We start from the raw sequence: 244,589 nt of genomic DNA, 5'->3' as shown, positions 1-244,589 counted from the left end.
ATAGTATAGTATGTCGTCCAAAATCATGAAAAAATGTCATAGTATAGTATGTCGTCCAAAATCATGAAAAAATGTCATTGTATAGTATGTCGTCCAAAACGGCATAAAAAAGTTGTAGTATAGTATGTCGTACAAAATGATGGAAAAAAGTCATAGTATAGTATGTTGTCCAAAAATCATGAAAAAATGTCATCATATAGTATGTCGATCAAAATTGCATGAAAAAAAGTCATAGTATAGTATGTCGTTCAAAACTGCATAAAAAAGTCATAGTATAGTATGTCGTCCAAAATCATGAAAAAATATCATAGTATAGTATATTGTTCAAAACTGCATAACAAGGCATAGTATAGTATGTCATTCAAAAATCATGAAAAAATGTCATAGTATGGTATGACGTCCAAAACTACATAAAAACGTCATAGTATAGTATGTCGATCAAAATTGCATAAAAAAAAGTCATAGTATAGTATGTCATCCAAAATCATGAAGAAATGTCATAGTATAGTATGTCGTCCAAAATAATGGAAAAAAGTCATAGTATAGTACACTGCTCAAAAAAATAAAGGGAACACTTAAACAATACAATGTAACTCCAAGTCAATCACACTTCTGTGAAATCAAACTGTCCACTTAAGAAGCAACACTGATTGACAATCAATTTCACATGCTGTTGTGCAAATGGAATAGACAACAGGTGGAAATTATAGGCAATTAGCAAGACACCCCCAATAAAGGAGTGGTTCTGCAGGTGGTGACCACAGACCACTTCTCAGTTCCTATGCTTTCTGGCTGATGTTTTGGTCACTTTTGAATGCTGGCGGTGCTTTCACTCTAGTGGTAGCATGAGACGGAGTCTACAACCCACACAAGTGGCTCAGGTAGTGCAGCTCATCCAGGATGGCACATCAATGCGAGCTGTGGCAAGAAGGTTTGCTGTGTCTGTCAGCGTAGTGTCCAGAGCATGGAGGCGCTACCAGGAGACAGGCCAGTACATCAGGAGACGTGGAGGAGGCCGTAGGAGGGCAACAACCCAGCAGCAGGACCGCTACCTCCGCCTTTGTGCAAGGAGGAACAGGAGGAGCACTGCCAGAGCCCTGCAAAATGACCTCCAGCAGGCCACAAATGTGCATGTGTCTGCTCAAATGGTCAGAAACAGACTCCATGAGGGTGGTATGAGGGCCTGACGTCCACAGGTGGGGGTTGTGCTTACAGCCCAACACCGTGCAGGACGTTTGGCATTTGCCAGAGAACACCAAGATTGGCAAATTCGCCACTGGTGCCCTGTGCTCTTCACAGATGATAGCAGGTTCACACTGAGCACATGTGACAGACGTGACAGAGTCTGGAGACGCCGCAGAGAACGTTCTGCTGCCTGCAACATCCTCTGGCATGACCGGTTTGGCAGTGGGTCAGTAATGGTGTGGGGTGGCATTTCTTTGGGGGGCCGCACAGCCCTCCATGTGCTCGCCAGAGGTAGCCTGACTGCCATTAGTTACCGAGATGAGATCCTCAGACCCATTGTGAGACCATATGCTGGTGTGGTTGGCCCTGGGTTCCTCCTAATGCAAGACAATGCTAGACCTCCTGTGGCTGGAGTGTGTCAGCAGTTCCTGCAAGACGAAGGCATTGATGCTATGGACTGGCCCGCCCGTTCCCCAGACCTGAATCCAATTGAGCACATCTGGGACATCATGGCTCCATCCACCAACGCCACGTTGCACCACAGACTGTCCAGGAGTTGGCAGATGCTTTAGTCCAGGTCTGGGAGGAGATCCCTCAGGAGACCATCCGCCACCTCATCAGGAGCATGCCCAGGCGTTGTAGGGAGGTCATACAGGCACGTGGAGGCCACACACACTACTGAGCCTCATTTTGACTTGTTTTAAGGACATTACATCAAAGTTGGATCAGCCTGTAGTGTGTTTTTCCACTTTAATTTTGAGTGTGACTTCAAATCCAGACCTCCATGGGTTAATAAATTTGATTTCCATTGATAATTTTTGTGTGATTTTGTTGTCAGCACATTCAACTATGTAAAGAACAAAGTATTTAATAAGAATTTTTCATTCATTCAGATCTGGGATGTGTTATTTTAGTGTTCCCTTTATTTTTTTGAGCAGTGTATATTGTTCAAAACTGCATAAAAAAGTCATAGTACCGTATGTCATCCAAAATCATGAAGAAATGTCATAGTATAGTATGTTGTTCAAAACTGCATAAAAAGGTAATCGTATAGTATGTCGTCCAAAATAATGGAAAAAAGTCGTAGTATAGTATATTGTTCAAAACTGCATGAAAACGTCATAGTATAGTATGTCGTCCAAAATCATGAAAAAATGTCGTAGTATAGTATATTGTTCAAAACTGCATGAAAACGTCATAGTATAGTATGTCGTCCAAAATCATGGAAAAAAAATCATAGTATAGTATGTCGTCCAAAATCATGGAAAAAAAATCATAGTATAGTATGTCGTCCAAAACTGCATAAAAAAGTCATAGTATAGTATGTCGTCCATAAATCATGAAAAAATGTCATAGTATAGTATATTGTTTTAAACTGCATAAAAAAGTCATAGTATAGTATGTCGATCAAAATCATGGAAAAAAAGTCATAGTATAGTATGTCGTCCAAAATCATGAAAAAATGTCATTGTATAGTATGTCGTTCAAAACTGCATAAAAAGGTCATAGCATAGTATGACGTACAAAACTACATAAAAAAGTCATAGTATAGTATGTCGATCAATATTGCATAAAAAAAAGTCATAGTATAGTATGTCGTCCAAAATCATGAAAAAATGTCATTGTATAGTATGTCGTTCAAAACTGCATAAAAAAGTCATAGTATAGTATGTCGTCCAAAATCATGAAAAAATGTCATTGTATAGTATGTCGTTCAAAACTGCATAAAAAAGTCATAGTATAGTATGTTGTTCAAAACTGTATAAAAAGTCATAGTATAGTATGTCGTCCAAAATCATGAAAAAATGTCATAGTATAGTATGTCGTCCAAAATCATGAAAAAATGTCACAGTATAGTATGACGTCCAAAATCATGAAAAAATGTCATAGTATAGTATGACGTCCAAAACTGCATAAAAAAGTCACAGTATAGTATGTCGTCCAAAATCATGAAAAAAAGTCACAGTATAGTATGTCGTCCAAAATCATGAAAAAATGTCATAGTATAGTATGTCGTCCAAAACTGCATAAAAAAGTCACAGTATATAGTATGTCGTCCAAAATCAGGAAAAAAAAGTCATAGTATAGCATGTCGTTCAAAATCATGGAAAAAAGTCACAGTATAGTATGTCGTCCAAAATCAGGAAAAAAAAGTCATAGTATAGTATGTCGTCCAAAATCATGAAAAAATGTCATAGTATAGTATGTCGTCCAAAATCATGAAAAAAAAGTCATAGTATAGTATGTCGTCCAAAATCATGGAAAAAAAAAAATCATAGTATAGTATGTCGTCCAAAACTGCATAAAAAAGTCATAGTATAGTGTGTTGTCCAAAAATCATGAAAAAATGTCATAGTATGGTATGACGTCCAAAACTACATAAAAAAGTCATAGTATAGTATGTCCTCCAAAATCAGGAAAAATTGTCATAGTATAGTATGTCGTCCAAAACTGCATAAAAAAGTCGTAGTATAGTATGTCGTTCAAAACTGTATAAAAAGTCATAGTATAGTATGTCGTCCAAAATCATGGAAAAAAGTCATAGTATAGTATGTCGTCCAAAACTGCATAAAAAAGTCGTAGTATAGTATGTCGTTCACAACTGCATAAAAAAGTCATAGTATAGTATGTCATCCAAAATCATGAAAAAAAGTCATAGTATAGTATGTCGTTCAAAACTACATGCAAAATTCATAGTGTAGCATGTCGTTCCACATCATTGAAAAAGTCATAGTATAGTATGTCGATTAAAATTGTATAAAAAAAGTCATATTATAGTATGTCGTCCAAAATCATGAAAAAATGTCATAATATGGCATGTTGTTCAAAACTGCATAAAAAAGTTATAGTATAGTATGTCGTTCAAAATGTCATAAAAAAAAGTCATAGCATGGTATGTAATTCAAAATTGCATAAAGAAAGTCATAGTATAGCATGTCGTCCAAAACTGCATAAAAAATTCATAGTGTAGTATGTCGTCCAAAATCATGAAAAAATGTCATAGTATAGTATGTCGTTCAACATCATGAAAAAAGTCATAGTATAGTATTTTTATTTTACGTTTTTATTCAAGTTTGAACGACATACTATATTATGACATTTTTTAATTTATGGACGACATACTATAGACTTTTTTCATGATTTTGGATGACATACTATGAGTTTTTGATGCAATTTTGATTGACATACTATACTATTACATCATTTTTTCATGATTTTGGACAACATACTATTTTATAATTTTTGTTTTAATGTAATTTTGAGCGACATGCTATTGGATGACTTTTTTGCAATTTTGAACGACTATGACTTTTTTTTTCATGATTTTGGACGACATTATACTATTTATTTATTTTTTTTAAATTTTGAACGACGTGCTATACTATGACATTTTTTCCTGAATTTGGACGACATACTATACTATGACTTTTTTATGCAATTTTAAACGACATGCTAACGTATGATGTTTTTTTATAATTCTGAAAGACATACTATACTATGAGTTTTTTCATGATTTTGGACGGCATACTATACTAGGACTTTTTTTTCATGATTTTGGATGACATACTATAGTATACTATGACTTTTTTATGCAATTTTAAACTAAATGCTATAGTATGATGTTTTTTTTATAATTCTGAAAGACATACTATACTATGACTTTTTTATGCAATTTTGAAAGACATAATATACTATGACTGTTGTTATGCAATATTGAACGACGTTCTTTTGTCATTTTGAACGAAATACTATACTATGGCTTTTTTATGCCGTTTTGAATGACATACTATACTACAGCTTTTTTATACAGTTTTGAACGACATACTGTACTATAACTTTTTTTCATGATTTTGGACGACATACTGTACTATGAGTTTTTTATGCAGTTTTGGACGACATACTATACTATGACTTTTTTATGCCGTTTTGAATGACATACTATACTACAACTTTTTTATACAGTTTTGAACGACATACTGTACTATAACTTTTTTTCATGATTTTGGACGACATACTATACTATGGCTTTTTCATGCCGTTTTGAATGACATACTATACTACAACTTTTTTATACAGTTTTGAACGACATACTGTACTATAACTTTTTTTCATGATTTTGGACGACATACTGTACTATGACTTTTTTTTCATGATTTTGGATGACATACTATACTATGACTTTTTTATGCAGTTTTGAACAACATACTATACTATGACATTTTTTCATGATTTTGAAAGACATACCATACTACATCTTTTTTATGCAGTTTTGAACGACATACTATACTATGACTTTTTCATACAGTTTTGAACGACATAATATACTGTGACTTTTTTATGCTGTTTTGAACGACATACCATACTTTGACTATTTTTTTTGTCCTGGTATGCCTGTGCGTGATTGTTTTTCTTGATTGGACGAGAGGGACCCCAAGAGGAAAGTAATTGGGAGTAGGAAACAGACATGGATAAAAGTGGTATGGGGGTTACCATAGGAATTAAACAGCCCTGTTTCCTTCACTGTTTCATTGAATAAATGTCTGAAAAATGAATAAAGACAGTTGGAAAAAAAGGTAATGTATTTTTGTCATTTTAGAAAAAAATAAAGCATGTTGAAAAAAGTACAGTACTATAGTTTGTTAAAAAATGTCATTGTATAGTATGCTAAAAAATCATAATAAATTATGTCAAAAAAGCCATAGTATAGTATGTTAAAAAACAGTATATTATGTTAAAAAAGCAGTAATATTGTACATAGTATAGTGTGTTAAAAAAAAAAGTCATAGTTAAGTATGTGGAAAAAAAGCCATTGCATAGAACGTTAAAAAAAAGTTATAGTATAGAATGCTAATAAATAGTAATAGTATGTTAAAAAAAGTTATTTTATACTCTGTTACAAAAAAGTCATAGAATAGTAAGTTTGAAAAGCTATAGTATAGTATCTCAAAAAAGTAGTATGTAGTAGTATGTTAAAAAAGAAGTCGTAGTATAGTACGTTAAGAAAAAGTCATAGTATAGTATGTTAAAAAAGTCGCAGTATAGTATGTTAAAAAATGTCAGAATAGTATGTTAAAAAAAGTCATAGCATAGTGTGTTAAAAAAGTCAGAATAATATGTTAAAAAAAGTCAACAGTATGTTAAAAAGTCAGAATATTATGTTAAAAAAGTCATAGTATAGTATGTTAAAAAAAAGTCACAATATAGTATGTTAAAAAATGTCACAGTATAGTATGTTAAAAACGTCATAGTACAGGATGTTAAAAAAGTCATAATAGTATGTTAAAAAAATGAAAATATAGTATGTTAAAAAAAGTCAATATAGTATGTTAAAAAAAGTCATAGCATAGTATGTTAAAAAAGTCAGAATAGTATGTTAAAAAAGTCATAGTATAGTATAGTATCTTAAAAAAGTCACAATATAGTATGTTAAAAAACGTCACAGTATAGTATGTCAAAAATGTCATAGTACAGGATGTTAAAGTCATAATATTATGTTAAAAAAGTGATAATATAATATGTTAAAAAAAAGTCATAATAGTATGTTAAAAAAAAGTCATAGCATAGTATGGTATCTTAAAAAAAGTCACAGTATAGTATGTTAAAAAAGTCAACATAGTATGTTAAAAAAGTGATAATATAGTATGTTAAAAAAAAGTCAACACCAAGTATGTTAAAAAAGTCATAGTATAGTATGTTAAAAAAAGGCATAGCATAGTATGGTATCTTAAAAAAAGTCACAGTATAGTATGTTAAAAAAAGTCAACATATTATGTTAAAAAAGTGATAATATAGTATGTTAAAGAAAAGTCAACACCAAGTATGTTAAAAAAGTCATAGTATAGTATGTTAAAAAAGAGTCAGTATAGTATGTTAAAAAAGTTATAGTATAGATTGTCAAAAAAAGTCAAACTAAAGTATGTTAAAAAATAGTGATCGTATTGGATGTTAAAACAGTTATAGTACGTTTAAAAAAGTTATAGTACAGTATAATAAAATAAGTCATATAGTATAGTATGTTAAAAAAAAGTATATTATATTAAAAGTATATTATGTTTGTATGTATATACACACACACACGCATGCACAAACACACAGAAATAGTATTTCTGAAAAAAAAAATGCCATAAGAGTGTATGTCGAAAAAAGGCATAGTATAGCATTTTGAAAAAAAAATCATAATAGCAATAACATAGTATTTTATCTATAAAAAAAAACATTCAAACTTTAAAATGTCATTGTAATGTATGTCGATAAAAAGCCATAGTATAGCATGATGCCTTGAAATATGCCACAGAATAGTATGTCAAAAAAAAAACATTGTATAGTATGCTCAGAATTATTAAAAAAAAAATCACTGTATAGTGTGCCAGAAAACGTGCCATAGTATTGTGTTAAAAAATAGGCACAGTATAGCATGTAAAAAAAAAAGTTGTCATATGGTATGTCATAAAAAAAGCCATAGTAGTATCTCTAAAAAAAAGTCATGCTATAGCAAGTCAAAAAAGTTATAGTGTAGTAAGTTTAAAAAAAGTTATAGTTTAGTATGCCAGAAAAAATTTCACAGACTGTCTGCTGAAAAAACGTCATAGTATGCCATGTATTGTGTTTTGAAAAAAAGAAACAGTATAGCATGTAAAAAAAAAACAAATGTCATATTATGGTATGTCATGAAAAATTGTGAACTGACTGACTAGCCCAGCACCTGCTAATGTGCGCTCACCTGTTTTCTCTGATAACTTAAGATCCAGATGTTCAGGAGGGTTTTACTGGGAGCTGAATCTTTCTGCAGAGGTCTCTTCCTCTCCAAAACAGACAGACCCAATGATTTAAACCTGTAAAAGCATCAATAAAACAGCCTTGCGTTAAAAAACGTGTGTTTTTCCTACACTCGTTGTAGACAACTGTAGGCTAAGGTGGCCAACACAAAAATGCAAGTCTTTGGTTTGTCTGTTCTGGGCTACTGCAGACTCATGGCAGTACAACATGGTGATCTTCGTAGACTAGTGCTGTGTCTTAAATCGGATACTTCCATCAGTATATTGCATGCACTATGTACTTACTTACATTTTGACAGGGTAGTGTTGAATGTGCTTTTATGACACATAATGAATGTCCGTAGCTGATACTGGCTGGCTCTTTCACTAGCTGATCTACTGAGTTAATGATTGTTGCCACACTTTGTGAATATTTACAACTTGTAGAGAATCTGATCTCAAATACACTGTATTTTGCAATACTTCTCAGTGTGAACGCACTTATGCACTCAAAATAACAAGTATAAGTTTAGAGGTATCTGACCTGAAACACAGCAGAGGACCAGCTCCCTGTGTACACGTATATATGTATATAAACGGCTCATACTAAGGTAATGAAAACACAATTATTCTTATTTTCAGGAGATTACACACTAAATAAAACATACTTATTATATTACATTTCTGCTAATAAATCCCCCTAGAACATTTACAGTAATAATCTTTAACATTTTCATTAAATAAATTCCTGTTATGTCACAAACTATCGCCAAATTTTAGCAAATAAATAAATAAATAAATAAATAAATAAATAAATAAACTGTGGCTGCCAAAGGTTGGGGGATTTTTTTCGTGGTCCAACCAATCATCATTTTCATCATTTTTTGACAGCAGATCAGTTTGACATATTTCAGGGATTATAGAACAAGAAGGAGCAGCTGCAGAGAGCTGTCAGATGAAGAGCTGCAGGCGACAGGTTGCAAACCTCCAACTTAGCAAGTTAACCAACTCCTTTCACTGTGCCCTGCTGTCTGTGGACTCATGCCCTGTGCAGCATGAAATCAGATCATGGTTCCTCACAGAATTATGTAAAAAGGCCAGACTTCTTTATTAAAACAAATATTGTTTGTTTTGCTGCCCCTAGAACTACGTGACCTATGGTCTGAAACCGCATTCGCTGTTACCACCAGTAACTAAGGTGTCGCCAAATCAACCAGGACTGAAATCTTTGAGATAGCCTTTGAAACCTGAGCAATTTGGCTTGGTTTCTTACACAATCATGGGTAGACATGATCCCAAAAATTGCAAGATATTAGTAAAAACATTAAAAACAAGGAAACCAGTAAAAAAAAAGAAAAAAAGAAAATTAAAAGCAAACAAACAAACAAACAAGGAATCATAGGGGGGGTGCTGGAGCCTATACCAGTTGACATTGTGCGAGAGTTGGGGTACACCCTGGACAGGTCACCAGACAATCACAGGGCTGACACATAGAGATAGACAACCATTCACACTCACATTCACACCTACGGACAATTTAGAGTCACCAGTTAACCTGCATGTCTTTGGACTGTTGGAGGAAGCTGGAAGCCAGAGAAAACCCACGCTGACACAGGGAGAACATGCAGACTCCGCACAGAAGGGCTCCCTCACCTGGAGGTTGAAAAGAAAGTTAAAGACAAACAAACAAAAAAAAAAAATGACCTGGAAAAACATATTAAAAATTCTAATACGTCTGTAACATAATTTTAAACTAGTCCATACCCGGGGATGTGTTATGTATAGAGGAATAAGACATCAAAAACAGTATATTAGAGGAGATGCAAAATCAGAGCACTGTAAATGCACTGTGTAAGAAATATTAATGTAAGACAAACAATGCACACTGTATTTAGAAACATGCTTTATGGCAAAATACATGGAGCATAGTTTTGGCTGATGGCACGGAGGCACGCGCATGCGCGGGCACCCAGGTATACACATACAGGTTTCGATCCTCAAGTATTGGGAGATAAAGGCTTCCCAGCCAAACTGTGGTCCCAGCGCACATACGCAGCTTGCGCTGCTAATGGTGCTCACAGTATGAATGGGCAGTGGACAAAAACGAGAATATAAACAGTAGAAATGTGGGAAAAATGCAAAAACGGCATCGTGGCTGATTGGAAACATGACCAAGATGAAAGCCTATGTGCAAGTTCAGAGAAGTAGGTCAAAGCAGTGAGGAGGAAAACGGATGATGAGGGACGGAGGGACTTAGAGTTATCTTTATCTTCATCTTCTTCTAACCGCTTCATCCTCTTGAGGGTCGTGGGGGGCCTGGAGCCTATACCAGCTGACATTGGGCGAGAGGCAGGGTACACCCTGGACAGGTCACCAGACTATCACAGTGCTGACACATAGAGACAGACAACCAGTCACACTCACATTCACACCAATGGACAATTTAGAGTCACCAATTAACCTGCATGTCTTTGGACTGTTGGAGGAAGCTGGAGTACCCAGAGAAAACCCACACTGACACAGGGAGAACATGCAACTCGGCACAGAAGGGCTCCCCCACCTGGAGTTCAAAAACAAAGTTAAAGACAAACAAACAAGAAAATGACCTGGAAAACATCTTAAAAATTATAATAATTCTGTAACATAATTTTAAACATATAATAATGATAATTTTAATTGCAGTTTTTCCCTAGCTTTCTTAAAATAATTTTCTAAATCTATTAATTTTTTGCAATTTGTGGAACATTTATTGTAAAGTTGCTCTTTGCATTTTCCCCCCATGATTTTGAAAGAAATTGCACCAATCTGCTCAGAGTTCAAAGGTTTTCAGAGGAAAGCAGCACAGGAAAAGTGATGTTGTTCCAGGTTTCAAAGGGTTAATATTAGAAGCAAAACTTGGTAAAAGTAATTACCTTAAATAATCTTAAGAAAAAGAAATTATATTAAAGCTTTGTGTCACTGTATCTGCAACACATACTGAATGTTGTATATACTGTATGTACTGTATTCTCACAAACCTAACACCTCTAAATGGTGTTGTTTGCAAAAAAGAAATATGTAGGCTATAGGCTGATTGTGAAGCGTCAGTATTGTGACTGAATAGATTGGAGTAAGTGTGGACGCGAGGGAGATGGATGTGACTGTCGCACGCCGACTCAACGCGAGCGCCCTTTTTTTCCCTCTCAGCCCTGAGGGTATAACTGGCCTCCCTTCAAAAGAGGAAGCTTAAAAACAGTCTCCAGAAGAGTAAAAAAACGGCGCTGGGTTGTGGTGGGCGTCAGTCAACCAGTCAGTCACTCACTAGTCAGTCAGTCAGTCAGTCAGGCGAAGGCCCCGCTGTCTCCCACTCCAGAGAACAGGTACCCTGAACTAGTTTCTACAAAGCTGAGTCGGAGATTTAATGCAATATAAAGCCTCTGGGCCCTTTTAGCAATTTGGAGTCAACACACAAATACGCCCACGCTCAACTGGAAAGACTTTCCATCCCTGCCCCTTCATGTGCAAATGTGCTGAATGGAGGTGTGTAAGTATGTGCTAGTGTGTGCGTCTGTGTGTGCTCAGTTTCCCTCCTGAATCCTTCCCGCAACTCCCTTCTTCCCTTTTCTGATCTGCAGCAACACATCAATGGCCAGTCAGTTCAAAAAACCCAGTACAGAAACTCACAGTGCTAGCTTTTCTTTTTTTTCTTTCCAAATAAATGTCCATTTAAACGGCAATCTTCCAATGTGGTTCCCACCTACGCTGTGTGGGGTGAAGCACGCAAGTAATTTAACACATGATGATCATTCAGTAAAGTGAGGACTTGTTGATACCCCGCAGATTGTCGAATCTGTTCCTTTGTGCGAGCAGGTTTTATCCAGGGAAAAAGTTCTTTACGAGACACCATCACATCACACCATATGGCAATGATGCAATATAAACTTTTCTCCAGATGCCAGTAATGCCTTCTGCAATATTAGCTAGAGTGCTGCTCTTGACACTGTCTGTGTGATTGGCAGTATTTCCAGCTGTTGGTCGTCATAGGAGCCTGTGAAGGCTCCGTGTTTTTTTTATGCTGACATCAGCTCCGGCATCTGTTGCATATCTGAAACTCCAAGTGGTATTGTGTTATTTCCTTGAGATGGTGGGGAAGGAAAATGGATAGCATCCTTAGGAAATCTCTTGTCTTTCCAGATTGGCTGATCAATTTGCGTTTGCCTTTACAGCTGCAAGATAATCATGATAATTACAGTGTGAGACTTTGCTGAACTGACACAACGTGTTCCACTCAGAATCTGAAGTCAAATCACATCTGCAAAAAGAGTTAAACCTAATGTAGACTTAGTGTTATAAGCCAGTTTAGTTTCTAAAATTTTGTGCAGGGATGTCTTTTGTCTGATTCGGTTGACACAAATCTGACCATTGTCCTGAAAAACTGAAGGTGAAAGCAAATAGTTAGATTTGCCATCAAACAGAGAATGTGGATGGGAGCTGAATCCAGATAAATAAAAAACAGCAGTCCCTGGGCTACAAAGCCTGAGGCTATTGCATTGCTAGCAGGCAAACAGCCACCCAGCTGCCCCAGCAGGATAGGAATATATCAGGCAGCCTATTGGATACCTGACAGCTGATTTAGCTCCCCCTTAATGAGCAGAGGGCCCTGCTGCACAAACCCCACAATCTGTTACATAACAACATCATAAATAGCATGCACAGTAAGGAGCAGACTGCTAACGCTGGCAGAATCTTGTGAAATCAAGAGATGTTATACACAGTACACAATGCAGCACTAATAATAGTTGAAAGTGTGTAGACATTGTTAAAGGGTTGTGCAGCTATACATTAGAGTGCATAAATCTGTAGGTCTAATTATATATAAAACACTTTTTTAAATGACTCTTCAGGCAACAATATGACAACGTTACAGTAAAAGCAGAAGAAGAAGGTTAAAATAAAGTATGAAGATTTTTTATTTGTGCTTATGAATAAGCAGTTCTTTGATACAGCAGTTACAATGATAGCAATGTCACTGTCTTTATTCAGCAATCTACACTGTAATGTTGCTCAATACTGAAATATAGTGCAGTGAAAGAGGTATTTAAAGGATAAAACTCCCAGTCTTGTATTTTTCCTGACAAGAAAACATCTTAAAATCTTGAAAAGACAACAATGTGTTACTTTGGCTCTCAATACCTTTTGACTTCCCTGTCGTGTTGCTGGTGCTCAGTCCCAAGCCCATTTGTTCTTTCTGATGATGTAAATTTGTAGTAACAGGTCACAAATATGAAGTTACAGTTTTAAAAGAGGCTAAACAATTCCCTAAAACAGCTGGGCACTGTAGTTTTTAGCCAATGTTACTCAAACAGGAGTAAATGGTGCATTTGTTGGGGACTACTTTCAGCTGCGGATTGATACACATTTGGTACTAGAGTGAGTTTTTACAGCAGAATAATGGTGCATGGTGGACTGACTTAAGATAAACTACACTGCTCATGTTCATCATAATGTCACCCAGTACAACAGTGTGGATTATTGATCTTTTTAATAGTTTTTGGATGACAACGGAGCGCTATGCTAAGCTAGCTCAGGCTTTGGCTAAACAGGAAATACTACAGAGGGATGAAACCATTGCTGGTTTGATCTTTTCAAAGGTTTTACTGAAGAAAAACTTTAAATATCACTAGACTTGAACTTTAAAATTTAAGTAAGGCTATACCAAGGTAGCCAGTATAATGAAGTAAGGACACAGTCCATTTATTTGTGCTTTCATTTGACAAAGCAGTTACATTAGTGGAAATGCCATTAGACCCTAGTTTGACTTTATTGATTACATTATTTACATAATGATTTTGTTGGGCCTTAAGTGTTAACCCGTCTAAGGAATATACTGCAGTGTGAAGAATACTTGTGTACACTAAGTAATTCAATTAATGCTCTATTCAAATATTAACACATGGCAATGTAAAGCAAACACCGTGACAATTAATGAAAACTAAAGTGGCCCAGGAGCAGTGTTACTGAAAACCAGATTCTGACCTTAGCAAGACTTGCTTGGAAGTATATATGTTCTGACAACACAGATGTCAGAGGAGACCCTCAGGACCCCAGCTTGTCACCGCGGGCTAGCCAAGGGGGGGGGGCAAGTTAATCTAGGCTAGGCCAGTAAGGGAAGGGGTCACAGTTCACTGTGTATGCCCCGCTGCTTCAGCACCGGCTGACAGGCCACAGGAGTCTGAAAGTCCATGATGTACTGGCATTTGCTGGGCTCCTTCACCGATCGCAAGGCTGTCTCTGTTCCGCATGTCAGTGTGACCTAGAAAAGCACAAAGAGAGAAAAGTTGAGGTGGTGCAGGGAGAAGAGCCGTTGTTAGCCTGAGTCAAGAGCCATGCCAGTTTTATCTCCCGATGGGGGCTGATTGAAGACGCTGTCCTTCCTCTTGTTTTAGTAATTTTCGCAGCAATTTCAAACTTTTGTGAAGAAATTAGATTCACTACAAATGATAGAATTATGCAAAAAAAAATACAGTACTAGTGGAGCTGGTGATTCAACTATAATCAGGTCTCTTGTCAAATAAAATAATGGCACTGCTCATGAAGAGTTTCATCACTGCCTAGCCTACAATCAGAGTCTACAAGACCTGAAGTGATGCTGTGACTGGGGGACACTGTGGCATTATGGGACATCGCTGCTGTCGTCTTCACGTGTGAACAGTGATTACCACTGTCACGACTTTAATAGGTGACTTTGACACCCTCTGCAAGAGAGTGGAAGGGAAAAGCAACTTATTTTACTTCTAGGGGGTTTCCATAGCAACCCCTCACATCATACTGCACCCGGAGCAGACAATCCCTCCGGCGAACAAAAGCACCTGGAGAGGGAGAGAGATTGGAACTTGACAGGTATTATTGTGTTGAAGTTTCAAGCTGGTACAACTGGTGATTTGGTTTTGTCCCGTACTTGGATTAAAAATAGTCTTTTGTTATGTCACTTAGTATCTCGTTGCACAGAGATATTAAGTGGGTGTGTGCCGCTCGGTGAGACAAAGTGTTTTCTTATGCGTGTGTTCATGGTTATTGGGGATTCAGTTTTGACTTGAGGGTGTCAGAGCCAGAGGGGTCAGTGTTGGGTGGCAATACTTTAGACTTGTAGGATTATTTTGTGTGATTCCAGAGCGTAACTTCTCCAGCTTGTGTTTGTACTTGCTTGTGTCTTGACACTTAACTTACAGTATATCAGTTAAAGAGGCACTTCATCTTTATTACACGAGGATCAGTTTAGACATTGTGGTTAGTGCTACTCAGCCTGTAAAAACAGTTTGTGTCTCTGCTGTGTCAAATCTGATGATGATGGTGTCGTCAGGGTTATCGCATCTGGGACTTCCTCATTTATAACAGAAAGCTTAAGTCACAAACTGGACATGTGGAGCCTGCAAGACGGAGGGATAGTCTAATGAAAGATGTTATAAGTTGCGTTATAGGAAATGTAAGCAGTATGGTACAGTTCAGTTCAGTTTGGTACGCATTCTTTCTGTTTCCACTGTGAAAATTTGTGGATGTTACCAAGAGAACCGTTCCATACCGTCCCCATTTTTAGTCCCCCCTCTGTTGGGGTACCTCGCACACAGATGTGGTATTAAAAAGTGGAGCTGTGAACACTGTGTCCGTTGATTGGTCAATAGCAGATGGTCACTCTGCTCAGGACTGAGCTGTGGCTGGTTTTGAGGCTCATGTAGAGTTTTACATATGTTAGTAAACTATAGCTATAAAATGAAAGGATTGGTTCTTGGGTTCTTTTTTGTTCTGAAAATGTCAGTGTTCATCTTTGTTCTGTGGACTATAAATGAGGTGCGGACTGATAAAGGAAGAAATACAGTATAAGTTCTGGACAGAGCGGTGAGTGACAACAACCCCGCCCACATGAAAGAGTCCTTTTTGCAGTGGAAACACTTAGTAGACCTGGGTCTAGGTACCATGTCTGAAGGATTATTTTTGGTTCCAAAGGTACCATACTGAAAGTGTTTGATGGAAACAGGACTTTAGAGCTTGACCTAAGTACATCTTGGCTTCTGCTACATCAATTTTGTCCGTTCTCTTAAGTATAAGCACAATATTATGTTACTTTAAAACATGAATATAAGAGCTAAAGTTAAAGGATTACTTGACCCCTAAACACATTATTTTAGCAGTATTTTAACATATGCAAAGTTTAGTTTAGCTCACAGTGATCGCTTACAGTGCTGCTACTTTTACACTCTGATACCAACACTGTAGCTTTGTGATGACAACTAGGATAAAACACATATTTCATTAGAAAAATAATCCACACACTGTTAATTGGTTCCCGTTATTATAAATGCCACATTTGGGTCAGTTAGACCTCATCAGTCATTAACTAGGTTCTTTTCCAGCCTTTACTGCAGGAGCAGAAACAGTCTGACATTAAAGTTTTTTATGTGACATTCATCATCATCCAGCTTAATAGCAAAAAATAATCTGTAGTAATGTCACATGTAGGCCTAGAGCCCACTGATACCTACACGTAATTTAAGTCTTGGCCGACTGAATTTTCGGATAGTATTTTCATTGTTTTGACATTTTATGTTATAAGTAGGGCTGTCAAATGATTAAAAAAAATGCTGCTCTGTTTTTAATTAATCTAAATTAATCGCATACATCAACAAGTATTTTAAAAATTTCAGTTCAAATATTCAATTAGCAGATGTGTCTTGGTAAAACTGCTGGACTTTGGACACAATTACACCCCTGTCCTCTACCACTGAAACTAATCTGTTAGTCAAGTTAGACTTAATCAGTTTGCGTCTAGTCAAGTGTGGCTTCTAGTGCTAGCATCTGTGGCTGTGTTAGGTCGGACCTCCACGTTCGCTGCTAAATGCTTTGCGTTGAGGTTATAGTTCAGGCTTTAAGTACTCCTGTGGTATTAAAATTCCTTACTACAGAAATAGCAGAGAACGTTAGGAATGTTAGAATGTTAGGGTTAGTCAAACCAGACAATGAAAAGATATCCTGGGTGGCTTCGTAGCACAGGCCTCTGCAGCTCCTGTGTCGAGCGAGGTTAAATTACTGTTTTTGCATACAGCTGGATAAATGAGACTTGGATTATACTGCACAGGTTGTGTGAGAGTTCGTAAGCGGATGTTTTGATACAGTTTTACTGTTGTTACACATGAACTTTAATTTGTCCAGAATTTTCTCTGTTTTTGGATTTGTCGTTCACCAGAGGCCTGCGAGAAAAAGGATTTCTTCACAGATTTAATGTAACATCCAGTGAGTAATTAATATAAAATGGTCAGCGTTCCTTTAACATTTCTAAGCAAAACAAATCATTATGTGATGGGTAAGTCTGAATGAATGCTGGATCAGAATATAATAAAGTTAAAGGATAAATCTGGTCTATTACAACTTGGTTATTATTTATCCTGATCATCATTTATCATGATAACATTTTATTCACTGAAATTAATTGCTGAGTTCTGGCAACACGGCAATATCACCAAAAAGACAAAGAAACAGAGAAGAAACACAATCAGACAGGTTGTGAAAAAGTTTATTGTCTAGTACAATATTTACATGACCAATAGAAATGATGGCCAGACCTACAAATATCTGACCTATATTATAAAACTGGAATTCTCCTTTAAGCAATGGGAGAGGCTGTATAAGATCTGGGGCCACAGTTGTGCTAGCTGTACAGTAGCTAAACTCACTGCATACATGTAACGGTCACAGTCCAGTACTTTGAATTTAATTAATAACTGAAACAGTTGAGTTCACACTTCCCCACAGACTCTTAAGATACACTGCACGCTGCTTGAATTTGGATTACCTCAATATCCATCGCTGAAACAATACATCACTGGTCCCACTACTCAAGTATAAAGAGAGAAGTGAGTTTCACCGCTGAAAGAGAGAGCACTACCCAAAGACGAGGTTCAGCATTTCAAATATAATGAGCGTCGACTTCTGACGAGACTTCATTTATGCCGACTGCACTCGGTTAGGGGGTCGTATCAAAGGAATTCAATTTAGTCGTTTCAAAGGGGGCCCCTGGATGGCATGAGTACATACATTTGCAAACGACATTTATTGGACTCTGATTTGAAGAGGGGGCCAGGCAAAGAAAATAAGATGATTAAATGTGCTACATTTTCAATTGAGCAAATTCTCACACAAAAATGTAAATGGATCTCATAAAAGTGGCTGAAAGGAAGAGGCAATACTAGGAAAATACAGAGAAGAGTAAAAGAGGAGAAAGCTGCAGGAGAATGCAGCTGGAGCAACATTAACCAGAAAACCAATGTAGACTGACAGAGGAGGGGAAAGCAAGTCAGCTTCCATCACTTGGCTTTGAACAAAACATCTTTTTGCCAGGCTGCTGAGTGGGCCATGAGGACTGAACGTCTTTTACTGATTGACTGACTAACTCTCCATTGTTGAAATGCACATGCGCAGAGCGAGGCATGCAGGGAGCAGACTGGGCAGGAAGGCTTCAAACTGTCCCCAGTGAATGTGGAGAGAGGAGCTTCGTTTGGCTGTTTCTCTTAGCTTTCCCTCTGGAAATTAGCAAACCACAGCCTCTCTGTACAGTTAACTTAATTTGTATTTATTTGTAAGGTTGACTGTTAAAGTCATTATCTACAGCAGTGATACCCAACCAGGGGTACCTGTAGCCCAGTGGATTGTAGAGTAGCTCAACTAATTTGCAAAAATCGAAGATATGATTTAATTAAAATGACATTTCCACAAATTAAGTCAGATTGAATACTACATGTTACAATTATGTAAGACAGTCCCTCCTGGATCTCGCCGCAAAGAAACCTTGAATTTCCTGCCCAAAACCCTTGAATTATGTCAAAAATTGAGGTGAAAAATGCGACATTTTTATGTGATTTTTGCGGGAAATTGCAACAAATGACAAAAATTGCGGCTAATGACAAAAGGAGAAAAAAAATGAGATTTTTTTTTTAATTACTACCTCCAAAGAAAATAAGTCTTGTAATCACTTGCTCTAATAATCATACTGAATATTACAAAAATAGCTGCAAATGTTTTTTTTTGTTTGTTTGTTTGTTTTTTTTAATAGTTTTCTTCTTTAGTTTTATTTGATTAGTTTCAAAACACGCACTCCAATAATGTTGCAAAAAAAATCCTGAGTGAATATTGTAGCTCTCAAACCAGACAATGTGACTGTAAAACAACATGTAGGCTACATCCTCTGTAAACATAACATTTTAATACATTCAACACATATTGTATGCATTTAAACAGTGCGAATTCTTATGTCAATACAGAGTGTTTCTCCATACTGCAAGGCCATTAGCGCATTTGATGACGCGTCTCATGACGTTTCAAATGACGTCGCATGCGTGACGACTTCTGGTCGGCTGGAAAATGCGGAAAAACGCGGAAAAATTGCGGGACTTTCGTTGAATTTGTGTTAATTATTGCGATCGCAAGATCACGATTTTCTGGAGGGACTGGTAAGAGTGCCTGAAAGCGTTTAGCAAGCAGAGAAGTTTAAATAGGTACCTAATAGTGTTGAATAGGAAAAAAAAATAGCTGAAAGTACTGACTAAACAGTTCAAATATTCAGCTAAAAGTAATGGACGGCTGTAAAAGTTAAAAGTATTGCATATATTAGGGATGCACGATAATATTGGCACATCATTGATATCAGCTGATATTGGCTTTAAAATGAAATATCAGAACGGCCAACATGCTGATAGTATTGGTATGTCATCGGTATGTCAACCAATATAGGCTTTAAAATGATCAGACTCGATACATACATACGTCCACATTTTTCGTAATTTGAACAATGAACGGATATAACATACATTGACAAGTATTGTATAAAGTGGAAATATTGATATCATTAAAAATGAGTAAATGAGTTGTTACATTTCAGCATATCGGATATCGACAAAAAGTCCAATACCGTCCATCCATAACATATATGGTTAAAATAGGTACCTTAAAGTCCTGACTAAACAGGTCAGGTAATTCGCTTAAAGTAATGGATAAACAGTTCAAATAGTTAGCTGTACAAGTGGCTGAAATTGCAACACTTTTGCTACAAAATCAAACTACTGTAAATTCTTAAATAAGCCTCAATTTAACTCAGCGGCCAAGAGAACCAGGTTTATATTAAATACAGGCCTTTATTGCTATTCCCCCTGTTCCCCATTTTAATGAAAACTCAAAACCTCCTCCATGTTTACTGTTGTCTCGATAAATTGATAATAACGTCCATTTCCACAACACTAATTTCATCAGCACAGCAAGAGTCATGTCTGGTGTTCAACTTTGCCTCTACCCCCAAACACTGTTAGGTTACAGTGCATTAAACACATCCTCCATATAAAAGATCTCACAGCCTTCCCTTTAAATGTAGGCCTTTAGTAAGAAAAACATCAGAAAGTGTTCAGTTTTATCGCCTCACATCCATCAGAAGTACAGCAATCAAGAAACGACTTGAGTTAATTACAGTATGAAAACATTATTTCTGTTCTAAGAGTATCACATTACTCTGTGGCTGAATAACACTTATTAAGCCGGCAAAATTTGTCGTAATAGTCTGTTTTTAGAAAGGGCCTGCTTACTCTCTGCAGTTGAGGTAAATAAAGACCTCTACAACTAATACTACTACAGGACATTGTCCTGTAATACTGACAGACACTTTAAGTACTGAGCAGCACCAGGGACACATTCTACCAAAGGACATTGGTTTTATGGTGTGAGCATTTACCAGACTGTTCTATGCAGGTGTCTGAACTTAAGTGATAGGCTCACACCTGACAATGTCGACCAGTGGTTCCCAACTGGTCCAGATTTCCCCTTAGTCATTTGTTCAAGGTCCACACAGGATCGAGCTAGTTTTGTCTTTGTCAAGTAGGTGTCTGTTAGTCACTGTACGTCAAAATAAAGTGTTGTTTACAAAGCTGACACGTTCATGAGTCACTTCATTCACAATGGACCCATGACCCACTTTTGGACCACAACCCACCAGTTAGGAACCACTGATACAGACCAAAATGTAAATTACAAAGATCGAATGCATGATTGGTATAGTTTTTCTTTTTACTTTTAAAGTCTAAAATCTCCACATTTGCCATAATGAATTAAATCCAAATGAGGTCTGTATAACATTTTTATTCAGGCTGAAACTCTAATGAGTTGTGCAAATGACTTCTCTTTGTTGCCTCATCCTTTACTGTATCGTCTGTCCATCTGTCTATATAACAGTCTGTCAGTGTGTATTAGTGTTGTCACGATACCAAAATCTTTCTTTCGGTACCAATACCAATATGAATTTTGATACTTTTCAATACTCTTTGGTACTTTTCCAAAGGAAAAGTCCTTTTGGATACAAACCTTTAGAACAATAAATAGTAGGTTCGGTCAGTACCTCGGTACAGACGTCACGATTTGGTAACTCAAATGTCCCACCAAGTTTGTGTTGTCTCGTGTTGTCTCCCTTTGTGAGGCAGACTTTCTCTTGTCTTTTTTCACGTGCGCCAGCTGTGAATGTTGATACAGGTGTTGTCATACACACCACTTGTGCAATCTGTGCTCCAATAGCAACAAGAAAGGCGTTTGTGTGCATAATTGAGTAAAATAAATTAACTAAATTAATGAATTGAAGCAATTTCAAAGTACCGGTATTTTCCAAATGCAGTATAGTACCGTTTGGAATACTCTAGTACCGCGGTACTATTTTAGTACTGGTATACCGTGCAACACTAGTGTGTATGTACCATTTGTTCATCCATACGTTTATTCATACGTGTTTCTTTGTGCTCTCATATGCTACTGTGAGTGTATGAGTGTGTGTGTGCCTACTGTATGTTTGCATGTACTGTCACTCATGCAGTACTTACTGTAGTACTGCGTGAACCTCCTTGCCAGCAAGGTTCTCCATTCTCATACTCCATCTGACTGTACTGGTTCTTTGGTGTTCCGGCCCACATCCCCCACCTCCTGAAATCAAAAGAAATAAGACATGATTGAATATTTTCATGAAGTGTATGTTGAAACAAAATTTCCGTCTATTAGTCATGCTAAACAAAATTCAGTAATTTCCTACTCCTTTATAAACAGTTGGGACAAATTGCGCACAGAAACATATAATTTGTTTTAAACACCACTAGGTTGGCTTATTGAAAAACACTTCCTCCCAGCAAACATAAAAAGCTGGCAAGATGGCCAGTCTGGCAGTGCCCTCCTTTGGATCCTGGCACCACAGCTCTCGCGTCCCCTCTCCTCTTCAACAATGGAGGGGAAATATTAATTACCATTTTGTCAGAGTTAATTCTGTGTGCGATACCACACGAGGGAAGGAGAAGAGAAAAAAAAACACGACGCCAGTGAAGCCCATCTCAAATGAGGCTGTGCCTGCCCAGTGCTAGCTAATTACATTCTCACCAAACATTTCAAGGGGAGTTAGGAAAACCAAAGCAAACCAGGGCGCCAGTGGACACAGTCCAACACAGCTTGCAGTACTGACAGATGCCATTTGATTATGCTTTCACCGGCTAACTTTCTCTGATCTTTTGTTGAACTTGAACAGCTTCTTTGAGGTGGCGTCGACCGCAGTCGTGCTGCTGGTTAAGTATTGATTTTTGTAAAACACTGTAATCCTGCTCGGGAGGAAAATCTTTCCTGCATTTGGTGCATGGTCTATTGCAGATTTTACTGACGTGTGTTGCCCTACAGAGGCGAGCAGCTACTTCTCTCTGCAATGCTAAGAGAACACAAAACAAATACTGAAATCAATCTTTCTACTTTCAGAGACGCATACATCAAGAAATAAAACCTGACGGTCTGCAAGCCTGTTTTTTTGCAAATAGCTTGTCGATGTTCTGTTAATCATTCTGGATAAAGAGCTACAAAACGCTATAAATTCAGCATATTGTTCTTTTAATCTGCCTAAGTGCTTTTCTCACAACTGCCAACCCTATCACGAGTGCACAATCCTCAATCAATGTGCCTACACTGAACTTTCCACAGTGGATTTCAGTAACAGGATCAGCTCTGTTTTTTGAGTAATGCTTTTAGTATTATGAAAGATAATCCGCTATATTTAATGGCTTATTATGATATTGTTACTGGTTCTGTTATTGATCTCAATACTTACTCAATACTTTTCATACCTATATATTTTTTCCAAAGCTCAGCAACAAATATAAATTACTTCCTGTTGGGTTTAGAGTATGGCTCCAAGAGGCTTTTTTGTACATCTTGGGGTGTTACATTTGCCTAACAAATTTCTTAAATGTCAGTGAAACCAGCCTCTGGGGCTGCGTTGTCAAAATGTGTAGGGGGCGCTACTGAGCCAATCTTTTGCACCCATTAACCAGACCTATATCGGATGTAAATTTTTTGACAGTTTACGTGTGTGCAAAGATTCATGAGTTTTCGAGTACCCTAAGCCCCTCAAAAATGTGTTTCTTTTCGGAAAAAAATAAATTAATAGATAGGCTAAATGATAATTCCTTCAGTTTTTAAGAGGGTCCTCACACCACAGGTGCTCGGGCCCTAATAAATATAGACCAGTCCCGATAACTAATTTTATTGGATGATATATTGTCACAAAAATAATTGGGATAAATTATATTATTGCCATTTTGAGACCTTTTTGTGCCAATGATATACTTTTAATTCTTAAGAATATTAGACATTGATATTCTTGGAATTGGAAATTTACATATAAATATATTTTTAAAACGTAATTAACACCTGTTAATATGTGCACTGAAATATGTATTTATATAACATTATATTACCTTATAGGAGAAGATCAAAATTTCTAAATTTGAGACTTAACACAAAGTTTGGCCAATAAAAACCAAACTAAGTGATGCCCCTTGCGACTAATGAATAAGATGAGCGAAACTCAGGGAACACTGCAGTTACCTCCATAATGTGGCTACTGTGCTGCTGAGGGACAATTCTGTATTTCCTAGGCAAAGGAAGGACCCGCTCTACTCTCCCTTCTGATTATCTATTATTCGTTGCCATCATTAGTTGGACTGGATAGGATTGGGCAAGAGGAGTGGTATTGGTTAGGGTAAAAATATCTGGGTAAGCCAATCAGAGGCAGAGCTATGCTAGAAGATGGTCTGGGAGTGGAGTTGTTGGAGGGTAAAACTACAAACAATGAACTTTTTAGGATGTTGCCAGGGTTTGGCAAGCTAACCACTTGCACTTTGAAGTGTTTTTTATTTTTCTTTGGACTTGCGCATGTAGGCAGGCATGGAGAGGAAGAAAAAGTAAAATTGTTGCACCACAGTCTTACAACAGTTGGGAAACCTCTGCTGTTTATGTTAACATCACGTTGGCTAACATGTTGGTAACACTGGTTGGTGATTTATGGACATGATCGAAGTCATGTCCATACTGTATATCTTACGATAACTCAATAACATAATTAACGTGACAGGCCTAAATGAAAAGGTTGATACATAATTCATATTTAATAATGCCCACAAGGTACACAACGTACTCTTTTTGGTTATGTGAAATAGTGTCCAACAAACATTGAATTTCTTTCCACATTTCTTTAAATGCAGTTTTATTCTCATTTGACCTTGATGAAGGCAAACATGGGAGTCCTCTTTGATTTCAAAAAGCACTCTCCAGCTTTTACGGACACATGGGTGTCTTCAGGTCCCTGAGTGTGGCTTTTCTGCTGTCCATGATGTGCATGGCTTATTTAAGATGCCTGAACGGGTCAGTCAGAGGTGAATTGCTCACACAAGTGGAAGCCGGCTGGGCCCGAGCGTCTCGCCTTTTCCTTCCAGCCTGTTTGATTGGGTTTTAGCACTCTGTTAGTACCAGGAGGCCCTCAAATGGATTGCTGTCAGGGCCAGCAGACATGGCAAGCGGAGAAAGCGACAGTGCTCCGGCTCTCGCTGCTGGTTGACCAGCGATCCCTTGCGCATCACCTTCATGCCTCCTGGTTTGCCATACACCACCAGCCACTAACACACACGCACACCTCATTCCCTCACCTCACCTTTGTTCGCTTCCTTCCTTAATCTCCATTCTCGCTCTGTCAGCCCCCCTGCGCAGCGTAGGCCCTGTCAATTAGGCTTAAGTTATCACTGAGATGTAGCCGACACACTCAAGTCATTTGGATTCACAGGAGTCACAAGATGAAATCTTATTGACAAATCATTCCCTGTAATAATACCTGCCTGCACTTAATATTGGCGGGCCATTCTCTACAGTCACCACCAGACTAGTGCACAGCTCTTTATTTACACCTCAGAAAAACATCACATTGGGCCTCACTGCTTAATTCCATGGCACCAGGGTGCATAAACATTACTATATGTTAGTCTGACCCTGTGACTGACAATATAGCACAACCCGAATGTGCAAAATGCAACCCCCTGGCTCAATGACAACTTCATTTTCTCATCCAATTTATCACAGTTTGGCTTTAAGCTGCAGCCATGATACACATGATGCTCACTTGCACTTGTAGCAGCAGGGCCAGTCTCTTGAAATTATCTGGGTCTCTGTATGTATTTTCTTCCTTCTGAACATGCTGGCTGATCTGCTGCACCTGCTTTCTGCAGCCAAGCTGGAAATACTGTTTGCCTGATCAACAAAATGGTTCACACCCAACTACTGCTATTCAGATAAGACTAAAATTTTTAAAGGTAGAACAAGAAAAACAGACACTCTTCTGTTTTCAGCATGGATGAACATAATTTAAGTATGTAAATAGATTAACATTGGCATTAGAGGGCAAATTGCATCTTGGCTTTTGTAGAAAATCCATTTCCGACCACATGGAGACAAGACCGGCCGCAAACGCAGACTCCCCTTTAATGATTGATGACGGTTGATACTGAACACATGCTCCTTTTAAGGCTTAAAACCTGGAGAATCTTATTTACAGATATCTGGGTTATAATTCAATCTTTGTCTGGCCTCCTCTAATGCCATAAAATGCACCTTCCATCACAGATAAACCTGTAATAGCGGCATATCTAGGCAGCTAAACCTATTATCCATACATTTACTTTGCATTGTGGGTGAGATAGTGGGCCTCGGAGAACTCAGACACGCCTCTAACTGCACACATTAGGGAGTCAATCTCATTTAATTTTCTCTCTGAATCACTAAGGTGTGATTTCTATTGACACACAGAATAGCAGATGTTGAGTTTGTGATTTAATTACATCCAGTACCCATGAAGAGACCATTAAAATTGTACTTTCACCTCCTTGATACCTTCAGAGCTAAGTTTACTGCAAGACTATATACAGATCTGAAGAACATACTATATCAGAGAACACGTGAAATAGTTTTTGTAACTGTCATGACAAAATTGGTCTCGGACTACTCATATTGTTTTACTGATTTTGTTTTATAATCTAATCCTCATTAGGAATAATTAGCATTAAAAAGCTGATTAGCTTCTCCTTTTCTTCTTCTGATAATGGCTTGAGCTGATATAAGCTCCTCTTATTTCTTTAAAACGATGCGGTCACCAGTGATTCTGTTTTAAACTTCATCGCAGCATTAATCCGTATGCCTCGAGTGATAAATCCCGAAGATCCACGGCTAATCTCGCTCAACACTGAGAGGAGAGTTACCCCCTCTGATATAGCCACAAATCAACCTTTCATAAGCAATTATCATTTAGACAACTCCACTCTGGTGTTTAAACACCCCGCAGATAGTGAGGGGCGGGAGACAAATCTGGGCCAAAGGTGTATTTGTGCATGCCTTGATGTGCGTTTGTGTATTTCTGTGTTGTGTTTTGAGACCCTCGGCCTTCACTGGAGAGACACTGAATGAACAAAACCACAGGGGGGAAAAAACACAATGGTGGTCCCATTTGGTATATCTGTGGTTTCCTCAAGAAAACTGAATATAAATTTGCTCATCTGCCTCCAGTGCTTTGTCTGTATGATTGTAGACATTAGAAAGGCGATATAAACTCTACTGAACGTTATGTCTGTCATGCACAGGAGCTGCCTGCACATATTCATGCATGAATCATGTTTGCATACATGTGTACTGCATGTAAAGGAATTATATTTACATTTTTACAACATGTGCTTTTACAAGCAAAGTGTATATACAGTGAGGCATGTAGGACTGGGTATTTAAAGAAGTATTTCACATTAAACTGGGCTGTAGTGCAAGCTTGTCTGTTTTAACAGGAAACAATATGGCTGCCAGTTGGTTACATACAATCTCATATTACAGTTAAACAGTAAGCTAAAATATATTTCTGAAAACATTTATGGTGAGAAATAGGCAACACAGAAACAGACTTTTGGTTCATCTCAGTTTTTTCAGCCTGTGTTTTACAATACAGAAAACCTACAACTACCAGAATGCACTGTGCAGCACCGAACACTCTGAATATACGCAGTAGTGTTTCTCCTGCTGGCCTGGCCCACCAGTTCCAGCTCGGCTCATAGACTTTACACTGTGATGATGTTACAGATTTTTAACTTGTTTTTCTCAGCTCCAGGAAAGTTTCACAAAGGTAAAACCTCCATGGATCCAAAATTCAAGACAGAAAGAAAGATAATTGACCTTGGTTACAGTTCAAGGTGTCCTATCAGCAGTTGTACGGACATCTCTTTTATAATGATGACCTATGGGGAAAATGCTTTTTAGGCTGCAATACTGCGAGTGGCCACTGGGAAAAATTTGCTGCAAGGCTGAGCTTGGCCGTTTTTCCACAGGATACAATACGGTGCCACTTCCTGTTCACAAATTCTCATATTACAACAGTGCACTAAAATATGTTTCTGAAGGCAGTTTAGATGAGGAATAGGCAAAATAGCAAGAGAATCTTGAGCTCCTTTTACACTACCAGATTTTTGGTGAATATTGGGCCGATTTGCTGGCCAGCTGCGAGCATTTAGACACACAGAGGCAAAAAGGCGAGTTGATCCGAGGCGCCCAATTTTCCGCCTCGTAGGGTAGTCATATTGGTGGAACCCTTTAAGTTTAAAAAGACCGAGGCAGCCTTCCGCCACGGGAGGGGCTGTTGAAGACTTGTGGGAGGAGCTGTTGATGACGCTGCATGTGTGAGGAAACAGCTGATAGCAGGAATTAGCGAGCAGCTAGTAGCAAGAGGGAAATGCAAACCTGACAGATTCCTCGCAAAGGAAAAGGCCATTAACCGTCAGTTGACGGGGGACGGTGAAGAACGGGCCGATTTATGAGAAAATCGCCGTCTGACTAGCCGCGGATTCCCTCCCATGTCACTGGTTATGTCACACGCTGAGCTACACATTGTGTTACTTTACTTTATGACACATTGACCGAAAAGTTTCCATGGTGTCAAGTAACTGCCATGTACTGAAAACAACCACTGACTGCTTGGTTAATCTTTGCTCATTTTAAATCTGAATTTTGGTCAGTCTATGGTGTATCTTATTTTGCATTTTAATATTTTCAGTTCTACTGGCAGGTATTTTAATGCAGATCAATTTGTGTAAACGCATTCTGAATTAACTGGCAGCCAGAAAACACATCACAAACAGCTTTATTTTGAATTTCTACAGTTCAGCGCTAATTAGAAACTTAAATTAAAAGCAAATGGAGAAATACACTGAAAAAAATTATTCCTCAATGTCAGGTATGAAAAACAGGCTGTTAGGTATGGCACTGAAACATTTCAGCTCTAGAGGTATCTCGCATCAGTTTCTGTTATTAGAAAGCGTCAACATCAAGCTGGGTCCTTCAAACACACTCCATTCATTTGCAGAAACTGTCAACGATCAGATGTGCCAACTCAGTGTCACATTAGTTGTAAATACTTCCCTAACAACCAGCTCCTCATCCTGTTCAGATGGTGTTAAGTCTGTGCTTATTACTGTCACCTTCCCACTGTAGCATCCACTCATTAGCTGCCACTGCAATGAATTATACCTCACAGCTATGCTTTTCACTGCTTTAACAAGGGGTCTGGAGCAGCAAGTTAGTCCCCTCACCATGCTGTTAATGCGCTAATCATTTACAGCACGAGATGCTGCGCTGCACAGGCAGGTAGAGAGAGCAATTTGAGAGCTGCTGCTTAATTTGGATTCGGTGAAGCAGCGCTCTCATAGCCAAGCAGTGCCAGGCATCGCTAACCTCTGCCACTCCTGTAAGGTCACCAATCAGAGTGCGGCGTTTTGAGATGAGCCCAGACACTGTCATTACTGTGCCAGTCACTGATGCTCCTCTCGCCCTCCTACCACCAATTGTGCCCAGCACCTCCATAAATAATTCATACGCATAGGAACATGTGAAGGGCACATGCTCAGTCAAGGCTTCGCTTTCACTTCATTTCAAATGACTGATATACAAAGAGGGCATTTTCTGAATTGTGGGGTGCAGTACAGGATTGAAATATATTATAATACCTAATGTGGAGATATAAATAAATCTCCAACAGGTCAATTATTTAAATTGCAGCCGGCAAACTGGATGTTTTTTGGCTGGTTTTCTTATGTATAGCGCGCTGACCCACATAATTACTCTAAATCAGTGAGTAACATCCGTGACACATTTTGTTTTGCATTCGCTGCATAAACAGAACACGGAGGCCATTTTATGTGCGGTTATAAAACAAACTCAGGGTGCATATTTCATCAACACCTCCTGACAGATATGAATCAGGGCTGATGTCAAACCAAAATCAGTATTCTGTTAACAGCTCACTTGTGCCTCATTAACGACTGGGCTAGATGTTGCCATGGCGACCCAGCAGAAAGGCCATCAGGGGTTCACAGTGTCAGCCTCCCCCCACCCTCCACTCCCGACCACTTTAACCCTCTCCTCAGACACACAAGAGTCATTACCCCTTCACCTTGATTGCCGTATAAAGTGTTGGCTGTGAGGTTCAGGGGCTGTATAGGCTACCATAAACACCTTAGCAACACAAATATAGGCATTACACTTCCTGTATCAGTGAGTGTGTTATATAAATGAATCTATGGCTGTCACTGGCTGCAGTGGTGTACTGTGGCATGCTCCTCTTGAGCATTGGGCATTAAGCGGCTGCCATGTTCCCAGGTAAAGAGGGCCCCTCTCTTCACTAATGGCACTCCAGCGAATGACCTTGACAGCTTGAAAATGAGCGCATTAAGTAGAACACTTAAATGTATAATTATGCACTTGTTCCAGTGGAACTGTCACTACTCTGTAGGTTAAATCATTACGGCTTAGATAAGATAAGATAAAAATATTAAATAATAAAATCAACCCTTTTTTTCCCCTCCAAATGCCTATCAAAACAATTAAGGGACGAGACAGGCTTTGATATGAGCACATGAAAGGGAGCATCACTCCACTTATTAAGTGGGCACATTCAAAAACGCAAAGCAGCGAAGAGTATAGCAACAAACACAGCCGTAAGTCATTTTACTAAAAAGGAATATGCATGGAAATGTGACGTGCTTGTTTGCTACATGACAGTTTGATTAAAAATTTAACCCGAATAGCAAGATAATGTATATTTGAGAACACGAGCACTATGTTAAACTTTCATGAACTGCTCATACTATGAAAACTTACATGGGTATGAAAATGTTAAATGTGTATCAGTAAGACTTTTGTCTCTTTCATCATTATAATCACTTTCAAAAAAATTGACAGCAATCAAAAAGTCCATATTTGATTTAATTTAGGTGGTTAATCCAAAAAGAGGGTTACAAAAATGTAAAAGTGGTTGTTCCAAATGTTTTTATTTGGCATACTCAAACAGTTAGTAGCAACTAGAGACTGTGTCATAACATTGGTCACCATTCTGTCTCCTAGTTGTTTGTTAGTTTATTTAGCACGTATTAAAAAAAAAAAAAAAGTCAACATTACAATTACCATAAAAAAATTGACAATCAGTAATACAATTACCATTAAAACAATTTACAGTCGGTGATATAAGAACTTCTTTTTAGGAAAAAAAAAAAAAAAAGAACAATGGGAACATGCAACGAGGTCCAAAAAACCCTCAAGGGGCTTGACAAGAGGACTTCCCTAAATAAACATTAAATTAGACATTGTCATGTGCATAAAGGCATGATATCACACTCACACCCACACACTCACACACACATACAGAGATCAGGTCGTTGTTATTGATATAGCAAGAAATTAGAAATTTGTATATTACTAAATTGATTTTGTAATTATATTGAGGTGACGAAGTCAGTGTTGCCTGGACTATGTTCAGAGACATTTTTTGAGTTAATGAAACATTACATTTACATGCCGAGCTGGATTTGCAGTACTGTGATACCAGAATCTGACGTTCAGGTCCCGACCAGGGACCAGGGTTTCAGTTCATTTTGCTTTTAATAGCCGCAAAATTAACCAACAAGCTATTATCTGGTTATTTTTTATAAACAAAATGCAAAATGACTTGAAATACAAGAGGCCTTTCCTTTTAGTCCTGCGCTCCACTGACACAATGAGCTTTAGCGCAACATTTCAAAGCGATATCCATTTAGAAGTGGTTATTTTTTTTTATTTGTGATGTAAATGTCTTGCCTTTTATTCTATTTTCTTTTGTCTGTCTTGACAGACAGTCAGCTGGCTGCATTAACATGCAGAAACATACTGCCCACTGCCTACTAGGGCTGGGCAATATGACCAAAATCTCATATTCCGATATAGGTCATTTCATATCCCAGTAACAATACCTATCCCGATATTTTAATCCAATGAATAAAAAGTTTTGTTCTGATTGTTCATAGCGGTTATGTTCTAAAGCACAAACACGCCCACACACCTCCACTCAACACTGAGGCTGTACTCCAAATGACGAAAAATTTTACTGTAAAAAGTGAAATTTGCGTCACAACGATATAAACGATAGAGCAAAATATGAAACGACAGACATTTTTCTCTCGTCATGCGATATATATCGTCATATCGCACAGCCCTACTGCCCACCCCAGGGTCTCCACTGGTTAGCTAACGTTAGCCTTGGCCACTCCACACTCATCTGCCGGATCGGGTAGGAGCTAGCTAGCGGATAAAAGTGACACCAGGAGTCTCATTTATTGACATTGCGTACGCACAAGACAAGGCCGGAAAGAGGTGTACGCCACTTTCCACGCAAAGTTTGATGTATAAAACTGACTTGATGGGAGAAACTTTGACTCGCGCTTACGAACATTTTGGAGACGGGAAACTGATGACACCTGATTGTAGAAATTGTTGAATATTTTTTGGCGCACCATTTTTGGCTTTTGTCCATACGTCCATTTTTAGTATGGATCCTACACATTGTTCTAGATTTTGCTCTCTTGATATAGGCTTACCAGCTCAGCAATTGAGATGTCTGAGACTAAGTAAATAGAGGCCACAGTTATGACTTGTAAAATACCCATCATCTCTGTCCTACTTTAACCAGTATTACATCAAATTAAATCAGCTTGACAATATCACATTGTATGCAGTTAATTAGCATGCCTGTGGATCACCATGTAGCATTATCAAGTATGCTGCCACTCTGACTTTTGTTGCTCCAACGTTGCTGTTCTTACTATTCACCGGGCCCTGTTTGCTGACATCACACAGAGTTAGTGGAAGCTGAAAAACATCGTCAAATATCAAGATTGTCAAAATGCCAAGAAATATTCAGATTGTATTTTTAGCCCACAACTGTCCCCCCTAAGTGAGGCCATTTTGTCAAGAGGTGTTGAAGTGTGTCACTCCCTGATTCAGTCTCAGGAGGATGTGCAATTTCTTTGTGCTCATTTGTAACCTGCTTGCGTTCGAGTAGTTTTACAGTAATAATCTTACAGCTCCCTCGCGATTGCTGTGCAATAAAAATGGCCACCTATCGAGATAATTAGCCACAGTGCTCTTCTCCTATTTATACATGAAAACTGCAAGTGAACAGTAATTAATCTTAAAAGGAGAAGGGACGTGATATATTCTCCATCAGAACTTCTCTCTCTTTATACTTTTAAAAAAGATGTTGGGCTTCTCAGCTACTCTCATGAGAAATTGACTGTTATTTATCAAATGAATATATTTCCATATTACCATGGCCACAGAGTAGAGCCTCCTCTCTTAGGCGTGCGCCAATAAATTTGCTCAGCTGGATCATTCAAGCTTAGGCCCCTCAGAGGACTTTGACAGCCTCGGGGCATTCACATCGCTGGACCTCTTTCTCTCAGCACCTGGGGATTGTTTCTCAGTTACATCCTGGAGATCTTTTATTTAGAGCGCTACAAGAACAGGACAGTGGCAAAACAATATAGGGTCACTAGCGCTGGTTTTAAAGTGAGCCTGGCAGTCGGTGTGGGAAAACGTTGGTATGCTATGCCTGCACGTAGCTCAAAAAAGGCAGATCTGTAAACAGCATGCGTATGTCTACAGTGCACTGCTACAAACAGCCAACCTATTTGTATTTTCCACGGTGGCCAGCACATCCCACTCTCTCTGGGGTTGCTCTGCGCTGTCATTTCAACTGCCTGGCTCCTTTGCAGTGGGCACACACAGTCATTCACTGTGGTTTCAATGTTGCTAGGCTACCTCACTTCTCCACTGTTTTCTGTTTGAAAATCTACTGTTCAATAAAGCAGTTCAAGGGAGACCTGTGGGTTTGAATACTGAGCGATATGAACCTGCAGGAGTAACTGACAACACTAATAGCCTTTTTTTTTTTTGTTTCACAATACCCTTTTTCTTTTTCCCATGACTCGGTAACACAGTAGCACCACCTGTGCCTACCTCTGCAGCCCATGCATCTGCTTCAGTCTTAAGAGTCATCTACATAACATTTATAAACTTCCTTAGATATATTTTTTTTCTGTTTCAAAAGTGTACAATCTGAGTCATACATCTTCTTCCCTTTGTCTTCCACTGTTCTTTTATGGTTTGTATATATTCATATACGCCCAGCAGCGTCGAAGACTTATTATTCCTGTCTCTGTCTGTCCTGTTTTCAGCTTTGGCTGTTGGGCGTATTCCAAGCCTGGACTGTCAAACACAGCGTGCTGCTCGACGGGACCCTGCACAATTTCAGCACTGCTTTTTCTCTCTCTCCCTGTGTGCTCTCCATGATCACGAGTGCAGAGCAGTTTGACCCCGGCACAATGGAAGGCCTAGCTCCTTGAACTTTGCGGGGCAACACGCGCCGCCCCCGTGACCCCAAGTGCGTGGCCGACTGATTTCCCTGGAGTCCTGAAACAAAAACTCATTGGATGACCCTTCAACTGAACCGTTCCTCGTCTACAGCTCCATTTGAATCATCCAACCCTCCTGCGTCTAGAGGAAAATATGCTTCATCTTAGCATGGAAATGCTGTTATTCTTACAGTGTTGCATCTTTTATATATTTGTTTTGTCTGGCGGCTTATTCATATGGTCTATAGATTCAATTATTTTTTAATTTATCTGCATTTTCCTGCTTTACTGGCCTTCATGAGAGCATACATTAAAATCTTCCTGTTCAAAAAACACAGAATGAAGGTCTCTAAGTTCAAACTCCTTGTTTTTTGAGCTGCTCCATATCATTGCAGCTGGAGCTTTTTCCATGTGTTTATCCTAAGCTAACTCCGAAAGGGGCCACATAAATATTTCAAATGCACTTCTACTCATGGTGAAAGGTTATTATGGCCAGGCGCTGTTGTGGGGGCATACTATAAAGAGTTGTTTTTCATAGTTGTTGTGGTTGTTAGCAGGAAATGGTTTGAGCGCTAAGCTAATTACTGGATGTTGACAATGTTCTTCATGGGGACTTGTGTTTTTAAAAACCTAAATGGCTCAGAATGATAGCGAGCTGTGGTGCTGCGTGTATTTAAGCCATTAGAGACATTTAAGAGAAATTAAAACTGCGTTATATAGTGGGTGCTCCCTCCTTAAAAAAAAAAAAAAAACAAAAAACACTGCTGCTGGTGTCTTGTGTGATATACTTGACTGTATAGCTTCAGTGTGAAACTGTTTCTTGTTTGTAGTTGACACCGCACTCCGTGTTTCTGCCAGGGAGAATTTGGAACTACACTATACTGCATTCTGTGCTTTGTCATCATTTTCACAACAGTGGTATAATGTTACTGCATTCAATTATGTTCCTGTGGTTTATTATTACGGTGTTATTGTTTTACTTTCATTTCTGAAAACAAGAAAAGGCTGTCACACTTTGCTTTTCTCTGCTCTGCTCTATGTTTAATGCTGCTTTCATATTAAAGCCTTTCGTTTTTCAGCCTAGACTTTTGACCCATGAGCACCTTTGATTACTAAACATAATTGATAAGTTGTAGGTAGCATGGTGAAGCATCAGGAACCTTGTCACATTGTAATAGACCATTTCAAAGAGGTTGTGGGCACCATAATTAACAGCAGTAGATGTCTGCTCTATCATGTCAACACAAACTCTAACATCAAGTTTTTATTTATCCTTCAGTTTGGATTCTTTACACACACAAAACTGTCTGTCCTTGAGTTTTACCTGACTGTATGATTTTTCACTTGGCAAGCGTAAAGCAAAATTATGCCCAGAAATTTAGGTAGCAATGACAATGTAAGAAAGAGCCCTAAGATTGAGTCACATTAAGAGAAAAACAAATGAACAGGGTGTCAGCTCTAAGAGGCGTGATAGTAACTGCTTTAAAAGAATAGTTAAGCATTATGGGAAATATGCTAATTCTTAATTTTCTTGCACACAGACAAGAAGATAAATATAGAGCAGGGGCCAGGAGGTTGATCCCTGAGATTAGATTAGCAAAAACACTGGAAGTCACACTGGAAGTACTCCAGGCCAACAAATAGTGTGACACGTAACTCCTTGTAAAACCACAAATCGTCTTTTTTTTTAAAGGATGAAAAAAACAAAAACAAGATGAAACTAACCAGTGAGTGTCACAGGTGCCTTTTTTTCTTAATGCTAAGCTAAGCTAACCACACGGTACTAGTGCCATACTTAAAGCATACACATGAGAGTGGTTTAAATATTCTCATCTCACTCTCAGCAAGAGAACTAAAAACTGTTTACCAAAATTCCAATCTTCTCCTCTTTTTCAAGGCAACATGCATATGTCAAAGACACCAGAAAGTTGCTGTCTGGATTGCAAATGCATTAGTCATTGTCTGTGCCCAATCTGTCCTGGCTGCCCAATCAGTGTTACGCACATACAAATCTCAATGGAGATGAGAAGGGAACTAATGTTTCACTGGTTAGCAACTTCCGTCATCAACTCTGGAAAAAACAATGTGTATACAGTTGCAATCAAAATTATTCAACCCCCATTGCATATTAGGCTTATTGGCAAAATGTACAATTTTTCAGCTGTTTGCAATAAACAAAGTAGACAAGAACAGTTGAAATAGTTTAATAAAACTAATATTACCATGGTTTTTATCCAAATTCAACACAAAATGCTACTTTTAATCACTACTGCAGTCTCAAAATTATTCAACCCCCTGTCTCAAGCACACCTGATGCAACTAATCACAATTATTCAACCCCCTGTTTCAAGCACACCTGGTGCAACTAATCAAGGGCTTCATTAGTTCAGGTGTGCTTGAGACAGAACACATAAATACCTGGACTGGCTAGGGGTTTGTTGAGAGTGACGTTTGATTGCATGTTAGAAATATAGCTAAGTCAAAAGAATTGTCCAAAAAGTTCAGAGAAGAAATCATTGCCTTGCACAAACAAGGAAAAGGATACAAAAAGATAGAAAAAGCTCTGAATGTTCCTAGAAATACAGTTGGAAGCATAGTTTGCAAGTTCAAAGTCAAAGGAACAGTGGCTACACTAGCTGGATGTGGCAGAAAGAGGAAACTATCAGCAGCTGCCACCAGATTCCTGAGAAGTCAAGTGGTCAAAAACCCTCGAGTGACTGCAAAACACCTGCAGCAAGACTTGGTGGCAGCAGGCACTGAGGTTTCGGTTTGTACAATAAGGCGCATACTAAACACCGAAGGGCTCCATGCCCGGACTCCAAGACGTACACCACTACTGACCCAAAAGCACAAGAAAAGTCGGCTCCATTATGCTCAAAACCATATAAATAAGCCACAGAAGTTTTTGAATTCTGTTCCGTGGAGTGATGAAACAAAACTGGAACTTTTCGGGCCTATGGAACAGCGGTATGTCTGGAGGAAGAAGAATGAAGCATATGCTGAAAAGAACACCCTGCCTACAGTGAAGCATGGCGGTGGCACAGTGATGCTCTGGGGCTGCTTTGCTGCCTCTGGCACTGGAAACCTGCAGCGTGTGGAGGGCACGATGGATTCAGTCAAGTATCAGGAAATCTTAGGTGAAAACGTTGTGCCGTCTGTGAGGAAGCTGAAGCTTGGGCGTCATTGGACCTTCCAACAGGATAATGATCCCAAGCATACCTCAAAGTCCACCAAGGCTTGGTTTCAGAAGAAGAAATGGAAGATTCTAGAGTGGCCGTCACAGTCGCCTGACTTGAACCCCATAGAAAATCTCTGGTGGGATTTGAAGAAGGCGGTTGCAAAACGCACACCCAAGAATATTACTGAACTGGAGGCCATTGCCCATGAGGAATGGGCTGAGATTCCTCAGGAACGCTGTCTGAAGCTGGTGTCTGGCTATGCATCACGTTTGCAGCAGGTCATAATAGCAAAAGGGTGCTCTACTAAGTACTGAAGATGCTTGTCATGAAGGGGTTGAATAATTTTGAGACTGCAGTAGTCATTAAAAGTAGCATTTTGTGTTGAATTTGGATCAAAACCCTTGTAATATTAGTTTCATTGAACTACTTAAACAGTTCTTGTGTAATTTGTTTATTGCAAACAGCTGAGAAATTGTATATTTTGCCAATAAGCCTAATATGCAATGGGGGTTGAATAAATTTGATTGCAACTGTAATTTAGGAAGTAATTGACTAAGACTTTATAAAAATACGTTTTAACATCTTCTGGATACAGTCTGCTGGGGTATATGATATGAGTATTAGCAGATAAACTTTTAAAGAAACAGGAGGTATACTGTTGCCATGAATACAGTGAGGCAGCAATGTTATATTTGTCTAAATAACAAAACAAATTTTGTTCGACAGCGCAAGCACCTTATTACAACCCATACTTACATTTATTGCAAACTGCACCACCCACTAGTTGCTGTAATACTTATTATGGGAGCGTAGGAGGAAGTGTTATTAGTGTTATAAGTCATATAACGGTTATTATTGTATGACTATGGAAGGTCCTATAAAGTGGGCAGTAGGGGTGGTTGATGGGTCAAACAAGCGCAGGACTTTCACCTGCGGCCCAAAGACAATGTTGACTTCTTTTAATAACAACATAGTGCAGTATGCTAGTATGCACAGCATAATTCACTAGTGGTATACGTGATGTGACATATGTCACGTTACGTTTTTGACAAAAGTAGTACTTATTACTTACTTAATGTAGCACAGTGTTAACAATGTTACTGATACTATTCTTTCTCACACCTTGAACTCAAACCATTGTGTTGCCCCGCCCCAAAATATAATATCGTAAACATGCAAGGGACTAGTCGACTAATGAAAGACTATTAGTCGACCAGGAAAATTCTTAGTCGGTGGCAGCCCAACCTAACTGTACCAGAGGCAATGCAAAGCAGCAGAGCAACATTATGTGTTCTTACATTTCAGACTGAAAAAATATCTATCAAATCAATGCATCCTGTTGTTAAAACGATACATTTAATTAATTCAGTACCAGTTAATATAGCCCACGCTTTCAAACCTTGCATAAACAACTGCATTATCACTTGGCAAAACTCAATATCCACACATTAAAGCTGGCAGCAACCACAAGCTACAAGAGATGGAGTCTGTGTAGCAGGTAAAAAAAACCTGCTCCACTCCACACATGTGACATGTTGCATCAGTTCCCCGTTTATTTCAGCTGTAACACTGCAACAGTTAAGACAGTAACATGTCATTTTGGACGTGAGTGACAATGAACCTATTTTGTCCTTTTTGTCCTTCCATTACAGAGTGTTGGGAGAAATCTTATAAACTGGAGGATTTTCAGGCAAATTCTGAAGTGTTTCTATTCCTGCCCTCGCAGGCGCACACAGCGAGTTACACTATGTGCTGCAATTTGAGCCTTGTTTCCTATTTTCCAGAACACTTTGCTTAAAAAATAAAGCACTCATGTTGATGTTCAAGCACATATTCATTACATTATATCAAGTACTGCCATTGCCCAAGTGGCGAACCACAGAGAAGTCAGCAACTTCCAGATCACACAAGTGAGACCCATTGCAAAAATCAATCTTGGTCAATGGCCCTTTTTTCATTTCCCAGAAATGACAATGTTAAAATGTGTTTAAAAAAAGTTTTAATCACTATCATTCTGGATTAAACACATTGTTTTCTGCAGAGCTGATGATGAAAGTAGCTAATGAGCAAGCCATGTCGGTTCCCTCTCATCTCTGTCGAAAGTTGCACATGTACACCACCGATCAGGTAGTGGCGACAGATTGGGCACTGACGGTCATAAACTACAACAAGGTAAGAAAAGCGATCATACTATCATGATCATATGTGGAACACAACAAAATTCCAATGGAAAGGAGCAGCAGTGGTCTCAAGAAGACTATCGGAAAAACACTTAAAGGAATATTTGCGCAACAACACCAGAAAGTGTGGCTTCAGAGGTGACCACCGGGTTGAAATGAAACCTGCGACAGTCAACAAACATTATTAGCTTCAACAAATCATTATTTACTATCACTATTAGCACACACGCTGCAGCTGTGATATTGCAGAGAAACACATCAATACCACAGAGGCTTGTGGGAAATGACTGTGACATGCTGGTGACAAAAGGAGATCAATGTTCTGTTTGCATGTACAGTGTGTGTGTGTGTGTGTGTGTGTGTTGTTTTTCCTCAAATGAAGTGTTAAGTGCTGTTATGTAAGCTCATACATAAGCACAAGATGGTAACAAACAGCAATCCCTATATGCTTCTGCACACCAGTGAATTACATATGTGTGTATTTATTCATCTTTTCAGGTGGACTGCATTTAGCTAAACCCCACTGTTCCGTCATTGTACCCACCACGTCTGCCCTGGGTGGGAGTGGGTAGAGGGGACATTATGAAGATGGACGACGCTGTCACAGTGGGATGGTGTTTGTCGCAATGCAAGCATTTTCTTCTACTCTATTATCATTATCATGGCTGATGTTATTGTTACAATGGCCATTTCAGGAAGCGGTTGAGCTGCTGAGACTGAAAGGCAGAAAAGCTAAATGGAAAAAGGAGACATTGGAATTCAGGAGGTGAATATGAGTTGTATAATATCTACATTTACAGATAATTGGGAGCATACAGTATGAATGCTGTGCCTTATGAAATCTTTATGGCTTTATGTGTGGCCGCAATATAAGAGTAAGCAGTTACAAAAGGAAGTGTTTCGAAGGCTGATTTATTGTTCCTTAAAAACATTTGTAAAGTTAATGGTGTAGTGCCAACTATGCTGCAAAACCAAGCATGAAGGAAGGTTAGCGCTAAGGGAACAATTTTAACGTTTATGAGCCTTGACACACTTCGCAAACCGAGCGCCGGCCGTGAGCCGTAATCAAAATTCAGCAGCAACACCATCCATTTAACACTGCGGAAACGTAACATAACTAATCCAAATTAGCCGAAATGGTACAAGCAGGCGTTAGCAATGTCATCGCCACCGCAGTCACACTTTCCAGCTTTCATTGACAGGCCACACATGTTAATGCTGTTTCTCCTTCCCGCTCCCCTCTGCACTTTCTCACATGGTTGTCCTTTAGGATGCTGGAGCAGGTGTGATAAATGCTGCCGTTTAAATCAAAGCACTCTCCTCTCCCCCTCCTCACCCCCTCTGGGGAGAAGGAGGATGCCTCCATGCAGATTGATATCAGGAGGCCCAGCCATATCCTGCAAGGACTGACTGATGGTCTGTCTGGATAAAAAATGAACTTTATTCCCAGCGTGCAAGCTATGATTCATGTTCCTCCCCTCCCCCTCCTTCCCCAAAACCATTCCACATATACCTTCACCACACGCTGTCTGGAAACAGTATAGTACATCATATAGTGCTGCACCTCTGGCCTACACCCAGAAAATACCAATGAGGTGTTTGCATGTGATCAAACAGAAACTAGCATTATTTTTCCATGAACATGTTGAGGTGTATGAAAAATCAAGAATCCGCAACTGTTGTATTCAGCCCTATATAATCACTCCCATCTCCAGATGGGAAACATATACATTTTATATATTTGAAATCATTCCCTTGAGTTCTGTTTGGCAGCGATTTTCTTCCAAACAGAGTGACCAACTCACATGAGTCGTGTTTGACCACTGGTTCCGCTTGGTCCTTCTGCCCTTCCATACCATCATGAGTGACAGGCAGGCAGAAGCGCTGGGGTCACATTACTCACAGTTAGCATTCTGTTCTTCCTCTTTCCTGCGCTAAAAACATGGTGAAGCATTGCACTTTCCGCTCCAAAAGTGAGTGGGTTGTGTGGGAGGTGGCGGTGCAAAAAGAAAAAAAAAAACAACAACTCAGCCCTGCTTTAGATTCCAATTAATTTGCCATCTGAAAGCAAAACTACATGTGCAGAAAGGGATAATTGCTAATAAATTATCACATCAACTGCCAAAAGAAGACGAGTCGGGACTAATGGCATCACATCTCAAAGGAGACTAAATGTTTTGACACTTTGTCGCAAATTTTCTGTGGTCATTTGTGCCTTTACATTGTCTGCTCGCAAAACAAGTGGTTAGCCTATGTGCCTGCTACCACCAGAACAACACTGCAATTGAGTTCTCCTCTTCGGGGAGGAGTTGCAGCAAATCATAAAAGCTTTTCTCACAGAGAGGTTTCAATGACGATGGAATGGTTTCTATAATTGCACCCTATAAAAGTGTCGGATCACTGACGGTTAAGGCTAATGAGAGAGTGGAAAAGGACAGCGAGGCGACATCCCGTAATTATCACCTCAAATCTTAAATTAAAAGAAGAGAATAAGTAAAAAAAAAATAAAATAAAGGAACTATCAGCATGATGTATAAGTTTTTTTCTTGATCTGTTTGACAGAGATGTTACAGCGATGATAAGGTGAGAAAAGGTGGTGTGGTGTGATAATAGAAGAAAACTCGACAGCTAAAGGACGGCTGTTGTTTTGAACTTAGCAGGTAGAAAATAAACAAGATCACAAACAAGAAAGTTAGTGTTGTACTATGGGTAGTGTTTCTGCCAATCCTTTAGAGCGGCTCCAATTTCAATCAGTACACTGACACTCCTGGGGAACAAAGGATGAACAAAACTGAACATGTCTTGTGACATCTAAAGGTCCATTTCTATGGGGACTGAGTGGCATCTTTCATAGCACATGGGAATTTTAATGCACACCAAAGTCCAGCAGTCGACACAGCCAATCCCAAGGGGACGGTAAAAGGCCAGAGCGTAATCCTTTAGATGAAACTGAAACCCTTCAAGGCTGAGGATATACAACCCCGGCAGTATATGAAACTCGCCCCCTGTTTGTCATTGATCAAAAGGTATTAAAACTATAATAGAGATCTGTTAGCGATTGATTAAAGGTCATATGAAGCCTAACAGAGATTGAATAACAATTTTAAAAAATCAATAGCGCAAATATTGGTCTTAGGGTAACTTCATATGAGCAGTGCAACAATGATTAAAGAGCTTTCATTGGAGTGCAGTGGTGGGATTTGTTTCAGGCTCATTCATGAAATGAAAAATGCTGTCATGTGAATTTATCTAATTGGTATAAATAAGAAATATTGGACTTTTCTGGCTTTATTGCGTAACGAAAGATCAAGGACAAGGGAATGTATGCTGGACTCCTAAAACTGTTTTAGAAGAAGCCTTTTTTCCTTCACATTAGAAGTCTGAATGTGTTTCGCTATAGGCTCTAAATGTCACTGCACACAATGTCCTCACAATGTTGTAAAACTCTTCGGAAAAGGTGTTCCTCAAATTAGGCACTGCATTGGGACAGTAGGCTAGTCATTGTTTGACATTTTAACAATGGAGGCTAAAGAGGACTTGATTGAGGTACTTACCCTAATGAGACCTCTGTTCCTGCTGTGCTCTTTTGAGTGACTTCATTAAACGGACACAGGGTATAAGTGTACCTGCAGAGGGAAAAAGAAAACACAATGTCCGCATTAAGAAAATTTGCACACCAGGTTCATTCCATGGCGGTTTTACTTGGCAGCAGTCCTTTTCATGCATTAGCTCCTGTTATACTGCCTCTTAAAGGCAGGAATTTCGTATAAAAGGGGGACAGTGTTGTCTCAACTTCAGGGCAACAACCAGTTAGTAACAGCGCCAAAACAGTTGTGACGTTTTGACATGTTATGGGTGTGTGACCAACTGTGGGAGATTTAAAAATATATGATAGCAGTTAGCAGCTAACTCAAGAAGAAGACCAGTGGCTGAATATGTTCACAAACTGGGAAAACAATGAGGTCCGGAAGCTCCGAAGGACGAGATTACCTGCGATATAACAGGGATGGTTAATGATTGTTATCGCCATGTTATACCATTGTTATTGTTTAGAAAGTGCTCTTGATGTGTATGTTATATTTTACATTAGAGGCTGACGCTGTTATGTTACCTGTCATGCACGTCAGGCCTCTTTTGCTTTCACGATGCTGGCTGTCTACAAATCACACACTAGAGCAGATAGATGCCACCATTGTTTGGTTCTGTGTAAAAATGCAAAGGTGGCATGAAAAAAGGACTTCGTAGCAGCTCTTTAGCGTGATCTCTCTATAACAAGTGGTTTTGTTTATTGCTCTTTTACCCAGACTTTGATGAAAAACTAGAGCTTGACATAAATACATCAGATTTGCCAAAATGTTTATCACACAGAGTTGTTTTTGCCACCTGAAAAGTACCAAGACATTTCAATACAAAATTGCGAAAGATATTTAAAGTAATTCAGAAACAGTCTCGACATTACGATTGGTGTGCCCTTTAGAGAACATTTTTCATTTGTAAAATGTCACACTCAACACATATCTTGGGTATAATCAAGCAGCAGCCTCTGGGGCCAAAAATGAAGACAACGTGGAAGAGACAAAAATTGCAGTTCCTCGAACAGCCACTGGTTGGCTCCTGAACTGAGTCAACCCCCATAGACACCCATGTTAAAATGCCAAACTTTACAGCAGAAATAAACATGTTTACAGCCTGGTGCTAAAAAGGTCTTGGTCTCTATAGCAAAGTTCAACATTCATAACAACTGTACAGGGGGTGGAATTTTTTTTTTTTTTTATAACTCGCCCTTTTAAATTTTATTGAGGCTTAAACTTATGCATAATGAAGGGCGGGCTGGTTTGGCAGGCTGTCTGCTGATAGAGTCTGTAAGCTCACAGTCAGATCCACCACTCACTCCTCCAAAGGTCCACCCTCTGGTCCAAATATAGTCACTTCTGGCTCCAAAAATCCAAACTGGTAACAGGCAAAACGGAGAACTCAAGGCTTCAAAACGAGAGCCTACAAACTAATTGATGAACGTTGGCTGCATCGATTTTATTTTTGTCTTTGGTGATAATTTTTTAATACCCAAATGTAAGAGATCATGTATGTATATGTATATTGAAATTGTTCTACGCAATGTTTTTGTATGAAGAGTGGATCAAAATGTAATGTGAAATGCATCACTGGTGGTAAATCCACAAAGATTAGCAGTGCCTCTCAACTTTAAAGAGCTTTATAGCATTATATTGTTCAGCTCGTTGTTGTCCGCAAATTCAATGGTCGTTTTTTCTAATTTATTTTAAGGACAAAAGCTTTGACAAACCAACTTCATGCTGATTGTTCAGCAGCAAATGCAGAGAGACAGCCAGTGACTAGCTGGTGAACATAGTGTAGCATTTAGCAGACCAAAAAAAATCAAAACAGATATTTCCCTGGGAGTGGTGGAGATAAAAGCAGAGCTAGAAGGAGAGTGAGTACTGGACTTATGTGTCAACAACAACTCCAGTGAGTGGGTTATAAATAGACTACTGTTTGCAAATGCATTAGCTAAAACAACTCTATAAGGTGATAGTATTTCAGTGTTGTTTTTCTGTTGACCTGATCAGCTGGACAAATCAGTACATATGTCTTTTTCTTTTTCCTATGGCTCTATGACAAACAAAACTTACACTGCGGACAAGCAAACTATGGTCAGACAAGTACCAAAGCTGTGGTTTACTAAGCAGAATTATTGAACAGTGGGACTCTGTCTAGGCTTAGTGGCTACCTACTGGGACAGAAGATTGACATGGAGCTACCCCGCCACCCACAGCTCTCCTACTAAGGCAAAGAGGAATCTAAAGGAGTTGGCAATTAGTCTAGCCCATTACTAATGCACTTGCTGGGGATAGTGCTGGAGAGTAGAGGCACGATCACTAGCTCCAGTAACAAACTGATCAAAGACCCTGATGGTGAAACCGACAGGGGGAAAAGGCAGCCTGGCTTTTTTCCTTGACATTTGAACCGTTACACTGACTGTTATAAAAAGAGCAGAGGGATGCCCAGATAACCACAACGAGAGAGAAAGAGAGAGAGAGAGAGAGAGAGAAAGTGCAGGGTGGATGGGGGAAAGATGGCTGCAGCCTAAGTAGACGTGGGCCGGGAAGTGCGGGAGGGATCAAAAGCTGCATGAGAGAAAAGCAAGATGAAAGAAAAGAAAATGATGAACATCAGAGAAAGGGGGATAGTGGGAGAGAGGTAAGTGATTGGCTGCCGACTTCTTTTGCTCATTGCGCGTGTTTGCGGATTGTATTAAATGCTTCTCATCTCGGAGACATTCATTTACTGTAGGCATTTATCCTTTCATGTCTACTGTATGTTTCAACGGGGACGGCCCTTTCCCAATCCATCATGCATAAGGGCAAGGAAAAAACATAACAGAAGCATCTTTTTTTGACTGCAGAGTAAGCAGTACAGCTCGCAGTAGAATTAAATGTGTCTCACCATGACTAAGCCTATTGAGAATCCATTCCCCCTCAAAGAAATCTGACACTGTGCAGCAAGGTTCCTCCTGGGATGTTTTCCTATTTATTTCTATTCTATTAGTTTATTTTCAAACTACAAACTTTACAGTCATGCTAGCAGCAATGTCGGTTGGTCCACCACCAGACTGAAATATCTCAATAACAAGGATAAATCCTACTAGGGTTGGAGGATATGATGGTATATACTGTGCTATGGTGGAAATGTGTCCACCTGTAGAGATACTGTTTCTACTGTGGGAGTAAATCAGGGTGGGATTCTCACATGATCTCACAAATCCAGCTACCTTGCAAGGTAACATGATTGATGTGACATGGATGATGAGAGTAAAGTTGTAAATACAAAAACCTGTAACACTTGAAATTACTGTTCTCAGGAACCCTAAAGCTTCCAATTTACAGAATTTAAGTTTTACTGTGTCATTTTTTGAATAGAAGATTCAAGTAAAAGAAGAAAATAATCAAATGTATTTAAGTATGGTATGATTATTTTAGACTATTTCTTAACTGAATTTACAGAACAATTACTGTATTGTGATACATACCTTATACCATGATATAAAATTACATATACCATGATAGAAGATTTTAGCCTAATTGAATTTGGTGATCCCCTGATGTTTTCTGTAGCACCACCTGCAATAAGTTTTCAGTTACCCAAGGAAATATCTGAACATCTACTTAATGGATTGGCACAAAATTTTATACATATGTACATGGTCCCCATAGTATGAATCCCAATGACTGTGTTGATCTCCAGAGATCTCCCTGTGCCACCATGAGCTTCAAATGTATGATTTTGAGAGAAATTTCTCAAAAGCTATTAGCTTGCCATTGGAATTTGGTACAGATATCGAATTTATTGTAGGGATGCATCAATTTATCTGCCAAACATTAATATCTGATGCGATATTCACCTTGGTGTCGGCCATCAGCCTACTGGCAAATAAGATATCATACATTCAATCAATGTCAGGGCAGGGCTCAAGACTAAGGGTGTCTTGTCATCCTGGGGATGTTCGAAAATGTGCTTGGGACAAACACAGATCTTTCCTTGGACACCTTTGGGACGAAAGGACCAAATAAACTTATTATCAATGCATCAGGGGACGCCTACCATTGTTTCCCTGATAATGCCACATTGTGAGCAACAATCTGTGTCGAAATAAGCAGGAGAGCTAGTTAACAGAACAGAAGTTGCATTGAGTTACATTATGATGTGTTCAAGCTCTACTCAGTAAAAGTACTGCGTGAAGGTAAATTACAAAGTTGTCTTGATGTGTTTGTATGTAATCCTGTAAAATTAGTTTTTGGCAAGAAACTTGAATAAATACAGCTGTTTGGAGGAGAGATTTGTTGCCTTTTTTTTTTCAGCAATATAAAATAGATATTAGAGAGGGAATTGTGATGTATTACATATATATATATATATATATATATATATATATTAAAAGGTTTTTGAAGCATATTTTTTAAAAGATGTTTTCATGTAAATCAGGTCTACAATAAAGGTTGTTTCATAAATGTGTATGATTGAATTTGTGCTCATTCAAAAAGTGTTGTTATTTCTTTATAATGAAGATTTCTTTGTTTCCCTGGTACAAAAGGGGAACAAAAATACCCCAAACAAAACAAACAACACAAAAGTATTGGTATCGGCTTTTGGCCAAATTGTTTTTTGTTTTTTTTTTTTCTTGTAAAGATATTTTTTGGGCATTTTTAGCCTTTAGTGGATAGGACAGACAGGTGTGAAAGGGGGAGAGAGAGAGGGAGTGACATGCAGCAAAGGGCCACAGGCTGGAGTCGAACCCGGGCTGCTGCGGCAACAGCCTTGTACATGAGGCGCCTGCTCTACCACTAAGCCACCGACGCCCCCCAAATTGTTATTTTAAACCTTGTTATCAGTACTGGCCCAGAATTTCACAGCCATTGCATCCCAAATTGAACTGTAATATCTTAGGTGATCTTCTGACATTTCATCAGACACCTTCCTCCAAAGAGGAAAAACTAAAGACTAACAACATTCCCATCAGGCCCAGCTGAACTTGCTGTGTAAAGATTAAGCACACATGATGAAGATTTTCAACATGCTAAGCATCATACCTGGTAAACAGTTAGCATGTTAGCATTGCCATTGTGAGTATTTCTATTGAAACACTTTGCCAGCCACAACTACAGCCTCACAAAGCTGCTAGCATGTCTGTAGACTCCTGGACTTGTTCCTCTCTTCAGGGTATAAGAGGAGCAAAGGACTGATTAAAGGTGTCTTCGCAGCTGTCCTTGACCTCTCCAGGGGCACTCAACACCTTCAGTTAGCTCCAACATCACATGACAAGTTAGCAGAACACCCACACCTGAAGAATAATTTGAGACCTTACATAACTGCTGTGTGGTAGTTTAAACAGAATGTGAAACTCGTCGCTGCTTTGGTGGAATATTTATTAAAGAATTTCTCAACTAGAAGCTTTAAAAGTGCAGTCAAATGCACAGTAAAATGATGTGATGTGTGTCAAATATATGAATCAGAATTCCCTCTTGACATTAGCTTTACATTCATTAGATTCATTAGGTTTGTAAAGCAGGTACTTCAGCAATAACAAACATCCTCATCTGAGCCCAGAAACATATGGCACCTGATAGACAGAGGTATTGTGAGCAGAGGAAGGAGGGGGAGGAAAAGGGGTAACACAGTGAAAAAGCAATCAAATGAGTCCCATAAGGGAGTACCTCTGTATGTCTGTACATCTCTTCCCCCTCTCTATCACCCTCTCTTTTACCCTCAAGGCAAAGCCATCCATCCCTGCCCACTTTTGCTGACACGCCAGCACTGCACGCACACACACACACAACAAAAAAAAAGCTAAGCTATTTGTGAGTGAGGGCACTGCGATCTGACCTTGGACGCTCGCCTCCATGTGGCAGCTTGTGAGAAAACAAAAGCAGGCAAGACAACACAGAAAATGTGTCGCTGGGTAAAAGGCAAAAAAAAAAAAAAAAAAAAAAGGAAAGTTAGGAGAGATTAGAAATGCCGAGCCCAATATGCGGACAGAGGTGCAGGTTGATTAGCTGTCTGTCTCTGAGACAGACACTTCACATTCTGTCGTCTGCGTTACATAAATGGGACACAGCAGAAAGGTCAAACAGGCACATTTATACAAACTGTCCCTGGCTATCCTTAGCAAATGAGCACAGTGTGACACGAAGGAGGAAATATCCGCTGAGATGGACAGGCGGTGACAAAGGCTTTGAGGAGAAAAGACTGGCTGCGACGGAAATATAAGGCTAAGAAACAGCCAGGAGAACAAAGACAAAGATGGAGGAAAAGGGAAGGCAGAAGGATAAAAAGAAATAAAAGTGCACAAAAGAGAGTGGGAGGGAATCAGAGTCTGCTGGTGGTGACGCTGTGCATATGAATCACCAACTGAACAGGCCGCGAATATGACAGATGATGACGTGCAGCAAGGGGGACACTCGGGCGGAGGATACAAAGGGTAAGGAAGAAAGAGAAACTTGGCGGGTCACCAATCAAACCTTTGACAATAATTAGAAGGCTATGATGAGCAGCAGATCATAAAGTGACAACAGCGATCCTCCCATACGGGTCCTGAACTCCACGCTCCATCTCTTTCTGTCCCCCACGTTCGATCTGTCACAGCCTGACAATGCAGCTCTGACGCTAGCCATAATAAGTTGGTACCACAGTGTCAATCTTTGGCAGGTGTTCTGGGCCTGAAGGTACACAGTTACAGAATAAATATCTTAGATGCAACCACTTAGCCCCTCAGGCAGTATTTCATGCTTCGCTGGATCAGACTGCAGATTCAGTTCACACAGAAATCTGCAGAGTTCTGGAGCCAATAGCTCGAATTCTTTCCAATGCCAGACAGCCTGTCACTCAAGCAGCCCTGCCCTTAAATATGCATAAATTTAAACCTTAATAAGGGTTAACGTTCTGACCATTTACACTTGTGCGGTGGTGTGTCTGTGTCACTCTGCAGTTACACCTCCAAAACAGTAGTTGGTGGTGGGGTTTCTGTGAAGTGCTGTAAAGTTTAGTTGATTCAAAACACACCCAAAACGTGGCTTGATAGTGACAATTTCAAACACGAGTACACATCTCGGCTTCACTATAACAGCATTCACAGACAAAGCACTTGTCTTTTGCTGGACACATTTTCCCCTCAAATACAACATGCTAATCTTTCTAGCACAAAATTCGGCTCCATTACAGCTCACAAGGTTCACCAACAAAACAACTGTCTAATACTAAACCTGTTTTCCAAATACAACATGCTAACATTATTAGCACAAGCCTATGGCATTTTACATTGTGTAAATTAGCCTAGCGACGAGCGGAGATTTCCTCTACTCATATGAAGCCTTAAAATGCTATTTTGTGGAGGCTTTATTGTCTTCACAATTTATTGTTTCTTTTCTGTGAAATTAAAGTAAAAAAAAGCCGATTCCGATGAGGGATATGGCTTCAGCTCACAAAAATAGACAGGATGACTGCATCGCCACGACGTGTAGTTACATTTCTCGGGAGGTGCACGTCAGGGTACAGCACAGGGTATGGCGCAGGCTCTATTTCGCCACAGAGCCTACGCTATAGGTACAGTGTCAATTCAACGCAGAGGTATAAAATCCGCCTCACAAAGCGCAGCTGGCATGGATGTATCAATACTACATAAAATGAGTACTGAAACTGTGTCGGATATTTAGAAACAATATGTTTTGCCTATGAACCCGTAGAGTTGTAACTGAGCCAAATTTTCTACTTTTGTTTAGTTGTTGTTGTTAAGCCGTGTCGAATGTGTGTCATTTGAGTCAGTTTAAATTAAACTTTACTACACTTAACTGACTAATTAACATTTATGCAAGATTTTTTTGTTTGTTTGTTTTTTCTTTTATCGCCAAAAGCAATAAAGAAAGAGGTGGCAGCGTCTTCTGTATCGGACCATGTTAAATGGGCATATGATATCGTCTCATATCGATCGCAGGCCCTTGAATTGATTTGAATCTCAACTGTGTTGTAGCAGACTTTGTGATATCAGCAAATATTCTATCATTGTTGAAATAGTCAATATAATACTGCATCCTGATGAAACTGGCTAATTATACACAGTGATCTCAGCCTTTTATGTTTTTTTGCTGGGTACAATGTTATAGTAGACAGCAATGAAGGGCAGAACTCCAAAAATAAGACTCAACTTGTTATAACTGTGTTAATTTTTCAACAGTCTATTGTTAATTACAGATCTGACACAGTCACCCAACTGATACACACAAGGGTTACATGGGAAAAACACGATAAGCATATTTCTTTCTCAGTCCACTGAGATCCTGTCAAGAGAGGGAGAGAGACAGCAATTAAGCCTTTCTCCCACTAGACTGCTGTGTGACGGCGTGGGTGGAGTTCACTGAGGGTGACACGGCAAACTGCAGCAACGTCAACACGAGCTAATTGGTTTACAGGTAACACTGTGTACATTCGGCTGGCATGCCAGAGGTCAAAGGTGACCCGGCAATATAGAGTGACGTGGTTAATTGTTTACTAGAAAACTTTAAGGAAAGCCAACTCTGTTCATGATGATGGCATAAGGCAACCTTGGGTCACCACACATATATAAGTAGAACGTGTTTCCATAACAGTGTCAACACTGCATTGGATGAGATTAAATAATAATAGAAAATGAACTGCTTTAGCACCTTTTTCATGCAGAGCACAAGGTAATTACAATCAATTATTAATTTAGCTAATAAAAAAGCTAATAACAGTGACATTTAACAGCAGCAAAATGTACAAATAACATCTGCCTTACTTGAATGGAAAATAAATTAAAGTAATGCACTAAACATATTGGGAGGAAATCTTGTCTAGCTCTTTCCTATCTTAATATTTTGAAATCTCCTTTAAACTACTGTAGACTACTAAAACACTAAATTATTAAATGAACCAAGTATTTATATACTTTTATAAATCCAGGTGGAAACACTAGTGCTTTTATTTTGAAGCACCCAGCTTGCCTCGGGCCAGAGGTGCTGAGTTTTTTGTTGTGACCTTTACACTTCTGGTCAACAATTATATATTAACAATTAGCAGAAAGTTAAACTGCTGCCAGGGCACCTTTAGATGTGATGATTTATTCACTGTGAGCTGGACACAAACTATCAGCTCTTCTGTACATATATCAAAAATATCTACACTGGTGCTCCATGGTCACAAAATGTGAGTAAACAGTAGTGGTCTTGAGCCCTGCAGGGAAAAAAAATTTCACCTGCTCACAGTATTGTTAAACTAATTAAATTAAACTGTTACCATGGCACCATTACACATTGGGATTTATTCACTGTAAGCTGGAAACACATTAACAGCTCTCCAGTACATATATCAATAATATCTGCAAGTGGCATTGGTGCTCCATGGTCGGAAAATTCCACTAAAATATAGTGGGTTGGAGCCTTGCAAATAAAACACACGCTTTGTGTTGGCTCACACACTATCACTCAGGAGAGACTGATCTGAACGGGCGGAGGGGTGTGTGCGATGTATCATGTCTGTGAGTCTTTCTTTGTGTGTGTGTGTCTGTGAGAGGGAACGAGCCACAGGAGAGAGCAAGAGAACCGAAAAGCTGAGGCAAGTCTCGTGCTGGTGGCATAAAATAACGACTTGACAGTTTATACTCGATGTTGGCGATAGAGTCATTTTATGCATCCAAGGCTGAACAAGCCACGATACTTAAAGTATATTCACATATTGACATTTGCCCACCCCCACAGTGTACATACAGAAGAGAGTGTGCGTCATAACTAAGTGTACCTGAACTACAGGAAATAGTTTGACTTTATGGGAAATTTGTTTATTCCTTTTGTTTTGTTTTTGGCAAGAGTAAGATAAGAAGATTGATACCAAGTTCATATCCATAATGTCAATATAAAGCTACAGCCAGCAGATGGTTAGCTTAGCTTAGCATAAAGGACGGAGACAAAAAAGGGTAGACAGCTATCCAAACTTGGTTGTCTGGCATCCTCTGGATTATGCAAGACTCCAGGAAGTCATTACAACCAGCCCAGTTCCCAGTATATGTATTTAGGCAGGCTGCAGCTTCAATTTTAAAAGACAGTTATAAAAGTTGAATCAAATTCTCAGCAAGAAAACAAATTGTTAACCTATTCCTCTGAGAGGATTTGGCACCCCTTATGAGAAGTGACAAACATATTTACTCAGTGTGAACATACAGTAAATCAACTAGAAGCTATTCTGAGCATCAAGTTCACGCACTCTATATTGTACCGGAGTAATTTTCAGAATCCCGTTGACATTATTGAATGTTTAGACAGAATCACACATTTTATTTGGTGGAGACACCTGATAGTTGTTGTTTTCCCACAACCTGAATCAATAGTGAATCATCTGACCTGCATGTAAAGGCAGCAGGGTTGTCTGGCACCTGTCTGTCCTTTAATCAGCACACCCAGCTTTAAGCCCCTGTGTCAACAAGTCTACACCTTGCTGAAGTGTCTGTGATGCAGCGTTACAGCTGCGACTGCACCCTTGTTACAGGTTACAGCTGGCCTCAGTACCACTACTATAAATGTAATGCTCTGTCTAATCTAAACTGCAGTATAAAGTCCACGCCAACTGAACAAACAGAAAACAAACAGCTATTCTGGATTGTAAGAGCCTGCATTGCACACTGTGTACCTTAACATACTGGGTAAGAATGAAATGGGCACCTGGAAAAGGGCATTCCCTGACTAAACTTGGATAAGTGCTGAGGAGGTGGGTTTTTCTGTTGTTGTTTTTCTGTTTCAGTCCAACTTAGAAAATGCAGAGCTGGTATTGCTACAACATATTTTACTGTGCTTGTTTGTGTCTGTTTCTTTTCTGATTTTGCTGCCGTTTCACTTGTTTAATGTTAGCTTGCAATGGTTTCATTTCCCTTTACAGTGAATCAATATGACACTGGAAAGAGCATTTATGTGTGTGCTTACAATGTACTGTACTGCGTATTTGAAATAGAGATGACTCAGCAATGTATTTTAAAAACCTGCAATCACTCTTTATTATGTAATTTGCAGCACTCTTGCCTGATATTAGACAGAATCGACTCGTTACACATTTCCATCTGCAGCTTGACATTGCCTCCTCTCTAACCAATTTCAGTGGGGGAGGGGGATTCTATTTTCCCTAAACAATCACTGGAGACCAACATCGAACATTATTTTAAGTTCACACTGATACGTAGCAAAGCCAACACACTGGTTTTTCCAGGGTTTTAAGACTGAAACTACGATACTGGGAATACTGAAAATCCTCGATAGCAGCGTCCATCTTGCATGGATGTGTAAAGAGAACTGGATACACTGTTGGAAGTGGAGCCCCATTCTTTCCTACGAGAGCTTTTCAGTGGTGCATCATGGGGCCCACAGAGTAAGCTGGGACTTGGGACTTATGCTTCGTTTCCACTTGTGTATAGAGACGAGGCGACCGGAAGTCCATTCATTCCATTGGGAATCTCCGTGATATCTGATGTGCCTGCGAAACTCCTCCACTCTGTGATATTATGGTGGAAATAGCCACAAGTACATTAAAAAAAAATTGAACTTTTGTGTGCTAGGTTAGCTAACACGCTGCTAACTAGCTAACAGGCTATTTCCCTCAGTTCAGTTGCCTGTTGATTGTCAAGTGAGTTTGTATGATTGAAAAGAACTTGTTTATCTAGTTTGAATACATTGTGATTCTGAGTTTTTTTATTCTGCTAAAATATGGTAATACATTATATACAGTCAGATTCTCATTATGACTCGTTCAGCCATTACGTCTTTTTACTTAAATATTTCACAAAACACGCCACGTACCTGGCAGATCCTGTCTCTGTCCCGCAAATGTCCAAAGTGCATATCCACGACTAATGGATGGCAAACAACGGACAAAATAAGTCTCTCCCCAATGGCTACGGGTAGTTTCTATCAAGTTTCTATCCATTTGTAAAGAATTGCACTTCCTTGCGTTGGACACTAGAGGCATCATCCTAATATCTATTTCATAATGCTGTTAAAATGTCAACAATTTCTCTTTCAAACATCTGTATCTATTCAAGTTTCTCAGTAAAAACTACATTTTACAAGTTTACCTGGAACACATCACGAGAGCCTTAAAATTTACTTCCGCCCAATATCGTTTTTTACTGATCAGAGCTTAAGCACATTATAATGTTACTCAATGCAACCTCTATCTATGGAAGCGAATCATGACTAATATTTAAATTAAATGTATTTGCAGAAATGCTTTTTCATTTTAAGATTGTGGCTGCATTATTTGACTCATAAATAAAATTAATCATCAATCATCCTATTTGCATTTTAATTTTCTTCTTCAAGACTGCTCATTCTTTTACTTAATTAAAATGAAAAAGAAAAATTCATTTGAGAATTAATTTTCAAAATATGCCCCAGCAAATAGATACCAAAATTCAATTTGAAATGTAAAATTTGAAAATTAAAATGCATTTACAGAAATGCTTTTTCATTTTAAGAATGTCGCTGCATTATTTCACTCATAAATAAAATGAATAATCAATCATCCTATTGCATTTGCATTTTCTTCTTCAAGACTGCACATTTTATGCCATAATCAAAAAGAAAACAAAGAAGACATTGCTATTTCATTTTTGTGGTCTGCCCTGCAAAATAGTGACCATAATTCGAAAATGATTTGGCAATCTGAGCGGCGCAGGAGAGTGACGTCAGGAGCTGCTCTTCTTCAGCTGACCATGGTGCTACCCATCTAATACAGTAGGGGGCAGTGTGCACATTTGATATATGGATGCATCACAGATCATGGCGCTCCCTGAGATTGTGCTTTCTAAACATCGTGATTTCCCAAAACTGAATAAATACCACACATAGCAACACAAACTGCTTTGCTAGCTCAATCATGTTGTAACTAAGATATCTGCTGGAAAAAATAATTTTTTCATGGACTGTTCATTGAGGATACGGAGTTAATACGTCCGCTAACTTGACAGTCATTTAAACTGGTAGCAGGTGCCGTGTCAGTGTTAGTAGGCACTAGGGTTGCTACGGGTTACCTGCACAGCTGTGGGCATAGGTGGTGATCAGTCACATGTAGGTTAGATTGGGGAGTCACACTTGATCAGTGTTATGGAATGAGAATCAGGGGAGGCCACACAGTTTTTCAACCATGTCTGTGTGTGTGTGTGTCGAGTGAATGGATTTTCGTTACAATCGTAGTATTTTTGTCCTTTTGCACAAGCTCGTTTTAAGTCTTTTTTACACTCGGCCTTTTGTAGGTGTTTTTAACGTTTTTGTAAGTCAATAAAGTGTTCAAAGCGTAGCATGGAGGACCTCGTGTTTGCACACCAACATGAGTTAAAAATGGCTTCGGATTCCCTCAACTGGCATTTTTGTAGTTGGATTGCCGATAGACTCAGCTTGAGCTTATACTTTGTAGACATTGTGATTTCCCAAAACTAAATAATAGTCCAGCAACTTTTCCAGAGGAAACCCTGTGACATTGACACGTTAAATAATTTTCATACATACTGCCTTGGTTTGATTCTAACCCATACAATATGGTTGTCGAATATTGAATCTGCTCGTGAAATTAATAAATTATGCACAGCTAAGATTAACTGATATGATATGGAGTACCTATTGACATCAGTGTGTAGTAAGCCTGGAGGCCATAGCTAACAAGCTGCAGTCAACAAAGACCCTTGTAAACTTGTATACGTTTCATAGATATATTTACACTACTATTAATTCAGCTTTCAGCACGATCTTGATCATGATAGAAATTAAATTGCATCATGCCATCTTGCTGTTCTGCATTAAATTGTTAAGTAAAAAAATATCCATTGATCAAAGGAATTGTTGGACTGTATGTTTATCTATATTATCTATATATATTTAATATCAATAAATCATTGCATACATAAGTAATCATCTTAAATATTTAGGCTAATATAATTTAGATCTGCCCTGTAAAAGTGTGTGTATAGCGCATTGAATGAGTGTTTGGTGAGAAGATGTTATTACCGCTTGTCATAAGAAAACACAATGCGCTCACTTGTAAGGTCCTCTTCACACCTAACACTCATTCAGTGCGCTATACACACACTTTTACAGGGCAGATCTAAATTATATTAGGCAGCTTTGTATGTATGAAAATTATTTAACGTGTCAATATCACATGGTTTCCCCCGGAAAGGTTGCTGGACTGTGTGGTATTTATTCAGTTTTGGGAAATCACGATGTCTACAAAGCTATAAGTACAAATATAAGCTGCTACCAGTATCAGACGTATTAACTCCGTATCCTCCATGAACAGTCCATGAAAAAATTATTTTTTCCAGCAGATATCTTAGTTACAACATGATTGAGCTAGCAAAGCAGTTTTGTGTTGCTATGTGTGGTATTTATTCAGTTTTGGGAAATTACGATGTTTAGAAAGCACAATCTCAGGGAGCGCCATGATCTGTGATGCATCCATATATCAAATGTGCACACTGCCCCCTACTGTATTAGATGGGTAGCACCATGGTCAGCTGAAGAAGAGCAGCTCCTGACGTCACTCTCCTGCGCCGCTCAGATTGCCAAATCATTTGTCTTCTTTGTTTTCTTTTTGATTATGGCATAAAATGTGCAGTCTTGAAGAAGAAAATGCAAATGCAATAGGATGATTGATTATTCATTTTATTTATGAGTGAAATAATGCAGCCATATTCTTAAAATGAAAAAGCATTTCTGTAAATGCATTTTAATTTTCAAATTTTACATTTCATATTGAATTTTGGTATCTATTTGCTGGGGCATATTTTGAAAATTAAATCTCAAATGACTTTTTCTTTTTCATTTTAATTAAGTAAAAGAATGAGCAGTTTTGAAGAAGAAAATTAAAATGCAAATAGGATGATTGATGATTAATTTTATTTATGAGTCAAATAATGCAGCCACAATCTTAAAATGAAAAAGCATTTCTGCAAATACATTTTAATTTAAATATTAGTCACGATTCGCTTCCATATCTATCAGCTGTTGGTTGCGGTCACCAGCTGCTTAAAGCTAACGTTAACTAGCTCTCCTTTCTTGTTCACAATGAAGCATTATCAGGTAAACAATAGGTGAGTTTTCGGTTCGTCCCCAACACATTTTAGTGGGACACCAGCTACTATGAGCCATCTCGTCACACAACAGTGAGATCATAGAGCCCATTTGACAAACAGTCATTGTATTCCTCTTGTACCTGCTCAGTAATTTAAGTTTGTGACCCTTTTTTTAGCCTATGCAAAACTGACCCGACACAATAGAAAAACATCGGCCACAGCCATCTTACTAACCATATGGCAACGGGCTAGCTTAGCGTAGCTGCCTCCGCGCATGTCTCACTGGAGTAGAATGTTCTGGTTTGGGGGGCAGACAGCATGATGCCTGTTTCATCCTGTTGCCTTGTTGAGTGCAACGACACAGATAACGCAAGCTGAAGCTGTATGTTTCATTTTCCAAATGTAACGGGTTAATTTAACATATCGTTTGGTACGTAATGCGTATTGAGCCAAAAGCCTTGTACTGAACCGGTTCAATAAGAATATATGCATTGTTACACCCCTAGTAGTCACCATTGTTATTATTGTTCATCATTTGTTCTGGCACATAGCTTGACAACGGTGTTAGTCCTACCTATGGCACTGACGAACTAACCATTAGTCCCCCCTGGGTGCTCATTGGATGGTTTGTTTTTAAGTTGAGAAACCGCTGTCTCGTGTCACAATGCCAGACGAATAAGTCAACTTAGTGGAGTAGGCGGATTCTAAGGTCTGGACCCAGGCACGCACACACGCACGCGCACACACACGCGCGCACACACACGCGCGCGCACACACACATACACACACACACACACACACACACACACACCTTGAAAGTTTTGTTACACAGAAAACGGGAAAAAAGAAACAACTTACTACTCTTTTGCTGCGAGAATATAGTCCTTTGTTCAAATAACATTATTACAAGGGCATTTAGGGTCTAGCATACAGACCCAGAATGTCTTTACATGCAATATAGATCTATTTAAATCCAGCTGGTATGAACATACTGTATACTGTATGATTAATAAGCACCCAGCTTTATTTTTATCCATGTTACAGCCAGAGATGAAATCAGTGCATTTTTATTACACCATTAAACTAGCAATCACTGTACTGTTATAACAGTAGCTGCTGTACTTTTTATTAATAATAAGAGCAGGCCTATTCTTGTTTTAGGAACAATTGCCTCTTGGTACTACAGTGGGTTTTTTTTCCCAGAGTGCATCTAATATAAGAGCATGTACTGTAAAGATGAAGGTGGTAGTTGGGCACTTTGATTTATGTCTTGGTGGTGAAAAAGTTCTGCAGTGTAAGTACAGTAAAAGTATAAAAGTGCAGCTGTGATGAGAGCTTTACTTTTAGCACTCAAATAGTCAGCTAATCAGGCCTCAAGTGCAATTATGAAATCAAAGTCCAGTAGTGTAACTAATGTAAGGGAGACTATTCCAGGACTTTCAAAAAGCATCATGACCATTGTGAGATAGGGTCAATGCAATTCCTTTCCCTTGGTAATCGAGTTGAGAGTGTGCCGGGAGCCCAAAGACTCAATGCCAGTTCATCCTTTGACAGCCGGTTTAAAAGAAAACATACCCAGAGTAGGCCATTTTTCAGTTTACCTTCATTTTCCACATGGAGAACCACAAATGCAAGTCTGAATAAAATGCTGTACAGTGTTTCTACTATGAGTCTGATTGAAGCTCACTTTCCTGACAGCTTATCATATTTCGGCCCTGAAATTCTTTATGCAGGGCTGAGAGTCAATGCATAAGATATATATTTTTTCTCTTATTACGCTTCACTTCTGTGAAACAACATGAAGAGGGAAGGTAAATGCACAGCGGAGACCTCTTTCTTACATAAATTACCCAGAAAGAAGAAAAAAGAAATAATAGTAATGCAGAGCAAAAGAGCCTCTCAAAAGATGCCTCAATTTATATGCGAAAAATGGGAAACAAAACAAGCCAAACTTGAAGCCAATTTAGTTTTTAGAGCCATCACTAAAGGCAATGAGGCAAATAGCTTCTGGCAGATCATTTAAAGCCGCATTCCTCCTGCCATCTCTCAAAATGTTACATTACTATTGCCGCTGTTTTGTTCTCGAAGTATGTAAAGGTTGAGGCATGTGGGAGATATGATAGGCAGTAAAGGATGACAGCTGGTCTTTATGGGTCTTTCATATGTCAGAAGAAATGCACTGAACTGAATCACAGAATCATACTTCTTTAAAAGTATGTTGTAAGTCTTTTACATTACATTTGGACTGCAAAGGATATTTATTCATGGTGGAGTTGAAAAAGCTTTTTCAATTTCTGACTTGAAGTTGCTGTTTCGCGCTGTCTTTCTTCTTTTGTTTAAATGCTGCCGTTTTCCTATTAATCCTACATAAAACAGATTGCATGAGCTCCCAAATAGCAGCTACACAAGTGTTAAGATGCCATAAGCTTTTCAGGCAAACTTCAAAGTGAGCTACATTTAAAAAAGAAAAAGAAATGCCTAAAGGGAGCTTTCCCATAAAGTGTTTATCTGTAATATAGTATATAATGTAAAGGATCCTACGCAGGTGTGAAGCAAGTTGGCTCAAAATAATATTTTACACTTATCCTCCTCAAAAGGTGTAAAAAAAAAAAAAAAGGCTCTTAACACTAAAGGGTGTTAGGAAATCTACTTCAACATAACTTAAGGTGATAATTAGAGTTCCCACAATAAAAGTGAAGAGGAACTGAGCCAACGATCAGAGCTTTGAAACCTGAAGAGTGACTGTGAAACATCTGTTCTCATGATCCTCCAGCTCGCTTTAGAAGTTTCCCTCTTGCACAGTTAGGGCTGCATGTGTTTAAGAGACGTAAAAACAACAGGTGCAAAACTTGGAGAGTTTTCACCACTTATACGATTTATTAAAATTACTTTTAATGCAAAGATGGTAGGTACAGTATAAGGAGATGCCCCAGTGTCATTATTTCAACTGTTGGATTTAAGCTGATACTGAACAATAATATATATTTTTTACGAGTCAAAATCTAGTCCACCAGATTTATCGGTCCGCAGATTTTTATCCGCCGTTATTGGCCTATCACAGATATATTGGTATCAGTGCCTGGGTAATTTTAGAAATGGTCCTATCACATAGTTTTTTACAACAGAGCACTTGCAATACCGTGGCAAGCAGCACTGCATTAGACACAAAAACCTGCTCTTAGCGATGTCAACTGTCATTCAACACAGCAGACAAGAACTTACAGTCACCATAGCAAAACACAGCTGGTGTAAGGGCGGGGAACTATATCAGTATTATGTCTTTACCCACTTAGTCATTACGTCCACATTACTGATGATTCATCTCCCCTAAAAAATCATCACGATATTGATGCTGAGGTATCTACTGAAAAGTACTGTGATTTTTGATTTTCCCATATTGCCCAGCCCTAGCTGGTGTCAAGGAACGTAACAGCCACCTCACTAATGGTTAAAACTATTAACCAGCACAAAAATGACATGAGCCATGTTCTGAGCAGAAACATCAGAAACGTAGAGAAAGAAACATTTGCATTTTAGAACAAAAAAAGAAAACGTAACAAACTACTCAGTCCAGCATTAGACAGGCATGATGGGAAATGAGGGCCATCGCTATTGCTATCTCAGCGGCAGCAGAGTGCACGTCACATCTCAGCAGATGTAAAGCAGTATATCAGTGTCCTCAAGGTTAGCTGCTAACTAGTTTGTTAAATACTTTGCTCAAAAGTTAATCAACAAACAATGACCCCATCATTTTCACTTTTCCATACAACTCTAACAAAAACCTCTCCCTGGCAACCATCATGTCACTCATGCTAATCATACTCATTTGCTATGTTAGCTAGCTAGCTAACCTAATGTGTGAATCTATATTATTCTGTTTGTGTGTGTTTTTGTTAATAGAATTCTTTATAATTATTTAATTCCCAGTGACCTTAACTGTTCTATTGCACTGATGTCATTCTGGACAATAAAGTTTATTGTTTGTTGTACAGTTAAAAATCATGTCTTAATTACATGTCTTTGTCACAAGTGTTTGACAACCACATTTGAGAGAACTGCAAAAAACATCCCCATATATATGCTCATATTATCGTTATCAGAATTCTTTCCCTCCCAATATCAAAATTGACCCGAAAATCCAGTACTAGTCAGGCTCCATTGAACTCTGTATCTATATTTGTGGAATTGTTGGGTACGTAAATAATGGTATTCCGAGGTTGGTGAGTAAGAACTTGACTGACTTGCACAAAGCCCTGGTGTCACCCCCATAGATCACCTTTGGGATGAGTCTTATCGCGCAACACCATCGCCCGACCTCATTAATGGTCTCAGAGCTGAATACAAGCAAATGCCTGCAGCCACATTCCATTATCCCGTGGAAAGACTTTCCCGAACAGAGGAGGCTGTCAGAGCAGCATATTAATCTCCAGGCTTGGATGTTCACATCATCGTCATCATTGGATGGAGATGTCATGAAGATAACAAATGTTATATATACTGAGGTTACATGATGACAACTGGGCCATCTCCAGTCATCTCCATGACAAGTGAGCATGTAAATACCACTTAAGTCCATCCACTGATGAAGACCGTGCAAAGCTAGTTCACTGACCTTACGTTGACAGCAGTATATACAGTTACAGTATATATTTTGAGAAGATTTTTTCTATACTTCCAGTGTAGATTGGTCACATTTTGCCGAAACTCAGTCCTGATAATAAGATCAGTACCAATGCCAATTGATTATTGGATACTGGATCAGGGCATCATATATGTACACATGCAAGAGGACCAGTGTTGGGCTTGTTACTCTAAAAATGCAGTATGTTACCCATTATTTATTACTCTTTTCTAAAGAAATAATATTATGTTACTTATTAGTCCCTGCCAACAGCAATTCGTTACACTACTCATTACACTACTTTCCAAGTACACCCCATAAAATTCTGATGTGTGCCTCTGTGTGAATGTCTGGGTAACCACCGGTATGTGTAGCTAAAGCTAAATAGCATGCAAATTATTATTTTTTTTTTTACCTGGGGGTCTACAGTTGCCTGTGGCCTGTATTTTCACAAGGCTCTCCCTGAAAGATGAAAGACACTCATGGAGCAACATTTCATCCACCACATATCCAGCCACAAGCTTCATTACTTCTCTGTAGCTGCTACTGCCCACAAGCAATCTGAGTTTTGGTTGTTTAGCCGGTGTAGCGCTACAGCTGACCTCCGCAGCCGAGAAGGGCTCACCTTTGGTGGGGTGTATTTCCTGGAGCTTCATGGTGTTTTGCTGCCATTGTGTGTTTCAGACCAGAGGCTTGGGGGCATGTTTTTCGCATTGGAAAGAGTTTTAGTTCTACTACCTGCAGCTACAGTATTCTTGTCATATTTCCTCCTGACAAAATCTTAGTAATAAGGAATATTTCCAGCTGCTAAGGTAAGTGTTTCCATCTTTAAAACTAGCTTACTGCTTTGTGATGTGCGCAGTGCGACATATGAAAATGAATCCACTGATGTGATTGTTGTATTTCAAGTCAGTAGTGAGGTGGTAACACAAGTAACTTTGAAAGGCGTTGTTCGGTTTTGGGGTAACTGTAATATTTTTGCTGAAATTTTATTAGTCATTAGTTACATTACTCGTAACTGGACAAAGTAATATTATTACTGCCCAACACTGAAGAGGACACGTATTTCAAGCTATTTAAAATTGTGAAGATGCAACATAAGACTTACTCTGCTCTGCAGCTGAGACACACTGGAGAGAACAAGGGTTCAAACTGGTTTGATCATTGCACATATGCATCCTCCCTTCTGCTCTAAGGGTGGTAAGATAACACCATTATGACGCCTCTTTTTATGCCTAAATTTGACTTCGCTTTCCAAAACTTCATCTCATCATCTGACATTTGAAAGAAATTAAGTTTCAAATGGAACATTTACATCTTATTACATCCTATTTTCTTTCTCTGTGTGACGGACATCTGAACAACGTAGCAGAAACGTCTTTCTCCGGGTGAGAAGTTAAGATGTGCTTCCTCTGACTCTTAAGTATCATTCTCAATTATAAGTGTTTTGTTGTTGTAAAGAGATGGGAGTGATCCATTTCGATAATTTGCTCCAATTTGCACCGCACCATCGCCACTCCTTAAAATACATATTAAATGGGTCAAACGCACTAAAAGTCTCGGCCCCATTTCCAGGCAGAAAATGCTTGGGGTAACAGGTTAGTAGATCAGAACCATCACAGTCATGCTAATGTTAAACTCTTCAGTAAATACAGACCTGAATGTCTTACAGGGAGCAGGAGACGGTGGCTCTTTTTACAGCCAATATGTATTTAAACAATCACACTATGTTTGCACAGTATGTACTATTTTTAGATTCGATGCATTTAGTTGCGTGTAACCATAAAAACAAAACCACACCACACTGTTTTATAATGTGTTGAACTTTTCAGAAACTGAATCCTTTTACTTAAACTCCTTATGTGGGTTGGAGGTTAAAATTCATGTCAAACACTGCAGAAGTACATAATATTGTGGAGCCCGCAAGAGTAGCGCAGCTTACTGAAGCAAGTAGTAGTGGTACAAACTGCTCATTATAATGCTTCGTCTAACAGAAAAATATTTGTATGTGTAGGATGGTAATTACACTATCGCTGAAGTTACTCGGGCTGTTGAATTAGATCATATTAGATTTGATCAGATAAGATAAACTCTGATAATCTCACTTGAAAGTTCAGGTTGTCACAGCAGGAACTACAAATGAGACGCAGCAGGAGAAGAAATATAATATAAACACTGTTTAACACGGGGATTGTAATTGCTATACACCAACACACTTTGCTGTCTGTCTGTTGGGTTTTATTGATTTTTAACTTTATGTTTAATTCTCTCCTGGGTCTCTCTGTTAAACCTTGGGATGATTTTTTCATTTTAGCTGCAGGTTTAAAGATCACTCAGTATATAGTAGGTAAAACTACAGTTAGTGTTACTGTCAAGCCCTGTATTAAATTCATATGATTTACTGTTAGGGATGTCAGCAGTTACCTTAACTTACTTTAAAGGAAGCCCCCAAATGACCATTTGTAGCGTAAAATTCCAATTAAATGCCCAGTCCCTTTTACTAGCCTCATGTGGCTTCACATTTTGACAAATAAAGGCCTGTCTCAATTAGAGGCCTGGTGTGGTTGTCAAGCAGTTCTTTTTTTTTTTTAATAGAAGTTGTTTGGATGTATAACCAGGTTTTTGGCTACCTCAAATAATGTGTCCATTCCTCAATTGCCCTGCAGGCTATTCATATTTGTTTATTCTGTAAGGGTCCTCAGATCAAAAGAATCAAAAGGGTTGTGATCATTTCTTAACAGGGTAAAGTGGGGTCGTTGGTGCCAAAATCCTCAAGTGCTGTAACTCAATCTCCAAGTCTCATTTTATCCAGTCGTCTGCTCAGTACTTCCCAAACAGACAGCCCTTTATAAAGGGGAACAGATCTAAAAGTTAAACTTATATATGCTCTCTTCAAAGCCAGACCCCGTTGATTAAAACAGTAATTCTACCTTGCAAAACACAGGAGGTGCTGGTCTACCACTGCCTCATTCAGTTACTGTGTTTGTATTATTGTGTGACTTTGATGAATCTGAACTAACCCTTTAAAAAACAGTCACATAATATCAAAAGTAACTAACTGATAGAGGCAGCAGTAGACCAGGGGCCTTACTCACAAAGCTTCCTAGTGCAAAGAATTGTGCCTAGTGACAAAATTATAAGAAAATTCTTGGAATTATGACGTTTTCTAAGTTAGGACTAGGTAACTTGGTAAAAATAAAAGTTATTCACAAAGCATCTTAGCCCTTCAAAAAGCTCCTAAGGCGAAAAACTGTTAGGAGCAGGGAGGAGGACTTTTAAGAGGCTCAAGAGTTCCTTAAGCAGAGGAGAAAATGGTGGAAACACCAAGAGGTCAGAGAAATATTCTCCAAACAATGAATGACAGTGCGGAAAATTAATGCTACAGGTTAGATCGGGCAGGAATGTTTGTGGTTGATCTCATGAGGGATATGCATGCATGTCGTGCCCAATGCAATAAAGCTATAACACTAGAAACAAAATTATCACAACACTAAGATATCTGGAAAACTGGACAAATGCAACAGTGCAGCTGTGACGACTTGGGTCTGTCTCAACCTTCCATCAGCAGAGTAATCACACTAACAACGACAACACTTTCAGGCTCATATTTTGATGCAGTTCATTTCATATCCACTGGGTGTCCACACCTTGAATGCTCACAGAAAGGTGTGTCTGTGACAACCAATCACATCTGCAACAGGGTCAACCACACCTCCTCACTAAGGTAAAAGTCTCTGTCCCTTCCTTGCGCAGAGCTGCTCTGAGAACTTTCCTAAATCACTCCTAAGCTAGGACTCCTTACTAATGTTTTTTAGGCTAAGTTAGGAGCTCTTTGAGAGTATTCTTAGAATGTTTGTGAGTATGGCCCCAGAAGCTCCCATGTTCAGTCAGGTAAAAATTGTGTTTTTTATCAATAGAGAACACAGTTGATAAGTTTTATTTTCTATTCAGTTGTCAATCAGAAAGTACAGTCTGTTTGAGAAGTACTGAGCATACAATTGGATAAATGAGACTTAGATTATGATGTTTTCATATACAGTGCCCTCCAAAAATATTGGAACAGTGAGGCCAATTCCTTTATTTTTGTTGTAGACTGAAAATATTTGGGTTTGACATTAAAAGATGAACATGGGACAAGAGATCAACATTTCAGCTTTCATTTCCAGGTATTTACATCTGGATCTGATACACAACTTAGAAGATAGCATTATTTGTTTGAATCCACCCATTTTTCATGAGAGCAAAAGTATTGGAATATGTGACTGACAGGTGTGTTTTGTTGCCCAGGTGTCTCCCAATTACATTGATTATTCAAACAATAAATAGCACTGAATGTCTGAGCTCAGTTTCAGATTGGGTACGATAGGTTTTGCCTGTGCAGACTGCATTTAGAGGTGGAACCAACATGAAAACCAGAGAGCTGTCTATGGGTGAAAAAGAAGCAATTGTGAATCTGAGAGAAGATGGACAATCAATCAGAACCATTGTACAAACATTGGCCATAGCCAGTACAACCATTTGGAATGTCCTGAAGAAGAAACAAACCACTGGTGTACTAAGCAACAGACGTCGAACAGGTAGACCAAGGAAAACATCAGCAGTTGATGACAGAAACATTGTGAGAGCTGTAAAGAAAGACCCTAAAACAACTGTTAGTGACATCAGCAACAACCTCCAGAGGGCAGGAGTGAAGGTGTCACAATCTACTGTTCGCACAAAACTTCATGAACAAAAGTACAGAGGCTACACCAGATGATGCAAACCACTCATTAGCAAGAAGAATAGGAAGGCCAGGCTGGAATTTGCCAAAAGGTACAGAGATGAACCTCAAAAATTCTGGGAAAAAGTTTTATGGACTGATGAGACAAAGATTAACTTTTTCCAAAGTGATGGAAAGGCGAAAGTTTGGAGAAAGAAAGGATCTGCTCATGATCCCAAACATACAAGCTCATCTGTGAAACACGGTGGAGGTAATGTCATGGCTTGGGCTTGCATGGCTTCTTCTGGGACGGGCTCTTTCATCTTCATTGATGATGTAACACATGATGGCAGCAGCAAAATGAACTCAGAAGTCTACAGAAACATTTTGTCTGCTAATTCAAAGAAAGATGCAACCAAACTGATTGGGAGATCCTTCATCATGCAGCAAGATAACGACCCAAAACACACTGCCAAAACAACAAAGGAGTTCATCAGGGGCAAGAATTGGAAGGTTTTAGACTGGCCAAGTCAGTCTCCAGACTTAAACCCAATAGAGCATGCATTTTACCTGCTGAAGAGGAGACTGAAGGGAGTAACCCCCCAAAACAAACAACAACTGAAAGAGGCTGCAGTGAAAGCCTGGAAAAGCATCACAAAAGAAGAATGCAAAAGTTTGGTGATGTCAATGGGTCACAGGCTTGATGCAGTTATTGAAAGCAAAGGATTTGCGACTAAATATTAAGTCTCATTCACTTTAATCTATTGTAAGTTTATATGTTCCAATACTTTTGCTCACCTAAAAATTTTGTGTTCCATTACAAATAATGCTATCTTCTAAGTTGTGTATCAGATCCAGATGTAAATACCTGGAAATAAAAGCTGAAATGTTGATCTCTTGTCTCATATTCATCTTTTGATGTCAAACCCAAATGTTTTCAGTCTACAACAAAAGTAAACGAATTGGACTCACTGTTCCAATACTTTTGGAGGGCACTGTAGTTTTGCTGTTGTTGTTAAATGGACCCCTATGACTTCAATTCATCAAGAATTTTCTCCAATTTTGTATTCTTCATTCACCGCAGAGACATGCAAGAAAAGCAATGTTTTCTTCACAAATTCAATGTAACATATGGTGAGGAGTTAATATACAAATGATCATTTGGGGTCGAAGTAATCCTTTAAAATATCTTAGTCATACTTGTCAGTAAATAGTGACTTTATGGTAACATTGTCAAACTTCAGATTGTAATATTTTCCTCAGACGGCATCGCATATTTTTCACGATATATCTAATGCAAGTCTACTTTCTCTCGTACTGAACAAATAAATTATTCCTTTAAACGCTATCAGCGTTTCACTGATAAGCTACAGTTCTCCAAATCAGAAGAAATGATGGGGTATGTTTTGCCAGTTAAGACATACAGTCAGGTCCATAATTATTTGGACAATGATACAGTTGTCGTCATTTTGGCTCTGTACACCACCACAATGGGTTTTAAATGAAACAATGAATACCTGCTTAAAGTGCAGACTCTCAGCTTTCATTTAAGGCTTTTTTCAAAAATGTAGTATGAACCGTGTAGGAATTACAACCATTTCTTCACACAGTCCCCCGACTTTAAGGGCTCATAAGTATTTGGACAAACTAACATAATCATCAATTAAACAGTCAGTTTTAATACTTGGTTGCAAATCCTTTACAGTCAATGACTGCCTGAAGTGTTGGACACATAGGCATCATCAGTTGCTGGGTTTCTTCCCTGGTGATGCTCTGCCAGCCCTTTACTGCAGCCGTCTGCACTTCCTGCTTGTGTTTTGGGTGTTTTGCCCTCAGTTTTGGCTTCAGCAAGAGAAACGCATGCTCAATTGGATTCAGGTCAGATGATATGACTTGGCCATTGCAGAGCATTCCACTTTTTTGCCTTAAAAATGACTTTGGTTGCTTTTGCAGTATGCTTCAGGTCAATGTCCAACTGCACTGTGAAGCATCGTCCAATGAGTTTTGAAGCATTTAGTTGAATCTGAGCAGATAATGGTGCCCCAAACACTTTGTGCCTGCGTGAAACTCAAGAAAAAGTACTGCACTATTACAAGACAGGTCCTCTCTGCTGCATACAAACAAAAAGCCTTAATATGAAAACCTGTCCACTGGGCCAAGCTGACCCAGGCCAAACATTAACACAGGCAGGCTCCATGTTGGTTCGTGGTTTCCTTCATGAAGAGGAAATTAGGCATAATTGTAGCTCATGTTTTGGTGGTTAAGTTTGGTGTTTTGGTGGGTTATGTACTATCTGACAAAAGTGTAAAGCCTGTGCAACAGCAAGCAACTGAAATTCTAATGAACTGCAAGGACAATAGTGTCCTAAAAACAGTGAAGATGATTAACTTGGCTCTTAATCATCTCTATCTGAAATAGAAACAGGAAGTCCTGGTGTGCAGTGACAAGCTGGAATAAACAAAAAAAAAATCTCTGAAAGGTTGACCCAGACTGTTTCAACACAACCAACCCACAGATACTCTGCTCACTGCCTACTTCTCTGGCCATAAAGCTGGCAACATAACAAAGACTGATGAGATGTGATGATTTTATGACCCCACCAGACACACACACACTCACTGCCAGCCCACAGGTCTACTGAACCAACGGAAAACTCCTGCTACTTCAGATGGCCACCCCTGCTGTGGACTGGGCAGCATCTCCACGTGTTTTCGGTTGCTTACAGGAAGGCACCGGCATCTTGACAGCCAAAGGCTTTGTTGAATCACAATCGGGTGAGGGAGGCGGTGATTCACCAGGAAGAAAAACTGACTGTGTTCTTCATCGTGGTGTCTAGGAAAAAATCAGGAGGACCAATTCTTCTACAAATTTATCAGAGGGCATGCAAATACATATGTATAACTTCTTCCTTTGTGCCATAGATCTCCATTGTTGTCATTGTTTATTTTGAATCCTGCTGCCGTAAATACTCACTAGCGTATCAAGTCAGTGGCTAAAAGCAGTCCCCAAGTAATGCACTACTTAAATCCGTTTGAGTGAATTATGGTGCCAAGCTAACTGGCAAAACAAAGAAATGCTTATTGGATATGTTTTCTTTAAATAATGTTTATATCTCCAGTTGGAATTAGTGAGATTGGGGCTGACAGCCACAAACAGGGTAGAGAAATTAGATAGTACTGAGTAGAGGTGAGACCAGGTCATTGTTTTGCAAGTCACAAGCAAACCTCAAGGCTTTGCACTTAAATCCTAAGACTTAAACTTTAAGTTTTGAGTCCTAAACAAGTCATAAGGTGCTCTTCACCCAATGTAATGCCATTTTAAGAACAGTGTATTAATATATAAAATTTACAAAACTCAAAACGTGCGACTGAACTTAATCATTAAAAAAATGTAGCGCTGACATTGCACCTTATTAACATTTAGCACTATTAACCAGTGCCCCAACATAGCTATTAAGCTAACCTTTGCTGAGCATTAGCATGCTAACTTTGCTAATATTAGCCTTGACTTAAATGCTTTAATGTGCTTTAATGTGCTTTAAATGTCGAACAACATTGGAAGTTGTTGCGTCTCCGTTTGTAATTTTCAAGCCACGCTTTTTGGCTACCATACTGCAAATAGCTTTTTTTTTTTTTTTTTTTTTTTTTTACGTATGTACGCAAACAATATTATTTTTGTTGTGATATTTTCAATCAGGCACTCAGTAACGCAACATTGGTTCAATATGGTTCTCTCCTGCAACTTCACTGGATGCTGATGGATCGGTTCAAACAAAGTGGATCGACTTGCTGGGAATGGATAGCGTTAATGTTAACTGATCAGGAAATGAAGGGAAATGAGTTTATTCGTGGTTCGTGGCATGTTCTCCCTGTGTCAGCATGGGTTTTCTCTGGGTACTCCAGCTTCCTCCCACAGTCCAAAGACATGCAGGTTAATTGGTAATTGGTGTCCGTAGGTGTGAATGTGAGTGTGAATGGCTGTCTGTCTCCATGTGTCAGCCCTGTGATAGTCTGCTGACCTGTCCAGGGTGTACCCTGCCTCTCACCCAATGTCAGCTGGGATAGGCTCCAGCCCCCCGTGACCCTTCACAGGATAAGCGGTTACAGAAAAGTAATGAATGAATGAACACTTGTTAAGTAACATATTTTTAATCGTTGGCCTTGGGGGAAGCTATCAAGTATTTTCAAGTCAAAAGGCTAAAGTCCAAGTGAGTTCACATGTCATTGGTGTTAAAGTCCAAGTCAGGTTGCAAGTCTTTTTTAATTTTGTCAAGTCAAATCTAAAGTCATCAAATTTGCAACTCCAGTTGACACCTCTGGTATTGAGAGCCGAACTAACGCATTGGCATCAGATGAAAGAAAGAAAAACATAGTATATCACATGTTCCTTGACGCTACGGAGTGGAAATCTTAAAGCCTGTAAACGCACCCTGCCTGTCCCCTCTGTTACTGACAAATGACCAAACGTGACCTTTTGAAGTTAATTAATTGCATGAGCAGCTCATTAAGAGAAATGCTAAATTTCATGCTTTAATTTAACAACAGTGTCCATGCCACATCTATCATAATTTGAAAGCTACTGGGTGTGACAAAGTGCTCATGCTCTAAGGCATGGACCTGCATAAACAGCTAATGCAGCACAACCACTTATTTCAACAACATTCCAATTATGGTTAACCAGGCCTCCTGCCTCTCTGTCCCCTCCATAAACCGAGGCAAACAAGGTTTTCATTTCATTTGTGCACATGAGTGCATTTGTCTGTTGCTGGCTGTAGCCTGGTTTGCTTTCTGGCATTACGTCAGTTTCTAATAGCAAAGGGCCTTCATGTTAAGGCTGGGCATAGTGAATGACTGTGTTAAATTACATTAACACTGAAAGCTAATTTCTTCTTTTCGCTATTTGTTGTCATTTCTAGGAAAACTGACATGGCAGATGCTCTTAAGAATATTACCAGGAAGAAGTATACTGAATTTTTTCCCTTTCTGACAAATACTTGCCATCCGCAGGCAGACAGCAAACACTGTCTAAAGATCCAAATGTTCCTGTAAATCAACTAGATAGTATTCATGGCACAGCTGTTATGAAATCTACCACATATATGGCTCTTCATTTCCAAGTAACACACACGACAGTCAGCAGACACATCTATGACTCCACACCACCCGCTTTACTGTGGTTTATATCCAATTTGAAACAGCTCCCTTTAGGCTATCCGCTCTCTTTCTTCCCTAGAAGAACCCAGTGCACTGTTAAGGCCATGTGATGTTCTACAGACAGTTGGAAGTGTCACTTGTGCTGCGTTATCCTTCTCTCTTCTCTGTCAAAGCTGAACCACAGTGGCGGGCATGACTCACTGAAGTGCTGTACTTTCTAATGACACGAGAGCGGAGGCTGAGTCAATCTGACCTGACAGTCTTGCATAAATCACGACCCTTCGATTTAAGTTGCTTTGAGGAGTGTCAACAAATCCACGGGAGGAATATTAGACTCTGCTGTAGGTAGGGGCTCCGCCTCTGAGAACTCATTATGGGGTGTCTTCCTTCATGCTGTGCCAGGCTGTGTTGACTGAATTGCCAAGCTTATTTCTGATTCACTGGCAGAAGTCTGCGTTTTAAATTCCCGACTCGTGATAAGAGCCCACCAGCACCCTAAAGACCATTTCAGGGGGAATACATGGATTTTTAATGGGTGAATTCTTGTAGGTGAGCTTCAACATCTAGAATGTGATGTAATGTAAAAAAAGGTAACTCTGTGACAAAGAGAGGTGAATGGAGGTATAGGAATAAATGCCATTAAATGATAACGCACCAAGAACAAGCTCCCTCTCTACGCTTTTATTCTTGTTGTTTCTGTTCTTTGGAGAAGCTGATGAGAAGGCAATGTGGAGTGTGCTACTACACGGCATTTAGCTTCTAATCTTGCCGTTAATCATTCCACTTGAAAGTGTTCAACAACAAAAGGCAGGTTTTTTTTTTATCTCCTCCCTTTGAAATCAAAGTAATTGTATGTTTTTCCCTGGACAAACAGGAGACAGCTTCAAGCCCCAGTTTACAGGAGTGATTCACACCATCAGGAGGCAAGGCGGCAGCAAGACTGAAAGAATAACTCAACAAAGAGGTGCAGAGAAAAGGCCGCTCTTGCATAAAGACAAAGGGAGAAGTCTCAGCTGACACCTCAGACAGAAATGAAACACACTTATAAGTTTGGCCTGCAGTATATAAGAGTAAACAAGAGCAAATCCAGTTTCTGTGACTCACCTAAAAAGCCATCGGCTCTTCTTATTTCCTTGCTCCATTAGGGCTGTATACTACACTTGGTTGCTCTACACTTGACTGTCATCAAATGATCCTCAACTGCTAGTGTTTGCAACCTTCTGCTTGCCACACCAGCATCAGTTAAATTTCATTCATTTAAACATGCACAGCTATTATTTATATTAAAGATAGACAGCGTTTCAGCTCAGCAAACTTTCATGGCTCCAGGCACTTTTCTCCAATATTGGCTGCCGCTCAAGAAATAAAAAAAGAAAAGAAAGAGGGAGCAATTTAATCGAACGTGAGAGATCTAAACATCAGGGAGGGCGAGTGTAAGATGGTTTCAACCGATGATCAAGAGCCTGGAGAGAGAAGTGTGTGATTCTGTTCCATTATTGGAGAGGAACTGTAGCTCTGCTAGTTCGCTACTCGAGGGCATGGGAGGGAGTGTTACAGAAAGCCGTTGGTTTATGTGTCTGTCAATGTCATGTCTTTTCAGGATCACGGTTCAAGGCGAACAGCAAGGATAAAGGGGGGCAGGGAGGGGAGCTGGTACATTGCTGAGAGGGTGCTGGTAGGTCAAAGGACCTTCAACTGAGTTGACGCTGGTGGATATTGTGCTCTTCAGTCATTTGAAGGGTGAAAAATAACATGGTGTGTTTGATACCACTAGGCCAGGGAGAGTGAGGTTAAGAGACTACAGTGCGGCTTTTTGTGCAAAAGGCTAAGGGTGTCAGAAATGGGCTAACTTGATACAGCTTGTAAGAATTGGACTAAACTCATATGCACAATTTGTATATACTGCATATTATGTTACAATTAAAACCTGTAATACTGCTGAAGCTCGCTGGAACGGCTAAATGTTTTGATTTGGTGACGTTAATATGTCTGCAATACGACATAAATATTCTCCCACTACAGATTCGCCAATCAACTCTTCATAAATCCCGCCTCCCACCTTAGGTACTGTTGCTAGGTCAGACAAGCTCGACATGAACAAACATGGTGACGCTGGTTCCTTTAAGCCAGGTGCTGCAGTGTTTATTAGATAGTTTCTAGGCATCAAGCAATGTAGCTTCAAGAAGGAGATAGCAAGGACTACAGTTTGTGTTGGAAGGATATATCAGCAGTGTTAACCGTTATGGACGAGGCAAAAGGACGTGAATTGAGATTCTGGTCTCAATGATAAAGTTAGAGGTAGAGATTGAGGATGACAAGACATCAGTCAACATAGTCAACATTTTCCTGCATTGCTGGGTATGTGTCCACTTTTGCCCTTCTGGGGATCAGTAAAGTGCTGTATTATGTGTTGATGTTTAGTTTTGTGGAGCTGTTGTTGTCGTTGTCGATGTTATTATAGTTGTCTGATTATTTATCTGACGATTGCTGAACAGCACACAATGAAGGACTAGGAAATATTCATCAGTCTTTATTACTGACAACAGACCATAGTGCTGACCGTGTCCGGGGCATTGCGTGGCCTTACAGAGGTAATATAAAAAAGGGATCATTAGCCTTGATCTATTCTGGCTAACAATAATTCATGTCATCCTAAAATTATCTCGGCAACCAACCTATCTGTCTTTTTCCAAAACTCTTTAACATTACCACAGAAATCAGAAGGACGCAGACCTGACTGAAGTTGGTGATCTGATATTAGAATAACTCTCCTGATGTAGCTGTACGTTAGCTAGCTAGCCAGTTAGGTAGTGTTTTGCTAACATCAGCTAACCTAAGATGTGACTACATAGAGTGCAAAGTCCCCAGCCACATCTAAAACCATTTTCAAAGTTTGGTTTTCTTTTCAACATAGATGAGACTAGCACACAGCATAAGTATAACAGGAAAGGGAAAGGTGGCCGAAGTTCTGCCGGGTTACAAGCTTGCTCAACCGTTATTGGAGCACAGAACAAAAAGAAGTGGGACTTAGGATGGATTTACAGACCAGATCACTGATGTGGTGCTAACAACAACAATCGCTTCTGGGTTGACAACTGCTAATTGATTTCAATTGGGATATTTGTACAAATCAGCAAACTTTTTGTGTCTGTAGTCATTTTCAGACATAACTCTAGCGTGTAAAGGTATATAGTTAAACACTGTGGTCTAACCTATCTAGTGTTCATGCTGTACTTTGTTGTTGTGCTATCAACTTTGATAAATAAATCTATCGGCACTGAAGCTAAGCAATTTACTGCTGTGGATGGAGCCACAGCAAAACGTATTTTCGCCACCTAGAAAAATCAATATCACTGTATATCTGCTCCACTTTACCTTTACCTTACACAATAACCAATCAAGGCAGTGGTAGACCAGTTTTGCTGAGTAAAATTCCAGTTTTGGTCAATGCAGTGTGGTGGCTTTGATGTAATGGCTTCCATTCCCCATTGGAAAAGGCTGTCTGATGGCAAAGTAAAGTGGGGAAAATATTCTAAATGTAGAGTACTCTTAAACTGATATAGATTTTTTTTGGTATGCCTTTTTTGAGGTGGCTAAAACCTAAGCAAGTGAGGCAGCGTTTGCTCAGCGCCATTTGATTTAATGTAAGTGACACCGATGTTTTCCATTTGGAAGTTATTGGAAGTTAACATTGTGAGTCTGTCTATTTAGCTAACGTTAGCTCCATGAAGTCCAGCTGTCCTTTTTGTGTTAGCAGTATTAGCATCTGTTTTTGGCTGCATACGGTACATGACATCATGCTGAAAGACTCCAGCTGCATGTCCCAGGAAAAAGATCAGAATCCTCACCAGTCGATGATCCATGGAAACGACATGAAAATAAATGAGCATCATTGCTCTTTTACTGCAGGGTAGAGCTAGTTAGTCCTAGTATTATAAGTCTAATCCATTTGTTCAGAAAGAGAAAAGGAAAAAAAGACTTCAACCTCTTGGAGACCTACCATGCCTGGTATGACTGATCAATCACTGTATGGGGGAGGGGTTTAATTGTATAGCTTACATACATCTGCTCATGTGCCACTCATCCATTACTGTTGAGACTGCTCTGTTATAATCTTGCATAGCTATCCTCCACTTGTGTTTCTTCAACATGTGAATTTATTCATTTAAGTCTTTTGCCTTTCTATAAGTAAAGGAGAATCAATATCCCACTGTAGGAGCCAGCTCTCCAGCCCTACATCAAGACATTAAAGCCTCTCGCAACCAATGTGCAATATCGTTATCTAATACTGTCTGCAGTAAACGGCTGAGATTGATTTTTCTGGCTTATGTACAAGAACTGCAACTTTCCTTTTCAGATTTCGCCTCCTAAATGGCAAACTAAGCAAACAAATCACACTGGTGTATAAGGGCATGGGAAAACCACTGATTCCAAGGATGTCTGAAAAATGTATTTGCAGTGCAGATCTCAGTGCAGATCTCAGATAATTTTCTTTCAAAACTGCAACCACCCACAGGCTTCTAAAGCTCCAGCTGGCAAGCAATCCTGAGGAGAACAGATTCTACCCCAGCAGGGGCCATAGGGATGCAGCAGGAGAGAGTAAAAGAAGCTCATTCTGTTGATTAAATTTAGTTGATTTAGCTGCTTGGCTTTCTCCAGGGTGACTTGGAGCTCACAAATTATCAACTTTAAATGGTGGATCTTTACTGAGATAGTTCACATTTGATCCAGATAGAATTTGTTTTAGAACAGTTGCTCTAAATAAGAACCAGCATCTGGTTAAATGTACTGAGTTTGTGATGGTTCTTTGAAACTGCTTTACTTTTCTATCCAGTGGTTTTTATGGCTACCTGCAGTGCTCAGGTATTGCTTCCTGTGATTGCTTCCTGTGATTTCTATTATTGAGAGTAGACATAACTATTAAAAGCTTAAACAATTCATGAGAAGTTTGTCAAAAACACAAAAATATGTTTAGAAAGAAAGCTTTTTTTGTACTCAACCACACATTGGAGGACTAGTTTCCTTACTATCTTACTATATAATGACGAAAACTCTGTGTCTGTTCCACGTTTTTCTCCTCACTGACTTGGTCAATCCATGTGAAATTTGGCACAGTGGTAGAGGGTCATGGGAGGATGCGAATGAAGCAATATTACATCAATTGGCCAAAGAGGGGGCGCTATAGCAATCGATTGAAATTGCAAACTTTGAATGGGCATATCTCATGCCCCGTATGTCATAGAGACATGAAACTTTGCACAGAGATGCCTCTTCTCGTGAGGAACAAATGTGCCTCAAGGACCCATAACTTCCGGTTATACAGATTTTCCGCCATTTTGAATTTTTTGAAAAACACTTAAAATCGATCTCTTCCTAGGAAGTTTGACCGATCTGCATGAAACTCGGTGAACATAATCTAGGGACCAATATCTAAAGTTCCCTCTTGGCAAAAGTTGGAAAACCTACTAAAACTGAGCTTCTATAAGTCAATGAATATTGTGGAGGGCGTGGCTCATCACATAAAGGTGTATAACATCTCAAGGGTTTCACCGATCACCGCGCAACTTTGTAGGCATATGACCACACATAATCTGAGGGGACCCCTCCATTATTGACCCCATCAAACAAAATGGGGGCGCTAGAGAGCTAATTTCTTATCTAGGCCTAACCGCCATATCGATTTTTACTAAACTTGGTAGATATGTAGAACAGGACACCTCAAGGTGACTGGAGAAATTTAACTCTAATTGGCAACTGGATGGCACTATAACAACAGAAAAATAAATGAAGGCCGGATTCCAACCCTCACCGCCGCAACAAGGGCTAGCCGCACCTTTCCCATGTGAACTACCAGTACACCCCCACATATAAACACTTTAACTATCTGCCTTTCAATGTGTTACCTCAACTACTAATGTACAGTTTTAGCCCACTAACTATCCCACTATTGGCAATGGTGCTACTGTACTTTCAATAAAGCAATCGTACTATCAAATTCATAAAAACTCTGTCTGAATACATTGCTCTGCTTAATGGGTTCAGTTGACTATTTAATCTGCAATTTCCTATGATCTGTATCCCAAACACACACCATGTAAAACTGTACGTGGGCAACTGTGCACTCAATGGGTATGGACTAGTCAGAGAAAAATAACCATTTAAATAAAAAAAGCAATAAATTCTGTCAGTACTTACTCGTATACGTTCAGCTTGTAACACTGGCTGTTCAAAAACAGGAATTCCCAATCTGGTCCATAGTCTATGGCCAACTTCTTCTGGAGATCACTGAGGAAATCAATACAAATATATTAGCCCACAAGCTCACCGTCAAAGAATACTTCACCTGCAAAATGGCCATTTGTGTTTCGATTACTCGCCCCATGTTTCCTTGAGTTCATTCACGTCCACAGTGGACAAAGAATCCAAAAAGGACAAACATTCTTTGTGAAATGGAGTACATGGGGTCCTCATTTAACAACAGCAAAACTATATCAAAGCATCCATTTACAAACTCATTTCTCCCTTTATATGGTCAGTACCCAGCATTTTTACTAAAATTTTTCTATTTAAAACACTCATACAAAAGGTCTCTGGGCAAAAACAGAAGTTTCTTTACTAACAAGGTAACAAGCAAGGAGTAACTGATATACAAATGATCATTTTGTGGGTCAAGTACGCTTTTAAGATGGATTTTTTTTAAGAGTTATGGACTTGAGCTATTACTGACATCAGACACAATGCAACATTTAAGCCAATTAAAAGTTTATTCTGAAAGTAAGACACTCAAAAATAGAGTACACTGGTGGTATAGTTTTGAGCAAATAAATAAATAGATATGACTACACTTAAGTTATGTAATGGTTTTAGTACAAAATCTGCACCACAACATAGCACAAATGCTCCTTTCCATATGAGAGAAACAAGTGTTGTTGAACGTTCTGGATGTACGCCATTTGTTTTAAGTCCCTGACAAGCTGCTTTAATAACTTCTAGATGACTCCTTACTGTGCTGACATTGTAGCTTTATTTTCTTTGCTGCTTTTAGTGACTGACTTCTTGGATGGCGTGCTGATGAGGTGGCCCTTTAAAGCCCATTTCTATGCAGTGTCTCCAATTATCTGTGCTGGCGAGGGCTGCTTTTCTTCACTAATCGCAAATAAGGGAACTGAGCCCTATCTCTAACGGTGCACAGGGCCTTATTTCCATATTCATAACCCAGAATTGCTAATGGGGTTAACAAATGTTTAGAGAGGGTGATTGTTTCGCTTGAGGTTGATAAGGTAGGGCAGCGGGGGGGGGGGGGGGGGGGATTCGGGGTCAGAAAGCAATGCAGGTTACATAACTGTGCGTGCATGTGATTCTCGGGGGGCAGGGGTCATAACATTCATGCGAGAGTCAATTTTTGTGGAAATTACCCTTTATGGCACACTAAAGGAGTAAAAGGTGTGGAGACTTTAATTTCATGCTAGTTCCAAAAGGTATGAAGACACAAATGCATGAGCGCTGCATGCTGATAAAGGACATGGCCTGAAGACAACATGGAGGATACTCCAACATGCATTAATGATAATGAGTAATTTGACCAGGAGCAACTGGAGGAAGGTGGACAATGAAGAAATAGAGCAACTGAAATCATGCCAGCTCTTCCCCCCTCTTTCCCCCTCATGCAGCCGTTTGTTTAAGGGGAAAGAAATCTTGACCTTTTGGTAACTGCCATCTCTGTGGTTGGCTCTCGTCTCTGCCTACTGTAATGAACAGTTTGCAGACCTAAGGGCCACAGCAGCTACTTATCAGCTATTGCTAGCTGGCTCAGAGCAATGTGACAACATCTGAGAGGGAGCAAAAGCACGTTACATGAATTCTCACCTAAACCTGCTCAAGTTTTTTTTCTTCCTTCTTCTCACACATGTTTAAGTGTACTAAGTTAGAAAGGCTGAAAGGATTGCTATTTAAATCATTTAAGTGTCTCAATATTTAAAGAAAAAAAAAACTGCATACAGCGTTTTGAGGCGGACAGATTCTCTGGATGGAAACATAAGTGCGCAGCTAATTTGTTGTGACAGGTCATTTTTTCCAATAATACAAAATAATTACAGCGTTTGCCACACTAATTTGTGCCATGCCTGTCTTTAAAACAAAGCCACAAAGAAGTTTGGATAATTCATACCCAGGAAGACACTCCTCTTCTCAAAGTAAGTTGGAATAGGCCTACCATCAGATCACAGTAGGCAACCAATAGCATTTGTTTTTCTTCATTAAAATTAGCCTCAGGTATCACACAGTGCAAATTCATTACTGTGCAGCTTTCCTCACTGCTTTAGCACAGACGGATGGAGTCTATTTTAAGGCCTGGTTACATACCATGCCACCCTGCTTATAATAGCAATGTGAGAGGCAAAGGCATCGTCCACATGAAGTACACATTGTTAAGGATTTAGCCACAGATATGTGACAATTACAGCTAACCTTCACTTTAATTTCTTTGTGGATTCCTCCCTTACCTTATTTCCATGTTGACTGTCTCATAGGCTTCTTCTACCTTCTTCAGATTGGTAGCCTCCCACTCTGCAGCTAGACAAAACAAAAGGTCAGACAAATTAACAATGCGGAGTTGTTGCATCTCAACAGCTGCGTGTTGCCAAACAGTGGGCACTTAATATAGGCCGTTATATCTAGGAACGGGAGAGGAGCAAGGAGCTGCATATAAACAGAAAAATTCTATTTCCAGGTGTGGTAACTGCTGAAAGGCCCGCAGGCTTATTAGTCTCTTTATACTGACAACTGTGTTAACTGAAACTGAGGGAGAAAAGAAGTCAGAGGGAGTGTGAGAGCAGCAGAGGTGGCCACAGTGATGATATGTTTGTCTCTCTTTGTCAGACTTGTATGTTCCTAGTATGACAATATGTCAGACTCGTGTCAGCTAGAGATCTTCCGACACCCTCTAAGTGATTGTGGCAGGTAAAATGAAACATAATGAAACTGTTAGTAAAGGTCTATCTGTATAACCCTGTTGTTTGTATATTTTTCAGGGCACTTGAAAGCCAGTATTCATTCTACTTTTAGCTCTGCTTTAGTTTCCAGCAACGCCTGAGGGAAATATCTGGCTCTTTTGCAGCTAAATGTACCCTTTTTCCACATTGATGTGCTGGCTTGGTTTGGTTTGGTTTGACTGGGCACATCAGCCCAGTGCAACAGGAATTAGTGTCTCTAGTACAACAGTGACGATGTGTCTTTAATTGATGAGGGCTTGATGATGTTTAAAAGCAGCGGACTAATTCACGACTTCAGGTCCCAGTATTTATCTTTACGTGTTTTTCCATCACACAACACAGCAGGTGTAAGAAGTTTACCTGTTGGAGGTGAGCTGTTTGCAGAGGTGCAGTAAGAGCCTGTCGTCTGCAGCTCTTCATCCAACATTGACATGTTTTTATTGACGAAAAGCAGCTAACAAAGTTCAGCTAATTCGGTAATAAATACATTTCATTTCCTTTAGATGTTTCACAATAAAAGTCCCTAGTATTTTGTTATGTAAAAGCTTTTATGGTGAAGCAGCACAATCAGGAAATACTGGGTTTTCATCAGCAGTAACTTAACATGACTTCTACACAGCTGATAGTGAACATGAAACAGTAAAATAAAGCAGAAACCTAAAGTAAAACAGGACACAGGAGAGAAACTAAACTCCAGTTAAAAGCTACAACAGTATTGACAGTTTTTTTTTCTCTCTATGGTTTCTACAAGAACATGTTTACTTGCTTTAATGTTAAAAAAAAAACAACGTCCATTTCCTAATGCTGTCTTGCAGTGGAGCACCAGTTTCCACCCACTGTCTGAGACGCTCCATTTTAGTTCACGTCTCTTTGAGAGCTCCTGCTAAAAAGCCCAGTCTGCTCTGATTGGTCAGCGTCTTCAGGTCTTTTATTTCTTAGCATCTTTCCACGTTCGTTTCAGCTGGTGAATGACAGTAACTGGGAACAGCAGCACTTCTACCGTGAAAAAACACCAATGAAAGCTTTTAAAACACAACAGAACATGTTCCAACAGGAATATGATCCAAAATCACAGAGAGATTAACATCATCAGCGACCAATACTATGTTTCCCTGACCTTAGCATAAAGCTAAATGTAGCAATGTACTTAGAGCCAGGGAATGAGTGTCTATAGCCATACTTTTTCCCGTTAAAGATCAACAAAAAAAGCTTTTAAACACAACCAGACATGTTCCAAAAAGAATATGATTAGAAATAAGGGAGAAATTAACAACATAAGCAACCACAATTATTCTTGCTTGACCTTAGCATGTAGCTAAAAGTAACTGTGTACTTAAAGCCAGGGAATTAATGTGTATAGCTGCACTTTCTCCCATTAAAAATCCCCAATAAAAGCTTCCAAACATAACATTTACAGTATGTTATGTTCCAGCAGGAATATGATCTGAAATCTGGGAGAAATAAACATCAGCAACCAAGGTAATGTTTTCTTGATGTTAGCTTACCGCTACATGAAGCATGTAGGCTAAGTAATGTAAACGCTTAGAGTAATGTGCCTGGAGCCGATGACCATATAAAGAAATTCCTTATTAGCTGACCTCGTGAAGAAAAAACATTGGAAACACAATATTCAGAACAGTCTGAAGCCTTTGATTTTGGGGATTACTTTTATGTGTTAACTCATTATTTCAAATTTTGTTAATGTAATATGCACATCTGACACTGTAACATTGTATTTATCCACCTGAGACCCTGTGTCCTCATATGAGGGCTTCACATTCTGGCTTTACTTGACCATATACATAGACATTCTACTTAGACCTGTTGTCTTTGTTCGTGGACACTTTTTCGTGCCATATAGTGGTAATAAGAGCATACTATGCTAATCCTTGTAAAAACAAGATGGCAGCCATCTCTGCCAAGTCAGTCTGCAGCTGATCCCGTTACAAAAGTGGACTAAATCTGATCAAATTATATGGTTGAAAATTGTTTATTTATGATTAATAATGTTTGTAGTTTGATATGGCAACAAATTTGACCGATTTTAGCAACAGTTACAAGCTTAGACACTGTTGCTAAGGAAGTACTCGTTGGAAGACACTGGGAATTTATTGTCATCTCATTTGAGGACAGTGAGACTTTATTGTCATCTTGGTTAAGAATGCTGGGACTAAACAATCGTTGTCAATGTTACGTTTTTTATACTTATCGGGTCCAACTGATCCCAAATAGCTAGGATAAATTAAAAATGCATACCAAACAAAGGTACGGGTCTCAGGAGGATATGACAGAAAATAAGGAGAAGCTTAATGGGTCCACTTTAATATAAAAATAGTAAAGTACAGCTTTATTTTTTTTTTATCAGCGAAGAGGTTACACTGGCAAATGGCCAGTTACTGACTCTTCAATTTGAAGGTTTGCCCCTTTATTGGTTCATATCATTGTAAATTTAACTTACACTTGCACCTACATGTGATGCGTATGCTTCTTTACTTGACATCTGATCAAGTCACTGGTTATCTGTTATTGATCACTCTTGACAGAATCATTCAAAGGTGAACCATGTGTCTTTCACTGCAGCATTACATGAGAACAAAGAGGCTGAAAACTCGAGGAGAGAGACGATGGCACAAAATAAAGTGACGACTCCAGTTTAATTGTCTAGCGCTGATGGACCTGGGGATTTACTGGGGTTTCTGGGAGTGGACAGGTTCATCTCTGTCGTCGAGGAAACTCTCGCCGGGGCCCGGCGCCGTGGCAACAGAAAAGTCTGCGTATGCGGTAAGGACTGTGTGGGAAGCTGTCACAGCCCTGGTCTGAATACCAATTAGCATGTTTCTTGCATGTGGTCTCAGCTGGTTGCCCATAAAGATACCCCCCGCACAATTCCCTTAGCACCTATTTCTTACGGTGTACAGATGTGGTGTGTCCAAGAGGCAAGCTGTGATTTCCCATGCTGTAATGGCTATTTTTACAGCACCGCGAAGGGGAGATCTGTCCCTAACCCACCTCCAATCCCCTTAAACTCCATCAGAAAATCACATTCGCACAAGAATGTTCTCTCTTGCATACTCAGATTCCCTCTCTTGCCCTATTTCTCTCTCTCTCTTACTTGCAGACACACACACACGCACCAATCATCAGGCTCAGCAATGACAAAGGGAGACGCAGAATCCCAAGTGGGTGACATTTGACCCCTTGCAGCAGCCCGGTTGTATATGGAGAGAGTGGTGACGGTAAAGGGGGGAGCTGAGGAGGGAGAAGAAAGACTGAGGGAGCAGCCAGGCGTGTAGAAGTACCCAGAGCAGTGAACACAGGGCGAGTAAAGCCTCTGCAATAGTCTCTGCACCAGTCAGCCATTCATAACCTGAGGCTGATGTACAGTATACCAAAAAACCTCATGCTTATGGTTGAATGACCGCAATGATTAGATTAACGGTCATACTAGATGTCATGCCATTACAATCACAGCAAACATAAATTAAAGGGACAGTTCACCTCAAAATCAAAAGTCCATATTTTCCTTCTTACCTGTGGTGATGTTTATCAGTCCAGATTGTTTTGGTGTGAGTTGCCGAGTGTTGGAAATATCCGCCGTAGAGATGTCTGCCTTCTCTAGAATATAATGGAACTAGATGGCACTCAGCTTGTGGTGCTCAAAGTGCCAAAAATACATATTTTCTTTCTAACAAACTCCACCAATCAACCATAACATTGCTCAGATGGAAACGTCCATCTACTAATAGACAAGGGGTGTGTGACAGCTGCAATGTTAGCTAGCTCAAATTTCCTTCAGGGCATTGAAATGGTTGGTGGTTGTAGTTCGGTAGAAAGAAAACAGCTACTACCGGCAAATGCTCACAACAAGGTCTGTGGACTATCTTGAGTAACCAGGTCATGATTTCTGGAAAGAGACATTGCTGTTGAGTTTCTTAAATGTATTTTTTTGGCACCATCCAGTTCCACTATAATCGAGAGAAGGCAGACATCTCTACGGCTGATATCTTCAACACTCTGCTACTCACACCAAAACAGTCTAGACTGATAAACAGTACTACAGGTAAAAAGTATCAGGGCTGACCCAAATGCTTCGAAGCCTCAATCATTGCCATGGTATTCAATGTCCAAATCAGCATTCTCTGCGCAGTCATTGTCCCTCACCTAAAGTATTAAATTGGCAGTTCGATGCAGACAAGGAACATGGATTAATTTTCTGTAACTGCTTATTTGGTAAGGGTCGTGGGGGGGCTGGAGCCTACCCCAGCTGACACCAGGCTTGAGGTGGAGTACAACCTGGACAGGTCACCAGACTATCACAGGGCTGACACATAGAGATTCATTCACGCTGACATTCACACCACAGCCAATTCACCTAACCTGCATGTCTTTGGACTGTGGGAGGAAGCCGGAGTACCCAGAGAGAACCACTGCTGACACTGAGAGAACATGCAAACTCCGCACAGAAGGGCTCCCCCACCGACGGCTTCAAAACCCCCAACAGGAACCTTCTAACTGTGAGGCGACAATGCTAACCACTGCACCACCGTGCTGCCCAGGACAAGGAACAGGTGAGATGAATTGCTGAATGCTGAGTTATTCATGACTTAAAGAAACATTGCAGCGGCGCTAAGTCCTACTAAAGTTGGCACAGGTGCAGGAGGTTGATTAGCATAGATGAATAGGATTGATTACTATCACAACCATCTCCCTGTCCCTGTCGCATCCCGTTGATGCTTGACATATTTGTGGGTAATTATCAGTGAAGCTTCAAAGCACCTAAAATGCTATTTGGGACAGCCGTAGAACGTTTTTTTTTTTTTTTTTTTTTTTACTTTGGGGTGAACTGTCCCTTCAACTGCACAAGCCTGTTTTTTAATGTACTCATGCTACATCTTTTAAACCAAATCGACATGGCTCGTCAACATTTAGATTCTAACATTTAATCATTGTTGTGCATACTGTAAGAAGAAAAGTCTACTTTCTCTACATGTAGGAGATATTCATATACAAAATGTAGGACAAAAGATTTCAAGTTGGAGCTAAATTGACCAGTGGATGACATTTTCCACTTCCACAGTTTACTGTACTTCACTTTTAGCACTAGACGCTATCAAGAGGGTTTTTAAATCACAGAGGCTGTGTACAAAAATAGAAGAAGAGGAGGAATACACTGTATAGTATATGCCATCTCCTGTCAGAAATCTCCTGTGTGTACATACCTTGAGCCGGAGACCAGAGATGCTCTGTTTACATGCGAATGGATCAATAAGCAAGGCAATTTCTCTGCAGCTCTAAGAAAAGAAGCTTGGGAGTCGGTGCAATGTGCGCAGCACTGATGCTTAACAGAACAAGGGCAATGCAGTGAGGCCACCCTTGAACCTCACACTCACACAAGCAACAGACACCTTTAGCTGGATTACATCGGCTATCGGGCACATGTAGGAGTTTGCTTTGTTGTCTGTGAAACCTGTTCTGTAAAATAAAGACTGGCTCAAGCTTCCACGTTGGATCCGATTCACTTTCCCTCATAACCTCTTTTATTCACCCCCATCTATCAACCCCTTTTTTTCTTTTCATTTTGACTTCAACATTTTCCTCTCCTTCAATATTTTCAGCATGAGCTCCTCTGAGTCTCGCTGTCACCCTCACCTCCCTCTCTCCAGCTCCATTTTCTCCGTTTTCCCTCAGTTTCTCTCCTCTACCGGCGAACTTGTTCTGACTGCAGAGTGGGGAAGCGGGGAGGGCTAAAATATAGGTTGAGGATTCTTCTAATGAAATGTTTATGGCATGTGGTAACAAAGAACAAGAGGTCTTTCGGATGCTGTCAACAGGGCTGGCGATAGCATTAATAGCCACCTGCTAGCATCAAACACGACCGCCCAGAGGTGCTAATTACCCTTTTTTTTCTTAAAGTAGCTATGTTATCAAAAATTAATCCAACAAAGGTAACATGAGAGGTGTTACATGGTAGAAAAAAAGAATGAATACTCGCATTTAAGTCTAAAATAAAATGAGCTCAAAAACAAGGACTGTTAATTAATTCCATTTGAATACATAGTTATGCTTCCATTTCCGTATGTTTATCAATCCAAATCTCACAAATGATTCTGAAACTGTAGCACAGGCTGCTGGGAGTTGAGAAGAGGTCAATCTCGCCCCCCGCATAATCGTTGTGTTGGAGTGTCTGATTATATTAGGGTTGAGTGAATAACAGTAGCTGGCAGAAATAGCATCATGTTTTGAACTATCAGTGCAATTCATAGCCTTGCGACTGACTCAGTTTGTATTCAGTCTCCCACACTCTCCTGCAACTCTCTTTTTTATCCACAGCGGCTGAAGGACAAGTGCAGCAGCACGACGCTGACGACTAGGCACTGAAATTAAGAATGGGTCCATTCACCGCACAACTGCCATTGTATCAAATTATATAAAAACAAAAGTGAGAAAGGTGGGCATCAGTAACCACACATGACGTGTTTTGATTATAAGACTACAATCAGATGGTTGAATGGTAATGATTAGAAAAGAACGTTGTATGATCTGGTACACATATATACATACTGTATTTTACTAGATCTGAATGAGAGGATCAATCAATAAAGCTTTACATGCAACAGTAAACATTTCAAGGGCTCAAATTAGTGCTGAAATAATTAGTCCGATTGATAACTGACTGAATATTAACCAGTGGACGTTTAAAGGGACAGTTCACCTTCAAATCAAAAATACTTATTTTCGGGGTGCTGGTGGCTTAGTGGCAGAGCAGGCACCCCATGTACAAGGCTGTTGCCGCAGCGGCCCGGGTTCGACTCTAGCCTGTGGCCCTTTGCTGCATGTCACTCCCTCTCTCTCTTCCCCCTTCATGCTTGTCTGTCCTATACATTAAAGGCTAAAAAGCCCCAAAAAATATCTTTAAAAAAAAAACAACAAAAAAAAACAAAACGTATTTTCTGTCTAGATTGTTTTCGTGTGATTTGAGTGTTGAGATGTCTGCCTTTGCTCAAATATAATGGAACTACTTGTGGTGCTCCAAGTGCCAAAAAAAAAACATACTTCTGAGAAACTCAACAGCAATGTCCCTTTTTTTGTGGAATTCACCCACGGTATCACCTTGCAGAAGGAAGCGTGCACCTACTGTTAGCTTACCAAGCAACACAAATCTAGCTAATGTGACAGCTCAGCCAAGGAGGACGCAATTAATGTTTACATCTCGCACTGTCACAAGCACAAGCCTCTTCCTTCTGCGCAGTGATATGGTTGGCAAGTGTAGTTCGGAAAAAAGAAAATAGTTCCTACATGAACCTGCTCACAACAAGGTCTGTGGATTATCTTGAGTAACTCGGTCATGATTTCTGGAAAGACACATTGCTGTTGTGTTTTTCAAACTTATGTTTTTGGCACTTTGAGCACCACAAGCTGAGTGCCATCTAGCTCCATTATATTCAAGCGAAGCCAGACATCTCTATGGTCAATATCTCCAACGCCTGGCATTTCACACAAACACAATCTCGACTGATAAATAACACTACAGCTAAGAGGAAAAATATGTATTTTTGATTTTGGAGTGAACTATCCCTTTAAGTGTTTTGTCATGAAGAAATGTCAAATATTTCAGCCTCACAAATGTTTGGCTACTTTTCTCTTTTTTTATACAAATGTAACTTGAATATTTTTGTACTTAGGGGTATTTCTTTTGCTATTTTCCAACACTGTATGGACTAAATAATTGTATTAATAAAAACAAATGACAGATTAATGAATAATAGAAGTAACCGTAAAGTAACAGATGTAGTTAGAAATTAAACATCTGAATACTTACAAATTAGAGGAGATTTTAAGGAATAGTAATAGAAATAAACTTATTTGTGCTTCCTTGCTAAAGTTTAAATAGTCAGTAAATACCACTCTCGTATCTGTCTGAAGCTGCAAACAGCAGCCAGTTAGCTTAGCTTAGCTTAAACACTGCACATGCGGAAACAGCTAGCCTCGCTCTGGCTGAAAGACACAAATCCCCCTACCAGCACCTCTGAAGCTCACTAATCAACATGTTATACCTCAAGAATGACAAGTTGTTGTTTTACTAGGTGTCATGTGTTGGACAAGTTCTTGGCTGCGAGCAGTGACTTCCTGGGGTCTTATCGTCATCATGAAGTTGCCAGGTAACCAGCAGAGTCCTCGCTCCCAGCCAAGGTACAGTCTGGCACATAACTCCCAGTAACATCCCCCCTACCTTCAAACAGAGCCTGCCTCGCTGTTTGCCCCAGCTTCCAGTCTTGATGCCAGGGTAAGCTAACTAGCTGCTAGAGCCATATCAATCTCCATACAACTCTCATATTTCTCAAAATGTCACACTATTCCTTTAAATAAAGTATTGTTCTGACTTTATGTTAATGTTGGATTGCTGATGTTTTAAACTCGATTAAACGCATGACTTACTGAGAGGAAGTGGGGTTAATATGTGATTACAACAGTGTGCTATTCATGTCATAGCGGTAAAATGCATGTAAATGCAGCAGCCAGAGTCAATTGCTCATATTATCATGGTGATGCGTAATCACTATTTAACATTTAAACGGAGAAGGGGGCCCAATGAACAGAATAAACAGTCTGTGTGGAGTGAGTTCACTCTGCAACAACTGGGTGCTGTTTATGAATATGTATGATGTAACAAACGCCTAGGAGCTGACCTACTTCTGTGTCTCCTCTGCTCATGACTTGGTCCCCTTCCGGGGTAACTCTGTCATCTTGCAACATACTGTAATAGCAGGAAGGATGCGACTCTCATGTACAAATCAACATGCTCCCTTTTGACGGTTTTGTAAGTGATGATAACCGTCTGCTGAGGGAGCGTGCTCAATAGGTGATTGCGCAGCTGTAGGAACAGTCAGGATGTGGTAATGACAGGTTGCTCAGTCGTCGCACGTGAGTTTTGACAAGTTTATCGCTTTTGCTCGCCTAAATGTGGATGTTAGGATCAAAAACATCGATTTGTACCTGTTCTGAGGGAGTCATGTTTAAAAATAAACAACAAATGGTTGAATGCGTGCTAATGTAGTCATGTGACGTGCATACAAGGAGATGCAGGAAATGGAGTAAATGTGTGATGGACAAGTACGTGCAGACAAAAGAGAGCTCTCGACATAACTGGGGCTGCACGCTGGAGAGTACTCGTCTGCACCATCTCATAAAATATCTTTATCTGGGATCATCTTGGTACGGTGCCAAACACTGTTAGCTTCAGGAGCTGGGAAAGGAAAAATCTATTTCAGACAACATAAGAGACAGAGAGCTGGCAGCCGCTCAAATCAGACTCCCAACATTTGATAAGTGAAAATGGGCTAATTTGGTGTATCCCTCAAATGGTTGCAATCCAATACATTCCTCCTGTGGCTATCAAAACACACGAACAAGGGTGAGAGAGGGTGAGAGGCAAATCGTTTCAACCTCTCGACAGCTTAATGGAAGATGAGAGAAAATACTAGTGGCTCATTCTATAGCAAAGGGAAGCTTGCTACACTTTCCCACCCTGCTCCTCTCTTGACTCTTCCTTTGCTCCTTCTGTCGAACCAGCACTCAAGGTGAGCACAATTATGTCTTCAAGGACGCGTCGCCCTCAGCTGGGGTCAGAGGTCTCGCCGAGCACCACGTTAATGGCAAACCCCTCCTGCTTAACATTTCACATCTAATTTGAAAAGTGCTGAACAGAGCCTTTAATTAACATCAGCCCTCGCCAAGGTTTCTAACCCGCCGGAGCGCCAATCCCCGCGCTCTCTTGCACGCCGAAGCTCCGCTGCCTCACATGCCAATTCATTTGTTGAGTGCTGAGATGCGTTGTCTTAGAAAAGCTCCCTGGTCACCCTGATGTGAACTGAGGGACATGTTGAAGCAGTTGTACGTGGGAGACGGAGGTGTAGGAGTGCGGTTTATGGAGAGAGCTGTCACGCCAGCATTTGTAAGTCAAAAATCTTGTTTAATAAGCAGCCAGTTTAACTTAAACACATTTACAGAGAGCATTATAGCAGAATAATATTATGATCTGCTACAAATCTACACACCTCATCTTATACTACCTTAAATTCCAGTCTCCAGATCTCTCTCTCTCTCTCTCTCTCTCTCTCTCTCTCATGGCTATTCCTTCCCTCTAAGTTGTCTATTCTTAGACATGCCCTCACATCTTTAGATGCAACCTCACTAAATTAGATCAAAGTGAACCCTACTTCACACAACCCATATGTACAAAGCTAATTTATTTATGCTACTGAAAGTAGCAACATCTAAACAAGTAGCATGACAAAAATAACACAGTGGACTCCACAACTGTAGCTATGCTTGCCCCTTGGATGACGCAATAGCCTCTCCCCGACTGTTCAGTCATGCACTAGCATTGATCCACAGTCATTCTTGGGCTTTACCACGTCATATGAAAAGTTTTCTCTGAGTGTATGTTAGTGTTGTCACGATACCAAAATCTTGTTTCAGTACCAATACCAATATGAATTTCGATACTTTTCGATACTCTTCGGTACTTTTCCTAAGGAAAAGTCCTTTTGGATACAAACCTTTAGAACAATAAATAGTAGGGGTGTAACGGTACCAAAAAAATCATGGTTCGGTAAGTACCTCAGTACGGACATCACAGTTTGGTAACTCAAATGTTCCACCAAGTTTGTGTTGTCTCGTGTTGTCTCCCTTTGTGAGGCAGACTTTCTCTTGTCTTTTTTCACGTGCGCCAGCTGCGAATGTTGATACAGGTGTTGTCTTACACACCACTTGTGCAATCTGTGCTCCAATAGGAACAAGAAAGGCGTTTGAGTGCATAATTGAGTAAAATAAATTAACTAAATTAATGAATTGAATCAATTTCAAAGTACCGGTATTTTCCAAATGCAGTATAGTACCGTTTGGAATACTCTAGTACCGCGGTACTATTTTAGTACCGGTATACCGTTCAATACTAGTGTATGTCTTATGTATATACACTTACCAGCCACTTTATTAGGTACACCTGTTTAAGTACTCGTTAACGCACATAGTTAATCAGCCAATCAAGTGGCAGCAACTCAATGCATTTAGGCATGTAGACATGGTCAAGACAACCTGCTGAAGTTCAAACTGAGCATCAGAATGGGGAAGAAAGGTGATTTAAGTGACTTTGAACGTGGCATGGTTGTTGGTGCCAGACGGGCTGGTCTGAGTATTTCAGAAACTGCTGATCCACTGGGATTTTCACATCCAGCTGTCTCTAGGGTTTACAGAGGATGGTCTGGAAAGGAGAAAATATCCACTGAGTTTTGATGCCAGAGGTCAGAGGAGAATGGCCAGACTGGTTCAAGATGATAGAAAGGCAACAGGAACTCAAACAATCACTCATTACAACCAAGGTATGCAGAAGACCATCTCGTAATGGTGTGGGGGATATTTTCTTGGCACACTTTGGGCCCCTTAGTACCAACTGAGCATGGTTTAAACACAACAGCCTACCTGAGTATTGTTGCCGACCGTGTCCATCCCTTTATGACCACAGTGTACCCATCTTCTGATGGCTACTTCCAGCAGGATAACACACCATGTCACAAAGCTCAAATCATCTCAAACTGGTTTCTTGAACATGATGATTAGTTCACTGTACTCCAATGGCCTCCACAGTCACCAGATCTCAATCCAATAGAGCACCTTTGGGATGTGGTGGAACAGGAGATTTGTATCATGGATGTGCAGCAACTGTCAATATGGACCAAAATCTCTGAGGAATGTTTCCAGCACCTTGTTGAATCAATGCCATGAAGAATTAAAACAGTTCTAAAGGCAAAAGGGGTCCAACCTAGAACTAGCAAGGTGTACCTAATACACTGCCCGGTGAGTGTATAGCAAATAGGGATAGAAATCTAGAATTGGCTCCATTTGAAAAGCAGTTTCAAATTTTTTGATCCATCAGAATTGTATGCCTCAGGGCTTATTAATTCCTTTTGCTCATGCTGGCATGTCTTTCTAACAGTACATTGCAAATCCATGATGTCAAACTCATGCCTCCATGCTGCAGAACACTTGCAACAAGAGGAAGTCATGGCAGTGAGGAAGACACTGTCCTCATTTCACAAAGACAGATGCCAAACAGAGCTGCTTGTCATGTCTTTAAAATGAGCATTTCAAGTAAGGGTGGGGACACCAGTAAAATGCTGAAACATCTGTCTCCACAATATGGGCATACGTTCCAGGAATGCCATGTCTTTGACACTCTGAGCATGAATGCCACTGCTTCCCATACAGAAAACTAATCAGGAATCAGTGTGGAATCAGACTGATAAGCAGAATCAATAATGTCACTGAAATGAACAAGATCTCTTTAACAATAAAAGAGGAAATGCCAAATGTCTAATAACTGTCTTTAATTTCAGTTCTCATCTATTAAAATGATCACAATACAAAATGTGGTCAACAGAAATTGCAGGGTGCCACTAAGCCACAAGTGACACTCCCCCTACTGCAGCGCACAGTGAGTCACCAAAGTAGTGAACTGGGAAAATCCTCACTGCACCTCAGGAAAAAACCACAGCGCCTGCACATAGATAGAGCCCATCAACTTAGAGCAATGACAAATCTGCTTCCCGGTACACATTTAACTGGCAGGATATGAGCCGGATATAAAAAAAGGTCGCTCCTGAGGATTCAGAAAATGGCTCCACGGTGGCAGTTAGCAGCTTATAATCTGTGGCAGACACTGGCTCTGCTCGCAGTTAGCGGTTACTGGGCAGCTCAGACTGCACCGGGGCTCAAACCAGCAGCGTTAGCACTGTGGATGGCATGCACTCTGCTAGAAACAGATGAGCTAGCAGAAAGGACAGAGCCGACAAAAGCTAACACAGTCAGCTGTAGCTCAGGGAGGACCAAGTGAAATAGGACCAGTGATGATAGCACCATGGACAGCACCAGTTTGCCCCGTCTAAGTCAGCACCGCGGAGAGCGCTTGCTGAGCAGGCACCGAGGACAATAGTCTACACAGAAAAGGCTGGGCTTAGAGCTCACTGAGCTGCAACTACCCTCACACAACAACACCAGTGGAGAGATTCAGACTCAAGACAGTTCTATAAATGCTGTTTTGTTTCCTTTTGCCACTCTCCATATACACCACATCTGACCAGAGGGCCTGGAAATTTGCGCCTGGATCATAATAGGTGGTTAATAGAAGTGACACTGGTTGTTTAGGATGAGATTTCCGGGGACGCTGTGAGTTCAACAGAGGAACTCCACCCTGTTTGTTTCTGTACAGGAAGTGATCTCTGTGGACACCACTGCACTCTAAGCGGTGCTATGCTAATGTCTATCCAAATGGGGGCTTTTCAGGACATGCCAGACAAATTAGAGAATTAGAAGGCGAGAGAGGGAGACAAACGTGCACGTGCACAGACATGCTGACACGTACAACTGCGCTGTGAGATAACAACAAAGCCCATGAGTGTGAGAGAGGTAGTATGTGGAACAACAGAGAGTAAGAGGGGAGGGTGATGTGAAGGAGGGGGAAGGGAGAGGGTGTGTGTTTGCTACTGTTAGTGTCAGCTGCTGTTGGACTAAACTGAACCTCACTGAGTGGCTAATCTAAGCAGCGCCGCTATCAGTGCAGCGAGGGCGCTGCTGAGCAGCACTGACATCGACCAGCTCCAATGCCCCTGAAGGAAGGGGGTTGGTGGAGGCAAGCCTGGTGACCTATGGTCTTCCCACAGGCAACAGCTCTTTGTGAGTATGCTATATATATGTGAACGTGTGTGCGTGTGTAGTCCTGACATACATCTCCACACTGCATCAGTCTAATCGGGGGGAAAGAGGGAGAAGGGAGAACGACAAGTGTGAGTCAAGTCGTCACGCTACGGCTGGCGATACACTCGGGGATAGTTCTCACCGGCCCTGGAGCGTAGCTCTTTATAGCAGCAAGCTCGGTCCTGAGACACACTCAAATACACACACACACACACACCCAATGAGAGAATGATGGTTGTGCACCTGCATTTTAACCAACAAGTTTACATACAGTTGAAGCAGAATTGGGTGCTCTGCGTGATGCACATGCTGCTGTGTATTGCATTGCTTATCAAGTTACCATCAGTTTCTACCATATATGTAGAAAAATAATGGACGTAGCAGCTACTACATCAGTGATGTAGATCTTTGAGACATACATTATTGATTTATGGACCTTTCTTTGAAAACATCAAATAGTAGGTTTGTAAAATCATGCAGATTTATAAAGTTACTGCACTTTTATTCTATACAATTTCTACTGTAGTTGAGCCAGTGCAGTCCTTCAACTTAACAAGTGCTTCAACTTAACTATTCTGTCTTTATTCCTCAAAGGAGCCTTTCCTTTTTTTCACACCACATTTCAAGACAGACCCATCTGCCTCATTTACTTTTACAACCATCCCCAGTCCCTACTGGGATGAGCGTGTTACCTCCCTCTCTCCTGGCAGTGTCACAATTATGATCAAAAGCTGCCTGTATGTGCGCGCATATGTGTGTGTGTGTGTGTGTGTGTGTGTGTGTGTGTGTGTGTCAGGGACAAGTGTGGACAAAACAAATGGTGAAGCCAACACCAAACCCTCTTGTGTCAGTTAATTATTTTCAGCGCTCCAGATGCTGTCGCTGACTGAATACACAGCTTAAGACTTTGCTGAGGGCACTTCTTTGCGAAGGCGCGCCGGCCCTTTAAATAATACTAGAACTAACGGCGAGGGACGGGGCTCTGGCTACCAACACTGATACAGCAGCCGCAGCCTGATGGCAATTATTTAGACGTCCACTTGCTAATTATAATAGAGGATGACAGGTGCCCAAAACAATTTGAGCGCAAACTGCCTGTGAGCTTCTGCGTGTGGTTGTCTCTGCTTATGGTTAGAGATAAAGATAGCCGAGCCAATGTCTTGTCAAACAAACGTCTCTTTCCCTTCGCAGCTGGGCTCGGCTGCACTTGATTGTTTCTGATGAGCATGTTGTTACTGAGATGCTGCGTGTTGGTGGTTTCACCAAATACCTGGAGCTGTTTGTAATAGACCTTGGAGGTATGATGGGGAAAGATTTTACATTTCTAATGAGGATTTTATTGTTTTGAACAAAATTCTGTGTAATCGCCCATCTAGGGTTCTTACTGTGTCTGGAGGGGATATTCAATCATTGTTTTCAGGTTGTATTCAAAGGAATTTTGCTTTTATGTTTTAAATTATGCATGTATTGATTTTTATCCTTGCTGCTTTTGGTTTAGAAAAGGACTAGCATTGAAAAATATGTATTACTGAGGATGCATAACTGAACAGCAGTTTACCAAAAGTGGTTATATTCTACTGACTATCCATTAGTCAGTCAGCAGAATATTTTCTTGATTTGCTGAATAATCGTTTTGTCTTGAAATTGTCAGAATTTTTTATTTTTTTTAAATACTTAAATACTGTTCACCAGAAGTGGAATCAAGTCATTGCTGAAGTCACAAGTTAGTCTCAAGTCTTTGCATTCAAGTCCCAAGTCAAGTCAGGCAAGTTATGAGCCAACATCAAGTCCTACACATTGAATTTTGAGTCCTAAACAAGTCAAAATAGGTTCTTCACCAAAAGTAGTGCCATTTTAAGAGTAATAATACATTAAATTTAGAAAAATTAGAAATGCTTTTCAAAATTTGTATTTATTTGTTAAAGGAAATGCACTTACCCATAAAAAAATAGTGTTGACATTAGACTTTCATCGCACTATCAACAGTACACCAACAGAGTGAATTTCATTTTTTTCCATCTCGTCTTGTATTTAACTCATCTGATTCTGGAAAAATGTAGGGATGTACAATATTGGTTTATTTGCCGATATCCGATATGCCAATATGTAACAACTAATTTGACCAATAACCGATACCAAAACTGATATATCCACTTTTTTCCCCACCTAAGTTTAGTGCTCATCAAGTCTCTTCTAAAGTGGAATTAACATCATCTTATGCATGCATGCTCTTATCATGATGGCCCACCAGCAGATGGAGACATGATATAGAATAGGGATGCACCGATCCGATATCTGAATCGAATATCGGCCCCAATATCATCAAAATAGATGTCTCGGGTATCGGAAAATGCAACCTATACCTACGGCAATCCTTTACCTTTAAATCTATTGCAACATGAGCTACATCATATGTCATGGAGCGAAGGAGAGAATCTGCTGTGTGGAGGTATTTCACACTATTTCAACTGCTGTTACACAACTGTTTATTTTTGTTAAAAATAAATAGTTCATCATTGCATTAATCTGTTTCATCTTGTTTCATTTTATCTTAGGAAAGAACTGTGTAGTCATCAATGCCTGATGCCTCTAGTCTTTTCTGTTCTACATGTAAAGGTATCAGAGCATGTGAGCGGAGTGGAGCGGGTGAAAATTTCCGCTCCTCGCTTGCAGACCTGTCACTTTGCGCTGCTCGTCCGCTCCGCTTGCTTCTGCGCATTCTTCGCTCCACTCCATCATAAATTTTATCCCGCTCCACTCGCTCGCCACTCCGCTCAAAACAACTGCGTCGTACTACCCTAACCTGTATTAACCTATATACCCATTGTTCATGATACCCTGTGGTTAAGGTCTGGTTAGGTTTAGGCACAAAAACCACTTGGTTAGGGTCAGGAAAAAATCATGGTGTGGGTTAAAATGAAAAAGAAAGTGGCAAACACATAAGCCGTGAGCCTGCTTCACCTCAAGCCTTTCCCAGCTGACCCAGAGCCAGTTGTGGCGCACCATCAAGGCAGAAATACGCCCGCCGGGAGCCGTTCAGCACCGCGGAGAGCTCCCCACACAACCCCGACCCCAGAGTTAATAGCAGGAGGTTATGGTGTTTCATTCTCTCCTCTCTATGACACTTGTATCTTGACCAGTAGCCTACTTTTGTTGCGTTGCTGACCCTCTATGGTACACAAATAGGCTACAGTAATAATCATATATCGGAACAACGGGAAATCTGACTAATGAGAGGTCGGAACAATGAGAGGTCGGAACAATGCTACGGCACCAATAAAACATGAGCTTGGTAGATTCTCCGGGGAAGCCCTCGCGAAATTGGAGCAAGAGATATGGCTCCGCTCCACCTTTTAAAAAAATAGCCGCTCCTCGCTCAACACAAAATCCTCCCGCTCCCCGCTCCGCTCCGCTCACATGCTCTGAAAGGTATATAGCTTTTTAGGTTAAGGATGGTATTGGATCGGTATCTGGTATCGGCTGATACTCAAAGCCACAGCATCGGGATCGGTATCGAAACTGAAAAAGCTGGATCGGTGCATCTCTAGTATAGAATGCTTTTCAATGTATGTAATATTCATTCATTGTACAAATTAAGAAAAGGAATGTTGTCCAATTCCTATATTTCATTTTAAAGCCAATATTGGCAGATACTGATGGTGTGCCGATATAACTGTGCACCCCTTGAAAAATGTATAATTTTCTTTTCCCAAATGGGCTTGTGGGAAGGTATCAAGTCAAAAGGCTCAAGTCTAAGTGAAGTCACAAGTCTTTGGTGTTAAAATCCAAGTCTGTCAAGTTGCAAGCCTTTTATGATTTTATCAATTTGAGACTGAAGTCATCGAATTTATGACTTGAGTCTCACTCAAATCCAAGTCATGTGACTCTAGTCTACACCTCTGTTGTTCACAATTTCCAAGAGCTCAACGTAACACTATCGAATTTCTTGGTTTGTCCAATTAACAGTCCAAAACCAAAAGAACTTTAACACACTATCACACAAGACAAATAAAAAAAGCAAATCATCACATTTAAGAAGCCGAAATCAGCGGATTTCCATGATTTTTAAATCATCATCAAAACAATTGCAGATTACTATTGTGTCAATAACCTATGTGTTTCAGCTCTACCATTCACCCATGTTCCATGTTGTTCTAAGATACCAGACAATGAAAATACATCAAACCTAGGGCTGGGTGATGTGGAGAAAATCAAATACCACAATATTTTTGAACAAATACCTCGATATCGATATTGCGACGATACAGTAGGATTGACTTTTTGTGCCACTATATATCACTTCCCTGTACTGCAGCCTTAAACCCAGGAATAGGTAACAATTATGATATGACGATATCCAAAATTTAGGACATACGTTGTCTCATATCATGATATTGATATAATATTGATATATTGCCCGGCCATAATCAAAACCCTCTGCTAACAAATCGTCAGGTGCTGAAAAAAGAGTTATCCATGGTGTGCAAATGTTTTATCGATATCAACAAAGGAAGCCAAAAAAAAAAAAAAAATCTTAAAAAATCCAAAATACACGACTCACTAATATCTGTATAAAAGTGAGTCTCTAATGCTGTGGAAAAAAAGCTTTGAGTCTTTCTGCAGACTTATTTCCTGCCTCTTTTCTTTTAGTATAAGTCCTGATCAAATCCATCTGCTCTCTACTCATATCCCAAAAGCCTTATTACTGCCACACACTCAGCACCATTTAACATACATAAAAGACACACACACACACACACACACACACACACACACACACACACACACACACACTCATACAGCTATCCACTCAAAGAGCTGAGGGGAGACACTGAGCCTTCCCATGGGACTGAGGAAAGCGAGGGAGGAGCCAGTAGGTGGTAGAGGGTATATCCAATCACTGAAATCAAGGCAGTTGACTGGTGAATAATGAATATAAATTGAATGCTCTTCACTGGCGTCGCCGCGCATGGCGGCGGTGAGTGGGAGAGCGAGCTGATGCACAGCTGTTGATGTGTTGGGGTGATTGTGGGGTGTGTTTATACACACTTAAGATAGGACTGTATTACTGTCTGTCTGTCATTTTGTCGGCTTCTCTCCTTTATTGCTGAGTCTGAGTGTGTGTGTGTGTGCGTGTATGTGTGTGTGCTTCTCTGTGTCTGTGAATGAGGCCTATTGACATCCTCCACTGTGACCCTCTGACTCCTGACAACTCCAATCAGTAGGATGAGTGGGAGGCGAGGGGGGAGGAGGGTGTGAGTCCACAGCAAGCGGTTATGATGAGCGCGTGTGTTTGTGAGAGGACTTGTGTGTGTGTGTGAGGGAGTGAGAGGCAGAGAGCTCTGCACACAAATTGTTGCAATCCACGAACAAAAGTTCACGAGAGGAGGCAAAAAAAGCTCTCTTTCATGTGCTGAGCTGATCTGCACGCAGTGTAATGTAAATGAAGACATGCTGTTGCACCAAGTAGCAGGTCAGCTTCTGTTTGTATTATCACAAGTCATTTTAAAATTACAACACACGAGCAGTATTTCATTAGATGAGCAGATGTGTGAAAGTAAAGGAATATTTTACCATAAAAGAAAAAGTAATGAACAAAAAGACAACTTAAAATCACCTGAAAGAGAAAAAATAAGGAGGTTGTATTTTCAATGAAGATCTCTATTTGGAGGCAGCATCACTGGCTCTGACTGCAACATCATACAGCATGTCATCTCCTATTACGCTAGCAATTATCTATTAGCACCATTGCCTGCACTGGGGTTTGTGAGAGTCGCATGCCAAACAGTGTGACCTGCCATTTTCTATCAACAAGGTCCAGATTTAGATTCCACATTAGTCCCTACATGATGCCAGGCGCCTGTGTGAATGAGAGAGAGGAAACCCGTTGCACTTTGCTTAACACAAACACAATCCCAGATGGTTTTCTTCTCCGCTCACGAGGAGAGCGAAACCCGACGCCATTCGCGCACACGTATGTGTGATTTTTAACACACACCCCAAAGGGAAAGAAAAAAAAAAAAACAAAAAACGGTACACTGTCATCCTCCTTCAGCCAGTTGAGCCAGAAATCAGGCTCTCACTCCTGTTACTCTGACTGAAGGCCTTTACACACCGGTGTGACAAATAAACAACACAAAAATGCAAAAAAAAACTCAAATAGTTTGCGTCACAACTGGCAGCGATGTGAAACTGTGACAGGCAACTCTTGTTCAACAGAAGATTTGATGTGAATAGGTTTGCTGGTGGCAAGGTGAGTTTGCGACAACAACAAGCAGCATCTGGTCCACTGTCTGAGCTACACTGTTGTATAGTCTGAGCTACTGTGAGCTATTTTATTAAGTTTCCTCAAAGCGAAATGCTCTGATACGGCTTTTCCCCCAAATTAGCTCTGGTTCTTGAACCGGTTCTGTTCAGGATTTTTGGAACCTTGGTGCTATCTAGCTAACCAGCCTGTGTTTCACCAGGTATAAGCAGAACTATTGTAATCTAGGACAGAGGATGTTTCACAATCAAAAGTAAAAAGTAGTAGCAAAATCGCAGATTACATCAACGTCTCTATGTCTCTTCTGTAGTGGAATTTACATATTGTGCATGCATACTCTTATCGTGATGGCCCACCAGCAGATGGAGACATCAGATACAATACTTTTCAATGTATGTAACATTCATTCATTGTGCATAATTTTAAAAAAGCATGTTGGCCGATTCTAATCGATCATTTTAAAGCCAACATTGTGCGATACCAATTACGTGCCAATATTATCGTGCATCCCTAATCCCAAAAATAAGCGTGCACCAGCTATTAATGAGACCACTGAATGGACACTCGTCAAGTTCTCACTTGACTTCTACACTGGTGCCTTCTCTACCCTCTCTTTCCAACCTGTAGAATACTACACACATGGATAATGTTACAGTTTGCACTTTGGGTCAAGGAAACCTGCTATATTTTGATTCAAGCTGTAAACAAACATGATGGGCCCTGAACCAATTTATTTTTGGTCAAAATGCTCTGAAAATTTTAAAATTAGGGGCAGGAGCTGTCTGGGGCTTTTACTGTGAAAGGTAATAACAGAAGTAGTGGATCTGGTAAGAGCTGCCTTTGTCAAGGCTTAACGAAGTAATAAAGCCACTGTAGCAACTCTGTGAATTTCCTTAGGCGCAGCAATCCTTTGACCTAAATGCTAACATCAACATGCTAACAAGCACATAATGACAATTCTAACATGCTGAAATGAAATAGCCGAAGGACAAATGGGACAAATTAGCTGACGATGCCACTAGATGAAAAGTTAAGGGGTCATTAGATTAATGGCCATCCATCGTGAGAGAAACATGAACGTCTGTACAATCCACTGAAATTTTATAAAGACAGAAATGTCAAAATCATGGTGGCTCTGGTGGAAGAGTTGTCAGGATTCATCCTTTGGGGAACCTCAAATGTCTGTACAAAATAATTTGGCAATCCATCTGTTAGATGCTGTGGTATTTCACTGGACAAGTGAAAACTCTGACCTGTATTTGGTGCTAAATGAAAAGTCAGGGGATCACAAATGGACACCATGGATACCAGTACTAAATTTTACTGTGGCTCATCAAGTAGTGGTCCAAACCAATGGACTGACTGACTGACATTGCCATTCTTAAAGCAACAGCACTAGCGTGGCCAATAATAAGTAAACACTTGTTGACAGTATAAAGACCTTTAGCCTGACATGGCAGTGAAAACCTGCAACTGCAGTTACACCTTCATTCCTGCTGATTAACATAAAAATAAAAGTCTGTTTGGTATGTTAATCAGAGCCACAGGCATGCATGAACTCCACTGAATCAAGCTGATGACGTGCTAAATGGTATTCACACAAATGGACATGTTTTCAATTTACACAATTTAAAGGGCAATGAAAAAGTTCATGCTGCTGCGTGTTGTAATATTTCTTTCCCAGCACAAAGAAAAGAAAACATGTGAGCACACAAACTGAGGAAAGATTGAGAGGGCAAAACAAGACTGAATGTGATTTATGCCTAATCTGGGCACTCAGTTTCATAAGGCTGTAACTGCACTTTAATTTCAGAGAGTAGTTTGTTACCCACAGAGAGCCCTGTAAAAACCTCTGCGTCATGCCATGATATAGTGGAGGTACGTGGGACTCGGGGTGCACCACCGGTCTGCAGGAACACCCGTGTCGCATTTCTATGCTGGTGAAACTGAAGTGTGTTCCATTTCAGAGGTCCTTCATGAGAGGTGTAATATATATTTCAGTCACATGACATATCAGCCAATAATAGGCTTTCCATTGTTTACAACCAAACATGAATTTTTCCTTTTTTTTCACCAGGAGTCTCAGGCTTTCAGGCACTTTTTCATAGGCACGTAAAAAAGCGTCACATTATAAATTCCCTGGTCTATTATTACCTTTGCTGTAATGACACATCCCACACAGCCAGTGCCAGAGAGCTCCGCTTGGGAACAGGCCCAAGGCACTATGTTACACCTTGCTAACTGCACTGTAGTGATTGAAATCTGAAAACCGAGTGCTAGGCCTCGTTTTTCTCCTGCTCTGTACGTCACACTCGCCTCTTTCTGGTTTTGCTCATTCGCTCACTTGCATGCTCTCTATCTTCTGCTTTTATGCCTGGGTGCTCTAGGGCCACTCTGGGGTCGTCGTTGGCTTCAAGAGCCCACTAACCATCATGAATTACAGACTTAAGAATGTGACTCTCAAGTACACAATTATCTTGAAGAATGGCACTTTAAAAAAGTTGTAGTTTCATTGGCCTTGAACATTTGGCACCAGCATACCACCACAGATATAAGTATGCAGTATATCCTGGTGGTTATAAAAGAAAATAAAGGTAGCAATTTCTGTTGTAGTACTTGAGATCATTCTTGGTTTTAAGGCCATTTTTTGAGGGTCTCCATCTGGTATAGGACTTGACCACATTTTTACTTGGTCTTGTTGAGATCTCAGACAGAAAGGATTGAGGAATTTATTTCACAATTGGTCAAGACCACAACTGCTGGGATATCACTAAATTGCCTGTATAAATATTCTAATACCATGTATCCTTCCCTATACCAATTCCAATACTTGAAGTTGTGTATCGGCCAATACCTTGTACCGATCCAAAGCAACAGTCTTAAAACGGAAAAAAAAATAGTTGTAACAGTTGTGTACTACATACCAATTTCCATGTCAAAAGCTAAAAAAAACCCCTAGAGTACTGATCTCATATACAATATGGACGGGGTTGTTATAGTTTGAAATTATGGGAAATCCGATTGGTGCATAAACTTGCATAGCTGCCGGCATTTTAGGCAGTATTTAAGGCATTTCGGATACTGCTATCTGTACTGGAACAACTGTGGAAAAAAAAAAAAATTCACCTCTGCAATGCCTTTTGATTATTTTATCAAGACATTTCTTAAGGTACTCTAACACACACACACACACACACACACACACACACACACACACACACACACACACAGGTATAGACAGTACCGCAACAAAAGAGGCAAATGAAGAGGAATTGAGAGGTGGATCTCTCAGATCAATTTGAAGAGTGCCTATGCTTTGCAAGTTCCACATTTCATCATAAGTTTGTCATGCAGTGTGGGACTGGCACCAGTCTGGTCTTGGTCATGACCGTACAGGTAACCTGTAGGCTCCAGAGCCATATACACCTCTTTAGCCCCTTTCAGTGACTCCTCTTGGCTTTGTTAAAAAATTCCATGGAAATGAATTACAGTTATTTTTTTTTCCATTTTAATTTATCATTGCTGTAGGCCTTAAGTGATTCTTACATTCGGAGCCCAGTCTCACTCCAAAGTCGTCGAAATCCAGTACTTGGACAGTGACTCGCAGCGCCAGGCGTCCTTTAACGTAGGCATGATATGCAGCCGGTTGCCGTTTTAGTTTAACGGCGCCCGGCAGCATCAGGGGGAAACGCGGCGGGACAAGGACTAAAGTTAAGGTGGCAAATGTTTGAGTGGGGCAGGCAGTAGGGGTGGTGGATTGGTTCAACAAACATAGACTTCCACCCGAGAGAGCGGTGTTTGCGTCCCGTAAGTTACTAAAGCCAAATCCTGTTCTTTTTCTTAAACCTAACCATGTGTGTTTGTTGTTATAGAGGAAAAAAACGTTAATTTGTGGTGTTGTACCGATGTTGTGCGGTTATTTTGAAAGAGACTGTATGTGAACGTTAAATTTCCTGTGAAAACAGAAGTGTATCTTGAAAGAAGACGCATGGAACAGAAATAACTTGACACGGTGTCCAAGAAAAGCAACAACCAACACACCCAGGGTACCTTGCACGTCGTATGTGGACATGGAAAATCCATGACCAAGCACGACAATATATGACGTGGTTGGAGTGAGAATGTGTTGACATTTGCCAGTTACGAACGTGTGTAGCCAATACGCCACATAAAAAAGAACATTAACGTTTTGTTAGCTAAAATGTACGTCACACATCTACAGCCTGGCTCCTTTTCCTCTAAATTTTGCCGAACCTCAATAGTGGCTAGCCTTTAGTCTCCATAGCTAGGCTAGGCTAGCTATGGATTTCAACTCCAAAAAAGGAAAAGTCTCGTAGGTAAATCGGGATTTGATAGTGTGTGGACAGATGTGTTTGCTTTTACTGCCAACGCTACAAAGTTTAAGTACAAAATAATCATTAATAGCCCAATGTAGAATGGGCAACTTGTGATAAAACATATAGATGAATGCTCATTTAGACCTATTAATAATGTTGATAGGTTAATTTAATAAGCCGTGTTTCTTTCATTATGAGGCTAAAATATGTTTTCCAGACTTTTTTTGGGAAGGAGGTCCAAATTGGCTCTTGCCATAGTAAAGGTTGCTGACCCCTGCACCAGACTAACTAAAATAGTGGAATAAATACATGTTATTAAAAATGACCCATTGGTTCTGTAGCACCATTTGTAAAATGCAACAACACTGTGTCACATTACTTGTTATTCCCCTATCTGTGCTGCACCATCTAGTGCATCCTGCTCTAATTTCTCATTCATATGTATGTAAGATCATGTTTTGAAATATGATATCAGTGTGCAACAGTATCCCCATGGTGCAAGCGTAAGCAGCCACTGTAAAATGTGAAGTAATCAAGTCTCAGCTCTGTGCATAAGAGAATATTTAGCCCCTCAATACACACTAGTCTGAAAGACAACAGCATATGATAGATATGATTGACTTGCCTAATCCAATTACATTAAGAAACCGTTGTTCATTTAAGATGTACATTAAGCTCCAATTTGAAGAATATTTTCTGATTAGCACAGAGCAACAAACAGACTAATTGTTGTGTCTGGTGATTTGTGCTGCATAACATGATTCATGCACTGTCAATCAAGCTCCACTCCTGGATGGAGGGATGCACTGTTGCTGTCAATCGCTACAGCCCCAACATGCAAATGGCATGGAGGCACGTCTCCATGTATAGTGTGCATACAGTGTGCATATCAGCACATTGAGCTCGCTTACATTTTTTTTACCCATACTTGTATTTAACAGCCCTGACATTTACCAAAATTGATTTCCTTCACAGCCTTGCATTTGTTTGAACATACAACGGTGATGACTCTGTAATCCCATTTTAATTAGAAAGATGTAGCAAGCACGCTAAGCTCACGCGCTCTATTCCCCGCAGCGATGCCACACTGGCAAGGAATCAATCACCAAGGCACCGGTTGCCAGGGCAACGAACGGGGGGCTTCTGCACTACTGTCTAAGTGGTAAATGATTGCCGGTGTAACTCATTGGCGGATGTGAGGAGTTTTTATCTATCTCTCCGTCTCTCTCACTCTCTCTTCTTCAACCCCCCCTCCTCCCGTTGCATATCCAGAGAGTTAATTAAAAGCAGCCAACATGAAATAAATCTAAATCGGAGTAGAAATGAAACATACAGTACAAATTGAATTCCCACGTCAAGGGGTTTGAGGTTGGGCGGATAGGTGGGGGGGTACCAGAAAGGCAATAGTAGTGATAAATGAATATGCAGTGTGAGAGAGGTGTGAAATGAAGAAAAACATACACATGCCTGCAGAGGCTGGTGAATGGAGGAAGGCAGGGAGGGGCCTAAGAAGGCAAGTGAATCCCAGGGAAGGCATCAGTTTGCACATTTTAGATTTCAACTCGGACCTTTCTTTCTCAAACTCTTGAGCCAGGCACTGCTTAAACCTCGATCGGCTGTTTATTATTCAGGTATCACATCATGTCTCACCTACGCAGCCCTTGGATTTTGTTTCAACTGTGAAGCTCTGGTGAGACTACAGTCATGGCTGGAGCGCAATCAAACACCAGTTTGCTAATGTGACAATGAATTCAAAATACAAACAGCACAGTTTAATGAAATGGTACTGTACTGGTTATGATGAGAGCATTGCCTGAAAATCTGAAAATTCCAAGCTGAGAAACTCATGAAAGGGCAGGACATTAAACAAACAAAGTTAGGGCTAGAGATACTGAATCTCTACAATCAGGTGGTAATCTAATTTAACTGAATTAAATCCTTTTCAGAGAAGAAATCCAATAAGTAACATCACTGGCTTCATTTATCTGTTAAAAGCGATCCCTTTTAGGTGACTTTTCAATTCAATTCATTTTATTGTCATTGTAAATAAATACAATGAAATTCAATGCACAGAATAAAACAGACCTCATTATAAGAGTATTGAATAGTAAAGTAACAGAGTATTCATTAAAGAGAACCACTTTACAGAGTGCTGAGCTGCTCCATGTACACAAGCTACCATGTTGCAACAAAACCCGCATGTAAGTGTTGATAGACTTCTTTCCCATAGCCAGTAGACAAGTATGCCTTTCTTTCTTTCTTTCTTTTTTTTTTTTACTGTTGTGTCACCTTCAATGTCAAAAACGCACTGGAAAACAGGGTTAATAATCTGTACAAAGCAGCATGGAGGCCCTTGAAAATGTTATGATGGTAACTTCCATTATTTACCTTTTCTGTCTCTTTTTCAATCTCGGTGCTGACATATTTGAAACGAAGTTCCAGCACTACTGGGACAGAGACGAATGGAATTTGTGGCGGCGCATCATTACATCACGTTGTAAAAGGAGCAAAGCTTAGCATGTCCACCTGGTTGTCAAGTTTCAATCACTGCCCATCGATACCATTCGGAGCTAAAGCTGACAAACACCCCTGATTACTCAAGAGTCATTTGCAGAAGTGGGAGCAAGTCATTCTTTTGCAAGTCTAAAGTCCTAATTTAAGTCAAGCGAGTCCTAAACTGAGTTTTTACTCATATCATAATGCACCCTTGACCAAATACAATCCCATCTTAATGACAACCTAATAATATAGGATAATGAAATGAAGTATGGCTTCACCACAGCAAAGAGAAAGGTTGACATGAGCTAAATAGACGTAAAATGTACTGAAGCAAAAAGCAACAGATCCTGAGCAAGCCCTGAAGGGCTCCTTTATAGCCTCGTATCAGATGGCCCGCACAAAAACCACACACTGTCTGTGAAGATCCAATTCTGCCCGCTGCTACAGACATTGTTCTTGAAATACTGGGGGAGGGAGACTGCTGGGAAAGTTGATACAATACAACTGTGTACAACACAGCGGCCCGGCACAGGATTTGTCAGTTCAACATTTCAACTTTTGTAGGAGCTCGCACACGGCACAGATTTTGCATTCTGAGTGAATAAAAGCAAAAGACAGCCATTGCTGCACAACTGCTAGTTTATATTCAGTTTCACAATGAGGAGAAATTTATGAAGGAAACTACCAAGTGCATCAACAAACCTGTCTCTTAGAAACAAACTGCAATGCAACCGCTGCAACAAGCAACATCTGGGGACCTTGGACATAAAAAAAAAAGTGTATACATCTATCTCTGAAGCTAGCTGATGTAGCCATAGCCCTCTTTTCACTCTGGCCAGCTCATCTTTCATGGACAAATGCTGGTGCTCTCAGCATAGAAAAATATTCAATGTAAGCTCTTACAATGCATCACACAAGTGAAACTGCAAACAGGCCCAACCTTCCTAAGAGACACTATACAAGTTTATGTATTCCCTATGGAGAGCAGCAGCATGAGCAAACAAAGCATGCATCACATCTGACGGTACATCTGAGCCCAGCTGAAAACATTTAAAGATTTAAAAGGAACACTTTGACATTTTGGAAGATTTGCTTTTCTGCTTGACTCTGAAACCCCCTCTCCCGTTATCATACGGTGTACTTTGCTTGTCTATGATATTGAGGGCTTTAAAATGGGAGCCTTTTTTTATACATACTTCCATTAAAGAAATGGTTTCAAGGTCCAATTATACTGATAAAACCTTTTTACAACCACTAATAACTCTTCCGTTTTCATTTCTTTAAGGCTCATTCAGAATGATGATAATAATAATTCTGCAACACCATCATACTGTGAAACCACAATACTAGAGAGTCCCCGCTAATCCCCCCCCCAAAAAAACAGTTACCAGTTGATCTTGTAACTATCACTTGCCACCGGTCTAATGCTAGCTAGCCTTGCACCCATTCTCATAAAGTTTACTAAATAAGATGCCAATCTCTTTATTGCCTCCCATATGGTCAAAGGCACAATTAAAGCCCTAGACGTATACCCTGCATCACTTCCTACCATGGGGAACTTGTTCACATGCTGAGGCTGTGGTCATAAGTTGTTATATTGTTTTGCTCCAGATTTTGTTCTGGCCTCTTCTTTAAGTTTGTATTCAACATAGTACCTTATTATGTATGATGAAATGTACTGAAACTAATGTATATGTGACAAACAGAAAGGCAATTTATTATTTTGGCCGGTAGAAAATATGCTTGGCAGGTGGATCGTTTCATCTACCAGCCACCTTGGCTGGTAGGTCAAAGAGGCAATTTTGGACACTGGGCACTATGGTGCCAAACTTGGCAGCCTGAATGTGATTAACTAGTGAGATTTGGAGGTGTTGTTAGGCATATTTTTGAACTTGGGACAGAGCCAGGCTAGCCAATTCCAAACTCTAATTCTAACATACTTGAGACTGAAACAGCAAATGAGAGTGTTTCCCAATGTCAAACCTCTCAAGGCTCAAATCTTTTTCGATATTGGCCAATAATTAAAAGAGGTACTGGTCTGTGACGATAAAAACACTTTAAAACAACTACAATAAAAATGCATTTTCTTTGTGTTAAGGATGTCACAACAATTTTTACCCAGCCGTCCAATCACAGTGTGGAGGTGGGGTGGGACAAATAACTTATCACAAAGACTAACTGACACATCTTACATGTACAAGTGCTGAATAACCACAACAACAACATGATTTCATCGCCAACAAAATCTCATGAATCCACATGGACTAGTGCTTCCTGTTCAAGGTGGATCATCAGAGATAGATGATCAAATTTAAACTGAATGATTTCAATGAAGGCCTGCACGTTTAAGTATTTGAGATTTATTGTTTTGTTTTTGCTTTTTATGTTGGTATAGAATTGGTTATATATTTAGATAGCTGACAAAGGGGGTCAAGAAGAGGGTTGTAGCTTCACATGATGGTCAACACTGACATTAACAGTTACAATTTATAGACACTTAAAGGGGCAAAAAGCAAAATCCTTTCACCGTTAGGTTCGCTGTTGTGCACTGCCTGTAGACCAAAACAAAGTGTGTCATGAGCCACACCTCCCTCTACCTCTGCTCTCCAACACCACCACCCCCAACCCCCCCCCCCCCCTCGCCTCGTCTGTGCCACTGAGCACCGTAGCATCTCCACGGACTATTACATCCAGACAGTCCCGATGTTTCTTCCGCAGGCTCCGCTTCACTCAGCTGCCTGATATACCCACTGCTTCTTCCCACATTAACCTGAATAACAAACCAGGGCTCGGTGCTCCAGTTGGATCCAAACGGAGAGCCGCTAGCTGAGAGGCTAGCAGAGGCTAACTGGCTGTGCTGGCAGCTGAGTGAAGTGGAGCATGAGGAGGAAGCACCGGTTAGCCCCGCTTTCACTGCAGGCAGATGCACTCGCCACAGGGGTGAGGAAATAAAACCTAAAAAGCCAGCTTAGTTTGGCTTAGTTTAGCAGTTAGCGATGTCTTTCACTCACTCGCAGTCTCTGCTGTGTTTAGCTATTTCCCTGCTTTCCTGTTAGCGTTAGCACTAGTCGGCTGCCAACTGAGCCGGGAGCCCGTGAGCCTGGCGGAGAAGAGTTGGAACGTTAGCATGGCAGCCGACTAGTGCTAACGTCCCTACGCTTCTCCGCCAGGCTCAGTGAGCCGGAGCCAAGAAGTGTGAGGACGTTAGCGTTAGCATTAGTCGGCTGCCATGCTAACGTTCCGGGAGCCTGCTTCTCGGCTCCGGCTCACGGAGCGTGGGGACGTTAGCGTTAGCACTAGTCGGCTGCCATGCTAACGTTCCAACTCTTCTCCGTGAGCCCACGGAGAAGAAAGGAATGTTAGCGTTAGCTCCCAGAGTTAGCACTAGAGCTACTATGGCTACTGGAGTAACTTGCAGCTATGGAGCGCTTCTACCAGCTCTTCTAGTCACTGAGCCTCGCCTCCATCTCCGCAAATATATTACATTTATTACAGGGACCATCATCATTGAAGTAGGCAGGGGAATAGCTAAACACAGCTGCCAGGCTGCCCGCCGGGCTACATTTTACAATGCTAATTGCAAATGTTAGCAGGGCTGATAGGCTACTCACCTAACACAACCATAACGCCTGACCCATTGCTGGGACCGAGCCGCTAATAACTCAAGCTCCGGACATTAACCCATGCTACGATTGTAACATTAAATTTAATTGAGCTGACATAGCGACATGTGCTTAACGTTACTGTAACACTAATTAAAACAGACATTTGACTTTATGTTGTACCTGTCCAGGAGAAGAAGAGCTAGCTCTGAGTCAGATTGTAGCCCCTTTAGCTCTTGCAGTGCTCTCCACCTTGGAAATGCAAGGCCAATGTTAATCCGAGTTCTGTCCCTTTCTTTATCTGACAACTTCTTTGCCGACAACCGTTGTTTCTTTAGAGGTAATGTCAGATCCTGGTCGTCTTCAGGTGGACGTTCCGCTCTCTGCCATTTCATTTCGAAAATACGCGCTGCCATTGCTCAATGGCTGTAGCCTTCTATAGGGAAGGAGGGCCAAGGGCTCCGAGGGGGGGGGGGGGGGGGGGTTCACATGAACGTACATGAACACGCAGCCGGACCGGCTTGTAAACAATGGGCTGGAGATCAACACAGAGAGAGGGTGTGTGAGGTCATGCTATACTCCAGATGAAATTACACCTCTAGGTCTTCACATAGCAATTTTTTAATTCCTTCAATCTAGAAATTATGAATTTCGCTTATTGCTCCTTTAACTTTAGTATTGGGTTCCCCCTGTATGACGTCTCATGTTATCCGATGATATGAAAAATTTCTGCTGATAAACGCTCTAAAAGAATATCCCTTTTCCTTTGTAATTCTGTCTGTGAAAATGGCAGCATTTTGCAGCATCTGAGATGTCTTGGGCCAAACTATGACTCTCCAACAAGCACTTTGTAAAATAGAACACACACCACATTGGCCTGAGAATGACATGGTGTGCACTCCAGCAAACTCAGGTTGTCCATCTGGCAGCAGGCACTGCCTGTCTATCCACTGGGATCATTCCTTCCTACTCTTCTGCCTCCCACCACTGTCTCTCCAATTAAAAGTTACACATCAGCCTCAAGTCTGAGCCAGACTTCCAGATGGTTGGAATGATAGAGCCAGTTTTTCTTCTGTTGCATTGTCAGTGGAGAAATCAGTTACCTGTGTGTCTATTTTCCAAAAGTGCTGTGCAGTTGGGTGGTTGGCGGATGCTTTGGGAATTGAGCCGAGTTCTTGTGCTTAGTTAAATCCCCAAACTCTGCTCTGTACTTTTAGACACAGCAGTCTGAAACTGAGCTCGGAGCTGCAGATTTCAAATGTTAATACAGAGCTACATTTTGTTCCTTCTTAGGCTAGATGAGATTGTTCATTTTTTACTCTGCTCTCAAACTATGGAGAGACATTAGAGGAGCTTAGGTTTGCTTTGGTTTTAGGAAACATCGTTACACTTCATCACTTGGTAAAGATTCAATTGTCTAGAATTAAAAGAATCCTGCGTTGTAGGGAGAACCTGTGAATTATTCTTTAAAGAGACACTTAGACTTCTATTGAAATCTTTCAGAAAATGTCAATTATAGCTGTGCATACATAGTAATTTAATTTGCACTCCCACCATGCTGTAAAGTAATCCATTCAACTATGCAGCAAAGGAAGCAAGTAAAGAACTGAGCTTACATATCAAATATTTGTCTGATAAGCTGACGTGAGAAATTATTTTGAAGACACTGAGGCCTTCAAAACACAGACATCCAGCCAACCATCTATTAATGCAAGTTTATTTTCTACTTAGCTCTGAGGTGCTGACATACATGCAGCCGTCAGTGACCGAAGATCACAGGAACGGCATGTCAGCCTTTATTTTACCATCACAGCGTCTAGCGTATGTTATCCCACGTGCTTAAGTGCAGTTGACAGGTAAATCCCATGGCTGAGTATTTCTGCTGCTCTCACGCTTCCTTGTGAAAGTCTTTCTGTGTATGGACGACCGTCACATCTCTTGGGACCGAGAGACTGCAGCTCTTGCAAAATACAGAAACCAACTTAAACAACTGAGAACATAATCTGAGCAAACACAGGACGAGCAGAGAAAGCACAAAGAGGAGTGCATTGTCTTGGGATGGTCAGCATCTCCTTGATGCATCCATAGCCAAGCCTGTAGAAAAGCATCAGCTCCGAACATACCCTGCAGTTAACACCAATCCAATGTGGGAGACAACTTATGTTTTTTATGTATCTTTACAAGGCTGGCAACCACCTGTCTCCATGATGTGCTATGCTTGAATTCTTTAATTCTTCAGTAAGCATGAGTTTTTGTTCCAATAAAATCTGACAGGCACATCTAATGATAAGCGTATCTGCCAATAGCCCAGTTCTTCAAAGCAACATGGGACTTTAACAGAATTTCAGTTTCTTGAACTGCCTTTCAGTCGACTGCTGCCAGGATAGATTGTAACAGAACTTGAAAGCCTTGGATGGTCAAGCTGAATATCACTGTGGCAGGAAAATCGCACAGTTTGACACAGATTGCGACTGAGACTTTATTAGCCCAATCTCACACAGTGTGGCATTCGATGAACTTGGAAGACTGTTGGTCTTGCGCAGTCTATAGAGACCTTAATGCTGTCAAGTTTTCAGTCTGAAATGCTTATGCTAACTAAGCTCATCACATCTAAGAGAAAAAACAGACATATATCACGCTGCGCAGTCAAGTCTTGAAAAGCCCAGAGGAAATGAGGTCAAATAGTAATTGAATAATGTCGATCCTTTGAGCATTGTTACAACGCAAATCAATACAAGCCACCACACTGGCATTCACCAGGGTCACCCCTCAGTGATCTCTGGCAGGAAATGTGTCTATTGCCATCTCCTGCGTCAAGCTCATTACCTGCCAAATGTGGGCTGAAGGTGAACTGCGTGGGTGAGCCTCAAGAATGCCCCTAATAAGTGCTAAAGTAGCGTGGTGGGCACTGGGGGAGAATACACGGTGATAATTGAGAGCATAATGGTCACTTACAGGATGTAGACCCTTCTGTGTTAAATATAGCCTGGAACATCCTGGAGTCCACGGTGAGCAGCATATCAGATAACAGGCTTTCACAATATACTGCATGAGGGTAATGTCTGAAAGGGGTAATTCCACTGAGGGTGTGAAAATGGAAAAAATTCTTACAGGATTACCATCTTACATTTTCTGGTTTAGATGTTATTTCCACCAGAAATAGTAGCTCGTGTTTACGCTTGCAACCTGCGAGGCAGGCTTACCAACCAGGAAAAATAAGCAACTGTCACAACGCCCAGACCCCCAGGGGCCCTGAAAGCCTCAGGTTTACCGTATGTCATTTGGCTTGTGGTAATTTGATTCATTGCATTGGATATTTGTTTGGGAATATGCACCGCTAAAGCAAAATATCAGCTGAAATTTTAAGGGCCTTAAGGCAGGTGCTGCATCATTAACTAATCTTGAGAGTTGCCTGGTGTCCAAATCTGCTACTGTAGCTACTGCAGTTTTAGGACTTTAACATCTTAATGATATAGTACGTTCATAGCACACATCCCTACAACTTTCATTACAGTATTAGAAAGTGACATGATTGACAGGTACCATACAATGTGGTATTCCATTGTATGAGAACTGGTTAATTTCTCTGGCTCTGGGCAAAATATAATGAACTTGCCATGTGTCTGCTATATGCACTGTGTTTGAATGTCAGGCAGGGTGCCAGGGTTTCCATTATGCAGTAATTACCGGTTTTTGACCAGGGAAATCTGTTGAAGTCCGACATTTTCAAATCTCTCTGGTCATAATGTCCACTGAAAATAACTCCCTCTGAGAATATTTAGGCCTAACACTGTGTCCTAGCAGCAAGTGGAGCATCTGTCTTTGTCCACAGTGAATCCATTAAAAATGCACTTCTATTACGTCATGTAAACCAACCACGTATATCACAGAGTTTCCCCACACATTCTTTTTTTTGTGCATGTCGCCACGATTAAGACATCTACCGCCATGTTAAGATTTTTCGATTTTTTTGGAGCTGGACCGTTAATTAGGAGCACTGCTGGAATTTATCAACCGTTCGGCAGGCGCAGCACCTTCAGCTCGCTGGGTCTTAACATTTGCTTTCACTCACAAACAGCTGCTCTTATCATCCATCGATCTGATCTGATCAGCTCTGACCGGATCAATTATCCGCCACGAGACTCAAAACTCCACAAACTGCTGAGTTCCAAACCTCTGAATTCAGACAGGGGACAGACACTGATACAAGGACAAACAGGCGTCTTCATCAACTACCACCACACTTACATTGTAATCCCTATGTTTGTACTTCTTTAACATTACACACAAATATATTGTGGTATTTACTGTAAATGACATTAAATATAGCCAACAATAAGTATGCTGTTATTAGTGATGGTCATTAGCCAGAAACTTTTAGCACCCTGGCAAACTCCCTAGTCCCTACCTTATTTAGGTTTTTCTAATGAAATGAGGATGTATTGTACAGATAGTGCTTCTATTGCGGCTTCCAAATAAGTTCAAAAATAGCTGCACCCAGACGCCATAACGGGAGGTATGATAAACTTGCTGTCTTTGGTTTAATTGTACTCATTGTTCGATGATTCAGGGTGCTTCAGTTGGTTTAAGAGTTGATTGCTTGCAGGATGTATGGAGAGTTACAGGTTGACGCTGTATAAACCGATTGTCTGGACTGCTGCGTTAAAAATGGCAACGAAAATACCCAAACAAACATACCCCAGATAAACAGGCTTTTACAAAAACAAAGTCCAAATCAATAGGGTATTAAATGACTTCACCAAATAATAAAATTAAGGTTAACCAAATGCACCGTGAGTTCATCATATCTTCCGTTATGGCGTCTGTGACTGCTATTTTTTAACTTATTTGGAAGCCGCAATAAAGTTAAAGACTGTAACCCCGTGGCTTCGTCCATGCTCCACACTCACTTCGGCAAACCTGCATTTGATCAAAGGTTCTCAAGACGCCAGGTCAGGTGGTGCATTCAAGTGGCTAAACACAAAAACTAGGACTTGCTAGAAATGGCTCCAACAGCTTCGTTTCAACTTCACAAATCAGCCGTACCTTTCTGAGTTTGTAAGTAAGCTAAAGAAAGTCTTTGTGTTTATGTGTTGCCCCAACAACCAATATTTAACCAGGTATGTCCCGTTGAGATCAACAATCTCTTTTACAATGGATATTTGGCCAAGACAGCAGCACACAAAAAGTTACAGTCTGACAACCGCATAATAAAAAAACATAAAAGATATACAGTAACATGTAGAAATATTGGAACACCTACTCACAATGGCAAGACCCAACCGACTCATTCGTCTTTGTACTTATGGGAGCTTTAAAATCAGGCAGAGAGACCAGTTCACATAGTTTCAAATCTTTTTGAAGGTTATTCCAAGTGAGAGGAGCAGAACACATGAAAGCTTTCTTTCCCAGCTCAGTCCGTGCACTTGGAACAGACAACAAAACTAGATCTTGAGATCTCAGACTATATATATACTATAATAATTTATTTTTAAAATAACATTATTGTGGATGCGAGTCTATTCAGTAAACACAGATCATGTTTGACCAGAATTTATACCATTTGGCCGAGGCATTGGGGGTCCAATAGGGGCCAACGGGTCATTTTATTCCCTTGGGCCCACTTTAAGGTTAGTCAGGCCATGGGAATTTTTGCTTGTATTGCAATTGCTGAGGACTAGGGCTGCTTCTATAGCACAAACAGTCCAAACCTACCACCACAATTCAACTCCAGCTGACAAAAAAATGGTCATAAATTGCATTCAGTTATTATTAGTGCTCACTTTTTCTTACTAGGGAGCTGTTTTAAAACATTTCAGCATAGCTTCATAATGTGTGCCTGAAACAAGACTTAACCAAAGCTGGACCTGACTGTCTAAAAATACTCCAACACTGCTTTGACACTGAAAAAATGATATCCTGAGTACCTCTGTAATAAGACTTTTAGGAAATGGAAGTAAGTCTGTAATTTTCAACCAAGACTGCATCTAAATTTGGCATTTTGATGGTGCTGAATGTTCCATTGTTTTCTTACAACGCAGCCTTCTGAGCTGTAGAAAACTGATTTCTGATCTGAATTCTTATATTGCCTACACTGAACAAAACAAATGACTCTTGGTTTACTAAACAGGAATACATCCTATAGCTAAGCACACTCCTGGAATACAAATGATAATAAAATTGGGGATATCTTTACGGAGGAGACAGGTGATGTGAAAAGGTTTCAGAATACTTAAAAACATGCCACTGAATTCCTCCTCATACAGCTGCTGACGAAACAATAACCTCGTTCTCAAACTGTAGTCAGAGTATTGTAAATAACAGTGGTGTCATTAAAATTTGTACTAACATTTACGCCCTTACAAGGTTTCTAAACATGTTTGAATAGATAGAGCACACTGAGCAGAAATGCTGACAGCTGGTATGAGGAAAAAAAAACTTATGAATACCAAATGATGTTAAAATGTCATATAAACCTTGGATACAAAGGCCCTGGGAACGCATCTCGATTGAATAATCAATGTAACAATGTAACAGGCTTATTAATGAGCGCTGTGTTGAACACCAGGAGCTCAGACCATTTTGGAAGGGGAGAAATTTTGAGTTAAGCCAGTGCACATAGGTAAGCTTGCTGCAGGTTTAGAAAAAAAACATCATGGTTTGGCTCTACATTCACATAAAAACTGAACACCTGCCACTTGGATAAAAGTCTCGTGTTGTTGGACCCATCCACCACACCTCCCATCCATCTTATAGGCCCTTTTATGGCCCTTAAATTCCATTGTTGTCTGGTGGCATGTCAATCTGATGCTGTCCAGTGTCGTTTTTCACTGACGCCACCCAACAGCGTAACATACTGCCATGAAAGGATGCCTGTTTTTCATTGGTGCCTGATGCAGAAATCAATGACTTAGCGCCAGTATTCAATGACTCTGGAATGACAACATGTTGCCAAAATCAAAAACCCAAAAGCAAAAGTGTAAAATACAGTGGAAACAATCAGCTCTAACATAGCATATATGTTGGGCTACTTACAACAGTAACTTAACAGTAACTTCCAAGGCCAAGGAACATTTCATACCACATTATTTTGTGGGGTTACATGTAGCTTTTCAGTGGGTGCGGTTACATGATGGCTTGTCATTCGGAATGAAATAAATCTGAATGAAATAATTTGGAATTAAGGTTTTTCCAGGTAGTTTACATGGGAAATATTCATTCCGAATGAGGGTTTACATAGGAGATCAGTTTAATCGCCTTTATTCAGGTCCGTGCAAGGTTTGGGGGCAGGGAAGGTTTCTGATTGGATAGGGGGCATGGTGGATGTTACGTGTTTACGTTTACCGGAAGAAAACATTGTAGTCCTCGCTCCGGATAACAAGATGCTTGATGACGCTGTTCTTAGTGCCTTTTTCAGGCTTGTTTTGCTTATATTCTTGAAGAAGCAGTACGACAACAACTTTGTTCTGCTAATGCTTCATCTGTTGAGGAGGAGAAGAGAGGTAGAAGGTCGAAGAAGGGAGATAGAAGACCGTGCTTTGGCGTATGGAAACTGGTAAGTGCAACGAGGAATGAGTGTATACATGTGCGAGAAATTCTTTCATTCGGAATTAGAAACGGAATATTCCAGCCCCTTACATCGGAATGAATTTTCAATCACATTGGTCATTTTCATTCTGAATTAGGCGTTTACAAGATCAGTTTTAATAGGAATGAACTTTCATTCCGAATGAAAAGGGAATTAAACTGTCCATGTAAACGCACTCAGTCTACTGGCATGGCATCATGTGTGTCGCCATCAAATTCACATTTTGGTCTCCTGGAAACATGAAAAAAATCAGCCGGAGATATTTTCCAAACTCTTGCAGCGAAGTCAGATGGATTAGCTAGATAAAACTGATCACAAGAGTAAGAGATTGAACACAGCTACCCAAATAAGGATTTTCCTTCATCACCAGTACAGATGTTGACACCCTTGACTCATACTCATTAAAAGTACATTATCTATACCAGATACTGGTTCTTGGCTCAACCAAATACCCCCAAATAACACTAGGTTAAAAAATTCTTGTGTCATTTTGTTGACATATTAGAGCCAAAGCTTTTTACAGAGGGAAGTGTAGACATTTCTTTTTATCACTGCAGAACTTAAATGACATAAAATCAATTTTAGCCACGTTTTAGGAATAAAATGTTCTATAAATCAGGCTGTGAATGATATTTGAAGAAACCCCTTGGTATATAGATTAATTAAGTTTGATAAAAATTGGAATATAGATTTGAATAAAACTGAAAACTTTAGCTGAAGTGGTACTGAAGTGGAAATTTCTGGTTCAGAGTAAGTGAAAAAACTCCTTTTGGGAAAATAGCCCTATGCACTATTGTCCGAGTGTTAACCCATATGCTTCCTGGCATTGACTCTAGTTAGCATAGATTGAGAATAAGATTTAAGTGTTTGTGTGTATATAAACTGACTTGTTATAATAAAACTTCCCTTTTTCTTTTTATTCCTCAGTGACATTGTGCTCCGCATAGAGACGACTAGCTGCTAAACAAAGAAGTAAAATGTCTACATACAAAGGAAAAATAGTTTTATCTAAGCTCAGCAGAACAGCGCAGACAAATTGGTGTAGTCATTGTTACCAAATCAAATCATTTCATACCACAAGTAATAAACAACTGCCTTTTAAATTACAGATATTTACAGTGCCTGTCTCCTAGAAAAGCACAAGTCTTTGTTGTGCCAGCGAGGAAGGGAGGTCAAAGCAAAGTCATTTATCTCTGTTGAGTTGGAAATTAACTTCTGCCTCCAAGCAATTCAACCTAGTAAGAACCCTGCTATGCCGCTGACCTCTCGGGCAACATGTGTGTGGCAAAAATAGCATGGTGGAGGGTGTATGGCTCCAGCAGATTAGCATCACATTGCTGATATGACATACATACACAAGAAAAATGAGAACATCTTCAAGCCATTTTAGTTGCAGGGTGAAGATAGGAGAGGAGAGGAGAGGAGAGGAGAGGAGAGGAGCGCGGGTTATTCACAGGACAAATGGGTGCAAGAACTGGAAATTATTACAAGTGTAGAAAATCCGCGGGTATAAATCAGTAAATGTGATTTCCAATTTCATAAGTAATAAGGATCCCTGTCTGTTTACAATTCAGAATGCTGCTTCTGACGATTGGAAATGATCTCAAAAAAACCTAGACAGCATTTCTTGGTAAAAAAAAAATCAATAAATAAATACAAATAAAGGATGTGCGTGCTTTCCCTTTCAAGCAAATGTAAAGCTTTGATCTTGAAACATAACATTTGGGCAGCAATTACAATTCTAGCTCCCTAAAATACTCAAGTTCATGTCCAAAAACATGCCACTCATTTGACTTGAAAACAGCTGATGCTTCCATACAGCCAAGACACACGTTTAAGGGAAAAATAAGTGAATATCCATCTGTTTTAACTGGTTTTAGTTTTACAATTTTCTCATTTTGTATTTCCTCTGGGATTCTTTTCCATCAGTGTGCTGAAGTGCGTGAGTCTTGCACTGCCAGAAGTTATTTAGCGCCTCTGCTTCACTGAGAATAGCTTTAGGCACATATTTCTACACAGTTGTCACTGTCTAATTATATTTAAGAAAATGCTTCCCATTGCCATTCCTAATTGCTCCTGCACATGGGGGCGGATGTAAAATTTGGCATGAAGTGTTTCAATCTACAGTACAGGCCAAAAGTTTGGACACACCTTCTCATTCAATGCGTTTTCTTTATTTTCATGACTATTTACATTGTAGATTCTCACTGAAGGCATCAAAACTATGAATGAACACATGTGGAGTTATGTACTTAACAAAAAAAGGTGAAATAACTGAAAACATGTTTTATATTCTAGTTTCTTCAAAATAGCCACCCTTTGCTCTGATTACTGCTTTGCACACTCTTGGCATTCTCTCCATGAGCTTCAAGAGGTAGTCACCTGAAATGGTTTCCACTTCGCAGGTGTGCCTTATCAGGGTTAATTAGTGGAATTTCTTGCTTTATCAATGGGGTTGGGACCATCAGTTGTGTTGTGCAGAAGTCAGGTTAATACACAGCCGACAGCCCTATTGGACAACTGTTAAAATTCATATTATGGCAAGAACCAATCAGCTAACTAAAGAAAAACAAGTGGCCATCATTACTTTAAGAAATGAAGGTCAGTCAGTCCGGAAAATTGCAAAAACTTTAAAGGTGTTGCCAAGTGGAGTCGCAAAAACCATCAAGCGCTACAACGAAACTGGCACACATGAGGACCGACCCAGGAAAGGAAGACCAAGAGTCACCTCTGCTTCTGAGGATAAGTTCATCCGAGTCACCAGCCTCAGAAATCGCAAGTTAACAGCAGCTCAGATCAGAGACCAGATGAATGCCACACAGAATCAGGCCTTCATGGTCAAATAGCTGCTAGGAAACCACTGCTAAGGAGAGGCAACAAGCAGAAGAGATTTGTTTGGGTCAAGAAACACAAGGAATGGACATTAGACCAGTGGAAATCTGTGCTTTGGTCTGATGAGTCCAAATTTGAGATCTTTGGTTCCAACTGCCGTGTCTTTGTGAGACGCAGAAAAGGTGAACGGATGGATTCCACATGCCTGGTTCCCACTGTGAAGCATGGAGGAGGAGGTGTGATGGTGTGGGGGTGTTTTGCTGGTGACACTGTTGGGGATTTATTCAAAATTGAAGGCACACTGAACCAGCATGGCTACCACAGCATCCTGCAGCGACATGCCATCCCATCCGGTTTGCGTTTAGTTGGACGATCATTTATTTTTCAACAGGACAATGACCCCAAACACACCTCCAGGCTGTGTAAGGGCTATTTGACCAAGAAGGAGAGTGATGGAGTGCTGCGGCAGATGACCTGGCCTCCACAGTCACCGGACCTGAACCCAATCGAGATGGTTTGGGGTGAGCTGGACCGCAGAGTGAAGGCAAAGGGGCCAACAAGTGCTAAACACCTCTGGGAACTCCTTCAAGACTGTTGGAAAACCATTTCAGGTGACTACTACGTGAAGCTCATGGAGAGAATGCCAAGAGTGTGCAAAGCAGTAATCAGAGCAAAGGGTGGCTATTTTGAAGAAACTAGAATATAAAACATGTTTTCAGTTATTTCACCTTTTTTTGTTAAGTACATAACTCCACATGTGTTCATTCATAGTTTTGATGCCTTCAGTGAGAATCTACAATGTGAATAGTCATGAAAATAAAGAAAACGCATTGAATGAAAAGGTGTGTCCAAACTTTTGGCCTGTACTGTATATTGCTACTTTTATGTTGTTTGTAAAAAACAAAACAAAACAAAATTTAAAAAAACAATGACGATTAACGAGTAAAACACTGATACAAGCTAAGAGCATAAAAAATTGTAATTAAATAATTCAAGAGGTTTTTGATTTGAGTCATAGAGACAAAAGGACTCAAACCTGAGGAAATACAGATGAGTAAGAGCTGGTATACATTACGGGTGAGAAGCAACAGAGGCCACGATACGATATTATCGCGATACTTGAGTCACGATAGAATATCGTGACATTGTTACAATATAACAATATTCAAATTCAATTATCTTTTTTGAACTGCAAATTATGTCCCCAAAGGAAATGTTTTCAACATCTGTTTTATCCAATGAGATAAAGTTTTCAATCTGATCATCTCACTTGAGTGATTTTTAATTGCAATAACATGTATTGAGTAGACTGAAAAGGCAATTAATTATATTATATAATATTCTAGTTGGCTACCAAATGCTTAATTTGTATTTGAAATATGAATAACGATATAACAAAAAATGGGTATTTGGTGTCCGTGTGATGATACTACGATATTGCGATACAAAAATATCGCAATTCTATGCAATATTGGTGTAAACACCATTAGAAAGCAGTGTATTGCAGCCCCTACAGAAGCATGCAGTGCAGTGTGTGTGTATCTGCACTCAGACCGGCAGGTGAGCTGGACGTCAGGTTAACAGTAAACCATGAATGCAACAGCGTGATGTTCAGTGTGAGCTTCAGTCAGAACCACAAGGCCAGTGAAGCTATTTCAGCTGCACACAGAAAAATGGTCTAGCATGTTTTGCGTCATCTGATCAGCCTTGAAACTATTTAGAAAGAACACAGGATGAGAGTGGTCATTGGCTGATCGATCAGAGCACCCATATCTGGCAGTTTTCAATTTTAAATCTTTGCTTTTCTCTGACTTTAGCTGCTTAGAGATAGCAAGCTAATTGCGGCGCAGCTAAATGTGCATCGGGGAAACTGTCATTTCTTACTGCTTTGTCTTTGCTGTTACTGTTGTTGCTATGACGTCCTATGTTTGAAAGCTACAGCCTGGCTCATGACTATGGAAACTGTAAATGGTGTATACCTGAAAAAAGAACCAAACTACCCATTTCAGGCAATTTTATATATATAAATGCACATGGTCACAAAGACCCAGATGATGTGGTATGATATAAACTGTTCACTATGTTTTATTCCTGGGCCAGGTCTCAACGCTCAATGATACAGTGAGGATAACTAAAAAAAAGTTTTAAGAATGTAATTACAGGGTATCGACATGAAAAAGTCGCATATTGCAGCTTTAAGACATCACAAAGTTGCTGCTGCCTTTGTGTGCTCATGCACACAACGGCTGGCAAGCCTGAAGAGATCAATTTTCTGGGCCCTGCTCTCTTTTGTGTGGCCTCAGAGATTCTGTTAGATGGGATAATTGTTGTCTTCCATACACTCGCGCTAGCTGTAGGGACTCACCTGGAAAAGTACATGCAATACAGCGCGGAGAAATCAATACAGCGGCGCTAATTGGGCTCTCAGCAGAGAGTCAGGAAATTTTCTACAACCCGGAGAAGATAAAGAGCAAAAGATGGAATGTGAAACGAGAGACTGTGCACCTCTTAATTACCAAGAGAGAAAAAAAACAGATCAGATCAAATACAAGTCTGTCCACCTAACATTCAACACTGGACGGTTGCACGTGGTCTAAAACTTTTCATTCAGGGTCTGTAGCTCTCTTTCTAATCTTCACCACACATTCTATTTTGCAACAGTATGTTGACATCGAATCTCCTGTGGTCAGGGGAAATCTTTACTCTCTTACTTTAGGCAAACAGCATAGTAATACAGTAGCTTATCTGCTCGTACTGAAAACTGCTGCAAAGATACACATTCATACATGGCAGTCAAACAATCATTACTTTCCCTGTAGCCCTTTACAGCACGGTGAAAACTCTTATCAGCTTAAAACACCTGTTTTTTTTAACACCAAGTAAGACAAGTATCCACAGGTTAATGTAACTTCAGTGTCTTACACAACAATGAAGAAAAAGTGAATCCCTATAAGTAGATAAAATTAAATCGTTTTCAGTGGTGGGTGTAGACGGGGATGGCTGAGAATGTCACATAGCAATGGTAACGTGAAATCCATTAAAGCACATCTACTTATTCCATATCTTATGGACGTAATGCAGAACTAAGTCTTGCTATTAGTGTGCTTTCAGGTACAGGTGACACGTCTGTTACACTGAAGGGGCTTCCTTGGCATCATTTGTACTGTGGGTTCTTTAAAAGGGAAAACACAGACAGGGTACTATTCCACTGAGTCTGTCATCATGCAGATCAATGCCGCTTTAGTCAAAGGGAAAAGCCAGAGTGCGGTCTGGAGCCAATACAAACCAGGACAATCTTGCCAGAGCACAGCAGTCCTACAAATCCCCGGTTCAGATTCATGAAAAGAGCGGCTGGTACACACCCCCAAAGGAGGATGGCTGAATCCGACTCCCGCCTTTCCTGCATCACCGAATGTCTGTGACTTATTTTTTGCTTGCAACCAGTATTCTTTTTATCCTGAAACCATTTTGTTCAATCAACACGTTAACATCAACCCATAGCCACCTATATTGGTAATTAGTTTGATATCAATGCACCAATTCATTGGCTGAACATCGGTATCGGCCGATATCCACCATGGTGACTGCCATCGACCTAATAGCAAATAAAATGGCATTCACCCATGGCGATTGCTCATATTTTCCTATGTGTCACGTCAATTTTGCACAGGCTAAAAAAAAGAATGGTGTCCTGCTATCCCGGGCACAATAGACAACATGCTTGGGATGAACTTAAGATTTCCCCAGGGCCTCCTTCAGCAGAAAAGGACGCAGGAAACCCACTATTGACACATCAGGGGAAGCACCCTATCGGTTTCCTGGTAGTGCTACATTGTAAACAACAAATCACTGTTGACATCAGCAGGAGGAGAGCTAGTTAACTTTAGCTGTTAGCTATTAGCAACCAGTGGCTGGAACTAACAGCTAACAGAGGTTGCATAGAGTTACGTTATGATGCATTCATGCTCTATTCAGTAAAAATGAGTATTGGGCAAAGGTAAATTATGATGTTATTGTAATGTGTTCATATGTAATCTTGTAAAATTTAGTTTTGGAGACAAACTGAAGCAATTTTAAAGATGTTTTTCTTGTTACAGTAGGTTACATTAAAGGCTGTTTCATAAATTTGTATGACTGAATTTGTGCTCTAACAGATAGGACTGCAGATTGATACCATCTAAAGTTTCTTCCGCGTGCCAAGCATGAACTCCTGGTTAGGATTTCTTCAGTGTTTGTTGTTCAGGAGGTTTTAACCAAGGCCTCTGTTGCTCCAAAACAAACCAGCACAAACACTGAAACTTGTGCAGTTTAGCTCGTTGTGAAGAGGCTGCTAACTACAAAGGATGACACAAAAATGTAAAAATGCTAACAGCCCTATCTGGAGTGTTTTGTTTGTCTGTTCTGGGCTGCTGTAGAAACACAGCAATGCAACATTGCCATTTTCGTGAATGAGGACCTACTCCCCATGTAGACATAAATGGTCTTATTTTCAAGTGATTATACACTTAGGAAAACATTTGTTTATTCATGCATTAATTCTGTTACCACCACTAGGGGTTGCGGGGGTGCTGAAGGCTATCCCAACTGTCACTGGGTAAGAGGCAGGGTACACCCTGGACAGGTCGCCAGACTATCACAGGGCTGACACATAGAGACAGACAACCATTCACGCTCACATTCACACCTACGGACAATTTAGAGTCACCAATTAACCTGCACGTCTTTGGACTGTGGGAGGAAGCCGGAGTACCCGGAGAAAACCCACGCTGACACAGGAGAACATGCAAACTCCACACAGATGGGCCCAAGCCAAATTGTCGTTTCAAGCAACAGTATCATCCCAGAATTTGTTTAAACACAAGCAGAGATTTTCCCCCCAAAAAATATAGTCTTAAAAGAACAAAAGGTTGATTCACTTTAGGAACTATCTGATTGAAGAATAGTAAACAATATATTACAAATCAGACATTTGATTCCACTTTTGTGTAATTCAGTTTTTGATACACTGTGTTATCAAAAAAGTATTTAAAGCTCAATACCCTGCCATATTTTGCCCATATCCATGATGGGCGTACCATGCCCTTTCCATACCAACTGTCAGAGCCCTTATGTGTAATTATTGCAGGCTACAGCATGTAGTACAATGGTGTTTAATAAATCCAAATGCTCCATACAATGCTTTGGAAGCAACGTACTGTATTTACATATGATAAGACCTGTATTGCATATAACCCTTTGCTCTTTACATCAGCAATCCCGCTTCACCAGAATAAATATAAAGGTTTCTGAAGCTGTGAAACAACCAAGAAATTGTCCGACACCCTTCATTTCCTGATTCTAAGGAAAAAGCACAGATTTAGTGTTGCTGGTGGCTGCCTCAGTGCATGCACTGTATGTTGGCGTCTATGGCTGGGATTGTTTCTCTCTTCCCCTCTCTCCCTCTCTTTCAGACTCTGAATCAGCAGGTCCCTTCGGTAAACAAGGCAGAGTGATTGTTGGATTTGCATATTCCTGAATAAATCATATTGCATTTCTGCGATAAGCAGCGCTCTACTGTTTGGTAGCTTTTCCTCCTCCTTTTCTTCCTCCTCTCTTCTTTCTACAACATTCACGCATGCTGCCACGAATTAACCCTGATCATGAGGGACCCCAGCGAGTGAGAAAGTGCTGCTCAACATTCATGTTTTCGGTGGTAGGAAAAACCATGCCATTGGCCCCTGGTGGGGGCCCCGACTGCCAACTACGTGGATGGTTAATCAGGCCTGATAATGATGCATGCCCATGTCCGCCACCAAGGACAAGAATGGCAGCCACGCTCAGTGGTGGGAGTTGGGGGTAGAAAGCCTGGGAGGAGAGGAGGTGAAGATTAAAGAGACTGAAGCTGCAGAGAATCAGGATAGTTAAAGAGATGGAGGTGGAGAGGAGAAATAGGGAGATAAGTAGTGGAGGAGGAGTAGGACTCCCAATGATGAGTCTATGAGGGAGAAAGAAGTCTGATCCAGTGGATGAGGTTATCTAATGTGGGTGCAAATTACTATTTTGTGTGTGCATGTGTGTATATGTGTGCAGCCAGGCAGGCATATGGACATGTGTGCATATTCACATCAGTGTGTCTAATGGGGCTGGGGGATGTGGTTTCTAATATGAACACATCTACAGACTGTAGCCCCTGTTTAATTACAGCCCTGGCATGCTAAAGAAGCGACCAGGAGGAAAAAAAAAAAATTCCTCCATTACAGCCGCATGTAGGCCTGAGCCTTTCCCCCATCAGTTCAGCTGATGGCTGCTTTTTTGCCTTCTCCCCCTTATTCCCCTCTCTTCCTTAGGAGAATTGGGCTGGTGGTATTTTGGCTGTGAAAAGGAAACCATCGGACGGCAGGGGCATGAATATTCCAAATGACTAATGTTGCACATGCTTATTTTTGACATATCTGGCTTCCACAGGGAAATAAAACACTTCTAATGCAGGGGGACCATCTGTTATCTGTTGCTGGTGTTTCAGAGCAGGCGGGATCCGTGTGCACACACTCGCTCGCGCACACAAAAACACACACACAGACACACACACATACGCGCGCAGGCAGACAGATCGACACATTCTCGCACAGCGGGAGGCGTACATAGACAGCGAGACACATGCGCGCACACATGTGCTAACAGCAGAATCCGTTGGGAGCATGCACAACAGACAGGCTCTAAACTCCTATACAAATTGAACACTCCTTTTTTAATTCAGTGTGTTTGTCAAATGTGCTGTAAATCTTGAGCTGTAGGGTGACAGGGAATGCACACGCTTTTTATGCTAGCCATAAATACCCGGGCCTGTCTCCTCGCAGCAGCTGGAGCGGGATAATATGCTCGTGGTGTGAAGGGGGGAATAAACTAGCTGCATCACCTTGAAAACAAAACATGAGACACACAAACAGCCTTCTGCATCAGCCTCACATCTACACTAAGTGCATTCGCACTTAGATTTGTTTGGAACTATGGCCAAAGGAATAGATGTACGGTAAACAAAGCTCTCTCATGCATGGGTAATCTGTTTGTTATTCTCAGACAATAGCCAAGCTTCTAGGTATGCCAGAATACTTCTATTCAACAGCAGAATATTTTGAAAATTTTGGAAGGCTACATTTGCTGTAGAATCTCCTTTCAACTCCTGTGCCTGCACATATCACTACTGAATATGTGATGTGAAAAAGAGTCCAGTGGATTTTAAATGTCATACAGTGGTCTGTAGGGGTGTCACAATCTGGATCAATGGATCTCTGGAATAATCAACGATCCACTTTCATTTCTGCAAAGTCAAAACATAGATCCATCATCTTTAAGATACGCCTTTATTTTGAAATTCCCAAGGCACCTAGGAGCCAAGAAGAAGAAGATGTGGATATTTACTCCCCTCTTGGGAATAAATCAGCAGTGTGGATTTATTTTGGATTTCGGCGAAAAGACAGGTCAACAGACATGCATGACATATGCAAACAATACCTTTATGAGATTAAACACTCAGGAAACACAACATAAATGTCCAGGCACCTCACTTAGCTAGCATGTTGCTCACGCTACATCAGCATTAGCTGCTCTGTTTAATGTGCACGCCTGCTTAAGTTGTGCTGTTCTGTCGGGAGACGCAGTAATTAAACCAACGATGAGTAAGAAACAGTACAAATATTACATGCAATTTGTGAAGCTGTGAGTTAAGGAAAAGTCTGCTAGCTGCTAGGCTAATTTCTGCAGTGTAACATGCTAAAGCTAATAATGGTTACTAGCAAAACATAATGTTTTTGTCTATGAGCCTTGACAGTTATTATTGAGCTAGTTTTATACTTTAGTTAAATGCTCTTGTGTTTAAGCTATCACTTAGCCAGTTACAATTATTTCTTTCTTCTATGGCCAAAACCGTGTATCGGGCATGTGATATTTTCTGATATTGATTGCACGCCCCTGAATTATCGAGTCAGAATCGTACCATGGCAGACAGCTAGGGTCCAAGGAATTGATATCATACCATACCATGAAAAAACTAGTGATTTACACCCTTAATGGTCTGTGCTTCCAATATATTTCCAAAATTTTTTTACTAATGGAAAAACCTAGAAATCAACTAATTTGGGTAAAAAAAATCTGATTAAGAAAGACTGTTAATAATTGCATACAGTTTTTTTTAAGTGATATATAATATGGTAAAGCCACGTACGATTTGTGCATTTCTGATTTCCTACCACTGACACCAGCGGTGGTAGAAAAAAAAAAAAGACTCAAACAGCAACCATCACCACGCCACCCAACTGCACCCATTTTTATCAGAAAGATCTCTTTGAAAGTTTAGATGTCAGATTTCTTTATTGTCATTGTAAAATGATTAAAGTCAGACGGACAGACAGAAAACTTTATGTTATGAAGTAAAACTGATGTTGACAAAGTCTTCCTTTGGGGAAATAATCTGCAGTTGGAAATAAAGGTAATAAATTGCAATATATTTCATCGCATATCACAATATCGCAACATTATCGTATTGTATCGTATCGTATCGAATCATGAGGTTCTCTGGTGATTCCACCACTATTGAGAGCACACACAAACTTTGGACTGTATTATGTGGCGTAGTAAAAAAGATTTGTTTAATTCCATACAATTTGTTTGAAGGAGGGATTTTCAGTGGGGGTCACAGGAGTAGTGGGGGTAGACAGGAGGGTGAGGGGGGTTTAATAACTTACCTCTGTCAGCTGCCTTCAAGTGAGGATCTTCACCTACAAGGCTGCCTGGTGCTCCATGTGTGTCTTTGATCTACAAGCACATAATGGAAGCAGAGAGAGAGAGAAAACAAGGTCAAAGATCTATACACTTGGAAGACCTTGGCTATCACCTGCATTAATGTATAAAGTGACAACAAACGTCTGTGTGTCTATGTGTGTGTGTGTGTGTGTGTGTGTGTGTGTGTGTGTGTGTGTGTGAGACGGAGACAGTGATTGTAAAAGATCATTTCAGCTCAAGTCCATGACTCTAATATGCGCCTCCCTGCAGACATTGAAGACACTGTGCGCTTGATGTTGCAAAATACAAGGTTCCTTTCTGTGCTCTAGGAGGCTCCCAGGAGCCTTTGAAAGACAGTTTAATGATGAAAGACAACATGCCTGGATGCTAGCGTTCTGTTTTAGGTCACAGGGGAAAAACAGGCAGAGCCAAAACAATTTTAGGTCTTTAATTTTCTTTTTAAGACGCTGCATTCATTTAGAAAGATCCAAGTCACATTGCAGATCCTCACCTTGTGGAAGGTTTTAGGGGAGATAATCACTAAATCCTTGCTAGAGTAAATATTGCTGATTGCTGAGCTGTAGCGGTAAAATATTGATATACCGAATATCAAAATATTGACATGTATCTCTGGCTGGAAATCTACCTGAGGTTAGAGAAATGTGTGTTATTACAGATGTGCTATATTCTGCTGTTGATGCTTGTAGGCATTCTCTATTATAAAATTAAAAACAACAAAACAAATATGGTGCAAAACATCTTTCCGGAGTGTTCACGGTGCCGAGGAGGACTAAACATGACAGGATTCCCACATATAGGGCAGAGGAAATATGGGTCTGATTTGATGACTTGTCGCATGCTGCATGCTGTCATTTCTTCCTTCACTGGAAACCAGACTGTAAACTCAACAGTGCAAGTGAGAGGCGTCGCCAAATGCAATGTGACTCACCACCTCCGAGAACAAAAACCCGCTTAAGATCACTGTGACATCGCATGCAGTATTTGAGCTTCAGAATATTTTGACAGATTGAATACAAATGTGAAAATTGTCACGGTAAAAAAAAAAAAAAAAAAAAAAAAAAAAAAAGCCTAAGAAAACATGTCACCGGGTTACTCTGTTAGAAAAATCTTTTGGAAATTATAATCCGTTAATGTTATTCCCATGAAGCTCTGTCAGATCATGTTAGACACCTGGAGGGGTATTTTATTGATCACAGAATCGGTCCATTGATCCTCGCTCTGTGTTTTTCTCCCTATAACATCAAGGTTATAGTAATTTGGTCTGCCTTACATGGAAAACACTGAGACAGCTGTTGTTGTTGTTGTTTTTCATTAAATACAAATGCAAAATAGAAAATAAGCACAAAGTGAAGAAGTTAGATTCTCCACTCTCCATTCGCCCACAGCTCCATCATCCCTCTCCTAATGCTGGTAAACAAAGGAGTCTTGTCATGCAGGTGTGTTACAAATAGAGTAAAAGATTCTTTTGACTGAGTGCCAACCAGTTTACCTTCTGTTAGTCTAATCCAAGTAACACACTTTATACTATCTTCTAATACCAAAGTGCCAAATTACAAATGAATAAACACTACAAAATAAAAAGTTTGTGGAAAGAAATAAATCCTCTTACTATTCTAAATTTAAGTTCCCATCTGGACACTTTTTAGAGTATAAAAATACTCTGCTACAGTTCATTTTTTGGTTAAACATGGTTTCCCACATAAAAAGCAAAAAAAAAACAACCCTGAAAAGAGGCTGGAAGCAGATCTACTCTTTCCCTCTCACTGAGATATTCTGGATCTGGCCTCATGCCACACCAACCACTGCTGCTCAGTGTAGGTTTCGCTTTAAATTTCCTCCAATGCAAGCGCTAAACCAAAGTATGGATATAGATCTGGCTATGTGAGACAAGCACTAGATTGACTGGTTGAAAGAAAAATAAAACAACAAAAAAACAAACAAACGTGTGCATCAAGATTGCTAGCATTAGCATTAGAGGAAACATCAAAGAGATTTAGCCATAACTTCATGTTTGAGCCTCAGTGTTGTTAGCTTGTAAGCTAACTGGCAGTCGCTGAGACAGCATTAGTGGTTGTGAAACATACAACAATATCTGCTACGATGGAGTTTTTGACAGATAGTGGAAGGAAACTCAGAAAAACGGCACATTCTACCATGTTTGCTTATAAAACTTTCACTATGCTAATGCTAATTCTGCTCTCTGTAGTAACAAGTCCAATTTGTGTTGGAGGTTTCAGGTTTCTTTGCCTGAATTGTGTTAAAGTCTGTTTCCCTGTCTACATGTATTTCCCTATTAGACAGCAGAGACATTGTTCCACTCAAACAACGCTGGAACTGCTCCTTTCTTTAACAGTCGGCGTCCTGTGTCAGATCCTGGCTCACGGACATCCTCTTTTTTGAAATGCCGGCTACGAACTCAGGTATATGGGCTATCTGTAAATTTCTCCCCACTGATAGCGACAATCCATTTTTGGCTGGTTTCCTTATCGGAGGGAGATGTACTTTGTTGTACTAACAAGAAGCTTGACAAAGACGCACACAGCAATGTCCAGCTGTAGTGCTTCTATGAAATCTAAAGTTCTTGTTATGAGACACTGTCGCCGTTTGACAAAAATAAAATTCAATTCAATTCAATTTTATTCAATTCAATTTTATTTATAAAGCCCAATATCACAAATCACAATTTGCCTCACAGGGCTTTACAGCATACGACATCCCTCTGTCCTTAAGACCCTCACAGCGGATAAGGAAAAACTCCCCAAAAAAAACCCCTTTAACGGGGAAAAAAAAACGGTAGAAACCTCAGGAAGAGCAACTGAGGAGGGATCCCTCTTCCAGGACGGACAGACGTGCAATAGATGTCGTACAGAACAGATCAGCATAATAAATTAACAGTAATCCATATGACACAATGAGACAGAGAGAGAGAGAGAGAGAGAGAGAGAGAGAGAGAGAGAGAGAGAGATGCAGGTAATGACAGTAGCTTACAACAACATTAATGAAAGTAATAATATTATAGTTATAGTTCTGGCTACTGTGGTACAATATGTTGAAAGTATGTATTAATATCTGACAGTATACTTGTGTGACAATAGTCATATGTGTATAATAACAGTAGAAGTATGACTAATGACTAATGACTAATGATGGCAGCAGCAGCAGGAGGCATCTGGCAGGACCACGGCAGCAGCACAACCACACACGTCACACTGTCCAGGCACCGCTGCGGTATGAGTTATTCTGAGAGACAGTGGAGCACAAAGGCTCCGGAGAAGAAGCCGAGTTAGTGACATCCAGAATGGCCGAGTTAGCAAGATGCAGTAATAGGATGAGAGTGAGAGAGAGAGAGAGAGAGAGAGAGAGAGAGAGAGAGAGAGAGAGAGAGAGAGGGAGAGAGAGGGAGCCCGGTGTATTATAGGGGGTCCTCCGGCAGACTAGGCCTAAGTCAGCCTAACTAGGGGCTGGTACAGGGCAAGCCTGAGCCAGCCCTAACTATAAGCTTTATCAAAGAGGAAAGTCTTAAGTCTAGTCTTAAATGTGGAGACGGTGTCTGCCTCCCGGACCGTAACAGGAAGATGATTCCACAGGAGAGGAGCCTGATAGCTGAAGGCTCTGGCTCCTGATCTGCTTTTGGAGACTTTAGGGACCACGAGTAACCCTGCGTTCTCAGAGCGCAGTGTTCTGGTGGGATAATATGGCACTATGAGCTCTCTAAGATATGACGGAGCTTGACCATTTAGAGCTTTATAAGTTAACAGTAGGATTTTAAATTCAATTCTGGATTTTACAGGGAGCCAGTGCAGAGAAGCTAAAACAGGAGAAATATGATCTTGTTTCTTAGTTCCTGTTAGTACACGAGCTGCTGCATTCTGAATTAGCTGGAGAGTTTTTAAGGACTTACTAGAGCTACCTGATAATAGAGAGTTACAGTAATCCAGCCTTGAGGTAACAAAAGCGTGGACCAATTTTTCTGCATCTTTTTGGGTCAGGATAGGCCTAATTTTCGCAATATTACGCAGATGAAAAAATGCAGTCCGTGAGGTTTGCTTTAAATGAGAATTAAAAGACAAATCTTGATCAAATATTACTCCGAGGTTTCTTACGGTAGTGCTAGAGGCCAGAGCAATGCCATCTGGAGAAACTATGTCATCAGATAAAGAGTCTCTGAGTTGTTTGGGGCCAAGAACAATAACTTCAGTTTTGTCTGAATTTAACATCAGGAAATTGGTGCTCATCCAATTTTTTATGTCTTTAAGGCAGTTATGGAGTTTAGTTAATTGATTACTTTCTTCTGGCTTCATCGATAAATACAACTGTGTATCATCCGCATAACAATGGAAATTTATAGAGTGATTTCTAATGATGTTACCTAAAGGAAGCATATATAGAGTAAATAGGATTGGTCCGAGCACAGAACCTTGCGGAACTCCAAAACAAACTTTGGTACGTAAGGATGATTCATTACGAACGTCAACAAATTGAAAACGATCAGATAAATAAGATTTAAACCAGCTTAGTGCTGAACCTTTTAGGCCAATTAAGTGATCCAGTCTCTGCAGTAGAATTTGATGGTCAATTGTGTCAAACGCCGCACTAAGATCTAATAAAACAAGAACAGAGACGAGTCCTTTGTCTGAAGCAATCAGAAGGTCATTTGTAATTTTAACTAGAGCTGTCTCAGTGCTATGATGCACTCTAAATCCTGACTGAAATTCCTCAAATAAATTATTATCCTGGAGAAAATCACACAGCTGGTCTGCGATTACTTTCTCAAGGATCTTTGACATAAAGGGAAGATTAGATATTGGTCTATAGTTGGCTAACACCTCTGGATCCAGGGTGGGCTTTTTTAGGAGAGGTTTAATTACAGCTACCTTAAAAGACTGTGGTACATAGCCTGTTAATAGGGATATATTGATCATATCTAATATATGAGTGTTAACTAAAGGAAAGACCTCCTTAAGTAGCCTAGTTGGGATGGGGTCTAAGAGTCACGTTGATGATTTAGATGAAGAAATCACTGCGGTCAATTCTTGAAGAGAAATTGGGGAGAAGCAATCTAAATATATATTAGATTCTAAAAGCAGCCGATACAGCGGAATCATAGCCTGAAAGTGATGTGACTGTCAGACGTCAGCACCACTGTGTTCATGTAGCCTATTGGCTTTCGAATTTGTGACGTACCTAATCTAACATGCCCAGGGTTCATTGAAGAGCATAGACATTAACCCCTTCAGTAGAGGAATGTGAAAACACCTCTGTAGACAAACTTTGTTCAGATACAAGTCAGTATTAGTCAAGGTTGGACATTTTAGGAGACAAAACCCTAGCAGAAACACATTATTGAGTGGATCTTGAAGTGGTGGACACACCACAAAGTGACAATCGCTCATCCATGCTAAATAGGTGAGGTTGGAAGCGTGCTGATGTAGTGACTACCTGCAGGGCTATTTGGTGACATGCTGTAGCTGGCCAGGTAACCATGAACTTGCTAACTGGCCCAGTTTGTACTAGCTCTAGTCAGACACTGATCATGGTAATTCCACAGGAATGAATTGATATCACTGCAAGATGCTGCCATCTTAAGTGGGACCAGGCCTTCATGCATGCTCTCTTGCACTTAAAATACTTTTACAGTATGCACTACTAAACTATGCATGTCTTTTGGACTTGCATACAGACCAACAACATATGTAAAAAGATTGAAGAAAATGTCCAGGTCAAGTAGCAACCTCCAAGGCTGAAGTCGATGCTCCAGTGCCAAAACTGCAGTTCCTCTAATGGCCACTTGAGGCTGGCTCCAAAAGTGAGTCAGCCCCCACAGATGGTCATGCTAAAATGCCCAACTTTACAGCAGAAAAAAAGTCAATGCTGCCTAATGCAAAAAAAAGGGTTTCAATACCTAATTTCCTTGTTCATGACAACTGTACAAGGGGTGAATTTTTGTATAAGGCACATGTTTAAATGTTATTAAGGCTTACTTACTTCCGGCTCCACCCTCTCATCCAAACATGGTCACCTGGGCACCAAAAATCAAAGATAAATGCCAAGCTCAAGGCTTCAAAAAAGAAAGTCCACAAAAAAAATAGGGTGACGTCACAGTGGCTACATTTATCATTTTTACACAGTTCCTGGTGCTGGTATGTTTGATTTTTCTTACATTTTTGGTGTGATATACAAAGTCCATTTTTTGGCTCACATTGGTTTTGGTTGGCTATAAAAGTAGAAGTATCCTCCTGACAACAGTCAATGCTTACGTAGCCAGGGTAGCCTCAACAAGATAAGTCTCTGGCATGTATTGTTGGACTGTGAGAGGCAGAAATAATGGAGGCATCACTTCAAGCTCAGTCCTCTCGGTCTACCTATCTTTTCATGTCCACATCATTCTCCAGTTCTTGTTTGTGTCTGAGAAGGAAACACTGGCAGTGTAAAGCCTTCAAGCGGCTACATACGCTGCTCCAAGAAATCAGCCGGCACACGAAAACAGAGGCTTGCTCTTGAAAACTGTCTGCCTTTGAAGGATCTTTATTCTCCGTTCCCCAGCTGCAGGAGATGTGTGTAACGACTTAGACATACAATGGGTGCACCGTGGGTATTTGTCCACAGAGAGCCAGGCCCACTAAATGAAAAGAGGGGCACACATACCCAGGAAGTGCCTAATTAATTGACAAGCAGATATTTCTGAGTTTATAATCATCAAACAGACTTCATTTTGTTCCCCCACCACCATCCTCGCCAACCCATCTTCCCAGGCGACTTACTTAAGAGACTTATCTTATAAATACAGCCCTAATCAAAATAAATGACTAAAAGCTCTAAGGGAGTTGAAGGCTATACACATTTACATCAGAGGAACTGATGCAATTTAAATAGCCGCCTGTGCACCGACTTAAGGTTCAAATCACAGAGAATCCTAACTTATGTAATACTTTCAGTTTTTTGTGTGTGTGTGTTCTTGCTCAGTTTGGCAGACCTATATTCATGACAGCCAAGTCGGAGAGACACGGCCTCCTTCTATGTGTGTGTTATGTTAATTCCCTCAGCAGCGTGCTCAGCTGGTGAGCGTGTCACATTTAACAGAATATTTTTAATATTTAATGTGTCACATGCTTTTTGTCTCTTTGAACCCAACATGTGTGTTCTCTACATTTGTGTACATCTTGGTGCTTTACTTCCTACATACTTCCTGCTCCCATTTTGCTCTCCTCTTACAGAATGCAGCTGCAGCTTATTTTTGCAGCCAGTGTCTTAGAGGCTTCTTTATGGCCGGTCAGCGATGTCTAGCTAAGGTGAAGATGGATGGATCATCAAGTTTTCCATCAGCCAAAGTTTTGATGGATATGTTTCTGCCACAGAGCCCAATACAATAGATTGCTCAGAGTGTGAAGCCATATCTCAGAGTGTATAAAAGTCCAACAGCTCTCCGATACTTTAAACAGAGGCTGCTACAGCAATTTAACACTCAGGCTTCAGCTGTACTAAAGTCAAATTTAGGCTTTATGTGGAGACTGCAGTGTTCACAGCCCGACTGGAACCTCTGCAGAGGCGCAGAGTTTAATGGTTAACGTGGCAGCAGAACAATGTTTGCTGAGCTCCCAGAGTCTCCTCAGCCTCATGACACTGTTGCTAATGCAAACTGAACTTGACTGTGACATTTGTGGAAGCCTCTGCAGAGTTTAACTTTTGGACAGGAGCGCAGAGTGGAGGGTCGATGTGGACCCCGCGTAGACCTTTTGCAGAGCTCCACACTCACTACACTGACAGGTTCTCATGTTTTGTCAGTGAGGTTTGTTTTTGTTTGTCCAGCCTTGTATGACCACTCCAGGATCGACTCATCAGCGTTTTCTTACCAGGAAAATAAAGTTACTTGGTTAAAGGAGCTATATGTAAGAAATCTAAAGCAAATAGTCGTAAAATCCTCCTAATATGTCACAGAGACTAAGAAATAATGTTCATATAACATACTGATCTCACCGACAACAATAGTACAGCCAGAATATTCGCATTTAAAAAACAAATTTTACGGCCTGCAAATCATGTTTATGTTTTGAATTGGTGTTTTGGCCTGTTGCGCTACCCACTGCTGTCTACCAGTCACGCAGTCAGTAGAGTCTAGTGTTGCACGGTATACCGGTACTAAAATAGTACCGCGGTACTAGAGTATTCCAAACGGTACTATACTGCATTTGGAAAATACCAGTACTTTGAAATTGATTCAATTCATTAATTTAGTTAATTTATTTTACTCATTTATGCACTCAAACGCCTTTCTTGTTCCTATTGGAGCACAGATTGCACAAGTGGTGTGTAAGACAACACCTGTATCAACATTCGCAGCTGGCACATGTGAAAAAAGACAAGAGAAAGTCTGCCTCGCAAAGGGAGACAACACAAGACAACACAAACTTGGTGGGACATTTGAGTTACCAAACCATGACGTCCGTACCGAGGTACTGACCGAACCATGATTTTTTTGGTACCGTTACACCCCTACTATTTATTGTTCTAAAGGTTTGTATCCAAAAGGACTTTTCCTTAGGAAAAGTACAGAAGAGTATCGAAAAGTATCGAAATTCATATTGGTATTGGTACCGAAAGAAAGATTTTGGTATCGTGACAACACTAGTAGAGTCTCAGCATCAGTTACAGTTACGACTGAGCTACAATGGCTGGCGGTGTGACTAAACCCAAATGACCTCGTTATGATTCCAAAAAACGCCAAGACAAAACTTGAGGCAAAGCGAGGGTCTATAGGAGATGCTTGTGAACGGTGAAGACGGTTGAAAGCGGAGAAGAATTTGAAATCGGATGTCGAAGTGGCTACTCTTCTCCTCGACAGGTAAGCTTTAGCCAGAGTTGGCTAACTAACATCATAGCTAGACGGGGATGGACATTTCGAATACTTTCAACTGTTATTCATTTTCGATCATACATTGTAGCCCATGTGCAGGTGGGTCATCGACCCGACTAATGTTTTTGAGAAACAAATGTTAGCAGCACGGCAAGCAGCATTAGCAGTGTCCCGGTACATAGCATTAGCAGCCGGCTCCTCCTCAGTTGTATCCCGGTAGCAGCGGCAGAGAAGCCGGACTTGCTCGAACGGCCCGCTGGAAAACCGAAGATCAAGGATGCGGCAAGGCGGCCCTGCCACGGCAGCTGCCCGTGGGCAAACAAATCACCCCCAGTTTTCACCAGATGCGTGTTGGTTGCGTCTGCGCTCCGGCACGGCAGTGGAGCCGATAGGATTCAGTGCTAGTCAATGTGTGTGTTTCCACCAGCTGCGGCTGTGCTGCGTTCCGGCTCCGTCTCTGCTGCGGCACTCCGGAGCCCTCCACAACAGATACACAGGACTTCTATTTTTGCAAGACGCCGGAGCACAACACAGCAATTCAGCACAGAGCAGCAACCTCGAATCTGTGGGGCCCTGCCCTGTTTGGTTCAGTTCAATCAAACTCAAGTTGTTTGCCCCCTATATATATACTAAGTGTGGTTCATTTGGGCAGGTGTGAACACAGCAATCGCACTCGGGGGAGCACCAAAACAACCGAACCGAGACCTTCTTGAAGAGGTGGTCTCGGTCCAATTACAAAATAACTACTAATTGTTTGGGTTAAACATGAGCATGTTACAGTCCTGGAGGATTATTAATGTGCACCTCCTCCTGTACTGCCTTAATATGCCTGAAATGAACAATGCAATTTTAATTGAGTGGCTTGTCTGGTCCAGAAAATAGACCCAGGTGTCACTCACCTTGCATGAGCAACAGGTTGGATGTATAATATAGCGGGCAAAAAAGTTGTGGGGAATATACTATTTAAAAAATGATCAGGTCCAATCAGATCTCAGAACAAATTTCCTGGATCCATCATTTTGGACTTGTGAAGACCTTTATTCTAAGGCCGAAGTTACACCAAAAATTAGCAGGGTGAAATTCCTTTTTCAGATCCTAACAAAATAGGTGGTGTTAGAAGCTTAGTGACATGGTGACTACTTGTGACCTCCATGTGAGACTCTCTGATTACCTCTGTTCTCTCCAAGATCAAGACCAAGAATTTTCAATTGGTCAACATTTGTGTGTCAAAGTTCATCAAAGTTGAACTCTTCACGGCACAAATCTTTGTCAGCTCAACAAGTGACACAAAGATCACAGCAAATCCATTGGAATAAACTGACATTGGTCCAAAATACTGCCGTTAAAGTGCTGCTTTGATCACTCCCTATACTGAGGGACAACTGGACAGGAACAAATCATGCAATTCAAACGATGTCAGAATGTGTTGACGCTCGATAGCAAGTAGATTTTAGCCAAACATTAAACAGTTTCTGTGCCAATACTTCCGTCATTTGCACAGAGCCAAAAAATATTTCGACCTCACATCACTGGTCACTCCTGCAATCTTTGCTACCCCACAATATTTTGGGAGTTATCTTGGGTCCCACACACTAACAAAAGGAACCAAACTTTGCTCATTGTCACTGTAAAACTTGTGTGCCAGATAACGATATAACCTTGATTCCATCTTTGCTACTGACAGAAGTCATTTATTTTTAATTTATTCATGCAACCAAAAGAGGTGCCTTGTGGCAGTTTAAACAAAGTCCAATGCTGACACTACTGTATATGAACAAACCGTACATCCATAAATTAATGCTAAAAAGTGCTTTGTTTTAGTAGCATGAACAATAATTCCAATTTTAAAAAAGCATCACAGTAAAGGGGGTTTGTCAGCAATGCAAAATCTAGTTTTAGAGCACTTTGGAAATATGTATTAATATCAGCAATTGGCTTATCAATGTTTCCACTATAATACATGCCAAACGTCTAATATAATAGACCAGTTATGCAGTATTTTAACATTTTATGGCAACGACATTCCAACAACTAAAATTTGCAGTCTGTTTTCTTCCATCCCGTTTAAGTTGGCCATGTTTGAGGATCTGATGCTGGCAGCATTTAAGAGTAGATCAAGACAGCACAGACAGTGTGTGGTGGTGCGAGCGTGCATATGTGTGCCTGAGAGACGGCGTGTGTGCTCTGTGAGAGGTAAAATAATGACAGGCAAGGACGGATGGCTGGTGACGCTGTGACGAGAAGAGCGCCACATATTTTGGGCCTCAGGCTGGGCAGCTGTGAGAAACTTCTTCTCTCTTATCCCCTCTTCCACTGGTCCCCCCCTCCCTCCCTCCCTCCACTCCTCCCACTTCCCCCACCTCTGTGGCACTGTTTAAACAGAGGACAGAGACGCCCTGAGTGGTTTTTCCTTTTCCGATGCCATACATGGCTGCTGGTGCTTTCCTCTTCTGTATCTCCAGCTCGCAGCGAGGGGAGTGACGGAGTGAGTCATGGTGGTTTTAACAAGTGAATCTTTTGATTAATTTTAATGGCACTTCCTAACAAAATCTTCTTCCACCAGGAGAATATCTTCCTGTCTATTATTACATGTTATCATGTTTAACTTTTACATGAGCTGAGATTATGTTTGATACTGAAAAAAGATTACAATTGCAGCTGCACCTTTTGCTGTATGAGTCATGTCTTCTGGAAAACCATGTTTAGACTTAAAACAGTGCTGATGGAGTCAAAAGGCTACCTCTGATGAATGCTGTATTTTTCAAAGTCTGTGGGAATTTGAGTGTGTGTGTGTGTGTGTGTGTGTGTGTGTGTGTGTGTAAGTCGGAGAGAGAGATGTTGGTTCTTTAAGCAGCATACTTGACTTTGAAAACTACACTCAGCGGTAAATTCATGGACATATGGCAGATTTATGTGTGACTAAATTTGATGAAAACACACAATTTTATGAAAATGAGAGACACACACGCACATGCACGAACACACAGCATCTTTTATACATCACTGGCACCCTCTGCTGCATCCTGGGACGCCTGTTCAGACAAGAGCGAGAGCCAATTAAAGTTCTTTAATCTCGAAAAATGACTGCACTTCTCTGTATGTATGTATGCGCATTGGACGGCTATCAGCAGCGAGGAAACCGGCAGCTTGCGTGTCGCCGTCGCACTTTCAGGTCATGCCAGTTGGCTTTCTCTGACGTGTGACAGTGGTGAGATCCAGACAGAGCAGGAACAAGAAAGTAAAAGAGCAGAAGGGGAGAACATGGCAGCCGAGGACTACCACTCTTACATCAAACGGATATTGTCACAACAGAGCAACAGAGCCGCCCCTGTTAACTGTGACACCATTCAGCTGCTCGTCACACTGAGCAAGGCAAGGCAAAGTGCAGCGGCAGTGGCGGCGGCGGCAGCAAAGTGAGCATACTGTAGTGTTGTCAAACCTTCGTAAGTAGCATGGAAAGGCAGCATTTTCTCATCCCTCCATGAAATTGAATGTTGGGGAGGGAAATGAAGTGTGCCTTCAAATAACAGTAAAGGCAATCATCGGAGCTTGCACTTGAGCAATACGATATTGAGGGGCTGCCGCTGGAGTTTGACTAGCGCTGAAAGGAACAACAAAAGTGATTATTTAGTGGTATTATTTTATGGTTGATGCAGCATATTTCTATAATGCGCAGCTTGAGTGAAGAAGGAGGCTGAGGTCAGCTTTAAAGGTAAAAAGCAGATGGAATCATTCTGTATCATGAAAAAGGGAAGTGCTTTTCAAAGCCACTTCAAAGAATGACAACTCCTTTGCAAAGAGAACACTTCCCTTTTGATAATTCGATAATGCTCTCCTTAATGTAAGCATCAAAGTTGGCAAAAGAAGCACAGTTAAGTTTCTGTATGATCTCAAAAGCATGTAATCGAATCATTAAGTACTATAATTGTTGCAGTCTGTGCAAAAGCAGATTTGAGCCCATATGTTGGCATTTTGCAACAGTATCAGATGGATTGGCAGAAGTTCTGTAGTCATACTAAAATTTAAAGAAACAGCTAAATGATCAGCGGCCAGACTCTCGCCCGAAAGAGCTGTTGTCTGTGACAGAAGGAAAACAGGAGGGGGAAAAAAAGAGTAGGAGTGTCACAGGAAGACCAAAAAGAAAGGCTGTCTCCTAGCGGACGCCGGCGTGTGGTCCTGTCAGTCGTCATCGCGTGCCACTCTCCCTGCTCGACACTGTGAAACTGAGGCAATGTACCCCATGAAATATTCACCAAAGTTGTCTTTGCTTAAAAAGGGGGGGGGGGGGGCGAGCGGGAGGGAGAAAAATGTGCTGCGATAGATAGATGGAGAGTCCCCCAAATGCTCTTGATGTCAGGTTTGCTTAGGCCTCTTTTAAAGAGGGGGGCCACAGGGAGTCCAGCAGGGGGTCCATTAAATGTTCACACAAATGTACCCCTAACAGCGCACCAGTCTTCACAGCAAAAGCCCCCAATCCCCAAAAATACTCCACTAATTCTGTGCTCTCTACATATCCGAAGCATGTGTGTGCCACTTCTGCTGACACTGCTGCTTCTTGCTTTTCCAAAAGAAGTGTAAAGACAAGTCTTTATGTTTTATTGCTGATGCTTGAGGTGAATGTATATTGTCCAGCCACTATTGTAGTGCTGTTATTGTGGGTAAATTACAGTCAGTGAATGCGATGCTTTCAACCAGGATGCACTTTGACATTTGAGGCTAAACTACTGTATATTTACTGCCATTCTAACCAATAATATCTATTAGCAAATACCAATTGATGCCAACTTTGAGCACAGAGGTAAAGTCTGACAATCTGTGATCTTTCAGTGCAAAGAATGAAAAATACAAGGCAAGGGTTATGTGATGTACAGGGACTGGATGGGCTGCGCAAATCTCTTGCATTATTTACTGTAACCAAGGCCATTTGGCAACCATTTGACGAGACAAAGAAGGCCAGGTGAACGTCATAATAAATGAAAGAAAAGTGAGTAACCAGTTCCCAATTAGGCTGTATGAAAGACGCACTGATTCATTAGTGATGTTTATTCTTGAAATGGAAAGCACTGTCATGGCCATTGCTTTTGTGACGACCTCTGTTGCCTGGGATGAGATGTGTAAGAAAGTGTGGAATCTCCGCAGCCACTGTGTATCTGTGTGGAAAGGTCCTAATCAGTAGCCAGTCTCTATGCGGCACATTTAACAATACACTCTTTTCCTGATCTGCTTTTTGGTTTAGGCATCTCGAGAAAATCAAAGAAGGTGTCACGTGTAAGTGAACCGAACATATGGCTGGAACATAATGAATGCAAGAGAGAGATGCTTGATCAGGCTGTGAAGAGCAAGAAACCAAGAGGTATGGAGACTCGAGTGCTTACGAGTGGTTCACGACCCCTTGAGAGTTTAAGTGTCATGCTGATGTTTAAGTGCCGCATAGCAGCTGACACGTCTCCTACAGTAACACGGGCAAAGCTTAAGACTGCTTTATAAAAATGGCAAACTACTTTCACAGGCTGGTTTGTGGTTGTTTTGCATATTGTGATGAATAAATCAACTCCATCACACCAGCAAAATCCGCCGACATAAAAAATTTACAGTACCCTAAATCGAATAAAACTCTTCAAGCAGAGATGATAAAATGTTGACAGAAGAAAACTTTAAATGGACACAACAAACAAATGAAAAAGTAAAAACAGCATATTGACTTAGTACAGTTAAATGCATGCCTTAAGCAGGATTTATACTTATATTTATACGTCAGTTCTCCGCAGAGCCTACGCCGTAGCCTACGCCATTGTGAGCATTTATACCTGTGGTGGGATTTCTGTGAAGTGTTGTAAACTTCAGTTGATTTAAAACATGACTTAATAGAGACAATTTCAAACACAAGTACACAAATTGGCTTCACTATAACTCGCAGCATTCACAGACAAAGCACTTGTCTTTAACTGTACACATTTTCCCCACAAATACAACATGCTAAGCACAAGCCTATGGCATTTTACATTGTATTACTTAGCATAATGGCTAGCAGACTTTTCCTCTACTCATATGAAGCTAGGGACAACAGCAACAGTTAACAAAGGTAACTCGGCTCGTAATTCAGCTCCATTACAGCTCACAGGGTTCACCAAGAAAACAACTGTCTTATAGTAAACACATTTTCCAAACAAATATAACATGCTAACGTTATTAGTTCAAGCTTATGGTATTTTACATTGTATAAATTAGCCTAGCGACGAGTGGAAGTTTCCTCTACTCATATGAAGCCAGGATAAATAATACTCAAGACTTAAAATGCTAGTTTTGTGGAGGCTTTATTGTCCTCACAATTTATTGTTTGTCTGTGAAATTAAAGTAAATAAAAGCTTCGTGTCCACTGAGGGAAATTGTTTCAGCTTACAAAAATAGACAGGAGGTCTGCGTCGCCGCAACATGTAGTTACATTTCTGAGGAGGTGCATGTCAGGCTATGGCGTAGGCTCTACGTCGATGCAGAGCTTACAGTGTAAGTATGGCACTGATTCGACGCAAAAGTATAAATCCCACATTAGGCTGCATTCGCACCAAATCAGGCAAAACGCCAGTCTTTCAGTTCACTGGAATGTGAACAGCCTGCACGAAAAAGTTAAAACAGAATCAACTTTTGGAGAATGTCGCGCTGCGGTGGTCAATTGCGTCACCACGATCTGACCAGAAGATGCAGGTCCCTGGAACAAGTTCTACAGTCTCTTTCTATCATCAAACACTATGGTGAATAAAAGAAATAAAGTATGTATTGACAGCTTGTGTGTACTATCCTACAAAGGAGAGCGCTCGCTTTGTTCGTGTGTGTGCATGTGTGGCAGTAAAGATACAACAGTCATGATAATCAAAAGGAATTCTACAAAAGCCAACATAAACAAACTTACTGAAGGACAAACACTCAGTGTCTGAGATGAGGAGATTGGCTTTCTACAGTTGATTTCAGCTCTCCTCTCCCCACACAAAGGCCATTTAAGTGACACTCCCACACCACTGCACAACCCTGCGGCTGATCGTTGCAACACCTAATTTGGTGTGAATGCAGCCTTATCATATCCTTTGTACTAGACCTGTAAGAACTGAGAGCACTGATCAGCAGCCTGTCCTTGTCTAAAACATAAGAATGAGCATTCACAAATGAACCTATATACAGGTATAATTAGAGTTCCCCTCAAACAACCCAGCTTAGCTTTTCAGCACCCACTTGCTCTGTAGCCATGGCCATAAATACATAAAATACCCAGCAACAAAGGACTAAAACTCTGTATCTTTACAGCCCTTCCTGTTCAGTCAAAGACATCAAACACTTGTCATCTCGAGGTTGACAGAAAATGAACATCTGCCTCAGGGGTCATGTTTGGACACCTCTGTCAACTGAGACTTTCAATGCCTACTTGCTTGAAAAGTGACTGGATAATAGTTAAAGGTAAAGATTGGGCTGGATGAATAGAGAACTCAGGGGCAAGAAACCTTTTTTATTTGGAGCTATTTCACATCTTTTCTTTACGTTTTTGTGTTTCATAAATACTGTGTGGGTTTTAAATTGTTAGTTTTTGTCACAATTTAAAGGTCTAGTGCATAGGGTTTAGTGACATCTACTGGTGAGGCTGCAGACTGCAACCAAATTAAACTTCTTCTGTGTGTAGGAGAGCTATGGTGGCCGACACGAAAACACAAATGGCTCCTATGTAAAGCCAATGATTGGTATGTCCATTCAGGGCTACTGTAGAACAACATGGTGGACATATATAGATATAAAAGGCTCATCCAGCAGTAACAAATAAGCAACTAGTCTTAGTTTCGGGTGATTATGAACCAATGAGAATGTAGCTGTAAAAATTATATTCAGTTTCTACCAAAATATCCCCCAAGATCTTTCACACTGGTCCTTTAACCAAAAGCAGGCTCTTCTAGAGGTTTCTAAAACAGCGATGCAAGCATTTTGGATGATTTACCATTTTATTTTTAAGACTTTCTTGACTTTCTTCAGCTAGCACTAATAGCATCTACCTGGAACAGAAAATGTATTGCTCCTTTAATAATTCCAAAATGGTAAGGATATTTCTTAAAACGTGTCAATTTTGGTGATATTTCTAATACAGGCATCAAAATTCAGCCCAGCGTAGCTTCTGCTAACAATGATAATGCAAATGAAATCATTCCATTTTCAAGTCCATATGTATTTCAGTTGTGTTTTTATAAGAAGACGGGGGACAGGAGTTTGCCTTATAATTCACATTCTATGATGGAGCAACACTAAGATAAGCCAGGCGGATGGTGAAATCTAATCTGAACCCCAATGTTTTTTGTCTATGGAAATGACTAGCTTCTTATCGGCAGACTGGGTTATTTGAGCAGATCCTCGCTGTGGCTTAGCGAAGGGACTCAATCACTGCTGCCCAGCGATAGGCCTCACTTTCGTCCTCTCCTTCTCTCATCTTTTTATCTGGAGAAGCGGAAATGAAAGGATGGTATCTCGTGCTCTCCGCGTCCTCAGTTCAGGAGACGGAGAGAGGCATGGACATTTTCTTTTAGGCCTTAGCTGTCAGATGAAAACGTGGTATATAAACCTGTGCTCAGAATGAAATATGTCGGCAGTTTAGAGACTCTAAATTAACACGGACTCGAGAAAGGAAGGTATTATGAGGCTATTTGTGTTGTGGCTGTCAAGGTAGAATAGAACCATGAGATAAATCTAATCACACTGTGGTAACTAGAAGAACATCATTGCGTTAAATTGCCAGCGGCTGCATTTACAACTCTGGAGTAATCAAGCTTGTGCAAATTTCGGTTAAAGGAATACAATTTTTCCTCATTTTGTGCTTATCATCTAGATTTCCTCTTGTCTCTATATTGTTTCCTGGAGGTTATAGCACATAGTCAGTGAGGACACTAATGCTTTACTTTCCTATGTGCATCTAGCCATTGTCAGGAAGTTGTTTTGTAACAGCCAGTAGAGAGGCTTTCGGTAAGGATCAAAGCAAAATAACACAAAGACGGAAAGGGTTGAGACGATTTGAATCTGCTATAGGTGGATGAAGGAAGGAATCAATGTGAGATAAGGGCTCGGTCACAAAGCATTTATATAGTCAATTAACATAATTGCTACAATCATCGGATCCACTATCAGAGGCAAAGAAGATTTGCACGGTAACTTTGAACTTCGGCATTTACATTCTTACCGTTTTCCCTTCTGCAAGCTGTCTTTACAGCCATTTGAGGGAATGCATGGAGGTTAACTGGAGAGGCCTATTATATTAGCTGTGTCAAGCTGGAATTATGCTTCTGCAAAGTCAAACATAAATGTCTTCTTGAATGTTTACGAACGACACCCCTGCACATTGGATGTTCCAACATTCACAAGACCCACAAGAAGTAACAACTAAATGTCACCAAGGTTCTAGCTCCACCTTTTATATATAGAAGAGTCAATTGGTCAATGATTGTATGCCCTGTTACAGTTTATATCCACGTCTGTACAGACTAATATGTTGCCATCACATCAGACAACGCTTCAAATATGTATGTTCCTGCAAAGAAGCCACATGTTCTAAAACATAGATGCTTCACAAATATGTTCTGCCAGGCAGCACAGAAGATCCATACTAGGGATGGGTCACGATTTTCGATTTTCAAATAGTCGTTTTATTTTTGAAAAATCGATTTTTTAATGTGACTATTACTATTCGCCGTCTTATTTCCCCCCTTTTATTTGACATGCAATTCAGCTCCTAACCGTACGAGGGCAGTCTAGGATTGCTACAGTGGTGTGAGATGCTCTTCTACAAACAGGAGAAACATGCAGAGACTACTACTCCGTGAGGAATGTCCGCAGTCATTCGGGCTTTCATAGTTGAGCGCACTTCCACAAATAAATTTGCAGGTTTTGCTTACTCAATCAGTGCAAACAAGGGTTGCTTCCTTCGTCTGGTGCAAAGCCAAAGTGTTGCCATATTGGCGCATTCTTTGATTATCGACTCCCCGTCACTGTTAAACAAACTCCAGGCTACAGTAGAGGCCTCAGCGCATGTGCACTCGCACTGCCTAGCTCAGTCCCCGCCCCACCACCACCCCCCTCTCTCACCTGCTCGCTGAGCGCTTGGTGAAGAGGCAGACACAAGGTGCTCACAGACTCGGGCGTACTATAAGCGGAGCGGACTCCGTGAGCAATGTCCGCAGTCATTTGGGCTTCCATAGTTGAGCGCACTTCCGCGTAGTAGTTTCCTGTAAAAATGTCCATGAAAAATCCCTGTGATGTGAGAAATACATGCCGAGTAGTCTTTTGTGTGACACTGGTGTGCGGAGCGGAGTACGCACGGTCGTAAAATCTTTGCACGCACAGGGCTTGTGGATGTCCACTTTTAGTCCGGGCGGACCTCCGCGGAGTCTGCTCCGCGTACGTTCCAGGCTGTAAATTGACAGTTGCAGTCCGGTCGGTCTCAAAAAAAAAAAAATAAAACCCAGTCCAAGACGGAGTACCGAACCGAACTGATATTACCGAGAACCGACCCAACCCTAATCAGCACAGTTTCAAGGTGGACACTTAAGATAAGTGTCAGTTATTCAGTATCTGACCAAATGTCTCCCCTTCTGTTCCTTAGTTATGATGCTGAGTAATGGCAAGAAAAGTGTTTTTGCAGAACATTATGATGTCAAAGTAACCTTTGAACTGTGGAGTATATAATGCCATCACTTCATTGTTTTATCCTATGAGACATTTGCATGAACTACTGTCATAACTAACGTATGAACTCTGGCCAAAAGCATGTTTTGTCAGGTCACAGTGACTTTTGACCATGAAATTCTTCTCAGTTCATCATTGAGTCAAAGTGGATGTTTGTGCCAAATTTGAAGGAATTACCTCAGGGTGTTCCTGAGATATTACGATTACAAACAGTAGGGCTGATGCGCTAACTGCAGTAATGCATACTATCAACGTCACTATCAGTATCAACAAGCCAACTGAAGGAGATGGCGAGCAACTGCCACAACCAATATGCTCATGTTGTTTCCTTTCTTTCATGGGAAAGCACCGTGTGTACTCTATGCTACAAACACAAGCAGCATAACAAGGCGCTGAGAGACAATTTTGCACTGAGCATTGCATGTTTAACATCTATCTGGTTGATAAATAATAATAAACTTTATTTATATAAAACCTTTCCAACAAGAAACGCAGCACAAACTGCTTTACAACAAGGGTAGTAAAATCAGGAAAAAAAATTCCTTTGTATACATGGAGGAGGACCTTAACATCAATTTTAAATGTAACAGGAAGCCAGTGCAGAGCAGCTGAGACTGGCCTGATGTGCTCTCTCCTCTTGGTTCTGGGTACTAGCCAAGCTGCAGAGTTTTGAATGAGCTGAAGTCTCTCAGTGGTGTTTTTTTGGGAGCCCAGCAAAAAGTGCATTTCAGTAGTCGAGGTGGCTTGAAATAAAGGCCTGAATCAATTGCTCGGCATCTTTTTCCATTTAGAAATGGTTGGACCATGTTCAACCTTGGGTAAAACGCTGCAGCCACTCGTCACTGTCACTTTTTACCCTGCTGTCCGATCACAGTGGAGGAGGGGTGGGGCAAATACCACAAAGACCAACCATCACACTGTTGAACAACAACAATAGTCGTCTCTCACTAAGTACTTCAGTCTTCCCTTCTTTCAGAGCAAGTATTCTACCTTGTGCCAACATTTTTCCTTTTGTGGATATTCTGTATCATAGCAACCAAACGCAACTGAAGTGTATTATTGCTGTTTTTGCAATAATACTGTGTCTTTGTCATTTAAACAGCAACAATGTGCCTGATTATAGACTAAAAAAATTACTAAGCAATAAAATCAGGATAAATGAAGTAATGTGCAAAAAAAATGGTGGCAATACAACACATCATACTGTTGAGCCACCCTTAATTAACACAGGGGGAAGAATTCCTTCACTGCGACAGCCCTAACAGACTGACAACGAATGTACATACAGATGTACGGACATAAGAACAGACAAGTGGACAACCCGAAAACATAATGCCTCCGGCCACAGCTATCGCCAGTGCTGACACACAAAAACAAAGAGAAAGAGAGGTGGGTGGTGGAAGAATGAAGAATGATGCCGCTCACCTTGACACTGTCTCCTTTTGTCAGGATGTCCCAGAGTGTGTGTTGAAACTTGGTGAGATCCACCTGATAGCCGCCTCCCAACAAAGCCTGAGGGGTAAGAGTCATTTTTTAGTCAAAGTATGATAAACACTGTAACTGGGCAGTTGAGGTCAAATTGCAAACAAACACATTCAATGTGCAAACACAGTATATTAATCAAACATAGAGCTTCTGTATCTTTACAAGCACTTAACATATAAGGCTTTCTCTTCTCTTGTAAATTCTTAATGCAACCTAATACACAACCTGCACCACAAGCGCACACATCTCCTCAAAAGCGCGTATACTTTCTGACGCATATCTTGAGATGCACACAAGCTCGCAATCTCACATCTATCACAGAGTGCCTGCTGGCCCCACAGGTATGGGCTTATAAAAAGTGCATTACATATCTGATAATAAACTGCATATCATCCATCTCCCATTCAGCTCACCTCCCAATAATCCCTGCTGCCATATCTGCTTATCTATTCAAGTCACTCTCTCATTAAATCAGCTTTTACAGCCAAACGGAAGAAGTTTACTGCTTATAGAAGTCAAATACCATTAATCACAGGGTAGGGTGTAGTTATACAGATATACTGCATGTTTTAATTCACTGGAGGACAAACACATCGTTCCTCCTATCTGAATAAACCTCTGCTGAAAAAAAGAAAAGGGTGGAAAAAATTGACAAGCGAATTAATCTGCTGCCTTTTGCCAGCTGAAATGGAAGTCAGTGAGGCGGTGCATACTAGTGGATGCCCATCAGTCACAGGACCTTGTGCAAGGCCTGAAAAAGCCGAAATGTGATGCTGCTGAGCATTGGGAGGTAAAGGATGGGGACGGAGGGGTGGAAGGTGGTGCAGCTTTCAGTGTTTATTCATCTGAAACAGTGTCCCCTGGAAGCCATTTGGCAGCGATGTATCACAGCAGGCACTGACCTTTAGATACTATGCACAATTAAGCTAAGCTAATAAACACGACTGTGGATCTGGACATTTGGACTGGCAGGCAGGTGCTGTGAATCACCTTGGATGTGAGCGGTGGAAAAGTTCTTTTGTGCTTAGATGGTCTTTCCGAAGCCAAATCAAAATGTGTTTGTTTGAAATTTGCTGTGTGCACAGGGAGGAAATGAGCTGAATGCGGCTGAAGTTCACTGTTTGTTATGCAGCATTCAGTCTTTATCTTTTGTTACTGAGGACACGCTCTTTGCATCTTGATTTCAACCTTATGAACAAAAGTTTGGTAGGACAGAATCTATAGTGAAATTGAAACAATGAGTCTATGAATCCATTAGTCAATCAACAGATAATTTATGTGCAACAATTTTGGTTATGAATTCCTCATTCAAGTCATTTAACAAGGAAAAATGTCAAATATTTTCTGGTGCTAGTTTTTCATTTGTAAGGGTTTTCTATTTATCTCATTGTCAGATTATTTCAAATTGAAGATCTTTGAGTTTTGGACTGTAAGTCGTCTAAAACGAAGACATTTATAGACGTCACAGTTTCAGAACTTGTGATTACAATTACTTGAAATAAATGATAGAGTAATCGATAATGAACATATTACTTAGTATCAGCTAGGCCTGTCACAACAAACACCTTTGTTGATCGATATTTTGTTCTACAAATGATTGCAATAAAAGATATTATTGTAAAGACCATTTTATGTCACTGATATAATGATAATATAACAGCACAATAATGCAAGTACATCCTTTCAAAGAACAATGAACTTTAATTCTTAAGACTATTCAGACATTGAAATTGGGATTTAAAAAAAAAAACATTTAACACACTTTTAAAGAAAAGTAATTAACACCTGTTAACTTAAAGGAGCTATATGTAAGAAATCTAAAGCAAATAGTCGAAAATCCTCCTAATATGTCACAGAGACTAAGGAATAATGTTCATATAACATACTGATCTCACCGACAACAACAGTACGGCCAGAATATTCGCATTTAAAAAAAAATTTTACGGTCCGCAAATCATGTTTATGTTTTGAATTTGTGTTTTGGCCTGTTGCGCCACCCACCGCTGTCTACCAGTCACGCAGTCAGTAGAGTCTCAGCATCAGTTACAGTTACGACTGATCTACAGCAGCACGGCAAGCAGCATTAGCAGTGTCCCAGTACATAGCATTAGCAGTCTCCTCAGCTGTATCCCGGCAGCAGCATTAGCAGCAGAGAAGCCGGACTTGCTCCAACGGTCCGCTGGAAAACCAAAGATCAAGGACACGGCGACGCAGCCCTGCCACGACAGCCGCCCGTGGGCGAACAAATTAGTCTCCAGCGTGCCGCTGTCCAGCAACCTCGAATCTGTAGGGGAGGGGGGGCGGACACGACTCGCAGCAGTATTTTGAATTTGAGTGCAGTAACCGTTTTGGCCACATTCTTACACACAGCACCTTTAAACAAGAACGTATATGTAAAAAATTCTAGTACTTTTGTAGGAGTAGCCCAAAACTACTCAGTTTAAGATTTAACACAAAATTTGGTCCACAAAACCAAAACCAAATGATGCCTCTTGTGACTAACAGACAAGTTTAGCGAACCTCCAAAAATTGCAACCTCAGTAATTAACCTCCATAATCCAGCTGTTGTGCCGTCATAGATGGACAGTCTGGGAGTTGGGCGGTTTGCTGGTGGACTTACAGAATTGAGGACGAAGTTGTTTTAAGGGTAAAATGACAAACAACTGACTTTTTGGCTAACTTTCAGGGGTTGGCTAGTTAATGACTATCAGAACTGTGCCTGTTTTTATACTTGGTCTTTTTCAGCCTTCTAAATTGACTCAGACTGGTGACTTAGCATTTTCTGCGCATATGTGAACACTCCAAGAGAACTCAGACCGCTCTGAAGCCAACCCTACAAGTTCGGTTCACTTCAAGTCCACATTTAACCTGTGCCCTCCTAACACAAAGCATTCCAGGTTTGGTTTGCTCTTTGCCATTGTATTTAGCCCTCTAGATCACATGCTATTGCACTGGAACACTTGAAAAACAGACCAAACCATGTCTGCCTGTAACACTTGCAAGGATGCAGGGAAAGGAGTAGAGTAAGAGTCCACTGAACATACTGCACGTCTCCAGATGTGGAATGTAGAGTACATCAAACAGATACAGTCTAAAGCACACAGAAACGCTAAGGTTTTCCTCCATTTTTAAGTTCATCTGAAAGTGAGGGGCTTCATAACAGCACTGCAATACCACGTCCAAGTGAGCACAAAACTACGTCATCATATATTATATATAGGCTGTAGTGTGAACAGAAAGAGGGCTGAGCCTCATCAGAGCTGAAGTTGACCAGAAAGAGAACTAAGTCCTTTTTCTGTTGGTCCACTTTTTGGTGCACTTTAAAAGGACTGAGTTCAGTTTGTTTAAAAAGGACTATATGTGAAAACACTCTTACACTACTGGTGTCGTCTTTAATTTTCATCGTACTCGTACAAAGGGAGAATTTCTGCACCCAAGTTTTAAAATGGCCAGGGAAATACTGCTGTTTATTCTGGCATCACGTTGGCTAACATGTTGGCGACATTCTAATGTAAACAAACACACATATAAACAAAAGCAGCAATATTAAGGTCAGCAAAATGATCAAGGTCATGTCCATACATATCGTATTATAAGTCGATAACATATTTATTGTGACAGGCCTAGTATCAGGCCAACTGTTGTTTGTCAGATTCTGCTCAGTTACTTCAAGCATCAGACTCATAGCTGCAGACAGCTTCATAATTCTAAGTGTTTTACACCCATAAAAATAACCATCTTTGCTTGGTTGGCCAACAAGGACGACTGGAGAACTAAAGTGAACCTTTTTCACTCCCACAGAGTCCAGCTGTAATGAGCCTCAACCTTGTCCATGTTCATTTATTGAAATATAGAAACAAAACAAGCTCCGGCTAACAAGGTAACAAAGTGAATAGACCAAAATGCTTCAACTGAGGGTGAAGATAAAAAAAAATGACGTGAAAAGCCTTTTCAAAACTGTCAGATCCTCACTAGAACTGCATCTTTAAGAGATGTTATGTAAATGTGGTCTTGTGGGTAAATTGCACATTAAGCATCTATCACTTTCATGTAGCAGCACATTTAGTCTGTAAACTGTATCTAAACTGCAATTTCTGGGAGATTTGACTCCTGTTATGTGAAAATTCACCAACAGTTCCGACAAATAAGCTCTACAGTTGATTTAGTCAAACTAACACGAGCGCTGATATAACAGTATGCAGAGATATTGCCTTACAGAGAGAGAGAGGGAGAGAGAAAAGAGGAAAGATCAAATAACATTGCTACATACTGTGTTATGTTATTTGATAGACCCAGCTAGTCCCAGAAGCACAGTTCTACAAATACCACTTATATCCACCTGGCAAGAGAATATTGGGTTTCTAGTTATGAAATGCATCACCTTGCAAATACGTGGAAACAGCACAAACAAAAAGATGAGACATCTATTACCATGAACCCACACAAGTGAAAATATTACCACTCCCACACAGTATTAAAGCACATACAGTATGTGTGCATACTGAATGTACACATATGTGAACAGAGAGTCACATATGTAATAAAGCTGCCAGAGACCTCTGTCAGTTTGCCTCATTTAAGCATTTCTGTCACTCAATTTGGGCTTTTATCCTCAGTCGAGTGCAGCGGCAAATACAGCAGAACAGCATGTTGTTCAGATAGAAAAGTACTCGCTAGTGATCCTTGCAGGGGTATTTCAGGCGCTTTGACAGACGAGGACGGAAACATCGACCAAAATAATAGAAGTCAGAGGCAGATTTCCCATGGCAGCAAGAACACTGGTCATCTTAGCTGATACCGAATGGTACATACAATCCCCCGAGCCCAAAGGTCCAATTTAAAGCCCAGATGGTTTTCACTGAAACCTTCCCTGGTAATTTCAGCCGGACCTTTCTGGAACAAGTGAGACTCGAATCTCAAGTTTAATTTGGTGATTAGGGATTGTTCAGGCAAACCTGGAGTGATTGCTTCGCACTGCTCTGTGGAATTAAGGTATTCTTCTAGCCCAGGAGGGAAGCTAAAAGACGTATAACCTTAAAGGAATACTTCACCCGCGTAATGATCATTTGTATGTTAATTACTCACCCTGTGTTGTGTTAGATTTGTGAAGAAAACTTCGAAGAATCCAAAAATGGAGGAAATCATAAGAGTCCATGTTTAACAACAGCAAAATTATATCAAAACTTATACAGTATTATCAAAGTCCCCTTTGCCAAGTTGTCTGGACCCTTTTACTGTTATGATGTTTTTTGGTGGGTGGGGCTTAGCTGGAAGCAAAACAATTCTCCATAGACATTAGCTAGCGCTAGCTAGCAAGTTCTGTTGGCTTGTTTCAACAATGGAGGAAGATGATACAAGTCTCTGTGACGAGGGTGCGTTCGGAAACATCCATTCAGAGTGCTGGAGCGCCATCTGGCACAAACTGGACCATTCATAAATTCAGAGCACTGTCAGAATGTACCGTTCGGTTATCCAGAGCACCGACTCTCAGAGCGGTCTGGGGAGACAGAGCAGGAGAGCGCCAAGCAGAGTAAATCTGTGATTAACTCAACCTTTGTTAACTCATGTATAAATATAACGCTCCGTTTCTTTGACCAACAGGGCTCTCATTTTAGTGTAGAGTGAATTTATGAACACACCATGTCAGGTCACTCAGTCTCCGGGACCACGAGTGTTACCTGAATAAGTAAACACTGATCAATAGGACCAGACCGGCCGACCAGTCGGGATTGCTGAAGGTGGAATGGCCGGCTTTGTGGTTGATGACTACACCAAACTTACAAAGGAGGATGACTCTTGAACAGTTTCCTCTGCTTTGTTTTGCTATAGAAGCTAACGTTAGCTAATGCACTAAAATTTTGCATTATGGAGAAATCCAATATTCCTCTTAATACCTCCCCAATATCTGATTAGGTGATAACCCTTAATACACATAATGTTATTCATCCCTACAACAGTAAATACTTTATCCGTAACTTGACATGAAGTGTGCGCTGCACATGCAGCATTTTTGATGACAGTCTCTATCCAGTCCTTATGTCTTTACATCACATTTAGCCATAGTTGTCCTTGTTTTTGTTGACAGGCATTTTGAGCCATGACTCCTTCTATTCTGGCTCCCAATAACACAACAAGACAAGATTTTAAGACTCCTTTGTAGCCTACAGCCCTGTGGTGGTGAGTTGTGTTGCCTCCAACTAATAAAATGAAGTCCTCCTGACGTCAGCCCTAAAAGTCTTAATGAGACAGCCATTTCTGAAGAGGAATGAAACCTTAACTGAAACGTATCAATGCTCTCTTCAAAGCCAGACTCCATTGACAAAAATAGTGATTTTACCTCACTGAGCATGGGTGCTGCTGGTCACTGGACCACTGCCGCGATTACTTAGTTTGTTTGTGTTATTGGGTGCGGTTACATGATGGCTTGTCATTCGGAATAAAATAAATCTGAATGAAATCATTTGGAATTGAAGTTTTTCCAGGTAGTTTACATGGGAAATATTCATTCCGAATGAGGGTTTACACGGGATATCAGTTTATCGCCTTTTAATCGCCTTTATTCGGGTCTGTGCAAGGTTTGGGGCAGGGAAGGTTTCTGATTGGATAGAGGGCGAGGCGGATGTTACGTGTTTAAATTACCGGAAGAAAACACTGTAGTCCTCGCTCCGGATAACAAGATGCTTGACGCCGCTGCTCTTAGTGCCTTTTCGGCCTTGTTTTGCTTATATTCTTGGAGCAGCAGTACGACAACAACCTTGTTCTGCTAATGCTTCGTCTGCTGAGGAGGAGAAGGGAGGTAGAAGGTCAAAGGAGGGAAATAGAAGACCGTGCTGTGGCGAATGGAAACCGGTGAGTGCAACGAGTCCGACTGCTCTATCTCAGCCTGTTCCTATGCATGCTATATACTGTACGTCATCATGCCAGAAGGGCAAGGAAACAAGCATGCGCAGAAAGACCGAATTGGATGAGTAAAGAAGAATGAGTGTATATAAGTGCGAGAAATTCTTTCATTCGGAATTAGAATTTTCAATCGCATTGGCCATTTTCATTCCAAATTAGGTGTTTAAAAGTTCACTTTTAATAGGAATGAACTTTGATTCCAAATGAAAAGGGAATTAAACTGTCCATGTAAAAGCACTCAGTGTGGCCTTGGCTATTCTAAAGGGTTAGATCGGATTCAGCAAAGCCACACAATAACACAAACAAACCACCAATAGAGGCAGGGGTAGACCAGCAGCACTTGTGCTCAGTGAGGTAAAATTACTGTTTAGTCAATGGAGTCTGGCTTTGAAGAGAGCATAGACAGGTTTCACTTTTAGATCAGTTCCCTGTTGGAAAGGGGTGTCTGTTTGAGAAGTCCTGAACATACAACTGGATAAATGAGACTTGGATTACACTGCATGAGCTGTGTGAGAGTTTGTAAATTGATGTTTTGATATGGTTTTGCTGTTGTTAAAGATGTATACCTATGACTTTAATACACAGAGAATTTTCTCAGTTTTTGGATTCTTCATTCACCAGAGGCCTGCTAGAAAAACAAGCTTGTCTTCACAAATTCAGTGTGACACAGGTTTAGTAATTGAAGTATTCCATTAATCGTGTAAATCATAAGGTAAAATGTCATATATTTGCAGCACACATTTACAAACTGTAAATAAAACAAGTCAGTATGATACAATGATAACTGAGAGGAGAGATGGCAGCCTATTTGCTGACAACTTATTAAAATGTAACTGGTACATTTAAGCTTTTTACAAACTAAATGCACGATTACAGTAATTGTGACTTAAGCATCAGTTGATATAGCCCTGAAGCTGATAAGCCACATAATAATCTTGCAATGTATCAGCCTGATTAGGCCACCTGAGGCAAAGTAATTAGGTAAAGCAAAGTCAAACTTAATACTCTAAAGCTTTTTGGCTAACTTCACTTAGATCTGCAGGGGCATAATCTAAAAGAGGAAACACTGATGCAGTTGAGCTTTCGGCTTATCCGTCATTTCTTTGCTTAGTCAAACTGCTGCTTGTACATGTCTTAGTGTTCAATATGTTAGTGAAAGTGGCAATAAAATTCTGTGGTTTTAGACCCAGAATCAGATGGAACTTGAAAGAGATTTGGCTCGGACCAAAGTAATCTGGACGTGATAGATGGAGCCCTGAAGTCTACACTGTGCCATAAAAAATAAATCTTTCGACTTTAAGGCTCCAGAGGAGTATATTTCATAAATGACAGTGTTCCCTGTGGCATTTATTTACCTGTAATAACTTGTCATCATCAGCTCTAACTTCAATTAAACAGCCCACCTATTGCGTCTTTCCAGCAAAGCTCGATTTCAGCCTTTAATGATGTAAAAGTCAGGTGTTGCTGTTAGATTCTTTAACCATGCTAATGAACAGTGCCTCTTTTCTTTAGATAAAAGCAAGAAGACAGGCAGATGGATCAATATATAGCATCACATCAGTCTATATTTTGCTCAGTATCCGGGCCCAGGGAACATTTCATAAAGGCCATAGGGTCGGCTTATCACGGAGCTAAATGCCAATGTAATTATTAGTGTCTGGAGATAGTGGAAAGGGAAGCACATCCTGCGGCAGTACACATATTTAATTAATAAATGTCACTCTGTAGAGGGAGTGAGGGGAGTGCATGAGAAAAGAGAAGGAAGCAGGGAGGGAGGGAGTAAGAGTGACAACAATACTGATCCTGACTTAAGTGCACAAGCACACAACCACACCCGGCACAAATGCATTAACAAACACAGGAGACTGAGATAATATGAGCAGGAGAACATGAGCGTAATCAGGCCCTTATTTTAACCCTTCTTATATAACAACTACTGTCTCCTATCAATTATGTTCATAATCTGGGGGTATAGTGACATACATACAATGCACAAACTATACCGTCACTTAAGGAAATAATGTGATACTCATTTAGTATAGCCAAAAAGGCAAAATCTTTGACATCCTACCTTATGAAAGGGTATTATTTACAATATTTCATGTTTAAGGTAATGGACAGCCAATGGAACATGAAAATAAAGCACTAATGGCTAATGGTAAGTGTTGCTGTTCTAATTCTAATTCTCACCATTATAGATCAATGTGATCTCATCCCTACTTGTCATATTTTGAAGCTTGGGCACAAGCCGGCAGCCTTTCGCGTTCTATCTAGACATAGGGGGTCGGCAGTTAGGTTTAGGCAACAAAACTACTTGGTTAGGGTTAGAAAAAGATCAAGGTTGCTGTTCGTCACGGCAGTTAACACATGCACCGAACAACTGACATGACAAAATAAGTCAATTTTGACTTTTAGTTTCACATGGACACAAACAGTGGTCTCCTGGGTCGAAGTCCTGTGCTTGTTAGACCCATCCACCTGCCCTAAGCAGAGCTCTTAATACTACGTCCACTACTCTGAATGTCTATTTTAAAGCCCTTGGAGAGGAAACAGGCTGTAGAAACAAAGACACAATAAGTATTTCTCTGTATTTTCTAGAGTTGAGCCGAGTACTTGGATGAAACATGTATCCGGTACAGATAACGTACATTTTACGAGTACCAGTATCATCCAAGTAAAATGTCTCAATATCAGTACTTGTGATGAGGAAAATCCTCATTTGGATAGCTAAGTTCAATCTCATTCTTGCGATCTAAAATGATCTGAAGCTCAGTTCTGAGGCTGCTCTGAAAACAGTTTTCAAAAAATCAATCAACAATATAGGGTTTAAAAAAAAATTCTGGTCAGGTCCCACCCATTTCTAGTTTAAGCCACACCTACTTCAAATTCAAACCCCACCCATTCTGAGTACAGATGCAGATACAGATAACGGTGTGCTCCCTCATCCCTAGTATTTTCAGTATTAAAGAGAAACTTTGCCAATTTTCAACCAACTCTGGGCACTTGCGGCACGCAGTGAAGCCAACCACCGTTCATCTACACACACTGCAGTGACACAGAGCTGGTTGAAAATCGGCAACGTTTCCCTCTAACTATCTACCGAGTTGAATGTTCAGTAAAACACAGAAAACACACATACACAGAGTGGTAAGGGCTCCGCACCAATGCACAGAATTGCTACCTGCGAGAATGTGTGCGCTTTGACTAACAACACAGTGATATCATGGTCGGTTAACAGCAATACAGTTTAGTGACAAATCAACTACAGACCCACTTTTTAACAGACTAAGTAACTGAATGAAACTCAAATCATCCTCCAGCCTGTTACACTGAAAACACCTGACCAGATGTGTTCATTACCAACAACAGTAACACATTGGTTTATACTGAACCTGTGCATCGTTCATTCTCTTGTTTTTAACAGATTGTGTTTTACCTGTGTAATGGACCTGTGAGTGATCAACTCTGCATGATACGTGGGTACAGAGCAGCCAAGGAACTTTGGCGCACACTTGCATGCAGCTGTTGTGTTCACTGTTGCTGGTTGGCATGAACACCAACATGAAGCTGGAGGAGTTCAGGGACCATCTAGTCTGTTATTGTTTCGGTTTAACACTGAATATTGAGGGAACAAAATTTGCTTTCTTTCATTTTTGAAGGCAATTGTTGACGTGTCATTACAAATACTGGAGAGGGGGCAAAGTTCTCTTTTTCATATCTGATCACAGCAACTAAAACATTATTTAACTCTTTCATAGTCATGTTTAGGACACTCACAGCACTTGGATAAGATTAGGAAAACATCATGAAGAAGGTCCACACTGACTTTTAGACACATGTTTACGGGATTAACATTTAAACAAAACCATGATTTTCCCCTGATCTTAACCAAAGTGTCTTGGTACCTAAACCTATACCTAAGCATTTCCTACTGGAGATAAAACATTGCAAGGTAAAACATATTAAGCAGCAGTAGCATTTCCCACCAAAATGTGATTGAAAATACAAATTCATATTTTATCAACATTATTTCTGGCTGATATGATTTAACTGGAGCATAATTCTTGAGAGAAAAAGGAGGAAATTATTATTACGGAATTCCGCTCTTCCCAAGGTGTCGCCACTGATGCATCATTGACAGCTTCATTAATTAGCTCGTTAGACCTGAAATAATGGCAAAAGAATAGCGATGAGCTGTGCACAGAATATTACATAAGTAGTTTGTTATTTAGCTGGATTTTTCCTCACAAAAAAAGCAATTAATTCAGAGTGTCTACGGCAAACGATATCTATATGCATAGCACATTTCAGCCAAGCATCAAACCAATACGTTTTGGTAAACAAGAGCTGATACAGGACTGTGTTTATTTTTTTAGCACAGTGAGCATCTTCCCTAAATGTACACCACACACTGACCTCATGTTTGGAAAAATCTAGCTGACCATTTAATAATCTATATGGTCAGTCTGAAAGGGAAAACAAAGCCCTCTGAATTAGAATGACATCAGTGAACTCTAAGCTCTGCTAATACCTATCTCTTTAAAGTGGCTAGCACTAGCATGGCTGATATTGTATTATACCAGATGTAAGCTTAGTGCACTCAGTTTCTGCTTCACCTTCCTGCTTGTAGGTAAGCCTCAATCATTGGTTATGTTTCAATGCACACTAAAAATCTAATATCACTAAATTAGATATGGTTCATGTAAACAGCATATTGCATATGAACATTCAGTTAGGCCTTTTTCCAATTGTAGCATTTTCTGATTAAGACTTGGGATTTGCAGATATTACTATTCCATTCTCTGGACATACACGCTGTGCATTCACAATATGCGTCTCAGTTGGGGTTTTTACTGCAGTTTGAGACATATGGCCTTTTCTGTTTACGGTTAGCTCTGTACGTCATGGAAGCGTTGTACACAAACCAACAAGCCAACAGTTGACAAGGCTGTTTCAGAGACGCATACCCAAAACAAAAGCCCAAATTTTTGGTCAGCCAACAGATGCCATTTAGAAGGATTTTAACACAGAGTGATGTTTCAATACCTCTGGTACGATATTGATTGGGGTACACCTAGGGGTGGGCGATATATATCATTAACGCTAATATCGTTATTGTTGTTTTAACAATGTGCAAATTTACGTTACCGAGTATGCGAATGACTTCACAAAAACAACTGAAAACACATGTTGAAACCAGGTTGAAACCCCACACATTCACTGAACAAGAGTTACGTATCTTGCGTGTAGCAGCACGCCGCAGTACGCCTAGGTGGTCACATGATCTCTCACTGGCACCTTCCCGGCAGATTAGCCTGCTGCTAAACAAACATTAGCGAGACAACATGGCAACACCGCCCACGGATGCTCCAGCAGCTTCGGAAGACATGGGTCAACTGTAGTGATAGGTCCCATCCTGTCAGGTGGGAACTAAGGTCATGCTGTATTGTGCTGCAGGGGAACAATTAAAGGGTTGCTCAAGTACCTGAAGCCTGCGTGGTTCATGAGTGGTTTGTGGTTATACCAGTAAATAACTGAACATTGTGTCAGAAGTAAAGTCAGACGCGAGCGACAGTACTAGTGACTTAGTCTGCATATAGCGACACGCAAAAGTGTCTCACTTTAGGTCGGGAAAGTTCGCAGTACCGGAAGGCCATCTACGGAGCTACCTAGCCTAGCCACAGTTAGCTGAACGAAGCGGCAACATGGCACAGTTTCAAGTCTCCCCACCGGAAAAGTTCACCTTCAAGGCTGAAGACTGGCCTAAATGGATTAAACGCTTCAACAGATTCCGCATTGCTTCTGGATTGGAGACCCAAGCAGAACAGAATTGCAGGAATGTGATCTTTGAGAGAGCAAAGTTTAATCAGCGGCGTCAAGAAACGGGCGAAACAGCCGACAGTTTCATTACGATGCTGCACTGCCTGGCAGAGCACTGCGGTTACGGGGCTCTACATGATGAGATGATGAGGGACAGGCTTGTGGTGAATCTGGGGGACAAACGCCTATCTGAACAGTTGCAAATGGACCCGGAATTGACGCTATAAAAGGCTGTCACCAGAGTCAAACAGAGCGAGCAGTAGGGGTGTAACGGTACACAAAAATCTCGGTTCGGTACGTACCTCGGTACACAAGTCACGGTTTGGTTTTTTTCGGTACAGTAATGAAAAAAATAGACAACTATTAAATATCTTTTACTTATTGGTAACCTTATTAAAACATACCACCACAGCAGTTAACTCTTTTTACGCAATTTTTGAATGAAACAAATATATATAAAATCCTGCTTTTTCACATTGTTTGAATGAAAATAGAAATATAAAAGTGAAAAATAAAATCCTGCTGTTTTTTTAACACATTTTTTGAATGAAAAATATAAATATACATTTCTGCTTTAACAGTTTTACTCAATTAAAATAAAAAGTATAGTGCAGCTGGTCAGCTTTACAGCCTGCTCAGATTCAGTTTTACTAGGAACTTACTTAGCTTTCCCACTTTGTTAAAGTGCAGTAAACAAAACATGCTTATATCTAAAGTGCAGCTTAAACAATTTTACTCAACTCCAATGGCGTTGGTTATTTCTTTAGCGCGACGGTCAGGGAAACGCTCTTTCTTTTTAAACGACGACGATATCGTAGTTTGCACCAGATTGCTTTTTCTAGTCGTGCCGGTTAGCGTTCAAACTCGGGTGGTGTCGCTTTAGATGTGTTAGCATGTTAGACGTGTTTCCAAGTACATACCCGACCACTGTTCTGCAGTGTCGGCACACTGCTTTTGTCTTGTCAACTTGTTTATTTCCATCTTCGTATTTTACCCTGAAACCAAAGTGTTCCCAAATGGGGACTTAAGGTTTGCGGGTGGGTCTCGGTGGGTCTTCAGGTTCGTCAGGCTCACTTGCCATGTTGTCAACATGTGAGAATGCGCTGCACAAAGTGAAAGCGGGGATTTACGGGACTCGGTCCGTCACTCAATTATGTCCGTCGAGGAACTAGATATTTTAAATGGTTCGGCTCACAAAAACGGAATTAAAATAAAACAAAATAAAATAAAATAATATCCTGCGCCCAATAATTTGGTACAGGGTCGTGCTGAACCGAAAGCCGCGTACCGAACGGTTCGTCACAAATACATGTACCGTTACGGCCCTAGCGAGCAGGTTAAAAAGCAGCAAGACATGTTAAGAACATTTTTCCTTTAAAACATTGGGTCCATTAATATCATCCATGAGAAACAATTAATGAGCTATAACTCAGGCTGTTAAAAACACATATTTAAAAGAATATCGTCTAATTATCGTTATCGTAAAAATCCCCCAAAATATCGTGATATTATTTTTTTGTCCATATCACACACCCCTAGGTACACCTGTACATATGGTCTTGGTTTGTTTTTGTTCAAATGTCCAAAAAAATCTGCTAACAAAAATATCTTCTCATACCATTTTGGCCTTTCCACTCAGCAAACAATTCATGTATCTGAACACCAGTGACATCAAACTGTTGGCCAGAGTTTACTGAAATAAATGCAAAGACAAGAGAGGTGCGCACTCATGCCACTGCTGTTCAGTAACAGAAGTCTGAGTCCTGTCTTACTTTGGCGAAGGTCAAAGGGGTCAGATGTCCTGTCTCTTTGCTTTTCCTGCTGTCAAGGAGTATGCACACAACAGGCAGCTTGTCACACAGGACGCAAGTTTCCACGATGCCCCCATGCTTCTCTCTCGCTCCTTGCCCCCCTCAATCACAACCCCCTATCTTGGAGTGCTACTTGAGTCATGACTACACCTGGGACCCTCTCGCCTCGGTGCCATTTCTGTCATTGGATCAGCTGCTGACTCCAGCCCTATATCCCTCGTCTTTTGTTCTCTGCCCACGTATTAACTCTAAACTGCCTGGAGAACAGAAAAGCAGTTGAGGCAGCTTTGAAAAAAGAAAGTAGATCAAGGTCCTGGAAAGCTGCAAAAAAAAGATGTGTCTAAATGTTTCTTATGTAACAATTTCTATCCCTCTTACACATGTCTTCTGAAGGCGACACTCCTCAGCACACAGAAGTGGGTATCCTTATTTGGAAACAATAGCAGGCGTGCTTCTGAGGCAACTGTTAAGCTATTGCAAAGCAGATGCTTTTTTCTCTCGCCAATCAATTTAACACCTACACCTCCCCTCTCCTCCTTCATGCTGGCTTTGGCTCATCAGTTTTAAATGGCACAAGGCTTTCTTGCATTGTTCTTTTGACTTACTCAGAGGACAAGAAATGTCTCTGCTGAAGTAACAGCCCTATCCAGCCTTAATCACCAATAGGTTGGGTCAACACAGACAAAAAGAATAAAGCATGGCAAGAAAACAGTACAAAAAAACCACATTGTTGCAGTATGTGAAGACTCACTGGATTCTTATACTTCTGTAGAGGCAATTATATTTCAGAGAGTCTGTAAAAACAGGATGAAGATTTGGAAACAATTTTTTTCCCCCCTCTCTGAATCTTGCGCTAGACAGAATTGCAAGGGAAAAAGCCATCTGTGTCTGACTCTTATCCCTGGCTTCTCCAGAGCCTGGATGAGCCTGAGCCAGCAAATGTCAGTCGGATAAAGACCAAGCCTGACAGACAGACACAGGAGTTTTGTCATTCCGTGTGTCATCCCTTTGCTAGCAAGCCCAATCTTTGCGGGTCTCAAAAGCCCAGAGATGATGGGGGAAGGAAACATTCTCAGGGTGAACGTCAGGTTGTGTAACTCCTCCAAGTGCCACAATAGCTGCAACGTTGAGGACGTGCACTATTCTGGTGCCCCTGCGGCCTTTGAGAGTTTTCATTATTGTCTTATGTGCCGCGCAGCGGGGTCACCATGGAAACACAAAACACATCAACCGTTTCACCACAAAGGATATAAAGGTTCCTCAACAAGATGTTCTTTCAGGAGCCAGTGGTCTGTCTGGGGTCAGTGGATATGAGATGTGACTTGATATTTAGAAATAAAATACAGAGCTCTGCAATTCATCTGCAAATAAATGCAGTTCAGCAGGATGTCTGATGTTTAAGACTGAGAAATCTAACAATAAACAGGTAACTGTGGGGTCGGGCAATCATCTATATTGTATACTGACTTCTTAAAAGAGAAGAATATTATTGTGATTATTGATCACGTCATGTTAACATTTAAAAAAAAACAATCAAATAGTTTAGGTAGTAGTTTTGTTTGATGTGTTGCATTTTGATTATTCATGTGTATTCATTTGCAATATCACCATCTGAAATCTATCCTATTAAAGGAAATTGCAGTACTTCTCAACCTCTGTCTCATTTTCAATATTGTAGCAAGTGGCAACCTCTAGAGAAGCCAAGGCCTTTATGCCAAAAACTGCAGTTCTTTAAATGGCCACTTGAGGCTGGCTCCAAAAGCCAGTCAATCATCATTAGCCCTTTTAAACAGGAATTAAGCAAATTTGCAGGAAAGCCCAATCAGTCTTTTTTCAGCATTGGTAATATGCAAAATGCCGCCTACCTATTTTTGTTTATACAGAATGCGCCTTTTTCGGGGCAATGGGGGGCGTGAGCAAGTAACAAAACGTGTAGCTTAGCGTGTGACGTAAACAGTGATGTGGGGGGGAAGCCGCGGCTAGTCAGTCCTTCGGCAATTCTCTCATAAGTCGGCCCGTTCTTCACCGTCCCTGTCATGTGGCGGTTAATGGCCTCTTCGTTTGCGAGGACAAGGTGGGCAGGCAATTCCTTGTCTCCCCAGTTCCTCATCTTTACTGTGTCTGTCAGGTTTGCGTTTCCCTCTTGCTACTAGCTGCTTGCTAATTCCTGATATCAGCTGTTTCCTGTTTATCACCTGCCAGTGGCTCGCACGTGTGTCGTCATCAACAGCTCCTCCCACGAGTCATCAACAGCACCTCCCTTTGCGGAAGGCCGCCTCTGTCTTTTTAAACTAAAATGGTTCCGCCAATATGACTACCCTACGAAGCGGAAAATTGGGCGCCCCGGATCAACTCGCCAATCCGGCGAATTCAGCTTGCTGGCAAAACGGCCCCACATTCGCAGAAAATCTGGCAGTGTAAAACCCCCATGTTAAGGTACACAACTTTACAGCAGAAATAAACATGTTTACAGCCTGGTACAAAAAATGGTTTTGGTCTCTATAGCTAACTTCAATATGGGGAGTGTCTGCTTTGAGTGTCACCACACTCTACCAGTCAGATCCACACCTCGCTCACCCCCAGCTCCACCCTCTCGGCCAAATATGGTCACTTCTGTCTCAAATAATCCAAAATGGCGACTATCAATGCCAAACAAGAGTCCACAAAATAATGGGTAACCTCACGGTGGCTACGTCTGTTATTTTTATACAGACTATGAGCCATTGTAGCGATGTGTCATTGATACCTATGCAGTTAGCAACGGTAGCTAATCCAGGAACCTGCTATCTGTGTTTACCTTTGTTAGGACTCTGAAACAAGCTCATTTGGCTTATGCTGCTTGCCCTGATATACTTTGCTCCTAATCTGTACAACAAAGGTAATGAGTGTAAAGTGAATATGACCCATAGCCAGAATGGCCACAATTATGAGACTAAGACAATGGTTGAAAAAATACCAAATATTCCTTTTTGAGTTGTAATTCTTAAAATTATCATGAAATGAACCTCCTTTTCTGATACTATTCATGGTTGACATTAATCAGTAATAGCTATTCAATGTATTCACACTTGCTAATTACCAATTTATGTATTATTTATTTATTGTTAATGGCGGAGTTGGGCATTCCTGCATTGAATTGAAATGGTCTTTACACACATGACGGATTCACAGGAACATTGCAGCATTTCACCCATCATTACACTACTTAATTTGATATCAGCCCTACTGTTTACTGTTCACTGTCCTACAGCCGTATCAGAGCTGTATGAAGTTAATGCTAATGCACGCCCAACATTTTCTATTGCTGCTGCTTTGCATGAACAGTGCTCGACTGGTGAAACATTGGGTGGCTTTTAGTGTTTAGCAGTCATACTTGAGAAAAAAAAAAAAGTCATATCTGTGACCACAGTTAGCGACGACTAGCAAGTTTGGTCGATTTCCACTTTGAACGGTCTAGTCCCATGCATGACTTTACATCTGTTTGATTTTGTGCAAACCAGCTGAACCATGCATGTATTAAGAGACCTTGATACAGCATTAGCAGTGGGGCTCCATTCACTCCTACAAAAGTTGCTAAGTGGCGCATGAAGCCAAAGCTGCTCTATGTTTGGGGTATGAAATTACTCAGATCATCACTGCTGCCGAGCACTGCAGAGCATCACAGAGTGCGGCCAAGTGGCTGATTTCTGGTTTAGCGCTCTGCTAACGATAAAAGTATTTAATCTTGCGTCTCTTGTAGACTTCCCAAATGTTATCTAGCCAAATGGATTAAATCTTAATAGTGGAATGAGTAATTTGGCAGGGGTTGTGATGCTCAAAAAAAAGTATCCACGGATTTATAGACGTCTCTTGCCCAATGTAAGTCTATGGAAAAAAGCATTTTTGGGCCCAATGGCATCATGTGACAGACCCCAGAGATTGCAGTACTGCTGCCACTACGAAAATTGGCTTCAAAGCCCGGTGCACTTCCTGTGGGCCTGATCTGAATGGGTATTTGTCATTATCACATGTTCTGCCAAATCAAAAAGCAGCCTACATCAGCAACCTGTGCTGACAGTATTTTACTTCTTATGCATTATTAATAAGCAATATGACAACATGTTAACATCATGTTATGTCTGTTTAACAGTCTAACAGAGTCACTAGCGTCCAACAGGCTGTGCACAATTAAATGCTGAGCAGCAACATGGAGATCAAATGCACACATTTTTATGTTTACTAGAAAGTTCACGTGTTTTTGGGGATGACAGGACGAGACATGGCGGAGTCAGTCTCACAGAAAACTAAAAGTTCACCAATATGGCAACATTTTGGATTTGAAGCTGCAACAAAGTGAACTGGAGTCGCTACACTGTCATTCATGAGCTCTCTCAGTCTCATTAAGTTTCACTAAGTTTCACTTGGTGACTAGTGTGACACCTAGTGGTAAAATTCAGTATAACGTTCCGGTGTTTGGTTCACGTCAAACCAGTTTGAAAATTTTTTGTTGGCCCAAGTTTATCATTCAGCAAAAATACAACTACAAAACAAAACCTTTTTGGCAAAAGGTTGCACACTTTCAACACCTCAGCATGGTAACCAGCTATTGTTAGTCATACAGAACTCTGCTGTGAGTAGAGAACTAGTTGTGCTGTGCAGAGCATGAAATCAAATTAAAGTTTCAGTTATTTTGACCAACTTCCTTTCTAAAACAACACACGTTTGTTGGGTTGACTTGTACAGTTGCTCCTTTGCTTCTAACAAAGAAGCTGCTCGATATGTACTATCAAAGCCAACTTGTGGTTGCCACAGGGAACCACAAGTGTCACCAGATTACTACTATAGCAACTACCAACTAACTGTATTATACAACTCTATCAGCCACTCCAACTTTACTGTAAAAAGAAATGCATATACATAAAATAAGCCGATTATCCACTTTCTGTTATTAGCATAACTTACAAATAATCCCTCTAAAACGTTCCCGAAATGTTAGGGGGATATTTAGAGCCTGCTCCCGCTGCTTAAACATCCTTTCTGTTCTTGTGATACAGTGCAAGATCACTGATCAATGCATTCACCTGGGAAGCTGTAGCATAGATTGTCCCAGAGGAAGCTGAAGTCTATTCTCTCTGGACGTTGCTCATTGCACAGTGTGTACCCTGTTCTTGGGAGCTGCAGTTACACGGGTGCAACATCAATAGTATTTGTCAAGTGGTTAAAGCTGATAAGAATACAAATGATTGCCTTGAGCTTGCTTTAAGGCTGGTTTGTCAGTACAGCTTGTAAGACAGAATTTTCAGCGATGGAGTCAAAGCGTTACAAACACAGCTGTGCGATTCAACTTTCTTAAGTCTGACAGTGTTGTATTTTTTCACTTTTTTCCTATTATTTTTCATACTTTGAGGGGAGGTTTATAAAAACAATGAAATTTTGTCAAGACACAAACTGTAAATAGAAAGTAAGTAAAGAAAGAAGTGGCAGATAAACAGATAGGGAACAGATCGACTGACAGATACAGATAGCAAAGACACCTCTTGATATAAGACCTCTTTCAGGACTTGTTGGAGCAGCATAAAACGATGCCTCTTCACTTTGCTCCTTCCCTCTCTTGCCTTTGACCTCCCACTGGTTCCATTACCTGTGCCACCCGCGCGACCTCGAGCGCATCCAATCACGGCGGTTACATAACAAAAGACGAGTGCGGAGGAGATTAGAGGTGCAGAGGAAAAGGGCAAAGCAAGAGATTGAGGAGTGTCAGGTGTGCAGCCTGAAACAAATAAAAAAAAAAAAAAAAAAAAAGAAGAAGTCTTTCACAGTTACCACCCAAATCACTCGTCGCACCCCTCCTCCGCCTCCCCTCGCTGTCCTCCTATCTCAAAAGAACATGACACGTTACAGCATTTTTTTAGCAGGTCAGTTTTCTCTACCTCAGCTCTACAAACCGCCTATCACTCCACCTCTGGTTTCAGCCTGTCATTTCACATTATATAGCTTGAAAGCACTCCAGCTGGGGAGAAAAAACATGACGCATGTGATGGGAGGTGATGAATGGTACTGGGGGGGGGCACAGACAACCCCCTTTTTTCCCCCTCAGCCCAGCCGGCCTCATATACCCCAGCAGGCTTTTAACACAAGACTATAATCTTGTTGGAATACAGAAACGGATATGCAAAACCCGAATATGGCTGCCAGTGTTTACTACCATGATTCTGCTTGCCTGCGCATACCTAATTCTACCATCTACGTTTCTGAGATCATACAGTGTAAGCTGTGCATGGTTTACCTTTACTACTGTGTAATCCACAAGCAAATGCAGCGTGGTATGGCAAGCCTGTGCACACACTGTAAAGCAACATCATGGCCTACATCCATACAGTCACTTCAGTGAGACTGGAATCTTAAGTACAGCTTAGGTCTGCAGATATCAAACTTCTAGGTTACTCTCAGTGACGTAACAGCGCACATTGCTCCAAATAAAGGCATTTCAGAAAGTTGAATACAGACAGTAAAAAAAAAACCCTGCTCTTGCAGTCCTATCCAGACCCAAAACTCTCCCCAGAACACACACATTAAATCCTAGAATCACTGCAAGCTTACGAAACCTCCCCACAAATGCATGAGAAAGGAAATTCTTGGAGGCAGATGAGAATTGTTCATTTCGGAACAGGAGGGATCTCTCTCTTTTTTCGAGAGAGCGAGGCAGGAAAACAGCACCAGAGGCCCAGCCCATGACGAAACAAAGAGATTAAATGACCTGTGAATGTGACTTTCCATTTTTCCATTAGCTCGCACTCAGCTTAGAGGCCTGCTGCCCCCTTCTGGAGGCTGGCGAGACATCATGGAGCAAGACAGTGCCTGCCTTTCTGTCTGTGTGATTTGAATTATAATCCTCTGGGTTGATTAAATGTGCAACAATTACAGTCAGGGTTACATCTGGACTCTGGATGTAATGGGCAGTTTGTGTGAAGCACTGTATGAGAAGTCAAAAGCCATTTCACTGTATACTGCACAACATTTTAAAAGCCTCCACGCTGATTCGATATGCATCACTTAATCTCTCGTCACTAATATCTCGCACATTCAGTCAAGATCTTAATTCTTGCCTCTGAGATAAAAACACAGCTCAAATCTGCCGTCTTGATGTACAATACAAAAACAGAATGCTAATATGCCGGGCCCCCCTCTGAAGTGAGATTTCAGTGTTGGCTAAAGCCAAATGTCAACCAGCCCAAACAGATGGTGTGAAGAGCCGGGCCGAGTGGCTGACCTTGGTTGGTAGTGACTCGAGGTGGGAGGGCAGCGCAAGGTGCCCGGTGTTTGTTTTCTATGTAGCTGTGTATGTTGTGAACATCAAGAGAGCTCAGCGTTGTTGCCGAGATAGAAAGGTGAAGTCACATCAGGCCGGCTTGCTTTGCAGGTGTGCTTTCTGGCTCTGCGGGATGCTGTCAATCTGTCACTGAAAAATGTCAGAGTTGGATAAATGGTATAGGGAAGGTTTTTGCTGTTGATACCTGTAATCATGTTATGGGAAGTATTTTGACATAACTTTTCTTCTGGATTGTTTTTTACCACCAATTCATTCGTCTCTTTTTTTATATTTATTTCCATGAATATATAAAGTGAGCATCACGATTTCCAGAGCTCAAGGTGACATCTTCATATTGCTCTTTTTTATGAAGCCAACAGCCCAGACCTCAAATGTGTTCAATTTGTAGCCATGAGCCTCTTTTATACAGCCTGTTCAAGGCGGGAATGCTGCGCTGTTATTCTGCCGTTCTGTATAAAAGGTAGAAACACAGAAAGGGGAAGCATCACCATTGGCAACTCAAGCCAGCAGGTTGGGACGGGTATGAAGTTTTGACATTGGGTTATGTGTGTGACCGACTAGTGATTTAAACTTCAGAAAAAATATTTTGAAAAAAAAAAAAAAACAATATTCAATACCATTTTTGATACCAACGAGAAAAAATAACATTAAGGGTGTAAAAATTAAAAAATAAAAAGTTTTAATAAAAGATAAATGTAAAAACACTATAAAAGGATGATGATGATTTTTCCATTCTTGGCTAGCAGCAGAGATGAGCAGAATGTCTGTTGTGCATTAACAATAATTAAAATTGAATAATTAAAACAATATTCTTCTTGATGTAGTGCACATGTTCAAATCCCCCTGAGATTCAAACACTCCAAAGGTAATAAAATGCAAGTAAAAAACAAATACCTGTGTTATCTTATATTGTATTTTTTTCATACAATGTAAAAATAATAAACATAGCTACCCTGATGGCACCCACTGGTATGAGGACTCCCATTTTTAAGCCTTGAGTTTGGCATTTTGGCTGTCGCCATCTTGGTTTTTTGGAGCCAAAAGTGATGTTTGTTTGGACGAGAGGTTGGAGGAGCGAGGGGTGGATCTGAGTGAGAAGCCAAGCTGCACTGCCCTTAATTATGCATAATTCTAAGCCTTAGTAAAATGTAAACAGGTGAGCTATTATTGAGAATCGCAGTTTTTGGCACTTCTGTTGGCTTCGTCTTTCAGCCCTGATGGTTTCTGCTTGTTTTTTTTCCTAATGTATCTTATATATTTTCAAGTAATAAATGAGTAAGAAAAAAATGTGGGAACTGCAGCGGTGTGCGTGTATCGGAGGGAAGGGAAGAGAACGCGATAAAGTACAGCTGGTATTGATAATATTGATATTGTGGAAAATGTGTATTGAAACTGTTTCAAATATTCTGAATTCATATGTATTGATAAATTGATATATTTGACAAAATTACAACCCAACACTGGGAGATTTAAAAAGCAGCTAGCAGCAGTTGGCGACTAACTTAATAAACAAGAAGAGCAACCAAAAATGTCTGCAAATTAGGGAGACATTGAGGTCCTGAGGCTTCTTACCTTTTTGAGCAATGACGAGATCAACTGAACCAAATTATTCTTTTTGCCATGTTATACTATTGTTATTGTTTTGAACGTGCTGCCTGACACATGTAATAAGTCAAATTAGACGCCAATGCTCTAGTATAACGTGTCACGCTCATCACACCACCATGCTATATAAGGTCCCGTAAGCATGCTGCAATTTTCTGTGCCCTCTCACCCATTGTTGTCAATGTAGACATGCTGAAGTCACCGTCAAAGTGAGAGCAACACCACTGCAGCACACATGCGTTCCCAATTGCCTATTTTTCAGGGCACAACAGCTGCGCCCTGAGATAAAAAAAGTTCAGTTTTTGGAAAGCAGCAGGGAGTACATAATGTCATGTGATATGGTTAAACCAATCACAGCTGGCAGACATCTTTCCTTTCTTCTGTAAATATCAGTCCACAGTAAATACGGAGAAGAAGCCATGTTAGTTCGGGGCTTTACATCTGTCCCACAGACTAGATTTTAGGCCTAATACACACTTAATAAACAACGACTGGAAGAGGACCAGCTCTGAAACTGGGATTTCTGGTAAGGAGGCCATTATACGATGCTGGTTATGGTCATTTAGCAACGTAGGGCATTTGTAGTAACCAGTGCCTAACCTTGCGTTTTCCAAAGCTGTAGATGATGCAGCATGAGTCCAAGCTTTAAAATCAAACACTGGGATGGAATTCTGCCGGTGTAATTTGGTTCAAATGCTAGCAACACCAGCATAATGCAGGGTCTTAGTTGGGGTAGTACTGCAGGATCTCTGGGTAAAAAGCGGGATATAAAAGCTAAAAAACAGGGAAGTCTAAAAAGTTTTGCATTTCTGCTTGTCGTTCTAAATTCTAGACAATTCACGATGACAACTAATGGTTTCAGCACCAATTATAGTATTTTACTTGCACTTGTAATCACAATTTTTTGAGAATTATGTTTGTTTAAAATACTCAGTAGTATTGAGAATTAATTCTTTATCAATTTCAAGCTCCTTGAAGTGCTCCAAAAGAAAAATGGACATCTGCACAGTGTACATGTACAACGTCATGACAACTGGGCCAACTCCATGAGCTGGTGAAGACCTTGTGATCTGGTCAAAAGCTCAAAATCCGCAACTAAATCAACATTAAGCAACACTGTTTAAACTTAAACTCTAAAATGCACACTTGATTAACATCATCCTAGTTTACAGCATAGTATAGGATTACAGTGTGTAGACCTTTAGCTAGTCTGAATGAGAGTAAAATACAAGTTTCCTTTTCTATTAAGCACTGAAAAAGGAGTATCTAGTGTTACGGTGCTATACCATACAGGATTTCCTAAAGCTGGTTATAGATGCCCAAGAGTTCATTATAATGAGATCTTTAAGGTTCTGTTTTTCCTTTGTCCATGCACCACTACCTCCCAACTACACTGTCTTTATTTCTGCCTTGTTACCAACTGATGGCAGCTCGTCTACTGTATATAGGAACCCCTGGGGTATAGCCAATATTATTAAACTGTGAAACAAGCAAGATTTCCATACCCACTAGCAAGCTGTTATGGGGAATTCCCAACCACTCATGCACCTACAGCAATGTTTCTCATCTTCTCTCTTATTTTTCTTTTTAAAAAGTCAAATTCCTCCATCTTTGCTCGCTTCCCATCACCACCAAAAGGTGCTCGAACACCAAAGACTGATTTATTTTGTCCTCCTGTTCAAAAGACAAAGAAAAACATATTCTATACTTGGTCTCTCTGCGTTTCTGGTAGACTGCGTAAGGGGCTTTGAAGGGAGGTGGATGGGTAGTAGATGGATAAGTGAATTTCACCTCTGCACAAATGCCTATTTCTTGAGAGAAGGCAATTTCCTCCGGCTCTGTTCACCAGCACATCGCTACGGTCCAAGCTTGGTCACACATCAGTGCTCCTGAGAATGTATTGTCCTATGGTTAATACCCACAGAGAGGACAGTCCTCTCTTTGCAAGATTTTGCTAAGACATTTAGTGGAAATGTTTCGTATTTAAATGGCATCCGCTCAGGTCTTTATGCTGCTGTGTTTCACGTGTTTAAAGGAGACAGCTCGACATGTACGGGGCTCATTTTTTTTTGACAAGACATTCTTCTTGGATAGCTACGATTACCTTCTAAAAGCAAGTGAACTTGAATCTACATTAACAGAGGTTCCTGCGGGAATGGAGGGGCTATAACATAATGATAGAATACTGAGGCAGCGCCACGTCAGAATATCCCTTTTCCCTCCCGAGTGGAGTGCTTCCTTTGATCATCAAATTGTTCTCCTGAAAATCCTCTCTGTTCTTGAATTATCTGGGCCGCTGAAGTGGAAACTAAATTTTCTGTGGAGGCCAAAGCTTCTTAAGAGAAAGGAAAAAGAATGGGGGAACTAATAAAAAGGTGTGAAAATGACATAAATTGAATAAGCGTGCCAAAAACAATATATGGCCCTATCCCTGAGTGTGACGGTAGAAAAGTAATCAAGGTCTTCAGACATTACAACTGAGCACCGATGAGGAAATAACTCCCCCTTTCCTTCCTGTCCACATATAAAAGAAAACAGCATGCAGTGTTATTGCATTCTCCCAACAACTGTGGTATTTATTCATCAATCTGAAAGGATTTACACATATTCAGGGTGTGCTCTGGCTGTACAGCAGCGTAATTGCAATGTTAAAGTCACCAGAAAATGTATTTCTACGATAGAAATGCCAAGGAGGCGATAGAAAGGAATTAATAGATTGTTACAGAGCAAAATCACTTCTCTAAATCCTTCCCAGTACACAGAATTAACTTCTCGTACGGTACAACTGTTTCTGCCCTTGGACCTTGATTAAGGTGCTAACACAGGACCGCTTGTCACTTCTAATGTAAATTGCCTGTTAACTACTGTCAATGGCGCCCTGTTTAATTTGCCCGGCTTGATCGCTGTTTGTTGTGGTTGCAGTTAAGCACACATTTTCATATTCATGCATATTCATACTGATTCATCCTCTTCAGATGCAGTTCAATTCATTAGGAATGCCTCCCCATTAGCCAGCAGAAATAACAAACGAGCACTGATTTTTCCCATCCGGCAGTCTTTCATGTTGGTTACAGTGATGGTGCTGCTTAGCTTTCCTTTTTTACCCTGTTACATACTACCACCACAACATCCTGACAATTCCTCTGGTTAGACATTTTAAAGCAGCTAAAATTAGCAAGCCAATGCAAGATGCGCACTGTCACCCCGTACAGAGCGGAGGACATTTCTACTTTCAACCAGAAATGCTGCAAACTTAATTTGTGAGAAATTTGAACATCTCTGTAAACACATTTTCAGCAATGTGACAACCTACTCACAAGCTGAACTTTTCCTGCCCTGCAGTAGGAGAACCCAGCAGACGTTTTCTTTTTTTTTTTTCTTTTTTTTGCAGGAGTGTATGATTGTGCATACCAATTGCCATTTATAGTAGTAAAGGGAACAGGGAGAAGAAGAGGGAAAAAATTGAGCTCTAGCCATTTTGTTTACAGCCAGAGATTTTGATATCTGCTGCCTGGTAAGAGGGAGGCTCAACAAGTTTAAAGTGAAACCGACAGCCGCATTCTCGCACATTGCAGCTTGAGGGAAAATCACTGTTGGGAAACTGTGCTCGTCCTGTTCAGAATTCAAATGAATTTGGAAGGGACCCTGTTGTACGAGTGGAGGAAAACAGCGAACCCCGGCAGACAGACAGTCAACCCAAGCAAGATACAAAAAGCACAGAGAAGCCAAGGTGGATGAAGATGTATATCAGCTTCTTGTTGGCAAATCTGACAAATGCTAAACTGAATGACGAGACTGTGTGGGTAATATTGGGTATGTTGAAGCATTCACATTAGATGCGGTGTAGTTGTTTTAGGAAATTACTTAGCCATTTTAATAGTTGGTTACAGTTAGCTTGGTCTTTTCATTAGATGTATTTCATCCTTTAAAGGATATCTCCTCCAACAGAGAAGTGGAAATGTGGTATACCAATGTGTTCGATGATATACTGTGTATTATAAACATCTTGCTACACACTCTTGTTATTGTTGTCAAGGACACCAAGCATCGCAAGGTCAGACAGGACATGGATTCAGGCCTTAGACACAACCTGACTCAAGGCAAAGCCCCTGGGTGGCCTTCAGACTTCACTATATGTACAAGCCTTATAGTATTAACTGTGTGAATAAAAGACAACTCACCATTGCTTCATCGTCCGAGAGAACCCGCTCTTCATCGTGGACGAGTGCCACTTTGGCCTGGACTTCATCCACTGTTATACTGTGAGAAAAATATATAAAATATTAAAAAACAGATCCAGATGACAGCAGAGTGTTGGTCTTGAGTAATGTACAGAAGGTGCTAAAGCTGTCATGGCTGGTTACTACAGCGGAATTTAAGTCAGTTTTAAAGGGTCAAGAAAATAGCACTCTTGGTGAAAGTGAAATTGTTTCAGATAATTTTACATGCTTATGTATGTCTTTGTCTTTTGTATTGCATTCTAACTGGATGCTGTGCTGCATGCTGATGCTGTCCAAGCTGTCCTCTATTTAAAATGAATAAAAGTAATCTCAAAACATGAGCTCCAGTGTCGAGATGAGCTGAATGAAATGCATCAACTCAAGTTTGTTAACAAAACGTGGTTAGTGTTTTCCCTCACAGTTTAAAGCACATCATGATGTTATGAACATGTCAAGGCCTTCACCACTGCAACTGACACCAGCAACTTGTTGACGATGTATGTATTCTAGAGCACCTGAGGGCCAGCCAGCACAACATTTCCACTGGCCTTGCTGCAGGGGGGGACTTGAGGTTTGCAAGAAATGAAAACTTTTGAGACACACAAAAAAAATAAATATTGTACTTTTGGACCCTAAGCTCGATCTTTTGGCTTCACAAAACGCAGATTATTGTGCACAAGGTTTCTGGAATTTCAGTGGAGGAGTCTGCCTTCCTCTGGAGATGACACAATAAAGCAGCACTAGCTAAATCATTGTAAATTAAACTGCAGTCAAAGGGTACGCTGAATTTTGTCCTTATTCTTCAGGCCAGTTTGGGCTAAGTAAACACCGCATTGACACAGATTCTCACCTATCTCGCTCTGAGTGGCACACAACACACAGCACAATCAAAATCACACACACCACATCTAATCCTGGAACATTTAGATCTTTTCTTAAGCTACTCTTCCCTGCTGGTGTCTTTCTTCCGGAGGTTCCACCTAAACTAACATTACTGAGCTGAGATAATGACTGCATAGCCAGGATCAATCCCGAGAGTCCATCAAAAGCGGAAGTGCAGGCAAACATACAAAGCGAATAGCTTGTTCCACTACAGAGGATCAATGCTAGGGGTAAGTGCTGGAGAAAAACAATGGCTCCCTCCATTGTGAGGCGGCACACAGGCTGCAGAGTAGTGCCTCTGAAAAATCTTGTGTGAAGAAAACTGGCTTTGGCCCCAATCACAGAGGGCATTTATACACATAAAGATCATAAAAGCAGGTGCTTTACAGTGCACACCTACAGTGGGTTTGACCGACAGAGACGGTAATAAACATTAGGGAACTCACTCTCCCTCGCACTTATAATCCTGACAGAGAGGAGGGGATAAAAAGCACAACCTGTTTGTGGGCCTTTGGGAGGCTCCATCATGGTTCATTTCCTGAAGCAGTTGGTAGACTCTATTTATAGGCCAGCATACTGGTACCAGTTAATCCTGCACTGGGCTGCCAACTGCCTGCCAGCTGGCACAGTGGGTTGCACTTGTGTGTGGTGCTCGGGAAGGTTTGGGATGAAATAATGGTGAGGAAGTCCACAAGCTACCTTAATGACCAGTGAGTGGGGGAGATTTTTCCCCCCATAGTGCAACGCCAATTCCAAAAAACTGTGTAAAACATAAATAAAAACAGATTGCAACAACATGCAAAACATTTTTGTCACATATTCAATTTCGTTAGGTACAAATATGTTATAACTTTATTGTTTTCTGTAAATATACCCTCATTCTAAATTTGATGCTGGCAACATGTTCCCAAAAAAAAGTTGGGACATGGGCATGTTTCCACTGTGTTACATCATCTTTTATTTTAACACCACTCAGTAAATGTTTGGGAACTGAGAACACTAATAGTCAAAGTTTTGAAAGTAAAACTCTGTTCCATTACTTTCTTGTACACAACTTCAGCTGTTCAGGTCTTCATTGTCACATTTTGCTTTTCATATTGCACCACACATTTTTAATGGGAGTTAGGTCGGGACAGCAGCCAGGCCAGTTTAGTACCTGCACTTTTTTAATAGAATAGAAGTGAGCAGCGTTTGTGGATGTTGTTGATATATGGCTTTCACTTTGCATGGTAGAGTCTTAACTTGCATTTATAGATTGACAGTGGTTTTCCAAAGTGTTCTCGAACCCATGTAGGAATATCTTTTATAAAATTGTGTTGGTTTTTAATGCAGTGCAGTCTGAGGGGTTGAAGGTCCGAACATTCAGTGTTGGTTTTCAGCATTGCCTCTAATCTACAGAGACTGATGATGCTATGGATTGTAGATGGTGAAATCTATGAAGTCCTTGCAATTGTGAGTTAAAGGGAAATTTCAGTTTATTTCAGCCTGTCTCCTATCGTCCTAAATTTGTTTCAAGTGACTTGTGACATAGAAATAATAGTTAGCATGTTAGCCGTTAGCCTAGATACAGCCAGGGTGCATAGTAGCGTCAGACCTGTTAAAACGTAAGTGAACGGGCAACCTTCAAGTGCAAAGTTAGTCCACTAAACAAGCTTTTTTTTCCACAAAGACCGCCTCATATCGTTAGGATAAATGTCAGAGAACATATAGAAAACGACATGTAAACTCTGCAAAATCAAATTCCTCCTCCACAAAGTCGAAGTCTGGCAAAAAGTCAGCCATTATTCTATAAATCTTCATAAAGTAAATGAATGAACTTTTCAGGCTACTGTCTGGTTTTTTCTTCCAGCTGTTGCTGCTAGTTCTCGCGATATTTCAGCCGCGCTTTGGAAAGCAGAGCTAGATGGTAAACAAACATGGCAGCACACCGGTAAGGTAAGACAACACGTTTACATGTCGTTTTCTATATGTTCTCTGACATTTATCCTAACGATATGAGGCGGTCTTTGTGGAAAAAAAGCTTGTTTAGTGGACTAACTTTGCACTTGAAGTATGCCCGTTCACTTACGTTTTAACAGGTCTGACGCTACTATGCGCCCTGGCTGTATCTAGGCTAACGGCTAACATGCTAACTATTATTTCTATGTCACTAATCACTGGAAACAAATTTAGGACAATACGTGACAGGTTGAAATAAACCGAAATTTCCCTTTAAGACACGTTGTTCTTAAACTGTTTGACTACGTAAAACCTCAATTAAATGCCCAGTCCCTTTTACGAGCCTGGTAAGGCTACAAATTTTTGACAAATACACACCTGTCTCAATTAGAAGCCTGGGGTCCAATTCATAGAACATTTTGAGGATCCATACTAAAAATGTACATACAAACAAAAAACAAAAACTGCGTTCGCCAAAAAAATATTTGGCAATTTCTGCAATCAGGCTGCCACCTCACCATCTGCATCGCCAATTTTCCGTCTCCAAAATGTTCATATGCATGGGTCAAAGTTTCTCCCATCAAGTCTGTTTTATAGATCACAAATTTTGTGTGGGAAGTGGGGTACGCCTCTTTCAGGCCTTGTTTTGTGCGTACGCAATGTTTATAAATGAGACGCATATAGAAGTTATTCGGATGTATAAAAGCGGGTTGTTGGCTACCTCAAATTATGTGTCCATTCCTCGATTACCTTGTAAGTTATTCATATTCCTTTAGTCTAGATTCCTTTCATAGAAATGAATCCAAGTTGCGAGTATTGTTTTAACAGGATAAAGTGGTGTTGTGTCTGTATGCTGGGTATCATAATCCTCAAGTGCTATAACTCACTCTCTCTCTGAAACAGTTTGTAGTAGCTAGATCAAATGAATGACTGCTAACTGATATATTATCTGAAGCCTCATTTTTAGACAAGTAATATTCGTACTGGTTTAAAGAAACAATTTGATTGTATTTCCCATCTTTGGTGATTTTGTGCGAAAGGAATTAAAGGCCTGTCCCAAATATAAGCCTTTTGATTTCAGTGATTTAAGCAAATAGCCCAGGCTATTAATTGAAGCTTTATGGCATTTGCCTACGCAGCTTTTCACACGGAACCTTGTCCCATCCTTTCTTATTGACGACAGAGCCTTTTGAGGATGCCCCTTTCATATCTAATAATGATATTATCATATGTTCCCAATTAAAATGTTCCAAACTGGTGTTTTTCGAGCATTCAACAACTTTCTCACAATTTGTTGCCCCTGTAACAACTTTTCTGGAATGTATTGCAGGCATCGAGTTCAGAATTAGTTCATATTTACAAAAAAACAAAGTTAATCAGTATGAACATGATACATCTTGTCTCTGTATTGTATTCAACTGAATATAAGTCATAAAGGATTTGCAAATCATTGCATTGTTTTTAACTTACACAGCATCCAAACGTTTTTGGAACTGGGGTTGTACAAACTGATAGGAAGAAACTTTCACTGACTACACATTCTAGAGAGACCAAACTGTGTGAACCTGCTAACCCACAAATCACTGGAGCAACAATATTTCTACAGAGTTAGTTTTTGTTTAACAATACAATTAAGATGATAATCAGCGTGTTAGCTTCTGACATATTTCTTCATGTATTTCAAAATGGATTTGAAACTCCCTGAAAATAAAATTTGTTGCCATTTTTGTCATGAAGCAATAATTATTGGTGGCTAAACAGACGCAAAAATGAGATTAGTTCACAGTATAAATGAGAGAACAATTATCTGTGAATCTGCATTAAAGATAATTAGCAATTCCAATCGAGTGGATTAAGAACGGGGTAGTGTTTTGCTAAGTGTCATTAGGGACAAAGCCAAGAGCTTTTTTGTACAAGATAAAGAGTCTGCAATGTGCATGCTAATCCGGTTCAAAGTCAGCAAATTGCCTGGCAGTGTGCAAGCATCAGGTATACCGGCAGTGACTCTGGACTTTGCATTTATCAAAACGGAAACTAAATCAGGCTTGACACCTGGGCGTGTGAGCTGCACAGCCTTACAGGAAAAAATGGTGATGTAGCATATATATACAGAGCCTCCACCTCCTGATTTATTCAAATGGGCATCAATACATGTCCTGCCTCAAGATGGCCAGCTCACCGAATCCCATTGACTGACGGACTGAAACAATGGCTGTATAGAAATAAGCGGCACTTGCAGATATTTCAGCTTAGTAATGTGTTTGTTTAAGCACAGCCCGTGGAGAGACACCGCTTGGGATGGAGCGGATAGAGTGGATGGATGGAGGCAGAGCTGGGGAGGGATTGGGAGGGGGGCAGAAGGGCTGAATAATGGTACACATCCAGGCGCAGGAATGCATAAGTGGGCACATAGCTCCCTGGAAAAAAAACGCTGCACAAGCACTTCCTCCTCGATGCAGCCATATGTTTTATAGCGCTTTCAGTTTACTATGCCCAGCCCTGCTTCCTTTCCGGGAGAATATGCCCAGTTAGCTTAAGCAGTATTGATTTTTTTTTTCTTCCAGGCGTGGTGTGGGAAGGTGAGGATCGTGATGGGTGGGGATAGCAGTGGAGAGAAAGCACGGAGGGGACACGCTCATTGGATGTGACGCGCTCTGTTTTTCTGCAAGCCGCCAGCACATTTAAGTATCTTGCTTCAAAGCAAAATGGATGCCACTCGCTTTAAAGCTGGCAGAGGTTAAACACTGCTCACGACAGCATGTGAGTCAGCTTGGGTGGCTGAGGGGGAAGCTGGGAGATTGGGTAGGGGGGCGACAAGTGGGTCTGTTGGGACTTGAAGATTAAACAATGCAAATAAGCCAATGAATTACTTTTTGAAGTTTGCTGAAGAACAAATGGGCGTAGGAGTTTCAGGGAATGAGATGTGTGCACTCAGCTCAGACTGATGAGACTTCCCTGCATCAGAAGTTAAGGTGGAACTAATGAGTGTAGTACATATACATATTGATGTGAATTAGGTGCTCCAGAAACACCCATTTGTCTTATAGCAGGGGCAATAAAAGATAGAATGCACGTGAGAGGAAAAAATATGAGTCGTTATTATAATCTGGTGTTATGGATCTTCTTCATTGTACTCATCTTTCATGTTGTTTTTGTTTCACTTTGCTGCATTAGCAGGATTTCTCTGGAGGACGACAACAATTACAAGCAAGTGAACATGAGCTCTGTGAATTTGTTGCCCCATGTGACATGGTAATATTTCCCCTTATCCACACTGACACAAATTACAGGTTTTATCCATCACATAAAGTTTGTTTCCGTGCTGAGATGTCTATAAAAAATAAATACACACCCTAAAGGAGGGTCGTTTTTAATTTTTGTGTGCAAATTTATGGAAGTAGCTGATGGCTATTAAAATGATTCAGCAGTGTTTGCCATTGAGAAAGCTTTACATCTCAAAGACCAAAATTTGCCATTAATATTAGGAGCCGCAAGATCCTTGGATAGCCCGACTTTTTGAGTTGTTTACTTGTATTTTAAAGGTAAACTATGCAGGGATGGTTGGCTACTGTTTGTACACAGTATCACCAGCAAAAGCGAAAGTGAAAGCCAACCCAGATTCACTCCAATTAATTGGCATTTTGCCCCTCTATTAGAGCTGCAACGATAAATTGATTAATCTATTAGTTTAACTATAATTAACCACCAACTAAAGTGATAATCCATTAATTGTTTGAGTCATTTTTTACGGGAAAAAAGTAAAAATTCTCTGAATCCAGCTTAAATGTGAATATTTTCTGGTTTCTTTACTCATCAATGATAGCTAACTGAACATCTTCAGGTTATGGACAAAAATTTCTGACCCAACAACTAATCAATTAATCAAGAACATTATTGACAGATAAATCAACACTGATAATAACTGTTAGTTGCAGACCTACTCAGTATATTTGTGTTTTTTCTTGGCAAAGTGTCAGCCATTTTCATAGCTTTTTCTTGGACGTGTGCAACTTATGGTGGCACCTGGTTGCTAGTCCCGACTTCATGTGCACGCTGAAAGGCGACATAAGAAAACACAGGCAGAAGGCAGAGTCTCTGCAGATAAACAGACCGCCACAAACCTCTCGAGGGTCATAAGTAGGGCTGGTGATATCACGATTAATTGAACATTTTATCTCGATTATGATTAAAGAACGATTATCTTGTTTTTGTTTTTTGCCTTCATATTTCACCAACAAAGTTTGTACTTTAAATATGCTCGACTGTTAAAGCTGTGGTATTTTTTGTAATGAAATGCAAATCTTATCTTTGTGATTTTAAAATAATGGAAGGAAACACACAGTTGAATATTTCAATATTTGGAATATTGTGTAGCCTTTGTAAATGCTTGTGTTCTCAAAAGCTGCTTCGTGAAAGCACTTGTTGCTGGGTGCTTATCAGTCTCTTTCTGTTTTTTTGAGCCATGCACTGTTCATATTTGGTGACATGATTGTGCCCCAAGCGCTAAAACATATTGGTGGTGTTACCTTTGGTCACTGAAACAATGTTTTTGCAGCATTAACATTTGATTTCTTTCTTCATGAGAGTCAAAATGTGTCCAAACGACAGACAGCATTTTATTTCTGTTTGGCTAGGTGTTGGAGTTCTCCTCCATGTTGCTTCCAGGTCATGGATTGGACTGGGCAGAGTCACATGACAACACAGAGAGGTATGTTTTTAAAGGGACAGTACATGAACACACACAGTCAGAGAGTATTAACAGAATTTAAAAAAACGAAATTACTGACGTGGGCAGGATTACATCAGTTAGAGGTTCTGAATGTCAGTATAGATTAATTTTCAATTAACTGCCCAGTAGTAATAATTGAGAGGGATTACTTTTGAATGAGCCTATATGTTGTTTTGTAAAGAAAATCCTGCATAGTACACATTTAAAATGCCCCTCACATTGTCCACAACTGAGCTGAAAATGTGCCACAGCTATATTTATTTCACTAGACCTTGCTCATTTTAGTATCCAGTGGTTAAAATGCGCAGCTCAGTTAGAGAAGCACAATGTTCAAGGACAGTAGATCACTTGGAAGAAAAAAAAGGTGCAGCTGAATTATAAAGCAAGATTCAAAACCTTCAACCGTGTTCCTTTTTTCACACTCCCCAGCCTTCAAGCCCTCTCTGGTACATTTTTTAAACTGCACAGTAGGAGGAGAAAAGCCCAAACCGAGAGCAAATATGCTTTAAGAATTTCTTTAGTATTGGATTTCATAGCAATCTAAATACTGTGACAGAAGCCTTTTCACCCTGGCCACAGTAAAATCCTGAAGGGGAAAAAAAAAAAACGGTTTCACCATAAAAATATCAGTGGTGGCATTCGGAAAAAAAGGATCGGTGGATTCCTTATTTTTAAAAAACATTTGCAAACACTGTTTTTAATATAAAAGGTTTCTATTTTCATTAACACATCACACATGCGTGGGCTTTGGAGGGTTTTCATAGTTTGTAGAGTGATTAAAATGGGTGAGCACAGGGCAAAACATGAGAATAAAAACTGGAGCCACAATTATCAATGATGAAATAATCAGCATGTTAGTTACCTGCCATCTTTATTGCAGTCCAGTAACTTGAAAGTGCTGCTGACTGAGCTGTTCTGACGTTTGAGACCTAAGAAGAAAAATCATATCTGGGTTAAAGCAAAGCTACCTGATAGTTTTAAGGCACCACGGTCATAAGCACAATGAGTCGACAAAGAGGTGATATTTTCTATTACACAGCCATGTTGGACTTGCTGTTTAATCACCAATCACTGCTATAAACACTAATCCATGTGAATGCAAGCTGAGAGGCAAAGATGGAGAAAGGGACAGAGCTGGAGTTGGATTTAAAAATATGGGGAGCGGAGGGGTGTTTGGGAGGGGAGGGGGGGTGGAGGTTGTTGGGCAATCAGGCAATGAGTCAGTCACGCTGCGCAAGAACATTTGGTTTCCCTGTAGGAAAAAAAAAAAAAGCATGTCAGAGTCCAGAATGCAATCAGGAGGCTTTGTGCTGTAACGGCTGCTATGACAGTGATTTCCCTCTTCTCCATTCACATTCGCAGGCAGATGAAAAGGAGACGCATAAACTTCCTCAACCCCCTTTCCAGCGAGCATGTGACCCCAACTGATTCATTTTGTGAATCGCATTCATTGGAGTGGGAGGGAGAGGAAGTTCTCTTATGCTCGGCACTAAGCGTCTCCCACATCATCAGCAGAACGGAGAATGTAAAGGGGCAAACTGATTGGCCCCTAAGTCTGGGGAAAAGCACTTTACATAATGCTAATTGCACATCCGCCGCAATTACCTTTCCGTACTAATTACAGAAAAGCTAATTGTGAAATTAGCATTTTTTTTTCCCAGTGTACAGTAGAGCGCCTGTGTTGAGTGTGAGCTGTAGGGGTGTAAAAGAAAAAAACAAAAAAAACTAAAAAAAAAAAAACTAAACCCCAGTTCATAAATGCAGCCTTGCCAAAATGAATCCATATTTATAAAGCCGAGCAGTTTCCTTGGATTTAAGTTTAAAAAGATGCAAGAGTGTACAGCAGATCTTGTCACCCACGACATGACTGGAAGCTGCAAGTGTCTATGGAGCAGCCAGATTCCTCACCCTCGTTGTTGACTCTACTCAGCCAAGGGGAAAAACAAGATTTGCTAATATTCTTCTGCAATACACACAGCATCTGTCATATTAGTGGCCTATTCTTTTGTTTGAACAGCGCTCTATTCCCAACCTAATGCTTGACATTCTCAACCCATCCTCTAGTCGCTCTGTCTCGCAAAAAAAAAAAAAAAAAAAAAATGAGTGCACAAAGGAGGAAGAGAAATGGTCTCATCCCTCCCTCTACTGCAGAGCTGTAGCTATGAAAAACAACCATAAGGAGGATAGATGGAGAAGGGAGGAGAGGAAGGCAGAGAAAGAGGAAAAAGATGGAGTGGGGGCGGGGGGGGGGGGGGGGGCAATGTGGTAAAAGGTAAGAGGAAGAGTGGGGAAGAATGTAGAAAATAAGTGAGGAGAGAGTAGGAGGGCGAAAAAAGAAGAAAAAAAGACAGAACGGAGGTTCAAGACATTGGCTCTTTAGGCCGATGGCACATATAGGGGGCTATGTTTACTAATGGACACCATCACTCATCCACCCATGTTGCCCTGGCGATAGCGCAGCACACTCGTAAAATAAGAGAGGCACAAAGAGAACAGAGAAAATGGAACATATCAGCAGGAGACTGCAGATCTATGCCTAGGCTACAGACCGTGTTATCCACACAGAGCTTTCTTTGTTATTGGAAGCTCTTCACTCCAAGGCTAACAAAACACACATTTTGCTTTCTTTTATACACTATAAGCAATATTTCCAGGCAGAAAATTACCCCCTTTTCTGAGGGAGAAAAAAATGCTTTGAGATTGAAATGGATCAAAAGGCTGCAGGCGTTGCACTGAACCTTTACTTTGCAGAAAAGAGCACATACTGTAAACATAAAGACAGAATCTGCAAATAACTATTTTAACCTAAACGGTGCACTGGATGGTTCAGCTATACTGCGTCGCATTCAGAGAAGACTGCAGCACAATAAGAACATTGCAGCGTACAAAATCAGTGGCTTTCTAATTTCAATTTGTTCATACATTATCAGGGTTGTGGTAACAGTCGCTGCCTTATTCTCTTGTATGTTCCCACATGTTAATAATGGGCATTAATTAACCGCGTAGAGCCAATATGACAGGTATCACAAATAAGACAAATTAACCTGTCACCTGTCGGGCCTGTAGGATATGCAATACAAAATCATATTGCAATTATTTTTGACAGATATTGCGATTGCGATATGAATTGCAATTTTAGTGGGAATGGTAATTTTTGCATTTCTTTTTCACTGAAAAAATGTAACAATGTGATTATTGCTTTGGTCTGTACCAAATAAGAATGGTTTCGCTCACGTTTGGGCGTCTCTGTGGGGAAAACAATGCTTCATTTATAACAGTGTATTGTGACACATTCTGTCTTTATCGGAAAAAAAAGTTCCTGTGATTTGGATATTGCTGTGTTCCGATAATATTTAAATTAATTGTGCAGCCTTATCAAATCCCCATTTCACAATGGGTGCGGTTACATGATGGCTTCTCATTCAGAATGAAATAAATCTGAATGAAATCATTCGGAATTGAAGTTTTTCCAGGTAGTTTACATGGGAAATATTCATTCCGAATGAGGGTTTACACGGAAGATCAGTTTAATCGCCTTTATTCAGGTCCGTGCAAGGTTTGGGGGCAGGGAAGGTTTCTGATTGGATAGTGGGCGGGGCTGATGTTACGTGTTTATGTTTACCAGAAGAAAACACTGTAGTCCTCGCTCCGGATAACATGATGCTTGACGCCGCCGCTCTTAGTGCCTTTTTCGGGCTTGTTTTGCTTATATTCTTGGAGCAGCAGTACGACAACAACCTTGTTCTGCTAATGCTTCGTCTGTTGAGGAGGAGAAGAGAGGTAGAAGGTCAAAGAAGGAAGGTAGAAGACCGTGCTGTGGTGTATGGAAACCGGTGAGTGCAACGAGTCGCGTTGCGCTATATACGTCATCGCGCCAGAAGGGCAAGGAAACGAGCATGTGTGGAAAGACCGGAATGAACTTGAAGAGGAATGAGTGTATACAAGTGCGAGAAATTCTTTTATTCGGAATTAGCTACGGAATATTCCAGCCCCTTACATCGGATTGAATTTTCAATCGCATTGGCCATTTTCATTCCGAATTAGGTGTTTACAAGATCAGTTTTAATAGGAATGAACTTTCATTCCGGATGAAAAGGGAATTAAACTGTCCATGTAAACGCACTCCATGTTTGCCTCTGCTTATACCATCATTCCCTTTTGCATGTTTTCTGAATATATAGAAAATACAGATGATGAATTAATGTCTAGCAGCAGAACATCTACACTTTATACAAAAGCATGGGACAATTGCAGTGGCAAAATTAAATAAAAAAATAAATATAAATGAGCTACAAGGAGCCCTGGTGGCATTGTGGTTAAGGTGCAGACCATAAACTGAAACATAAAATAATAAAAGCTTAAAATAGTGGGGGGAAATCGGAGTATATCAAAGCAGTATGAACATGAAATGTTTGGCACTGATTTGCTGCATCTGGGTTACCTCGGGGGGAACTTCTACTGAAATCCAGAAATCTGGAAGACTAATTTTGTGTCTTCACTGCATATTACATGTTTCTTGATAACCATGCAGCCCTGTGCAAAATCCAACATATATAGGATTACATGCATACGTACAAAGACCCTCATACATAAGCTATATGGCACAAAGATGTTAATGGTAACACAGACACCAGACACCAGCTTTTATTGAGAGATATTAGTCCAAGTCCTACGTGTAAGCTTGCTACTGAGTGCCTATGTGCAAGTTGAAAGTGCCGTATCCTTAATGGAACAGCACAGAGAAGCAAAAGTAAAAACGGCAAAGGTCTGAGTTTTAAGAGAGGATGTAGACGTACCTCAAACCCATCCAACAAAAGTATGAGTCAGTCATTAAACTCACTAGCAGCGTTGGCATGGCCTGATGGACATAAGGTAAGGCTGTCAATTCACTCAAGACTTAACCAGTGGTTCTGGAACTGGGATGAACTTGACTAACAGGATAGAAAAAAAGATATTTCTATGAGCCTATGACGCCTACTATTAACATGCAGACCTGTATCTGGATATCAGGACAAGGAAAATGCACGGTAATGCTGGTGTACTGCATTGCAATTCAAATGCTGTTGGATCATTCAGACCACATCTGGAAGAAATGCATTTCTTTAAAATCGCACTGCAGAGGAATAAAACAGTTCAAGCAAAAGCGGAAACATGCTACAAATTTCCCCAATTTATAAAGTCGTCACCGAGCAGATGGCAAACAGGTGTGAAACGAGCTCTCACCAGCACCAATATAAAGCAAATCATCTGACGGTGTCTTACAATGAGGCGAAGGATAACCACACTCAACAAATCCACCAGCTCCACCTATCTAATTGGCATACTGAGATCTGATCGCAATGCCCGAGGAATCGAGAAGACACGAGCAGGTGTGCATTCAAAGGCCTGTGATCATATTTTATTATCAAGACTGCGTCTCCAGATACAGATCACATGTTTCTAGAAGGTGTAAATTGGGCCTTTGCATCAACGTGTCTTATTTTTCTGTTATTGGCACTTTGTTGTGAAATACTTCTATGCGTCTAGGCTCCTGCTAATAATTAGTCAAATGACTTTATTAATATGGCAAAATCAATAATCATCTTCTCTTACAAGCACTAATGATCTCCCTTAGGCTACAGTATGGTAGGGGAATAGATAAGCTTCTGTTATTCTGTGAGAATTTACTTTGAGTGCCAAACCTTCGTGCACCAAATGAATGCCCCTGTGGTTTCCTTATTTATGTATCAAAATTTTATGGTCAGTCCAACAATACCGTCTGATAAGAACAAGGTGCAATTTGTTGTGCTGCAGTGTGGTTTTATGAATCGCTAATAATACAAATAATTCAAAAGGGGATGGAGAGCCTGAATAAATAAAAATGGCAGCACTGACTATGTAATAACTAACATTTACACTCCACTATGGATCTAAAACTGCTGGGGAAATGTATGAATAAATATGATTCCAGATATGACATGAATATGACATTGTCTAATCATTATGCATGACTGTATGGATGGGAAAAACAACCAAATATAGATGCAATTTCAAGGTGAAATTGCGTGAGTCTCACATCCAAAAGGACGAACCATGAATTATGTCCATGTTTGACAGAACTGAAAAACAACTAATTTGATTTGGTTCATACAAAATGGACAGTAAGAAAACTGCTGTGATGTATGGCATGGCTACAACAGTGGTGGTTTGGCTGCTGAGGCATTCTTCTACCTCAATACATTTAAAGTCATTAGTACTTAGACTAGTGCTAACATTTTGTTTAACGTGGTTTTCCTACATTAAGAAAATCTGAAAAAGAGGCATCCAGAAATCCTGGATCCGGGTTCGCAGCCGCGAACACTGCTGCTTGCGGTAGGTTTTACTTCTGCCTTCTGTAGGTTGACTGGTGAAAAAGCAATGGGCATCAAGATGGCTACAATTAGAGGAAACATCGGAAAGATTCAGCCATACATGTTTGAGCCTCAGTCAGACCCAGTCTTAAGCGAGGAGTCTGTTGTGCACAAAATCAGCAACTAGAAGACGTATCAGAATGGTAAGTGTAGTTAGCATCTTTTATTTATGTTGTCTGTTAGCTTGTAGGCCAACAGGCAGTGTGAAACATAAAATAACATGTGCTACAACAGGGGTTTTGGTTGATAGTGGAAGAAAGCTCCAGGCGCCAGTTTACATAGAAAAAATGCACACTCTATCATGTTTGCTGTCAAAACTTTAACTATGCTAATGCTAACTTTGCTCTGTGTACTGACAAGTCCACCCTGCACTGGAGGTTTCAGGTTTCTTTGCCTGCAGTGTGTCGAAGTCTGTTCCCCCATCAAATGCGTTTCCTGTATTAGATAGCATCTGGCTTTTGTATTAGTGACGTACCTAATCTATTTTACCTGCCAAATGTAAATGCACAGACTTCGCCCCTTTCAGTAAGGAATTTGAAAACACCTCTCTAGTCAAAAATATCAAATTATCAATATGTGCCGATTCCGAATATTTAAAACCCATTTATAAAACTCATTATAGGCAGTATCAATACACTGGTACTAGCTAATATTAACATTTACTACAGTCATTCTCTTATTCTCTGCTACCACCCCAGAAAAGTCCTCATTGTCACGTTATAGCCTTGTTATATTAATCTCTAATTTGAAAGATTTTTATGGCCTAAATGTCAATTTTACCCCAATTTTAGTATCAAAAATCAGTATTTTTTTAGGTATTGAATCACAGTGTTGTGACATCACTACTCAAAGTAAAGAATACAAATCACAGGGTTTCCTACATATTCATTTATTTGTGTTAGACATCTGCCGCCATGTATGGATTTTTTATTTTTGTAGCTGGACCGTTCATAAGGAGTGCTATTGGGATATATATATTGTTTGGTTATTCAATGCACCACGCTCTTAGAGCGCAAAGCGTACTCTGGGCAGAGATGGAGCAGTAGAACACCAGGCGCAGTAAAAGTGAAATTTAATCATTAACTGATCATTTAGTTTCACTGGCCTCTGCAGCAGCTGCTCCTCTTATCCATCGATCTATTCTGATCAGCTCAGATCAGACAATTATCCACTCCATGACTCAAACTTTAAAGACTATTTAGGGATAAAAAAGAACTCAAGATTAGCTCCATGCTGCATTCAATGACCTGCAAAAACCTCTTCATTTAGGGGGACATAGAGGCTACCACCAAACATAGACTCTAGTTTTGTGGGAAACACTGTGTCAGTGTAGTCAAGGAAATATTATATTATAAATATTTTTAAAAAAAATTGAGGGGAGGGGGGCTTAAATTTACAAAATTAAATTAAATTAAACTCAATTTAACTCAACTCAATTTAATTTAGTTTATGTTACAGGTTTTCTAACTGCACTCATGTACCTTTGGAAACATGAGAAGCAGGGGGGTGGTTTGCAAGATGTTCCACTAGAGAAATCAGGTCAACCACTGGATTACCAATGAACTTGAGGAAATCTCCTCAAACTGTGGTTGAACTCTGAGACAGTGTAGCTTTGCATATTGGGACGTACCATTAAACGCAGTAACAGACATAAAATACAATGTGTCTCTTTATGAGGGGATCATATCAAGTAAACATCATCAGTGATGGAAGAGACCTCCATGTGAACCTGAAGCTTATTGAGGTTGGCATTAAAAAGGATTTTTTTTTTTCTTTTTACAAAAACAACACGCAAACATGATCAGCGTCCTCTCTGACAAGCCGGGCACAGCAAAGTCTTTGTTATTCAATGAGGATTTAACCAGATTTCCCAGCATGCTTTGCAAAGTGCATCAGAATCGTAAATACCAAGCTAGCTAATGGAATGACAGGATACGGCTAATTAATGTCGTCCTATTAATCTGTGGAAACAATGTCCAACATCATTGTATCCTGAGAACATGATAATCACACACTACAGTATGTGCATTATTTGTTGGGCTGTGAAACAGTATCACATTAGTGCTGCAGCTCCGAAACACTTCTTCTAAATCTGGCACCTGCTCAGAGTCCTCCAAAAGCATGTACACTAAAGACACTCTTGGAATATAATTTCCTCATGTTAAATAAAATGGCACAACTCATACTTTAATGACAATATCCAATATCTCATATCCTCCAAGCCCTGCAATTATTGTTTCATCATGGCAAAAGCACTGCACCATGAGAAACAGCAATTTCCTTTGAGGGTACAAAAACCCCAGCCTTTTAAAACTTCTCAATAACTGCGCATGAAGCCCTGGAGACATGTTTGAGCGACAGCAGCAGTAAAGGGAAAGACTGTTAAGTTCTCCTTTGCAGGCTCAGCTGCTTGTTGTTCTGGCTTTTCATTCCTATTTTGACACAGGCTATTGACAGGTCATAAAGGGAAAGACAAGTCGCTTATGAAAAAAAGTGTGTTTCATCTTTGTGATGTTACTATATTTAATTGGGATACGTCAATATTTGTCCTCATGGGTCCTCTAGTTTAGGGATAAGCTTTGCAATCCAAAAATCTTTTGAGACGTGGACACAAAACTCGATTACAACTTGGTTTAAACACTGACCTTACAGCATAAAATGCAAATGTAAAATGTGATGTTAGCATGTATGAAATATTGGAAAATACTTCCTTGATGATGACTTCACTTGTACAACCTCTGCATTACTGTGTGCATGTTTTATCTCTGGGAATTAAATTAAAATGTGCGTGAAAGCAGTATTAACTTGCCACCCAGAATAATAACAGCAAGGCCAATCGGGGGGCCATAAAGTGTTTGCTGAGTTAGACAGTAGTGTTGGCAGATTAATGGTGCTTATTCTAATTTTTAAGTTTTAATCAACATGTAATGTCATAAGTTGCGGGGAGAAAAGGCTTCAAGTCACTGGAACTTCCCGTCAACTTCCACACACACACACACACACACACACACACACACACACACACACACACACACACACAAACTGTCATTAGAACGGCATAATAAAAGCCTAGATGGATAGCCAACATGGACAAGACATGCCACGGAAATGAAAATTGATGGTTGTTACGCCCTGAAGATGAGCAGTAATGGAAGCAAAGGATGACAGGCTCAGGAACATGGGGTGTCTATGATGTCTGGCAAAGGTCAACTCTCGCAGTGGGAAGCATGATGGATGCATGCTTAGAGGAACCGGCAAAGTCAAATGACCTTTATTGCAATCAAAACTTTCACTTGAGGGCCAGTTTGACACCACGCAGACTATCAACTGACAGTATTTCATGGCATCAGAGAAGAATGTGAGAAACATGACGGCAATGCATTAACAAGTAGACAAATGATGTTTGATACATTGGCATTCAAACAGCAGAATATGGTAAAAATGAGAAAAATACCATTAAATAATTACAAATTACATAGTGGTGTGTTTGTTTCTATGAAGGCCCATTTCTGCCCGTGTAATGTAAAAGTGAGATCCTATAAGTCATTATGATGAAAAGCCTTCTCAAAATAATGTGTTGGTGTTTTAAAATAATGAGTTATCTAAAAAAAATTGTTTCTCAAGATAATGAGTTAGTATCTTAAAATAATCATCTAGTTTGTCAAAATAATTTGTATCTTAAAATAATGACTTTGTATCTCAAATGGATTCATTAGTATCTTACAGCAATAATTTAGTATCTCAAAATAATGAGAAACTGGATCAAAATAATGTTAGTATTTTAAGAAAAAGACTCAGTGTCTTAAAATAATTAGTATTTTAATATAATGTCTTTGTATCTCAAAATAATTACTGTGTACCTTAAATAATGACTTAGTATCTGAAAATAATGAGTTAGTATCTCACAATAATGACTGAGTATCTCATAATAATGACTTAGTATCTCACAATAATGACTTAGTATCTCAAAATAAAGACTTAGTATTGCATAATAATGAGTTAGTATCTCAAAATAGTGACTTAGTATCGCGAAATAATTACAAGTATCTCAAAACAATGACTTAGTATCTCATAATAATGACTTAGTATCTCACAATAATGACTTAGTATCTCACAATAATGACTTAGTATCGCATAATAATGAGTTAGTATCTCAACATAATTATCTGCTTTCTCAGAATGAGTTAGTTTCTCAAAATAATGAGTTAGTATCTCAAAATAGTGACTTAGTATCGCAAAATAATTACAAGTATCTCAAAACAATGACTTAGTATCTCACAATAATGACTTAGTATCTCACAATAATGACTTAGTATCGCATAATAATGAGTTAGTATCTCAACATAATTATCTACTTTCTCAGAATGAGTTAGTTTCTCAAAAATAATGAGTTAGTATCTCACAATAATGACTTAGTATCTCATAATGAGTTAGTATCTCATAATAATGAGTTAGTATCTCAAAATAATGACTTAGTATCTCATAATAATGACTCAGTATCTCAGAATAATGACTCAATATCTCAAAATAATGACTTAGTATCTCAAAATAATTACTCAGTTTCTCAAAATAATGAGTTACTATCTCAAAATAATGAGTTAGTTTTTCAAAATAATGAGTAAGTATCACAAAAATGACTTAGTATCTCAAAATAATGAGTTAGTATCTGAAAATGAGTTAGTAATTTAAAATAATGACTTCATAATTCAAAACAGGTTTGTATCTAAAAGAAAATTACTAAGTGTCTTACTCTGTACCTTAGAATAATGACTTAGTACCTCAAACTGAAGTAGTTATTCAAAAACAATGACTTAGTATCTTAAAATGATGAGTTAGTATCTCAAAATAACAAGTTAGTATCTCAAAATGAGGCAGTTATTCAAAAGCAATGACTAAGCATCTTAAAATAATGACTTTGTATCTCAAATTATTGACTTAGTATCTAAAAATGAGGTAGTAATTCAAAAACATCACCTAGTATCTCAAAATAACGAGTATCTCAAAATAATTGTTTTGTACTTAAAAATGACTAAGATATCAAAATAATGACTTAGTTTCTCAAAATAATGACTCAGTTTCTCAAAATAACTTAGTATCTCAAAAAAATGAGTTAGTATTTGAAAATGTGTTAGTAATAATACAAGTATCTCAAAATAATGAGTTAGTATTTGAAAATGAGTTAGTAATAAAGTATCTCAAAATAATTACTCTGTACCTTAGAATAATGACCACAAAATGAGGTAGTAATTCAAAAACAATGACTAAGTATCTTAAAATGATGAATCTGTATATAAAATTATTGACTTACTATCACAAAATGAGATGAGATGAGACATGATGAGTTAGTATCTCAAAATAATGACCGTGTATCTTAAAATAATGACAAACTTTATAAAAAAAAAAGACTTGGTATTGATTATCATTTCGAAATACTTAGTCATTAATTTTAAATGTTTTATTATAATGACAAAAATGATCATTTTTTCATCACACTGGTAAAAATGGGCTTCGATAAGTTTCCCATCAGTATTAAAGGTGCATGTTTTTGTAGATCATAACAAATGAGAATATGAAAAATATTCATTCTGCAACAATCTAAAAATCTAAAACTTTGAGCTAATTTAGCTCCAGTAATCTCTATCCCCTGCCTTCTTAACACATGCACGTAATGATTCTTCTAATCCTTTTGGACTTCAGTGCAAAATTGAGTGAGCCCATTTTCTATCCAGCCCCACAACTTTCTGTACATTCACATGTGCAGGTCTGAACGTCACTAAAATGCCGAGCCAGCTAGTGCTTGGAGCGATAAGGGAATTTTCCTGTGAGTCATAAGCAACTTCTCTCTGAAGGTTTGAGGAACGTGAAAGGAGAGCAGTGGGACTGCAATATGCTGTTGCTCAGCAGTCCTCTCCGAGTCCATTTATTTCAATGGCACAGGCATCTGTATTTAACCCTTCCAGCTGTTTCTGATGTTCCACCATTTGTCATCCTGACTATCTGGCCTGGGGAGCTAAGGTCAATTTACTTTTGTTGAATGTAAGGCTGAGCTGAAATAAAACGGAAGCTGCCCTGTGGTAGCTGTAACAATGACCTAACTATATCTACAAACCGGAGCAATTCTGTGGATTGACCAAATTGCTTTGAATGGACTCAAACCAAATCATGGGAGGTTAAGGTGGCAAAACACTTACTGCTGTCCCCTGCTTCCAGAGCCTTTAATGTTTGCTCTTTGAGTCGGTCGGCCTCATGTTTCTTCCTTCTGTGTTCCTCTAATTTGATCTGTAGGTCCTCGGCTACCTGCTGAAGCTCTCTGAGCTGCGCCTGAAGAGAAACGATAGAGAGAAACACAAAGTCTAAGATCAGCGTAACATGGGAAACATTCTAGCTGCCAGGTGATGGATACTTTCATCCCATTCAATTACAATTACAGCACAAATAGTTAGTGATACGCTTGTCTAGTTTTACAGTCAGTCTTCTTGATATTATCCCTAACCTGTAGCGCATACAAGCACAACTGGACATTCTGTTTCAATCAAACCCCCCATGGTACTTTCCCCACCACTGTTAGATCTAATATATCATTTTATCTGTTTGGTTTTTTTTTTGTAAATTTTTGTTTTGTAAAACTCTGGTGACTCAAACACGTATGGTTGTATAAGTCCAATAAAGTCTCTAGGTGGAGCATCCATAGCAGTCCTACAATTTAAAAAAGGGGGTATGACTTCATGCATTCAGCGGACACGCCCCCAGCATCTTAGAGCAGAGCATACTGCCTATTTTTTCATGATTTTGAAATGTTGGTTTATATACTTTGTGACTTTTTTTAATCATTCATATATGGCTGCATGCTTAATAACACTTTTCTGTGGTGTGACAAACATATCACACATATCTATGATTCAGAGCCGGGATTGCCTGCACACGGCTCTCAACATGGCCATGGCAGAGCCGGAAAGTAGCGGCTAACGCCGCAAAAGGTGCTAACAGCGTCAGCAGTGCTAACAACAGCAACAGTACTGACAGAGATAATGGTGAAATCAGGGGGGACTGGAAGATGGGCATTACGCTTTCGCAACGACATTCCACCACCTTGGGTAAAGACACCTATAATGTGGTAACCACCATATGAACGCAGTCCAAAGCTGTGTCGATAAGCTAGCAAGTGGAATACAGACACAGGACTCACATGTACTATATGCACATGCAGCCAGACTGGCTACCACAACAAAGGACAGAGAAGCTCGCATTACAACACACACAGAGGTAGAGTGACTTCAATTTCTGCTCAGGGCGCCATTACTCCACCAACATCGTTACACAGAATTTCATTTCATTTACACTGAATTTCCCCTTGGGGACTAATAAAGTATATCAAATTAAATTAAATCAAAATTAAATTAGCAAATACTGCTTGCTTCTTCTTAATGTTGTGAGTGCTGTATTGAGCTCCTTTAAGGCTTGCACTGTAGATTTAGCATATAGTAGAGCTACTACTTTCCAGTTTGGAAAAAGTAGATCATTTTGGAGCATTTCTGGCACTGGCTCTAGGGATGGCAATGTCAGTCTCCTAAAAGAACCTTGTTAATCTAAGCTAGAGTATTATTTTCAACACAATCATGATTATATTTTACTGAGGGGAAAATAACATTAACAGTCAACAGTTATAGTGACACAATTCAAGTGTTGACCACAGGATACTTGACTTATAGCCTTAAAGGTATTTATAGAAAGTAGTGCCTGAATTGGCGCTAACAGGTGTTTAGAATCTATCTCTGTTCGTATCTCCTCCTCTCTTTATCTTTCTTATCCTTATCTTTCTTTCTGCATCAGTATATGTACCTCCAGACCACAACCAGCCCGTGTGTTTACAAAAATTTGTACGACAGCAGTCGGGCCTTCACAATGGACTATTTAAATCACTTGCGTCAGGAGGTGTTGCTGTCACACCAAAAATGACAGCTTTTGACAACCAAGCACAACCTATCATCACTCTCTGTAATGGACCAATTAATATGAAAGCGCGGCAGCTCCTTGTTTGCAACCGTGTGTGTGTGTGTGTGTGTGTGTGTGTGTGTGTGTGTGTACCGCCTTCTGATCTCTCCTCAGAGACTCTCATAATGCAGTGATGAATTCTGCTTGGTTCGGATAGGGATGACTACCTTTCTAGGCCACGCTGCTTGCTTAGCCACCTTCAGTTTGCTGCAGTGATTTATGGGCTCCATTTTGAGAGTACAAGAACATATTAACTTGTGATTAACAGTCGTAACATGTGGACGAAAAATTTCTCCACAGTAGGGTTGGACAATAAATCAATATGATATCGATATCATGATATAAGACTAGATAGTGTCTTCTATTTTGGATATTAATGTAATAGCTGACGTCTTTTAAAGGTTGAATTACAGTAAAGTATTATAATTTTCTGAAGTTACCAGATTGTTCTAGGTGTTCTATTATTTGCCTTCACTCACTTGGTCATTATATCCACATTGCCGATGATTAATTATGAAAAAACTCATATTTTAAATACGAAAAGCACAAGTGGTCAGTCCTACAGTATCGTTCATATATTGATATCAAGGAATTTATATATTACGATGTTTGATAGTGTTAAAATATCATATAAAACACTAGAAACTAGTGTACATAGTATTTGTGCTTCCATAAATTAAAGCTTTATGATAATGATGTTCTGTTTAGTCTCATTTTAATCTGGAAAAAAAAGAAATATTCCATTTGGGATGAGTCAAAATTATATAGTTTTTCATTTTAAAACATCAAGGAGTGCTGATTCAGTACTCAGTGTTTGAGAGTTTTCCCTGCTGTGTTATGTGAGAAAACTGTAGTATAGTTTGGACAGAAAAAGTACCGCATGTTCCTCTCAAATCCTGACAAAATTCAGACAAGGCTATATTGAGAAAAAAATATTTCTAAGAAGGATTTAGGGCTAGCAAACGCTGCACACCGTTCCTTGCTTTAAACTGTGCAGAAAGATAATCACAAACCTCCTCCTCCTTTTATCGAATACCTATTTGTATTGAATACCAATTAGGACACGCAGTGCTGACGAGCTAGAATCAGCTTTCATTATTCAAAGGCTTCTAATTTGATTAAAAAGTTTCCTAACATCCTGTTTCCTCAGCAGCACATTTTTCTTTAACCCTTGAACCGCAGGAAGAGTTCACTTTTGTGCCATTGTGTAAGGCTTCCCGAGACGAGGCCCCTGAGGTGACCCTGCCATATCAACAAAGACGCACTGAGAGAGGAGGATCACGGTGTGCGGCTAGGCTACGAGGACTGGGTGACACTTCAGCCTCGATCTGCCAATCAGCCGCCACAGAAAAGAACATGGAACAAAAAAAAAAAGGAACAAAAATGTGCAGGGGACACACTCAGAGACCATCAGCTGGCAAATCAGACATTTGTGAGCACGTATGTGTGAAAAAAAGTGGCCTTCGGTCAAAATCTCTGTTGTCAAACAAGTGGTATCTTGTAACTCCATCCTCCATAGATCTTTTAAACAAGTCTGACATTCGTGAAATGCATTTTTTTATTCACAAACAGTGTAAAGTGCTTCAAAATACCTTGAATAAAGTAATTTCTCACATAATAAATGCAGAAGATAACACAAGGATTGAGGGCAGCCCTGAGAGAGTCAAAGAACTGTAAAACATTTTTCAGCTGCCAATTAGTCCTTCAGAATCCCAAATACATACTTTAAAATGACCATAACTACACATTTAATGGTACTCTGGTCTCACACTTTTCAATTTTCTATTACCAATGCACTACAAAAAAGGAAAACTATCTTTATATGTGCAAAATGTAGTAGGTGAGCTACACTTGACCGTTAAACAGTGCAGGGAGGGCAACTTGTATTTCCCAAATTAAGGTAATGCATTAAGTAATGAGACCACTGAACCAGTAAATATAACTAACAAACATCTAAAGAGATCCTCAGCTGCCAAATTTACCAATTTAATTTGCACCGAACTCCAGGGCTCCAGTTTCTAATTTGGCCTAGTGCTTGTTGAAATGGAGAGCAGGGGAAACTGTGAAGTACTTCCTTGAAGCTCTATAAAAGGGGCATGTTGATTCAAAATGGGCTTGATCACTCAGGTGCTTGTTTACTTATGCCGACTTACCCCCAACCACTGACTCCTTACAGCTTTAGAGTGATTGCAAATGAAGCAGTTTCAGCAGAAATCCTTAAAAGACACAGTAAAACACCAAGTTTCTGGCAAGAGAAGAATATGAGGGTGTTTATGGGTGACAGATGACTAGAAACCAGAATTGTTTGGATGGGAGATGTGAAACATTTGGAATATTGTGTTTGTTATGTTAACATGAGAGGATGCTCATCAAGAAATGGCAGAAATTAATCAACTAAAACAGTGATACAAGTGAGCCAGTGGCTGGGAAAATGCTTTGTGTCAGTTCGTGGAGCAAGAAAACAGTGAACATCTTACAATGACATGGCAAAAACTAACTACACAGCAGGCAGAGGTTAGTGTTAGAAAGTGCACAGCAGATGTCTGTAGCAGCAGATGTCACTAACATGTATGGTCAAAACAATATCATAGAGCACAAGCTGCTCATTGAGATCAGGAATTCTCTGTGCTCAACATATATAAAAGCAAATTAACCTCAATGTCTGGACCAATCAAGTGTGTTGGCTAGCGAGCCAGGTAATAAGACTGCAGTTACTAAGTGGCAGCACAAAGTAGCCAAGATGAAAACATAATTAAATCTATTGGGAATAATAGAAACAATATCTACACACAGTAGCCACCAGATAGAAACACACCACTACATTTTAATTATCATTTTAGGGCCATTCTGTCTTAATATGGTAACTGACAATAACAAAAGATTACAAGAATTACTGTCTCGCGACTGAATGCCTCTGTACACCAGTCAGGTAGCACTTTCAGTTTACATCCCTGTCTGTGAAAACATGGACGCTTCACACCCATTGTTCCCATGACAGCACATAAGGGCAATACAATCAGCACAGTTTCAGGATGGACACCCAAGATTAGAGTCACCAATTTAGCATCTGACCAAATGCCTTCTGTTCCTGTAAAAAGTTCCAGAAAAGTGTTTTTGCAAAACATCATGATGTCACAGTGAAGATGACCTTTGACCTTTAGAAAATAAAATGTAATCACTTTATCAATATATCCTGTTAGACATTTGTGTGATTTTTTTTTCATGATTAGAGTATGAGGTCTTTAGTTATGGCCAAAACCATGTTTTGTGAGGTCACAGTGACCTTGACCTTTGACCACTAAATTCTAATCAATTCATTTGAGTCCAAGTGGATGTTTGAGGAAACTTCCTTAAGGACTTCTTGAGATACTGCATTCACGAGAAAGAGACGGACGCAAGGTCACAGCGACCTTGACCTTTGACCACCAAAATCTAATCAGTACATCATTCAATTTAAGTTTGACAAAATTCCCTCGAAGCATTCATAAGATATTGCCTTCACAAGAATGAGACAGACGAGGTCACAGTGATCGTGACCTTTGACCTTCAACCACTAAATTCTGATCAATTCTTTTTTGAGTCCAAGTGGACATTTATTCCAAATTTAAGGAAACTTCTTTAATGACTTCTTGAGATACTGTGTTCACGAGAAAGAGACAGACGCAAGGTCACAGTGAACTTGACCCTTGACTACCAAAATCGACCAAGAATGAGACAGATGAGGTCACAGTGACCTTGACCTTTGACGTATGACCACCAAAAACTAATCATCTGTTGAGTCTACATGAATCCTTGTGCCAAATTTGAAGAAACTCTCTCAAGGCGCTTTTGAGATACTGCGTTCATGAGAATGGTACGGATGGGCGTATATACGTACCTACCCAAAGACAGGCATAAAAAGAGGAAGAAAAACCATGTACCCAGGTATAAATGGCACCCGAGTGAACCAGATAAATTCATTGAATGCACAGCAGACAGAAATTAGTTCACAGCATACAGTGTATGAATCTGTGCCAAAGGTCTGTGCAACAGTTCAGGATCCATCCCTGGGTTCACCATGTTAACTGCAATGGGCTCTGACAGGCCAGTGTTCATTATGAAGGCTACAGGACACACACTGCACCCCGGTGTGTGAGTCAATAGGCTACAGGTGCAGAATTATTGTACCATACACCACACCAAACTAGGGTTTACCCAAATGCCTCAGAGCTTCAATCATTGCCTAATAATGGATGTTCAAATCAGTATTCGAATGCTATGTTTTATTGTATCATTACCTCAAAAATCCCAATAAATTAAGAAATAATAATCCAACATATTCCATTATGTATTAACATTAATTAATTATTTTCAGACATATGTGAACTCAGTGATAAGCCTAGTTCTGTGACTACGACAGTTTGACCACCCCTGATGGGCTTACAGATGCACTGGCCCCCAAAATGTCCAATATTTATTGCTGTAGTATTTTTTATACTTTATGTCTGTTTAGGGTGCTTGTTTCTCAAAAATGAAGGTCACCAGTTTTCTACTGATCCAGGGATTAAGTTAAAATATATAGGCCGTCATACACTATATATAGACCACTTAATGAACCTTGTGTATACTCTGTGCAGGTCAAGTGAAAAGCAGTGATAAACACACAAGTGAAAGTCGCTGGTTTTCTCACAACAAGAACAGGATAAAGCTTTTTAGGGAAAACCCTAATGACCATCCTGTAGCTCTGCTGCCTGCCATGTGGTAGTAGTTACTTCAGCAAAATACAGTCAGTGTACCTGTTTCTCCCTCCAGAGGAGCACTCCCTCCTCAATCAGTTGCTGCTTGAGTTGCAAACCCTCATCCAAGGTCCTCATCTGGCCCTCCACGTATTCTCTCTCTCTCTGTCCCAGATTCCTGGAGGAGAGCGGGAGAGAGAGAGAGAGAAAGGATGCACAGTCCCATCATTACCAAGAAAACATCGGCCACCCCTGCTATGGTCATTGAGATGGCGCAATCCAATTTTTAAGGGCCCACAATGCAGCGGGAATCCAAATGGGAAAATAGAAGAGTAAATAAGACGGAGGGCTGATGCTCTGTGGCTGAACTAAATTGTTTTTGAAGTCTGGCAAACACAATATGAGTGTGGACCTTGTGAAAACATAATGAGATATACTCTGCTTGTATGCGGTTTTGAGGCGAATGGCAGTGAACGAAATAACAGAGGACTGTCAACAAAAGAAGTGGGTTACCGTATTAGGAGTTACATTTACACAGCGGGCCACATTACAGCAACATAGTATGGTCAATCTTTGCGGCGCAGCTCAGAGAAGATGATAAATATGACCTGGCAGGGGCCTGCGTTCTTATATGTATATTTATCCACAGACCTACCATCCATGCACTGTGTCATTTGTATCCTAAAGAAACTCAATTATCTGCATGACAAACACCTCTGGATGGGGTTATTGAGAGTACAATTTACAGAGCGAGGAGGAGAGTGTAATGAAGTGGGGAGTCAGATCTGTCTTTATCATGCATGAACTCTTTAAAACAATATTGTGATGCATATACGTTGTAAGAGCAGGTCTGAGCTACATCAAGTTTTTAAATCATAGTGACACCATGCCCCCTGGTGGCACAGTGAATGAGTCACTATCACATGAGTGGAGCAAGTCTATCACTCTGATGCTGTGATAACATCCTTATGTTAAACACAACTTGGATTTAAGGAAGAGCTGCATTTTTTTTAATCAAACCTCCCAAAATGAACTGTTTGATACATTTCCCAAATCGAAATGGACTGCTTGAGTATTTATTTCTTTAGCTCTGCGTGGGCCTCTAAAGCCATATTTTGAGTCAAAATCTGCATGTGTTATTTTATAAATATTGAATCTCAGTTTTGATTCAACTGACCAGCAAGTGTTCTGGCAGCGAGCGTGGCTGTTGTATTCATCTGAAGCATCGCAGCAATCTGGCACGAGACACAGGAGAAACCAATCCAATGCACATACAAGAGAACAGAAGAGCATTCATTATATCAGCGAGGAGAGGTGAGCAAAACATCTTTATTCTACATGATGTCATCAATACAGAGTCTGGCAATTAAAAAGGGTTAAAGTTAAAAACAATACTCAACAAAAACACATCAACAGGAAGTATGAGCAGTTTATTTTCAGGTACTTTCTGGGGCCTAGTATTATCACTCACTTGTGCCCCGAAAAGTGAACATTTACATTGCAATCATTTGCTATTCAACATACAAAACATGAATTTCATAACCAAGAGAAAATTAATCAACAGTTATTCTGATAATGAGTTCATCATTTCAGTAACTTTTCAGGAGAAAATGCCCAAAAATGTGAGGATATGCTGCTCTTTTTGCCATACATGACTTTTGTAGAATTTTCTTTGTCCTATTTGCTGAGACAGTGTGTAAAAAAAAACCATGTTCCTTTGACTCCTCCTCTGCCTTCTAATGGCCTTACCGCACATGAACGAAATCAACCAATCAGAGCTGGGGAGTCTCTAACGCAGCTGTCAATCATGTCAATCACTGCTTTAACTACAGTAATACTACTGTTTAGCTGTAAAATAAGAAGCAATGTTGGAGCAAACATTCTCATTCTACAGCTAAACAGTACACTAAAATATATGTCTGAAAACATCTGAGACAATTAATAGGCCATGCAGTAACAGAATCTTGATTCATATTTGATCAGCGCTGCCTAGTTTGACAGTTTGACTGCAGTTCAGAAGCAGTGATTGACAGCTAGAGGCTTCTCAGCTCTGACTGGGTGCATCGTGTGAGGTGCAGCTTTTAGCAAATGCTGTTAGAAGCAAAACTGGTAGGAGTGGGAGGAGGAACCTAATTTTTTCACAGACTATCTGTCTTATGTGCCTCTGTGTGCATACAGTGACAGATTTAGCAAATATGACAAAAAGTTATTTTCATAAGTTACCAGCTGTACCTTTAACTACAAATTTTGGGGGGTTTTGGACAAAGCAAGATATCTGAAAATGTCATCTTGTGCTGTGGGAGATTAAAATGGCCATTTTTCAGTATTTTCTGGTCATTCATAGATTATCACTCTCATGTTTACAGCAAATATAAGGCTACTGCTGCTGACTGTCACTTAGCTTCAGTTAGCATTGCTGCACAATATGAGGAAAATATGCAGTTTATGATAATGTTGTTGACCATTGCGATAATGATATTACTTGCGATAAATAACCAAAGGGAATTAAAGTGTAAGAAACAATAAGAAACAAATTGAGGAAATTATTTTCAACATTCTTTAATTGAGCGAATTAAACATTGAACTTAACAAAAGTAACCAATAAAAAAGAAATGATATTGTAATATTTTTGAGTGCAAATTTCTCTGATACTCAAAAAAATCCCTGAGTGCAATATTCATGTCTTTTGCAGTGTGTCTTTTTGCGCAAGTTGACATCGCCATAACAATAAAAAAAAGATATTTTGTGCAGCTTTAGTTAGCATAAAGACTAGATATGAGAGGTCTGTTCACAGGTAACAAAATCAGCCTTTTTGTTGAATCTCTACAAAATCTAAGGAGTAAAACAAAGAGCTAGGCTAGCTGTTTCCAGTATATGTGCTAAGCTAAGCGAACCAGCTGACTGCTGTAGCCATATAGCTGACCGACAGACATGAAAGTGGCAAAGCATGTATCTTTAAGGCTTTAGTCACTGTTCATCCCCGGTGAAGACAAGATCTTTGTATCTGCTTGATATCTCACTCTTTAGTCCAGAGAGGATCTCTCTTGAGATCGACCACTCGTAAAGATCAGCAGCATGGTGTTCTGTGAGTGCTCAGATCTGCCTTTAGCTCAGATGTTTCACCCCAGAGAGTGGGCACAGTGTGATATTTCTCAATTATCCAGAACCCCATTGGTGACCGGTGGAACGAGAGCTTTTACAGCCCAGAAAGGGAAGCCAGTGAAAATCTCTCAACAACCAGCCGAAGAGGAAAAGCAACAAGGTGTTAGCTATTAAGTGGCGCCACTCAAGGCAGGGTAGGTATGAGCAGACAGGTGGGAGAAGAATAAAGGAGGGAGGAAAGGGAGAGGGAGGCTTTGAGAAATATTCCACGACTGCTCTTTCATTCTTTCAAAAAAAAATTTTCCCTGCAATGGTTGCATACTGTCTAATGCAGCCGAAAGTGCTGGTGACGGAGAGGAGATGTCGACAACGAAATGTATTGATTCTATCCAAAGTGAAGAGCTACTGGAGAACAAAAGTGAACGAGAAGGGGGCTGAAAAACTATCTGATTAGGTGCAGAGTGTGGCAGATTTTACAAGCTTGAATGGAGAAAAGCCTTGAGGAAAAGGACAGGATGTTTTTCAAGGAAAACTGTGTGAGGAGAGCCGAGCGTGTGTGTTAGACAGCCATGTTTTGTTTGCTGTGTCTACTTCATCTGTTTGTTTGTACTACAAAAGGAGTGACAGTCTGTACACCAACATGTCAGCTTCTTGACATAATGTAAAATATGAATTCCAGTCCATGTTTGCAAAACACACAAAACAGGTATAAAAGCAAAGAGACTCTCTCCCCATGAAAGAAAGGGATGTGATTAAAACCTCACCATGAATAAGTAAGTTGTGAGATATGAGAGCAACCTCGGCATCAAACCTTTCCACCAGCTATTTTGAACAAATAAGACGGCGATTCATTTTCTGCAAGAATAAATCTGTTCATCACTGCAGCACTTGCAGTGCTGCCCCTGTTGTCCTTGAAAAACGCTGAAGCAGAAAACATTGTTAATCCATTGCCTCACTTCAGGTTCTGCAAAGTTTATTAAAAGTCGCCTCCCAGGAGAGCATCATTTCATCCGCCATAATGCAATATATATAAAAAGCCTTACCACAGATGCCATCATTGACTCGCGATGATGGGATGTAGTGTGGGCGGAAGCCCAGATTGGTGCAGTAGAATCGGCCACGAGGACAGGCTGAGGTGCCTACATGGGGGCAGAAGCAGAGGTCAGCGCTGCATAATGAACTAACTTACAGAAACGAATGAACCCAATCAAAACTATTTATAATACATGCATGGGGGTTGCTAAGACATGTGGTATGTCACTTTCTAGAACTTGTGCAGATGATGCCGGCATTTTGTTTTTGTTGTTTTATGATTTCATTTTAACAGCCTGGGTGCTGCTGCAAGAGTTGAAATGAGTATGCCTCAAAATTTTGTTCAGTAGCAGAAGCAGTGTGCAGTTTAAAGCTGTTTGTACCAGCTCATAGAAGACAAAAACTATCTTGGTGTTAGTGAGCAATCCTTGGCCTTAATTGCAAAATATGAACATTATTTTGTTTTGAATGTGTAATAAAGTGTTCTAAAAAGGGCCATTGTTTCGCAATTTCTGGTTGCATTATATTGCATCCTGTTTTAACGTTAAAGGGACAGTTCACCTCAAAATAAAAAATACATATTTTTCCTCTTACCTGTAGTGCTATCCATCAATCCAGATTATTTTGAAGTGAATTGTAGAGTGTTGGAGATATCAGCCATAGCGATATCAGCCTTCTCTCCAATATAATGGAACTAGATGGCACTCAGCTTGTGGTGCTCAAAGCAGCAAAAAAAACCTCAACAGTAATGTCTCTTTCCAGAAATCATGACCCGTTTACTCAAGATAATCCACAGACCTTGTTGTGGGCAGTTTCATATAGGAAATATTTTCTTTCTACCAAACTACACCTGCAAACCATATCACTGTGCAAGAGGAAGAGTGCATCTACTGCTAGCTCACCTAGCACCACTGAGCTAGCTCATGTTACAACTCAGCTGAGGAGGACAACAGTATTGACATTTTGCGCCATCACCAACACAAGCCTCTCGTACATGAGTAGATGCACGCTTCCTTCTGTGCAGTGATACAGTTGGCAGGTGTGGTTTGGTAGAGAGAAAATAGTTCCTACATAAAACTGCTCACAACAAGGTCTGTGGATTATCTTGAGTAACCATGTCAAAATGTATTTTTTGGCACTTTTAGCTCCACAAGCTGAGTGCCATCTAGTTCCATTATACTGGAGAGAGGGCAGACATCTCTGGGATCAATATCTCCAACACTTGGCAACTCACACCAAAACAATCTAGACTGATAAACAGCACTACAGGTAAGAGGAAAAATATGTATTCTTATACACTCAAGTATGGTTTAAAGTACTACATGGACACTGAACACATAACTTGAGGCCCGGGGAATTTTAACCTCTATATTTCTGTGTCTACACTTTACTACACTGGCTGCATCAGCTGCCAATACACGGGGTCAATCAGTCCAAAATCTCAATGAGGGTAGATAACATTACCAACATGCTCAATTTCGATTTGGATTTACAGCTGCAGTACGGCACAGCATAACAACAGCAGAGGCAGATTGTGACCTTAAATGGTCCAATAGATTGTTTGTTGGCTTGCAAAGTGTATCCATTCACCAAGTCCTTAAAACATGCATATGTGTACACAACAGAGTATGGATTAGTTCCATAAGTTTAGTCACTTAATGACCAGTTAGAATCTAAATGTAAAGGCCAGTAGGAGGGCTGAGTGCATTTGAGGGACCTGCAGATGACGCAGGAGTCCAAGGTTCAAAACTGAGAGGTCATTTTATTTTCTTGGTGGATTTCTTTATAAAGCTTTGTGTGTGTGGTTTAATCTCTGCAAAGAGAGAACATCAAACTAAAAAAAAGTAAAACAAATATTAAGTAAGTAAATTCAATCACAAGACACACACACACACATCATGGCTGAGGTCAAAAGGAAAGAACAAAGGGAGGAAGGTAGCATAATATAGCCTCTCATCAACTGTTTGGTTTGGTTAAACATATCAGGTCTCTTTACCCAGTCAGTACGGTTCATTTGGAATGGTGTGAAAGCTGTCAGTTGAACCCTGGCGTGAACCAAACAACCGAAGCGAGATCGCTTAAAAAGTTGGGACTCTGGTGCGGTTCATTTGTGGTGTGAAAGTAAACAAACCACCACAGGATTTTATGACAGCAGATATGCGATTTTAGCATGATTTCAAAAGCTTAACTATAATAAATCTGCTGATCATGAACTCATTTCAGGGAGCGATCTTACAACTGAATTGTATAGGCTATGTATTTATGCAAATCATTTGAAAACCATGGCAACAGGAGTGCACGACAGCATGAGTATTTTGCCTGATTAATATGTCAAAAGCTGTTAAAACTGCTGTACTTGTCTGTGTACAACGTCAGTACATTAGGTCCATTATAGTGTGTGACAGTGATCCCACAGTAATGAGCTTTGAATCACAACTGTACGAGACGTGTCCTGTTCGTCCTGTCTCTACCTGTTAGTCAGTATTCATAAGTCTAATAGTAATAATAAAAATAAGAAAGACGATAAATTTACTCATCAGATAAATTAAAGCGCTGCGTAAACTTCTGTCAGTCACCAGAACTTGATTTCTCCATGTGGGTCCTGATGACACAAAAACTACCCGATCAGCATGTTACCTGTCAATCTGCATAACTTCATGTTTACTCCTCTTGGTTTGTTTGTAAAAAGTAAGTGTGAACAAGAACCGGACCACAACCAAGATTAGAAACAGGTGTGAAAGCACCCTGAGGTGAAGTGCTTGCACGTGAGAGGGGCGGTTCCTTCCAGGCAGGGGTGTTTGCACTATCCTCCCTGCCTCAGGTGTGATCATGTCATCTCCAAGTTGGGGACTTTTGACAGACCCCTTCAGCAGACGACTTAATAATGTTTTTGTCTTTAAATTTCTTGTGTTCTGTGACAACTGCAACAACTCCTCATTGTGCAACGTCAGCAGCAATTTAGAGGGCTCCTGATTCCACATGGAGCAACAGATCTACAAGGTGATTTTCAGAAAGAGGAACGTGAATCAGTAACAAGTTGATGATGAATAACGATGACGTGCTACCTGAATAAAATAAATTTAATACATTAATTCATAGCCTAGTCTGAATAGCATATGGTCTGTTTTAGAAGGTGCCAGTGTGGGTTTATGTGATAGATAGTCCAGCCCATTAGTTATCAGAACATGTCTGAAAAGTCCAGTTCAATGTTATTTTCTCTCGAACAGAAATTCAGTGTACAGTAATTATTAACAGTGCCCAGGTCACAGTGCTGACTCACAGTTTGCTAACACCGGTAAACACACACCCACTCGCACGTGGGTCCACTTTTTACCTGGTTCATCAGAGCCGTCTTCACAGTCACAGTAGTCATCGTTCACCTGCTCAAAGGGGATGATCTTCGACCCATCGATGCACAGGAAGGACTTCCTCTCCCTGTAGAACCGCTTGTCTGTCACAGAATAAAAACATTACAGGCTGATGCTTGTTGGTGACCTTGAACTGCAACTGGAAGTGTAACCAAACAAAGGTGAGGACTTGGAACATGTTGTGCCTGTGACATTTATTTAAGGATAAAGGCTGGGTGCTAAAGGAGTCCAGAGTCTGTGGAGAAATGCTACAGGAAAAATTTAAAAAGCTATAGGTGTGTTATTAAAGCTACAACCCCGAGCACACTTTAACTGCTGTGTACAGCTGTTACAAACTACCTGCAGCGATGACACCCTCCTAAGTACTTGCTTCATGGTGTCTATGTTGAAGATAATGAGCTGTTAAAGTCATTGCACGTTGCACCATGCAGCTTAATTAACAAATATGATGATAGCTACTTAGCCTTAAGCTAGCTCGAAGGGGACAGTGAACTTACAGGACGAAGATATCCCTCTAATTTTCCGCGAGTCGACGAAACCACACCAAAAGACAGCGGCGATAACAACGTGGAGACGCATGTCAGACGGCAGAACTGTAAACTGTCGCCCTCTTCCCTAACAAGAAAACCCGCTCAATGGTGTTTCAAACTCATGATATGCATCCAACATTTAAACTGGCCATGTCCCGACTTCCTGAAACATGCGGTCTCGTGACGCCTCCGAGACGTTCTATTGGTTTTCATTCGAGCCGCGTGCAGCTCCTTCGACCAATCATGAGTGAGAACGGGTTCCTGATGTAGAGGAAGAAACACACTTGTTCAGATTTTTATTTTAGACTTTATCGACGTTTTTTAAAATGGAAAGACGAGCAGTTTGTGAGCTTTTGATATGTTAAATGTCTCTGGGATTTGAAATGGATATATTTAAAGTTTTTTTTAGTTTGTACGAAGGTCATTTCCGGCAACTAGTGATGCATATTGTGACCAAATATTGCCTGTCGCCAGCACTAGGAGCCTACACACAAGCAAGGAGCTAATATAACAATGGCTAAGCACAATTAAGAGTAAAACCTAGAATTTTGGGGGGGGGGGGGGGGGGGGGTCTACATATTTGGAATGAATGAAACTCACTACTGTCTACAAAACGACACATGCAGTGCAACATGAATGACTGACACATACTTCTTGTGGGCTGTAATAAAGACAGTCGAATATGCCTGTGAGCCATGTTCTGCTGGGGTACGGCAACACCACTTAGACAAACTACACGCAGAACTGCAGCACACAGTAGTAGCTAGACCCGGTATAATAATGGTAATTTGCTACCCTTATTTATGAGTATGATTACATTTGCTCATGATAATTTTGGGCAATGGTGTGTAGTTGCCCACCAGAACTGCAATTTATACACATATTTATATATGAAAAATATAAAAATACCAAGGGCTGAAAGAGGAGGAGTAAAGGCAACATGTGTCAGTGGTTACTTGGAGTACTCAGGGCTGTGACCCCCAAACTGGGAGAGTGGTTTGAGCAGATTCAAGCTACAACATCAACATCCACTCATTAAATGACCATTAATATTCCACTTATTAACTACATTATAACATGTAAATCTCAGTTCAAACTGTTGACTGGACCTATATTGAAACACTTAAATACTGTGAGGTTCCAGGTTTTATTCTCCTTTGTAGCATGCATCACTTTAATACAGCCTAAAGAAAATATGAAGATGGGTGATGGATATGTACCTGACCTGTGAGCACCTGCTTTTCTTCTCAAAACTTAAAAAGGGACACATGTGCCGTGCACATATACTTTGTGTGATGTCATTAATTTCTTGTACTTATCGTCCTTATTATTGTGTGGCGTTATATATATTTCACTTACATTTTAAGTAGGCCTAGTGGGCTATATGCATAGGCTCAAAACAAATAGTACCTATCATGGGATAAATTCACTGTAAAACAGAATCCATCCAATTTTAGAAAGGCACACTTTATGAGTCTATAGACACAAAATTCATAATAAGGAATGTTTACTTTGTCTCATTTTATTGGAAAAAAGTAGATAGATGGAATAAATTGGCACAAAATCATGAACACATATAAAACAAGGGTGTCTGTTGATAGTTTTATTCATATTAAAAACCGTTACAACATTTACACTATAAAAAAACAAGTCTGAAACAGAAATTGTCAGAATGCAGTGATTTCAATCAGCACATGGTCTGAGGCACTTGAAATGCGATTTAAAGATAAATCCAAAAGTCAATTTACAATAAGGTTCACTTAAGTATAACATTTTTTAATTATTATATTGTCATTTTTCACTGTTGAGTCTGGAGTAAAGACCTGTGCTGCACAGAGACTCCTTGCTCTGAAGGTAAGAAAAGTCTCGGATGCCCGGGAAGGGATATGAGTCCAAGGGAGGACGCAGTGGGAACACTGGCATCAGTCCGGATGTCATGTATGGTGACATGAAACCTGCCATCCCGCCGCTGGCAGAGGAATAGGCCAGCCTCAGGGGGCTGACACCCAGGCGGGGGCTGAGTCCGTACAGACTGTCTCCCCCGGCGGCCGTCGGCGGCATGTGGAGCGGGGAGAAGGCAGACTTGTTCCCCAGAGCACCGAGCGCTCCAGGCAGTCCAACAGAAGGCCTGAGCGCGTTGGAGTGATTAGACAGAGACGAGCCATCACAGTCTAGTTTGCTCTCTTTGGAGCTCAACACCAGTTCAATGGTTCTGACGATGTCGCCTTTGCATGTTCTCACCATAGACTCCAGGGTGTCCCGTTTCTGATGGGGGAAGATCTTGGCTATGATATCAGTGGGGTCCCGCTCCAGGCTCGGGTAGTCCCTGGGCTTCTCCGACTCGCTGCCTGAGTCTGGATCCGAGGAGGAAAGTGACCTCTGTGGGCTCTCCAAGTGGTCTGAGCGCTGGTCAAACGCTGGAGACGCACTTGCGCTGTCGTCGTTAAATGAAGTGGTGGTGTCCTGGTTTGGAGACAGGTCTTTCTTGTCATTTGGAGAGGGCAGGCGTGCGGTGTGGGGTGCAAACAGGGGTCGACCCACGTATCCGTTATAAAAGTTGTACTTGCTCAGTTTGTCATCTGGAATGGGGACAAAAGAAAAACAGGTTGATTAAAATCACATGCGCGCGCTTCTGTGTGCGTAAAATGCTCCAAACAGCGCAGTCTTTAAAAATAAATTGCATATGCTGTTATATTTTGGGGTGATACATAAATTAATTATGGGATTATTTTCTATTTGGAAAGAAAACAGTAAACTTTTTATTTTTAACTCACCATTTTTTTGGTTCTCTGCTCCAAAAACATCAAAACTTGGAGCTGTTGGAGTGCTGCTGGCAGCTGCTGGCACCCCGGGGCCTACGGGTGACGCCTGGGGCATCCCTGTCTCCCCACCGATCCCCGAGCCGGGGTACAAGAGCCGGAGCTCCCGGGCCTCGCTCTCCTCCTGAGCCTGCTGCCTCCTCAGCGCCACCTGCGCGGCCATCACCCGCTGCCTCTCCGCGATCAGAGTGCACTTTGCGCACACGCAGTCCCTCCAGCGACAGAAGCGTTTGTGGCCTTTCAGTGCTGACACCACGCCGTGGTTCCTGCACCGGGCGCACTTCGGGGTGCGGGGGTATCCCCTCTCCAGCGCGGGATTGCAAGCCCGGAGGAAGAGAGGCGGAGGGCGCAAGAGGGAAGGCGGCACCTGCAAGCCACCGAGAGGGGAGGCGGTGTGCCCGGCCAGGCCGAGCGGTCTGATCCTGCTGTCCATCGCCTGGAGGGTGACAAAGTCTTAAAGTCCAATACAGTTAGTCAAGTGAAATCAGTGGTCTTCTCTGAGTGGTTGGCGTCTCTGTACTGCCTCTGGCACCCTGAGCCAGCGCTCCTTAAGTGTCTCCTCTCCAGGTGGTTTGACATGTAATACAACACCCCAGTCACACCCCTTTCCGCTCCAGCCTCTTAATACCCTATCATGTTTATTTGCATCCCGGATGAATAGTGGTCTAATCTGATGCAACTGAGCCTATATGCAGCTGTATTAGGAAAAAGGCCTGCCAGGACCAGACTATGATCTTTATAAATGCACTTATAAAAACTGGGATTACATCAGTTAGGCATTTGTTTGACACATAAAGTGATACAAAGTTCAACTCCACCAAAAGTCAAATTTAAACTGAAGTTAGGGTTGCTTTATGAGTAACTATATGTCATATGCACCACCAGTCAGAACGTTTTAATTTGTTGAATGAGGTGTTAACCAGGGGCGCCACAAAGGGGAGGCCATAGCCCCCCCAAGAAAACCTAAAGCAGGATTCAAGCTTGTGCATCAGCTGCAGAGCCTACACACGTGGTCTGCGCCATTGTGAGCATTTACACTTGTCTGTGTCACTCTGTAGTTACACCTCCAAAACACTAGTTGGCTTAATAGAGACCATTTCAAACACAAGTACATAAATCAGCTTCACTATAACTCGCAGCATTCACAGACAAAGCACTTGTCTTTATCTGGACACATTTTCCCCACAAATACAACATGCTAATGGTTTTTAGCATAAGCCTATGGCATTTTACATTGTATAAATTAGCCTAGCAGCTAGCAGACTTTTCCATTACTCATTTGAAGCCAGGGACAACAGCGACATTTAACAATGGTAAAGTTACAAAATTCAGCTCCATTACAACTCACAAGGTTCACTGACAAAACAATTGTCTTGTACTAAACACTTTTCCCAAACAAATATAATATGCTAACATTATTAGCACAAGCCTATGACATTTTACATTGTATAAATTAGCCTAGCCGCTAGCAGACTTTCCCTTTACTCATATGAAGCCAGGATAAATTTTACACACAAGCTTTAAAATGCTATTTTGTGGAGGCTTTACTGTCTTCACAATTTATTGTTTCTTATCTGTGAAATAAAAGTAAATAAAAGCTTTGTTTCCACTGAGGGAAATGGCTTCAGCTCACAAAAAAAGATAGGAGGTCTGCATTGCCGCGATATATAGTTACATTTCTGGCAAGGTGCACCTCAGGCTACGGTGTAGGGTACAGTGTTGATTCGACACAGAAGTACAAACTCCGCTTAAGGCGAGCCAATCCATTGGTACCAACCATGTCAACATAGATTGTCGGGAAGGAGTTGAATTAACATTTCAGCTTTAGGCTGCCATTTTCAGGATGGTCTGAATGAAAATGAGTTCTATGGGTGCCCACAAGTCTCCTCTTAACTCAAGAGGGCTTTTCCCCAGTAAATGTTTTGTTCCTTACAATCAATATACTCCTTCAAATTAAAGCTGTACATCTGTTTTTCTTAAGGAGAAGGACAACCATCCTATTTGAAGAACAATGAATTGCCTAACATGTATACGGTTACATAACACATTAAAACAGGATTGTTGTGAAACTCAAAATTTTAACTGTACCAGCATAAGTGTATTCACATCAGATAATTAGGAATACTGACTGTAAAATAAGAAATGGAAGTGTGTCAGTATGTCATTCCTGAACTCTCCATATTAAAATAGCCAACTAGCCTATATACTTCAACAGCATGATCAAATTTCTGAAATTCATTTATGGCTTTTGGTATTTGGTGTGTCATCCCAACATTTTCAGTGGCCCCCTCTGACCACCCCTCTGACATAACTCATGGGGCGCCACTGGTGTGCGCAAGTAGAAACCAAGCTTTTACTAATCAGAGAGAAAAATATGTTGCCTCAGGTCAGTTACTCTAGATACAATGACCCCCTTTGGTTGCCTCAAAGAGCAATGAATATTCAGGATGTATTAAACCCAACAATGGCACTAATAGACACAAAAGCAACAGGTAATTATCTACCTGGTTATTCTGTTCAACAAATTACCCTGACAAAAGACCCATCTGTCAACAAACACCCAGCAAGACTGGTGGATAACTAGTCACACCTTGTCACATGTTTCATTCATTTCTCTCCATTCAAAACAGGATCCAGTTACATGCAACAGATTGCCTTACCATTATGATTACATGGAGAGCAACTTGAGAGAATAATGTGACAAACACAGTGGCAGTCACCAAGGGAAACAGAACTAAAACACTGTTAGTCAAGCATTTGCACACACTGTCTTCCTCGAGTTTTCTTTTTACTGCAAATGTATGCCTGCAATTGCCTGAGATGTCATGAGCAAGCAGACACTAAAATGGTGACTAAAATGTTAATAATCATAGTATCCTCAGCTACTGGACATCCCCTAATCATCTGTAGATGTAAGAGTGAGACATCATTGGCTTCTCTTGGTCTCCCTGTAGTTCTGACTCCACTAGTCTCCCTCTGAATAATGGATGTGGGTTAAAGAGGCATAGGATGGAAGCACTCAACCCCCTTGTGGCGTTTTACAGAGATAATGATTCCCTGAAGGGCATCTCTGAGGAAGGTCTGCTACAGCAGAGGCCAGGAAAATTGCTTACAGTCTAATACATAATGATTTGATGCAAACATAGCTATTATTAGTCATTTATATTACTACTTACCGCATGTACAGACTGGTAGGTATTTCAGCTTGATAAGAAGACAATTTTTTTTTCCGTGAGTGACAGATGAGTGATTTTTTGCACCTCTTCTTCCTCTTCCATCAGATGGATCTTATCAGCAGCGTACCCAGTGCCAGATCTAGCACAATCTGCAACCTAGGCAAGCTTTCACTAACAAGCAAGAACAAAAGCTATTGAGAAATCAACACAAATAAACAACTCGATTAACATAGCTTACCTTTCCAAAGAAATTCCACTCCACCATACCCATAAAAGCTCTAGCACCTGGGTTTCAACACGGGGTCCGCCACTCCTCAGGGGTCCTCAGAGGTCGCTGTATGACCTTTTGATTGTTTATTATTTATATTATTTATTTGTATGTTTTATTTAGTTTGTTTTTTTAGTAAAATGTGTCTGAAAATACACATTAACATGAATCTAACATATTATTAGTGAAGATAAGTTGGCCTTTTCATTAAACCTATTTAGTTTACAGCACACAGCATTAATCATAAGCTAACTATGGTGTAATCATGTGAGCTAGCTAATGCTGACTCACCGTGCTGCACCTTTTTTTCATTTATTGGCCAATTCAGCTTGTTCTCATTCCAAAGTCATCGAATACCGCCACTTTTTCTTGACACGACCAGACATCACCTGTCACAGCAGTATGATATGCTACTACCAAACCACATGCTTTTGGAGCATGGTCTCACTCCGAAATCGTCAAAATCCAATGCTTGGGAAGTGACTCATGGCGTCTCAAACCAACGAAAAAAGGCGTGCTTTAACGTTGGCCTGAAATGTGGCCGGTTGCTGTTATAGTTTAACGGGACAACGGTGATGAAAAGGGGATAAAAGTTAAGGCGGCGAAAGTCCAAATGTGGCAGGCGGGATGGATGGTGGATGGGTCCAACAAACTCTGACTTTCACCCAAGAGAGCAGTGTTCGCGTCCTGTAAGATTATCAAGCCAAACCCTTGTCTTTTTTCCTAGACCTAACCATGTGTGTTTGTTATTGAAGGCAAGAAATGTCAATTTGTGGTGTTGTACAACTGTACCGTTTATTTCAAGAGACTCTATGTAAACGTTAAATTTCCTGTGAGCACGAAAGTGTATCTTGAAAAAAAGAGAACTTGACACAGCGTCCCACAACATCAACAAACAACGCACCCAGGATACCTTACACAACATATGTGGATGTGGAAAGTCTATGACCAAAACGTTGATATATGACGAGGTTGGGGTGAGAATGTATCGGCTTTTGTAGCATAAATCTAACCATGTGCTTTTGTTGTCATCCCAGCATTGGTGATGGCATCCTGGAACATCAACAGCAGATGCAGAAGGATACCTAGCACGTAATATGTAGACATGAAAGGCCACTGACAAAGCGGCGCTACTTGACGACTTGGGATAAGAACGTGTTGGCCAATTGGCTGTATTTCTACTGGTATGTCATGTGTACGGACATTCTTGTGAGCCACAATTGATTGTTGTGTAACTTTCTTGAGCAAAAGACTGACACACCATCCAGCACAACAACCTTAACAGATACAGGCAAGCACAAACGAGAAAAACCCCAAAGTATTCAGAGAAATTTATAGTCCAGCTCCTGCGCCGTCTCTCTCAGCAGTGGCCTGAAGACCCCTGATCATGGATGTTCTGGCTATGTTGACCACTCACTGATGAACTGGATGTAGTAGAGGTGATACCTTATTATCGACCAACCTTTTAGCATTACGTCTTTTTTCATTGTTGTTTCATTTTTCGTCTGGGGTAAGGTGTATAGGAAGATCTGCCACCGAGAATACTTGCTCACCTGCCCCATTACAATCATGCATGTCTATATGCTGTGCAAAAACCCAAAATCTGTTCATTTGTGTGTACAGGCATGTACGCTAACAAAAGCATCCCAATCGTGACTCGTGCAAAAAGAGGTTTTGAAAAGCGGGTCTGCTATTTGCGGAAAGATGCTCCGCAAGTTATGGCCCTAGTTGGATAGGGGTTGGTACAGACTCAATCCAGCTGTGCAGGACATTGAAGATAATCTGAAAAGCATCCATCAACACAGAATGCTAAAAACATAAATAAATGCCAGTGATGCAGATGCTGTGTGGACGCACATGCAGCTTTTATCAGTTCATCCACTGTGAAGTGGAATTTGAGGTTTGGATTTGTGGCTGGCAAGTTTATCCAGGCATATTAAGCTGCTCTCACCTGGCTCTTTATACAGACCACTTAGGCAGCTTATATGGACCAGGTACAGCTTTTTCTTGCAGGAAGGCTGGCTGGATGCAGCACGGTGTTGAAAAAGCCTGTGCAAATGAGTGTGTCACTATATATTGAGCTTTTGGAAAGGCTCTGTTTCAGTCATATATCTAATTACCCTGAGGAGGAAAATGGGACAAAAACAGCTGTTTTGGAACAGCCTCTACAAATTGGATTATGGATAAGAGCTGTAGTGTTATATTTACTCATTTACTGCCTTTCTCTGTTTGTCTCTGGATCATAGGATTACTTCAAGGCCAAGCCAGGCTGTGTTTTTTTTAAAGCGCCTTCAAACCAGATCAGTTTCACCTTGAGACAAGGTAATTTCTCAAGTTGTTTGTGTCATTCTGCTATTTGATCATAATCTAATAAACTGTTTTTTTGTTTTTCATAATAGAAAACCTTACATGCAGTTTTAAGTGTGAATTTCTCAGCCTCACCCCCCAACACAGAATGAAGGGATTAACAGGGATAGGTGCAGTTGGAGTAGATAGGGCTAGACAGTGTCTTAATTGTGTTCTTAACAGATCTGCTCATGTCAGATATGGTGTTTCATCACAGCCATGTGCCTCGTAGGACAGGGCTTTATCAGTGCAGCTTCTTATCTGAAGCAAGGTGGCTGCTAATCTACTCGCAAATCTCACAAAACCTGATTATGTCCCCCACTGTCAGAGAGATGGAGAGAAGGAGGAGGGTTGGAGAGGTAAGGAGGTAGGGCAGAGCAACAGAGGCCCAGCATTAAACAGTAAATCATCCGGACTTACAGTATATCCTGGAAAGATCTGTGTATTCAAATTGCATAATATAATGTTCGATCATGCTGTTAATCCACATAGGTCGATATCATTGTCTCCCTGCAGCTGCAAGTCTTCTGATGCACAATGGCTGAAGAGCAGATGTTATTGTTGCCAACGCTAAAGAAATCATCCTGTGACACATCTTTGACATGGAAACATTTCAGTGCTTTAGGTTTCAAGACGGCAGCATTGTCTCTGAAAATACAGCACTCAAGTTACAACAAAGTCCCCTCTCTTTCAGCATGCAACCGGTCTTGACCTTTGTGTGTTTACTTTCTCATCTGTCACTTCACACCCTTGTTGTTTAAGTGCCACACAGTAGCCTCCACTTAACTGCTGACGGGTGAGTGACCACAATCAGGTCGGTCGGGTTGCTGCTGTGATCAACAGGTTCAGTCACTTTAATTTGCCTTTATATGAACGCAGGTCTCTCCCCACCTTTGTACTTTTGTGTCACTGACACTTTGTTGTATTAAAGCTCTGTGGAGAACAAACACACAAAAAACACAAGTGATTCATGCTCCATGTGACGTGTGTGTCCTCAGTGGAGTTCTACAAGCAACTTTGCTGTTAGTTTAGCTTTCAAGATCGTTTCCTGTTTTTATTTATGCGCCAGGGGATGCCAACTGCTGCTGCGCTGTTGGACTTGGTGTCTCTGTTTACAATGCCTGGAGCAGAAGTTACGCCTTTGCCAGCATCCAACGGAAACATTCTCACACATCTTTCTCTGGAGATCAGAGCAGCAGCTCGCTTTGAGGTGCAGAAATTTCACATTGAAATATATAAGTGTGGGGTTTTGTTCCAGAAATAAAAGCTTTGTGACACTTTGACAAAAAGGTGACATTTAGTCTTTAAATATCACAGATAACGCCACAGTGAAAGTAAAAATGTTACTCTGGATTGCAGGTGATTTATATGGCTAATCATGTTCATTTAATTTACTGCTAACATGCTAATTTACTCAAGCACTTTTGAGATACCTGTACTTTGCATGAGTATTTCTATTTCTTGCAACAAAATACATCTAGATTTTGGAGGGAAATGTTGTACTTTTTGTATTGTAATACTTTTATTGGACAACTATAGTTACTAGCTACACTACTATACAATATTTCATGATTATCTGACCATTATGCAGATGGTTCCCACCAAGCCCTGAGGGAAATTTCTGGCACTTTAGCATCTAAATTCTCAGCTACGTTTGCTAGCTGGTTGCTAACTTTTTCTGGGTATCCCTTTTTGTGCTGGGCAGATAAAGTACAGTAGGTTTATAAGAGCTTTTACACTAAATAATAGCTGCTTGGTTTGCCTGGAATTGACGAGGAATGTGGTGAGAATGAACCAAAACATTAAAGTTGCTAGCTGTCAAACCAAAACAATGAGCTGAAAGATGCTAAAATGCACCAAAGCAATCTGGTCTCACTCAGAAGCTGACGAAAACCGCTGCTTGGTCAGTGACTTCTGGTGTCAGACACCAACAAAAAAGGCGTCCTTTCTTGTCTGCATGATGCGCAGCTGGTTGACATTATTATTTAACGGTGCCCGGCGGCGTCAGAAGGACACTCAACGGGATGACAACGAAGGTTAAGGCAGCAGAACTCCGAGTAGGGTGGGTAAAAGGTGTGCTGGATGGGTCCAACAACCACCAACTCTCGACCAGGCAGCCAGTGTTCACTTCCTGTAAATTGTAAAGCCAAACCCGACAGTACATTTTTGTTGCCTAAACCCAACCACATGTGAGTGATGGCAAAACATTGCTGTGTTGTACCGACATAGTGCATTTATTTTGAAAGAAACTATATGCAAACTATACATTTCCTGTGAAAACAGACATTTATTTTGAAAACAGACAATGCATGCAACAGGCAGAAGTTGACACGGCGTCCCAGAACGTCAACAACCAACGCACCCAGGGTACCTTGCATGTTATATGAGGATGTGGTAAGTCCATGATCACATGTTGATATGTGACGAAGTCAGAGTGAGAATGTGTTGACCAAAGACCTGAGTGATACTATGTAAAGTAGGGACATAATTTTCCGTAGGTCTGTCACAGTGAGCAACCCATAGACCCATTGTTGATATATTAATATAGATTACAGCAGCTTTAAGTCAGCTTAATGCGTGGCTTCTACTTGTAATGGAGTATTTTCTCATTGTGGTATAGCTAACTTAAACATTTCATAATGACATCCTGTACTTCTTTTTTGAAATACTGGTGGGTAGTTATTGCACATATAATTCATTCAGTGGACTTGTGCTTTTCTATTCCATAAAGATAACTATTATATTATTATTACAACTCATGCAGAGAAGAAGGGAAGCATCCGTATTACACTCATACACACACCTGTGCATTTGAATACTTGGAACAATACATTTTCCTCCTATTCCTTGCCTATCTATATTCCGCTATCTTCTGCCATCTTCCTCTCCCCTATTCAATATCCCTCCATTTACTCTCCTTCTCCTCTTCTCACACCTTTATTGGTGGTCTGAGTCTGGTAGGTATCCATCAGGGCCCCTCACTTAGCCCGGCAATGCCTCAGTGCCAGTGAACAATGGTGGGCCAGAGACAGCCAAGTTTGCTCATGAGCACTGAGTATGGATGTGTGTGTGTGTGGGCGTAGGTGGGTGGGTTGTGTGTGCACCCATGTGTACCTGTTTTAATCATGCATATTACATCTGCATCAACATGGTGCATCTATAAGGTGATGCAGGTTCACTTTTACATCCTGACTCACTGTGTGTGTGTGTGTGTGTGTGTTTGTGCAAACATTTAAGTGCTGCAAGTGCTAATTAGTTGTGTGTGCATGTGTGTGTGTGTGTGTGTGTGTGTGTGTGCGTGTGTGTGTGTGTGTGTGTGTGTGTGGCTAGGGAACATTAGTACCGTGAAAGGTTCTGGTCAGGTGCCAATGAATGCAACCTGCACTGTCTAAACAGGTTGCGATTTAACCCTGTGAGTTCCTCGTTCTGCACTTACCGTGGCTACACTCTCTATTTGTTTCCTGTCAGAGACGCCTCTTTATTTAATGATACACTTGCAAGGTGAGTTTTGCAGCTCGACAATGCATAACTTAGTGGCAGATGAGCACATCCCTCCGAAGGATTTGAAGAATCAAGTTTCCAAGTATGTGGGGGGTTTTTTCATAAAAATTTGCCACTTGACAGACATTGACAAGGAAATGGATGTGTTAATGATAGACACAACGTGGGAAAGAACTCTGTTGGTACTTTGCAAATATGAAAACACATTTTTACACTGGGGCTCGAGCGAATATGTCAGAGGTGACAGATAGGTTGGAAATATTTTGACATCAATGAGTTTTTGTATAATAATTTGTACATTTACGTAGGTTTTAAAAGAGCTATTGTATTGATTTTTTCAGGGCAATACCTGGCCTGTCACTGAGCTAAAAAAAGCACTCCCAAAAAAACACTCTCCTCATTCTCATATACAAATAAGCAAACAGTCAGACCTCCAAAGCGTTGTTTACAGGGTTTCGAGTGAAAGGATCTGTCAGTATCCTAATGGCAAGGGATTCTGGTTAATTTCTGTTTGCTGAAAAGATTTCCTCCAGCTGTGAGGGTCTTCAGGTCTGAAGGATCAGGTGAGGAGGTTGTTAAAATCTTCTCACTACACTAGATCTTATGTTAGCTCTTTAGAATATTAAAGAGTAGCAGCAAGAACGAAATTCAACAATATTTATGTTTTTAGGAATTGTCATTTATAGTAAACCTGCATTATTTGTTTGTTTTTTTTGTTTGACTACTTCGAGACAACAACACCGATATATCATCACCTTATGAAGGACATATCCAGCAGACTCACAGCAACATAAGAGTTTATTTGGAGATGTGTGTCTGTCCACCAAATGAATGTAAAAGTACTTGTTCACTTTTTGTGTAACTCAGTTTTGGTCTCCACCAGCTCCTGAGACAAATATCTTGGTCTTTAGCTGGTAAAAGCTCCACTATGTTAACCAGCTCTAGGCCACCGACACACTGATACGTATTTGTTTTAAAATGCACAGCTATTGCTGGGTTTACACCTAGCATCCATTCTACTCTGGCTTTTTTGGAACCACTAAAACAGGGACTTTTGAAAACACTGCTGACCCTATTTTATCCAGGGTTGCATTTTAGTTTGGAAGAATGTAAACGTAGACTTTTGGACACAGAAAACACCCTCATTTGCTTGCCAGTTGAGTCTTACTAATAACCACTTGTCAAGCCAAAACATATTAGCTAGGCTACAGCCCTTGATACGGCCAGTCAAGGGCACTGCCCCCCTTGAAGGCGCTACTGGCCGCGCACATGTGAATTGTTGATGGTGACAATGAGTATGTCGGCTTCGTCAAGTGTACTAAGTGCAGCGCGATGCTGGTATATGACGGCAAAAAGACGGGGACCTCGACACTTAAGAGGCACGTGATGAAGGCTTGCCATGGAGAGAAAGACGTGAGTCAGCCTTCAATGTCCAAGATCGTATCCTTATAAAAGATGTCGGGTGGGGTCGGGCTCGATTTTTTGGGCTCGATCTAAGCTCTACTTTCCATGGCATCCTCCTCCTTATACCACTCTAATATGTTGGCATATTGCTTTGTAGTGACTCCCAATCCACTCATGTGTTACTTTCCAACCTGGTCTCACTATGAAATCATCAATATCCTGCACTCAGCATCAGACACCGACAAAATAAGCCATTCTTTAACATCGGCATGATTCACGGCCGGTCACCGTTATAGTTTATTGCTGGCTGGTGGCAACAGGGGGAAATGCAGCGGGACCAGAACGAAAGTTAAGGTGGCAAAAGTCCAACTGGGGCGGATGTGAGGGGTGGTGTCCAGTGTTTGTGTCCCGTAAGATTATAAAGCCAAACCCTGTTCTTTTTTCCTAAACCCAACAATGTGCTTTTGTTGCCTAAACCCAATGATGTTTGGGTTGAAGGAAAAAAAACATCAATTCGCAGTGTTGTACCAACATAGTGCGTTTATTTTGAAAGAGACTGTATATAAACTGTAAATTTTCTGTGAAAATAGAGGTGTATCTTGACAGAAGACAATGGCAGAAGACAGGCAGAATTTGACACGGCGTCCCAGAATGTCAGCAGTTAGCCATCAAGGGTACCTTGTACGTCGAATGTGGATGTGGAAAGTCCATGCACAAACGTCGAAATGTGATGAGTGATATGAGCGAGTGAGAATTGTTGCACTTTCAGTAACAGTTCCCCCTCTTCATCAGTCCAAGCAAAGAAATCTCTTGTCTAACTTTCTGCCATCTTTGTAGTATTTTCAGTAACTAAGCAACCAGTTGGAGAGCAGACAATCTGCTTCCTTTTCACATCAGCCCAATGCATATCCACTTCATATGAATGGTCAAGAGATATGAATGTTCAGGTGTTTTAATATGAAAGGAGATTATTTCTGAAACAAAGTGAAAATGCTTGCGTGTGGGCAGATATCTACCAATGGAAACTACCTCCCTACACACAAGCGTTTTTCGCTTTAAGTGTGGATGTGGCCATAGTTACTGACTTTGTCTGCTGTTTGATGCTGGTCTGGTAATTTGCAGTTATTTTATCAGAGCTTTTCTATGACAACAGCTGATGAGAGCTGTGGGAGTGAAACAAAACAGTGAAGTTGTGTGCCCGCAAAGCCAAAACAATGGGCTAAAAAATTCTAAAACACCTCATAAAGATGAAAGGAGCTGCAGAATCAGGTGATAATTCCATGTGGGCTTATCACTGTGAGTGACCCCTTTCACATTTCAACAATAATTTAACTGTTGATAGAAAAATTTTGATAATGCAGCTTTTCAGAAGAAATATCTGATACGCAACTTTAAAATGTGCAAATGTATTGCAGTCCTACACTTCTCACATATCTATGATAGTTAACTGTTCCATTGTTGCAATACCAGGTCTCAGTGACACATCCGTAAACATGTCCAGATTGCAATAAGCGTAGTAAAAGCGCAGGAGACCGTTGAGAACAAAATGGCAAACAAGGAAAGGGCGAGGTGAAGCATAAAGAAGGAGGTGAGCATGCTATCAGATGAACGCAGAGCACAGGGAGAGACATCAGCGTTGTACATCTCTCCCAGGGTGTTATGGGAAAATATTTTAGGCTTTCAGTTACAGACAATAACAGCTTAGAAATTGTTAAACATTGTCTCTGATAGCAACTGGCATCTGCAAACAGATCAGATGTGAGTTTCTACAGAGATTAGAAGAAACGTGAGACCGTCAGGGAAGCGGGAGCATTTAGAGTCTGTGTGCATGAAGTTTTGCTGATAATGTAATTGTCCCTGTTGCTTATATATGTTTTGTTACTGTATGTTTTACTGGTTTGACTCCAACAGTAAACATATATATATTTCGAATATTCTTGTACACAAAATTAACCGTTTGTGGAAAAGAATTCTAAGAGGCAGCAGAGCCAGACTTGCTTTGAACCTCGTAGTACAGATCTTGAAATACTGACCGAGCCTACCCGGCTGTCTTTGCCCCCAGCATACCTACAACTTCATGCCTCACAACACCTCGCTTCATTTCTCACAAAGTAAAACCAGTCTGACGTGAAAAATATGTTACAGTTGAACAGAAAGATCACAATACTTTGTTTATTTTTTTCTCATGTTCATTTCTAACTCTTTGTTACGCATTAACATTGTTCCCGCAGCACATGACAATACTTTGCATTCAGTTAGGTGGACGACGTGCAGAGAGCCACATTCATGCTGGCATCCAAGATGTCACACTTTCAAAATGTATTTAGTTTATCAAGAGGCACACAGCATGACACAGAATGAAAAAGGAAAGTCATGTGAATCATAGTCCACCTATTCATTCTTTATTTTAATAAAGCAACTCAAGATTAGACTTGTCAACAAAACATGGAACATGTTGTTGAGGTGACCACATGAATGAAGATGAGCCACAAAAGAGGATTCAATACTTTATTTTGGTGGCTACCACTGAAGGTATTGTGGTAGTAACCTCAGTGTTTTTTCTAGGAGTCTGGGGGCTTTAAGTGCAAAATAACCACACAGCTTGGCTGCTGGTAGGAAGTATGGGATTTAAAATGAGCCAGATATCACTCAGTTTATTTAAATCATTTTACAAAGATTAGGTAGGCCAAAAAAATAAATAAAATAAAATAAAATAAAATTAAATAAAATTAAATAAAATTAAATAAAATTAAATAAAATTAAATTAAATTAAATTAAATCAAAATAAAATAAAATAAACAAATAAGTGAATCGCTATTTCCCCCATTCTGGCAGTAGAAAATTTGCTTGGTGAGACCATCATTGCTCATTGCAATGCTCTCTGTATCAGTCTGGCCCTGCTACCACCCCAATCACTTTCCAGAAATTAAATCGGCGCCAATCAGGGATCTGCAGCATAGCTGATGACATAAACAGCCAGTCAGAGACTACGTTGTATTTGATAACATAAAATGCAGGCTACAGCTTGCTGATAAGTAATGGCGACTCCCGTAGCATCAAGTATTAACTCTAATGTTAGTAAATAGGTTACAGCAAGTGGTAGAAATAGAGTCAGTAACAATAATTATACAAGAACAAGATTAGCACCTGAGTTTCTTGAAGGGAAAGATGGTTTTACCGTTCTTCCAACTGGATTTGAGAAAAGCTTGATTTATCAAGTGGCTCCATTTGTGATGAAGAAGATGCTCCCCGGTGTTTTGTTACGCTGATTGGCTGAGGACGTTTGTCTGTCAAGGTGAGCACTTGCTCACGTTGAGCTCGTGTCATCAAAATAGTCTTATCAGGCTAGTAGGGAATGCTTTGAAGCAGCATTTAGACCAGTGATACTCAGCATGTGACCCAAAACCTGGTTCAAGATAGGGCGTAGTGAACATTTTCAGATTTTTGATTAAACTTAACTGATTCATACAGGGAATCTTTTTTACTTTGAATGTAAAAAGGGTGCCAGAGTGCATTAAAAGGGCTTCAAAATAAAGCTTGTTTATAAAAACAAACAAACAAAAAAAAACCCTGAACCACCAACCAGAAGCCCTGAATGTCTTCAAATCCTAGAAACACCCCTGCATACACCTGACCTGTGCAGGGCTGCTGCAACTGGATTTGCAGTTTGGAAAAGATGAGTGAGGACAACAACATTCATTATATATGCTGATGAATATTATTATATTGTTTATTAACTGGCCCCTGGCTTCCTGTCATTTAATATTTAGTATTCCTGATTTAGACCTTCATAGATAGATAGATAGATAAACTTTATTTCGGTGTCACTCCACAACACACATTAAAAATACATGAGGGTACAGAGGGAATATGTTAATAAAAATACAATATTCAATACAATTTACCCCCCTCCCCCTTGACAAAATAAAAAGTGTTGGGGACCACTCAAAAAAAGAACTGTGAGACACCAACTAAAACATCATAAAACAGATTATAAAAACGTACACTATGGTACCATGAAAAACAAAACACAGAACAGTTTTATAAATTGGAACTCATGAAAGACAATCTTCTGTTAAGGATGAGGTGGCAGGCTTTGGCGCATTCATTCATGCAATGTTTACCAGCTAAAATTACACACAATTTATTTGTATCATCAAGATCATTAAAATTAACAATATACCTAGAAAGTGTACTAAATAGTTCAACGCGAATGTCCACATAAATGTCACAGTGTAAAAGAACATGTGCCTCTGATTCAATGGAACCATTAATACATAAAGTACAGTAGCGTCTATCCACTGGGGTGTTCATATATCTACCAGTTTCTATTGCTAAAGGAGCAACTCCACATCTGAATTTAGTGAAGGCACTTCTAAGCTGTCTTGATAATACATTTTGTACATAGGACTCTGTCTCAAATGTATCCTTAAATAGGCAGTAAGTGCGCAGTTTGTTCCCTTCTAGTGTATTTATTAACTGCAGCCATGATTCCTCGTGTGCCCTTGACACTGCCGTGTCAAAACATTTAAGGTCGTTACTTGAGTAAACCATATCTGTACGAGCAAGGTGAGATAAGTTCATAGAACTAAGAAATGTTGTTATCGTATGCGCATAGTTTTTTACATTTGACAAATGAGCCGCCCACTGAAAAACACACTTACATAATCGGCTGTCAGGCATAACACAGAGTCTCTGCCAGTTTTTAAAGATACAGGACCACTGATGTTGCCATGGAGTTCTCCAACCCATATCACCCTGTATAGCAGCATTTGGGGTGTATTTACCCACACCTAAATAAAATCTGCATGCCCGGTTAAACACAGCATTATCACAAGAATAACTTTTGTGACCCCAGACAGCAGCAGCATAGGTCAAAATAGGCAGGACCAGGGATTCAAACAATTTAGTGTAACATTTAAAAGGAAAACCACCCATACATCTACATTTGGCTATGATTGCACCTAGAGCTCTATTTGCATGCATTACTAAATGCTTGACAGTTTCATGATAATCTAGAAATTCTGTTAACATCAAACCCAGGTATTCATACTCTTTAGCTGTTTCCAAAGAAAACGAGCCACAGGAGAAACTAAACTCAGACACGGGCATTGATGGATTTCTAAAATGCACCACTTTGGTTTTATCAGGATTTACGTTCAATTTCCAGTCCTGACACCAGCTATGGATGAGATTGAGCATCTCCTGAAGCCCCTCCTCAGTTTCAGAAATCAAAACAATGTAATCTGCGTATAACAGTATGGATATTTTTTCATCATCAATAGAAACACCTTTGCCTAAGGCCTTAATTGCTACAGACAGATCGTTTATATACATGGCAAACAGAATAGGAGATAAAATGCACCCTTGTTTAACTCCAATATCAACTGGGAACCAATCTGTGAGATATCCATTAACCCGAACACAGCATTTGACATTCTCATACAAAGCAGTAAGACAATTCAAAATATTGCCGTGTAGGCCTAGTGCAGACAGCTTATTCCAGAGCATGTTTCGATCTATATGATCAAAAGCTTTAGAAAAATCAATAAAAGAACAAAAAGTAGCTTTCTTCAACATTTTACTTGTATCTATGATTGTAGTTAAGGTAGCAATATGATCAAGGCAGCTCCGTTTCTTTCTAAATCCGTTTTGCTCATCTGCTATAATATCATTAGCCTCTGCCCACTCCGCAATACGATTATACAGCACAGAACAAAACAGTTTATATACAGAAGATGTCAAAGTGATTCCCCAGTAATTAAGAGGTATTCTGCTATCTTTTCCCCCAGCTTTGGGGATGGGGTTAATAATACCATACTTCCAGAACTCTGGCACCACACCATTTGAAAAACAATAATTAAAAAGCCTATATAGAATATTCAGTGTGTTACCATTTTTCAGTACATCCACTGGCACCCCATCATATCCATAAGCTTTACCTTTCTTAGCTGCTTGCAGAACCCTTATAATCTCATGCTCTGTAATCTGCTGGTTCATGAAGGAGTCCTGGTTGTTATGTGCATATGCAATAACTCTAACTGTGATACAAGGGTCACTGTGGTCATTAGATCGAAACAGGCTGGCAAACTCATTTCTCCAGGTCTCTAAAACAGCATATTTATCAGTCTGTACATACGTCTTTGTAATCACATTTCATGACTGAACTGACAAAAGAAAGTTGCAGGCATTTTTGTTGTTGTTGCACTTTAATAAGTCGACTGTCAGGGGTCATGCAGAGGATCAGTTTCATTAATTTACTGTAATGATAAATGTTAAAAAATATTGCCAAAACTGATTTACACATATAACATTAAAACACTTCAAAACAATGTATCATTACTTGTCATACTCAAACTGGATTCAGACATCACTGTGTGATATTTTGCATGGCATGGCACCAAGTAAAGGTGAAGATACAGATTTCAAGTCAGATTATTTCCCCTCACATTTAGTACTGTTGGCACTAAACAATAGTAACATGCATCTACATGGACTGACACCTGGATATGGTTCAAAGCCACTGCAGAACCACAGCCAGTCATGTACAGAGACAGAGGAGCAGATAACAATACACACTGCAGTCTATTCAGAACTACAGACTGCAAAATGCTGGCTGCATGCAGATCCCACTCAGATAAAGGAAAAATACAAAATAAAGTGCTGACCACAGGTGTGAACAAAGCACCATTTTCAAAAACATCTACAAATGGGGGACTCTATGGATCTTTGGGGAACTTTTTGAAGATCTAACTCCTCCGCATCTACAAACCCTGAGATAAATGGGATCTTTTATCAGTTTAGATGTTGTATAATTGTACAACTGGAGTCCCAACATCAATGCGGGCTTTAGATTCTAAGAACTGCAACCTTAAGTTCACAGGCTTTGGGGAATTTATCTGATCATGACGCTCTGAATCTCTTATCGTTGCCATCGTTCACATTTTGATTAAGATCCTCTTCATGAAGCTTTAGAGAGTGTGAGAAAGTCGTCCACCTTATTTGATGTTGTAAAACTGTTTACAACTTTGGAAAGCTTTGATAAAAGGCACTTTTATTGGATCATAATGTCTATGAAGTTGATCCAGGCTTGCTTGGTTAAACACAGAACAGGGTTTGTTTTTTTTTATTTTTTTTATTAACTCACGAGTAAACCTGTGTTAATCGATGTAAATCTGACAAGGTGAAAGGTATTAAAGGGATAGTTTGGATTTTTGGAAATGGGGTTGTATGAGGTAGGTCGTGCAGGTAGGTGTGCATACATTAACATGTTAAAAGCCATCCACGTGATAAAGAAGGCTGCAGTGGTCTATGCAATGACTGTACGTCATAATTTATGCACTGAGTCTGTCTCTATTGCTGTCTGTATTTACCCTTTATCAATACACCAACTTTTCCCCCAACCACAGAAATGTTTTTGTGATATTTCAAGATTTTTTTGAATTTTTGGTGTTTCCACTCAGCTCAAACGGGTGGGTGGAAACACACCTAGTGACACAATGAGTAACACTGTGGGCGTGACATTGCTGAGAATCTTCAGTGTCCAATGGCAAGGATTAAGCCACGAGGAGTGTTAGTCACCAGTGTTTCCTTTCAGACAAGTCTGTGCTATGTATCAGGGCTAAACAGGTTACATCTTTATTTAAGCTGACACATGATTCCACTTTTAAGTGGAAGACATTGTTTTATGGATGATTTAAAGTGGGTAACTGCTGAGTTAAAATGAATTAATTTACTAATATTAACAATAACGTACAGCAAAGTGTCATCTGCAAATGGTGGAACATTTTCACCATAAACCATGTACTTCTTCTTATTATTATTTACTATTTTACTGTAGTTACAGTAAAACTTCAATTAATAGCCCGAGCCATTATTTGCTATGTACTACCGTTAGCTCAAGTGGGTAGCAAACAACCTGGTTATATACATCAAATGAGCTTTTATAAAAATGAACTGCTTGGCAATCAGATCCGATGTCTATCTGAGACAGGCTTATATTTGTCAAAATGCTAGTAAACAGACTAAGCGTTCATTTGGGACCAGGCTTTTAATTGAAGTTTTACGGCAGTTCAACCTTTTTCATACCTGCAATCCTGTCACTTTTATTTATATACTACTTAATAATAATGTTTTGAAAGAAGAGGAAGCGTTAACGAAAGTACCTGTAAAGTCAGAACATGTTCGTATCCGCAAACATTGATTGACAATCTATGTTTGATTTGTTTTCCCTTAAATGTCCCCTCTTAGCATGACCATTGTTTTAATGGTTATGTTTGGGCAACTCAAAGCACTTAGTATGATTTAGGGACAGATCACAGTCTGAGTTAAATATATGAAAATTTAATTTACTTTTTCAATGTTTAACCAAAAGTGCTATTCCTAACCTTAACCGAAATCTGATGACAGGCACAGGACACAAATTCTGCTTTCAGGGGTCAAAATCCTGCCCTTTCCCAGCTGGTATTTGTATGTGGGGCCCATGTAGGTAGTAAATGCATTGAAAAATTGGCCCCATATGGGATTGTCCATGAGTTCTATTCTGGCCCCATGCATATTGCCCACATTGATGCTTTACCCAAGTGGGCCCCACATGGTTATGCTAGGGCAACTGGGTACCAAGTGGTATGAGGCCAATATGAAACCCATGAACAATCTCATATAGGGCCTGTTTTTCAGCCTGTTTAATACAACAGTCCTGTTCTCCCTATGACTTCTGTGTAGCTCAAGAACCTAACAGAAATAATCAGTGTAGCACTACTACTACATTATGTTTCCTACTGGCGTATAAACCAGTTTCTTAGCAGACAAGGTTACAAGTGTCCCCATGTCTTTTCCACAACACGACACACAGGGTCACAGCACGGTCAGATGTGGTGTTTGGAGAGCTTCTAATTTTGGGATCAGGGCTTAATGAGAGGACGAGAAAAAAAAGCTGCTGGTGAGAACAAGGGGGGCGGCCCAAGAGACGAGGTGTACGGGGAAAGGATACAAAGGACAGCTTAGTGGACCTCTGATGTCACCCCAGCACCAGCAGAGTGACTCATTGAAACTCAAGTGCCTCCACTGTGTTGCTTTTGTCTGATTCTTGTCAGGCCTGTCCCTCTCCTATAATAATGAGCCCTTTGACCAGAGATTCACTTCATAGTGGCTTTTAAAAAAGTTTTTTGTTTCTTTACAAGTGTTTGTTTTAATGGCAGGCCTCGGTTCAGCACCTTTTAAGTAGCTTTTCTATGGATACCTAAGGGCGAGGGGATTTCAGTCTTCCTCAGTGGATGGAGATTTCTGTAAGAAAAATGAAATAAAAATAAAACAAAAATCTGGATGAACTTCTGCTAATTATTGTAATTAGCCATTAGTCTTTAAAACTAATAAGCTAATGCATGCTTGGTCTTTTCCCTCTGAATGCAAGGTTTTATTTTCTCATCCTGAAAATTGACAGATTTGTTTCCGCTCCCTTTAAGACATGGTTTTGATCCTCTCAGGTAGGCAGGTGGTACAGGAGTCCCCTAAGGGATGACTGCCCCCTGATGGGAGAATTGTTTTTACCCCAGCTGTGATTTGCTTGTGCTGCAACATCTAATTCCAAATACTATTTTGTCAAATCAATGCCTGGACTTTGTCTTATTAAGGCCGCTCTGGTTTCCTATACCAAGCAGGGTGCTTTAACCCCCCGATGAGGGAGGCAAGCTGAGGTTGCCCCCTTACAACAAAACAACACACCACTCCAAAACAGCATGACACTTCCTCGACCAGCAAATGAGATGAAAGCTTTAAACCATGAAAATAGTGGTTTGGAAATCTTCTGAAGACCTGCTACCCTGCTAGCACAGAATGAAAATGGGCTGTCCCCACGTAACAAAAGCCCAACACATAGGGAAAAACATCAAAGTGTTATTTTGTCGGGGGGGAAAAAACCTATTTGTTAGAGGGTGCCTACTGAGAAAAACGCAGGTGAATTTTTAGGTAATAGCACATTGCTGTTGAGTGCGACAGTTTATTTGTGTTGCTATCTTTTTCTTACTGTGATACCTTTCATTAGAGCACCAAACAAACTTTCACCTCTGTCACTGTTTCTGTGGCTTTCTACCTGTTTCTGCTTTCAGTTTTAGATTAGAGCTCAAAATCCTGGTTAATTTAAATTATGTTTTGCATTTTGTATATTTTCAGTTATTTATTTTATATTCAGTTTTTTTTAATGGATTTTAGAAAGGACTAAAACATCATTAAGTCGGACAAAAACAAATCAGCACTTTTGCATGTAAAACTGTTTAGAATTTTTCCATATGATTTACTACATGTAGCACAAAGCACCATGCATTTACATATGTTTTATTTAACTAATAAACTTGTGCTTGATTTTGACACCTACAAAGCACACTAACGTGATCCCACCTCAAATGTGTTGCTGAGAATAAGGCAACAACAGCAGAGGTTTTGTTCTCTGTCCACAGGTGGATTTACCTGAGTGTGTGCAACATGATCGCTCTTTGATCCAAGCAAAACTGCAAGGAACAAGCTTAGCTTAATAAGGTGTGAAATTCTTTCAACAAGGACCTTTTTGTGGAACTTTGAGTAAACAGTGCTGCCAAAAGAAACTGTCATTGTGTCAGTGAGAGTCAGGATAGTCAATCAAATAACAATTTGTACATAAATATAAATATATTGATCATAATTTATATATCCTAAAAAGTGCCTTTATAGTGTAGTGTCCTGTATTTAAAGAAAATGGCACAATAATGTAAATCATTTCAGGGAGATATCTGAATATTGAAATGACTGCTGTGGAAGCTAAGTCTGCTACTTGCAGCTACTGAGACGTTTAACCCAGCTGATGCCACAGTTTCCCTTGGTTGTGCTGTGTTCAGTTGCAGAGCAATCATCATGTTTATTCATACCAGCATGCTTGAGGTTTGATAAATGTCCATATCTTCATTTTTCATCCAAAACTGAAAACACAACTTTCAGCACGTCGAACACTCTTCCACATCACAGCAATCAAAAACCATCAAAAAACCATTTGCCCTTCCGGGGTCAAACACCTGACAGCAATGATGTACTCCCTACCTTTATTCACCAACACAGCGCCACCCAGTGTACATGTATGGTAAATGCAATTAATGTCTGGTAAGTGAAAGGATGTATTTGGCTCTTCCAACTGCAAAATTATTGTGATTAGATTCCAACGTAACAAAGTGTATTGTAGTATTTCTATGTTAAGGCATGTTAAACATGACAACTTTCTTATCAAATTAAATACACAAATTCCAACCCAACTGCCAGAATAAATGTTGATGTTGTATATTTCTGCAAACCATGGATACATTACAATTGTGCAATTGTATGTAGCAGACAGTTTATGTTTCTTTACATTTTCAGCAACACTGTGGTCAACGTGTGGTTGAGTTAAGGCACAAAAACCATTTGGTTACCAGAACATGATCTAACCTTTTGTTAGCACAATCCTCGCTGTAAATGCAGCAATGTTTTGGTGAAAAGCCGGCACTATTCCAGCTGCAAGGCAGCCATGGCTTAGTTAAAAAACAACTGCTTTTCATGGCCCTATCTTGGCAAGAAGCGCAGCGATGTTTCTGTGAAAAAACAACAACTGCTTATCGTGGCCCTATTCTGGCAGAAAACTCAGCAGTGGCTCTGTGACACTATCCTCACAGCAACAGATCGCCAGCACATTTGCTTGATAAAAAAAAAAAAATGCAGGAAAAACAGTGATGACTTTCTTAAAAAACAACCTGTTTTCTTGCTCACTGGTCTTGAAGAACAGAGGTCTGCAGCAGTGGCATAAGGTAGTTATGATGGGCCCCTGCGCACGCTTTTATGACGGGCCCTAGTGCGCCCTAGTTACTAGTTATGAAGCACATATATTTCATCAACAGTGTGTCTTACTGCTGCTTTTATGTTACATCTGTTATATATGTTAAATCGTATCCTCTCATTACATGATTAAACAGAGACCTGATATTGGACAACATCAACAACCTTCATTACATATCTGCATGTGACAAAAACTACAAAAAAAGAGAAATTATTAGTTTAATGCACCTTTTTGAGTGCATATATAGAAAATCAAACCATTTTTTAATTTAACATGAATTCTTCTTTGAACATGAGTGTATTTCCAGGTGGCAGTCAGGCCCTCTATATTTACAGCCCTGGTCTGCAGCTTGGCAGGCATCTGGCGTAGGTGTGACCTTTAGCTGAAAATCGAAAAAGCATTGTTTTAATTCCAGTATGCATTCTTCGCACACATATTTGTTGAATATAAAAGTGAGAAACCCAAATATGCCGTGTTCATGATCTCACTGTGAAATTCCAAAGGTTTTGGAGTAAAGTGCCTCATGTAATCAGATTTTGCCATGCACCTGAATGTTTATTAAATGGGCTGCAGTCAAGTGTGGGAGTCAGAGTGCAGCACATTCCCCAGTTTAAGTAGTGTATAGGAGTGTCAGCAGAGTGACAACAGCAATAAAACAATGCTAATCTCATATAGGATCCAGATGTGCATGATGGCAGGGTACTGCTCACACTGCAGCCATGTATTAAATATTTCACATAGTTTAATGTACTATTTAAGCATCGAGCTCTAAGCGTTCATGTCCTCAGTGCCCTCAATCATCTTCTGAATCAATTCAGCTCAACACTGATGAACAGTAATTGCCGTCCATCTCAGTATGTGCAGTGTCATGACTTGGCAGTAAGTGTACAAATGTGAAAATGCGATTTTGGGTTTGCAGGCGACACATGCTCAAGAGATTCCAATCTTATGAATAATTCACAGCGGCGACAATAATGATGGCAGATAAAACTTCATGTGAGTAATTGCGCAAGTACACTCATCAGCATTAGGAGTGTGTGTGTATGTGTGTGTGGAGTAAATCTCATCCTTTTCAGCATCAAAATGTGGCAAAATTATGCCGCTGCACAATGAGAATAATAACAAGTAAATCACTCACTACCCCTCCTTTTCTTTCTTTTTTTTTTTGCTGCTGCATATCCGAGCAACAATTGACTCATGCCAGTTTGACAGCAATTGTGAGCAGATCTGGAAACGTGAGAAAGTTTGTTCCCATATTTCCTTTATCCGTGGGCGAGTTTTAATTCACATTCTCAGCTCCCAGCATGCCTGTATTCCTTCCACCTGACTGTGCTCTTTGGTTAGCCCTCTGTGCCTAAGTGACCATATACTGGGCTGGGCATCCATTCAGGGGCTCTATTTTCTAGGTCATTGACTCTGAAAAACTTGCATCGTAATCCCCAAATGTTTCCCCTGTGTTTGAGGAAGGGTCTGCATTGTTGAAACCCCGGGAGTCCCGCCAGGTTGTATGTTTGTCATGCTGGGCATTAAGAGTGGTGGGAGGAGCAGGATTTTAACAGGTGGAGAGATACCTCAGGAGCAGGATGGACCAGATCTGCGAGAGCTGAGTCAGCCTGTCAGTCCTGTCCTGGCAGTCTTTCAAACCAAGGACACATACAGTAGTATGTGTTTAGTTGATTATAAACACAGATTAAACATGGCTTAATAGCAGTACTTTAAATTACAAGTACACAAATCGGCTTCACTCTAACTCGCAGCATGCGCAGACAAACACTTGTCTTTATCTGGACACATTTTCCCCACAAATACAACATGCTACCATTATTAGCACAAGCCTATGGCATTTTACATTGCATACATTAGCATAGTGGCTAGCAGATTTTTCCTCTACTCATATAAAGCCAGTGACAACAGCCACATTTAACAAAGGTAATGTTACAAAATTTGGCTCCATTACAACTCACAAGGTTCACCGACAAAACACCTGCCTTATACTAAACACATTTTCCAAACAAATATAACATGCTAATGTTATTAGCACAAGCCTATGGCATTGACTTGCAGAGATTACCTCTACTCTTATCAAGCCAGGATGAATCACACATAAGACTTAAAATGCTATTTGTGTGGAGGCTTTACTGTCTTCACAATTTATTGTTTCTTATATGTGAAATTAAAGTAAATAAAAGCTTCATTTCCACTGGGGGAAATGGTTTCAGCTTACAGAAATAGACAGGAGGTCTGCGTTATAATGGTAAAATATCGGATGTTCATATAAAATGGGGCCAAACCTTCAAACTAGAGGTTAACATTTGTAAAAGTAAAAACCTCAGGCCTCAGGTTTCCAATGTTTCTTCTGCTTTCTAAACAAGTTGATGTCAGATTTCTTTATACAGTCATCTGCATTGTGTTTACATTACTTAGTCAACACTGCAATATGTAGCTAAATGCTAATGTCAGGGAAATGTAATCTTGGTTGCAAATGTTCAGATCATATTCCTGCTAGAACATGTCTCGATGTGAAGATTTTGGTTTCAAAGGTTTTTACTGGTGATTTTTCACGGTAGAAAGTGGCCTTATACTCCATTAAAATCATTCTCTCAGCTGCAGGGATGGTGTAGAAATATGGAAGACCCAGAAACGCTGACCAATCAGAGCAGAATAAGTTTAAAGAGACAGGTGCTGAAACAGAGCATTTCAGGCAGAAGGTGTTCCGGCACAGGCAGTATGAAAAAAATAAAGTGCTTTTTGAACATAAAAGCATGTAAACATGTTCTAGTAGAAACCTACAATGCAAGTATGGACCTGAAAATGAGCATCATAGGTTCCCTTTAAGGGCTCACCAAAGTCATTACAATTCATCCTTCAGGAGGATATGAATGTCTGTGCCAAATTTCATGACAATCCATCCAACAGTTGTTGAGACATTTCACTTAAAATGACATTATCTACACATCATGGCGCTACAGGGATCACCAAAATCAATGGGATTCATCCTTTGGGAGCCATGAATGTCTGCAGTATATTCAATCCAACCAATAGAAGAAGACGAAGACGAAGATATACTTTATTAATCCTCAAGGGGAAATTCACCTTTTTTCACTCTGTTGTCATATACACACTGGTTCGAAACACACACACATGCACAAACAGGACCTATACATGCATTCTGCAGCACCTAGGAGGCGAATTGGCATCTCTCCAGCTACTAGTTCACACTCCACATTAGGTGGGAGATGGGGACTTAAACCGGCTGTTAAGATATTTCAGCTTGGACCAAAGTGGTGGACCAACAGACACCATTACCATCCAAAAAGCTATGTCGCTAGCATGACTACAGACAAGACAGGAGAGCCTTGTTCTTGGCTTTGTTGCTGTATATCATGAACTATCTCTGAAAATCAGCACTTACCAGTCAAAATGAATCAGACAGACAGAGAAATTTACAGCCCATTACTCACCACTGCTTCTCTCATGTCAACAAGCCTATAGTGATGGATGAATGCCACACTTTTCCCAACAAGACAAGCTAACTGGATCTGCCAGGCAGCATCTTAGTTAATCTTTGAGATCAGTGACTGGTCAACTTGCCATGTCAGGCCTATGCAGTTTGCAAAGGAAGATCTATTGTTGTCTTGTTGGCATTCAATGCGATAGATAAATTCATTATTATTTCACCCACAATCTACACCAAGTAAAGAATATTTAATACAGCTTCTGTTCGTTTTAGCAACTCATCCAAGTGAATTTGTCTCCTTAATGAGCTCCCTTCCCCTCTTCATCTTGGAGGAAATGAGCAATGCCATGAGCAATGGCAGCGATTCCATCACGCTTCATTGCAGTTGGTTGCAGATAAGGACCACCACCCACATTAGCACGCAGGTAATTATTTGGATTTCTGCGAGCAGGTGGTGATGGAAGTAGGAGAGTCCGTGATCAGACTCCAGAGTATCTCCAGATAAACATCAGGGGCTCTGAGACACGCCGACACCAGCCCCTGCGATGCTCACTGGGAGCCCCCATATCTCTCCCCAACCATGTCATTACTGTACACTCTGCAAGTTGTGGAGAGCTATATAAGCCAAGGGGCTGGAGAAAATACTGTATGCTGCTCCAGGTTAGGGCTTGTACCTGCATAGGAATAAAGTGGTGGGACCAACAGCAGTGATGGGAGGAAGGGGGAAATCTAAAGATGTAATAGGCAGGATAATTTTAACTATAAAAGACTGTTTAAAAGTGGGTTCTGAACTGAAAGCACAGAGGTATTAAAGAAGGAGAGTGACGGCAGTGTGCTTATTGAGCATTAACGATGCTGGTAGGTGGATTGTTACCTTCAGACAGAGCAATGATAGCTGTCTCCCCACCTGTTACTAGTCTTTATGCTATGCTAAGCTAACCAGTGGCTGTAGCTTCATATTAAAAGGTCAGCTCATCAAACTACTTATACTTTTTTACATAGAAATAAATATACAACACTGGGTTATAGACAACCACTCTTAGGTTTGCACACACAAATCAAACTTTATAACACTTTGTGATGAATTTGGCCACAAGAGCTGAAAAAGCGTTGCTGTGACTTGTCGGCAGATGTTGGCAGATGTTGAACATACGTGACAAATCCATCTCTACCCTAATCATCTCATCTCCTCTCTCTCACTCTCTGTGGCTGTTGCTGCCTTTGTATGGAGGTTTCAAGTCATCGCAGATAAGAA

At 40.3% G+C, this 244,589-nt stretch overlaps 2 protein-coding genes across 2 annotated transcripts; both read right to left on the bottom strand.

Annotated features, from left to right (window-relative positions):
* Nucleotides 1-12,871: 12,871 nt before the first annotated feature.
* LOC117245771 (glucosidase 2 subunit beta-like) lies at nucleotides 12,872-214,700 on the bottom strand. The gene is made up of 15 exons (XM_033609260.2): nucleotides 214,498-214,700; nucleotides 213,967-214,083; nucleotides 210,644-210,739; nucleotides 207,676-207,733; nucleotides 206,559-206,676; nucleotides 199,983-200,112; nucleotides 188,265-188,331; nucleotides 179,815-179,893; nucleotides 152,129-152,215; nucleotides 131,091-131,160; nucleotides 81,007-81,076; nucleotides 78,701-78,790; nucleotides 42,956-43,027; nucleotides 21,818-21,917; nucleotides 12,872-14,232 (listed from the first exon to the last, which is right to left on the bottom strand). The coding sequence occupies exons 1-15, from the start codon at nucleotides 214,577-214,579 to the stop codon at nucleotides 14,095-14,097; spliced, it is 1,374 nt and encodes a 457-aa protein (XP_033465151.2). The 5' UTR covers nucleotides 214,580-214,700; the 3' UTR covers nucleotides 12,872-14,094.
* Nucleotides 214,701-216,118: 1,418 nt separating this feature from the next.
* LOC117245772 (doublesex- and mab-3-related transcription factor A1-like) lies at nucleotides 216,119-217,858 on the bottom strand. The gene is made up of 2 exons (XM_033609262.2): nucleotides 217,305-217,858; nucleotides 216,119-217,109 (listed from the first exon to the last, which is right to left on the bottom strand). The coding sequence occupies exons 1-2, from the start codon at nucleotides 217,780-217,782 to the stop codon at nucleotides 216,322-216,324; spliced, it is 1,266 nt and encodes a 421-aa protein (XP_033465153.2). The 5' UTR covers nucleotides 217,783-217,858; the 3' UTR covers nucleotides 216,119-216,321.
* Nucleotides 217,859-244,589: the final 26,731 nt, after the last annotated feature.

This window comes from Epinephelus lanceolatus, chromosome 22 (genome assembly GCF_041903045.1).
Source record: "Epinephelus lanceolatus isolate andai-2023 chromosome 22, ASM4190304v1, whole genome shotgun sequence".
Taxonomy (NCBI): Eukaryota; Metazoa; Chordata; class Actinopteri; order Perciformes; family Serranidae; genus Epinephelus; species Epinephelus lanceolatus.
This window is presented reverse-complemented; position numbering and strand designations above follow the sequence as displayed.

Coding starts and splice junctions, on each gene's coding strand:
- LOC117245771 (XM_033609260.2), bottom strand. CDS start 214,579: ATGCGTCTCCACGTTGTTATCGCCGCTGTCTTTTGGTGTGGTTTCGTC. Junction 78,791..81,006: donor ACAGTCAACATGGAAATAAG/GTAAGGGAGGAA, acceptor TGATTTCCTCAG/TGATCTCCAGAAGAAGTTGG. Junction 14,233..21,817: donor GAGGTTCACGCAGTACTACA/GTAAGTACTGCA, acceptor GTGCTTTTCTAG/GTCACACTGACATGCGGAAC.
- LOC117245772 (XM_033609262.2), bottom strand. CDS start 217,782: ATGGACAGCAGGATCAGACCGCTCGGCCTGGCCGGGCACACCGCCTCC. Junction 217,110..217,304: donor AGCAGAGAACCAAAAAAATG/GTGAGTTAAAAA, acceptor TCCCCATTCCAG/ATGACAAACTGAGCAAGTAC.